The sequence below is a fragment of the Pseudophryne corroboree genome, chromosome 5 (genome assembly GCF_028390025.1).
Source record: "Pseudophryne corroboree isolate aPseCor3 chromosome 5, aPseCor3.hap2, whole genome shotgun sequence".
Lineage (NCBI taxonomy): Eukaryota > Metazoa > Chordata > Amphibia > Anura > Myobatrachidae > Pseudophryne > Pseudophryne corroboree.
The window spans coordinates 819,640,735-819,887,808 of NC_086448.1; the positions used below are offsets into that span (position 1 = coordinate 819,640,735).

The window sequence follows — 247,074 nt, forward strand, 5'->3', positions numbered from 1 at the left end:
ACCAAGTGGCTGTGAATATGGAATAAATGATGCTGCTGGGGTTTAAGAATCTTGGAAAATCGCTGTTGATTTGGGATTTTAAGGCACAACAACAAGTTTTACAGAGATTGGTGCGCACAACATTAAATATTCTGTGAGTGACTGTTCTGTGGGCAGAGCTGCCTAATTCGTGAGAGGTTAGAGGAGAACGGGCAGACCAGTCCATACTGTCAGTAACTGATAACTGTACACTACGACACTGCCAAAGGAGCATCTCTGAATGAACGGCACATCAAACCTCAAAGTGAATGGGCTGAAGCGGTAGAAGACAACCCCAAATCCCTCTAACCCCTTCTCCCTTTCTCCAGAAGTCCCACTGCTCTGGTCTGGTAAGAACAGGTAACAGGCTACTGTGGGCACAGGCTCACCAAACCTGGAACTGTTGTTGATTGAAAAAACTAAATTCTGGTCTGTAAGACATCAGTTTCTGCTGCAACATGCAGGATCAGAATGTTTCATTAAAGCTGAATCTATGGATCCTTCCAGCCTTGTGTGAGTGGATCAGACTGACTGCTGAGCCCCATCTGTATTAATGGAGCACTCAGTGATGTATGTAATAGGTTACCTTATAACTAATTGCTTTAAATTTAGCATCAAGTTTGATGAAAGCAGGGCGGTTCCTTAAACTCTGAAACTATTACAACACCCCTAGAACAATTCATCAAAACCCTCAGTCTGATGAGGATGACACTTCTCTAAATTTGGAACCATAGGGACCCTCAAAGCCTCAGGCAACTAAGGAAGTTCAACTTCTCACAGAAGCTTCTGCTCCTCTTCTACTCTGTGATTGTGGAGTTGGTACTGTGCTCCTCGATACTCGTATGGTACAGCTCCGCCAGCGCGAGGGACAGATGCAGGCTCCAAAAGGTGGTCAGAACCGCAGAGAAGATCATCGGGGCCGCCTTTCCTTCAGTCGAGGACCTGTACCTGTCCAGAGCTAAAAAGCGGGCAACAAAGATAGTAAAGGATCAGCTACACCCTGGCCACAGCATGTTTAACTTGCTTCCTTCAGGCAGGCGTTACAGGGCTGTCCCCGCCAGGTCCACCAGAAGCCTCAAAAGTTTCTTTCCCCCAAGCAGTCCGTCTGCTGAACTCCAGAACATTGACTGACTAGACGTACATGTAACTCACTTGTGTCCCTACGGTATGCCTATCTGTATGACTTTACTTGCCCCCCCCCATCACCTGCTTATCCGTTACCTACTTGGCTGTTGTATAGCAAACCGAAGACAATTTCCTAGTATACGCAAGTATACCTGTCCAATAAAGCGGATTCTGATTCCTTGCAGCTCTGGTACTGGATCACGGTCAGCCAGTGGGTGGGACAGTACAGTGTCACGAGCTGCTGCTAGGCATCTACCTACCTGTCTTGTGTAATAGGCAATGAGACTACTGGAGTGTCACGTCAATGGCACATTCTCGTCTAGCCAGGTTCCTTATCAAGTGTAATGACTGATCTGTAGCTCCAAGCAGGTCATATTCACAAACCATTTGTTGGGCAACTTCCCTTTTGAGAGTGGAAAATATTACCAATAAGATGAAATTATTGTTTTTTCTTTTTTTTTCGTTAAGTCTGTTTATTATGTTCCAGATATCTTAATCTCTAGATTCCCTGCTCCACCAAAGCCCATACATGATTTATTGAATTTCAGCTGCTGATGGTCCATGTTAATGCTGCATACACTGAGATGCAGGTCCCCCTGTTCATGTGGCTTCATGTTCTAAATGCCAATCCCATAGACTTCCGGAAGTGCAACACAAATACAAAATATTCTCACCATCCACCTGTTCCGTGAGCTTTTGGTCGGCTTGACATCAGCCCCCAATGCCACCAGCGTACAACCCTATCTATCACTCATTGCACTAGGTGGATATAATTTCCAGAGGCCCTTGGCTGCTGGGAAGACGTAATGCAAAAAAAAAAAAAAAGCATGTAACTTTGGCCGTGATTCAGATGTGGATGAAGTAGCGGCTTGCGCAGCACGGTACTGCTCTTCGTACTTGGCATGCACCGGAGTACTGGTCTGTGACGGTGGTCGCCCTGTGGCATCAGACGGTCAGTGTTTGACAGTCTGATGCCGTTTGGGGGGCGATGACGGCCTCTGTTCCTCCAAATGTTGCAGGGGAGAGATGAGGCTAGGATATCCATCCGAGGACAGAGATTTCTTGGCCTTGAGATAGGGCCTGCTTGCCCGACCCTTGGATCACGCAGCCAGCCAGCGGTGCCATGGACGATCCGATACTACATCCTGAGGCTTGGCTCTTACAGCAGGAGGTCTGCCGCTTTACCATGTTACTGCTATCGCTTCCATGTAAGACACCGGATTGTGGGGCTTTGTATCTGGAACAAACCATGTTGCAACGTGAGGGGAGCAAATACATTTATATTGTTTCTGTGCAGGGTAAACACTGGCTGCTTTATTTCTGCACTGCAATTTAGATTTCAGTTTGAACACACCCCACCCAAATCTATCTCTCTGCACGTGTTACAGCTGCACCACCTGCAGTGTTGCATGGTTTTGCCAAGTTGCTTTACTTACAAACATAGAGACCCATAGCTCTGTCCTATGTTTTGCACTTGTAGTCCTATACTTTTCTAAAAAAACAAATTAGAGATCAAGAATACATACTGGGACAGTTATAAATACTGCGGGGGGATTATGTATCCAGGGTCAAACGCAATTATCAGGGTAGCTACTAGGGAGACCAAGCCCGGGATTTAGGCCCAAAAACGTCCAGGATTCAAACCCAGGATTGATAGATCCAATCCCGGGGATTTCGGGTTTAGATGTCCCTTTGATTTTGTAATGCCGGGCAGCATTGAGCAAACTCAGGACGCTCAGACGCTGCCCGGCTCCCTCTGCGCAGCATGACGTGAAATCACAGGTCACGCTGTGCAGTCAATCGTCGCCTGCAGGAAGTGTCCCACCCTCCCCCCACCGGTGTTGGATGGTAAATTATTGGGGGGCACACAGGGAATAATTGAATCCCGGGATTGACCATTTTTCAATCCCGATACCGGGGATTTGAAAAAATGTCCCGGGATTGGCCTCCCTAGTAGCTACGAGTCTTGCTTCCATCCACCTCCTCCAACTAACTGTTGTTCCCGATCGCTGGCGCAAGGAGCGTTGTGCTTTAACATGGTTTTACTAGTATTAAATAAATGTAAAGCGTTAGTAACTCCATGCTTTGTTTAGTGGGTAACTGACACCGTACGACCGCTTAGACCGCTGTAGGCCCCCAAATTACTTCCATAAATGTCATGCCTGCGTCTCCTTTCTTCTCATTCTGCGTCACGGCTATTGCAGTTATTATATAACTGAACTTGTACAAATATCTGACTCTTACAGCGTGTGGTCAGAGGACGGTCTTCTGAATGATCCCATGCTATGTGTCCCCACCGCCCTGTAGGTTAGGAAGGTGATGCGTTTATTCAGTGGGAATCAGTTTGCGGTGTGATTCATCCTCTCGCCTCTGTCTTGTGTGATCCATGGTTTCTGTCTATAAATAAGTGTTTTTCTTATTGAAGCGTCATGACAAATCCAGAAGACACAATGACCCTCTCTCACGCGAAGTCATCTCGCAGTCCGGGTGCGCGTCGCTCATCTGTAAATAGTGCAGTCTTTCTACGCAGCAGGAAGCCAAGTTCTCGGCGAGTGCCGGAGATCAAATACACATTCTCTGGGCTCGTCTAGTGAAAAGATAGGGACTTTAATCCAAAGAAGCCGCATGTGTAAAGCGTTTATAGGAAGAGGATTATAGCAACTTAAACCAAGTGTCAGCTATATATTATCGTGTTTATGTGAGTGACTACATGACGTACAATCTGTCTCATGCATTACAGTGCGCTGGATGTCTATTTTAGATTAGCCTGACTGCTGACGTTTGGCTTTTGTTACTATTAAATGTCAGGAATTTGAATTTATTTTCTATGAACCACAGCAAAAATATCACCGTTATTAAGGGGCACAAATATAAAGCATTCTGTAATGTCTGCACGCAAGGGGGGATTTTTTTACAGTTTTTTTTTTCTATGTGCAAAGCTAGCAAAAAATGTTTTCTGTTATATATATATATATATATATATACACATATATATATATATACATACACTAGGTGATTCATCACGCCCTACGGGCGCTCTTCACACCGTTGAAAGGGGCTACGAGGTTTGAGAAGAGGCGGATGGCATCCTGGGGTGGTTGTGGTGGTTCCGCAGGTGGGGGAGGGTTTGTGGGTGCCGCGGGTTAGAGGTACAGGGTCTTTCACATTCGGACACAGAGTACAGGGCTGGATTAAGGCTTGTCTGGGCCCCGGGGCCACTTGGTTGCGGGGGCCCCATCTCCAATATTGATTCCAAGCCTCCCCCCTCCATCTGATGCTGCAGACGGAGGAGAAGGAAAGACACACCTCTGACTGTCACTCTGCATCGGCGGGAGCTCCGCCCCTCACGCAGTAAGTGATCAGCGGTCACTGGCTTAATTCAAGCCTGCATTTCCCTGGTTTTAATCAGCCATAGAACCTTTGTAATTCATGAACATCCAGGTTTAAAGGGACAGTATGGGTGTATTTTAAATGTGTGCGTCCAATCAGAGGCTGCTGTAACGTACACCAGGGTTCTATCAGCCACAACTCAGTCCCCTTTAGGCGGTTACATTGCCACACATGTTAGTTACAATGCATAGCTAAACACCCTCTCCGTGCTTAGATCGCATGTTCAGTCCCACAGCCCACGTCGTATGAAGTCACATGTGCGGGGTATGACAAAAATACACGCTGCTCCAAAAATAAATTAACCTATATTATTCAGCCAAATACCTTTATTACTCTAGTTTACAGCATTATCATGGCCTTCAGTTACACTCATCAGCCAGTACTGGGCCTAATTCAGACCTGATTGCTCGCTAGCAGTTTTTTGCAGTCCGGCGATCAGATAGTCGCTGCCTATGGGGGAGTGTGCGAACGCCTGTGCAGCCGAACGGTACAAAATAACTTTGTGCAGTTTCTGAGCAGCCTAGAACTTACTCAGCCGCTGCGATCACTTCAGTCTGTACGCGCCCAGAATTGACGACAGGCACCCGCCCTGCAAACGCTTGGAAACGCCTGTGTTTTTCCAACCACTCCCAGAAAACGGTCAGTTGACACCCACAAACGCCCTCTTCCTGTCAATCTCCTTGCAATCGTCTGTGCGAATGGATTCTTCATAAAACCTATCGCTGAGCGGCGATCTGCTTTGTACCTGTGCGACGCGCCTGCGCATTGTGATGCATACGCATGCGCAGTTCCGACCTGATCACAGCGATGCAAAAACGCTGGCAAGCGATCCGGTCTGAATTAGCCCCCTTGCGCACTGCAGGTGGGCAGATGTAACATGTGCAGAGAGAGTTAGATTTGGGTGGGTTATTTTGTTTCTGTGCAGGGTAAATACTGGCTGCCTTATTTTTACACTGCAATTTAGATTTCAGTTTGAACACATCACACCCAAATCTAACCCTCTCTGCACATGTTACATCTGCCTCACCTGCAGTGCACATGGTTTTGCCCAACTGCTAACAACTTTGCTGCGATCAGGTCTGAATTAGGCCCTATGGGGATCATTCCGAGTTGATCGTAGCTGTGATAAATTTAGCACAGCTACGATCAGGCACTCAGACATGCGGGGGGACGCCCAGCACAGGTTCCGCCCCGCATGTCAGTGCCGGCCCCCTACCCGCAGAAATGCAAAAGCATCGCACAGCAGCAATGCTTTTGCATCTCAGGAGTTACTCCCAGCCAGCGCACCACCTGCGGCTGGCCGGGAGAACCTCTTCGCTGCCCCGGGTTGCAGCAGCTGCATGTGACGTCACGCAGCCGCCACGGCCCACCCACCCCTAAACGGTGGCTTAACGCCGCCGTCCATCCACCTCCCACCCAGCGACCGCCTCTGCCTCAGAGGCGATCGCTAGGCAACGACAACTGGTATGCACCGGCGCATGGACAGTTCCCACCCGATCGCTGCGATAAACTTCAGCGAGCAATCGGGTCGTAGTGACCCCCCATGTGCCTATGGGCAGCGTGACCCCTACATTCACCCCTGACCACGTGGCACCTGCTGCAGAGAAGTGTAAGAGAGCGTGTACTGTAGGACGTATTTACTACAAGTTCTCCCACCGATCCACATTTTTCAGGTGCCACGCCACCAATGGCTACACCTCTCTCACTTTAGTCACAAACGTCGGGACTAACATACGATGCGTTACCTACTTAGCAGAAAGCACATTCACATGGGGGATGGGGACACACAGGTCATCCATCCTTAAGAGGGAGATGTACCAAGAGTAGACAAGGGCCCAGGGTGGGGGTGGGTTTAGCCCTAGCCGACCGCCCCCCTCTCCCCCCGAGTCTTAGCCCTAGCCGCCACCCCAGGCGGTTAGGTAAATTAATTACCCTGTCCCCTTTCGGCATTTTGAAAATCAGGATGCCGCAGTCGGTCATGTGACTACCGGCATCCCGAACGCCTGGATTAGCGATCACACCCGGTTCAACACACAGGTACAAATCTGTTTTACTCTATGGGGCCCATTTATCAACGAGTGATAAAACTTGCTGCATATGATAAATGGTGCTATAGCCAATCAGCTCCCAACTGTCATTTTTCAAACACATGACAGGAGCTGAGCACAGGACAGCTGGGAGCTGATTGGCTGGAACACCTTTTATCATACACGACAAGTTTTATCACTCATTGATAAATGGGCGCCTGTATTTTCTATTGTTTGTTAATAATCACGTTGATTTGTATGGGATAATCGTTGGACATAGGGGGAATTTACTAAGCAGTGATAAGAGCGGAGAAGTGAGCCAGTGGAGAAGTTGCCCCATCAACCAATCAGCACTGAAGTAACATCTATAATATGCATACTATAAAATGATACAGAGCTGCTGATTGGTTGCCATGGGCAACTTCTCCACTGGCTTACTTCTCTGCTCTTATCACTGCTTAGTAAATGTCCCCCATAGTCTTACGTTTCATTGCCCCACACCTGATATAGGCACCATCCCCACCTATCAGCAAAGTCTTCTCTAATGGCTTTTCTTTATAGCCCATCAACTAATTCATTATTTTTTTAGCAAAGAAAGACATTACAATTATAATTTATCGCCGCTGTGTAAAATGAACGCAGTGCCTGCTCCATAGTAATACGGGGTCATATCAGCACGGATAAGTCCATTAATATTGGCACAAATGTTCTTCCGGAGCGTAGCAGTGCGTGGGAATGGTGGCATTATCTGCTGCGGCCTAAGGCTGGGACTTTACTGCCCGCTCACCTAAAGGTCACTCACACAGTAGTCCGGGACTCCATGGAGGTATACGACCCCAACTTAATGCATTTATAACCAGCCGGGGCGTAATATGCAAAGAATATAAAAAAATATTAACTGAGGCCACAATGGAGACGGCCACATCTCCGTGACTCTCTGGTGACGCTTACGTGGGTAATGAAATGTCTCTTTTGTGAGCAGCGTAATTTACAGGGGCTGTCTCCTGCTGAATGGCACTAATTGCAGCCTCCCTACCAAACCCGTCCTTTTAAGTAAGAGACCAACTCCAGGGGGTACTAGCAGAAAATCCTACAAGAATGTATGTGATTAATATCCCAGTCTATGTTTGGAGAGCTCTGATGTCTGCTTCCAATAGTGGCACAGTAATAAAACTTGTGTGACAGACTCGCATGTGATCCCACGTTTAATAGACTTGTAACTCTGTGTGTGTTTAAGAGACCAAAAATACAGATAAGTAAGAATAGCAATGTAAACAGAAGTCATTGGAGATCTAAGGGCTGTGCTGCTGACACATCCTGCGGAGGGAAATCCCTCGCTCAGTCCCCCATGACATTGCACAAGGCATGGGAGCTGCAAGGGATGTCTTCTGCTGTATCAGCGCAATGAGCAGGGGCGGCAGATCTTGCAGGAAAGTTACACACTTAGGGGCAGATTCAAATACACGCAGTGTTTACCGCGCAGGTAAAACTCTGGGTTTAATGCCCGCAGCTATTTCTTTCATCTGCATTTTCCGCACGCGGTAAATCCGCAGGTAATGCGCGTTACTCTATAGATTCTGCTTTACGTGCCGGAACCTCTGGGTTTTCCAGAGCGCTAAGCCCCACAGCCTGCATGTACCACAGATTTTTGCTCGCAGCCTCATATTCACATTAAGTGCTCCCCATACTTACCTACATTTCATTTCTCCTCTCTTGAAGAAGCAGGGAACTTCGGGGAGGCGGGGACGGGCTGTGACATCATCAATCCGCACATCGGGAAAATGCAGCCCCCCACATCAGGAAAACGCAGCGATTCGTGGGTCCGCTAGAAGGGGTGGGGCTAAAATTAAATGAGTCACATCATTTTAGCTCCTCCCCCATCCCATGGAGCCACGAATACCGGAGAGTATCTCTCCATCCTGCCTGCTTCACTAGGAATGCCAGAGATCTGCCTGCTCTTCCAGGGGTACGGGGGGGGGGACTACCCCAAATATTGTGAGCCTCCCGCAACTTCCGAGAGAGTAGGCAACTATGGTGCACCCTCTGGGGCTTAACGCAAGTGGATGTGGCACTAACTGAATAGGTCCATGCTAAAAATTAGATGCGGGGTAAATCCCATGCAGTGGAGGATTTACCACAAGGTAACCAAAGCGGCTGCTTAGGGCCCTGTTGGTCCCAGGGGGCCCTTCGACAAGGCTGTATAAAGGGCATTTCCAGCAGACAACGCGCTTCACCGAAACTGTCTGTGAGCTGGGCTGGCTGAATACCACCGGCAGGCTGTTGGTGATTAGACATGCCTGTGTCCCCAGCCCTGCAGCACTGTGCGTGTGACCATGCATGACACACGTGTGTATGACGTCGGATGCCTAGAGAGAGGAACCTGGATATGCACAGAAAAAAACATGAGGTTTACCAGTGTACTTTATATAACATCCACCTCCTTTAAATTCCAATCAGGCGGGAGTGGGGGATGGGGTGGGAGGGGGGGGAGGTACGAGCACAACAGAGCCCCTCGCTATGCTCGCCACAGGCTCGATTCCCAGTCTATGGGTGTCGTGGACACCAACAAGTGGGAATAGTCCCTGTTAGTCAGCATGCCGACTGTCGAGCGTTTGATCGCTATGGATCGCGGCATCGGCATGGTGACCGCCGAGATCCTGAGCGCCGGTCACATGACCGCATCCCGATATATCAATATGCTATAAGACTCTATTTTAAGTACTACCGTGTATGGGAGATGCCTGCTACAGTCAGTGGGGCACTGATATATGATCAATACGTCACACTGACTGAGGGTGTAATAATGAGCCTGCTAGGCTAGGGGTCAGGTATGGGTGCTAGGCCTGCATTATATATCAGTGCCCCCCCCACCCCAATGAATGTAGCACATCCCCCATCCTCTATTAGCTGCCCCCCCATCCCTTATAATATCTATTATTGCACCCCTCAGTCAGTGACTGTAATGACTATGTATCAGTGCCTTTAGTGTGACTCCATTATACGAGGTCTGACAATGAAGTTAGCGAACTCACCACTGCGCAGTAGCGGATCTACCACTAGGCAACCAAAGCAGCCGCAAGGGCCCGGCGCATCCCAGGGGGCTCGCCGACAGATCATGGAGTCGGGAGGGCATTCCTGATTCATGCAGAAAATGTCAGAGTGCTGGGCTGTCTGAATACTCCCGGCAGGCTGCCAGTGACCAGATAGCTGCCGGGTGCCTGCCCCTTCCTGTGCGCGGTGCCTACAGGGTCATTTACGTACACTATACAGCTACCATCCGCCTGCTTTATTTGGGCGAGGGGCAGATTAGGCAGCATACCCTGACTAGGGGGCGGCACAATGAGCTGGAGCCTGCTGCTACAATTGGTGGGGGGAGGCACACTGAGGATTGTTTGAGGAAGGGGGGCCCCAAATCGGTTTCTTGCTTAGGGCCCCATGAGATCTAAATCCGCCTCTGATCCCATGACTAATTGTATTAGAAGAAAGGTGGTCATCCCCAGCAATACTGGACAAAGGGGTCTATGTGCTATGCCTTGGAGAGAGATAAACTACCAACCAATCAGCCCCTTAACTGTCATTTTGGAAACCCAGCCTGTAACTTGTTAGTTACTGTAGGAGCTGATTGGCTGGTACTTTATCTCTCGCTGCTTTATCACTCTCTGTGGATTAGTACATCTGCCCCCTTTTCATTTGTGAGAAATTCATTTTTTTAAAGCATTGGTACCTACTGTATAACAGGATTATTCAACATGTGGCCCTTCTGCTCTTGTGGAACTACACATCCCAGCATGCCCTGCCTCATGCCCTAATAACAAACTAGAAACAGTTCATCATTTTGTGAGGAAAATGCAAATACAGTTTAATACTCGTGATTGATGGCCGACCATGTGTCCAGCTGGGTGACTGGTCATCCTGACCCTGTCTTGATGATGGGCCTATTATTATGTGGTGGCCTGGGGCTGTAGTCCCGTCTGCCCCATTGTTAATCTGGCCCTGGTATTCCCGCTGCCATAAAATCAGTGGGCTACACATTCTATTGTAGTCAACACATGGATGCTAACAGCAATGCTATAGGAATGTTTTCATTCAACTCAACTCACGTTTATTTAAAATGACACCATGAAAGGGAGTCATTGTCTTCTCACACTCGTCCTTGGAACCCATTAGGCTGGTCACTCTCAAGCCAAGTAGGGAAAGAACATTTTATCTCAGTGCAGAGGAACCCCGTCAGTCAGTCAGGCACTCTAGCAGCAGGTCCGTGTGGAGAGTGGGCTCCACCAGCATCCGCTTCCTATGTAGAAAAATAACCGCCCTCTACTCTGACATATGCCCAGTGTCTCTCATTGGATGGACTGGGAGCCCCATTTTGAAACCCACCGTGCAGTGGAGAACGTCCTTCACACTGTCAGAGACAGAGACTACCCAATCTCATTGTGAAGGCTGACCCTTTCCAACCGTATGTAATGAAGACTGGGGGCGCTATACCCACCCAGAGGTGAAGGGTGGACAATGCGCTCTGACTAGCCTAGGACAACCTTCCAAAAGTCACTTCTGGCACAAGTTTATGACAGTGGAGCAAGGAATAGTTACCATGTAAAAAAATAGTAGTTGATGAAGGAATCCAAAAAAACAGGTAGCGTATATATATACTCGAGTATAAGTCGACCCGAATATAAGCCGAGGCACCTCATTTTACCACAAAAACCTGGGGAAACTTATTGACTTGAGTATAAGCCTAGGGTGGGAAATGCAGCTCTAGCCGTACACAGCCCTCAGTGCCAGATATGCCCTCATACTGCCAGATATGCCCCCACAGTGCCAGATATGCCCTCATGCTGCCAGATATGCCCCTCAGTGCCAGTTACTTACCCTCCGTCGCTCCCGCGCTGTCTTCTGAAGGAGGGACACGGAGCGCACAGCGCGCGCCTCTCCTGTGTCCCCCCTGCGTCTCTGGCGGCAGTGGCGTGTGTGTGTGTTAAAGGAAGTGCCGGTTCGTGCACTTCCTTTAACGCACGCCACTGCCGCCGAAGATGCAGGAGGGACACAGGAGTGCCGCGCGCTGTGCCCCCCGTGTCTCTCCTAAATACTGACTCGAGCATAAGCCGAAGGGGCTTTTTCAGCACACAAAAAAGTGCTGAAAAAGTTGGCTTATACTCGAGTATATACGGTATTTGGGCAGGATCCATAATTCCAAGCATTGCACAATACAGTTATCCCCATCAACAATAGTTGGTGCCGTTGCCCCAGGACTAAGTGACTCTGGTCTCCTGCTGCTGCAGATGGACGACCCTGGCTTTTGGATCCTGTGCCGGTACACCCTCTCTGGCCGCCTCCTCCTCCAGGCCCCTTGATGCTGTCGTTGACCTTTCTCGGAGCTTGGCTTCTGCACTGCCTGTCTCCCAAGTCATTTTCATATGACCTCCTGCTGCAGACAGTCGTATTGCTGGACCCACCTTTATGGTGCCCACTTTGTTTGGTGGCCATAGTTTGACATTCATGCTCGTGGATAGGATAAAAAATACATGGAACCAGTGGTTATGTTGGGACTCTAGTATGAGCGTTAGGACGCTGCACCAGCCATTTTGTGCCATCTCTTCTTGGCGTGACCTATTCCACCCAGGGTAATCCTACATAGTGCGCCCAACACGGCTGCCTTACATGGTACCTTTTGTGGGTGGAATATATAATTTATAACCCCAAATGATTGCACCAACCCTGCAATATGTTCTTGTGCTCTCTAGGGTTTGTTATTTTTAATTTCCCGCCATGTTTATTTAGAGACACACGGTATATAATAAAGTTCAAAAAGGGTGGAGATTACCTAAAGGATAAAAAAGGGGCAGACTAGATGGGCCAAGTGGTTCTTATCTGCCGTCACATTATATGTTTCTATATACGAATAAATGTATGCAAATCTATGGAGAAGACCATGGGCCTGAGTCAGGCGTGGACTTAAATGCCGTCTCCACTGCGTTTGCATGCGCAGTGGATCTGCAAGAATATGCTAATGCCGCTTCTGCTGGGATGTGCCGCTTGTGTACACAGCCTTTACGAATTTGTAGTCGCAGGCTCAGTCACGCCCAGAAAACGGCTGCGACACGCCTGCTTTTTTTGTAAGCCACTCCCCCATTACCTCCCCCAAACACCCATTACCTGTCGCTCCCTTTGCGGATATATCCTCGCTGCGTCCGCCATGGCTGATCAATCGCCGCATGAGCACAGTGCAACTGGTGCATGGGCCATACAAAAAAAAATCACTAGACTGCGCAAATATCGATGTAGCGTCCGCTTCTGTATCAAGCCCCACGTTACCAGCCTTTGCTCAGGTTCCGCCACTCCAAATGAAGTGTTTTATAATTGCCCTTTTATTTCTCGTGTGGAATTACAGGATGCTGTGAGCAGACGGAATACACTCTAGGACAGTGATGGCTAACCTTGACACTCCAGCTGTTGTTGAACTACACATCCCAGCATGCCTTGCATCAGTTTTAGCATGGCCAAATAACAAAACTGTAGCAGGGCATGCTGGGATATGTAATTCAACAACAGCTGGAGTGTCAAGGTTAGCCATCACTGCTCTAGGAGGATCAGGTTTTGAATACTGTCAGAAACATTCTATGTTTTGCACTTTGTGGTCAGCCATGGATGTACATAGCTTCCTTATAAATACATGTCGGCTGGGGGGAGAGACCATTAGTCTGCTACGTTCCATCTATAATACACAGGTGGTCAATATCCTCCTTCTAATGGGAATGACGCCGGTAGCAGGGGCGCTGACCCACAGCGCGGTGACACACACAAAGTGCATTACACAGCATTATACCAGTCCGTCATCTGCTTCGGTATCCGGACTCCAGGTTGACAACAAAAAGGTCGACGTCAATTGGTTGACACACCTTAGGTCGACGTGGACAAAATTTCGACAGGAACAAAGTCGACATGGGAAAATGTCGACATGTGTTTTTCACAATTATTTTTTTTTGGAACCTTTTCATACTTAACGATCCACGTGGACTACGATTGGGACGGTAATCTGTGCCGAGCGAAGCGAAGGCACCATGCCCGAAGCATGGAGAGCAAAGCGAGCCATGCAAGGGGACGCGGTGCACTAATTGGGGTTCCCAGTCACTCTACATAGAAAACGACAAAAAAAAACATAAAAAACTCATGTCGACCTTTTTCCATGTCGACCTTGTTCCTGTCGACCTTTTGTCCATGTCGATCTATGGTGTGTCGACCAATTGGTATCAACCTAAGGCGTGTCGACCTTTTTGTTGTCGACACAGAGTCCCAGACGCATCTGCTTCATAGGTCCCAGGAATATGGGGCTGGGGAGACATGGAAGAATTGGTGGAACACAAAGCAGTCACTTTACTCCTACTTGTCACAGATTTCTTCTATGCATCTGTATCTTATGTAATGGGGATAAAGTGCTTCCAAACTATGAGCCAGATGCTGTGCCGCCGCTGCCGCCTCTTTAGCGTGTTTTACCGTAGACGCGGCAGGTGCAAATGTTAACATTCAAAGGTGAAATGTCAACACTGTTTGAATATCGACCATGGAGTTAGGCTGTGGAACTGGAGGGTCAGGCACTATGGGGGAGGTTAGGGTTAGGCTGCAGGGGGTGAGGGGGCGGTTAGGGTTAGGCCGCGGGGGGTGGTTAGGGTTAGGCTGCAGGGAATGAGGAAGGCGGTTCGGGTTAGGCTGCAGGGGGTGGTTAGAGTTGGCTGCAGGGGGTGAGGGGGTGGTTAGGGTTAGGAACGGGGGGGGGGGTTAGGCTGCAGGGGATGAGGGGGGTGGCTCGGGTTAGGCTGCAGGGGGTGATTAGAGTTGGCTGCAGGGGGTGAGGGGGCAGTTAGGGTTAGGCTGCAGGGGTGAGGGGGCAGTTAGGGTTAGGCTGCAGGGGGTGAGGGGGCAGTTAGGGTTAGGCTGCAGGGGGTGAGGGGGCAGTTATGGTTAGGCTGCAGGGGGTGAGGGGGCAGTTAGGGTTAGGCTGCAGGGGGTGAGGGGGCAGTTAGGGTTAGGCTGCAGGGGGTGAGGGGGTGGTTAGGGTTAGGCTGCAGGGGATGAGGGGGGTGGTTCGGGTTAGGCTGCAGGGGGTGGTTAGAGTTGGCTGCAGGGGGTGAGGGGGCAGTTAGGGTTAGGCTGCAGGGGGTGAGGGGTGGGTAGGGTTAGGCACTAGAGGGAGGATTAGGATCAGTTGCAGGGATAGAGGTAAAATGCTTAACAAATGCTGAAGGATCAGAGGTGGGGGTACAAGATAAAATCGTGCACCAGAATGGACAAGTCAAGCTTTGTATCTCCATAACCATAGACTCAGGGGTGCTTTAAGAGAGGAGGAGGCCCATGTGCCGCCTCCTCCTTTCGGGCCCCCTCCTCTCTGCCTGCACCGCTGAGAGTCCGAGCACTAGAGGGCTCAGAGTCTACCGTGCATGCGCAAATCACCGGGAAAATGGCGCGGCAGCCATTATCCCAGTGATTTCTCTACTGTGCATGCTGCTGTGCCATTTTCATGAGGTTAATAGTGATGCTGACGACGACGCGGGACTCCGGAGGGGTAAGTACTCCAAAAATGGGTGCAGCATGTGCGGTGTGGGCCCCTCCTGGACTCAGAGGACCGTGTGCACCCACACACTGCACACATTATAAATACGCCAGTGCATAGACCATGGGGCTAATTCCGAAGTTACAGGAGTTGTTATCACTGCTGCTTACATGGAACGCCTTGCCAACCCCTTGCCGCCATCGCTTGCCCTCTTGCCCCTAGAGGCCATCACCACCCTGACGGCACCAGACTTTCAATCACTGACAGTCTGATTCCGCCTTTAGTCCGTCGTCGCAAACCTGTACTTCACGAGGACAGTATGGGTCTGACGTATGCGCAAAGTACTGAACATCGGTACTTTGCGCTATGCACCACCGGTCCGTCTGGACCTGAATAAGGTCCCATGTAATGCCCCTGACTCTGCGGAGTTCAGAGGGATCGCTTGCTGCTGTCAGTTCCCCGCTAGGGTAAATCTTATGGTACAATTAGAAGAGATTCCCTCTTATAGAACTGAGGGGCAGATGTATTAACCTGGAGTAGGCACAAGGAAGTGATAAACCAGTGATATGTACAAGGTGATAAAGGCACCAGCCAATCAGCTTCATTATGTAAATTAACAGTGAGGATCTGATTGGCTGGTGCCTTTATCACCTTGCACATATCACTGGTTTATCACTTCCTTATGCCTTCTCCAGATTAATACATCTGCCCCTGAGAACCTTGCCACGAGCACCGGCTAAGGGTCTGGGATACAAGGCAATGTCCGGTCCCAGTCACTGTCCCTTCACGTGTCACATGATTTCCCTGCGATACGTGTGACAACTGAAAGTGACATTACACTGATACCATCACTGCTTTTCAGCGCCGTAGGTGACATTGTGAAACACCGTTACTCTCATCTCCCAGAGATACTTAAGTTATTAATGCGCATTTCCTAAACGCGGATATATGACTCAGTGCAGAGAATTTCAGCTCTCTTCATTACTTTAAAACATTACATTGTTGCCGTAAAATATTGCTCGTTAAAGGTGACATTGGGGCATTATTTATCCCATGTGCCTCTTAGAGATGAGCGGGTTCGGTTTCTCTGAATCCGAACCCGCCCGAACTTCATGTTTTTTTTCACGGGTCCGAGCGACTCGGATCTTCCCGCCTTGCTCGGTTAACCCGAGCGCGCCCGAACGTCATCATGACGCTGTCGGATTCTCGCGAGGCTCGGATTCTATCGCGAGACTCGGATTCTATATAAGGAGCCGCGCGTCGCCGCCATTTTCACACGTGCATTGAGATTGATAGGGAGAGGACGTGGCTGGCGTCCTCTCCATTTAGATTAGGGTTGAGAGAGAGAGAGAGAGATTGACCTGAGGCTGTGATACTGTAGAAGAGAGTGCAGAGTTTAGTGACTGACGACCACAGTGACCACCAGACAGTGCAGTTGTTTGTTTTATTTAATATATCCGTTCTCTGCCTGAAAAAAACGATACACACAGTGACTCAGTCACATACCATATCTGTGTGCACTGCTCAGCCCAGTGTGCTGCATCAATGTATATATATATCTGACTGTGCTCAGCTCACACAGCTTATAATTGTGGGGGAGACTGGGGAGCACTGCAGTGCCAGTTATAGGTTATAGCAGGAGCCAGGAGTACATAATATTATATTAAAATTAAACAGTGCACACTTTTGCTGCAGGAGTGCCACTGCCAGTGTGACTAGTGACCAGTGACCTGACCACCAGTATATATAATATTAGTAGTATACTATCTCTTTATCAACCAGTCTATATTAGCAGCAGACACAGTACAGTGCGGTAGTTCACGGCTGTGGCTACCTCTGTGTCGGCACTCGGCAGCCCGTCCATAATTGTATATACCACCTAACCGTGGTTTTTTTTTCTTTCTTTATAGTCATACTAGTTACGAGTATACTATCTCTTTATCAACCAGTCTATATTAGCAGCAGACACAGTACAGTGCGGTAGTTCACGGCTGTGGCTACCTCTGTGTCGGCACTCGGCAGCCCGTCCATAATTGTATATACCACCTAACCGTGGTTTTTTTTTCTTTCTTTATACATACATACTAGTTACGAGTATACTATCTCTTTATCAACCAGTCTATATTAGCAGCAGACACAGTACAGTGCGGTAGTTCACGGCTGTGGCTACCTCTGTGTCGGCACTCGGCAGCCCGTCCATAATTGTATATACCACCTAACCGTGGTTTTTTTTTCTTTCTTTATACATACATACTAGTTACGAGTATACTATCTCTTTATCAACCAGTCTATATATTAGCAGCAGACACAGTACAGTGCGGTAGTTCACGGCTGTGGCTACCTCTGTGTCGGCACTCGGCAGCCCGTCCATAATTGTATATACCACCTAACCGTGGTTTTTTTTTCTTTCTTTATACATACATACTAGTTACGAGTATACTATCTCTTTATCAACCAGTCTATATATTAGCAGCAGACACAGTACAGTGCGGTAGTTCACGGCTGTGGCTACCTCTGTGTCGGCACTCGGCAGCCCGTCCATAATTGTATATACCACCTAACCGTGGTTTTTTTTTCTTTCTTTATACATACATACTAGTTACGAGTATACTATCTCTTTATCAACCAGTCTATATATTAGCAGCAGACACAGTACAGTGCGGTAGTTCACGGCTGTGGCTACCTCTGTGTCGGCACTCGGCAGCCCGTCCATAATTGTATATACCACCTAACCGTGGTTTTTTTTTCTTTCTTTATACATACATACTAGTTACGAGTATACTATCTCTTTATCAACCAGTCTATATATTAGCAGCAGACACAGTACAGTGCGGTAGTTCACGGCTGTGGCTACCTCTGTGTCGGCACTCGGCAGCCCGTCCATAATTGTATATACCACCTAACCGTGGTTTTTTTTTCTTTCTTTATACATACATACTAGTTACGAGTATACTATCTCTTTATCAACCAGTCTATATTAGCAGCAGACACAGTACAGTGCGGTAGTTCACGGCTGTGGCTACCTCTGTGTCGGCACTCGGCAGCCCGTCCATAATTGTATATACCACCTAACCGTGGTTTTTTTTTTCTTTCTTTATACATACATACTAGTTACGAGTATACTATCTCTTTATCAACCAGTCTATATATTAGCAGCAGACACAGTACAGTGCGGTAGTTCACGGCTGTGGCTACCTCTGTGTCGGCACTCGGCAGCCCGTCCATAATTGTATATACCACCTAACCGTGGTTTTTTTTTCTTTCTTTATACATACATACTAGTTACGAGTATACTATCTCTTTATCAACCAGTCTATATTAGCAGCAGACACAGTACAGTGCGGTAGTTCACGGCTGTGGCTACCTCTGTGTCGGCACTCGGCAGCCCGTCCATAATTGTATATACCACCTAACCGTGGTTTTTTTTTCTTTCTTTATACATACATACTAGTTACGAGTATACTATCTCTTTATCAACCAGTCTATATATTAGCAGCAGACACAGTACAGTGCGGTAGTTCACGGCTGTGGCTACCTCTGTGTCGGCACTCGGCAGCCCGTCCATAATTGTATATACCACCTAACCGTGGTTTTTTTTTCTTTCTTTATACATACATACTAGTTACGAGTATACTATCTCTTTATCAACCAGTCTATATTAGCAGCAGACACAGTACAGTACGGTAGTTCACGGCTGTGGCTACCTCTGTGTCTGCACTCGGCAGGCAGTCCATAATTGTATACTAGTATCCATCTCCATTGTTTACCTGAGGTGCCTTTTAGTTGTGCCTATTAAAATATGGAGAACAAAAATGTTGAGGTTCCAAAATTAGGGAAAGATCAAGATCCACTTCCACCTCGTGCTGAAGCTGCTGCCACTAGTCATGGCCGAGACGATGAAATGCCAGCAACGTCGTCTGCCAAGGCCGATGCCCAATGTCATAGTACAGAGCATGTCAAATCCAAAACACCAAATATCAGAAAAAAAAGGACTCCAAAACCAAAAATAAAATTGTCGGAGGAGAAGCGTAAACTTGCCAATATGCCATTTACGACACGGAGTGGCAAGGAACGGCTGAGGCCCTGGCCTATGTTCATGGCTAGTGGTTCAGCTTCACATGAGGATGGAAGCACTCAGCCTCTCGCTAGAAAAATGAAAAGACTCAAGCTGGCAAAAGCAGCACAGCAAAGAACTGTGCATTCTTCGAAATCCCAAATCCACAAGGAGAGTCCAATTGTGTCGGTTGCGATGCCTGACCTTCCCAACACTGGACGTGAAGAGCATGCGCCTTCCACCATTTGCACGCCCCCTGCAAGTGCTGGAAGGAGCACCCGCAGTCCAGTTCCTGATAGTCAGATTGAAGATGTCAGTGTTGAAGTACACCAGGATGAGGAGGATATGGGTGTTGCTGGCGCTGGGGAGGAAATTGACCAGGAGGATTCTGATGGTGAGGTGGTTTGTTTAAGTCAGGCACCCGGGGAGACACCTGTTGTCCGTGGGAGGAATATGGCCGTTGACATGCCAGGTGAAAATACCAAAAAAATCAGCTCTTCGGTGTGGAGGTATTTCACCAGAAATGCGGACAACAGGTGTCAAGCCGTGTGTTCCCTTTGTCAAGCTGTAATAAGTAGGGGTAAGGACGTTAACCACCTCGGAACATCCTCCCTTATACGTCACCTGCAGCGCATTCATAATAAGTCAGTGACAAGTTCAAAAACTTTGGGTGACAGCGGAAGCAGTCCACTGACCAGTAAATCCCTTCCTCTTGTAACCAAGCTCACGCAAACCACCCCACCAACTCCCTCAGTGTCAATTTCCTCCTTCCCCAGGAATGCCAATAGTCCTGCAGGCCATGTCACTGGCAATTCTGACGAGTCCTCTCCTGCCTGGGATTCCTCCGATGCATCCTTGCGTGTAACGCCTACTGCTGCTGGCGCTGCTGTTGTTGCCGCTGGGAGTCGATGGTCATCCCAGAGGGGAAGTCGTAAGCCCACTTGTACTACTTCCAGTAAGCAATTGACTGTTCAACAGTCCTTTGCGAGGAAGATGAAATATCACAGCAGTCATCCTACTGCAAAGCGGATAACTGAGGCCTTGGCATCCTGGGTGGTGAGAAACGTGGTTCCGGTATCCATCATTACTGCAGAGCCAACTAGAGACTTGTTGGAGGTACTGTGTCCCCGGTACCAAATACCATCTAGGTTCCATTTCTCTAGGCAGGCGATACCGAAAATGTACACAGACCTCAGAAAAAGAGTCACCAGTGTCCTAAAAAATGCAGCTGTACCCAATGTCCACTTAACCACGGACATGTGGACAAGTGGAGCAGGGCAGGGTCAGGACTATATGACTGTGACAGCCCACTGGGTAGATGTATGGACTCCCGCCGCAAGAACAGCAGCGGCGGCACCAGTAGCAGCATCTCGCAAACGCCAACTCTTTCCTAGGCAGGCTACGCTTTGTATCACCGGTTTCCAGAATACGCACACAGCTGAAAACCTCTTACGGCAACTGAGGAAGATCATCGCGGAATGGCTTACCCCAATTGGACTCTCCTGTGGATTTGTGGCATCGGACAACGCCAGCAATATTGTGTGTGCATTAAATATGGGCAAATTCCAGCACGTCCCATGTTTTGCACATACCTTGAATTTGGTGGTGCAGAATTTTTTAAAAAACGACAGGGGCGTGCAAGAGATGCTGTCGGTGGCCAGAAGAATTGCGGGACACTTTCGGCGTACAGGCACCACGTACAGAAGACTGGAGCACCACCAAAAACTACTGAACCTGCCCTGCCATCATCTGAAGCAAGAAGTGGTAACGAGGTGGAATTCAACCCTCTATATGCTTCAGAGGTTGGAGGAGCAGCAAAAGGCCATTCAAGCCTATACAATTGAGCACGATATAGTTGGTGGAATGCACCTGTCTCAGGCGCAGTGGAGAATGATTTCAACGTTGTGCAAGGTTCTGATGCCCTTTGAACTTGCCACACGTGAAGTCAGTTCAGACACTGCCAGCCTGAGTCAGGTCATTCCCCTCATCAGGCTTTTGCAGAAGAAGCTGGAGACATTGAAGGAGGAGCTAACACGGAGCGATTCCGCTAGGCATGTGGGACTTGTGGATGGAGCCCTTAATTCGCTTAACAAGGATTCACGGGTGGTCAATCTGTTGAAATCAGAGCACTACATTTTGGCCACCGTGCTCGATCCTAGATTTAAAGCCTACCTTGGATCTCTCTTTCCGGCAGACACAAGTCTGCTGGGGTTGAAAGACCTGCTGGTGACAAAATTGTCAAGTCAAGCGGAACGCGACCTGTCAACATCTCCTCCTTCACATTCTCCCGCAACTGGGGGTGCGAGGAAAAGGCTCAGAATTCCGAGCCCACCCGCTGGCGGTGATGCAGGGCAGTCTGGAGCGACTGCTGATGCTGACATCTGGTCCGGACTGAAGGACCTGACAACGATTACGGACATGTCGTCTACTGTCACTGCATATGATTCTCTCAACATTGATAGAATGGTGGAGGATTATATGAGTGACCGCATCCAAGTAGGCACGTCACACAGTCCGTACTTATACTGGCAGGAAAAAGAGGCAATTTGGAGGCCCTTGCACAAACTGGCTTTATTCTACCTAAGTTGCCCTCCCACAAGTGTGTACTCCGAAAGAGTGTTTAGTGCCGCCGCTCACCTTGTCAGCAATCGGCGTACGAGGTTACATCCAGAAAATGTGGAGAAGATGATGTTCATTAAAATGAATTATAATCAATTCCTCCGCGGAGACATTGACCAGCAGCAATTGCCTCCACAAAGTACACAGGGAGCTGAGATGGTGGATTCCAGTGGGGACGAATTGATAATCTGTGAGGAGGGGGATGTACACGGTGATATATCGGAGGGTGATGATGAGGTGGACATCTTGCCTCTGTAGAGCCAGTTTGTGCAAGGAGAGATTAATTGCTTCTTTTTTGGGGGGGGTCCAAACCAACCCGTCATATCAGTCACAGTCGTGTGGCAGACCCTGTCACTGAAATGATGGGTTGGTTAAAGTGTGCATGTCCTGTTTTGTTTATACAACATAAGGGTGGGTGGGAGGGCCCATCTTGCACCTCTTTTTTCTTTTCTTTTTCTTTGCATCATGTGCTGATTGGGGAGGGTTTTTTGGAAGGGACATCCTGCGTGACACTGCAGTGCCACTCCTAAATGGGCCCGGTGTTTGTGTCGGCCACTAGGGTCGCTAATCTTACTCACACAGTCAGCTACCTCATTGCGCCTCTTTTTTTCTTTGCGTCATGTGCTGTTTGGGGAGGGTTTTTTGGAAGGGACATCCTGCGTGACACTGCAGTGCCACTCCTAGATGGGCCCGGTGTTTGTGTCGGCCACTAGGGTCGCTAATCTTACTCACACAGCTACCTCATTGCGCCTCTTTTTTTCTTTGCGTCATGTGCTGTTTGGGGAGGGTTTTTTGGAAGGGACATCCTGCGTGACACTGCAGTGCCACTCCTAGATGGGCCCGGTGTTTGTGTCGGCCACTAGGGTCGCTAATCTTACTCACACAGCTACCTCATTGCGCCTCTTTTTTTCTTTGCGTCATGTGCTGTTTGGGGAGGATTTTTTGGAAGGGCCATCCTGCGTGACACTGCAGTGCCACTCCTAGATGGGCCCGGTGTTTGTGTCGGCCACTAGGGTCGCTAATCTTACTCACACAGCTACCTCATTGCGCCTCTTTTTTTCTTTGCGTCATGTGCTGTTTGGGGAGGGTTTTTTGGAAGGGACATCCTGCGTGACACTGCAGTGCCACTCCTAGATGGGCCCGGTGTTTGTGTCGGCCACTAGGGTCGCTTATCTTACTCACACAGCGACCTCGGTGCAAATTTTAGGACTAAAAATAATATTGTGAGGTGTGAGGTATTCAGAATAGACTGAAAATGAGTGTAAATTATGGTTTTTGAGGTTAATAATACTTTGGGATCAAAATGACCCCCAAATTCTATGATTTAAGCTGTTTTTTAGTGTTTTTTGAAAAAAACACCCGAATCCAAAACACACCTGAATCCGACAAAAAAAATTCGGTGAGGTTTTGCCAAAACGCGTTCGAACCCAAAACACGGCCGCGGAACCGAACCCAAAACCAAAATACAAAACCCGAAAAATTTCAGGCGCTCATCTCTAGTGCCTCTATTGTACGTTGGAAAGATTTTATTGTACTGGGATTTCTGTTTTGGCATATAAACGCGCTTACTTATATAAAGTGCCCCTGGGGGATGCGCAGGCTGGCGTCCAATGTTAGGACAAAAAAACAAGCCCCTTTCGTTTGGTGCACCTTGTTCCACCACTTCACTCGTAGTTCCGCGTCGGGCAATGAGATCCTGTTGGTGCACTGTGACGCAATGGGAGGCATCCGGCAACGGGTGCTGAAATCTGCCCTCAAGGTGCTATATACCGCTTTCAGATCGCAATGTCGGGTCGCACCCGGGATTTGGAAATGGGTCCTTCCCGGGTGTGATTGGGGGCGGAGGCGGCGCTGACGCAATCGAGGGCGGGGCCTGGAGATCAGACCATCTCTAAGCGCAACCTCCTCTATAGTGTGAATGAGTCTCGAATCGCATCGACCCCGGGTAACCCGTTCACACCGCACCTGACCTGTAATAACCTGTGTTAAACAATTCTTTTAACTAAGGTTGAAATACCAGGTCAGGTGACCTGGGAAATCGGACTTTACCCCTTTCATACTGCACCTCGACCCGCGTCGACCCTGGCAATATACCGAGTCGACACCGGGTTATTTGTCCGATGTGAAAGGGTTATTATAAAGGTTAAAACAATGCACATATATAGAGAAGATGTATGTAATACAGCAATAGACTAGCGGCACAGACGTATAAAAAGATATTCCACAATTACGGAGAACGGACAGCTACACGGAGCCTTGTATTCATTGCGCTTTGAGGGTCATTCCGACCCGTTCGCACACAGCGGTTCTTCGCTGCGGTGCAAACGGGTTGAAACTGCGCATGCGCGGTAGCCGCAATGCGCACGTGCGTCGTTACCCGGCGACAGCAGCGGCCAGAACAAAGAAGAAAGTGATCGCTGGCGCGATCACAAGAGGGTTGACAGCGGGGAGGTGTTCTGGGGCGTCTACTCACCGTTTTCTGGGCATGGAGATCCGAACGCAGGCGTGTCCAGGCGTTTGGAGGGCGGATGTCTGACGTCATTCCCGGGACCTTTGTCGCTGGATCCGTCACACAGGGGAAGCAGGTCTTGTTTTGCAGGAAACTTTTTTAGCATAGCATGTCTGCACAAGCGATCGCAGACCTGCTATGCTAAAATACACTCCCCCATAGGCGGCGTCAGGTTAATCGCACGAGCAGCAAAAAGTTGCTACGTGCGATCAACTCGGAATGAGGGCCTTTACTTCTTGTGTACATTTTCGTGCCATGCGTCTATTCTCTGCGCAGGTGAAGTTACGCTGGCGGTAATCCCAGTCAGTGGCATTCCTTGTCTCTGCTTTCTCCCATGTCAGGTCACATAATCCTCCTTCTACTATCCCGCAAGTGAGTATCTGTCATTTGTACTGCAGTGAGCGGAAGACTCCGAGACAAACCGGATTGTGCAGCATGCAAAGAGAGAGGGGAGACTCAGTGCAAGTAATCAGGATACTAATTAAGGAGATTTATCACAGCTTGGAGAGAACTAGAGTTGAGAGAGATAAAGTACCAACCAATGGACAGAGTTTCCCAACCACTGTCCTCCATTAGATTATCTGTCCAATCTTTCTGTTGGAACGAAAATCTGATATTGTATGGGAGCCAATGACATTTGACCATTTGCTCCAAAAACTGGAAAACAAACAAAAACTTTCGTTCAGACTAATTGTTTAAATTAATTTGATTTAACCCATTTATCCGAACGACCATTTTTGCCCATTTTATGGCTTTTGGGAGACAATGGTTGAATGTCATTGGCTCCCAGACATTACCAGATTTTTGCGCCAAACAAACTGGATAGACAATCATACCTCCCAACTTTTGATCTTTTGAAAGAGGGACACACCTCTGTCTGCACTCAATAGACGCTGTGCGCATGCGCACAGTGGGCGGGATGTACTAAGCGGAAAATGTGGTTTACCGCATTTTCCTGATGTACTATCCCCCGGCCGCCAGGTCAGCGCCGCGGCGGGGTTCGCCAGCTTTAGCTGGCGATAGTCCATAGAAGCCTATGGGCTTCTCTCAGCGGCGCTGTGTGAGGGATCCGATCGGATCCCTCCCAGCATGCCCTGCGGCCGCCCCCGTCACCCCGCGCATGCGCAGACTGACTTCTGGGGCCGAATCCCGGAAGTCAGGCTGCCGCTGCGCATCGCGGAGGACAGCTCTTATCGGAAGAGCTGTCCTCCGCAATGCTGATCGCATATGTTAGTACATATGCGATCAGCATCGTGGCGCAGGGCGGCGATGTACATTAGTACATCCCGCCCAGTGTCTATTCACCGCTGCTCTGCTAAGCAGGGCAGCGAGAGTCAGAGACTCCCAACTGCCCCCCCCCCCCCGCCCCCCACCGCGGGACACTGCGGCCCGCGGGTGGGACAGCGAGACAGTCCCCAAAAAACGTGACTGTCCCGCGAAAATCGGGACAGTTGGGAGGTATGGACACTATCAGATTATCTGTCCAAACTTTCTAACAGGCCAGGTTTTAAGGATAGCCATGCTTTCGTACAGGTGACTTAATTAGTACATCAGTTATTTTGATTTAACCACCTGTGCTCAAGAATGAACATCACTAAAACCTGGACTGTTAGTGTGCCTTGAGGAACGAGGTTGGGAAACACTACTTTAGGAGTTCCCAGGAGGGAACTAAAATCCTGTAATATTGCTTATTTGTCGTATGTGTGTCTCCCTTATATATCCACTTGCACTGTAACTGTTCAGGGGGACTGTTGTATTGGTTGATGTGAACCTTCTGGAAATTAAAATAAATCTGCTTTATATTTCATCAGTCACGAACGATCATGTAATCTAAGATTCTGTAACACTCGTTTGTACACAGCCTCTGTTCCCAAGTGGGAACCATACAATCCTTTTACACTGGGGCACTCATGGACTACACAGGCATACCTCCCAACATGACCCTCTCCAGGAGGGACACAATGCTCTGCTCCTGGACTTCCCTCTTAATTTATGATTGCCATCACCTGTGCTGAAACTCCTTTGTTATCCATTAACCTGTTCAAAACAGGTGATGGCAATCACAAATGAAGAAGAAAGTCCAGAAACAGGGCGTTGTGTCCCTCCTGGAGAGGGTCATGTTGGGAGGTATGACACAGGTTCTGCGGCTGATTAAAACCAGGTGAAATGCAGAACTAAAGTCAGCCAGCCCCAGAACCTGTGTAATTCAACTGAGGGGACTGGTAATGGCAGCATTCCGCTCAGACACTGCCGAGTAGGAACCGGACAAAACTGTGTATCACTGGGCATCTCAGGGGCTGAAGTCAGTGTTTGTGCTGCAACAATATTCATGAGGCTGCAGCACTGAATCAGGAACGTATTCAGTTCACTGAGTTATCTTACAGAAGCAGCCAGACAATTATCTAGGGACAAATGTCATCATAAGGCCAGATAACCACACAGGGGGTTATTCAGAGTTGTTTGCAAACCAAAAAAGCACACTAATGGGCAAAACCATGTGCACTGCAGGTGGGGCAGATGTAACATGTGCAGAGAGAGTTAGATGTGGGTGGGTTATTTTATTTCTGTGCAGGGTAAATACTGGCTGCTTTATTTTTATACTGCAATTTAGATTTCAGTTTGAACACACCCCACCCAAATCTAACTCTCTCTGCACATGTTACATCTGCCGCCCCCCCCCCCTGCAGTGCACATACTTTTGCCCAATTGCTAACTTTTTTAGTTTACTAACAACAATGAATAACCCCCAATGTTCACAGTTCGGGCAGGTTGTACTATACATCGCATCTGCTGTGCGATACATGCTGCCACTTACCGGGTACATACAGGCAGGGTTAGACTGGCCCACAGGAGTATAGGGGAAACCACCGGTGGGTCCTACTGCCTGGGGGCCCACCCCCTCCTCTAGGGATCAGGTTCCAGACTGTACTGTTACTAATCTAGTACATTATCATGCATGCACTACAGTATTTACTGTTTATATTTATCTAGGGGACCAACATTTGCAAAATGGTTACGCACCCCAATGTGGCGGCTGGGCACACCCCCTCTAGAGACTGTCCACACCCCTAAACACGGGCCCTTACCACTGTATTCCCCGGTGGGCCCTACATGCCCCAGTCCGACATTGCATACAGGGCCATCTTACTGTATAGGCACACCAGGCAGCCAGGGGCCTTGGAACAGGGGCTGACTAGGCCAGGGGGGCATTTGCCCCAAAAGCTGGAATCTGCTGACCTTCTTGGGAGGCAGGTAGAGAATGCTGCATGGCAGCTCCGATTGTGAATTACATACAATCAGAGTGGCCAGCGCCAGCCTCCCAGCCTGCAGCCAGACAGTGCATGTCTGTCAGTATGCTATCCACCAATCAGAGTGCAACATTCCCTACCTGCCTTCCAACCTGCAGCCAGACAGTGAATGTCTGACAGTTTGCTGATTGGTGGTTGGCTGCAACAATCCACCAATCAGGCAGGGAACCGTAGGAGGAATAAGTTGTGTGTATGTATATATATATATATATATATATATATATATATATATAAATGGTAATCGCGCTGATCCAAACCCTCCATATATAAATAGGAATAATTGGTGCTCTTGAAGATCCTTTTTAAACAATGTCTGGTGGTCCTCTGCAGCCTCCTCTCAGATGTAGCCGTACCAAGGGCCCGTTATAGCATATGTGAAGAGAACAGATGAGGGGCGCAAAGTGCAAATAAAGTTATATTCACTTATTTTAATGATAGCCAACAAACAGATGAGTCCACGGCAGGGCCGGACTGGCCATCTGGCACTTCTGGCAAATGCCAGAAGGGCCGATGGCCACGTTGGCCGGTCCAGCGCTGACTGAGACACGCTGCCGCTCAGTCCGGCGGCAGCATGTCTCAGCTGTCAGGAGAGGAGAGCGCCCGCCAGCGTGGCTGTGTCTGGCGCGGTGGCGTATAGCGGACTTCAAACCAGCCGCCGGTTCGCGAGCCAATCAGAGCTTGCGAACCGGCAGCCAATCAGAAGCCGCCGGTCTGCGAGCTCTGATTGGCTCACGAACCGGCAGCTGGTTTGAACGAAGTCCGCTATACGCCGCCGCGCCAGACACAGCCACGCTGGCGGGCGCTACCTCTCCTGACTCACCCGTCCCTCACAGCCGAAGCCCGGAGGAGGAGCAGCAGTGCAGCAGCGGTAAGCAGCTGCAGCACTGGCTGCTGTGGGGGCAATTGTATACCTGGCACTGAGGGGGCAATTGGCTGGCACTGTGGGGCATTTGTATACCTGGTACTGTGGGGGCATTTGTATACCTGGCACTGTGGGGGCATTTGTGGATCTGGCACTGTGGGGGCATTTGTGGATCTGGCACTGTGGGGGCATTTGTATACCTGGCACTGTGGGGGCATTTGTATACCTGGCACTGTGGGGGCAATTGTGGATCTGGCACTGCACTATTGGGGGCATATAATGTAAATTTTGGCTCATACCGGGTGCTATAATGTAAATTTTGGCTCATACTGTGTGGTATAATGTGAAAGAGGCACCAGTACTAGATAGTATAAGCGGTCCTACTATTGTGGTGCATAATGCGTATAAGGGGTGTATGGTGTGGTAAACTACACTGAAGGCCACGCCCCCTTTTGCGTGGCCACGCCCCCTTTTCCGGAGCGCGAGCGCATAATTACAAACTTCACATTTCCATACCCCCACTTAAAAATTTCCTCTTCAACCACTGGTTGTGTGTATTTTAATAGAGAATGATGTACGCTTGTATGTTGTTAGAATATTAATTATATTTGTAAGAGCATAGACTAATAAGTGGGAGGAGTCAGGAATAGTAAGGGGAGGAGTCACAGAGGTGGGCCTGTGTGCTTCAAAAATGCCAGGGCCTATTTTTAGTCCCAGTCCGGCCCTGGTCCACGGTTATCTTGGCTAGTTTGCTGCACCCAGGTACAACATGGTTTATTAACATAAACCCTTCATCTATTGTTCTCAGCTGCAATACAATACAGAGAACAATACAGCAGGGGATTAAGTCCGACTGCCCAGTCTCAGTCCTATTAAAGGTCAAGATAAACATGGACCCATCTGTATACATACATTGGGGTTTCAGTAAAACGGCTCAATGGATTAACATCACCCCCTGACGAAGACCGTGATTGGTCGAAATGCGTTGGCATGGAAATGACACAACTGGACGTATAGACGACACGAGTGCTGTCCTGACTTTGCTCGAGTCCGAAGCCGTGAGAGGTTGAAAAGTGACGGCAGGTGGTTTTCTCCTCGGACGCTATCCGGAGGCGCCGATGTTAATCCATTGAGTCGTTTTACTGAAACCCCAATGTATGTATATGTGTGCGATCATTAAAATAAGTGAATATAACTTTATTTACACTTTGCGCCCCTCATCTGTTCTCTCTCTCTCTCTCTCTCTCTCTCTCTATATATATATATATATATATATATATATAGTATTTTTTTTAATAGCGCCGGTATGTACCTAGAAATTAGAATTGCAAAAAACAGCTCTCTTGATAAAAGCTGTCCTTTGCAATCACTGGACTTCTGGGTTTAGGACCCAGGAGTCCCTCTGCACATGCGCAATGTGACGTGGGGGCTCCGCTGGGGTGCTAGGAGGGATCTGATTGGATCCCTTTCAGTGGGAGATGAAAAAGACGACCATATTACTAAGTAACACCATCCACCTCATCATTTTCTGAGTTTTGGACACATTTTCACTTGGTTGTACTGTACATCCCACAAATGTCAGAAGGGGTGCGGACGGTCAATAGAGGTGAATGGCTGCAACCTCAGTGGCAGGGTAGATACAGGTGTGTATCGACCAGTCGGCAACCACGGCCAGGTGACCTCATCAGGTGGGGCCCTAACATCTCTAATTCTGACATATGATATAAATTTACAGGTCCTTGCACTTGCAGTCTACATATTAGAGTTGGCACGATGATAGGTAAGACCTGGATTAATGTATATAATATCTCAGTATTAGGGATAATAGGGACACACCTGGTGTGGTCACCTGGCCATGGTAGGTGGGCCCAAATGTTTTGGACAAAAATTGTGCTAAGAACCTCAATTTCACTCCATGTCAATTGTAAGATTTATTGTAATTGTTGTGATGGGATATAATCATGTTACCGGTGGTCAGGATCCAGCCAGTCACTATACCGACGCCAGAATCCCATACGCTATAAATGCCGACAGGGACTATTCTTGCGGCCGGGATCCAGTCACTCGACGAAGAAAACTACACCATAAAAAAATATTAAAAACTCATGTCGACCTTTTTTCATGTTGACCTTGTGCAAGTCGACCTAATGTCCATGCCGATCTATTTCCAGTGTCGGCCGACCCACCGTCGACCAATGGGTGTCGACCTAATTGGTGTCAACCGTGAGTCCCATACCCTTAACAAACATACACTGGGGCTCATTTCTATAGAACATGTTCAAGCAGTATTGCAGATCTGCAGAGGCAAGTATTTTCACTATGTACAGTTTGACTACAACGTACATTAGTGTGTGTGTGTGTGTGTATATATATATATATATATATATACCGTACATAAAACAGTAAAGGTCAGTAAACGTTTGCAGCCTTCCAGGCATTGCTACAGTACAGTAGTGTGTGTGTGTGTATATATATATATATATATATACCGTACATAAAACAGTAAAGGTCAGTAAACGTTTGCAGCCTTCCATTCCAGGTTTTGCTACAGTATAGTAGTGTGTGTGTGTGTATATATATATATATATATATATATATATATATATATATATATAAAAAAAAAATATATATATATATATATATATATACACCGTACATAAAATAGTAAAGGTCAATAAACGTTTGCACTTTGCAGCCTTCCGGGCATTGCTACAGTACAGTAATGTGTGTATATATATATATATATATATATATATATATATATACCGTACATAAAAAGTAAAGGTCAGTAAATGTTTGCAGCCTTCCAGGCATTGCTACAGTCCAGTACTGTACGTTGCATATAGAAGCACCACAGCGGTGAGTTGGAGAAACTGGAGTCTTGTAAAACACTTAATGACGTTTCCTGTATCTCCTGCTCCTCAGGACGCAGCGCTAGCTGTGAATGAATGGCTGTCAGTACATTTACTGTCAGACAGTAAAAAAAATAAAACACATTTTAAGCAGCCAATAAAAAAATATATAGGGATCAGTACAAATATGACATCTTACTGATAATTCTAAGCTAACCAGCCCATATTATACATAATAACTGTACTGCCTTGGGGCACAAGTAGTGCTGTAAACTGTTTAATTCCAATTACCAAGAGCCCTCTGCCAGCCATATGCTGTATGCTATATAAACGCTGGTTGTTGGCACATTTTTGTAAATTTGTCAGGAAAAGAAATGTTTTGAATGGATAGCAAACCTGTTGCTGTAACCTCTGCATACGTTTTTTAGCACAACTGTAATGTGTCAGTAAAAATGTTATCTCACTATAATTTTGTTTTGTTAATAGTTTATTTTTTAGCAATTAACAAAATGATAAGTGAAAAATCTAAATCAAATCAATATTTGGTGTGACCACACTTTGCCTTCAAAACAGCAACAATTCTTCTAGGTACACTTGCACAAAGTTGGGTATTTTGTAAGATTATAGTCAGGTGTATTATTAACCAATCATACCAAACAGGTGATAGTGATCATCATTTCCATATGTAGGTTGAAACACAGTCACACACCTCCCAACATGATCCTCTCCAGGAGGGACACAATGCTCTGCTTCTGGACTTTCCTCTTAATTTGTGATTGCAGGCACCTGTGTTGAACACGGTAATGGATAAGAAAGGTGTTTCACCACAGGTAATGGCAATCATCCATTAAGACGGAAGTCCAGGAGCAGAGCATTCTGTCCCTCCTGGAGAGGGTCATGTTGGGAGGTATGCAGTCATTACCGGAAACAGAAACAGCTCATACTTGCCTACCTGACCCTCTCCATGAGGGAGAAAATGCTCTGTTCCTGGACTTTTCAGGTAATGTATGATTGCCATCACCTGTGGTGAAACACCTTTCTTATCAATTAACTAGCTCACCACAGGTGTTGGCAATCATACATTACCAGGAAAGTCCAGGAACAGAGCATTTTCTCCCTCATGGAAAGGGTCAGGTAGGCAAGTATGGAACAGCTGTGTAGGAGCCTTAAATCTGGGTGAGGACCAGCCAAGCTCTGCTAAAAGGGGAAATTGTGGAAGAGAGTTTCATGACACAGGTCATACACCATGGCAAGACTGAGCACAACAACAAGACACAAGGTAGTTAGTTATACTGCATCCACGGCCGGCTCCAGGGTTTGCAGCGCCCCGGGCGGGCAATAGGGGCGTGGCTGAAATGATGTGCGGAGCGCGATGACGTCATCGTGCACTGCACAACAAAGGTCCTCTCCACGAAGGGAAACTAGACGCTACGCGTCTAGTTCCCTTCACGACGGGGGGCAGCGGCAGCGGGGGGCACAGCACTGACAGCAGCAGCGGATCTTGCCATGGTGCGGCACCCTGCGTATGGCGCCGGCGCCCTCCGGAAGGTGGCGCCCCGGGTAAAAGTCCTGCTTGCCCGTGGCAAGATCCGCTACTGACTGCATCAGAAAAGTCTCTCCCAGCTAAAGATTTCAAGCAGACTGGGGTTTCAGGATGTGCTGCTCAAGCTCTTTTGAAGAAACACAAAGAAACGGGCAACGTGGAGGACCATAGATGCAGTGGTCAGCCAAGGAAACTTAGTGCGTCAGATGAAAGACACATCATGCTTACTTCCCTTCGAAATCAGAAGATGCCCAGCAGTGCCATCAGGTCAGAACTGGCAGAAACCAGTGGGGCTAAGGTACCGTACACCCATCTACTGTTTGGAGAAGTCTGGTTAGAAGTGGTCTAACCTGGATGTATTGCGTCCCAAAAGCCATACCTTCAACATGGAAACAAAACCAAGCAACTCAACTATGCACAAAAACATAGGAACTGGGCTGCAGAAAAATGGCGGCAGGTGCTCTGGACTGATGAGTCAAAATTGTAAATATTTGGCTGTAGCAGTAGGCCGTTGATTCGCTGAAGGGCTGGAGAGCGGTCCAATAATAAGTGTCTGCAGGCAACAGGGAAGCATGGTGGAGGTTCATTCCAAGTTTGGCTGCATTTCAGAAAATGGAGTTGGGGATTTGGTGAGGATTAATGGTGTCCTCAATGCGGAGAAATACAAGCAGCTACTTATCCATCATGCAATACTATCAGGGAGGCGTCTGACTGCCTCCAAATTTATTCTGCAGCAGAACAACGACCCCAAACATACGGCAATATGGCTCCCATAAAGCCAATATTGGCCCTCATTCCGAGTTGATCGCTCGCTAGCTGCTTTTAGCAGCATTGCACACGCTAGACCGCCGCCCTCTGGGAGTGTATCTTAGCTTAGCAGGATAGCGAACGAAAGATTATTAATAATTCCTTGCAGTTTCTGAGTAGCTCCAGACCTACTCCTAGATTGCGATCACCTCAGTCCGTTTAGTTCCTGGTTTGACGTCACAAATACGCCCTGCGTTCGGCCAGCCACCCCCCGTTTCTCCAGCCACTCCTGCGTTTTTACCTGGCACGCCTGCGGTTTTTAGCACACTCCCTGAAAACGCCGAGTTGCCGCCCAGAAACACCCACTTCCTGTCAAACACACTACGATCACTCGAGTGATGAAAAAAACTTGTGTAAATCTACAAAGTTTTGTGTTAAATTACTTAGCGCATGCGCGCTGCGTACCATGCGCATGCGCATTTTCTACCTAATCGCTGCGTTGCGAAAAATGGCAACGAGCGAACAACTCAGAATGACCACCAATATCTCAACATCATCGAGTCTGTCTTGGTTTACATGACAAGACAGAAGGATTTGAGCAAATTAGATCCACAGAAGATCTGTATTTAGTTCTTTAAGATGTTTGGAGCAACCTCCCTGCTGAGTTCCTTTAAAAACTGTGTGCAAGTGTACCTAGAAGAACTGCTGCTGTTTTGAAGGCAAAGGCTGGTCACACCAAATACTGATTTGGGTTAGATTCCTCTTGTGTTCATTCACTTTGCATTTTGTTAATTGATAAAATAAACTATTAACACTTCTATTTTTGAAAGCTTTCTTACTTTGCAGCATTTTTTCCAGACCTGCCTCAAACTTTAGCACACGTCTCTGAAGTTACGGTCATTCATGTAAAGAAACCCTTATATGCTAACGATAATGAATTAACATTCTGTCATTTGTATCAGTTAAGCCCTTAGGCTCAAAGGAAGTTTTCTCTTGAATGTTATGATCCCTGTAAATGACATTAGTACCTATGTGATACACAGGCTACTTTGAATGACAAAGGCCACAGAGTTAATAAGCCAACAGTTTATTGTCAAAGCTAATTAGCGTCTACCTTTCACACCGCTGTACTAATTGCAGAAACTCTGAGTAAGGTTTGTAAAAGGAGTGTGTAATTGTGCGGGTTCACTGAGACCAAACAGACCTCCAAGAATCCTTGCTCGTACCTCCTACCTGCTTTTCTGGCTGCATCTCTGAGTCTGTATAGGACATTGGCCCTCATTCCGAGTTGATCGCTCGCTAGCTACTTTTTGCAGCCGTGCAAACGCATAGTCGCCCCCCATGGAGAGAGTGTATTTTGGCTTTGCAAGTGTGCGATCGCATGTGCAGCCGAGCGGTACGAAAAAGTTTTGAGCAGTTTCTGAGTTGCCCAGAACTTACTCAGCCGCTGCGATCACTTCAGCCTGTCCGGTCCTGGAATTGACGTCAGACAACCGCCCTGCAAACGCTTGGACACGCCTGCGTTTTCCCTACCACTCCCAGAACACGGTCAGTTGACACCCACAAACGCCCCCTTCCTGTCAATCTACTTGCGATCGGTTGTGCGAATGGATTCATCGCTAGAAGCATTGCACAGCAATGATGCTGTTTGTACCCGTACTACGCGCGTGCACATTACGGTGTATACGCAGGCGCAGTAGTAACCTGATCGCTGCGCTGTGAAAAACGGCAGTGAGCGATCAACTCGGAATGAGGGCCATAGAGCGGGAATGAAAAAGACCATTTGAAATGCAAAATAAAGAAAAGATGTCCTTCACTTCTAAAAAACAAACAATTTTGATAAAATACCGTGCGCCGGTAATGGCTGCCTTCTGATTTCAAGAAATGGATGGAAAAGTGTCACCCCACACCTCAGAAACCGTTGTAGTCAAGAAAATACCATTAGAATCCAGAGGCGCTCAATAAAAACAAATGAAATAAACATTCATAGTGTATCAAATGTGTATATAAAACCAGATCAAATAGAATCTTTTGGTAAGTCTTGTACCTAAAATATGGGTCTACTTTTTTAAGAGTAGACAATCACGTTTTTGGGGGAAGCTGAGGTTCCACCAGTATAGATTCTGTATACCTTTGGTCTTCTTCTCCGCAATCAATACCCAAAAGAGAGAGACAAAAACCTCCAATGGTGCAATACTATTTATTCACTGTGCATAACATATGACAAAAAGGGATAAGGATGGTCTCTCACCCTGTGAAGGTCTCGCCTTGATGAAGACACTGCTTGTGTCGAAACGCGTCGGCAGGAGGACTTGTTTATTGTGGGGGAGACGTTTGTGACATCACCCGTGGAGTTGGACGGCTGGTTCCGGGGACGCCCAGGAGTAACCATCTTTAAAACTTGCTGTTATTGTCTACTCCATTTGTAGACCACTTCACAGGGTGAGAGACCATCCTTATCCCTTTTTGTCATATGTTATGCACAGTAAATAAATAGTATTGCACCATTGGAGGTTTTTGTCTCTCTCTTTTGGGTATTGATTGCGGAGAAGAAGACCAAAGGTATACAGAATCTATACTGGTGGAACCTCAGCTCCCCCCAAAAACGTGATTGTCTACTCTTAAAAAACTAGACCCATATTTTAGGTACAAGACTTACCAAAAGATTCTATTTGATCTGGTCCTTCACTTCTAGCCTACCAGTATCCTACAATCCAAACACAGAGGTTCTCAGTGCTAGTTTGGCTACGCTTGTAAGCTCCCCGACAAGTTAGCTTGAGAAAGGGTTAGTACTGGCGCCATATTTCCAATGAAATCACCGGACATATGGTGCCCAGCAGCCACCCCTCAGATTGCTGTACACCAGCGCTCCTCCTCAGGTGCTCACTGGTTACTAGCTCGTCATCTGACCATGCACCATTGACTACAACATTCTGTCTCCTGTCCTTTAGCCAAACCTCTCTCTATTGGTTACCAAGCTGGGTATCAGTGGCCTTGCAGGGGTGCCATGGCTTGGTGGTGTGGTTCCAAACCAAATAATTTGAGCTGGCATCTTTGTAGGCTGGTCCGTGTGGTGCTAACTACACAGGCGGTACTGCTTACTGTGTGCCGGGTCATGCACCGCCCTCTGTTCTACTCCTCCACATGGCTTCCTACTCTTTGTCCCAGCAGAATTCTATGTAAGCTGCCAATCTGGGCAGACAGAAGCGTAACTGCATCCACCACCACATAACTGCCCCAGCGGAGGACAGGTAAGCACCATTTCATTATTTTAATACTTTCTGATGATTATCTCAATATGAAACATTTGCTATAGGGATTCCGAGAATTGAGAACGGTTGGGAGCCACTGCACCCACCCAAGGATCTTTAGTCTGGATTAGTTTATTATCACATGGCGTTTTAAATACCTTGCTCTAATAATGTATATAAGCTGTATACGCTGATCTATTTGCACGCTGAGGGATCCAGAGACACTAGTGAAACATTGATGGGGCATCCCAGCACATGCAAATATCCATTTATTTCTGTAGTCAGTAGATGTTTTACCAAAATATATAATTTTTTACCCATTTTTATACCTGTAACTTTTGTTTCCCGCTTATTATAGAGCTTTCTTCATTGAGGGTACTCTGTCAGACAACACTTAGGGGTACATTCAGTTAGTCCAGCTAATTGAATATGCCCCCTTAGAAGGATCACCACTTGGATTAGTGCCCCAAGATCAAACGTGATATCCAAATATGTAAACCTGGCTAAAAGTTATGCCATCACTTTGGAATGTAATAATCAGGGTGAACTCTGACCCCTCCCACCGGGGTCACTGAAGTCACTTCAAGAAAGTTCCAGCATAACCCACATCTACAGTCACCAAACACTTGTGTTATTTCCCATACGGACTCATCCAGAAAGGTAAAAGTCACACAGGGATGCACAGGTCACAGACAGAGAGAAAAAAAACTCTGTAGGGGAGAAAGGTGAGGACATCCCAAATAGTCCAATAGTAAAAAAAAAAGAAAAGAAACAAAGGTTATGATATGGATAAACTATGGAATAAAATCATGTACTGATAAGAGAAATAGGCAGATGAGAGGGAAGCAGGGACAGACTGGCGGTCTGAAATGGCCCATTCTAGTGCACATGAGAGGGAGCATGGTCACGGTTCACGGGGGTGTGGCCTAGCAGCATGCCCCCATCTTTCTGTATGTCGGGTGGCCAAGCAAACCTGTTTGGTCGGGCCCTGGGGGAAGGGAGAGATGGAGTAAGAGGGGGGAGGGAATAATGTTTTGTCGCCCATATAAGTGGCTTCCCAATGTTTTCCTCAGCATGTTTTATAGGCCCTACACATTGGCCGATCCGCCGCCGAGCTGCCAGACGGCGGATACGGCCGACCTGGCGGCGGGGGGGCAGTGACGGGGGAAATGAAGTTTCTTCACTCCCCCCGTCACCCGGCTGCATTGAAGTGCAGGCAAATATGGACGAGATCGTCCATATTGGCCTGCATGTACAGCCGACGGGGGACCAGCGATGAACGAGCGCCGGGCCACACTGCACGATATGTACGTTATCTCGTTCATTAATGAACGAGATCGTTCATATTGTGCAGTCATGTCGGCCAGTGTGTAGGGCCCTTTACTGTGTGTTTAGTCTATTTATATGCTTTTTTTTTTAATCTTCCTGTGATTGGGTTTGTCTATATTTGATGCATGTGGTTTTCTGAGCACGACGGCCTCCTCGGAGAGCCTAATTGTTGTTGTTGTTTTTGTACTTTTACTAACATATCTAGTTGAAGATCCTGTTGCATTTAGCAATGTGTTGTTGAGTTTGTACTGTTCCTTCGACTCCACCTGTCATTCCACCCAGTAAAATCCATCTGCAGTCCCTAGAAGACATCATAGTGCGTAAGTGCGAGTATCGCTTGGCAGACACATGCTGATGGGTGGTGTAGTCAATGGAGGTATGCTAACAGGGCCTAGCAAAGAGATTTAATAACGTAAAGTCATGTATCACAATTAAATATCATTTGCAGTAATGTAAATACATTATATTTTTTACCATAATCATACTGGGTGTGGATCATTAGATCGAAAGTGTCTAGGTCGACCACTGTAGGTCGACAGTCAGTAGGTCGACAGGGTGTGAAGGTCGACAGCGTTTACTTTCTAGGTCAACATGTTCTAGGTCGACAGGTCAAAAGTTTGACATGAGTTTTTCATGTTTTGTTTGTGTCGTTTTCTCCGTACAGTGACCGGGAAGCCCAATTAGTGCACCGTGTTCGCTCGCCATGCTTCGGGCAAGGTGCAACGCTCTGCTACCACTGCGCTCGGCACAGGTTACCGCTCCAATCGTAGGTCACGTGGATCATTAAGTATGAAAAAGTTCAAAAAAAGAAAAAAAAATGTGAAAAACTCATGTCGACCTTTTGACCTGTCGAACTAGAACATGTCGACCTAGAAACCCTGTCGAACTTGAAAACATGTCAACCTAGTTACTGTCGACCCATAGTGGTCGACCTAGACACTGTCTATCTTCAGACCAGATCCCATCATACTGGCTTAGTGTTCTGAAATATTAATTAAAGATTAATTTTCCGCCTGTCAGGAACTGAGATCAAACTTTATCCTTTGTACACTGAAGGGAAAATGCAGCAAAAAACCCCAAAACAGCACTTTAGCTGCATCTCCCATATGTACAAAGCTCCGCATTGCGATTGATTTTGTCGCTTGGTGGTTTGGCAGGAAGTTGGTTTGGCCTCTGTGTGGCAAGCTTTAGGTCCTGTTCTGTGTATATGAAGCAATGAATATGAAATAGTCTCTACAATATAAAGCATTGAGTACGTATTGCGGCTGGTTGGTGCACAGTAAGAATATTGTTTAAGTCCTGCACGGAAACAAGCACAAGCTTTCTGAAATAAAGGTGCAAGAGAGATTCAATGTTAACTGCCCTTTTAGTATAGGGTTCTCACAAAATGGCTGCATTCACAGGTATCATCATCACCTGAGTAATTGTCTCAACCTGAACCCACTATTTATTCTCTGCTGCTTTTTTCAAGATGTCACCCTCTCTTTGGAGCTGCTCTTCCATATACCTCAAGGCTAAACAAGATGGTGCCGCCCCTCTCCTAATGCTCCTTACGTTTTAACTGCCTCCTCATGCAACTACCGCCACAGGAAGAGGGAGCGTCTCCACAGTTACCGCCACTCATCTGCCCTCCCTCCAACTGTCACTTTTTTGCACCCCAGATGATTGTGGGGACTGTAGCCTCCTGTAGCAGTGCGGCTCCCAGACAAAATAAAGTGATACCTCTCGACTGTGGGGTATCACATAACCAAGCTCCAGGCCCCCCTTAGCTGTGTAACTGCGAACCGGTGCCCTGTTGTTAATGATTGCTCTCCTGTAATTCCTTTTGGGCCTCCGGGTTGATCATTGAGATCGACAAATGCCTTTTTTACCAAGCGGAACAACAACGCTTCCAAAACAGTGCCTCCTCAGAGGCAGGTGTCGCAAATCCGGTGACGTCTTCCCGGTTTAGGTGCCAGACAGAAGAGCCAAAACCCTGCTATCTGTCACCGCTGACAAAATAGCTGAGGGCAATTCAGATTCCTGGCACAGTTACAAGACCAAGGGACTAGAAGAATAGACGTCAAGCACTTCCAGGTGACTCACCTACACTCTGCATGTAGAAAGGATTCAGCCAAGTGGAGCAACAAACAACACAGAGGTACAGCAAGACGTCACCTCAATCCTGATTCCTGCCTACCTAAGTTTCTGTGGCAGACAAAATTCAGGCAGACAGATCCTTTGGGAAGCCATCCATCTATTCAAAGTGCCAGATATACGGTCCTAACCACTGCTTAGTAATTGGTTAAATACAAGTTGCTGCAAACCAAAATACAGTTTTGTTAGGAAGGTGTTATTGAAACACAAGTAATATCCCGATGAAAAAATAAGAATCCTACAACATAAAAATAATAGCAATAAAGGTAGTCCCTATAACAGCACAGAACCAATTCATCTTCTACTAATCTCTTGTGAAGTCGACAGCGCCTAGTAGGAAACAGACAGCTATCTCAATATCTCACTAGGCTGCACAGTTTGGTACGTGAGTGTAAGGGTTAAGGCAGTGGTTCCCAAACTGTGTGCCTCGGGACACTTGCAGGGGTGCCTTGGATTGGTGGTCCAGGACCAATTAAAATTATTTATGGTCAATATAATAGGCAAAACCAGTGCTGGTGGCTACTAATCATAAAATATGTGGACAAACAGAAGCAAATCTTGTCTCTCATTACACAATTGAACTTATGGATGACATATAAACACAATTTACTTCATTTAATATTTCTTTTTACATTTCTCAAGAAGCATTTGACCTGGAGGTGCCGTGAAAAAAATTCTGATGCTCTAGGGCACCGTGATTCCAAAAAGTTTGGAAACCACTGGGTTAAGGGTTTGAGGGGAAATGACCCCTTATCAAAGAACTTATCCTTCTAAGGTTTATTAGAAGACATGACCCATCTGTGGGACATACAGTAATACCCATTGCAATCAGTCTGTAAATACAGTTAGTGAAGGAGTCTCCAGGATATTGCACATAGCAACCAAATTCTAGCCAGAGGAGTGAAAAAAAAATCAAAGACTACAAGCTCCTGGTAAGACCACTGCTCCAACGTTAATATCAATAAACAAAATAAATAAATGGACCCCCTCTCTTCCCCACCCCTCCTGTTCAGTTATACTTACTCCTCCCCCTTCCCCGTTGCCGCTCGGTTCTCTTCTCTACCGTTGCTGCACGCCACACCCAATGCACAGCCACAGCTGCAATTAGGTGAAATGTGCGTAATGACCTAATTTAGATCAGGGTCCAATTTTACAATACTAGATATATAATTTAGAGAACTGTAGTCCCTGTATAAAAGTCACCGGAGCATTATAAGCAAGTATCTGGCTGCAAGCATGACTTTGGAAAGGACACCTCGTCATTGTACAATCTTTAGTAGACTGTTCATTATTTATTATAACTGAATGGAATATTTCCTCTAGAAGTACTATATATATTCTTATTTGTAGCTGCCGTAACATGTCTAATACAGTATTCACACAAATGCATTTCATCCGGCAGATTGCATTATATAACCCAACGCGTATCAATGTAACTACTGTACTGTTCTCTCAGCAAACAACCTTCATTGATCTTGGTTACTTCTTATTATGGATATCCTAGGAAAATGAAGTCATTGTTGGCCCCAGTTTGGAAATGTATATGCTTTTCATTACAACAACATATTAAATCACACAGTGACTGAACGCAATGCACCTACACACTTTGAAGAGCTCCACTGACAGGACTATGGCGATTTGTACACATAAATAAATTATATTGCTATGAGTCACCGCTAAAAATACCTAAGTGACAAGATAACTGGTGAGCAACAGACTTTTCTTCCAGTTCTTCACTTTGAAAAGTCAGCAGCACATTTCACACAGCGGACAATAAAGTGCTCTGCAAGTGCGGAGCAGAGGAGGGTGTGTGTAGCTCTGTACGCCCTGAAGTGCTCAACGCAATTACCAACCTCAAACACGTTTGAAGGGACTTTAATCAAGAATATTTTATGGTTTCTTTGACCTTGAAGTTGATTGAACAAAAATAATAAAAGCGAAAAGATTTAAAAAAAAGTTGAACATGTGAAGTTTTGGGGCTGCGCTATACGTGTGCCTCAAAGGCAGAACCAGCTTGGTATTACCTTAAAACAAATTGCAACTTGAAATCTAGAGGCTTGATGACGTTTCACCGGTGCCTGGAAATCGAAGGCTATTACAATTGGGCCACAAGGTCTTATAGGGGTTTCAAATGATCCAACTGTCCCATTATCTAACTGTTCCATTTTAGCCAGAAGAGGCACTGTTTGGGTTCTCGTGCATTGCAGTGCCATACTGACTCAGCCACCAGCCAAGCAAAAAAATAGCCAACGGTGGTTCTACGTTGAGAAAACTACTGAAAGAAGGGAAGAGGTCTTTGATGCCTCATATACTCTGACTGTGTTTGTCTTTTCATATGGGATTATTGCACATTTCTGATGCACTGAGCAGAAACTCATCCATTCAGTTGAATGAACTATAGTAATGCTGGCCGCAACTCCTCTGCATTGGAAGCAGGGGCTCAGAGTAGCTCCACCCACCAGAAGGAACGAGGAACTGAAAAAAATGAATGAAGGTGCATGAATACTGCAGAGAAATCAGGACAATTGGCGATGAGTCTTACCTTGATCCTGGTACTACCTCATGGACTAAAGTAGTGCTGGTCAATCTTTATGAACATCAATGTGATGCCACTGTACAAAATATATCTAGTGCTACTTTTACCTGGTTGTTCCAGTCATTTGGCTGCACCTCTATTTTTAAGTATATGGATACAAATAGTAACAGTATCTTGAATTCTAATCTATAGTATTAAATCATCAACCAATTTTAAATACAGATGGAGCCACACTTATCTTGGCTTCTCTGCTGCACCTAGGCACACCATGGTTTATTAGCATAAGACCTTCATCTATTGTTCTCAACTCCAATACAATACAGAGAGAACAATACATCAGGGGATTAAGTCATTACAGCAGGGGATTAAGGGGTACATTTACTAAGCAGTGATAAGAGCGGAGAAGTGAGCCAGTGGAGAAGTGCCCATGGCAACCAATCAGCACTGAAGTAACACCTATAATTTGCATACTATAAAATGATACAGAGCTGCTGATTGGTTGATGGGGAAATATCTCCACTGGCTCACTTCTCCGCTCTTATCACTGCTTAGTAAATGTACCCCCAAAGGGGGGTACTCACGGAGCGATATTCTAAGCTATCTGGCTAGATTGCTTAGAATTTCAGCATTATTGCTCTGTGTGTACCCCCTACAGTGATAGCGATGTGCAGCCCCGCATATCGCTATCGCTGCTGCTAGATTGGCCTACATGCTGGCCAATCTAGCGGGTAGCTCACTTCACCCGCTGGGTGAAGTGAGCGCCCCCGTCTCCCCCCGCACGCTCAGCACACATTGCGCTGTGCTGAGCGGCGGGAGAGATGTGTGCTGAGCGGTTCGCTCAGCACACATCTCTCCTGCATCGGCCCATCTATATGGGCCTTAAGTCTGACTGCCCTGTCTCAGTTAATCCTATTAAAGGCCAAGATAAAAATGGCTCCATCTGTACTATACAGCTGTTACTGTAGTGACTTGCCCAAGGGCAGAAGTGGAGTCCTGTGTGTGAGCCGCTGGAAAGTGGGTATTGGTGGTTGCGGTGGCGGGGTATCGTTTTGCTTAGGACCCTGAGAAATTTTACACCATCCCTGCATACAGGTTCGCCAAAGACAAAGACAGGCTTGAGATCAGGACACATATTGTAGGTTTAGATACAAAAAAATTGGGAAATGGCCAGGGTCACAGGCAAACAATGATTTTCATGAAGCAGTATGGGTCAATAAGAGCAGATTAGGTAAGCAGCACTCAGAGCCGGCCCTAACCAATATGATGCCCTAGGCAAGATTTTGGCTGGTGCCCCCTAGCACCACCACTAGTTCTGGAGTAGATGCCTGGCATGAGTCATCTGGCAGCTCTGCTAACGTCTGGCGCCTTTTGTTTATGAAAATGCATCTTATTTGCATTACTATGTGGCTAGGATGCACAAGCAGCTTCTGCTGAATAAAATAATATGCAGCATGTCTATATTCTGTGTGCGACCGCGGCTGTATCTGCATACGAAATGCTACATTACAGTGATTTCCAGGAATACACTGCAATGTAGTTATCACTGACCTGGTTTGGGAGTGTTGTGGACTCGGGGCTTCTTCCGATGACCGGGAAGAGGAACCGCCACTGGGTCGTAGTAGAGATGGCCGGATGTAGGTCTTCCTCATGCAGAACTAAGACGGCAGGCGGGAGGCCCAGAGGAATTCTTGTAGGTCTCCTGTAAGACAAGACTTGTAGAAATAATGAAGGCTGGGGTACTGAGATATTGGAGACACTGTGGTATTGAAGGCACTGAGGTACTGGGAGTACAGGGAGTGCTGGGAGACCCTTGGAGGCACGGAGGTGTTTGGAGGCACGGAGGTGCTTGGAGGCACGGAGGTGTTTGGAGACACCGAGGTGTTTGGAGGGACGAGGTGCTTGGAGGCACGAGGTGCTTGGAGACACGGGGGTAACTGGAGGCACGGAGGTGCTTTGAGGCGCGGAGGTGCTTGGAGGCACGGGGTGCTTGGAGGCACGAGGTGCTTGGAGGCACGGAGGTGCTTGGAGGCACGGAGGTAACTGGAGGCACGGAGGTAACTGGAGGCACGGAGGTAACTGGAGGCACGGAGGTGCTTGAGGCGCGGAGGTGCTTGGAGGCACGAGGTGCTTGGAGGCACGAGGTGCTTGGAGGCACGGAGGTGCTTGGAGGCACGGAGGTGCTTGGAGGCACGAGGTGCTTGGAGACACGGAGGTAACTGGAGGCACGGAGGTGCTTGTAGGCACAGGATGCTTGGAAGCACTGGTTGCTTGTAGGCACAGGATGCTTGGAAGCACAGGTTGCTTGTAGGCACAGGATGCTTGGAAGCACAGGATGCTTGCAGGGACAGGATGCTTGGAAGCACAGGATGCTTGCAGGGACAGGATGCTTGGAAGCACAGGATGCTTGCAGGGACAGGATGCTTGGAAGCACAGGATGCTTGCAGGGACAGGATGCTTGGAAGCACAGGATGCTTGCAGGGACGAGGGAGCTCTGGATCATAGCTTCCACAGGAGAAACGAAGATACTCAGGCATCGGATCTCTGCCTGGTATCTGATTTTAAATTCCCCGCCCTAGCCTGATTGGCGGAGCAGGCAGGTGACGTCAGACCTGCTCCGCCTCCTTGCCCTTGCTTGTGATGGCGGCGCCCTTGCTTCCGGGAAGCCGCCGGAGAGCAGCGCCGACCCGCCGCTGAAGCCGGAGACTGACAGGGGAAGAGAGGCGCCGGGCAGACCAGGCCACCCGCAGGGACAAGCGCGGTCGCCGCTGCCCGAGGTTCGTGACAGTACCCCCTCCTCCAGGAGTGGCCCCTGGACACTTCCCGGGCTTAGTCGGATGTCTGGAGTGGAAGATCCGAATCAGACGAGGAGCCGTTACTTCAGTAGCCCCAATCCAACTTCTCTCCTCAGGTCCATAACCCTTCCAGTCCACCAAGTACTGTAATTTTTTATGAAGATAACGAGAGTCCAGAATAGCTTTGATTTCAAACTCCGCTCCAGCTTCTGCCACTACGGACGTTGGCCTTGGGAGTGCTGAGTGGAATCGATTCAGTATGAGGGGACGGAGTAGAGAAACATGGAAGGCGTTAGGTATGCGAAGATGGGCAGGCAAACCCAGTTTACAGACCACAGGATTTAAGACTTGTAGCACAGGGTAAGGACCGATGAACCTTGGAGCGAATTTCATGGTGGGCACCTTCAACCGGAGATTCCGTGTGGACAGCCATACCCTGTCCCCAACTTTATATTGAGGTGCGGCTTGCCGTTTCTTATCTGCAAAGAACTTGTACCGAACAGAAACCTGCTTAAGATTAGCATGAACCTTTCTCCAAATTTGTCCAAAGTGTCGTAGAGTGGACGCTACAGCAGGAACCTCTATTATCGGAAGGCTTGGAAATTCCGGAACACGGGGATGGAACCCGTAGTTGACGAAAAATGGTGATTCCCCAGTGGAAGAATGAAACAAATGGTTATGGGCAAACTCCGCCCAAGGCAACAACTCCACCCAGTTGTCCTGTGAAGGAGAGAGATACAACCGAAGAAAAGTCTCTAGATCTTGATTGACTCGTTCCGTTTGTCCATTTGTTTGGGGATGATAAGCCGACGAAAACTTAAGTTTAATGTGTAGAGTTGAACAAAGGGCTTTCCAAAACCTGGCGGTGAACTGTACTCCACGGTCAGAAACAATCTCTTGTGGCAACCCATGCAAACGAAAATGTTCTCGGATAAACAATAGAGCCAGTTTCGGTGCTGTCGGAAGACCAGTCAAGGGCACAAAGTGTGCCATCTTCGAAAAACGGTCAACGATAACCCAAACGGTGTTGCAACCCTTGGAACAGGGCAAGTCAGTGATGAAGTCCATGGAAATGTGAGTCCAGGGTCTCACAGGGATAGGCAGAGGACGAAGTAACCCTGCAGGAGGCAGACGAGGAGATTTATGTTGTGTACATTGGGGACATGAATTAACGCAATCTTGTACATCCTTCCTCATGGTGTTCCACCAGTAAGACCTTTGCAGAAACTTGTACATCTTCTGAGCGCCGGGATGACCGGAAAACTTGGAGTTATGGACCCACCGTAGTATTCCTGGGCGGAATCTAGCTGGTACGGACATTCTTCCAGGAGGAGGAGCTGGAGTAGTTAAAGCAGCAGAGACAGAAACTGGATTCAGAATTAAACCCCGCTCCGGAGGTTCATCCTCGTCTGTGGGAACCTGTGAACGGGAAAGCGCATCTGCTTTAATATTGAGAGTCCCGGCACGGTACTTGATAATGAACGAGAATCGGGAAAAGAAAAGTGCCCATCTCGCCTGGCGAGGATTCAAACATTGTGCGGATTTGATGTACAGTAAATTCTTGTGATCCGTGTAGATGGTAAACACATGTTTAGCCCCTTCTAGAAGATATCTCCATTCTTCCAAGGCAGATTTGATTGCCAAGAGTTCCTGGTCTCCAATAGAGTAATTTCGTTCGGCTGGAGAGAATTTACGAGAGTGGAAGCCACACGGATGTAATTTCTTATCAGAGGAATGCTGGGAGAGGACAGCCCCCACCCCGACTGAAGATGCATCAACTTCTAAGAAGAAGGGTTCCTCGAAATTTGGTTGTTGGAGAACTGGAGCCGTCGTGAAAGCTAACTTTAAGCGAGAAAAAGCTACAATGGCTTCCGGAGGCCACAAACTAGGATTAGAACCCTTTCTCGTCAGGGCAGTAATGGGTGCAACAATGGTGGAGAAACCTTTAATGAATTTCCTGTAGTAGTTCGCAAAGCCCAGGAACCTTTGTATTGCTTTCAGGGAAAGAGGCTGAGTCCAATCACGAATGGCCGACAACTTTTCCGGATCCATGCGAAGCTCCGTCCCCGAGATGACATAACCGAGGAACGGAATAGATGTTACTTCAAAGGTACATTTGGAAAGCTTGGCGTAGAGATGATTCTCTTGTAAACGGTGTAGCACCTCTTTGACTTGAGTCCTGTGTTCGACAAGATTCTTGGAAAAAATCAGTATGTCGTCCAGATATACCACAACGCTCTGATACAGCATATCACGAAAGATTTCGTTGACGAATCCCTGGAAAACCGCGGGAGCATTACTAAGACCAAACGGCATCACCAAGTATTCGTAATGCCCATCTCGGGTATTAAAGGCAGTCTTCCATTCATCCCCCTCTCGGATGCGTATAAGATTATAAGCTCCTCTCAAGTCGAGTTTTGAAAAAATGCGGGCACCACGAACCCTATCAAATAACTCTGTGATTAGTGGCAAGGGGTATTTATTCTTAATAGTAATGTCGTTTAGGCCGCGGTAGTCGATGCATGGTCTCAACCCCCCGTCCTTTTTCTTCACGAAAAAGAAGCCTGCACCAGCAGGGGAGGAAGAGGGGCGAATGAATCCCTTGAGCATATTGGACTTAATATACTCCGACATGGCTTGAGTCTCGGGAAGAGACAGAGGATATGTGCGACCACGAGGTGGCGTCTTCCCTGGGACAAGGTCAATAGGGCAGTCCCAAGGCCTGTGAGGTGGTAACAGGTCAGCAGCTTGTTCCGAAAATACGTCCTTGTACCCTTGATATGCCTCCGGAATGTGCTCTTCATCCGTTTTGGAGGTAACACGGAGCGGACAAACAGGAGTAAGACAATTAGTGTGACAAAAGGAACTCCAGGACAGAATTTGTGACGACTTCCAATCGATGTGGGGGTTATGACTTTTCAGCCAAGGCATTCCAAGAACCAGATCATGGGGCATTTCTGGGATTACCAAGAGTTCCAAATCTTCCTGATGTAGAGCCCCGACCCGCAGCTTAACTGGCCCCGTGCGCCACATTATGAGACCTTTGGAAATTCTAGTCCCGTTGATAGCCGTCAGTGAAATTGGCCGCTCGATAGGCCGTAACTTTAAACCCAAACTTTGGGCACAGAAGGAAGAAACGAAGTTCCCTGCAGCTCCGGAATCCAATAGGGCTTCACAAGACCTGGAGACTGAATTGGAGACTAGAGTTACTGGAAGCAAGCAGTCCGAAGTTGGAGAAGCTTTTGTCGTAACTCCCAGCTTGACTCCTCCGGAACAAGCTAGGTCTGCCCGTTTCCCGGACGGACTTTACAAGATTTAAGAAAATGATCTGCGGCTCCACAGTAAAGGCAGAGTTTACCCTCACGACGACGCTGTCGTTCTTCCGGAGACAGTCGGGAGCGGTTAATTTGCATGGGCTCATCTGAGCTAGGTGAGGCCACCGGCCTAGGAGTAGGATTCCGGAACCTGGAACGATCCGAACGGTTACGTTCTCTTCCACGCTCCTGCATCCGAAGATCCACCTTGACGCAAAGGGAAATCAAATCTTCTAATGGATCCGGCAGATCTCTAGTAACCAGCTCGTCTTTCAGCCGGTCGGAAAGACCGTTCCAGAAGGCAGCTCTCAGGGCATCATTATTCCAGCGTAGTTCGGAAGCAATGGTCTGGAAATGAACCACGTACTGGCCCACGGAACGGGCGCCCTGCCGAACACGGAGCAAATCGGAAGAAGCAGTGGTCATTCTGCCGGGCTCGTCGAAAATCCTTCGAAAGGACGAGATGAAGTTGGTGTAGTTGGAAACCATGGGATCAGATCGTTCCCATAATGGAGACACCCAATCCAAAGCAGAACCTTCCAACAGAGAAATAATATATGCTACCTTGGACCGGTCTGTAGGAAAGTTGTGTGCAAGTAGCTCGAAATGTACCTCGCACTGGTTCAAGAAACCACGACAATTTTTGGGATTCCCATTATAGCGGGACGGAGTAGGCAACTGAAGGCGTGGAGTGACACCGGCCGATGGTTGAACATTGCTGGCAACGGCAACTGGTGCGACTGCTGGAACAGGAGCCGGAATTACTGAGGCCAGAGACGCCTGAATCTGATCCAGACGCCCGGACAACTGCTGGAGGTACTGCATCACCTGACCTTGTGCTGCTTCCTGACTTTGCACTCGAGAAGCCAGGTTCTGGATGGCACTAGAGTCCGTGTTCCGATCCCCCGAGTCCATGAGGCCTGAGTATACTATCACTGACCTGGTTTGGGAGTGTTGTGGACTCGGGGCTTCTTCCGATGACCGGGAAGAGGAACCGCCACTGGGTCGTAGTAGAGATGGCCGGATGTAGGTCTTCCTCATGCAGAACTAAGACGGCAGGCGGGAGGCCCAGAGGAATTCTTGTAGGTCTCCTGTAAGACAAGACTTGTAGAAATAATGAAGGCTGGGGTACTGAGATATTGGAGACACTGTGGTATTGAAGGCACTGAGGTACTGGGAGTACAGGGAGTGCTGGGAGACCCTTGGAGGCACGGAGGTGTTTGGAGGCACGGAGGTGCTTGGAGGCACGGAGGTGTTTGGAGACACCGAGGTGTTTGGAGGGACGAGGTGCTTGGAGGCACGAGGTGCTTGGAGACACGGGGGTAACTGGAGGCACGGAGGTGCTTTGAGGCGCGGAGGTGCTTGGAGGCACGGGGTGCTTGGAGGCACGAGGTGCTTGGAGGCACGGAGGTGCTTGGAGGCACGGAGGTAACTGGAGGCACGGAGGTAACTGGAGGCACGGAGGTAACTGGAGGCACGGAGGTGCTTGAGGCGCGGAGGTGCTTGGAGGCACGAGGTGCTTGGAGGCACGAGGTGCTTGGAGGCACGGAGGTGCTTGGAGGCACGGAGGTGCTTGGAGGCACGAGGTGCTTGGAGACACGGAGGTAACTGGAGGCACGGAGGTGCTTGTAGGCACAGGATGCTTGGAAGCACTGGTTGCTTGTAGGCACAGGATGCTTGGAAGCACAGGTTGCTTGTAGGCACAGGATGCTTGGAAGCACAGGATGCTTGCAGGGACAGGATGCTTGGAAGCACAGGATGCTTGCAGGGACAGGATGCTTGGAAGCACAGGATGCTTGCAGGGACAGGATGCTTGGAAGCACAGGATGCTTGCAGGGACAGGATGCTTGGAAGCACAGGATGCTTGCAGGGACGAGGGAGCTCTGGATCATAGCTTCCACAGGAGAAACGAAGATACTCAGGCATCGGATCTCTGCCTGGTATCTGATTTTAAATTCCCCGCCCTAGCCTGATTGGCGGAGCAGGCAGGTGACGTCAGACCTGCTCCGCCTCCTTGCCCTTGCTTGTGATGGCGGCGCCCTTGCTTCCGGGAAGCCGCCGGAGAGCAGCGCCGACCCGCCGCTGAAGCCGGAGACTGACAGGGGAAGAGAGGCGCCGGGCAGACCAGGCCACCCGCAGGGACAAGCGCGGTCGCCGCTGCCCGAGGTTCGTGACAGTAGTATTTCGTATGCAGATACAGCCACAGTCACACACAGAATATAGGCATGCTGCATATCATTTTAATCAGCAGAAGCTGCTGGTGCCCCTAAGCATAACAAATGCCCTAGGCATTTGCCTAGTTTGCCTATGCCTAAGGCCGGCTCTGGGAGCACTGAATGACGCACATGTTCCAACTGGAAGAATCACAGCGTAAGACAAGGGGGAAGATGTTTTGAAACCTTTGAGAAAGAAAAAGTTGCCCAGTTGCCACAGATGCTTTTATCTTTTGAGTGACACTTGCTATAGTAAATCACATTTTACAGGTCACCTCGGTGTTGCCTCTACCATCTATAATAGATGTATTAGTATTTTCACCATTGGCATTAACCTGGAAATATCTCCCATCCTGACCATAGTAGTTTATTCTCATATTTTCCTCTCTTAAAACTCATGCTGATGATAATTGATCATTGATAACTGATGAGAAGTAACTTTGCCACATGATACAAAATCCTTTTTATGAACTTTTTACAGGAAATCACCTGAAATATGACGTCACTATGCGCCAAATTACGGTATTTAAATGCTTCCAGGTACATGATTAGGGGAGTGTACTAACATTTTCACCTTGAAATAAAGTTTTTTCCTTATTTTTCGTCTCTGCAGGTGCTGCAAGCTAAAATTTAAGTTAACCATTGAGACCTGCGTTAGCTTTGCGCCGATTCCTAACTGAATATGAAAAGTTCCGGTAACCCACGTTAAAGGGACCGGCGGCTAATTGAATTCGAACATTGGTCTTAAAAGTATAAGAGAAAGGAATGGTACCAAAATCCATACCAGAGGCTTTTGCTATAAAGAAAGTCTTGAGGATCTGTTTATGATTTGGCTATGTCTACCCTTAGGTACTGTATACTACGCTGGGCTGATGTTTTTGCAGTGCTTGTTTTGTGCATGTGTTAAACATATGTTGGTAGTTATCTGGAGTAATAAGGAAGCCAGACTGTTAAAATTCCTTACAGAGGGTATCCCCAGTGTTCACCAGGGATAGAACACTCTACCACAAGTCAGAAAAAAATTAAGCAGCGAATAATGATATATATGTGCCTTTAAAGAAGGTCTTCTTAATAAGATAGCTTAACTAGCGTGATTAATCATTTCTAAAACGCCACGATTGCATGTTCTGTATGAGTGTAAGATATGGGCTTTGGTGGTCATTCCGAGTTGTTCGCTCGGTAATTTTTTTCGCATCGCAGCGATTTTCCGCTTAGTGCGCATGCGCAATGTTCGCAGTGCGACTGCGTCAAGTAAATTTGCTATGCTGTTAGGAATTTTACTCACGGCTTTTTCATCGTTCTGGTGATCGTAGTGTGATTGACAGGAAGTGGGTGTTACTGGGCGGAAACTGTCCGTTTATGGGCGTGTGCGAAAAAACGCTACCGTTTCTGGGAAAAACGCGGGAGTGGCTGGAGAAACGGAGGAGTGTCTGGGCGAACGCTGGGTGTGTTTGTGACGTCAAACCAGGAACGACAAGCACTGAACTGATCGCAGATGCCGAGTAAGTCTGGAGCTACTCAGAAACTGCTAAGAGAGGTGTAATCGCAATATTGCGAATACGTCGTTCGCAATTTTAAGGTGTTAAGATTCACTCCCAGTAGGCGGCGGCTTAGCGTGAGTAAATCTGCTAAAAGCAGCTTGCGAGCGAACAACTCGGAATGAGGGCCTTTGTTGTTCCATTTCATGCCTGCAGAATTAAAAATTCAAGGTAGAGTCCATTCAAGGTAGAGTCTTTCCTTTAAGGTAGAAGTACAGGGTAACTTACCTTTCAATCCAGAATCCAGATCTAGCCTTGGGTATAGATTATACAGGTCAATGCCTAGGGCTGGCTCTGTTGCAATCACCGTTTAAGGAAAAACCTGACCCACCACCATCTTCTGACCCCACAGACTAGAACTGAGGTGAGTATGGCCAACCGAATCGATATCATCATTAACGTAACTACCACAAGAACGTGTCTATGAATTGTCCGCAATTTAAAAATTTTTTTTTTGTTATTTCGTAAAAAATTATTACATTAATCAGTTTGGTAAATGGTCCGAAAAATTAAGTTGCTGAATCAAAAAAATAATTTCCCCTCTTTTACTGGTCTTCTGGCGCAAGAAGTTGTATAATGAACGGCAGTATCTGACGCGGAGCTAAAGCCTATATTAAAATCAGCTTTTATTATAGAGACACATCTGCTACCACTTGATGGAGACTTGTGTATTATTACTTTGCGGAGCTGGAATGGGGTTCTCCGTTCCACCAAACATTCGGATTCCTTTCTAGAACAATAAATGGCACCTCAGTTGGCATAGGGGTCTGTGCAATTATACCGCATGCGAGGATATTAAAAAACAAACTTTTCATTATTGCCATACACAGTTTTGATGGCTTTGAAGGTAGCCTCCAGCAAGTCTACCTTTTATCTTTTATTATAGTTTATTTCTGCCATCATATAAAATGCTTTTTTGTTTTTCTTTTCAATCTCTTTTCTTTCTGGCCTATCACTAAATAAGTTTATTTCGGGGGGGAGTCGTGTTCATCAAATTTTACTTTGTGTTTTCACTTAGAATAGAATTGTTTACATTAATTTATCAGGTGATTTATTTGGAAGCTGCTACGACGTCCTAGTAACTGCAATGTATACCAGTAGTTCTACCAGGCCAGGTACAAGTCAGAAGGTCAATGGGTAGAAGATAAATAAAGATGTATTTAGAAGCCCAGAAGCATACTGAGGAGCCTGAAATCCCTGTACTAATATATATATCCAGGGTCGGAATGGCCCACCGGGGTACAGGGAAACCACCGGTAGGTCCCACTGCCTGAGTCCCCACTCCTTCCTCTAGGGATCAGGTTCCAGACTGTGCACTTGTAATATACGTGGTAGATATGTTGTATTGCACTGCACTAGACTATTGTGTATTTCAAGCTTCTGTGGAGGCTGGCCACACCCCCTTTGTAGACTGGCCACACCCCTAAGTATGGGCCCCTATCACTGCATCCCCCCGGTGGGCCCTTCATGCCACAGTCCAACACAGCATATATCGTTCACAATATGAACCTGAAATATAAGCTGCTGAACTACATATGAAGCTGGAGATGCAGATCCCTCTTTTTGTACAATATAGTTTATAGACTATGTTAGGTCAGGATTCATATATGCAGTAACATGTAGCATTTTCACATTGTGTACAGTACAATGACGGAACTACCATGGGTGCAGTAGCAATGCATTGCTGCCCCCCCCCCCCCATTCAAAGCAACCATGCCGTTCCCTAAGGCAACACCAACGCCATGGCGGCACTTGCGCACTGCTGCATTCCAACGCATTGCATGCACTGATAAAAAAACAATACATTGGGCAGTTGTGACCGAATCCTTTAGGTCATACTTGCCATTATAGCCTGTACATAGATCCTTTCCCGCTAATGGGCGCTCACATTGTAGTCTGGTGACCGCAAATGCACAATAGTGTTCTGGGAGTCCCACAGCACATTAGCGATCACTATACTTTGCAGATCTCTTAGACAGGCTGCTATGGAGGGTACCTGGTCTTTAGGTCGACGTGGTCACTAGGTCGACATGGCAACGGTCGACACATGAAAAGGTCGACATGAGTTTTTCAGTTTTTTTTTTATTTTTTTGAACTTTTTCATACTTTAAGATGCATGCTAAGATTGGGAATAGTAACCTGTGCTGAGCGCAGCGAGGTGCCTTGCCTGAAGCATGACGAGAGAAGTGAGCCACTCGAGGGAACACGGTGCACTAATTGGGGTTCCCCGTCACTTTACGAAGAAAACGACACCAAAAACAGTTAAAAAAATACTTTTTCCATGTCGACCTAATGCATGTAGACCAATAGTGGTCGACCTAATGACTGTCGACCTAAGTGTGGTCGACCTAATGACCCATAATACCCATTCTCCCTATGGCTACATGAATATTCAATAAAGTCTATAGTGGCCACTTATATGGAACCACGTGTGAGTGAAACACAATACAAGAACAAGGTCTGAAATGTATCCGGGTCTTTTCTTCGACGCGTAGACCTTATATTACAACAATGCTCAGACGCAGCGCTACACGTCCACTCTAACTCTTTCGCAGGCTCGCTGACATACTTTTTCAAAAGTAGGTACAGTATATACATGTGTCTTTCATATAACACAATAAGCACAAAAATAACCAGTGGCTGAAAAGATAAAAAAAAAAAAGTGAAAAAAAGGGGGAGGAGACAGAAAGCTGAGGTGTGAGAACTATTCTGTGAAAACTGGGACATTTACTAAGCAGTGATAAGAGTGAAGTGAGCCAGTGGAGAAGTTGCCCCATCAAACAATCAGCAGCTCTGTATCATTTAATAGTATGCAAATTATAGATGTTACTTCAGTTCTGATTGGTTGCCATGGGCAACTTCTCCACTGGCTCACTTCTCCGCTCTTATCACTGTTTAGTAAATGTCCTCCATAGTTTGTGGGAGTCTCCTTACAGCCTGGGGACAGCCCCCATTATCCCCCCACCCATTATTCAGCACCCTTTCATCCTCCTACACCCCTTCTGTACCCCCCACCCCTGTTATTCATTACCTTCTCATTATTCCCGGGGGTTCACTACGGCTGGCCGGCGGTCGGGCTCCCGGCGACCAGCATACCGGCGCCGGGAGCCCGACCGCCGGCTTACCGACAGTGTGGCGAGCGCAAATGAGCCCCTTGCGGGCTCGCTGCGCTCGCCACGCTACGGGCACGGTGGCGCGCTACGCGCGCCACACTATTTTATTCTCCCTCTATGGGGGTCGTGGACCCCCACGAGGGAAAATAAGTGTCGGTATGCCGGCTGTCGGGCTCCCGGCGCCGGTATACTGAGCGCCGGGAGCCCGACCGCCGGCATACAGAAGACCACCCATTCCCGGACCCTGTTACTCATCACTCCTTATCATCATCTAGAACCACACCCCTGTAATTATCACTTGTTACCCATGTTATTCATCACCCCCGTCCCGTCCCCCATCATCCCCAGTCATCACTGTTATTCATTGCCTCTCCTTACCCTTCCCCAAACCCCGGTGGGACGTCCTCTAGGCCCTTGGACCCATGTACAGCACCCAAACTGCACTGATGGTGAATACACCTCTGGTGTACAAGTCCAGCAAGGACTGCGTTATATCAAATAGAAGCATCTCCAGCGCCCTCTATGGCAGCACAAATGGGACATGTCATCAACACACAGGTTCTGGTCCCAACACAACTTTATCATCCATGAAGATACTGAACAGGTGCACCATGCCATATAGGTCTGACACTGTTTGCAGAGATGACCTCCGTAGCAGAGCACTTTGCAGTACCGAAGAGGGAAGAATGCTCCGTTTTCCTCTAAAAACATACTGATAGCTTCATTCGGCGCTAACAAAATAAATGAGAAACCCAGCTCCTATGTGTGTCTGTCAGGGCTGGCAATGTGCTCTCCACGAGCAGGCTGCTGCGCCGGCCTCTGCGGAAATGTTTATACCATTGCTGGAGCTATGCCGGCACCAGAGATCAGGAGTCTTCCAGCAGGTGAAGCGCAAGAGCTGGGAGTGAGGGTGTCTGCACAATGGGGCTGATTCAGACCTGGACGTAGCCACGAGTTCACACATAGCAACTGCATCCAGGTGGTCTGTGCACACGTCCAGCATGTGCGTGACCTTACACATTGCGGCCGCAGGAAGGATGCGTCCGCAGTGTGATTGACAGCGGCCGTTGGGGAGGGGGGGGGGTCATTGCAGCATTGGGGAAGTGGGGCGTTCTGAACGGGGGCAGGCCAGGACCGTTTTTGGTCTGCTGCATGATGTCACATGCAGGTGCTTTGAAAATAGAAATGGCGGCAGACTGCCAGGGGTCAACCTTAGTTCCGATGCGTCTGCAATCTAATTGTCTGCTAATCCGGGAGTGATTACCCTGAAGCCATCTTAACAGGTGAGACGCTCACTTGTAATTAGTTGCTGTCTACCTGCTTCCATATGTCTGTGGCATTCTGCTACTGAAATTCAGTTGGTTAAATATAGAGAAACTTTTGTACCCACGTGACAATGGTGGTAATTCAGATCTGCGATGCGTTGCAATCAGATCATAAAAGCGCATGCATATGCACCGCAATGCGCACGCGTGTCGGACAACAACAACGGGCATCGCTGGTCAGCAACGGGATGGTGCAAAAAATCCGATCGCATGGGCGTTCGCAAGGTGATTGACAGGAAGAGGCCGTTTGGGGGTGGTAACTGACCATTTACTGGGAGTGTCAAGAAGTACGCAGGCGTGTCCAAGCGTTTTTAGGGAGGGTGCGTGACGTCAGCTCCGGCCCCGATCAGCCTCTTCTGATCGCAGTGGAGGACTAAATCCTGGGTTACGCGCACACTGGATTTTATGCAGCTCGGCTTATACATACTGTAGGATCGCACACTTACACGGCGAATTTACACTCCCCCTGGGGGTGCAGACGATCTGATCGCAGGACAGCAAAGTGAGCTGCCCAGCCATCAGATCTGAATCACTCCCAGTGTCCACATGATAGAGAATATGGATTGTAAGCTTCACTGGGACAGGGACTGATCTGAATGAACAAATTACAGATCCCGCCGCTCTCATCTCACCCACGACTCTTCGCGGGCGAGATTATTTTTCCGCGATGCGCTAATACGTTGGCCGACACATGTGAATAGTTGCACCTGCGATCCATAGGGATTACACTGTGTGATGGCGGTTGCACTAGTCGCTGCTGCGATGCCTGCGCACGTGCCAACGCATTGCGGCAACGATGAGGGGGGGCCACATTTGTATTCTCTGTAAAGCGCTTCAGAATATGTGCGGACTACATAAAGAGCAGTTGATAAATATTATGTACATACTTACACGATTGTAACATAAAATGTTGATCTCTTATTACCCCAGGGCGCAGTTACTTTACATAGAGCAAAAATGAAAGTGACCACAGACTTCTGCAGGTTATCAGCGTTCGGAGATAAGTTCTAACCAGCTGACGAGAGATGAAGGGCGACTTGATAACGCTGTTTATGATTTTCGGAGTTGGCAGAATATATTTTATGTACGTTAATGATGTAAGAAGGACATAGAGACGTTTCCTACAAAGAGAGAGAGAATCCTGACTCGGTGATATCACATCTGACACTGACAGAGATATTTATGAAGAGAGTCGGTGTCTGGTGCTGTCTTCAAGAAGATCATAAAGATTGTTACTGAGTCCCATCATCAATTCTTGAGGCTGTGTTTATAGGTCTCTGTGTTATCATACACCGGGCTTAGGCAGGGGGCCTGATCCGGAATCTGGGGGGGATTTGGTGATGTCGGGTGAAGTGTTGCAATTTTTTTCTTCTGTGCATCTTAGTCGCACATGCACGATAGTGTGCATGCAGATTCGGGTCTGCGATTTAGCTGCACCGGAGACGCTGCGGTCTCTGAAATGTTTTGAAAATGCAGGGGCCGTTCCTGGGCGGCGACAGGGATGTGGCGCGACGGATGCGCGGAGACGGTCCGTGTTATGGGAGTGCCGCTAAAAGTGATTGCATACAGAGATGCTCAACCTCTCACATAGGAGGCCATACTCACATGGAGGCCTTGCCCCAGCCTTTGGGACAAACATAATTAATTTCTATTGCCACCACTGCAAAACATTGATATTGTAGCAAGTCAATATTCATATACAATAATCATTAAAATATGTAGAGAGTGCTACTACACAGTATCCATGGTGCTTCTTTAGGGAGGCATCAACCATTTCCCAAGATGGCCGCCATTTGGTCTTCTGCACATATGTATTCCTCTCAGCTCTGTGAGACCTTGCAATATTCCAGAGATACCTGCTACCACATCATACCGCTGCCGCTTATATACACACCGCTTCCCACATACATCACCGACTGGCGCTCTGTATGTTCCACTCCATCCAGATACTGAGTGTATGCAACAGTGAGTTCGGCTGTACAAACACACTACTGCTCAATAAACCATACTACTGGTTACGTCCTGGGCTGTTTGGTAACAATAATGACAATGTTGTTAATGTGTGGCGTAAGTGTAACTATGATGATACAATGAAGAGCCTCTGCAGGAGAGATGACCATGAATAGATCACTTTGGAGTCCACATGGGCCTGGAGCTGAAATCTATGAAAGTCTCTACTGTGTGCCACCGCAGGGGGTGTGACTAGTGATGTGGGGGTATGATCAGCGCTGTGTGGGTGTGGTCAGCACAGGCAGCTGGCGCGTGCCATGGGGAAGGCATCGCTAGTATAGGATGAAGGATGTCATTTCAAGGATGCAGTAAGAACTGGAGTGGAAATCCCATCTCTCCTTTCTTCACAGGTAAAAACCATCTTCATGCTTGTATATCCGAGTTCCCCATCTGTCTCTGGCTACACTTTTCACACCCCAAGAAAGTTTGTCTGCAAGTGTGATCCTGTCTGCAACGCAACACCCCCTCTGCTAAATAGATTGCTGAACAAACTGATGAACACCTACCCCTGAGCCGGCTGAAAGTCTAGTACTTAAGAACATTATTGACAATGTCTCTTATCAGGGCTTGGCCTGCATTTGGTAAGAATGCATTTTAAGGATGCAGCTAGACCTGGAGTTGGAACTGGATTTGGACTACTCTAGATTCTGAAATTAAACCATTTTTGCAGCTCTGGATCTTTATGTGGCCTCTCCTCACCTCTGCCATGAGAATACAAGGACCAGGCCTATCACTCTTCCAGCTGAGAACATCAGGACTGCCCCCGGGCCTACTCCTCATGGGGGGTCAGGAGGAGCGAGACCACCAGGACCAGGCTCAGCAGGGATATTTTGATCGGACATTAGCGTGCTCCCCACATTCTCACACCCACTAGTACTGTTAGAGCTACACAAAAATAACATGCCACACCTTTTGTCATCTCACAAAGATAATGCATACAGACATGTCAGGTGTGTTTCTACAAAACCTACACCAGGAATATCTAAAACGCTAAGCAGTTTATTAAGCATAAAGCCAGTGTTGATACTTGGGTCCTGATGCACAGATGAACACAATGACAATATTTTACGCAGTGGAGCAATGTTTTGCCATTGGTCTTGTATAAAAGTTGCATTGCACACGTGCCGCGATGGTCTTGCAACATCGGTCACAATAAGGATTTATTTGCAAACTGATTGGTAGTCAGGCACCATTTGTGGGTGCATACAGGGGAATGGGGGGGTGCTGGGGTGGTGGCTAATAAAACGCAGGTGTGTTGCAACCGATTCTGGGACGTCTAACTGACTGCAACTGCAATCCCGTAGGCAGTCATCCTGCGTCTCAATGCCTGCATCCATGCTACGTGGCCATAGGCTTACTGCAGTTTGTAAAGACACACTTTTGCAGTTCTCCAGAGTCCTTTGGTGATTTAAGATGTTGGAATCCAGTTTGATTCAGTTTGTGGTTCCTTTAACCAACCCTTTGATCTTCACCATACTGCTGTCTTACTCACAGCTATATAAATGACTGTATTACTATAGGTTACTGTATTGATGATTAATATATCACCAATAGAAAAAAACAAACCATACTTTATCTCTCTCCACTTTATCTCTCTACAAGGCTTAGTACATAGACCCCCTTAGGTCTCATGTTTTTATGTGTTAAACCAATGATCTGTTATATTTAAAGTTCAGTTCCTAACTACATCGTAGCCTCACTTCAGTATACAGTGCATACACTACAATTTGGCCAGTTGAAAACCGTTTTATAAACAGGTACACTGTATACGGCTGCTAACCTAAAACATTTGCAACATGCTCTTTATGAAAGATATCCTTAAAACATGGACTGTATGGTGTCTTGAGGAAAGTGTTTGTGAATAGAGGGATGGGATAAAACCATCAGAAGATGTTTTCATGCTGAGACCACCATTGAGGTTGAACACCACCAATAAAGTGTGGAGACCTGGATAATACTGTACCTGCTTTTCTAACATTTTCCAGGCTTTCAAGTGAAACTTTTGTTCTTTATTAAAAGCCTCTATATTTAGAAAAGAATAAAGAGTTCTTACAAGATAAATTGGGAGGTAAACGTCCAAGAACTTGGATTAAGTGAACCTGAAATTGCAACGTTGACTGGTGCTTGATCTACGCAACCTGCCCCTCACTATTCATGAAGGTTGACTCCAGAATCGAGGCGTTTCCATGGAGAGTGCCCAATCTTTCCCAACAGTAGCCAAATATCACAGTTTGTAAACATCTGAGGCAAGATTGATCCCTACCAGTCTGCTTACTATTCTCAGAAGGGCCTTGCCGTTATAAAATGCCTTTGTGCAGTGGAGCTTGTAGGCTGCGGCGATGTGGGGAGATATGGCAGGGTTCCATTTGGAGAAGACATCAGCTGTTTTTATGATTACAAAATCCAGACCAGATTTATAAACCGTCCAAATAGGCAATCCAGATGCTGTAGTTACAAACACTGAAAGAATGCGGTGTGAAGAAATCTCTGTGCCTGCTTGTGTTACAGGCGAGTAGGACATTTGGAACATACTTAGACAAGCATATGGAATGTCAAGAGGCGAGATTGGGTGACACACTGGACCTGCTTTGTGTAGAAATGGACGTGGCGAATGTTTTAGAAAGGAGAGGGAAAACAAGCAATCAGTTCTCAAGCAAAGAACACAGAAGGAAGGAGTTTTTTGGTAGGAGGTATTGGTGTTAGATGGTGAGAGTTTTTGATTGGTCCAGTCATTTGTTATAGGTGGTTCCATGGGTTTTCGTTGACTAGTTTGTAGGTGTATGGGACTCTTCTCTTTTCTGTTGTGGTCGTTACTGAAGGTTTTACGGGTTTGTTCAGTTTGTGTCAGCTTTGTTGGGTGGCCAGTGTCAGAATCATTTCCAGTTCTTTCCTTGTGGGGCAGTTCCGTCCACGATGAAGGTCTAGGAATGGATTCCAGTCTTGGGCAGGGGCCACCACCGGTCCAGGTGGGTCCCCCTGCTTCACTGAGGATGGGCTGTCACCTCAAGTCGATGGCAAAGTGGGCAGATGGCCTCATCGCTTGGTGGTTATTCCCTGTAAAGGTTGGGCAGTAGGTTCTTCCCTTGCAAGTCATTTAGGCAAGGATGGTGGCAGAAGGCCTCATCCTTGTTGAGGTGGGCCATTGGCCCTTGTTTGACTTTCCATTTGTTATTTTCTTATTCGCTAGGCTTTTCTTTCCCCCCGCCACCATACTTTAGTTCATTTAAATTTAATCTAAAATGAAATCCCTTTAAATAAAAAGTTGACCCCTTTCACTGCCAATTCAGTTGTCTGTGTCATTATTTATTTAGTTTAGACTGTGTGAGTGGAGTGTGAGTGTATCGGCCGATAGAGAGTTTATATTCTTGTGGTCAGTTTGGTGACGGATGCCTAGACCATCCGTGAGAAGATGGTAAAGTACATCAGGTGGTTTAGACCCTGGTTCAATAAAACAGAGATGAGCCCTTCCATAAATTCTCCACCAGCATTGTGTTCCTACAGTGATTCTTACCGTCATTACAATACTAGGTCCGGCCATGCAGGGGTTTAATAACAAGTCATATGGATTTTTTAGTTTTATAATGTGCTATTGTTAGGCTAGCCCGACCAAACCTCCACAAGTGCCGACGTTACAGCAGTACGTAATCTGTGTGGGTGGACTGCTCCTCCGTCAGACATGGAGGTCACGGTTTGTAAGATTTTCATTTACTGGACTCAAAGGATATTTTATTTCGAAGTTATCAAAGCTGACCATAATTGAGATCATCTTCGTTCCTCTGGTCGGGTATTTTTACATTTTTCTTTTATTCATACAAAAATTCCTTTGTTAGAGGCATCAGAAAAAGAGCTCACTGAGATAAGCTCCTCAGAAACTCTACGACTAATGTGCCCACACGAGGCCATTACGATGGCTATTTTGGTTGTCATAAACAGAATTGTCCATTGATCAGCATGATTACCTGATCTGATAGAACCAGCTATGGACACATGGGGTTTGTATAATTCCGGCCAGTCATTCTGTCACCAGATGACGACAGTACATCATCTTATGTGTGTGGCTATTGAGCAACAAGGAGCACTTATGGTGCTGGAGACCGCTCTATTAACACTTGCTACCCCCTCCTCAAATGCTGCCCCTTACTTCTGCCCAGTGCTGAAAGTAGGGTGGTACGGAGTACCATTAAGAAAGTTGGTGGTGGTATGTAGTACCATCAGCCCTCCACTGGTGCAATGGTGTCAGTGGCATAACAATGTGTGGCATAATATGTAATAGGCATTATGGTGTGTGGTATAATATGTAAGGCATTACATTGTGTGGCATAATGTGTAATGGGCATTACAGTGTGTGGCATAATATATATGTACACATACTGTGTATGTGTGTATATATATATATATATATATATACACACACACACACACACCCCCTCCCCCTTATCAGGCGCTTCTAAGAGCAGCACCTCACGGTAGAACCCCTGTTAGTAGGAACAAAACCAATGCAGACACAAATACAACCCGGAGGGCGCTAGAGCATCAAAAACAATTGTCCATATAGTTTTGGATATCTGAATGCTTGCAACCGTATCTCTATTGGACTCGATTAAAATCCCAGTCTGGAGTGGATATTCTAATCTCCCCTGGATCTGATGCTTGATTGTAGTCAGCCAGGTAATTTACCTACAAGATAGTGATACCCTCTCACCAAAAAATGTAGACAACCAAGATGTATAGCCTTTGGTTAGTAAAATTCCGAAGTTTATTTCTATGTTATAATGTATGTTAGTTTTTCTACATTATGGGGGTAATTCCAAGTTGATCGCAGCAGGAAAATTTTTAGCAGTTGGGCAAAACCATGTGCACTGCAGGGGGGGGGGGGGGGGGGGCAGATATAACATGTGCAGAGAGAGTTAGATTTGGGTGGGTTATTTTGTTTCTGTGCAGGGTAAATACTGGCTGCTTTATTTTTACACTGCAATTTAGATTGCAGATTGAACACACCACACCCAAATCTCTCTCTCTCTGCACATGTTATATCTGCACCGCCTGCAGTGCACATTGGCCCTCATTCCGAGTTGTTCGCTCGGTAAATTTCATCGCATCGCAGCGATTTTCCGCTTAGTGCGCATGCGCAATGTCCGCACTGCGACTGCGCCAAGTAAATTTGCTATGAAGGTAGTATTTTTACTCACGGCTTTTTCTTCGCTCCGGCGATCGTAGTGTGATTGACAGGAAATGGGTGTTTCTGGGCGGAAACAGGCCGTTTTATGGGCGTGTGGGAAAAAACGCTACCGTTTCCGGAAAAAACGCGGGAGTGGCTGGAGAAACGGAGGAGTGTCTGGGCGAACGCTGGGTGTGTTTGTGACGTCAAACCAGGAACGACAAGCACTGAACTGATCGCAGATGCCGAGTAAGTCTGAAGCTACTCTGAAACTGCTAAGTAGTTTGTAATCGCAATATTGCGAATCTTTCGTTCGCAAATTTTAAGAAGCTAAGATTCACTCCCAGTAGGCGGCGGCTTAGCGTGAGCAACTCTGCTAAAATCGCCTTGCGAGCGAACAACTCGGAATGATCTCCATGGTTTTGCCCAACTGCTAAAATATTTCCTGCTGCGATCAACTCAGAATTACCCCCAAGGTGTATTTGAAGGAACAACCAGGTTACACAGAGACAGGTGTAAACATGAGTGCCACCAACCACCCCAGGATGTGAGCTCAGTGGTTGGGACTCTCCAATGTATACGAGGTATCCTAATCACCGTATTTTAAAACCCTACACATTTCGTCCTTTTAACAGGACTTCCTCAGGGGTGTATATAGACCTAAAAGTGTACAGTGCGGTGGATACTTATAATTTCCACCCGTCTATCAAAAGCAATTCTTGTAGTGAAGTAGACTAAAAATTAAACAATTATATCATGCAGTATGGTGAATCAAGTATGTTTTACTTAAGCATGAAGAATATATGCGAGTGTTGGTAACATTACATAACATATTCATTTAATTTACCTTAAGTCCTTATGGAGAAAAGCTCTACATGAATAAAATAATGATAATTATAACTAGTTACCAGCCAGTCAAAATAACGGAACAACATATCAGCTATGTCAGTGCCAGCGGCTGTGCGCACCTGAACGAATTCAACACTTGAAATGCTCCGTGGGGCGCCATCTAGTGTGCAAAACACTTGAATTCCTCCCACAGAGGTAAGGAGCAGTGTTAGCCTTTTATTATATAGGATTATTATAGTGCTGGTGCACCCACAGACAACTGTAATTGATGGATTTGCACATTTTCTTACTAATACTATTCCTGTATCCGTCTGTGTTCCTTCTGGGGGGAGGGGGTTTCCAGTCTGATCCGTGTCATATCCAAGGGAAACAACAACAGCTTTGTCTGCTAGATATTAATTAATGACATGACATCACCAAAGCAAAACAGATTCAGCTACTTATTTAGGAGACGCTGCAGCAGAGAAAACCGAAACATTCTAGTGGAAATAAGAAGCCCCTCCTATGAATTGAGGGGTTTACTCCTGATCTCTCTTTGGGGTGTCTGAGTCCACCTGTGTGACCAGAGCTTACAGTCCAAGCTGATCTGATCACCGAGCATAAAGCGGACCGTCCCCTTTAAAATTATCTCTCCAGCCACCCCACTTGTCAGCTGGTTCGAACCACAATCTGGTAATGGCCCTCATTCCGAGTTGATCGCTCGCTTTTAGCAGCCGTGCAAACGCTAAGCCGCCGCCCTCTGGGATTGTATCTTAGCTTAGCAGACGTGCGACCGAAAAGATCGCAGCGCTGCTACAAAAAAAGATTGTGCAGTTTCTGAGCAGCTCGAGACTTACTCCTAGCTAGCGATCACTTCAGACTATTTGGTTCCTGTTTTGACGTCACAAACACGCCCTGCGTTCGGCCAGCCACGCATCTGTTTTCCCAGCCACTCCTGCGTTTTTATCCAGCACACCTGCGTTTTTACACACACTCCCCAAAAACGGTCAGTTACCTTCCTGTCAATCACTCTGCGGCCAGCACTGCGACTGAAAAGCGTCGCTAGACCTTGTGTGAAACTGCGTAGTCTTTTGTGAAAGTACGTTGCGCGTGCGCACTGCGCCCCATACGCATACGCAGAAATGCCGCTTTTTACCTATTCGCTGCGCAGCGACCGAAAGCAGCTAGCAAACAACTCGGAATGAGGGCCAATATCTGGGAGCAAATGACGATCATCCAATTGCCCCCAAACACCGCAAAATTGAGAAAACCTGGGAAAATACAATTGCACAGTAATTGCCGTATGTTTCAGAGTGATCCGACTCATCCACAGCATGTTACACAGATAGGACCATAAGATCAATGGATTGTTGACCTTACTGTAAAACCGAGTTGCCACACCGTCAGCCCCTCGCTTTCTCCCTTTATAATAGTCACTAACCCAACAATGAGTCAAAGTCAGTTCTTGCGTTAAGCAATGTACAATGAAATCTGTTTACCATTTGTCATGTTGCGTGGTGGCGTAATGGTGAGCTGGCTTCCTCCCAGCACTGAGGTCCTGGGTTCGATTCCCACAATGCCCAGGGGTTGGAGTTTGTATGTTCTCCCTATATTTGGGTGGATTTCCTCCGGGTTCTTAGGTTTCCTCCAAAAACATACTGGAAGCTTAACTGGCTTCTGTCAAAAATGTTACCCGTATTTGTCCATATGGCAGGAAATAAAGATTATAAGAGTCACTGGGGCAGAGACTGACTACATGGCTGTGGTATATGTGAGCGCTACAGCAATAACTGTTACTGAATAAATACATGTAGCACAAACAGTCTCCGCTGCTGAACTCTGTGACTCTCTTCATGGTGACGATAGGACTCCCTGCGGCTTCTCTCACAGGAACCTTCTGATTTGCGCATAGAGTTTGAGGAATGGACCTGTTCTAGGCAGCATCTGATTGGTTCGTATCCTGTTCCTGATCTGTACACCAATGACATCACTGTCTGAGACATCCCAACACGTGGATAATGATTTGTGCCCTTCTCCTAATTGTTGGGTTTATATTACTTTATGGGTCTACTTCAGGATCCTTTTAGTCTTATTTTTTCACCTGTCCTTCATATTTTCAACCTGAATAGTCATCCCGCACCGGAGGGGTGTGTACCCAGAAAATGTGACTGTTATATGAATGATTCAAAGGGGAAAGACAATGGTGAGGTTATGATGAATGTAGGGGAGATTTATCAAACGAGAGAGAGAGAGAGAGAGAGAGAGAGAGATAAAGTAGCAGCAAGTCAGCTCCTATCTGCATGTTAAATTATAGTCTGTGTTTGAAAAAATGGCAGTTAGGAGCTGATTGGTTGGTACTTTACTTCCATCCACTTTATCTCTCTCCAAGGTTTAGCACATCTGCCTCAAAGTGGAGAGAGTGACAACCAATCAGCTCCTAACTTTCATTTTTCAAACACAGACCGTTCCATGGCAGATAGGATCTGATTGGCTGGTACTTTATTTATCTTCAAGCTTGGATAAATCTAGCCCCTTGCTTGGTAATGGTTTCCTACCAGTGTAAACTCCACTACAACAATATTATTTATTATTATTATTAATTTACAAATCGATATCTCCAGTTTGTTTTCTTGAGACGTTTTTGTGACATAAAACAACTCGACAGCTCATTTTGTGTTTCGGTGATTTCAAATAAATATATCCCCAAAATATATCATCATGTTGGTCTGAATACTTTTGCAAGGCATTATATCTTGGCTCCACTCACATAACATAACAGAATTAACCATTTCAGTCTCCCTGCAACGCTAATAATCACAATGAATTATAGTAAATAACTTGAGTGACCAAACTCGCTCCTAAAGTACCCTTAACAGTTCATGTTTTCCAGATCTCCTAGCTGGCACACATTCCTGACATATTTTAAAATATCCAAAAGCTGGTCTGGAAAACACGAACTGTTCGGGGTCCCTGGGGACTGAGTTTGGCCACCCTTGGTATACTCTATAATACATATTGCATTTCTAATCCTCTGTTATTATAGCTGCAGAATAAAATAAAGAAACCGGTTACAAAAAAAATAACATTATCCTGATATGAACATATTTGTCCATTTTCCATGCACTATTAAACTTAGTAAAGTGTTAATTTGGAGTGACGGATGGAACTTACTGAAGACATGTGAAACCTAATACTTTGTTTTTAATGTTGAATCCCGGAGTATGTGGACGATTTTAAAACAAGTGAATTTGGTGCTGGCAAAGTGCATCCAATTTCATAGCACAAGACTTAAAGCAAATGTTTTTTTTGGCAAATGTATGGAGAATGAATGGGGTCAGGAATTGCAAAAATTTCTACCGTGAAACTTTCTTACAGAACAGTGCACACATTGCTGTAAATGCAGCCTGGAATGGGAGCTCGCCGGGACACAATCGCCTGGATGCTAGACCCTCTAGTGGTTATCCGGCTAATAGTATTCCCAAACTATGTGTAATTCCAGTGTACGGACACAAGACCTAGCAGCTAAAACTAGGAGACAACTTCCCCAATTGTGTGTGTGTGTGTGTGTGTGTGTGTGTGTGTGTGTGTGTGTGTGTGTGTGTGTGTATATATATATATATATATATATATATATATATATATACACATACATACATACATACACACACACACACACACACACACACACATTAATTACACAGGTTCTGTGTCTACCTCCACTTAATTTCACCTGGGTTTATTCAGTTATAGAACCTGTGTAATTCATGAGTGTACCGGTTTAAAAGGGACAGTATGGTAAGCCTATACACACACACACACATATATATATATATATATATATAAAGCAAATTAAAGGTACATAATCTACAAACTGCAAGTGTGGATTGTGGGAATCATTCTCAGTTGATCGCTCGCTAGCAATTTTTCGCTGCGGTGCGATCAGGTCAAAACTCGCCAAAACTGCGCATGCACCGCAATGGGCAGGCGTGCCATACGGGTACAAAGCGGATCGGTGCTGAGCGATGGATTTAATGTAGAATCCATTTGCACAGCCGATCGCAAGGAGATTGACAAGAATGAGGGCATTTATGGGTGTCAACTGAAGTGGTAGGAAAAACGCAGGCGTGTGCAAGCGTTTGCAGGGCAGGTGTCCGACGTCAATTCCGTCCCCGGACAGGCTGAAGTGTTCGCAGCGGCTGAGTAAGTCCTGGGCTACTCAGAAACTGCACAAAAACTTTTTCGTATCACTCTGCTGCACACTCGATCGCACACTTGCAAAGCAAAAATACACTCCCCCCCCGTGGGCGGCAACTATCTGATTGCAGCGCTGCAAAAAATATTCAGATAGTGTAACGTAGAAGGATAACTTTTAGTTCTCCTTTCTGTATAAGATAGGGGGATGATGTAAGGTCCAATTTTAAACGGTGATTTCAGCTAATCAATGCTGTACAAATGCTGACTGCATCACCGGCGCGCTGAAAATCTAATGTTCTGTAATATATCTAATATATTTCTCTGCTCCAGAACAGACTCCTTCAGCTTTCCAATGAGCCTAAGTTCCTTCCACTATCCATTAAGTCCCCCCTTACCAGCCTGGAACAGAGGCAACTGCAGGATTACACATCCCCAGGTCTGTCAGGCTCTATAAAGTTCATTATTCACTTCCACTCTTTAAAAAATAAAAATAAAAAAAAACCTTTAAGTCTTTAAAAACTCCCCAAATGCTTTTTAACTTGGTCAATTATTTTGGGGCCGGAATGGTGTCCCTGTTGTTTGTGTAATGTGTTTGCTATTGTGTCTCACAGGACTGTCGCAGTTGTGCTTTGTGTTTAGTGGTAATCACATTATACGGCTAGCACACTGCACAGTATATTCTTCCCTTACACAAAAATATAGAGAAAATTAGGTATCTTAATATTGGTTTATGCGTTACAGTCAGGATTGGGCAAGCTGCAGTTACGAGTTTAAACTTCCAGACAGTTGGGGCATGCTGGGACTAGTGGTACCACAAATAATGGAATTGTGGAACTAGAAGTCCCAGAAGCTGGAGGGTTATGCTTGTCATTAATTCTGTTAAATACTGTTTCATGGATTTTTAAACATCATGCATTGTTAACCTGTGGCCCTTCTCCAGGATCGATAGTGCTGGCATGCTGGGACTAGTGGTTCTACAGCACCTGGCAGAACTTCGGACCTCTGCAAACGTTGAAAAATACATGAAAAGCAGTTACACAGGTAAAAATGTGAGGTCATGCTGAGCACTGGGGATTCACAACAGCAGTAAAGGGGGGTACTCACGGAGCGATATTCTAAGCAATCTGACTAGATTGATTAGAATATCGGCATGATCGCTCCGTGTGTAGCCCCCTCAGCGATAGCGATGCGCGACCCCGCACATCGCTATCGATGTTGCTAGATTGGCCTGCATGCAGGCCAATCTAGCGAGTCGCTCACTTCACCCGCTGGGTGAAGTGAGCGCCCCCCCCATGCTCAGCACAGATCGCGCTGTGCTGAGCGCCGGGAGAGATGTGTGCTGAGCGGTTCGCTCAGCACAAATCTCTCCTGCATCGGCCGGTCTATATGGGCCTTAAGGACAGTGAGCTGGCAGAGCATGATGAGACTTGTAGTCCCACAACAGTGAGAGAGAGAGACACAGGGAGAGAGAGATGGGCGGTTTGCCTTCTACTGCAGAGGTTGGAATGCTATCACAGGCAGTGAGAGGGTTACACCGAGCAGCCAACCAGGACCAGACTGCTGGAGTGTATCACAGGCAGTGAGAGGGTTACACTGAGCAGCCAGCCAGGACCAGACTGCTGGAGTGTATCACAGGCAGTGAGAAGGATACACTGAGCAGCCAACCAGGACCAGACTGCTGGTGTGTATCACAGGCAGTGAGAGGGTTACACCGAGCAGCCAGCCAGGACCAGACTGCTGGAGTGTATCACAGGCAGTGAGAGGGTTACACTGAGCAGCCAGCCAGGACCAGACTGCTGGAGTGTATCACAGGCAGTGAGAGGGTTACACTGAGCAGCCAGCCAGGACCAGACTGCTGGAGTGTATCACAGGCAGTGAGAAGGATACACTGAGCAGCCAGCCAGGACCAGACTGCTGGAGTGTATCACAGGCAGTGAGAGGGTTACACTGAGCAGCCAGCCAGGACCAGACTGCTGGAGTGTATCACAGGCAGTGAGAAGGATACACTGAGCAGCCAGCCAGGACCAGACTGCTGGAGTGTATCACAGGCAGTGAGAGGGTTACACTGAGCAGCCAGCCAGGACCAGACTGCTGGAGTGTATCACAGGCAGTGAGAAGGATACACTGAGCAGCCAACCAGGACCAGACTGCTGGTGTGTATCACAGGCAGTGAGAGGGTTACACCGAGCAGCCAGCCAGGACCAGACTGCTGGAGTGTATCACAGGCAGTGAGAGGGTTACACTGAGCAGCCAGCCAGGACCAGACTGCTGGAGTGTATCACAGGCAGTGAGAGGGTTACACTGAGCAGCCAGCCAGGACCAGACTGCTGGAGTGTATCACAGGCAGTGAGAAGGATACACTGAGCAGCCAGCCAGGACCAGACTGCTGGAGTGTATCACAGGCAGTGGCAGTGAGAGGGTTACACTGAGCAGCCAACCAGGACCAGGCTGCCGGTGTGTATCACAGGCAGTGAGAAGGTTACACTGAGCAGCCAGCCAGGACCAGGTTGCCGGTGTGTATCACAGGCAGTGAGAGGGTTGCACCGAGCAGCATGTATCACAGGCAGTGAGAGGGTTACACCGAGCAGCCAACCAGGACCAGACTGCTGGAGTGTATCACAGGCAATGAGAGGGTTACACTGAGCAGCCAGCCAGGACCAGGCTGCCGGTGTGTATCACAGGCAGTGAGAGGGTTACACCGAGCAACCAGCCAGGACCAGGTTGCTGGAGTGTATCACAGGCAGTGAGAGGGTTACACTGAGCAGCATGTATCACAGGCAGTGAGAGGGTTACACTGAGCAGCCAGCCAGGATGCTGGTGTGTATCACAGGCAGTGAGAGGGTTACACCGAGCAGCATGTATCACAGGCAGTGAGAGGGTTACACTGAGCAGCCAGCCAGGACCAAGCTGCTGGAGTGTATCACAGGCAGTGAGAGGGTTACAATGAGCAGCCAGTCACAGGCAGTGAGAGGGTTACACCGAGCAGCCAGCCACAGGCAGTGAGAGGGTTACACCGAGCTGCCAGCCACAGGCAGTGAGAGGGTTACACCGAGCAGCCAGTCACAGGCAGTGAGAGGGTTACAATGAGCAGCCAGTCACAGGCAGTGAGAGGGTTACACCGAGCAGCATGTATCACAGGCAGTGAGAGGGTTACACCGAGCAGCCAGCCACAGGCAGTGAGAGGGTTACAATGAGCAGCCAGTCACAGGCAGTGAGAGGGTTACACCGAGCAGCATGTATCACAGGCAGTGAGAGGGTTACACCGAGCAGTATGTATCACAGGCAGTGAGAGGGTTACACCGAGCAGCATGTATCACAGGCAGTGAGAGGGTTACACTGAGCAGCCAGCCAGGACCAGGCTGCTGGAGTGTATCACAGGCAGTGAGAGGGTTACACCGAGCAGCATGTATCACAGGCAGTGAGAGGGTTACACCGAGCAGCATGTATCACAGGCAGTGAGAGGGTTACAATGAGCAGCATGTATCACAGGCAGTGAGAGGGTTACAATGAGCAGCATGTATCACAGGCAGTGAGAGGGTTACACTGAGCAGCCAGCCAGGACCAGACTGCTGGAGTGTATCACAGGCAGTGAGAGGGTTACACTGAGCAGCCAGCCAGGACCAGACTGCTGGAGTGTATCACAGGCAGTGAGAAGGATACACTGAGCAGCCAACCAGGACCAGACTGCTGGTGTGTATCACAGGCAGTGAGAGGGTTACACCGAGCAGCCAACCAGGACCAGACTGCTGGAGTGTATCACAGGCAGTGAGAGGGTTACACTGAGCAGCCAGCCAGGACCAGACTGCTGGAGTGTATCACAGGCAGTGAGAGGGTTACACTGAGCAGCCAGCCAGGACCAGACTGCTGGAGTGTATCACAGGCAGTGAGAGGGTTACACTGAGCAGCCAGCCAGGACCAGACTGCTGGAGTGTATCACAGGCAGTGAGAAGGATACACTGAGCAGCCAGCCAGGACCAGACTGCTGGAGTGTATCACAGGCAGTGGCAGTGAGAGGGTTACACTGAGCAGCCAACCAGGACCAGGCTGCCGGTGTGTATCACAGGCAGTGAGAAGGTTACACTGAGCAGCCAGCCAGGACCAGGTTGCCGGTGTGTATCACAGGCAGTGAGAGGGTTGCACCGAGCAGCATGTATCACAGGCAGTGAGAGGGTTACACCGAGCAGCCAACCAGGACCAGACTGCTGGAGTGTATCACAGGCAATGAGAGGGTTACACTGAGCAGCCAGCCAGGACCAGGCTGCCGGTGTGTATCACAGGCAGTGAGAGGGTTACACCGAGCAACCAGCCAGGACCAGGTTGCTGGAGTGTATCACAGGCAGTGAGAGGGTTACACTGAGCAGCATGTATCACAGGCAGTGAGAGGGTTACACTGAGCAGCCAGCCAGGATGCTGGTGTGTATCACAGGCAGTGAGAGGGTTACACCGAGCAGCATGTATCACAGGCAGTGAGAGGGTTACACTGAGCAGCCAGCCAGGACCAAGCTGCTGGAGTGTATCACAGGCAGTGAGAGGGTTACAATGAGCAGCCAGTCACAGGCAGTGAGAGGGTTACACCGAGCAGCCAGCCACAGGCAGTGAGAGGGTTACACCGAGCAGCCAGCCACAGGCAGTGAGAGGGTTACACCGAGCAGCCAGTCACAGGCAGTGAGAGGGTTACAATGAGCAGCCAGTCACAGGCAGTGAGAGGGTTACACCGAGCAGCATGTATCACAGGCAGTGAGAGGGTTACACCGAGCAGCCAGCCACAGGCAGTGAGAGGGTTACAATGAGCAGCCAGTCACAGGCAGTGAGAGGGTTACACCGAGCAGCATGTATCACAGGCAGTGAGAGGGTTACACCGAGCAGTATGTATCACAGGCAGTGAGAGGGTTACACCGAGCAGCCAGCCACAGGCAGTGAGAGGGTTACACCGAGCAGCATGTATCACAGGCAGTGAGAGGGTTACACTGAGCAGCCAGCAAGGACCAGGCTGCTGGAGTGTATCACAGGCAGTGAGAGGGTTACACCGAGCAGCATGTATCACAGGCAGTGAGAGGGTTACACCGAGCAGCATGTATCACAGGCAGTGAGAGGGTTACAATGAGCAGCATGTATCACAGGCAGTGAGAGGGTTACAATGAGCAGCATGTATCACAGGCAGTGAGAGGGTTACACTGAGCAGCCAGCCAGGACCAGGCTGCTGGAGTGTATCACAGGCAGTGAGAGGGTTACACCGAGCAGCATGTATCACAGGCAGTGAGAGGGTTACACCGAGCAGCATGTATCACAGGCAGTGAGAGGCTTATAATGAGCAGCATGTATCACAGGCAGTGAGAGGGTTACACTGAGCAGCATGTATCACAGGCAGTGAGAGGGTTACACTGAGCAGCATGTATCACAGGCAGTGAGAGGGTTACACTGAGCAGCATGTATCGCAGGCAGTGAGAGGGTTACACTGAGCAGCATGTATCACAAGCAGTGAGAGGGTTACACTGAGCAGCATGTATCACAGGCAGTGAGAGGGTTACACTGAGCAGCCAGCCAGGCTGGTGTGTAGTAGCAGAGCACAGGGCTGTGGGACTGCACTTGCAGGAGGAGGATGACAGGCTGGTCCTGAAGGTCTGAAAGTTCCTGAGTTGAGGTGAGAGTTGTGAGTACATCTCCCTGTGCTGCACAAGGGGAGGGGAGGAGGAGGAGGAGATCAGTGCGGAGGGCATTGCTGTATTTAGGACGGCTGGATGCTGAGTGTAAAGGACCAGAGCACCAAGACTGGAGCATCAACTCTGCCGCTAGTCCTTCCCAGCCAGGGCACCACCACAGGGGCACAGTGAGGAGCACAATCCCATACAGGACCTGAGCACTCTCCACAAGACTCGCAGCTACTCCCTGGATGCGCAGCATTCTCCGCTGGTTACATATCCAGCACCATCCGCCCGGACCTCGCCTGAGCCCTTCTCCAAACTTTCAGCACTCACCTGCTTCCACAGACCTGATTGCAACAATCTGATCGCAAGCAGCTGATGCTGTGATTGATTTCTGCTGGAGGATTATTGCACCCTACACACCCGGCTGCTGGATTGCTGTTTATACTAGGTAAATGCAACTTTGTCATTGTTTTATGCTGAGGACTTCCTAAGTGTAATGAGGAGGGGATGCTGGGGAACAGGTGGAGGTGTCCTGCTAATCCCATTACCTGCCTTATCTAATTACTTACCCCCACACATTCCATTAGGGTAACCATCCCTTTAAAGTGCAAATGGGCAGAAGCATTATCCTGCAGATCTGTGCAAATACAATGTGTGTAGTTGTGCTGCTTGGTCTGGGTGTAATCTGCATTTTCTTCTCCCCATCAGGTTGGGCTGAGGATGGCAGTGTGGAAGAAGAGTCAGTCCATGTTACCCTGCCCCAACTCTGGTCCTCACTGCTAGGTGCCCAGGAGGGTCCTTCCCTTTTGCCCACAGGAGCTCGCCTCTACATTGCATTCCCTATTCAGCACTATCCTGTACCTGACACCTGCACAAATGCAGTTCAGGCTCTTTTCCTGCGCGCTGATTATCCTGCACTGTGTGGATTACAGCCACTGCCAGAGCAACCGCTGGAGAAGGAGCAAGAGAGGTCAGTGCCTGCCTGGGGTGGGGAGGAGGTGACCTGGGCTGGCTGGAGGTGCTGCACACACCTGTCTGAAGGCAATGCTATCACCTGCTCTATATGCAACCTTACCTGATCTGTGCTGGTGCCCAGACTACTACAGAACCTGCCCTCCTCCTTCTGCATCACTGCTGCTGGGGCTATAGGTGGAGTGGGTGGTCTTCAGTATGCCGACTGACGGGATCCCAGCGCACAGTATACCGGCGCCGGGATCCCGACAGCCGGCGTACCGACACTTATTCTCCCTCGTGGGGGTCCACAACCCCCCTGGAGGGAGAATAAAATAGCGTAGCCACTGTGCCCGTAGCGCAGCGAGCCCGCAAGGGGCTCATTTGCGCTCGCCACACTGTCGGTAAGCCGGCGTTCGGGCTCCCGGCGCCGGTATGCTGGTCGCCGGGAGCCCGACCGCCGGCATATCGTAGTGAACCCGGTGGAGTGATGCTATGTAGCAAATTGCCTGCAGAGGAAATAGTTGTTTGTGTGTGTGTGTGTGTGTGTATATATGTATGTATGTATGTATATATATATATATATATATATATATATCTGTATCTCCCCTGGCTGTAGCAGATTCCTAGGTGTTATAAATATGCCAATTTGGGTTATTATTTTGTAGTAGAAATACATCTGGTACAAATCTATATAGGACACAGCTTTAGCATTCTCTGACGGCAAAACTGTGTCAGGGCATGCTGGGATATGTAGTTTCACAACAGCTGGAGGGCCGCAGTTTGGACATGCCTGATATAGGATAAAGTCTTTCCTTATGTCACAAGGTCCTAAGGGCACGTTAATGGTCCAGGTTTTAAGTTTATCCATGCTTGGCCACAGGTGACTTAATTTAGCACCTCAGTCAATTTGATTTAACCATCTATGCTGAACCTAAAACCTGGACCGTCGGGGTGCCTTGAGGAGCGCTAGTGAGAACTTCTGAATTGTGTCGTTTATAAGAATGTTAGTGATCTTATAATGCTACAATGCAAAATACGTTGACATAAATCCATGGGAATTCCAGGTGGCTTTAATATGGGTCATAATTTACCCTCAGGATGCTGCATTATTATATATGCTTTACACTTGTAATAAACTCTGACCTGATTTACTAGTTATAAACAGTTAATACTGATGCTTTTTACTGCTGTTAGTTACTGGGGGACACACAGTATACACTGTGTATATTGGGGTCACTTGTGTATTGCAGGAATATGCTCTGTATGTCTTTAATAGGATCTCAGTGTAAATAGCACCCTGGGCAGCTTGCTCATAGCAGGGTATGTATATTAAGTTCAAACCTGATTGATCTACCACAAATGTCAGTTATTGATTCAGACTTAAATAGAATGTTTTTCCTTGGTATAAGATTGCAGCTAACCGCGCAGCCAGCTGAGATGTTCCTGGAAAGTTCCGAATTTCTTACTGTTTATGTTCCAAATACAATTATTTCATTCATGTTACACTTGGAGAAACAGGACATGCCCATAGCATGACCTCTTTGTACATATGGCCCCCAAACATAGAATGCTTCCATGAGTTAATGGGGCATTTTTATGCTAATAGTATCCATATACTGTAAATGACTATATTTATTGAGAAAGGTACAGCGCATGGGATCGACAGTGTCTAGGTCGACCACTATTGGTCAACAGTAAGTAGATCGACAGGGACTCTAGATCGACATGTTCTAGGTCGACATGAGTTTTTTACATTTTTTATTTTTTCTTCATTTTTTGAACTTTTCCATACTTTACTGTCCACGTTGACTACAATTGGGAACGGCACCTTTGCCCGAAGCATGGCAAGCGAAAGCATGTGCATAGAGCTCGCTTTGCCCTATTCCCCCTGTGTATTTTAGCTAGGGCTGCCCCCGGACACTGCTGTGCACTAATTGGGGTTCCCCGTCACTGTACGGAGAAAACACCAAAAAAAGTGAAAAAAAACTCACGTCGACCTACTAACTGTCGACCATTAGTGGTTGACCTAGACACAGACAAGACTTAGGTCGTCAATATAACATACCACACCCACAGCGCATGTCTCAACTCCTCACCCACCAGGTAAGGTTGAGGGAGGATGTGACTATGGTAACCCTTTATTATTTTAAGCATTGTACATACTGTCTCAGTGTGGTTTATTTATTAAGAAAGTGCAGCAACCCATAGCAACCGGTCCTACCTGTTGCTTTCATTCCCTGATTCACACTAGATGAAATGTGATTGATTCCAATAAGTGGGCAGATTTGCAATTTTATTTTATTTTTTGTTATCTAGCCCCCCGTGGTATATTTTGTATTTGCCTGCCTTTAATGAACTCCCCAATATGTTTAAGTGACTCCTAGGGGTAAATTTACTAAGATGGGAGTTCTATTTAAGATGGGATGCTGCTCATAGCAACCAATCAGATTCCAGGTGTTATCTTCTAGCAGGTACTAGATAAATGAGAAGTAGAATCTGATTGGTTGCTATGGGTAACATCCCATCTTAAATAGAACTCCCATCTTAGTAAATTTACCCCCTATACTTAAGTTTTACAGACAGCTGCGACCAAGCGTTGACTGTTCTATAGTAGGACAATCGCAGAAGATCTTGATCTGGAAGATGTAACATAAGCTGAAATTCTCTGTAGGAACGTAAGGGGGGAAAGAGCACAATTCCAATTGGCGAATACATGGTGTGGTCCCCACTCTGGCCAATTCCTTGTTTTCTGAATTTTGTCTGGTTCACTAGAAAGCGTGTCTATTTCACTCTGCTAAATCACATATAAAAATCTGTGTGTGTTCTCCTGTAGGAGGAGGTAATTTAGTGGAAATGTAGGGACAAGCTGTAGTTTGTGCAGTGCGCAATGTTACGCCAAGCGCTGAAGTGCGGAAGGTCAGGGCTACGGCTTTGGTAGCCCTGGAAGATTCCTTAGGTTGCCTGCTGACCAGATTCAATAGAATTGTAGCACAGGCGATGAGGATCTAGTGAGATCAGGGGACAGGTGGTGTGGCATGCAGAAGTCATTACATCATGGATTATAATCTAGCAGTAGGGTTATTTTTTTGAGATTGAGGACTAGATACATTATCACATGGAGAGTGATAAAATGGAGAGAGATAACGTAGCAGCCAATCAGCAGGTTGCGTTTGAAAAATGACAGTTGGCTGGTACTTTATCACTTTCCGTTTCACCCAACCGACTTTTCAAACAATTGAATTCCCCCATAGTGTGTGTTTTGTGTCTCTCTCTCTCTCTCTCTCTCTCTCTCTCTCTCTCTCTCTCTCTCTCTCTCTCTCTCTCTCTCTCTCTCTCTCTCTCTCTCTCTCTCTCTCTCTCTCTCTCTCTCCAGTTTGTCTTACCTGTGCCTCCAAATAGTTTTGTAAGGTTCCGTGACACCGAGCTTTACTTTTCATTTTTCTCATTTACAATATTTACCATTTACTTGCTCCCAGAATTGTGCATACTGCTCTATTTTTACCTCTGAATAAGAACGCTCTCCTATTTACAATACTACCATTGGCTTGCAGCCAGTAGCCCACTGCTGCCTCTCTGAGGTCTGGTTATCATTACAAGGCTGTGTGCGCTTGCAATGTATGGAAATCCAAAGGCTTTATAGTACATGAGGAGTTAATAATCCAGCCAGGCCCCACCTCAAAATTTCACAGCCAATAACCATAAAGCAGTTTCTCTATAGCCACAAAGGAGAACAAATTGAAGAATTCACAAACCCAGCAAGGTATGTGTCCTATACCGGTCTTTTCATAATCTAGAAGAAACCTTTTGTCCCAAGTAGCGTCGTGTGAGAGATTCCAGCTCAGCGATTGGCCAGGCTTGCGTTTAGCACCACCGCAGGAATAACATCACAGAACATTTTAGTCCATATAAATGTTAATGTGATGCTATTAACGTCTAGTACAATAATCATCGGTTCTAAAACTAAATTGTGCGGCTGATAACAGCCCAGGTCTCCTGCACGCTAATTCCTCCTATCTGCTCAGTGTCTTTGTATTTCATCCAGCTATTATCTTTGTATATACAGTGGAACCTTTTGGGTTTGCAGACTAATGCATTTGGCTCTCTTGCAGTCGGCCACAATGCTGAGATGTTTTGCATATCAATAATGCATAGAGGACCAGCGTCCCGCCCGTCTCTAGATCAGTACTGGCTGTTAGGATATGAAGCCAAACTGGTTCACTACAATTTCTAGCAATGTGCAAACACTTGTACCCCTCACTCATCCTTGCAGGGGCCAGTTTGATCTATAGGGTTTCCGTCTGGAGCGTGTATGTATGTTTGTTGAATATCTATCTATCTATCTATCTATCTATCTATCTATCTATCATATTAATATTTCAAAGATTGTCAACTGAACCGTCCCCCACACAATCCCTGCAGTCGCCCGTGTAACATTACCTTTTAAAGGACGTGTAATCTCCTAAACCATGGGAGATCTTAAAATACAATATCAATTGATACTTTGGGTTTGTTTCTCAAATGGTCCAGTTTGTCACCCCCAAACCGCTTCCTGTTTCCCTTAATTTTTTTCACCCTAGCATTGATGGGTGAATTGCATAAAATGCCGCGTTTGAGTGGACCTGACGTGCCTGCGTTCAGCTTGCCACCCCCCATTAGCAACCCCCTAACACAGACTACTTTTCAGTTACTTTGCACTGGGATTTCTGCGTGCGTAATAGCGTTTTTCAACCACTGTGTGTGCGTGTGCGCGCAGTGCGGCTTCGATGCATGCGCAGTGTAAAGACATCGAACCACCTGCATGTAACAGCAGCTTTGCATCTGAATCGGGGCTTGTGTGTGCTATTTTATGGCTGCCTATCAAAATATTGCCTATATGGCACTTACATTAACGCTAAGGTGTACTCTAATACCACGTTTCCACCAAATTCCCAGGTCAGACCCCATTTACACTGAACCCGTGTCTGCTGTGCATGTCACTCAGGCACTCCTCCCTTGGACCTCTGCATACACAGCCAATCAGCAGCTTTTATGCAAAACCCCTGTCTAGCCATTTACACGGAATGCTTACCCGGGTCCTACCCTGGTAGCTACCGGGGTCGGATTCCCGGTTTACTTCTCAAGGACACTTTTACACTGAGCCACGACCCGGGTAGACCCAGCAATAACCCAGGTTATTGCGGTAGTGAAAAAAGGGTATAATACCACTTTCAGACAGAAAAATCTAAAAAACCCGGATTTTTCACAGGTTTGTGTTCCCGGGTTACAGTCCCTTACCCCCTTTCACACAGCACAAAAAACCCGGTAAATTCCCGGGTTGACCCCTTTCAGACAGAACCCGTGTCAGCCCTGCAAAACACTTGTGTATCATAAAAAAATGGACTGTTTTTATGGCACACAGAGATGAGGTCATGAAAGTGGGTGGTGACTGTTCGGGTGGTCTTCAGTTTGCCGGCTCTCGTGATCCCGGCGCCCAGTATACCGGCGCCGGAATCCCGACAGCCGGCATACTGACACTTTTTCTCCCTCTTTGTGGTCCACGACCCCCCTGGAGGTAGAATAGATATCGTGGCGCGTGTAGCGCGCCACCATGCCCACATCGTAACAAGCCCACAAGGGGCTCATTTGCGCTCGCCGGTATTTGCACATGAGGTATTTGCTGCAGCATAATGATGACCTCAGACGCCAGTGCCACGCCGCTCAGCCAATCGCCAGTGCCCTGCCAGGTCAGCCAATAAGCGCTGTCAGCCTCGACCCGTTTCTAAAATCCCGGGTCGGACCCTTTCAGACAGCCGGCAACCCGTGTAAGACCCGGGAAAAACCCAGGTAAATTCCCTTCAGGAGCCGGGAAATTACTGGGTTCTTTTCTCTGTCTGAAAGGGGTATAAGTTAGTTATTTGACAGAGTAGACTAGTGACAAGTCTTGGGAGTTGTGTGTTTTTTCTTAGGTTGCTACGGGTTTTTATTTTTTATTTTAATGTGTGCCTCCCTTCAGTGTTGTGGCTGCCAATTGCAAAGATACCTACACACAGTATCAGCCACTGCACTGTTAGGTGCTCTGGGGGCATTGATACAAATATTCCTGGATTTTGTTGAGGAGCAGATAGACATTACATTGCCAGACAGTCTACACGTAGGCAGTGCTACTGCTAATACTACACTCGTATGCCTGATGTATCAAGGGGAGAGTTTGATTTAAAAATTACCCAGCTGTGATTCATCATTCTTCTCTTTCTGTTTTCACAGTTGAATTTTTTTATTTTTTTAAGTGCTGGGGTGGGTGTCCCTATTGCATACTGGTGTTTATGTTCCTAAGGCCTGGAGAAGAGGCTCTAAGTGACCACAAAATTAGATTTATGGTTGTTTTGTAAAGACTTCTTTTTTTTCTATTTTTTTTTTTCTTCTTTTTACCAATTGTCTTAAATAGAGACACCAACAATTTCCAAAATGTTACTTCTCTCCTCCAAGATCTTTTTAAGTGTCGGGTCATCTTGATGAGAAAAATTTAAATTTTCCTGCCAGATCTGCGATTACACCATCTAATGATCATTACGTCTTTGGCGAACATCCAGGAACATAAGCCTGAGACCAGTGTTAAGCGTTGGATCACATAACAGTTTATTGATCATGTGGTTGCTTGTAAGTACGTCTCTCCGTAATCTCTTGTAACACCCATCGCTATCTGTCTGTGCCTAATAATCTAGCACTTAAGTTTAATATAACATGCATCATGGTTTCGTTGTGCCTAGGTTAAGAGGTCTCCAATTTCCCGAACTGGTCCTGATTTCAGAGTCTTGTGCATTGATTTTGTGTACATGTGAACTAATGACTTCCAAGCGGTCTCTCATTTCCAGTACATTGTAATCATTTTAAACGAAAGTTCATTTATTGCAGAAGTCATTATGCCACAAATTAGGAGCAATTCAGATTTCTGTGATCGTACATACATGTCTAATCGGCTCTCGTCATGAATGTCTTTGGTCTAGATAATATCTTTTTAGAGATGAGTAAGAAAGTTGGGGTAAGGGTTAGGATTTGACGAACATTAGAAGGGGTGTCATGAAACTATAAACTGAATTGCGCAAAGTTCATTTGTAGGACAACGTAAACTGTCTTTATGAGACTATTTATCAAAGTGGTCAGCAAGAATACTCGTGTTGTGACAAAAATTTCTGCATGGTTAGCTAATTTTAAGTAACTGCCTTACTTATATTAACGTAGTAAGATAGTCCCCGTACAATGTATGGAGATGTTTCAGCAATTTACCAAGCTAGGAAAACTAATATCTAAATGTATCAAAGCTTGGAGACAGATTAAAGCACCAACCAATCATCTCCTGGCATTTTACAGACTGTGGGGTCTATTTACTAAGCCGCGGAGAGGGATAAAGTGGATGGAAATAATTTATCAGCCAATCAGCTCCTAACTGCCATGTTACAGGCTGGGTTTGAAAAATGACAGGAGCTGGTTGGCTGGTACTTTGTCTCCTTCCACTTTCTCTCTCTCCAAGGTTTAGTAAATAGACCATTGTCATTGGTGACAGTACACCCACGAGAAGCATCTTTCCTGAAAAGGTTTTATATTGTAATTATAAGGCACCAGAAGTGGTTTCAGTGCCGTTTTCCCAGTCTGTTTAGCAAAAAACCTTTGCTGGGACAGTGGCTCTTTTATAGGAGAGTATCTGAGGGGAAGAGGGTGTCGGTAAAGAGGCACTGAACTGCCGGCTGGGGCACTTTGCATTGAGGTTGCTGGGTAGGGATTAGAAGATCCCTCTACGACGGTGCTTCCCAAACTTTTTTGAATCGCGGCGCTCTAGAGTTTCAGCATATTTTTCTTTTTTCTGCACCCCTAGGATAATTTTTTTTTTTTTTTTTTTTACTGAGCTTTTTGGTAAAAAAATATTAAATTAAGTAAATTGTGCCGGTCACCCAAGTTCAGTTATGTGGAGTTGCACGTCTGTTTGTCCACGTACTTTATTACAGGTAAAACCAGTGCTGGTGGCTACCAATCACTGTGACCATAAATCATTTGATTTGGTCCTAGACAACCAACCTGAGGCACCCCTGTAAGAGCCTCGCAGCACCCCAGGGTGCCACTGCACACAGTGTGGGAACCACTGCTCTACGACGGTGTTCTCTCCATAGTGTCATATCTGATGCCAGGTAAATTGATGCCAAGCTGCAGTTACCTATGAGAGACCCAGCCTAATGCAGGAGACCTCTCTAACATCTCCTGTGGTCAGTCTTTGCTAAGTGGCAGGGATACATAAACCAACAGTTCCGCATGGTTTTACCTGCAATAAATAGACCCCAGAATTTATAAAAATATATTTGCACACTTCACTGCATGAACCTGGAAGTAACTTAAAATATCCATATTCCTTATACGATTGGGTTGATTTCTAATAACCGGCTCATTGAGCTACTCATTGGATGCATATTAATGCTGCTTGTGTATTATAACCGCATTCTATCAAAGACAAAGAGCTGAATTTAATAAGCAGCACTTTTTAAAGCTACTCCGTTGGTGGTTTGGGCTGCTGGATTTAAAGGGGTGACAACATAAAATGCTAGTATTTTTTTTTTTTATGCTATTGCCCCTTTAAATCCAGCTGCCAAAATCTCAGAAGTTGAAAAGTTTTGAAAAGCGCGGCTAAGTAAATGTAGCCGAAGCGCCATCTTTGCCGCTTCGGATAAATCCGGTGTACACTGAAGTCGTGTTGTTTTTTTTTTATTTTTTATTTATTAAATATTTTTATTGTAATGTCTACCGGTGAAATGAAATGAGCTCTTTAAATACTTTTTTTTTGTGTGTGTGTGTAAAAGTTGGTTTATATATCTTGTCAGGTCATGTTCTGCATCTGGTCAGAGCAGCTCTGCGATGTGTTTTTCCGACTGCTTCTAATTGTCCGACTGTTATTGCTAGCAAGACCCTTTTACATACCTGTCCTTTAAACTATGTCTATCTGGAGCGTCATAAACCTCACGCTACTCAAACATACACCGACCTCTTATAAAATGCCCCAGCAAAATGGTTCAAACATTTTAAGGTCTTGTAAAGTTTTCAGCAACTAAAACATTAGATTATAAAGTGGTTTATTTTATCTTGACGTCGCTACTACAGATGTTTTGTAGAATTCAGGACTCTTTCAATCCCCCCCCCCCCCCCCCCCAAGCTTGTATTTGATTGCGTTGCTTAAAAGTGACCTGACAATCTGTGCCAACAAAGGGTATACTGTGTCTTTAATTAAATGTGGAACTACTTAAAGTGCTGGCTAGACGGTTAGAGGTGATTGTTGCCTTAGTACGGAGCTTAAGTATTTGTATTGTCCGTGAAGGGCGTGAATAGAGATCTAACTCCACTTGCGTGAATTGTCCCCTTTTACAATAACTTTTAAGCTGGTTTTAATTGATCTCCGACCACACTGGACAAGTGGATTAACCGCATGAACATGAGCTGAATCTATTCAGTGGCCAGAATTTGATTACCAGCGACATAAAATCCTCCTCAATATTTATGGTAAGGCGCATTCAACAGTGGATGTACACTGTCAACGCTATGCTTCTTTCGTGCAAATCCCCCCTCGGAGGCTTTCCTTCTTTTATAGGCGCTTTAAGTTATTTAGAACTTTTTTTTTTTTTTTTTTTTTCTTAAAAAGAACTTGGAACAAAAGTATTTTGTTGCAAGACCCAACTGTGGACAATTCAATTTGTAAGGGGAATGGAACTGTTTGTAAACTCTGCGGGTTATCGTGTTCGTTTTGTTCCAGAAAACAATGTTGTAAATAGATAAGTATCTTTTAGAAGCTTAAAGGTACCAATTATACTCTCTTTATTTATATATTTTCCTTTATTGGTCAATAAAAATATGTACAAGGATTAGAGAGTAGAGAAGATATGGGATATATTTACTAACCTGCACTGGCAGCGGTCACTATGTACCGCTACTTACCACAGCCGTACTAAACAAGTTACTGTTCCAATTCGGTAAGGGAATGCCTCCCTGTGCTGTACAGTGGTGCTTGAAAGTTTAACCCTTCAAAATTTTCTAATATTTCTGTTGAAATTTGGCCTAAAACCACCTCCGAGTTTTACACACGTCCTAAAAGTAGATAAAGAACCAAATCAAACAAAAGAGACAAAAAAAATTGACTTTCTCATGGTTTTTTTTTTTTTTTATTGAGGAAAATGATCCTATATCGCATATCTCTGAGTGGCAGAAGTATGTGACCCTCTGCTGTCAGTATCTGGTATGACCCCTTGTGCAGCAATAACTGCATGTAAACGTTTCCGGTAATTGTTGTTTAGTCCGGAATATCGGGTCCGAGGAATTGTACCACATTCCTCCGTATGAAACCGCTTCAATGCTGTTATGTTGGTGGGTTTCTCCCATGTTCTGCTTCGCTGCAGGTCCTTCCACAACATTTCCATTGGGTTACGGCCATGACTTTGACTTGGCCACTCCAAAACTTTACATTTTATTCTTCTTTAACCACTCTTTGGTCGAATGACTTGTGTGCTTTGGGTCATTGTCTTGCTGCATGGCCCACGTTCTCTTGAGATGCAACTTATGACAGATGTTCTGACATTTTCCTTTTAGAATACTCTGGTATAATTCAGAATTCATTGTCCCATCAATGATGCTAAGTTGTCCTGGGTCAAGTGCAGCAAAACAGGCCCAAATCATGATACCACCACCACCACCACCACTGTGTTTAACAGATAGTATGAGGTTTTTATACTGGAATACAGTGTTCTCCTTTCTCTCAATATAACTCTTCTCATTTACACCAAAAAGCTCTATTTTGGTCTCATCTGTCAATGCATTGTTCCAATAGCCTTCTGGCATGTCCAGGTGATCAGTAGCAAATTGCAGATGGGCAGCAATGTTCTTATTGGAGAGCAGCACCTTTCTCCTTGCCATGTACACCATCGTTGTTCAGTATCCTCCTGATGGTGGACTCATGAACATTAACATTAGCTAGTGTGAGAAAGGCCTTCAGTTGCTTAGAGGTTACCTTGGGATCGGTTTATCACCAGAAGCCCCAGCCCTTGAACAAAAACAGAGATACCAAATTGGATGGATGCGGTTACCCAGGCTGAGCATTTGGGTGGCATGCGTCCCACATAGTTGGTCGGCCCAATTTTTAAAATGGGCATGACCCTTGTGTAATAATTTCTGGTGATATGCCAATCAGGTTGCTGGTTGTCTTTATTCCAGGCATGCAGTAAATTGGAGACTATCTGGTCTAAATGTACTAAATTTTCTGTATTAAAAATTGCATGTCTGGTTTGTTAACCTATCAGAGGCTCACATGTAGACAAGGATATGGGTGTTGGAGCCCTGGACTGAGCGAGTGTACAACACACTGCGTAGTATCATTGGAACCTTCCCACAAGTTCCTTGCTAATACATGGTTCACATAGCATTACAGCAACTGGGATTAGGAGCCTGTAATTTAAATGGAAACATGAAATAATCAGGGTGGTTTCATTGACTGATCAAGACCAGATTATGTGAAGGCCTTTTGAGCTTGCCAAGGTGGATGGTTCCTGTGACCACCAGGGCCTGTAGACTGCCTATATTGCACTGTATGGTTAAACTCCTGTCCTCTGATAACCCATATACTTGGTGGGTGGGGGGGTATAAGCATATTTTTTAAAAAGTTTTATTTTGCAAAATAAAGCATTCTAAGCTCACACATGGCGTATCGCACTTACTAGACAGCGCAACCAAACCATCAAAAGTTGTCTCTTGTGCGGGCAGTTTTAGAGATGCACAGACATGCAACTTTCCAAGAGGGGTACAGTAGGTCCTATCTCTAACTTGCCCCTCTGCCTACTGAACTTGGATATCTAATTTTTTTTAGTTCACCTATGGATTGTGGGAAGGGGAGCATCTGCCGAGCGATTGGGTCAAGAAAAAAAAAAAACATCTGTAAAATGTTCTAGTACAGGGCTGGCCAAACCGGTCCTCGAGATCTACCAACAGTTCATGTTTTCCAGGTCTCCTGGAGATCTGTAGAATTGTCAGGTAGGAATAAATGCAGCACATCTTAATTAGTAATGATTACACCTGTGCACTAGCTAGGTGGTCTGGAAAATGTGAACTGTTGGTAGATCTCGAGGACTGGTTTGGCCAGCTCTGTTCTAGTATGTGATAGTGGGTGCTTTCGGCAATCATGATATTGGGTGTGTTCCCCTGTCTTCCCAATAATTAGTACTTCATCGCCTCCCTTATGACATCCACTATCCTCTGCATTTGTCAGAGCGCGGGTAAAGTCGGGACCTGGCGGGCTTAGGTCCTCCCTTGATACCTCATTGGCTGGGGAGAATCTGAGACAGCGGCTCTAAAGCTTTAGGATGTCTGTGCCCATCTCTTCTTTCCTGATGATGTCGTTGCTCTGTGGTCCCTGCTATGGATGGCCTGGCTTCTTCTCCGTCTTTTTGGATTTAGAAAACAAGGCACCTGCCATAACACCGCTTATTATAAGCTGTTCACATAAGAATATATATATATATATATATATATATATATAATATATTATATACCGTATTTGCCGGCGTATAAGACGACTGGGCGTATAAGACGACCCCCAACATTTCCACTCAAAATATAGAGTTTGTTATATACTCGCCGTATAAGACTACCCCCTTCCACACACCAAATAAAACATAAAAGAACATCAGATTTGTGACATACTGTATATTATGACCTGATAAGAGATTTGGATAGGGAGTATTTATCAAGGTATGCATAAGAAGGGGGGAGGGGCGAGGAGAAAGTTGTAAAATGTATAAAAGTATACCCCTGTGTGCATTTATTGTTACCGGTTTCACATGAGTGCCATTAGTATTAGTGCCATTACAGTACCTGTCATTGTCACCATTGTACGGCCACAACGCGACTGCAGCGCCTCCGGCCAGTCCCTGCATCTCCATGTAATTGGCACTAGTGACCCGCCGCGGCCGCACTGGATATCGCGCGATACTGGATGGTGAGTAGAATGAGGTGGGTGGGCATCGGGAGGCCACTATGGGCACCGGGCGAGTATCGGAAGGCCACTATGGCAGCTATGTCTATCCCAACTGAAGTGCACCCGGCGTATAAGACGACCCCCCCCACTTGGAGGCATGTTTTTCAGGGCAAAAAAGTAGTCTTATACGCCAGCAAATACTGTATGTGTGTGTGTGTGTATATATATATATATATTTCTTTTTTTTTTTTCCCAAAGGAATTTTTATTCAATAGATAAATGCAATCACCCCTACTTTGCAGCTGCCGTTTTACAAATTAAAACCGTGTTTATTGGTGTCCTGCGTTGTCTTTCTTGTAAGCGCAGTTTAATAAGGCTTACGACTGTGCTTTGAAACCTGGAAGGGACCTAACCTGACAATTGTTCAGGGGAAACAAAAAAGCATTCCTAGAATCCTAGCACTCGCTTTACAACATCTGCTAATGTTTAAATAATCACTGTGGGGCATCGGCCGCAAAAAATGTCTCTGGCGCTCTCGGCCTCTCTATTACATGATCTCAGATGCTACATAATAGAATTTACTTAATGAAATAAAAGTCTTGGCTTGAGCCTGGTCTTTAACTCGGTAGAAATCAATTGCATCCAGGCTGAAATGGAAATCAGGTCGAACATTTCACTTCATTTAATGTTTTACTTTTGAAACCAATTTAACAAATGGCTTTCAGCCCCGTTTTAATGCCCTCTGTATAGTTTATGCTGTTTATTAACAGGCGCAATCACAAATTGCATAAAGCAGAGGGAATAGTTTTATTAAGCCTTTAGAGTGTGTAATAGAGGCAAGGTCAATTAGCTTTTGCATCCTCATTATATTATGCTATTGTTTAACGCATTGCCCGTCTCCTAAATAGTGAGCTTTGCATGCTAAAGAATGAGCAGCCAGACGGCCGTAGCTAGTTATGCTCAATCCTCGCCCCCCCTCCTCCTCCTCCTCCTCCTCCTCCTCCCACCTCCCACCTCCTTTCCACCCGCATACAGGGGTGCTGTCATTTTTCTGGCACAACCTGTCGCTGTGCCTAATTCTTCCACTTTATCTTTCTCCAAGGGGGATGATGTATCAGACCTGGGAGAGAGATAAAACTGAGAGATAAAGTACCAGCCAATCATCTGCTGTCCGTTTACAGGCTGTGTTTAAAAGAAAAAAATTATCATTGGTATCTGTTTGGTTCTTCATCTCTCTACACTTTATCTCTCTCCATGGTCTGATATCTCTCCCCCTGGGAGAGTACAGCACGGACATGTCAGAGCATCAGCCAACTGTTTCACATGCGCACTTCTGCCAGTGTTATCGGTTGGCGTGTGCCCATCTGGGGGCACTGTGAGCCATTTAAATCCCAAAATGTCGGCACTCAGGGTGAGATTTATCAAGCCCTGGAGAGAGAGAGAGAGTACCAGCCAATTGGCTCCTAATTGCCATGTTACAGGCTGTTTGAAAAATGACAGGAGCTGATTGGCTGGTTCTCTCTCTCCCTCTCTCTCTCCCTCTCCCCCTCCCCTGTGTTTTAGTCACCCACTAACTATTGATTCCCTAGGTGACCACATAGGTTTAACTAGTAGCAGAGGCGGATTTATAATTATTAGACTGCTATTTTAAACACATATGTTATACTTGGCCGTGGGACTTTCATCCCATCTGCACCTTATTCAACTATAGTCATTCCACCTTCTGAACAGCCCAATTGGAAGTGTGTGTGCATATGTATGTGTGTAAAGGCCCGTACACACTGGTCGATGTATCGGCCGTTCTCTTGAACGGCCGATACATCGCGGGACCGTCGGCCAGTGTGTACGGGCGATACGTCTGTGAACTCTGTCGTTCACAGACGTATCGCGTCGGCCGCGCAGCACAGCCGACAGCCAATATATCTAACGATATATTGGCCCGTCGCTGTGTGTGTACGGGGCGGTCGTCCGACCGCCCGTACACATGCTGCGGCGGCCGGCGGTGATTGACAGGTGAACTGGGAGAGCGCCCGCCCGCCCAGTTCATGACGTCAGTCCCCCGACGGATCGGGCTGTGTGTATGCACAGCACACTGCCCGATCCGTACATAGATATATCTGCAGATCAATTGATCTGCAGATATATCTACTAGTGTGTACCCACCTTAAGTGTGGGGTAAGTGTTGGTATGTGTGTCTTGTCCATTTGTTGGTGGTGTTGCTGTCTACTTGAGGAAAGGGCTGCTGCCCTGAAACAGCTGTCGTTTTTGCAATACACCTTATTTTCATATTCATTGCGTCCAGTGCCGTTTTCTTCTTGGAGTACTGCACCTGACATCTCTAACGCTGCATGGAGGGCAGTTGTGATTACTTAACCCATAGAGTGCCGACTGAATTGCAAGTGTGTATGTGTGTATGTGTATATATATATATATATATATATATATATATATATATATAATATATATATATATATATATATATATACCCACCAACTGTACCTTTTTGGCAGGTAAAGTACCTTTTTTTTTTTTTTTAATGGTATGTACCGATTTTTGGCTCTCCAAACTTCCATTGAAAGTATACACGCCCTCTTTACCCGTGGTCAAGCCCCTCTTCCGAATTTGTACCGATTTTTTTATGTGTAAAATCATGTTGGAGTGTGTGTAAAGGGAAAGGAGGTAAGATTTGAAAGACCCCTGTTCTATTTGCACTAGTAACTATGGTAAAAGAGTAAACTTACTGTGGTGTACAGCGATTGCTTTCTTCATATACAGAGGTTTGCTAAGTCCAGTATTCAACCCCCTTAAAAGTCAACAGGTTTGTCTGTATTACAAATGACACTTAACTGTCCCAGACTGTTTTTTTTTATTTTTGTTTATTATGAACCAGTCTGCTCTTACTGTAAACTTTCAAACTCCTAATTCTCTGAAAAATGCTGCTTGCATAAGTATTCATACCCTCTACTTGGTAGACCCACCCTTTGCCGCAATAACAACTTTGACCGCAACAGGTGTAATCTGATATTTTCTATCAAATTGCCGACATGCTTTGACTTATATTTTATCTTTATTTTTTCTCCTCAGTAATGTCTTCTATCTACTTCTGATGTGGAGTGGATAGTCAACATGATACGATATCAATCTCTCCTGGGCTAAGTACTGTGCAGCTGTACAGCACTGTGACTCTCTAGTAATGCAGTGACAGGCTTGGGCATAAGAAGACCCTTTTATAGAGCCAAGTAAACAACAAGCACCTGCTGATTATACAGCCTGAGCTTTTAGTCTAGTGACTCAGACATGATGTTATTGTGGCTGATGAGTAATGCACAGTAACACTCAGTCAAGAGACAGTTTGTAGCATTTAACTACATGTCAGCAGTCGCAAGTTTCCTCCTTGCTCTGATGCTGTGTTTTGATTGATGGCCTTGTCTAGGCAGTGTCTTGGTGACATGATGCATCCATTTCTGTACAATTGATCCAATGCTGCTCACTGGGATTTCCAAGTGCATTTTTATTTTTATTTTTTTGTATGCTTTTTCTATATTGTGCAGGTATTTAACTTTAAGGTTTTAATTTTCCTAGGCTGCTCTTTTGTCTTAATTTCCACAGCTTGTCTTCAGATTCGCTGTCATACTTTTTATCCATAAAAACTGATTTTTATTCAGTGATTCTCAGGTAGAGGTTAATTGAAAACTAGCTGAAGGGAAGTATCTTCCATCTCTGTAAACTTGGAGCTTCCACAGCACACATATTGAATAGTTATGCAAGCAGTATTAAATTATTTTTTTCCCTTAATTATCATATCTGCAGACAAACAATGAATTATGAGTTTGAAAATCCATGTCAAGAGCCTATTGGTTCACAATAAAAATAGTGAGTGGAACAATATAAGTGACATGTATAATGAAGACAAATTCGACATCTTAGCGGGTTTGAATACTTATGCATGCCCTGTGTTTTGAAGATATTTGACCACATATATAAGTACTAATACATGCTAATTAGATCCTGCTTGTGCAGTCATGCATACTTTGCGCAACACAGTTCAGTACTGAAATTGGGATCTTTAATGCATAATAGACTGTATTAAACGAGCTTGCGTGGTAGGAAAAAAATAATGCCCTATAGGATTAGATATACAGTGCTGCTATCTAGTTACACTGATGTTTCATGACAAAGAGTAACATAGCATCTCCGAGAGATCAGTGACGGCATTACTTCATGTGCTCCTTGGCTAATAGGCCAGCATGTGTGTCTGCATACGCCTCTATGACTTGATGTACTGCATGGTAACTTGACCTCCCCTAGTCAGGAGCCGCAGTAGCGGATCGTTCAGCACTTGTGCATTTGAAATGACGGGAAGCTAAGCTCTGGTATTGCTATTTATAGTCATGCATATAGCCATTTATTTTATTTATTTATTTATTTTTATTCTTCTGCGCAGATTTGTTTCATTTATTCACAGGGGCGTAAGTTCGGGCCAGGCGCCCAGAGGCAAAAAAGAAGGTGGTGCCCCCAAGTGGTTCCGGCTTGCACATATGCTGACGTCCCACTGACTTGACAATGGTACGTCTGGGAGAATAAAGATTCCTTATTGGGGTGATAAGGCATCTTTATTTACAGGTGCTGGCTGTAAATGATAATAAATAGAGCCCTGAGGAGGTGTTTTATCAAAGATCAGAGAGAGATAAAAGTATGAGAGTTCAAGTTCCAGGCAATCTGCGTCTGCATTACATTTTACAGGCTGTTTGAAAAATGACAGGAGCGGATTGGTTGGTACTTTATCTCTCACAATCTCTCACCAAGCAGTTTTTGCTTTCCTTTCTTTCCTCATATAAGACACAGCAGCAGAGCTGTACATCAATGTACACACTATGATCTGTTATCTGACACATTCCAGACTCTTCAGCTGAAGGGGTCTTTGGAGGAGGTTTCTGAGCTTGGACAGCAGTTGGCAGTGACTGCAGCAAGCCCGGTGGCAAATGTCTCTGTTGTCTCTGGGAGTTACGCCACTGCGTATTCATATTAGAGTGTTTCTGAAAAGTCCATTTGGCTTCAGGGCCTTTCATTTGATTTGTTGCATAGTATGACGAGAGGAAATCTGTGCTCGGGCTTGTTAATGTCACTTCAGCCGTAGCCCCCTGTACAGATATATTGTATATAAGTGCTTTCTTGTGACCTGAGGGGTACACCCGTAGGCAATTACTTAACTTTATCTCTCTCCTAGGTTTGATACATGTCCCCCTTGATGCTCAGGTGGACTTCTCCTTCCATTGAGGGGTCTCACTGATCAATCCTTTGGTCTGTTTTTGGTCTAGAGCAATTGTATGTTCTCACCAGTATCTATCCATGCATTATCTGTTGAGGACCCATTGTGATTGGGCATTCTCCTCCTGGTTCTCAGGGAAAAAAGTGATCAGCTTAGTAAAATATCCGCCCTAATCTTTGTAGTAGTGTTATGCAGAAAAAGATTTTGGATCTGAGTGGTACAAGGTAGAGATGAGCGCCTGAAATTTTTCGGGTTTTGTGTTTTGGTTTTGGGTTCGGTTCCGCGGCCGTGTTTTGGGTTCGAACGCGTTTTGGCAAAACCTCACCGAATTTTTTTTGTCGGATTCGGGTGTGTTTTGGATTTGGGTGTTTTTTTCCAAAAACACTAAAAAACAGCTTAAATCATAGAATTTGGGGGTCATTTTGATCCCAAAGTATTATTAACCTCAAAAACCATAATTTACACTCATTTTCAGTCTATTCTGAATACCTCACACCTCACAATATTATTTTTAGTCCTAAAATTTGCACCGAGGTCGCTGTGTGAGTAAGATAAGCGACCCTAGTGGCCGACACAAACACCGGGCCCATCTAGGAGTGGCACTGCAGTGTCACGCAGGATGTCCCTTCCAAAAAACCCTCCCCAAACAGCACATGACGCAAAGAAAAAAAGAGGCGCAATGAGGTAGCTGTGTGAGTAAGATTAGCGACCCTAGTGGCCGACACAAACACCGGGCCCATCTAGGAGTGGCACTGCAGTGTCACGCAGGATGGCCCTTCCAAAAAACCCTCCCCAAACAGCACATGACGCAAAGAAAAAAAGAGGCGCAATGAGGTAGCTGTGTGAGTAAGATTAGCGACCCTAGTGGCCGACACAAACACCGGGCCCATCTAGGAGTGGCACTGCAGTGTCACGCAGGATGTCCCTTCCAAAAAACCCTCCCCAATCAGCACATGATGCAAAGAAAAAGAAAAGAAAAAAGAGGTGCAAGATGGAATTGTCCTTGGGCCCTCCCACCCACCCTTATGTTGTATAAACAAAACAGGACATGCACACTTTAACCAACCCATCATTTCAGTGACAGGGTCTGCCACACGACTGTGACTGATATGACGGGTTGGTTTGGACCCCCCCCAAAAAAGAAGCAATTAATCTCTCCTTGCACAAACTGGCTCTACAGAGGCAAGATGTCCACCTCATCTTCACCCTCCGATATATCACCGTGTACATCCCCCTCCTCACAGATTATCAATTCGTCCCCACTGGAATCCACCATCTCAGCTCCCTGTGTACTTTGTGGAGGCAATTGCTGCTGGTCAATGTCTCCGCGGAGGAATTGATTATAATTCATTTTAATGAACATCATCTTCTCCACATTTTCTGGATGTAACCTCGTACGCCGATTGCTGACAAGGTGAGCGGCGGCACTAAACACTCTTTCGGAGTACACACTTGTGGGAGGGCAACTTAGGTAGAATAAAGCCAGTTTGTGCAAGGGCCTCCAAATTGCCTCTTTTTCCTGCCAGTATAAGTACGGACTGTGTGACGTGCCTACTTGGATGCGGTCACTCATATAATCCTCCACCATTCTATCAATGTTGAGAGAATCATATGCAGTGACAGTAGACGACATGTCCGTAATCGTTGTCGGGTCCTTCAGTCCGGACCAGATGTCAGCATCAGCAGTCGCTCCAGACTGCCCTGCATCACCGCCAGCGGGTGGGCTCGGAATTCTGAGCCTTTTCCTCGCACCCCCAGTTGCGGGAGAATGTGAAGGAGGAGATGTTGACAGGTCGCGTTCCGCTTGACTTGACAATTTTGTCACCAGCAGGTCTTTCAACCCCAGCAGACCTGTGTCTGCCGGAAAGAGAGATCCAAGGTAGGCTTTAAATCTAGGATCGAGCACGGTGGCCAAAATGTAGTGCTCTGATTTCAACAGATTGACCACCCGTGAATCCTTGTTAAGCGAATTAAGGGCTGCATCCACAAGTCCCACATGCCTAGCGGAATCGCTCCCTTTTAGCTCCTTCTTCAATGCCTCCAGCTTCTTCTGCAAAAGCCTGATGAGGGGAATGACCTGACTCAGGCTGGCAGTGTCTGAACTGACTTCACGTGTGGCAAGTTCAAAGGGCATCAGAACCTTGCACAACGTTGAAATCATTCTCCACTGCACTTGAGACAGGTGCATTCCACCTACTATATCGTGCTCAATTGTATAGGCTTGAATGGCCTTTTGCTGCTCCTCCAACCTCTGAAGCATATAGAGGGTTGAATTCCACCTCGTTACCACTTCTTGCTTCAGATGATGGCAGGGCAGGTTCAGTAGTTTTTGGTGGTGCTCCAGTCTTCTGTACGTGGTGCCTGTACGCCGAAAGTGTCCCGCAATTTTTCTGGCCACCGACAGCATCTCTTGCACGCCCCTGTCGTTTTTTAAAAAATTCTGCACCACCAAATTCAAGGTATGTGCAAAACATGGGACGTGCTGGAATTTGCCCATATTTAATGCACACACAATATTGCTGGCGTTGTCCGATGCCACAAATCCACAGGAGAGTCCAATTGGGGTAAGCCATTCCGCGATGATCTTCCTCAGTTGCCGTAAGAGGTTTTCAGCTGTGTGCGTATTCTGGAAAGCGGTGATACAAAGCGTAGCCTGCCTAGGAAAGAGTTGGCGTTTGCGAGATGCTGCTACTGGTGCCGCCGCTGCTGTTCTTGCGGCGGGAGTCCATACATCTACCCAGTGGGCTGTCACAGTCATATAGTCCTGACCCTGCCCTGCTCCACTTGTCCACATGTCCGTGGTTAAGTGGACATTGGGTACAACTGCATTTTTTAGGACACTGGTGAGTCTTTTTCTGACGTCCGTGTACATTCTCGGTATCGCCTGCCTAGAGAAGTGGAACCTAGATGGTATTTGGTAACGGGGGCACACTGCCTCAATAAATTGTCTAGTTCCCTGTGAACTAACGGCGGATACCGGACGCACGTCTAACACCAACATAGTTGTCAAGGACTCAGTTATCCGCTTTGCAGTAGGATGACTGCTGTGATATTTCATCTTCCTCGCAAAGGACTGTTGAACAGTCAATTGCTTACTGGAAGTAGTACAAGTGGGCTTACGACTTCCCCTCTGGGATGACCATCGACTCCCAGCGGCAACAACAGCAGCGCCAGCAGCAGTAGGCGTTACACGCAAGGATGCATCGGAGGAATCCCAGGCAGGAGAGGACTCGTCAGAATTGCCAGTGACATGGCCTGCAGGACTATTGGCATTCCTGGGGAAGGAGGAAATTGACACTGAGGGAGTTGGTGGGGTGGTTTGCGTGAGCTTGGTTACAAGAGGAAGGGATTTACTGGTCAGTGGACTGCTTCCGCTGTCACCCAAAGTTTTTGAACTTGTCACTGACTTATTATGAATGCGCTGCAGGTGACGTATAAGGGAGGATGTTCCGAGGTGGTTAACGTCCTTACCCCTACTTATTACAGCTTGACAAAGGGAACACACGGCTTGACACCTGTTGTCCGCATTTCTGGTGAAATACCTCCACACCGAAGAGCTGATTTTTTTTGGTATTTTCACCTGGCATGTCAACGGCCATATTCCTCCCACGGACAACAGGTGTCTCCCCGGGTGCCTGACTTAAACAAACCACCTCACCATCAGAATCCTCCTGGTCCATTTCCTCCCCAGCGCCAGCAACACCCATATCCTCCTCATCCTGGTGTACTTCAACACTGACATCTTCAATCTGACTATCAGGAACTGGACTGCGGGTGCTCCTTCCAGCACTTGCAGGGGGCGTGCAAATGGTGGAAGGCGCATGCTCTTCACGTCCAGTGTTGGGAAGGTCAGGCATCGCAACCGACACAATTGGACTCTCCTTGTGGATTTGGGATTTCAAAGAACGCACAGTTCTTTGCGGTGCTTTTGCCAGCTTGAGTCTTTTCATTTTTCTAGCGAGAGGCTGAGTGCTTCCATCCTCATGTGAAGCTGAACCACTAGCCATGAACATAGGCCAGGGCCTCAGCCGTTCCTTGCCACTCCGTGTGGTAAATGGCATATTGGCAAGTTTACGCTTCTCCTCCGACAATTTTATTTTAGGTTTTGGAGTCCTTTTTTTACTGATATTTGGTGTTTTGGTTTTGACATGCTCTGTACTATGCCATTGGGCATCGGCCTTGGCAGACGACGTTGCTGGCATTTCATCGTCTCAGCCATGACTAGTGGCAGCAGCTTCAGCACGAGGTGGAAGTGGATCTTGATCTTTCCCTAATTTTGGAACCTCAACATTTTTGTTCTCCATATTTTAATAGGCACAACTAAAAGGCACCTCAGGTAAACAATGGAGATGGATGGATTGGATACTAGTATACAATTATGGACGGGCTGCCGAGTGCCGACACAGAGGTAGCCACAGCCGTGAACTACCGCACTGTACTGTGTCTGCTGCTAATATATAGACTGGTTGATAAAGAGATAGTATACTCGTAACTAGTATGTATGTATAAAGAAAGAAAAAAAAAACCACGGTTAGGTGGTATATACAATTATGGACGGGCTGCCGAGTGCCGACACAGAGGTAGCCACAGCCGTGAACTACCGCACTGTACTGTGTCTGCTGCTAATATAGACTGGTTGATAAAGAGATAGTATACTCGTAACTAGTATGTATGTATAAAGAATGAAAAAAAAACCACGGTTAGGTGGTATATACAATTATGGACGGGCTGCCGAGTGCCGACACAGAGGTAGCCACAGCCGTGAACTACCGCACTGTACTGTGTCTGCTGCTAATATATAGACTGGTTGATAAAGAGATAGTATACTCGTAACTAGTATGTATGTATAAAGAAAGGGAAAAAAAAACCACGGTTAGGTGGTATATACAATTATGGACGGGCTGCCGAGTGCCGACACAGAGGTAGCCACAGCCGTGAACTACCGCACTGTACTGTGTCTGCTGCTAATATAGACTGGTTGATAAAGAGATAGTATACTACTAATATTATATACTGGTGGTCAGGTCACTGGTCACTAGTCACACTGGCAGTGGCACTCCTGCAGCAAAAGTGTGCACTGTTTAATTTTAATATAATATTATGTGCTCCTGCTATAACCTATAACTGGCACTGCAGTAGTGCTCCCCAGTCTCCCCCACAATTATAAGCTGTGTGAGCTGAGCAGTCAGACAGATATATAATATATATAGATGATGCAGCACACTGGCCTGAGCCTGAGCAGTGCACACAGATATGGTATGTGACTGACTGAGTCACTGTGTGTATCGCTTTTTTCAGGCAGAGAACGGATATATTAAATAAACTGCACTGTGTGTCTGGTGGTCACTCACTTTATAATATATTATGTACTCCTGGCTCCTGCTATAACCTATAACTGGCACTGCAGTAGTGCTCCCCAGTCTCCCCCACAATTATAAGCTGTGTGAGCTGAGCAGTCAGACAGATATATATAATATTATATATAGATAATAGATGATGCAGCACACTGGCCTGAGCCTGAGCAGTGCACACAGATATGGTATGTGACTGAGTCACTGTGTGCTGTGTATCGCTTTTTTCAGGCAGAGAACGGATTATAAATAAAAGTGGTGGTCACTGGTCACTATCAGCAAAACTCTGCACTGTACACTACTGAGTACTCCTAATGCTCCCCAAAATTAGTAAATCAAGTGTCTCTCTAATCTATTCTAATTCTAAACGGAGAGGACGCCAGCCACGTCCTCTCCCTATCAATCTCAATGCACGTGTGAAAATGGCGGCGACGCGCGGCTCCTTATATAGAATCCGAGTCTCGCGATAGAATCCGAGCCTCGCGAGAATCCGACAGCGTCATGATGACGTTCGGGCGCGCTCGGGTTAACCGAGCAAGGCGGGAAGATCCGAGTCGCTCGGACCCGTGAAAAAAAACATGAAGTTCTGGCGGGTTCGGATTCAGAGAAACCGAACCCGCTCATCTCTAGTACAAGGGTAAGGTTCTGGCTGGAATGGATTATTGGGTCTGGAGGGTTCCTTCTTGCACCATCCAACATTTTACATTAATTTAAATCTAATAAGACCAGTGGTGCCATGAGGGGGCGGATTGGGTACTAATTACCCTTGCCTGGGCTGCTGGAGGGACCTGGGTCTGCTGCGTGCCCCCCCTTCCCCCTCGGGTATAATTAATGCTGGTTTCATCTTCCCAGTGATATCTTCAGGAAGATGATGACGTTGTACATTGGAAGCAAAGACTCGGGTACTGTGCCACTCTTTGCTCTCTAGTGCATATGCGCCAACTTCCCAAATATCACTATATGTTTTAGTAGAGCATATCCGCTAACCAAATAACCAGCAACTCAAAAGGGAAGGCCTTCCAAAAGGAAGAAGGTTAAAATGGGCAAAACTAACCTTAGAAATCTAAAACGACGCCCTTTTTAAATGTGATAGGTTACTAATATATAATAGCATTGCTCCATTACCATGTTAAAGAGAAGGGGGGGGGGGGGGGGGGGGGGGAATACATAAACGTCTTTAAGAGGCTCCGCACTCGTGGTTTATTTGCTGTGTCCTATTCGTTCCTGTGCATCACATCTTACTGTGCATAGTTGTTAATAATAATTCACCAAAGGTGGCGACTAAGTTCAGCGAGCGCTAAGTTTTACTTGTAAAATCTAATCTGCGTCCAGGGGAATACATTCCCCATAAATAATTTTTAGATTGCGTTCCATGGTTCCGTATATATTCAGTTCTGCAAGTGTTTTACGAATTCCACCCTCTACCATGTTGCCCAGGTTATTGCAGATGTAACAAGCACAGAATGTATCTCGCTTGTAGAAACGCTAGAGCAAAGTTTTCCAATCTGAAAGTTCCCCTCCTCCCGCGTTTCATCTGAAAGGGTGCACAGCTGCACAGCAGAATGAATTGCCCGTCTTCCAACATCTATTCCTAAACTATAAATTCAACAATATGTGAATTTAGAAACACAGCGGCAAAAGACGAAGCCTAAGTGGAACGCGACCATTGTACCGCTGAACACCGATTCGTTGGTCTGAATAGGGCGAGCTATAGTGGATGAGCTAAGCAGAACTTTACCAATGAACTGACCTTTATACAATTAGTGGTAGTAAAAACATTAATGACTAATTGAATTGAACGTCACTCATTTGTCAGTATTACTGCGGCACAGGAAATGAGTTTGGTAGTTTTTCAGAGATGACAGATATGAATCTGAAAGGCTTGTAGATCTGCTAGACTTTGCTAATTGCTACTTTCTAACTACTGTTTAGTCTGGTATTAAGTGTCGGTGGGCTGGGAAATGTTCCTGACTGTATGTTGTTACTTTCTATGTGTCCCACAAACGGGAAGGTCATTGTGGTAGGAATCTCATCTGTAGAAAGATTGTCGGGGAACCTGCTAACTGAAAGGAGGGCAGGTAAAAAGATAATTTTCTGGTTCAACTTCTATCGCCACTACCTGTATCCATATAGTGCTACTCAACATGTTAATGGTCAACATGTAAAATTCTCCTGGCAATTGCATCAGGCGATACTGGCTGAAAGTTCTAAGGCAGGGGTGGGGAACCTTTTGGCCCTCCAGCTGTTGTTGAACTACACATACCAGCATGCCTTGCTACAGTTTTGCTATTTGGCCATGCTAAAACTGTTGCAGGGCATGCTGGGATGTGTAGTTCAACAACAGCTGGATCCCTGTTCTAAGGCATAGTACTTATTCTGGCCAGTTTTAGTGGATATGCATATGCTGGTTTACACGTGTGGAGCTGAGTTAAAATTTCAGGCTGCGGCTTTCAGTTCCACTAATGGGGATATCTATCTATCTATCTATCTATCTATCTATCTATCTATCTATCTATCTATCTATCTATCTATCTATCTCTATAAATATAAAATATATATATATATATATAATATTTTTATTATTATTTTTTTAAGTGTAAATAAAAGATTTAATTTTGCTGTTGCTGATTTTTAACACCTTGTTAGGTTGTCCGTCAAACCCCACTTTTTGCCGGAGGTAGGACTTTTCTCACTTTGAATAGATCCATTAGTATATTGCAGACCAGTAGAATTTGATGGTCAATCTAACAAGGTGTTAAAAATTGGCAACGGCAAATTGAAATGTGAAATCTTTTCAACTATAGGTTTTTTTTTTTTTTAGAATTTACATTGTCCATTAATGGAACTGAACTAATTATCGCATTTAATTTTGTTTTTCTGCTTTGTAGAAAATGCTAAAGAAAATATATCAAACTGAAAAAAGAGTAAATGCAGGTGTACACACTAAACACTGTTGATCAGAATAATTATAATAAATGATGCAATATTACAGAGCAAATATGAGGTGCTTAGCATAATTATGGCCAAAAATAGGGGCCCTCCAACTCCGACCAGGTGACCTCATCTGGTGGGTCCCTAACACTAAGGTTTCAAGTCCACGGCACTAGAGATGAGCGGGTTCGGTTCCTCGGAATCCGAACCCGCCCGAACTTCAGCTTTTTTTACACGGATCCGAGCGACTCGGATCTTCCCGCCTTGCTCGGTTAACCCGAGCGCGCCCGAACGTCATCATGACGCTGTCGGATTCTCGCGAGGCTCGGATTCTATATAAGGAGCCGCGCGTCGCCGCTATTTTCACACGTGCATTGAGATTGATAGGGAGAGGACGTGGCTGGCGTCCTCTCCATTTAGATTATAAGAGAGAGAGATTTACTGGAGCTTAGGACTAGGAGGAGTACTGTAGAAGTGTAGAGAGTGCAGAGAGTTTACTAGTGAGTGACCACCAGACAGTGCAGTTTATTTAATATATCCGTTCTCTGCCTGAAAAAAGCGATACACACAGTGACTCAGTCACATACCATATCTGTGTGCACTGCTCAGGCTCAGCCCAGTGTGCTGCATCATCTATATATATTATATATCTGTCTGACTGCTCAGCTCACACAGCTTATAATTGTGGGGGAGACTGGGGAGCACTGCAGTGCCAGTTATAGGTTATAGCAGGAGCCAGGAGTACATAATATTATATTAAAATTAAACAGTGCACACTTTTGCTGCAGGAGTGCCACTGCCAGTGTGACTGACCAGTGACCTGACCACACTGACCACCAGTATAGTTAGTAGTATACTTATATTGTGATTGCCTGAAAAAGTTAAACACTCGTCGTGTGACTTCACTTGTGTGTTGTTTTTTTTTTTTATTCTATAAAAATAAAACTCATTCTGCTGACAGACAGTGTCCAGCAGGTCCGTCATTATATAATATATACCTGTCCGGCTGCAGTAGTGATATATATATATTTTTTATATCATTTATCATCCAGTCGCAGCAGACACAGTACGGTAGTTCACGGCTGTGGCTACCTCTGTGTCTGCACTCGGCAGGCAGTCCGTCCATAATTGTATACCACCTAACCGTGGTTTTTTTTTCTTTCTTCTTTATACATACATAGTTACATAGACATCTCTTTATCAACCAGTCTATATTAGCAGCAGACACAGTACAGTACGGTAGTTCACGGCTGTGGCTACCTCTGTGTCTGCACTCGGCAGGCAGTCCATAATTGTATACTAGTATCCATCTCCATTGTTTACCTGAGGTGCCTTTTAGTTGTGCCTATTAAAATATGGAGAACAAAAATGTTGAGGTTCCAAAATTAGGGAAAGATCAAGATCCACTTCCACCTCGTGCTGAAGCTGCTGCCACTAGTCATGGCCGAGACGATGAAATGCCAGCAACGTCGTCTGCCAAGGCCGATGCCCAATGTCATAGTACAGAGCATGTCAAATCCAAAACACCAAATATCAGAAAAAAAAGGACTCCAAAACCTAAAATAAAATTGTCAGAGGAGAAGCGTAAACTTGCCAATATGCCATTTACGACACGGAGTGGCAAGGAACGGCTGAGGCCCTGGCCTATGTTCATGGCTAGTGGTTCAGCTTCACATGAGGATGGAAGCACTCAGCCTCTCGCTAGAAAAATGAAAAGACTCAAGCTGGCAAAAGCAGCACAGCAAAGAACTGTGCATTCTTCGAAATCCCAAATCCACAAGGAGAGTCCAATTGTGTCGGTTGCGATGCCTGACCTTCCCAACACTGGACGTGAAGAGCATGCGCCTTCCACCATTTGCACGCCCCCTGCAAGTGCTGGAAGGAGCACCCGCAGTCCAGTTCCTGATAGTCAGATTGAAGATGTCAGTGTTGAAGTACACCAGGATGAGGAGGATATGGGTGTTGCTGGCGCTGGGGAGGAAATTGACCAGGAGGATTCTGATGGTGAGGTGGTTTGTTTAAGTCAGGCACCCGGGGAGACACCTGTTGTCCGTGGGAGGAATATGGCCGTTGACATGCCAGGTGAAAATACCAAAAAAATCAGCTCTTCGGTGTGGAGGTATTTCACCAGAAATGCGGACAACAGGTGTCAAGCCGTGTGTTCCCTTTGTCAAGCTGTAATAAGTAGGGGTAAGGACGTTAACCACCTCGGAACATCCTCCTTTATACGTCACCTGCAGCGCATTCATAATAAGTCAGTGACAAGTTCAAAAACTTTGGGTGACAGCGGAAGCAGTCCACTGACCAGTAAATCCCTTCCTCTTGTAACCAAGCTCACGCAAACCACCCCACCAACTCCCTCAGTGTCAATTTCCTCCTTCCCCAGGAATGCCAATAGTCCTGCAGGCCATGTCACTGGCAATTCTGACGAGTCCTCTCCTGCCTGGGATTTCTCCGATGCATCCTTGCGTGTAACGCCTACTGCTGCTGGCGCTGCTGTTGTTGCCGCTGGGAGTCGATGGTCATCCCAGAGGGGAAGTCGTAAGCCCACTTGTACTACTTCCAGTAAGCAATTGACTGTTCAACAGTCCTTTGCGAGGAAGATGAAATATCACAGCAGTCATCCTACTGCAAAGCGGATAACTGAGGCCTTGGCATCCTGGGTGGTGAGAAACGTGGTTCCGGTATCCATCATTACTGCAGAGCCAACTAGAGACTTGTTGGAGGTACTGTGTCCCCGGTACCAAATACCATCTAGGTTCCATTTCTCTAGGCAGGCGATACCGAAAATGTACACAGACCTCAGAAAAAGAGTCACCAGTGTCCTAAAAAATGCAGCTGTACCCAATGTCCACTTAACCACGGACATGTGGACAAGTGGAGCAGGGCAGGGTCAGGACTATATGACTGTGACAGCCCACTGGGTAGATGTATGGACTCCCGCCGCAAGAACAGCAGCGGCGGCACCAGTAGCAGCATCTCGCAAACGCCAACTCTTTCCTAGGCAGGCTACGCTTTGTATCACCGCTTTCCAGAATACGCACACAGCTGAAAACCTCTTACGGCAACTGAGGAAGATCATCGCGGAATGGCTTACCCCAATTGGACTCTCCTGTGGATTTGTGGCATCAGACAACGCCAGCAATATTGTGTGTGCATTAAATATGGGCAAATTCCAGCACGTCCCATGTTTTGCACATACCTTGAATTTGGTGGTGCAGAATTTTTTAAAAAACGACAGGGGCGTGCAAGAGATGCTGTCGGTGGCCAGAAGAATTGCGGGACACTTTCGGCGTACAGGCACCACGTACAGAAGACTGGAGCACCACCAAAAACTACTGAACCTGCCCTGCCATCATCTGAAGCAAGAAGTGGTAACGAGGTGGAATTCAACCCTCTATATGCTTCAGAGGTTGGAGGAGCAGCAAAAGGCCATTCAAGCCTATACAATTGAGCACGATATAGTAGGTGGAATGCACCTGTCTCAAGCGCAGTGGGGAATGATTTCAACGTTGTGCAAGGTTCTGATGCCCTTTGAACTTGCCACACGTGAAGTCAGTTCAGACACTGCCAGCCTGAGTCAGGTCATTCCCCTCATCAGGCTTTTGCAGAAGAAGCTGGAGACATTGAAGGAGGAGCTAACACGGAGCGATTCCGCTAGGCATGTGGGTCTTGTGGATGGAGCCCTTAATTCGCTTAACAAGGATTCACGGGTGGTCAATCTGTTGAAATCAGAGCACTACATTTTGGCCACCGTGCTCGATCCTAGATTTAAAGCCTACCTTGGATCTCTCTTTCCGGCAGACACAAGTCTGCTGGGGTTGAAAGACCTGCTGGTGACAAAATTGTCAAGTCAAGCGGAACGCGACCTGTCAACATCTCCTCCTTCACATTCTCCCGCAACTGGGGGTGCGAGGAAAAGGCTCAGAATTCCGAGCCCACCCGCTGGCGGTGATGCAGGGCAGTCTGGAGCGACTGCTGATGCTGACATCTGGTCCGGACTGAAGGACCTGACAACGATTACGGACATGTCGTCTACTGTCACTGCATATGATTCTCTTAACATTGATAGAATGGTGGAGGATTATATGAGTGACCGCATCCAAGTAGGCACGTCACACAGTCCGTACTTATACTGGCAGGAAAAAGAGGCAATTTGGAGGCCCTTGCACAAACTGGCTTCATTCTACCTAAGTTGCCCTCCCACAAGTGTGTACTCCGAAAGAGTGTTTAGTGCCGCCGTTCACCTTGTCAGCAATCGGCGTACGAGGTTACATCCAGAAAATGTGGAGAAGATGATGTTCATTAAAATGAATTATAATCAATTCCTCCGCGGAGACATTGACCAGCAGCAATTGCCTCCACAAAGTACACAGGGAGCTGAGATGGTGGATTCCAGTGGGGACGAATTGATAATCTGTGAGGAGGGGGATGTACACGGTGATATATCGGAGGGTGATGATGAGGTGGACATCTTGCCTCTGTAGAGCCAGTTTGTGCAAGGAGAGATTAATTGCTTCTTTTTTGGGGGGGGTCCAAACCAACCCGTCATATCAGTCACAGTCGTGTGGCAGACCCTGTCACTGAAATGATGGGTTGGTTAAAGTGTGCATGTCCTGTTTTGTTTATACAACATAAGGGTGGGTGGGAGGGCCCAAGGACAATTCCATCTTGCACCTCTTTTTTCTTTTCTTTTTCTTTGCGTCATGTGCTGTTTGGGGAGGGTTTTTTGGAAGGGCCATCCTGCGTGACACTGCAGTGCCACTCCTAAATGGGCCCGGTGTTTGTGTCGGCCACTAGGGTCGCTAATCTTACTCACACAGCTACCTCATTGCGCCTCTTTTTTTCTTTGCGTCATGTGCTGTTTGGGGAGGGTTTTTTGGAAGGGACATCCTGCGTGACACTGCAGTGCCACTCCTAGATGGGCCCGGTGTTTGTGTCGGCCACTAGGGTCGCTTATCTTACTCACACAGCGACCTCGGTGCAAATTTTAGGACTAAAAATAATATTGTGAGGTGTGAGGTATTCAGAATAGACTGAAAATGAGTGTAAATTATGGTTTTTGAGGTTAATAATACTTTGGGATCAAAATGACCCCCAAATTCTATGATTTAAGCTGTTTTTTAGTGTTTTTTGAAAAAAACACCCGAATCCAAAACACACCCGAATCCGACAAAAAAAATTCGGTGAGGTTTTGCCAAAACGCGTTCGAACCCAAAACACGGCCGCGGAACCGAACCCAAAACCAAAACACAAAACCCGAAAAATTTCAGGCGCTCATTAGTATTTTTATAGAGTGTGCACCTGCATTTTCCCTTTTTTTCTTCTTCTTTTTATGTGTGGCACTACAATTCTCAGCATGGTAACACCTCTCATGTTTAGAATTAGGGTGTGCAGTCCTATATCCCCCCCCCCCTCCTCCCCCAAAGAAAATATTTCCATGTGTTACCAGTGCAGCGCGTGTATTTCATAATTGCCAAGTTTATTTTGAATAATAAGTGGACTAAATCTGTTTACGACGAACCAAATGAAGTAACTAATGGTTTTTCTAGTTTGAGGTCATGCGCGCTACATGTTGTAGGTTCACATGGATGAAAACATTGACATGCGGAATGCATGGACACCTTCTAAATGACTTAAAACTGCCTTATTTCAAACCGTTCTTTTGCCTCCCATCAGCCGCCCCCCCTCAAACCTCAGATTATTCTGGGGCTCAGAGTCTGAGAAACTCTCAGAACATGAAAACGTAGTGATTTTCTTTAGCTCCTCTCTCACAAAACCCTAATGATGGCACATGGCTCTGATAGGTACACTGTGCCAACATCTGGAAACGTATAAATTCTCAGGATGAGTGCAGGGATCAGTCTTGGTAATTTGTGTGATTCTTTTCTCCTGCTCATGTTTGTTTTCCCATTCTGTCTTCTCTAATTGTTTTTAATCCAGATGGATTTTAACAAGATCAACTGATAATGATTTTATTTATTCTCCTGGTTCGGGTTTGTATATAGTAAAGATGTGTAAGTACCTATAAAAAAAAAAAAAAAAAACATACAATCTCTATTACCATCTAGTCTGTTATTTCAGGAGATTAATTGTTTCTGGAAAGTCTGTAGTCGGTAATAATCAAGGTGGGGGGCCACTACATTTTTTTTTTTTTTCCGCTCTTTAACTTCATTTCACAAAAGTATGACTTCAATGTATGGAATAATAAGGGGCTGGGTCAATGAAACTCTCCCCCTTCAATGTGACTTTAAAATATGTCCAATTATAATTTAAAGTGTGATGTTGTTTTTACAGATTAATTCTCTTTGACAGAGTAATTGCAATAATTTATTTATGGTGTAAAAAAAAAATATGTGTGTGTGTGTGTATGTATGTATGTATGTATGTATGTATGTATGTATATATATATATATATATATATATATATATATATATATATATATATTTAATGTACATTTAATGTGTGTGTGTGTGTGTGTGTGTGTATATATATATATATATATATATATATATATATAATATTTTTTTTTAAATCAAGCCTTGGACAGAGATATAGGGATGTATTCAATTATAGTCGGAAACTCCCTTCTTGTCAGAAAGATGGCAGTTTCCGACTGGAATAGGTCTGAAGGGGTTCAGACCTATTCAATCTGGGCATGGTTTTTCCGACAAGACGGGAAATCTGACTTGTTGGAATGCTTTCGGAATACACGCGGATCGGCGGCTTCAGCCTCCGAGCCACGTGTATTGTTGGAAGCGGGGTCCAAGAGGTTTTAGCCCCGTTTCCGACAATATCAATCCGACTTTTAAAAAAGTCGGATTGACATTGTCTGGACCTGGTCAAACCTATCGGGTTTGGACCGGCATTGAATAGAGTGCTGTCGGGACCTTTCCGTTGGAAAGGACCCGACGGCTATTCAATACGGCCCATAGTGGAAAAGTTTCCCATATCCAATTGTAAAGTGCAAAGGAAATTTGCTGCGCTATATAAGTAATTGTTAATAAATACATAATAGCATCCAGCTGACTGTTAGGTTGCTACGGGATACCTCTCCCACCTTTTTAGTAGCAGTTAGGATGCGTGGCCCATCCCCCATCTTGCGAGGGGAGATGTATTAAGATATCTGTTTCCTCAGGCTGAGAGACAGCCTGCATTGTCGCTTATCACAGCGATGTAGGATGTCGCAGCATCAGTGTATGATAGAGTCACCGGAGAGGTGTTACGGTAAGTCACCCAGTTCGGCAGTGTCTGGTCCTCTGTATAGCCTCGGGCTAGTGATGTGTTTTGGCTCCTAGGCCCTAATGAACATATGCAAGACTTAGGGAAAACAATGCAGTGTAATTTTGAAGGTAATGTGTGAACACGCAGGCAAGAGCGTCCGGAGGCGCCATCGGGAATGTAAGCCCTACTAACGGCTTCCTCGGGTGGTCTTGTGTATTTTTAATGGAAAGGCCATTCGCTGCTTGATACATTTGCCCCTATGTTGCTCATGAAATTTGTGTGATTACTAGCCCTGCACTGGCTAATGCTGTGCCCTCACAGAGTTCTTGTCTACACACCGGAGGCAGCCATCTTGTGGGCTGAACAGTTATATATAAGAATCTGCCTAGGTATTCACTGGGAGCAAGAGACCTTCCTGAGCGGCTTCATGCCTCACGGCCTCCTAGATTTGGCTAGTCTGCAATGTATGCGAATATTGGTTAAGGCTACAAAATGGCTGCTTCCACTATTGGTAGGTGACAGAATAACACCTAGATTTTCTGAGAAATTGGTTATTTTGTTCACCGATTCTTAATATGCTGCCTGATCTATGCAAGGTGTACAAGAATTCCAATTTAACCATATCCTTCTATTCCCATTATTTTATGTCTGTGCTTCAGTTTACAGCCCTACGGAAATGGGTGTTTTGGAAACGATGGTGGGTGGAAGGTTTACGGTCAAAAACTTGATAAGCGTAATATTTTCCAAGCCTAGGTGGATCTTTTGAATCAGCATTTATCATTTTTATATTGTACTATTATTATTATTTTTTTCAAGTAGTCCCTGGTGACTCGTTGTTTCAGAGAAGATTCCCGCGACTCCTTGTCCTCCATCCTCCCTTATGCGGTTATTGGACCACAGGGTCCACCTGCTTTCCACTCTTTGTGCATCAGATGTTCACATATCCCTTTCTAGACTAAGCTTCCACATGAAGCACCTTCTCCTCTCTGTAGTATCTTTCTTTTAGTACTGTAGGTAAAGTTCTGGTCAATGACTTGTACACACGGGTGCTGGATGACCGTGCCTGTAAAATTAGTACAAAACCTGTAATTTGTCCCCTCTTTCAACGCAAAGTACAAAGTGTGTCATTAAGACACCCCTTCAGCATAGTTTGTTGCTACGTACTTAATGAGGTCCTACCCCCCTTGCAAATACATTATTGTGCTTTAGAAGTTTCTTAGGATAATAAGTACAGTAGAATTGTCAAACGTTTAAAATGAACTTCACAAACACTTTATAAAATACTTGCAGAGGTAAGTGATCCTGCAGTTTGTCTTCTCGTTTGTTGGACTTACTGAGCTAGTAGTTCTATTCTTACTGAATGGATTTATAAATCCAGTTCATACTGAAGCTTTTTGGGCAAAGAGTTTTTTTGCATGTTACCGTAGTTCTATAACTTTACATTTATTTTCCTTTTTTTTTTTTTGCAGCAATTTGAATTTGTTCTGCAAAATAACGTTTAAAATGATCTTTTCTAGAATTACACAATATACTCTGCAAGTTGATTTGCGACCGCGGAGCTGTCCAAAATCCAGTGAGCTTCAATGTTGGATTAGCTTCTTCTTAAATTCAACAGTTGCGTGAAATTCTGCATGAAGTGTAAAGTGCCAGCGGTACAAACTTCTTTTCCCTCTTCGTATTTGCCTGTATGCAAATATCTATTCCATTATGTTTTACGGAATTAATAGTGTGTGAATAAAGCCGGGGCCATGATGGACCATTCATTTGGGTGGTGTTTTGAGTCCGAATGCGACTAATAATTATCAGAATAGTTTTGAAAATGTTGATCCTTTCTCTAGAAAAAATAACAATAAATCCTATGTATTTTTCCTCTGCACTCAAATTAATGGATCACATGTTGGAACTGCCTCCCCTAGCCACTACCACCTACATATGTGTAGAATGAGTCTATATAGTAGAGATGTGTGGTTCAGTTTTCCAAAAACTTAGGGGTTCTGCGTTAAATCGAATCCCAGTTCGGAATCACTTTGGGTTTCCAACTGGAACAGAGCCCCGGCTTGGGTCTGTTGTCCGGTTGGAACTTGGATTTAAAATCCAAACTTGAATTGCATGTAGACAGGTCAAAATGACATGATTTTAGTTGTTTTTTTGGCTTTTTATAGATTTTTTTTTTAAAGGAATCCAAATGCGAACCAAAAATCCAAATCCAAACCAAAACACTTGAGGATGGTTTCGTCAAAACATGATGATGAATTAGAACCAAAACATGGAGGTCTACGCTCATCTCTGGTATATAATGAAGGTATCGTTATCCTTCTAAGTGGAAAACCAGTGCATTTTGAGACTTTAATCTCCATATACACTCTCTTCCACATAATCCTCAGTATTTTCAGGATTGTCTTCACATTTTACATTCCTAAATGGAGCACACGGTAGTGTAATCTGATGTTCAGCTGATGAAATGCATGAGTATGTTCTACTTAAATCTATCTGGAAGGCTTAAGGGCGGGAGGAAGGAAAATATTTGAGGAGATCAGTTGTATGTGGCGGAACACAAGCAACGTCACCTGAGACGGATTACTGCGGACTAAAGCTTGACCTGAGCGAATGCTCCTCGGCTGCAGTTTGTGTTGCCACCAGATCAGTTCCTGGCCTGTGTTTTCCACTAGCAGATGATCCTTTGCGGCTTAAGGGTCTTAAATATAATTCTATCTTGGGTGTGTCAATTGGTGAATACAGGCAGTTATATGGATTTATTTTTTCATTTTCCGTCAGATTCACGGTTACGTCTGCAGCCCCCATTTAACAAAATAGTCCTCTCACATCCCAAAGACACTAATTGAAATATCCCATATAACCATCATTCATGCTTTTGCATGAACAAAAATTTATGTTGCACATTTTTATTTTATTTTCATTACTTGCAAGTAAGTGCGCAATCACAGACAGCCCAAACTTTCTGACTTCCCATTATTTAATTAACGAGCGATTCAGAGCAGCACGAAGAGATAACTCTTTAGGGCACAGTCAAACTGAACATTGGGCCTAATTCAGACCTGATAGCTCGCTCGCGTTTTTTGCAGCGCTGCGATCAGGTCAGAACTGCACATGCGTATGCACCACAATGCGCAGGCGCATCGCACAGGTACAAAGCGGATCGTTGCTGTGTGATGGCTATTACGAAGAATCCATTCGCACAGCGGATCGCAAGGAGATTGACAGGAAGAATGCGTTTGTGGGTGTCAACTGACCGTTTTGAGGGAGTGGTTGGAAAAACGCATGCGTGTCCAGGCATTTGCAGGGCGGATGTCTGACGTCAATTCCGGGGCTGGACAGGCTGATGTGTTCGCAGCGGCTGAGTAATTCCTGAGCTACTCAGAAACTGCACAAGACATTTTTGTACAGCTCTGCTACACATGCGATCGCACACTTGCAAAGCGAAAATATACTCCCCCTGTAGGCTGCGACTATCTGACCGCAGCAGTGCCAAAAACCCTTAGCGAGCGATCAGGTCTGAATTAGGCCCATTGTACAACTATATGTAATCCAGTGCGCATTTTACCCAGTGCCCCGAGTGACCGCGTGAATGTGTCTCGCGATCCTCAAGTATTAATGATAAAAGAGCTTTTCGTAGTGTGAGAGGGGCTCGCTAAGCTGCGCTCACCAATAAAGAAACACTATAATACCAAATAATGGGCCAATGTAAACTTTAGTAAGCCTGTCCCACTAATTAAAACAATTTAAACTTCAAATGCACTGCTTAATATAATCATAGCAAGTGCAGTTGTGCTCATAAGTTTACATACCCTAGCAGAATTTGATTTTCTGCCCATTTGTCAGAGAATATGAATGATAACTCACAAACTTTTCTTTCACTCATGGCTAGTGGTTGGGTGATGCCATTTATTGTCAAACAACTGTGTTTACTCTTTTAAATCATACTGACAGAAACTACCCAAATGACCCTGATCAAAAGTTTACATACCCTGGAGATTTTGGCCTGATAACATGCACACAAGTTGACACAAACGGGTTTGAATGGCTACTAAAGGTAACCATCCTCACCTGTGATCTGTTTGCTTGTAATCAGTGTGTGTGTATAAAAGGTCAGTGAGTTTCTGGACTCCTGAAAGACCCTTGCATCTTTCATCCAGTGCTGCACTGACATGTCTGGATTCTGAGTCTCCTTCCTCCCCCACAGCAGCATCATCTCACAATATGAAACACTTGCCTATTTATGAACACAATAGGAAAGTAATAGGTCAATCCAAGGAGCCCTCACACCAAGGATAGAGTATTTTATAATAGTCTATTGGAATATCATCTATCTCCACTTGTGTCTTAACATCTCATATTTTGATCCTTCTGCTCTGGCCGCGATCTTCATCTCATATCCACATATTGCCTGCTCCCAATCCTGATCACAGGACTTTTCATGGGCTGCACCCACTTTGCGGAATTTCCACACTTGTCCATCCCTTTGCTTCTAAATCTTCAAATATCCTCCCCTAAAAACTCATCGCTGTAGGAAAACATTCCCAAATCCCGAGCCTTATCCTATCCCCTTGATGAAAGGAAGCAGCCAGAAATTTTTGCGAACATGGTGCTTCTGTGTCCTGCAAGGATCATGATGCCAAAGCAAAATACTTGTCACATGGCTACACCAAGTTGACTGACGGCCATGCAGAACAAGAATCCTTCTCCAGAAGCCGGAGAGGAGAGGTTCTATTAATACAAATGGTGAAGGACCCTCCTAGTTTTATTAGCATCTGATTATCCTGACATTTCCATAGTGACTTATTAATCTTTCAAGTTTTGCACCTACCTTTATAGAACACCTCCTGGTAGCTGCACAGAAGTACCAGTCACCAAGACCTTACGGTATGTAGCTGTTGTTCCCCACACCTCAGACTGTAAGTTCACTGAGGCATATACAGTATGTGGGATCTTTATTCACCTTTTCACTAAACTCCACCTACAGTAAATTGGAATGCTGGAAATGCCATCTCAAAAAGGTCCAACTGCATACTGTACACCTAGACTAAAAAGCTGTATTGCCATGGAAATAGTTTTAGTTTCCATTTTCCTCTACCATATGACCACCTACCTGCTTTCTTTTTCTTTTTTCTTTAATTTTTAGGCAGTATATACTGAAATGCCAACTGTATTGAGGGTCATGAATTTATTTTATTTAATTTTTAACATTTGTGACTTAGTTTAATCCTTGAACCAAGACGTGGAAGTTGAGGCATCACTTATAGTATAAACTGTGAATGGACTTGGTCCCGGAGTACCAGGTGAGAGGTGATATCTCGCAGCAAGAAGCCTACTCTGTAACAAGAAGGGTTCAGTGTTGGTTCAAGTGGGATGTCAAAGCCCATATGTTAGAAACATGATCCATGGCCGCTAATGTGTATGACACATGATGTGAAACACATTAGTACATGGCACTCGACAACTGCTAGGAACACGTATAATAGATTTGTTGTACTCCAGCGTTTGATAAATCTCTGCTTTCTGACTTCCAGACAGGAGAAATTTCACTTTGAAATACTGCAGTTGTTTTATGGCCCTTTGCAGTGGGCTTTTCGGCGTGTCTTGGGATGGCTGCGTGATTTTGACGGGTCTCCATATCAAGCTCCACCGTTTAACCTAGAACCTGAAACAGATGTTGGAAATGAATATTCTTGTATGCAGACAATTGCAACTGTACATGAAGATTTTCTGGGTTCCCCCAAACTAATCGGCGTTTGGATAAAATATTTACTCATACGAAGATAAAGGAGATGATGACTAATGTACTGCATGGCTTGTTATACAGTATAGTACCAATTACCAGATGTGTCATATAACCAGGCATCAAGGTTCTGTATCCAGTCATTGTGACTGCTTGCGAGAAGTTGCATTCTGTTTGCACTAGGTTGTTAAAGAGGATTTGGCTTTTTTACTAGAGTACAGTTTGTGGTGCTACTGCCTTACCTTTGGGTAGGGGGATATGCTGTATATAGTTGATAGTAGGAGTGCCATCAGAAATTGTGGAGCCCGGAACTGACAAAATAGACACCACCCCCCCACCCAAAAAAAATAAAATAAAAAGATTCTTCCACACTGCTCCTGTCAGGCTCTGGAGCCTTACCTCCGGCGGGTGCTCCCGCGGGTTACCGTCCCGCTGGTTGGCGCGGCTGCGGCGGCAGGGAGCTGCTGGCCGGTCCTCCTGGATGGATGTGCGCCTGCCAAGGGCCGGGGGTCTGGAGAGCCGGGCGCTGCGGCCGGGATCGCTGCAGTAAGGTCCTCTAGTGACCTAGAGACAGAAGCTAACGAAAGCTGTGTGCTAACAGCTAAGTATGTCTCCTGTGCTGGGGGAAGCCATGTTGGAGACCAGAATATTACCAATGAAGTTCCCAATCTGTGTCCAGCCAATCCTGCGTGTTCTCCCCTTACAAAACGGGGCTGGCTCAGAGGGAGAGTGCCAGTGCTTCAAGTTACCTCCTTGTGAAAGGTTCTCCAGCTCTGTGCTCCCAGGTTACTTCTGGTGCCCTGGTCCTGGTTGCCCTCATCCATCGGTTACCTAAACGCTGCTGCAGTCCTGCGGTCTAAGTCCGTTGCCACTCATGGAAGCGCTCACGGGGTCCCAGGTCGTAGAGGAGCTCCAGGTGCTAACGGCGGTTTCCCACAGACGGCTTGTCCAAGTTCTTCAGCCTCGTCTTTCATTCACAAACCACGTCTTCATTTCTTCAAAGTCCAAGTACTTCAGCTTCGTCTTTCAATCACAAACCACAGTCTTCAGTTCTTCTTCTTTTACCGGAGTTCTTAGCTTCACTCTTCAAGTCCTTTAACCATAGGCTCTAATCCTTCCAGTTTCTTCTATTGCTCCAATATTCGTGTACAGCCTGATTATTAATTAAAACTACAGTTATCTTCCTACGAAGTCCTCCTTTTCTTTACGCCCTTCGGCCTACATTAACACTTAGTTTGGCTTCCCCCCTATGAGGAGGAATTACATTCAGCCACCTCCTTTACTCTCCTCACAGGTAGCTGTCCCTTCAGCCAAAACTCTGTCGGAACGCCCATTTATGCCGAGCGTGACATCATCCTCCACAGGATAGGCTTGTTTTACATTAAAAGTTGAAAAATATGTAAAAAAAACCCAAAATACTTGTGCCGACTATGTTTGTCGAACATTGTCATGTGTATCTGTCGACTTTAAGCACTGTCTACCTTTTACCTGTTGACAGTTTGATCCTGTTGACATAATGTATGTGGTGTCGCACTATCGAAATGTGAACTGGTTAGGGTCCTTGAGGACCGAGTTTGGAAACCACTGATCTAGATAGTGTAGATCTGTCAACCGGATACCCTTTGAAATTAGAGTTTGCTGATTGGTTGCTTTGGGCAGTTACTCCACTTTATCTCCCTCCAAGGCTTGATACATTTCCCCTGACACACACACACACAGGCTTTCCGTTCTGTATGGAACAAGATATGATTGTGAAATGTTTGAAAATAAGGAGATTTGGGAAGCGAGTAAAACCATTTAGGCTGCAGGTGGTAACAAGTGCGTAACCACCATAATATATAATACATGTACTTTGATATAGCGCCAACACATTATGCTGCTCGTTACTGATAATCCTTTGCATTGGTCTCTTTTCCAGCAGAGCTTACAGTCTAAGTTCTCTACCATACAAACACACAGGCAGCGCTAACTATTTACCTACTTGTAAGTTTTGGGGCTGTAGCTGGAAATCCATGCAAAAATATAATTTACAGTCTTGGCTATATGTTGCCTCGCAGCGATCGGATTTTTTACGGTCTATTATGAATTTTGTTTCTACTCTGCAGAAAAAACCTGAATGCATTCTATAAATTTAAACTTTTTCTTCATTTCCATCTAGAAAGTAATGTGCTACAGCAGTTTAATGTGTGGCAGATGTGTGGGCTTCATTTCGGGCAAACTTTCAATATAGTAAAATTCAGACTTTAGAATTGTATATATAAAAAAAAATTAAGTTCAATCACATTTCACAAATCATTTTCCTTTATTCAGAAATAACAAAAAAAATATTTGCCATGTAGCTAATGGTTTGCATATATTTCAACACTGGCGTAGTTTTGGAATGATAAAAATGTAAAATTGAAACCTTTTTTATGAATTTTCCTTGGGGCACTGGGGTCAAATCAATATAATCCCTTCATTTTAGGTTTGTTTTGTTTTTAGTTGAATGTAATCTTTTTGAAGTCCTATTTATTTTTTATACTACTTTTTCAATGCTTGAGATTCATTGTAGTTTTCATTGAAAAATAGCCAAAAACAAAACAATTGTACAAAATGTACTTTGAGTGTTTCATTTTTATATTCTTGCTAGTTTAATTTTTTTTCTTTGCCATAACTTTATTTTTGAAACGCAGAAATTAGATTCCAGATTATTCAATAGTCCACGGTCGTCTTAAATCTAATGAAGAGTTGATTGTTGAGTGGATTATTTATTGGCGTTTCCCCTGTATATTGGGACTAATTCAGAGCTGTTCGCTCGCTAGGGTTTTTTTTGCAGTACTGCTTTCACATAGTCGCCGCCCATAGGGGAGAGTATTTTAGCTTTGCAAGTGTGTGAACGCATGTGTAGCAGAGATGTACAAACAGATTTTGTGCAGTCTCTGCGCAGCCCAGGACTTACTCAGCCGCTGCGATCACTTCAGCCTGTCCGGGACCGGAATTGACGTCCGGAATCCTCCCTGCAAACGCCTGGACACGCCTGCGTTTTTCCAAACACTCCCAGAAAACGGTCGGTTGCCATCCACAAACATGTTCTTCCTGTCAATCGCCTTGCGAACGCCCGTGCGAATGGATTCTTCCCACAAACCCATCGCTGAGCGGCGATCCGCTTTGTACCCGTGTGGCGTGCCTGCGCATTGCGGTGCATACGCAGTTTTGACCTGATTGCTCGCTGTACGAAAACGCAGCCTAGCGAACAGGTCTGAATTACCCCTATTTACGGCAATTAAAAGGTAGAGGAAGGAGCAGTAGTATGGGGTAGGGAAAGGATATTTAAGGAACTGGGAAAGTAGCTGTGATTGGAAATAATATTGAAATGTTGACAACTGATCAGGATTAGCATGTCAATTTTAGGTGGGTTATATGGACCTTCGTTTAAACCAATGCATTGTTGCGTTTATATAAAGCTCCAGTTTAACAAATACTACAGAACTGGTGCAGAGATACGCCAGCTTGTGTAGTGTCAAATATGGAAATTGGTTCTGCGCATGCCCGCACCTGACTGTCTCCACGATTCTGTACCTATGCAGATTACATCTCGCACTTTTCCTGCTTACAAGTTACAACTAGCGAAATGGGACAGGGGTGTCTTGTGTAGATCAAGAGCAGTAAGGGCACGTTTGTGTGATTGCGAACCGATGCACACTGGAGACTTATCGAGTACAAGTTCCTGGGAGCAGGTGCAAAAATGCGGACTATCGCCATAATAGTAAATGCTTCCGATCGATTAGTTTTGCGATTTTTTTTCTTTTCTTTTCTGTATATGTATGCATTTGCATTTTTATTGTTTAGTGAATGTAGTTTGCATCGGTGTGCGACTGGCCAACTCGCAGTAAATCAGTAGTTCATGCATAAGGTTGAAGGATGGGATCGTAAAGCGCATGCTCCAATACTTCCAGGTACTGCGGTGAGCCTACAAGTGGGACATTGGAGCCTTCACACATCTACTACATAGAACGGCCTGCATTATGGCCAGCTATCCCATTGTGCTCTGTGACATGGAACAGTATGAAGTATAGATCTCTTCTCATGGGTTCTAGTGTACTATACCTGCACGTCGGAGAGGATTGTGGTATGGGTTGGTGTTGCAAGTTTAGGGACTGGCCACTGACCTATGTTGTATTCCTAACCACACCGTTCAAATCAGGGTTGGACTGGCCGGCCCACAGGTGTACAGGGGAAATCCCCAGTGGGCCCCACCTCCTCTTGGGGTCAGTAACTTGGTGAAGCAGAATCATGGATGACCTTGGGTGATTAGTTTGTTTATATAGAAACCAAACTGTCCTGCCAATCAAAGTGGGGTGGTCTTGACAAACCCCTGTCTCCCCTCCTTTACAAAGGACGCCCTGTTCTTTTTATGTCCTCTCTAATGGCTGGTCAAGTCCCTCTGTGTTGGCTGGCCACACACCTTAAGCTTGGGCCCATGTCACTGCATTCTGTGGTGGGTCCTTCATGCCCAGGTCCAACACTAGTTCAAAGGCTCAAGCACCAGGTGAGAGTCCAACAGACCTAGGTCTTTGTAGCAGTGGACCAACATCCACTGGATCACTCCAGGAGATAACAAGGGTTTTTATAGTCTGCAGGAAGAACTCCCAAGTGGACATCCTGAATGGAAAGTTAAGCTGTCACACATTCCTGGGATAGTGGGTGAGGTTGTGGCAGATAACTTGAGTCCCATCTACCTAGTGTGAGGTGAAGCAACAACCGCACCTCAAAATCATCTAAAAACATATAGTATTGATATTTGCACCTTCAAATAAGTGGTCACTGCATTAAATCAGATATTGGAGTTAAATTGCAATGATGATCCGGTACCATCTGGCAGGACCTTATCTGCTTAACTGTCCGTGGTAGACCCTTAGGCAAACAAAGTTATGGTCTCCTCAGTGAAGATAAGCGATATTTATATAACTCTAATATGACATTTTGGCCACACTTGCTGTAAAAGTTCACACAGTTGTCCGGAATTTGGCCTTGAATGTTTCAAGTCTGACCACCGCTTTGTATAATGCACGGTTTCCCGCCATCCCAACACGATTAATAAGTGATACATTCCTGGAAATCTGGATTTACAAATATGGTGCTGCGGGGAAAAGCAAATGTGGGATAGTAAGATTGCACTGCCAAAGCATTGCACTTCTGTGACTTGCGCAAGCGTTGACCGCTATTTCATTAATCTCTCCTCTTCAGCAATTGCCATTTATTGTGCATCAAATTCATTTGTTTGGACAGTTTTGGCATTTGGAGGACACTGATTGAGGGGAAATGAGCAGACTCAGGTTCCACTTCCAGGACAGAATACACACATTTTTAAATTTTACATGGTTTTTATTTTTTATTTTTTAATATTTTTTTGTTTGTGGTATTTCAGATTTATTTCTGGGCTTTTGAACAAAGAAAAATATTAAGTACGTGGTCATATAACAGCACACGGGCACATGCCACAAAGTTTCTCATAACTGCATAAATATCGCTAAACCTTCTGCAACAGAAATACGGAACTGTGCGTAATGATAAGTGATGTTCTCATTAATTACATGTATAGGGATTTGTGTAGGCTCAATATCAGGCTAGTATTTAAATATTGTGCGATTCAGTGTGTGTGTGTATAGACTGCAAAGAGTCTGTAAGCTGCTGTCTGTCATTGTTGCTGTTACTGGCCGTTCTGTTCGGAGGTGGCTGCTTCATATGATATACGACGGGGAGCTGTATGAAACAGTGAGAAGACCAGAGAAATGAGCCAGTAGAGCCATTGCCGAGGGCAACCAATCAGCTGCTACCTATAATTTTATAGAATGCACTAAATGTTATCTCAAAGCTGATTGGTTGCCATAGGCAACTTCTCCAATGGCTCACTTCTCCACTCTCTTTTCCCTGCTTCAATCCCTCAAAACCACTATCCTTCCCGCCAGTGTCGGACTGGGGCATGTAGGGCCCACCGTGGGAATGCAGTGGTAGGGGCCCATGTTTAGGGGTGTGGCCAGTCTCTAGAGGGGGTGTGCCCAGCCAACACATTGGTTTTCCTAACCATTTTGCAAGAGTTGGTCCCCTAGATGAATATATACAGTAAATACTGTAGTTCATGCAATATAATGTACTAGATTAGTAACAGCACAGTCTGGAACCTGATCCCTAGAGGAGGGGGTGGGCCCCCAGGCAGTAGGGCCCACCGGTGTTATCCCCTGTACCCCAGTGGGCAAGTCCAACCTTGCTTCCCGCTAAAACGTCTGGGGGTGTCCAACACCATTTTCTTTGCAGCCTATTGCTGCTCTTGTGAAGCGGCTCTCGCTGTAATGTTGTCCTGTCTGGGGGCCAGGTGTGGATGGATGGGTGGCCGCCGCTGTGCCAGGTCCTCTGCTGGGTCCTAGTGCCCAGCGGCTGTTGGGCGGCAGTAAACAGAGGCAGTGCGGAGCGTACCTCTAGCTCTTCTGTGGGACAGGACCAGTCAGACTAGCCTTCACTCCCTATGCGTCAGTGACTTACTGTTATGACTGACCAGTAGCTATTCACATAACCTACATTGGGGCAGATGTACAAAGCCGTGGAGAAATCTAAAGCATCAACCAATCAGCTCCTGTCATTTTTCAAAAACACCCTGTAATATGGCAGATAGAAGCTGATTGCCTGTTAGTTTATCTCTCGACACTTTATCTCTCTCCAAGGCTTAGTATATCTCCGCATAATTCTATTTTTTTTTTTCCTGACTTGTAACCTTGGTGACCAGTTGGCGTTTAGAATTTGTGTACAATTTGTGGTTTAAATTGAGACCGGGTGTTGGGCTTTGTCCTAGTAACCTAGTAAATGTAACTTATGTCGTCTGTATTGGGGGGAATGAAACAGCCTGCGACTTGCAGGCATTGGCGAGATACCGTCACGTTTGCTCTTAATAACACTCAGATGGGAGCTGTTAGCTGCTATATATTTTTGCTACAGTTTTTTTGTATGACGTTTTTTTATGCGACTCACGATATAGCCAAACTTATCCGGGGCTCATTCATGTGAGGCTGCCAGAATATGTGCAGAGAAATGACTAAGCACCCTGCAGAACAGGGTTTGGGGTGTACTGCAGTGTGTGGGAGGGTGTAGGGTCACACACAGGTACAGAGGGGTCCATGTTTATCTTGACCTTTTAATAGGCTTAACTGAGACTTAATCCCCTGCTGTAAAGACTTAATCCCCTGCTGTATTGTTCTCTGTATTGTATTACAGCTGAGTACAATAGATGAAGGGTTTATGTTAAGAAACCATGTTGTGCCTAGGCGCAGCAAACTAGCCAAGATAACTGTGGACCCATCTGTATAATGTAACACACTCTCCTGGCTTTAGATGGAGTAGAACATTTCTAGCAACACATTCTGAACACAATAACCCGTGCTCTGCAAGTCTTCCAGATGAACACCATGCTAGACCTATGTTTATTTTAGAAATTATTAAATAAACTGACAGACGGGCTGCAGACCTTAAACTTGTGGGCCGTACGGAAAGGACTCGTTTGTTGTACAGAGAATGGCTTTGATTTCCTCTACAACACAAGATGTTAATATGGGGCACTTGAATAGTGTTATTGATATATGCAGTGAATTTGTAAAGTGATGATTATTATTCCAGCCCTAGGAGAGGGGCAGTAGACCCGTGGCAGCTTACGGCAGCCACATTGCGTTATAGCTGAAGTGCCGACGTCTTCTCCAATTCTTTGCAAAAATGTATATTCCAAAAACGCCATGAATCCTTTCTGGCTTGTTTTCTGGGTTACAGGTTTCTTCTAAAATCTTAATGGTTCCGTCTCTTTCCTGCGTTACTCCTATATTGCCCGGAAGCGGGCTCCCTGCTACTTTGCTGGTTCTAATCAACTGTAAAACATCAGTGATCCATACAGGATTGAGGGTGGATGAGCCGGGCTGTGGTAATAATAGGGCTGAGTTTGTACAGCTTGTTAAAAAACAGTCTGTGCATACTGTCAGCTGGAACTGCTTCCATGACTTACGTGTAATGTTACAGTTCTGTTTTCTCCAGCCGCTGACTCAGACATCGCACAGGCATTGGAGCATGAGAAAGTCTGTTCTAGAGTCACCTAGGAGTGACACTTGTTTAAAAGTAAAAGTTAGCCGGTCATTGTGCAGGGTTGCCCCGAACAGCGGACTCACAATACTAGTTCATGTGTTAACTCTGCAGCACCCATTAACTTCTGCGTCATCGGAGCTTTTTCGTTAGCCTGCCTGCGGCAGGTGAAAAAAAATCTCTGGTTCCTGGCTTTGGGGCTAATTGAATAGCCCTGGTGGATCAATTAACCCACGGCAATCTACTGTGGCTAACTGAATTCCCCCCGAGTGTCTGAATCTGTGCACGAAATGCTACAATACAGCAGCAGCAGCTTTTTTCCAATACCTGTTTTCTTGTGCTCCGTATACAGTCTCGGTCACACACAATATACAAATTTCCCATGTCACATTAATCAGTGCAGTCTCTTGGTTGGCCCTAGTCGCATCTTGTTGCAACTAAGTCTGGGTACACACTGGAACGCTGTGTAGTCGGACAATATGGCTACTGACGGGCAGACATATCGTATCCACGGTACACTTCAGAATGATGTAACGAAGGACAGAACGATCCCTCGCTCTGACCTTCGTTACACTGCACGGTACCGCATACAATATCGTCCGGTTGGCTGTGTGCGACCTCAGGAACACTCGGCTGAAAATGACCTATCGGGCCAATATCGCTCCAGCGTGTATTCAGCTTAAGATGCATTTTCGGCTTTAAAAGACGCCCAGTACTAGCAGAGATACACGGACCTGTCATCTCACTCGCGCCAAGCTTCTGGCGCTGCATGGCGAAGTGGGGCTAGATGTATGTAGGTTCTCTCAATGCTGCTTTTAGGACAGAGCTGTACATCAAAGCTTCGCTGTAGACACTTCTACGAATACTGAACCTTAAGGCTCTAGTCTGGATCTAAACACTCCAAATTATGTGCATTCCTGTTTAACATTTTATTACCAGCAATCACAAGAAATGGTCGCACTTCCAAGCTGAGCAGTATTGCAAAACTGGTTTAACAAAAATCTTTAAAAAAAAATAAAAAAAAAATACTGATGGTTCTTTGATTGAATCTTTACTGAAAAAAATCTATAACCCCCAGCAGTACTAAAATGGAACTAATGAAAGCTTTCGGCACAATTCAAACACGCTTAAGTAGCCTTTCTTGATGTTGTCTTTCTTTACAAGACTATTGTACTTGCAAGCCCTAATTAGCTGTGATTTATTATTATTTTTACTCTGAACATGACACTGTCAAAGTTCAAAGCATATCTATGGTGCTAATGGTAAAACGAATTTGGGTGCACACGACTTCAGGTGTCTACAACCTCCCCAGCCTGCTACAGATTCCCTTTACAGAATAGCATTACGTAGGGCAGCTTCTCCGTCCCCCCAAGCAGAAAGAATGGCTCCCACATTCCTCGCACTTCCGTCTCGTGTTTTTATAGCTGTGCTTTTGCTCCGACTGTTAGTATTCTCCAAATATTAAGTGTCTGTAATTTTTGTTCTTAGGTTTTTTTTTTTTTTTTGTTCTTCACCCCTGTAAATTAAACATTATAACTGTATACAGACCAAATGCAGAGAGGAAATGATATTTTGAAATGAAACCCCTATATAAAATGTTCCGTATAAATTGCATTTGCAATTTTAAACATTTTACACGCTGTTAAATGCGTTTCATATGTGACTGGTTTGTGAAGTGTTTATATGGGGGAATTGTGAAGAAAGGAGTTTGATTCCTTTTGATATTTTTTTTTTTACAATATTTCCTTACAAGATAATTTGTAGGCTTTCTGGCTTTTGTAGAGTAAAAAGTCCTCTGTTCTAAGTTGATAAGTTCTCCAATGCTTTCCAAAGACCTGTTCATTACGTTCTGTTGACCATTTTCTGGGTTTTGTGGCCTGTGTTGTGCGTAGATCCGACTGTCTCTGGTAAAAGCTGGTCGTTTATACTATTTTCTTAATCCAATATTGTCTTCAAATGTGGTTGGTAGTGAGGAACCTTAACAGCCAACTACCTTCCCTCAACCTGGATGGTCATCAAATTATGAAAGATCAGATGTAGGAGGCGTTACAGAAGCTACACAAAAGTTCAGCAATACAATTGTATTCAGAAGACATTCATAAACTAAGCTGGTTAGGGGTTTGTGTATGTTAGACTACATAGGAAGTACCATACAGATAGTAAATCCCACCCCATATTGTTATTTGAGTCACTATTAAAGGGACACCACTAACCTAAAAGGTGTCCTTTGCTGATTTTTGCCTAGCGTTATCTAGACCTAGAGGGAGATTCAATTACCGATTAGGGGGTCTATTTACTAAGCCTTGGATGGAGATAAAATGGACGGAGATAAAGTAGTAGCCAATCGTATCCTAGCTGCCATGTCACAGGCTGTTTGTAAAATGACCGGTAGGAGCTGGTTGGTTGGTACTTTAATCTCCATCCACTTTATCACCAGCCAAGCCTTTAGTGAATAGACCCCTTGGTTCCATCGGAACCTCTCTTGGTAGTACAAGGTCAGTTATCTGAGCAAGGAAACGTGTCTCATTTTTGCTCAGGCCCCATTGAGGAGCTATGAAGATTGAGTGAGTGATGTTTTCCTCTCCTAAATACCCACACTGTGCGCTTCCTCCTATAATTATTCCAAATAGGCCTATTGACCCTTGGTACTGGCCTGTCAGAAACTTTGGGTTTTTCTGGCTACCCTCCTCCTCCCATTCTGTCTGGCCTTACACCTGTATCCTCATACTCCATCCCCAGTAATGTGGCACATTACTTACCACTGGGCCGTGCCACCAAGGCACTGCATTGTAATAGGATAATGCCACCTCACCATGAGATCGGCAAGAGGGTAGCTTAACAATGACGAGCAGACTTACTAGCACCATTTTAGGAACCAGTTAGAATATCCTAGGAACCATTAAGAATGTATGAATTCATCTGTTTCTACATACTTACATTAGATAAATACTAGTGGGGGGGGGGGAACAAAATACAGGGTTAGAGTTCCTCAGGCTGTAGGGAGACCTCTGTTACTAGAACATTCTTGTCACTGCTCCGTTGCTGGGTTTGTCATTATGTCATTCTTAATTGTGATTATCTGTAATTACAGCTTAGGGGGAGCGTGGAGCTTTGTGTAAACATGAAATACCGATTCACCCCAGCCGCCCGCTAGGCAGAATGCAAAGCTCTGTTACTGCAGCTGCCATTATAGCGTTAAATCCCACACATCAAGAAGACTCATCCTTGCATCTGTTAATTTGCAATCACATGCTTCTTTTTTTTACATTGGTCTGGATTAGTTAAGTCTCTTGGCCAGCACAATATAGTCTTTTAGTTACTTTATCTGGGAACAGGACAGGTCATGCTCATAGCTTTCTGTCCAGGTTTCTTAATGTAAAAAATAAATAAATAAAAAGTTCTACTTTTGGAACCTGTTTCTTAAGGGAAAAAATACAGTTTTGATTACACTTAAAGTACTGCATTTTAATGTTTTTACTTCGTTGTAGTCAGACGGGGAGAATTCAGTTAGAGTAAACATTTCAAGGGCCATAGTAACTTTTCGGTCTTGTACACAAGGGCGTTTAACAGTGTATACAAAGCCTAATACATTTTTATCGATGATTTTCCTGATTCGTCTCAAACATTCACGCAGCATGGTATTGGTATATGATGTACAGTATATACTTGGGTTTTCCAATTGAATGCCATTGTATGTGACTGAGCGTTAATGCTTCCAAAGCCCGTGCTGAAATTGATGTTGATATTGTAGCTGCATTTTATTACTAATAATCTGATCGGTGTTTGAATACTAGTATTAACTATGAACAGTGTCGGACTGGGGCATGAAGGGCCCACCGGGGGAATGCAGTTATAGGGGCCCGTACTTAGTAGTGATGAGCGAGGTTCGGTTTTACTCGGTTTTACTCGGTTCTCAAAACGGCATCTTATTGGCTATCCAAAACACGTGACATCCGTGAGCCAATAAGATGCCGTTTTGAGAACCGAGTAAAACCGAGTAAAACCGAACCCGCTCATCACTAGTACTTAGGGGTGTGGCCAGCCTCCACAGAGGCTTGAAATACACAATAGTCTAGTGCAGTGTAATGCAACATATCTACCATGTACAATACAAGTGCACAGTCTGGAACCTGATCCCTAGAGGAAGTAGTGGGCCCTCAGGCAGTGGGGCCTACCGGTGGTTTCCCTGGTACACCTGTGGGCCAGTCCGACCCTGACTATGAAGAAGAAGGTGCAACTTCTTTTAAATAGCACGATCTGTAAAGGGATAATGAATTTCCATTTGGCCTGGAGATTGCTACATTGTTCAAAGGTTACGAAATTTGTTTCTGAAACTTTTTCATAAACTGAAGAGGCTCCGGAAAGTAGGACCTTGTACACTGTGGGAATATGTGCTAGCAAATAGATGTAATGCTGTTTTATTCCGTCTTCCAATGGGGAAGATCTTGTCCCCTTATCTGCGTTTTTGATTCCAACTTTGTTGTGAAACCACTTTGTTATACATTGCACTTGTCAAACCTTTTTTGCACTTTCTCAAATGTAAATTGTTGTATTTTTCTTGCCACCTCCATGAGGGCAGATGGATTTTCGTGATGTGGGCACAGCAAGTCAGTATTGTGATAGATTGGATTTGTCTCTTTGTGTTAATGCTCAATCAATTGACCGTGACAGCGGCTTGTGGTCTGGTCATGTTTTCTTAGTTACTGTAACTGTTAAATTCATTCAAAAATTCTAGAGGGGGTTTATGTTCTGCAAGAGCCACAGTTCATTGTAGTAAAGCAATCTGACACGTGTGAAAAAATACACACACACACACACACACACACACACACACACACACACACACACTTACGAGGGGTGTGCAATACGTTTCTGGATGTGCAGTGCGTAAGTAGAGTAGACTCCATCTGACTGGTTGTGAAATGTAATCTCTGACTAAGGGGTCTATTTACTAAGCCTTGGATGGAGGTAAAGTACCAGCCAATCAGCTCCTAACTGCCATGTCACAGGCTGGGTTTGAAAAATGACAGGAGCTGATTGGCTGGCACGTTATCTCCATCCAAGGCGTAGTAAATAGACCCCTTAAGTTTTTGTGAAATGTCCAGGCACAGAGGCATTTATTAGCAGCACTGTGCACCAACGAAGTCAGCATGTTCTCCTCCTTCATTAACTTGTTATGGAGCTCAACTGAGGTCACTGGAAAGCCATGATCTTCTAGGACTACAAGAGTGGTATGTGACCGCAGGAGAGTTTTTTGACCGACTGTGAGATGCTTTAGGGGAGGAAGCTCCATCCCGAACCACTGTGTTCGAATGGTTTGCAGAATTTTGGTGCGCGGCCCCAGAAGCCTAGGAGTTATGCGGCCTACCTGTGTCCGCCATCACTGAGGACAATGCTGCTGCCATGTGGGCCGTAGTTGAAGTTGATGCGACCATGGCCCAGTTAGCGAAAGAGATAGGTATTTCATTGGGATCCATCTGCTTGATACTCTATAATAAGCTTGACCTGAGCAAGGTTTTTGCATGCTGGGTATCGCATCAGCTGATTCAAGCGCAGAAAGATGTTCAGGTGACTTTGGTGCCGCAGCATGCTGGCCAGGTTTAATGGCAGTCACTCAACTCTGGGAGATCATCAGTAGCAATGTATCCTGGTTCTACAGTTTTCAACCAGAGACCAAACAACAGTCAGCCCAGAGGACCCTAGTTGGAGGTTTCGTCATGAGCACAGTGTGGCCATAATGGTGGCTGTTTTTGTTACCAAGACTGGTCATGTAGCTGCTGTACCACTCGTGCAGCAGCACACCGTCACTGGGGACTGGTTTGCCAACCAATGCCTGCCGCAAGTGCTGGAAGCCATTTTCAGGCCCCAACCAAGAGCTTGCGCTCATGGCGCCCTTCTCCATCATGACAGTGCACCTGCACACAAGTCCAAGAAAGTGGTGCATTTTCTGGCCCATGAATGCATCCAGGTCATCCGCCGTACATTATAGACCTGGTCCCCTTTGTGTTCCCACAAATCAAGTGCAAGATGTGTGGGATTCATTTTGAGTCACTGGAAGCTGCAGCGGAGACCTTCACCCAGCATGTAGAAGACATAGCTGCTTTGGCCTGGACCAGCTGCTTCACCAAGTGATTTCACTGCATGCAGCTTTGCATAGGCTCCTCTGGCGAATACTCTGAAAAAAAAATTAATGTTCTCTTTGTTTGTAAATATAACACTTTTTTTGTGCATCCGGAAACTTTATGCACACCCCTCATATTCCCTTTACCCAAAAAATGTTTTCATGTTCCTACTCGGCAATTTTGTGCAAAATATGTGCACACTTTATGTATCAATAGCAGATGGACAACTTTTATGAGTGACCATATTTCTATGATGCTATTGTCAGAGCAGGGCTTATTGGTATCCCTTTGGATGGTCGATGGTTGACATGGACAAATGGCCGACACATGAAAATGGCAGACATGAAAAGGTTGACATGGCTTTTTTTTTTTTAATTAGATTTTTACATTTTACATACTTTACCATCCACGTGGACTACGATTGGGAATAGTAACCTTTGCCAAGCGCAGCGAGCCATGTAAGGGGACGCGGTACACTAATTGGGGTTCCTGGTCATGTTATGGAATAAATTACACCAAAATCAGTTCAAAAATCATGTCGACCTTTTCATGTGTTGACCTGTCATGTGTCGATCATTTTCACGTGTAGACCATTAGTCCATGTAGACCATGTCAATATCGACCAATAGTGGTCGACCTAATGACTGTCGACCTTAACATGGTCGACCATTCATATGGAACCGGGCTTATTATGTACCAAGTAAAGGTCTTAGTCCATACATTTTCAGAAAAATATTGGCATTGTAAATGTTTGCTTCATTTCGGAGTTATGTGGCAAAACATTTGCCTGCCATTTTAAAATGCATCACCATTGTGCTCTGGAAAATGTGACTGTTGGTGAACTCTCCCTCATCTGGGTGACCTAGATCATGTGACCTGCTGGGTGGTCTGGAAACTATGACCGTTATTTGTAGCCACCCACATAGCAGGGATTTTTACAAATTCGACTCCCTAAGGGGGTAAAATGTTCCACCCAGCAAACCTTTGCCCAGTTGAAACCGGACACATCAGCTTATTATTATTATTATTATTATTATTATTATTAACTGCATCCCACATATTACAGTGTTGTCCTAACAGAGCTGCAAGATATATTTAATTTAGGATTTATTTTCTCATCAACGATATCGTATGAATGAATAAGAAAATAAAATGACACTGACTGCGGATGTATCCATGTGATCATCATAGATAAAATTGCGCAAAAGCCAAAAACACAGTCAAGTTATATAATTTTTGTGCAAGGTCTGTCCCAACTGCAACATGCATGCGCAGTGGGCGCCGTAAACGCAGCACCCTCCAACAGCTCCCAATCCTAGCGGATCAGGGCAGACCTAGCGCCACAGATCAGGACCTAGCCAGCCACCAGTGAATGGAAGGAAGCAGGAGGCGGAATGGGATGGAGGGGAGTGTTTGGTTGGTCGGGGCGGAGCGGGTAAGGAGGACAGGATAAGCAGCAGTGCAGCAGGGGTGGAGCAGTTTGAAGAGTGGGGTGGGGCTGGGAGGAGCTGAGGATGGGGGGGGGGGTCTCTTCAGAGCTGGTCCTAACCAATATGATGCCCTAGGCAAGATTTTGGCTGGTGCCCCCTAGCACCGCCGCTAGTTCTGCAAGAGATGCCTGGCATGAGTCAGCTGGCAGCTTTGCTAACGTCGGGCGCCTTTTGTTTATGAAAATGCATCTTATTTGCATTACTATGTGGCTAGGATGCACAAGCAGCTTCTGCTGATTAAAATGATATGCAGCATGCTTATATTCTGTGTGCGACTGCGGCTGTATCTGCATATGAAATGCTACATTACAGTGATTTCCAGGAATACACTGCAACGTAGCATTTCGTATGCAGATACAGCCGCAGTCACACACAGAATATAGGCATGCTGCATATCATTTCAATCAGCAGAAGCTGCTGGTGCCCCTAAGCATACCAAATGCCCTAGGCATTTGTCTAGTTTGCCTATGCCTAAGGACGGCTCTGGGTCTCTTTACTAATTTATTTGATTTATTCGCAGTAATTTGTTTTAGTGCACACATACTCTGCAGTGCTTCACAGAAAATATTGCTCCAGTGCTTACAATCTAAATTCCTTTCCATATTTACACACTCGAAGGTTAATTATTGGTCAAAATCTGGTTACCCTACCAGTGTGTATTTGGAATGTGGGAGGAAATCGGGGCATCTGGTGGAATCTCAGGCAAACACTGGTAGACCGTACATAGGGATGGCCATCTGTGATTTAAAACCATTGATAGTCTATACCTGTTGTAAAATACTTTTGGCATTGATGGGGAGAACCAAATGCTTTCCTTCCATCGATGTGTTTTTTTTTTTTTTTATATATTTTTTATGAGTGCTGGGACATGGAGCATAGCTCCGCCCCAGACACCAATGAATCCCCACCCCCAGGCTGTGATTGGCCAGTGTGAAAGAACAGGGATGACCATTGGTGGGTGAATCCATCGATGGTCTTCCATAGCACAATTTGTTACCACCGATGGCCACTCATAGCTTCACCATCGATGGGCCTTGGTGGGCATCACACCCTAAACCTCAGTGCTGTGAGGCAACAATGCTGACCACTGCACAAACAGCAAGCTTCTGGAATCCCTTAAACACAATGTTAGCCACTATTTTGTTTATAATGGTGTATACCTGCAAATCCATAGCATGTGTATATTGCTGTGCAACTCTTGTAGAAAAATCTCCAACATGTAAACTTGGTCTATCTGTGATCAGAGAAGCACTGAAAGCAGGGAATGAAAACACTTAATATGAATGAAAATCAATATCTCTCTAGTTATGGAGATTCAGAGGGTAACTGTATCTCCTGTAATGGATTTCTGATTGGCGTTAGATATGATGTCACCTTAATGGGCTTAAGGGTAATCTAGAACCTCTAACTCAATTCCAGGAGCTTTCTGCAAATTTAACCAATAGCGATCAGAAATTCTAAATGTATATGTGCAGCTGGAGATTGTGGGTAGTAATGTGGGGCGAAGGTTACAATTGACCTAGTACCACACTACTGTATATGCTAGAATGCTGGTTGTTTTTGTGCAGAGATTTGTCATTGTAGTTTTCATTATTTGACAAGGGTCTTCGATCTGTGACCAACAAAGGGGTCAATTCAATTAGGAGTGATGCCAAGCCGCATTGTTCCTGTACGGCGATTGGGTGTGCACATAGCCGTAGATATGGTAGCGTCACTTTGCACATTTTAGTGACAATATATAGAGCTGCAAACTAAATTGTGCGAATTGGGGGCACATTCAGGGCATTGAAGGGTGCAGTTCCCGGCAATCCAGTGTCATCACATGGGCACATCTCCATATCACCCCTAATTGAATCAACCCCATACGTGTTTATACTTCCCTGCCCTGTATAAATATTGTAGGACAGAGTGGGCTAAAAATAGGTATGCGCAAATTTTGTTGAAGTGGAGAAGCTGGCCACATCAACCAATCAGCATCTAGCTATCATTTTATAGACTGTACTAGATAAATTCTAACTACAATCTGATTGCTTGCTATGGGCAACACCTTCACTTCTTCACTTCTCCACTTCTTACACTGTATGGTACATCTTCCCTATTTAATGTTACCCTCCATTGTAGCCTTGTTTTACTGTATTATATCTCCACTCCATTATAAGCAGCTGATGCCCTTTCTCATCTTTACGACTCTGTGTGTGTATATATAGGGGAGCACGCACTATGGGGCAGATGTACTAAAAGCCTTGGAGAGAGAGAAGCTACCAACCAATCGGCTCCTAACTGTCATTTTGCAAACAGACTGTAACATGGCAGTTAGGAGCTGATTGGGCAGTACTTGATCTCTCTCCAAGGCTTGGTAAATGTCCCTCTAAACGATATATTGGTTGAGTTTGAGATCCACAGTGGTTTACAGTAACCATAATATACAGTAGTGTATATGTGGCAGATGCAATATATCATTACATCATCACCAGATCGTTCAGGTGTGCACCCAGCTTACGATCTCATAGAGGTTATAATAATAATTCTGCTTCGCTGCTCCTGCCGCTTGTGCGGCTCGACCAAACCACGGTGCATTTCTCCAGGACAGGTACGCAGAGCTGTCGGCCATTGCCTGCTTGGTTACAGAAGAACCTTGCTCTTAATATGGCAACTGGTTACACAGGAGTAAGAAATAACCTGATATATACATGGTCTATTCGTATTGCTGGTGTTGGTTAATCTTGAACTGTAACAAAATCCACATACTAAATTTATTTAATTTTATTAACAAACTGGGATGTCCCACAAGTGATCTGCAGTGAAGCTTTGCTGTCATAGAAATGGAATGTATATTGGACAATACACTTTCATTTGGTTATATTTACTAAACTGCGGCTTCTCATAGCCACCCATTGTCAGCAGGGTCACCCCGCTTGGTTTCAAATAGCATATGTGTAAAACCAGGCACATTTTTCATTGAATTTTATTTCCATTTTTAATTCTGCGGGCAAAGCAGCTGTCTAGTAAATTTACCCCAGGTGGGGGTGATTAATCTGTCTGTTTTGTACCGGTTTGTAGCTTTATTCTTTCCTTTGGTCCCTTCTCTGGGAACACTTCCGCCAAGTTCCCATTAAACAAGCAGAATTTGATGGCCAAATGCGGATTGAGGCTACTATTTAGAAAATTTCGCAAATCTCTACTTTGTAGTTACAAATGTTAAGGGCCCTACAAACTTGACGATAACTATGATAGAAATGAACGATATCATTCATAAATGATCGATAAATCGTTCAGATCGGTCAGTGTGTACGCATCAACGATGAACGATGCGCGGCCCCACAGTCTATCCTAGATGTACGTACTGTCATATCGTCCAAATCTGCCATCGATATCATCCCATGTGTAGGTAAAAATTGTTTAAGAAGAAAATCTGCCAACGATAGTATTGTTGGATGATAAAATTGCTGAATTTGCCAAGTGTGTGTAGGGCCGTTAAGTCAGCCTGCTATTTATAAAGTCCCTGCAATTACTGACTTGAATGTGCATTCAATTTGCTGTTTCCACTATTGAAAAAGAGCCACCAGTGAGAAATCGCAGTTCCATATTCTCTGGAACTGTTTTACTAAAGCTACTTGACATACAGCCATCATCTACGTATCAATAAAAGAGACATGTTCTAAAATAAACCTCTTTTCAGACCATCAATTTATTATTAACAAGGCAAAAAAAGCTCCAACACTATGTACAGGTGAAGGACCACTTTAAATTTATAGACTGATCTGCTATGGTCTGTCTCGTTTCCGTCATGCACAATAATACATTTTGTGCAATCAGGGACCGGGAATCGTGGGGAGTGCATCACCATGACACGCACGTCTGACATCAAATCAAAGCCCACAAACAAAGCGTTGCCTTAGCAACAGGGGAGGCAGCTTACTCGACCCCCAGAAATAGCAGGGAACGTGCTATCTGGACTCACAGGTACGCGTTGCCTTAGCAACAGAGGAAGTGGCTTGCTCACCCACCGGATGTAGCGGGGAGCGTGTAATAGCGACGCGCACCTCCGCCACTGTATTCAGCATTACCATAGTTACAGGGAACTCCAGAAACAGCATAAAGTGCATTACCATTCATCACATGGGCTTGCGTTTCAAATAGATCCTGTGCGGTCCAATCGGCCCCGCAGCACCCGGAGAGGTCTCCTGTCTATAGCCAACCTGACAGTTGCATATATTATAATAAAGAACACTAAACTGGCGCTGATAATTATCAAACCAATATTATTATTTCCTACTATTTTCGATGGTATTATGGGAAACTGAGAAACATTATTCAAACATTAACATATTTTTACCATGACATAATACAATGGACACGTATAATCTTCTATCAATATGGCACAAGGTGATAAATATAACCACCGTAGCCGTATGGAGGGATGTCCATAAACTACAATACATATTATAATAAAAAAAAAATGACAATATAAATAATGGGAGCACATGATTATATCACATTATCATTATGAAACAGGACATAGGGGGTCATTCAGAGTTGATCGCTCACTGCGCTGTTTCGCAGCGCAATGATCAGGTCACTATTGCGCATGCGTATGCACCGCAATAACTAAAATAGAGCATAAAATAGAAAAAAAGAAAACGGAGATTCCTTGTCCATTTGTTGACTCTTGTATTACCCATGACAGAATATTAATTCTCAGTAAGTCACCAAGGTGCAGACAATACCCTATTTTAGGAATATACCAAGTGGATTATTCTCGTTCAGTCCACGTGGTACAATAGTGTTCAAACAATAAATCCATCTGGATTCCAATTTTTTGAGCATTAACTCACGGTTACCAACCCTCACAGGTTTTGGTATACGGTCAATCAGAATGCACCGAATGGTAGAAACTTGGTGGCCATGTGCTAAATAATGTTTTGCCACTGGTTTGTAAGTAGTCCCAGAACTTACAGGGTCATTCGGAGTTGATCACTCGCTAGCAGTTTTTAGCAGTCATGCAAACGCGTTGTCGTGTTTCACTCGGTTGCATCGCTGGTCTCCTCAAAAGCTGACGCAAATTTGGGCCTCTTTTTATACGCACACATTGGTGGTGATGTCCCACCTAATTGTAATCCTGGGTCAGATGTAAGAATCAACCAATACTTTTTATACATAGTTTGTGCCATATGTGATATATGGTCAAACGTACTTATTCTGACCATTCGATCATTAGTGCCCTTTCTGATGAACTTCTGTATAGGGTTCTGGAACCGATTGTTGTGCTTTCCGCAGGCATCTTCCAACTGTTTGTAATGAGTACCCTCTCTCATCTCTTCCAACTGGACAACAGCTGTAATTCCAGAGGAGTTTGTCCTAAGGACCCGCAGGAACTGGGAAATTGGTGTCGAAGTCAAAAATATGACATACACAACATACAAACTCCAAACAGAGAGGTCTCTGTTCGTGAGCATACACGCAGCATGCACAGGATCTACGGTAGCATACGCATTCACACAGACAAGCCACAAAGGCATATTCAACACATAATCACACAACACATAGACAAAAACATGTTTAGCACCATTTTTGTTAGAAATAATCTGAAATTCACATTGTTAAACGTTCCTTTGGACGGACCGGATGGTGACTGTTTGCATGTAGGAATGTATTACGGTCCGTAGGTTTCCGGGTTAACGTATAGCCCAGTTCTCTTGCTTCTCTGAATACAGATACATCCAAAAAATTAATCCATGTTAATTAAGCATGTGCCTGTTAGTCCGGATGGCGGAAGTACGCGTCGCGATGTAAGCTGCTAAGGCAATGGTTTGTGGGCTTTGATGGCGGAAGTGCGCGTCATGATGATGCGATTCCTGGTCCCTGATTACGCGAGTCCTGGTCTCTCTCTCTCTCTCTCTCTCTCTCTCTCTCTCTTTCTCTCTCTCTTTCTCTATCTATCTATCTATCTATCTATCTATCTATCTATCTATCTATCTATCTATATATATATATATATATATATATATATATATCCTTTTTTTTTTTTTTAATATATGTGTGTTATATAATAAAATGTATCACTAGTATCAGGTGAATTCACATTTTTAAATCTTATAGTTCTATCATTTAACTCTTTCCTGCTCATAACCGCTGATCTCTAGTTGGGCATAGTCAATGCTTCTTGCAAACGAGAACAACGCTCCGCTTGTGGTACTGTATATTTTGCTGAAATGTGTTTTTAAGCTCTATTCGTGGTGCCTGGTAATGTGATTGCATTATCGCAGAACATTATGCGTGTTTGGAAACACAACACTATGACATGTAAACCAATCGTCCACGCAATAATGAGTCTCTTTTTACTTGACGTCTTCTCGTTTAAAACCTGATTGCCATTTCATTTATTTTCCCTGGTACATGGAATTTGGAGTAATCGCGCCGTGTCACTGTCGTTTCTCAATAGTATGCGAGCTGACTAGTAGCACTCGACATCAAAGGGAAGGTTCTAGGCTGCTGACACAGAGCAGTGGTGTGTAATCCCTACAGGGCAAATTGCAATAAACACAGGACAAAGTCTGACTGACGCAACATATGTTACTTCTCTGTCTTATTTTACCACGCAGCTTCCTAATGATTTTATAGATTTGTTTTTTTTCCCCTTAAGAATGTCTCTAAAACAGATTTTTAGAATACAGTTCTGTGTTAATAATGGCATTTGATTCTAAAATCTATATGTTGAAAAGGTAAAATCTCTAGAATCTGTCTAAATTGGACCTTTCACCTCTAAGGTTTCAAATTATTTAGGGGTTATGTAAGATTGGACGTTTAGGCGCAATGTATGGCAGATGTACAGTATGCACAAATTCCACACATATAGGTGGTAATTCCAGGTTGATCGCTAGCTGCATTCGTTTGCTGTGCAGCGATGAGGCTAGAAAAATGACACTTCTGCGTATGCGGCGCAATTTACTGTTACAACGAACAATGTAGTTTCACACAGGGTCTAGTGAAGCTTTTCAGTCGCACTGCTGGCCGCAGAGTAATTGACAGGAAGTGGGCGTTTCTGGGTGTCAACTGACCGTTTTCAGGGAGTGTTCGGAAAAACGCAGGCATGGCAAAAAAAAACGCAGGCGTGGCCGGGCGAACGCAGGGCATGTTTGTGATGTCAAAACAGGAACTGAACAGTCTGAAGTGATCGCAAGCGCTGAGTAGGTATTGAGCTACTCTGAAACTGCACAAAACATCATTGTAGCCGCTCTGCGATCCTTTCGTTCGCACTTCTGCTAAGGTAAAATACACTCCCAGTGGGAGGCGGCATAGCGTTTGCACGGCTGCTAGAAATCGCTAGCGACCGACCAACTCGGAATGACCCCCATAGTGGATTACAGCGCACACCTGTAATGCTGCAATGTTTAATGCACCATTCAGCAGCAATGCAGGGGGCCGTTGCAGACAGCCAAACGTCCTGACGACAGCGCATCGCCCCTAATTTAACTGGCCACCTAGAACAGATTTTCCCAAACTCCACCATTACAGGCCAGGTTTTAAGGATATCCATGCTTGACCACATGTAATTTAAGTAGTACCTCATTCAATTTAATAATCTGCAGGGATATCCTTATAACTTGGACTACAATGGCGGAGTTTGGGAAACTCTGCCTTTAGAGACTTGTGCAACTCTTATATTCTTAATTCTGAAACAGATGGTGAACTTGCAGCATATTCATGTCTGTCTTGTCTTAACCGATGTATATAAAGCCCTGCTATCCGGCCCATTAGCGGTTTGTGTGTCATGCAGAATGATAACCGGTTATTATTTAGTATATAAGTTTTTTTTTTTACGTTTTACATATTAATAGAATCAAAATGTGCACTAAGACCCTCATGGGTATTCTAAAAGAGTCTGTAAAATCTGTATTTTTGCAGAGTACAACAGCGATTTTGTGATTGTTTTATTTCTCAAAAGTGTGCACCCAATTGCGCATTGATATCGGTTGATATTGGCCGACATTGTTACACATAAGTAACAAAACTTAAAATTATGACTCTGAGACGTAATTAGCAGGGAATAGGGTCAGCTTTCATTTATGGCGGCAAAGGAATGGTGGTGAAGAAAGAACGGCCCAATGCAATACAAGGGTTAAGAGTGGTCATTCGGAGTTGATCGCTCGCTAGCATTTATTAGCAGCCGTGCAAACGCTATGCCGCCTCCCACTGGGAGTGTATTTTAGCTTAGCAGAAGTGCGAAACGAAAGGATCGCAGCGCGGCTACAAAGTTTTTTTGTTTTTTTTTGTGCAGTTTCAAAGTAGCTCAATACCTACTTAGCGATTGTGATCACTTCAGACTGTTCAGTTTCGTTTCACAAACACGCCCTGCCACACCTGTGTTTTTCCGAACACTCCCTGAAAACAGTCAGTTGACACCCAGAAACGCCCACTTCATGTCAATCACTCTGCGGCCAGCAGTGCAACTGAAATGCATCACTAGATCCTGTGTGAAACTACATCGTTCATTGCAATAGTACGTCGCGCGTGCGCATTGTGAATGTGATTCATGCACAGAACTGACGTTTTTTTAAACTAATCGCTGCACAGCGAACAAATGCAGCTAGCGATCAACTCGGAATGACCCCCAAGGTCCCCCATACATCAGAGATACATTGTGGCAATGTCCCCATCCCCCGCTAGCCAGGTTGGAGAATCAGGAATATTAAATCCAAATTCCCTGATCCCAATAGGATTCTTTACTCCTATGTGGACAGTGTACTAGCAGTTCCACATATTCTATCAACTGGCTGGGCACGCTGATCTCTCGGCCAGTCATGAAATGGTTAAAGTACTTTCTGTTCTTTTCAAATGTATTTATATCCACTCAAGCCTGGCCCTTCCTTAAATTTATGGGGGAGATGTATCAATGCATCGGAAAATTAAAAAAGAGGGGAAATTGCCCAATCCAGCTTCTCCTCTGTCCTTTTTATAGAAGCTGCTAGATAAATGACAGACCCTGGTTACTATGGGCAACTTCTAGCCTTTTTCTCTTCAGAAGGTTTGGTACATCTCCCCTATGCATCAGAAATTGCCAAATCTGCAGCACACCTGATACTGGTGGCACGTTGCACTCCAGGCCCATTTCATGTCCCTCCCAGAAGTAGCTACAGTAACCAATTGCAACAGAATACAGCCTGCTATGGGTAGACCATAACTAAGGGCAGTGCTATTTTTGTAGAAAAATAGGTTCAGGAACTCCCGTGGGTGGGCAGTGGTGGGCGAAGCTGTGGGTAATGTGGGCGGAGCTACAGTGGGGGATCTTTGCAAGAATTAAAGAACAGCACTGTGTAAATAAAATAAAAAAACCTCTTAAATTACCCACCACGAGGAGACAGGCGAAAGGTGTCCCCAGTATCTCCTGAAATGTGACCTCCAGCGTCTGTCTCCTCCTTGACGGCAACCATTTTTGGTGGGTTTTTTTTATACTGCTATGGACGGAAGCGCCCCGACTAAGGGTTTGCGTATCACAGTTCATTGTCACTTATGCTGCAAATGAAACAGTAGGAATGGGGACATGTCCCTCTTTAATAACCGCTCAGTGAAATAGGGAACAGTTGTGTTTGACTATACGCATTTCGCCACTTGTGTATAGTATGCTCCCTCACCATGTCACAGTCCTGCTTAGTGACACGACTCAATGGTCTCTGTTCTGCTTTGCCTGGCTTATTACAGCATGTACATTGCCCAAGTTATTACTACGCAACCCTCTTACACCTGAGAGGAAAATGAACTTGTAACCTAATTTATTTATGTATCTTTAACATCCAGTCCAAAAATTTTTTTTTTCTAAAGGACCTTTTGGTCGCAGTCCAGTAATACGAGCCAGAAGGCTCACAGCGGGTACCCAACATATATACTAGCACTTGTCAGTATTCATCCTGACTTCTATATATCATCCATGTTGACTTTATTATCCTTTTGTTGCTTATTTGTTTTGTACTTTATATGTAGGGTTATGTGTCTTTTGAACAGTATTTACTGCAGAATATTGTGTTTTTTTAAATGTTTTTACAATTAAATTTAGTTTTTTTTACTTGAATGATCCTTATTCCATACACCTTTTATATAAATACATCTGTGCGCCTGGAATACACCACCATATATCTACGCAGTCCGGGAATAAGCTTAACAAGCATTGCTGAGCCTTTTAGTACCCTGACCTTGATCTCTCAGTTGCACCTGTTGACACTTAGGTTATACGTAATGGAAATGTGAATCCGGCAAATCTATATAATCGGACAGCCCCCAGTCCTCCGAGAATAGCTGTCCTAATTCTCATCAGCACCTGCATAAACACCCATGCAGGAACGCCACGCACCCAGAGACGCCGCAACGCATGTGTAATTTGCTAAAAATCTGTAGACATAGCCGCATTCAAATTTGCGTAGGACTGAGAATAAGGATCTTAACTGTTCCCTCATTGACTTAGATGCTGTAAAGAAGGATCCTGGTCGTAGACAGTGTAGGACTGGGGCATGAAGGGCCCACCGGGGGAATGCAGTGATAGGGGCCCAGACTTATGGGAGTGGCCAGCCCACAGAGGCTTGAAATGCACAATAGTTTAGTGCAGTGTAATGCAACATATCTACCATGTATAATACAAGTGCATAGTCTAGAACCTGATCCCTAGAGGAAGGAGTGGGCACTCAGGCAGTGGGGCCCACTGGTGGTTTCCCTGGTACCCCTGTGGGCCAGTCCGACCCTGGTCGTAGACATAAATATTATTGGGGCGGGAGCAGTGACATACCCTCCAACTGTACCTTTTTGGCAGGTACAGTACCTTTTTTCTCTTTTTTTATTTTTTTTATGGTCTGTACCGATTTTTGACTCTCCAAACTTCCATTAAAAGTATAAGAAAGATGTGGTGTCCACGCTCCCCTTTACCTGTGGCCACGCCCCTTTCTCTAATTTGTATCAATTTTTATGTGTAAAACGTTGGAGGGTATGCAGTGGTCTTGGCGACGAGCCGTATGGGAACCCTGGAACACAGACTCCGTTATGTCGACAAGTCCACTTAAAGATTGTTTGCTCACCGGCGTACAACTGTAAGCATGGAGATTTACCGTGACATTCACAGTTGTTCTGGCGCACGTACAACCTTTAAGTGCGCTTGTCGACATAACAAAGTATGCGTTCCAAGGTCCCCATAGGTAATCCCCCTATAATTTTATGGTTACCTGCCCAACAAGTAGACGTTGCAAACATTGCGACTTGCAGATCTGTTAGAAATCGGTGAATACGTTTCTCTTTTTTTATCTTTCCCCATTTACATCGTGTCGTTTTAGTCTTTTTTTATTCTGATTGTGCGTATTTTTGTTTTACAGCCAATTATGGGACGAATCCAACGTGCAAAGGTTGCCTGTCGTGCTCAAAGGACAACGGGTGTATACGCTGCCAGCCGAAGCTGTTCTTCTTTCTGCGGCGAGACGGGATGAGGCAGTATGGGGAGTGCTTGCATTCCTGTCCTTCAGGATATTATGGACTAAGATCACCCGACATGAACAGATGTTCAAGTAAGAGGATTTATTGCACACGTTTGTGTTTGATCTGATACTCTACGCTCTATTCCCCCAAAAGTTATTGCATTGGAACATGTACGTCCAACATTAAATCCTTTCAGTTTCCCTTGCAAAATATTTTGGGTATGCGTTGGAACCTTTTAATGTAGAATGTATTGCATGTTTTAAATAGGGCCGTATAACAAACCACACCGCCACTTGTCGCTCACACCTGTGTAAGAGGAGGGTGGTCCCTGTTCTGTTCTGTTATTGTAATTATTTTTTGGTTCCGTTTATTGTATATTACGGTTTTCTGAATTGCAGTTTGCCGCAACGGCGTGATATTGTAAACCTAATGGACGCCAGTGTAAATTTCTTTGCAATAATAATTTAAATTGATGCTAGAATTGAAGGGATGTGGAATATTTTGTTGACATTCATAATGGCGTAACGTCGATATTCTTGGCACGTCGACATTGACTTTGGCAAGTGATAAAATGTTGACATGATTGGAATATCAAGAAAAATAGTTGTGTTTAACAAACTTTATTATATCTCTAGCTGAAAAATTGGTATTACTGTGAAGGCTAATTTCATGGATAATTTTAATTATGGTGATCCCATATCGGTCAAGAATATTAATACGAGATCTCCGACCAGGGCTGTTTCTAGCCAATTTGGCTCCCAGCGCGAGATTTAAAAATGCACCCCCATGACATTAAAAAATGTGCCCCCCCCCCCCCCCCCCCCACACACACCTAGATAAAAAAAACGTGCACGCGCACCCGGCAAGGGGGCATGGCCTCATCTAAATGGGTGTGGCCTCATTTAAATGGGCATGGCCTCGTCTGAAAATAGTACCACGCAATCCAGTTTTTGACCCTGCTCCAACAGATCACGACCACCACAGGAAAAAAAAATCCTACCATATTAAGCCCCACACAGTAATGCCCCCTGCACCATATTATGCCACACACCGCAATGCCCTTGATAGATTAAATCCCCACACTACGGCAGGCAAGAGTCCCCATTTCACACATTACGGCAGGTGTCCCCATTTTACACATTGAGAGAGAATATTTACAGAGGCGAGTACCGCTCTTCGGCCCGCCTCACCAGTCGCTCCTCGCGCCGGCCTTTCCCTCTTCCTAACTTGGATCCCCCTCTGTACTCCGCTCGGGAAGGGGGGGCGGGAGTTTTGCGGAGTGACGGGGTTGTGTAGTGACGTAACCATGCAACCGCGTCATTTCATGAAACTCCGCCCCCCGAGCGGGTTACTCTGGGAGAAATAGGAAGGGAAGTAGGGAGCCACAGTTAGTGCCGCGGCGGGCGCCCAGTGCGGTTGCACTGCTCGCCTGCCCCAAGAAACGGCCCTGCCTCCGACTAGGGTTGGCCATTGACCATCGCTTATTTGCAAAAATATTGATGGTCTACGGCAGAAGTCAAGTGTTTTGACATCGATGGGTACCGCTGCAGCACCATCGGTGGCATCGGAACAATGGCAGCAGTCTGCGCATGCACAGAGCTTAACCATCGATGGCCAACCATCCATGGTTTCTGAACAATTGTTTAAAACCATCGGCCATTGGTGGTACACCCACTAATGGACATCACTACAGTATACTATATATATTGCTACTGGATAAGTTTTAAATAGATCTGCAAAACGGCATAGAGTGCAATTGTGGGTCAGCCCCTATATGACATCATAACAAAGACGCAAGCACCAGGATGGGTTCAGTATGAAATACTTTTGGTGTATATGTTGACATGGACACCGTATAAGTGTACCGTGTCCCCTCATATAGCTCGCTTCTCTCGCCATGCTGCGCTCGGCACACTATATTATGTTTCCCCTCCGGGTCCACTGGGATGGTGAAGTATGAACAAGTCGCTTTAAATGAAAAAATCACGAAAAACTCATGTCGATTTTTTTTTTTTTTTTGGACCTGTCAACATTTTTAAATGTCTGTATTTTAAATGTTTGTATTTTGACCGTGTCGGGATTTTGACTGTCAATGGTTGTCGCAGAGCTACGATCTTCTTCCCTGACATGCCGGTGGACACCCAGCACAGGGCTAGCCCGCCCCGCATGTCAGTCCGCCCCCCCCCCCTCGCAGAAGTGCAAAGTCATCACACAGCGGCGATGCCTTTGCACTTTAAGAGTAGCTCCCGGCCAGCGCAGCTTTAGCGTGTTGGCCAGGAGCTACTCATCGCTCCCCGGCCCGCAGCGGCTGCGTGTGACGTCACGCAGCCGCTGCGGCCCGCCCCCAGTTCAGTCCAGCCACGCCTGCGTTGGCCGGACCAAACCCACGAAACAGCGACCAAACGCCGCTGTTCCGCCCCCTTCTGCCCAACGATCGCCTCTGCCTGTCAATCAGCAGAGTCGATCATATCGCTGCTACGGCCTTCGGCTGTCTGGCATGCGCCGGCGCAGTAGGGACCCATTTGCTTTTGCTGCATTAAGACGCAGCGAGCGAACGTGTCAGAATGACCCCCTTTGACCGTTGCGCTTTTGATTGTAGGTACATTTACGGCATCCCCACCAGGACACATGCCTGCATATAGACACTAATACATGTGCCGTAGCTTGTGCATTATTGGTTGATGGAAAATGTATGTATTGAGTTGTTAGTTCATGAACTGATGCCTTTTTTAATCTTCAAATAAAGTTGAAAGATGGCGTCACTCCCTGGCTGCAGGGCTTCAGTGCGAGAAATGACAAAACGTTTCCTTTTAAACATTGTTCAGTGTAAAGAATCTGTATGATCCTTGGAATCTTTCCCACCGACGTGCAGCAAAGCCGTTCACATGATCTGCCAGCCTTGTACAGAGTGCCGACTGTACAATACTCGGCCTGAGAGGCTTGCTCTGCCTTTTCATTGCAGTATATTGATGTCTTCCCTTTGCTGCTGTCACAGTATGACAACCTACGAACAAAACCTTCATTATGCTGCACGACTTGTTAAACAATGCATGTCAGAAGCGGAATGAGCGCCACCTCGCATGACGTCGGTGGAGAGAGCTCTTTCTGGACCACATGAATAAAACCAGATTTCAGAAATCTTTTTTTTTTTTTTTTTTAGTAAAGTGTCAATATGGCTTGTTCAGAAAAGTATTGTATTGCTGGCTTATGCGTCTGGACGTGGTTGTCGGCTGTCCTTAATTTCCAGGAGAGTCCCAGGGTTTAAAGGTCCTTAATATCCCTATTTATGAAATACTGCATATCATTCGATGTCTGTTTTCATTCTTCTGGATTTACAATTTAATGGTTTAATGAAGCATCTTGCATACAAAATTAAGTACATAATGACCCATACCTTCCAACATTTAGACATTTAGTCCCGCTTCAACTCCAAACATCCCAGAAGGATGAAATCGCATAATGATTGACAGGTGATGGGCGTCTGGGGGGCGGTGATGCTGCGTTGTGGGGGTGGAGTGTTGTGGGAAATGCAGGCATGTCATGGCCGTTTTCGGGGCCAGTCGATGACATCGCCTGTGTTCCTGCAAGTGGAAACATGGTGCTGGGGCGTAGGCAGAGGTCAACCTCTATTGGAGGTTTTTGCGATACGATCGCAATTCAATTGCAATCGCACATGCTGGGTGGCCTTGCCCTGTGCTAAGATTGCAAAAACTGCGACCAACTCTGAATAACCACCATAGTACAGAGTTTGACGTACTTAGATTCAACCAGGTCTGGACTGGCCATTTGCCATTTTTGTCAAAGGCAAGGTGGTTGGATGGTCTCATGGCCAGACTGGCTCAAAAGTCGCAGGCTCATCCATTTGGAGGCCTGGCTACGTAGCTTCGCCTCCCGGCACTCTGAATGTGGACTGACTCTGTCGCATAGAGTGATGTGCTGGCCTGTTCCTCAGTTTAAGGCTGAGCCGTTTGGAGACCTGGACGAGAGAGTCCACCTCCCGGAACCCAACACGATGGATGTAAGGCGTGACATGATATCATGGTGTGACATCAGACATACTGGGGGAGGCTGAAGCTACTTGAGGTTCCATGAAGAGAATGCCAGGATTCGGACGCCATGTGCCTTAAATTGGTGCAGTGCTCTGTGATGTAGTAACAGAGGAGTATTGGTAACTGACAATGCTAAATAAAACTATGTTCCAAACATGGCTTGTTAATGGAGTAGGTAGTTGACTCTGTACCGCAACACAGCGTCATGGTAAGAGTCTGCTACCATTTAATACAGGGACCTATTTTGTCAGTAGCGCTTCTGCGTGTTACAATTCACAGAACTCCCAAGGGTAGTATACAATTGTCATATATATTACATTAATCAGCACAGCCTTCTTGTGCATCCTAGTTGCATCTAAGATGCATTTTCGGTAAACTAACAGAGCTGCATGGGACCTGGCGGCTCACTTGTGGTAGGTATCTGCCGCTGTGTGTCGTATTGAGGCTAGATGTATGAGGACGCGTCCGTATACGCAATCACTTTATTTTGGGGTTTTGTACACGGCTGCTCTACTGTGGGTGTGTGGTTATCCAACAGCGGCTGCATAATTAGAAGAAGACGTGATGTGCACTGGGATCTCCTCTAGACAGCAGAGAAGGGATCGCAAGATCCCTCCCCAGCAGGGCTACTCCGTTGAAAGTAACCGGTACATGCAAGACATCCTACATACCAGTGACGCAAAATTCAGCCATTTAAACATCCTGAAACGGCAGTATCTACATATTTTAATGGCAGAATTGCTTGATAAACAGGTCGCTTATCCAACTGTTGTACATCTGGTTTTTAACAGGATACTCCTCAATCGGCCGCTTGATCGATCTGCGCAGACGTCACAACTGTGTTCATTTCAATTTACCCGCGCAGCTGCGATGTCCGTCCCTGCAGCCAATGTACGGGCGGTCGGCAGGGTCACCCGTACACACAGCCAGACACTGCCCGGTTTACGGCCTTGGTTTGAACTATAGTTTTGCATTGTTTTTCCTCTTGGTATGGTCTGGGCTTACTGAATGGGCAATGGTGGTAGCTGGAGAGTTCTTATCATTTTAGGCTGTACTCTTTTTTACCTTTTTTGGGGGGAATCTTTTGGCTTTCTCCATTTGAAGAACCATCTGTGACTATACTATTCATGAGAGTAAGGTGTAACCTAAAAATGCATGTAGCTTTGACACATTGACCCCACACTGTGGAGACCTTTCTCCCCCCTGTGCTGAGCCTATTTAGTACTGGTCACACTACATCAATGTAGGCTTCTAGGTTACAGAGAATAGAGGTGTTTCCCCTTTTAAGTGCTATGGCTGGACCAACCAAGTACTCGGGTGTGAAACAAACGTGTTTTGGGGTGTGCATGTTGTATGCTTTATAAACTGAGCCCTTTCTGTTGTTAGCAATAAAAAGCAATGACCTTATAGCAGCAGCACATAAATGAATTCCACATACTGTAATACTCTAAGAAGCTCTGGAAGGAGCATCCTAAATGTCCAGACGGATGTAATAATAAGTAATGGGAAACGGGGGGTGAATGTCCCGTGATAAAATGATATTATTAATATGGGTTCGGTATGAAACATTGCTTGTCGAGATGCCGGCGGTCAGATGACCGACAGCGGTATCCTGACAATGAAGATCCCGACGTCGGAGGAGGTAAGTATCCCCCCTCACACTGTCCGGGGGTGGCTGGTATGGCTACCCCCCCTCCTTAGTGCCTAACCCTACCCCCTCCGAGCCCCAACCCTAACAGTGACCCCAATGCCTAACACATTATATTTAATGTATGTTTGTGTGTGTATGTATGTATGTATGTATGTATGTATGTATGTATATATATATGTGTGTATATATAATATACCTTACTCTGCACTGAAAATAGCTGCTCCTTGGGATGTACCCCCTGTTAGATAGGGCACTATATAAATGAACTGGATATATAAAAGTTCCCTAGGGAGCGAAGAGAGAATTTTCTTTGTGTATCACCACCAACTTTATATCAACTTGTAAAAGTTAACTACAATTGTTTGAATAATACAAATGTATTCACATATATGACATCATACTGATAAAAGTACCACACAATACTTGTGTCATCAGCATTTATACATTCCATCCATAATAAAAACATTCAACATTAAAAGCAATTGTTTGAAGCCGTTTGATTGTGGTAAATGTGATCTGATTCATAAATCGGTGAGATCTGTGGATAACAATCCAACGCGTTTCATCCATAGCACTTCTTCAGGGGTCTAGTATCAATACACAATGCTTCATTAAATAACAATAAATAGTTGTTCAAAAAACAGGTTGCTATATATAAAAAGCTTGCCAGCAGTGAGTGAGCTCCACACAGCAGTGGACGAAACGCGTTGGATCAGATCTCACTGATTCGTGAAGAAGATGATCAGGTCAGAAGTACAATGTGTGTGTATGTATATATGTGTGTGTGTGTGTGTGTGTATATATATATACATATATATATATATATGTATATGTATATGTATATGTGTGTATGTGTATATGTATGTTCAGCTCAGGGAAAGAGATTTCTGACCTGAGTTATCCGTATTACTTTTACATAATAAAGTTTTGGTCTGCTTATGGATCCACAGTGTTTTGCCAATTAATAGAACTCGGATTTGTGGCTTTGCTATAATTGATCAGAAGATAACGCTAAATATTGTTGTACTGCTTATTACAGTTTTAAAACGTATCGGTAGATTTGGCTTTTTCCCAGACTCCCCAGACAGCGTAATATAAAAAGTCTTAATGTCACTTTGTTTCAATCGTCTTATCCCATCGCCTTTGATGTCACTGCGAGTTTGGCATAACTGGCTAATCTGGCCTTTGTTCAGCCCAGCCGCTAACACATCATTTATGTAATTTTCTTGTAAATTGTCTGTATATTTCTTATCTTCAGTCTTTTTCATTCACTCTGTTATTCAGGCTGAGCTTTGCACAAATTGTTGTTGATTATTTGTGTCAGAGTTAATCTGGCTGAACCTCGATGGTAATTCCCAAATGTTGTATTTACAGTATAGATTGTAATGTGGTCTGAAGGGTGAGTTTAGAAAACGGAAAAGTAATTTCATGTTACCTTTCGCTAATCTGAAATGCTATATTATAATATTTATGTATATAGCCGTTTTCAGGGCAGCACAGATGGAGTAATGGTTAGCATTACTGCCTCAGCACTGAGGTAATGGGTTAATTTCCTGCCACGGCCCTAACTGTGTGGAGTTTGTATATTCTCCCCGTGCTTTTGTGGGTTTCCTTCGAGTACTCCGGTTTCTTCCCACAATCCAAAAACATACTGGCAGGTTAACTGGCTCCAGACAAAATTGGCCCTAGTGTGTACATGTGATAGAGAATATAGATTTGTGAGCTCCACTGCCTCAGGGACTGGTGTGAATGGGCAAATATTCTCTAATAGTCCAGGTTTTAAGTATTTTCATACTTGGCCACAGGTTACTTAATTAGTACCTCAGTCAATTGGATTTAACATCTGTGCTGAGCCATGGTAATCCTTAAAACATGGATCGTTAGGGTGCCTTGAGGACTGCATTTAAGTCTGTGGGCCAAAGCAGTGCTCACGAGGATTCAGCCTACTATTTCACAAAGATCAAGTGACTGCTGATTCTCTTGTCACAGTTGCAGTCTTGATGCTAATTCCGCTGCAAAGCCCTTCCCCGCATCCATAAACTCCGAAACATCAAGTCTTTAGATGCCACCATCGCTCACACTATCATGGCGCAGGTGCAGTTTCTACATCAGAGTACAGACCCCTATGTGTGTGGATCAGCGTCTTTTGAACGCAACTGCTTTTCAGCGTCACAAAAGAAACAACACGCTTGTGCATCTTTTTAGCCACCTCCCTGATCTCTCCCAGTCACCGTCCAGGAACGCGCAATACATTTCTGATACTGTGTCTAAATTTGATCTGCGACACCGTACGTACAAAATCTGGGCGCATGCGCGGTGCGGCTTAGATGTACGCACAGATAGAAAACATTGCTCCGCTGCGTTGGACACCATCGCTGCGTCAGACTCCAAATCAGGCCCTACGTTGTGTTTAGAGCAGAGGTTTCCACAAATGCACACCTCAGTGCATTGGTGCCCCCCCATATTTTAAATAGGGAAAGCACATGCTGGAAAAAGGGAGTGGTCTCGTGGGGTAGGGGTGTGGTCATACAGTAGTACCCCCAATTCAAATTATGCTGCATAGTGGTGTCCCTTATTCACATTACACCACACAGCAATGCCCTTTACACATTATGCCCACATAATGACCCTTACACATTGTGCCCACACAGCATACAGTATATAGCACTATAGAATCAGTGTTCCTTCACCTAGTTGCTGGCCTGCCTGAGACCTGACTCTCCAGTCCTGCTGCTGGCCCAAACATGGAGACTCCATGGAGCAGAGCACTATGGGAAAGGGCTGGGAGAGACGTCACTACGTCTCTCCTAATCCCAACGGATATTGTGCTGCCCACACTAATGAATGTAGCAGGGCGCTCGGCAGAGGAGGAGACCGGTGCACCGCTACATACATTACAGCGGGCAGAGATGCATCTGGCTGCGGCACCCTAGTTACAGCCCTTGCTGGTGACATGGGTTCCGTTAGTCGGCGCCTGGCAGTGTTGCCTTTGGCTGACTTATACATGTGAACAGACATAGCTGCAAAAGCCTCTTTGTACTCTCATGCTGGTGTCTTCTTTGGCGCTGGGAGTTGCCAGATTATTGTGTCCTTGCCACCAGCTGGGCTGTAGCTAGGTGTGTGTGGAGGGGGAACCGCACATAGCGCTGCAGGGTAGGGGGCGCTGTTGGTGGCACTTGTCAATTATCTGTTTTAATTACTTTCACTTGCAGCTTCACCCCCCCTTTCTGAGACCAGCTCTCCTGACCGCCCCTGTCTCCTACCTCCACCCCTTTTGTCACTAATACCTGTACAACATTCATGAACTCAACTTGAGATTTCTTTGTTATTTAGTTACACTGGGACAGATGTATTAACCTGGAGAAGGCATAAGGAAGTGATCAACCAGTGATATGTGCAAGGTGATAAATGCACAAGTCAGTCAGGTCCTAACTGTCAATTTGCATACTGGAGCTGATTGGCTGGTGCGTTTATCACCTTGCATTTATCACTGGTTTATCACTTCCTTTTGCCTTCTCCAGGTTAATACATCTGCCCCACTGTCCTTCATTACATTTCAAGATGCTGACATACCCGGGATTCAAACCCATTTCCTGTGGCATTGCAGTCAGACAATCTCTTCATTGAGCGATCTGCCCTTGCATAGAAAGGTAGATAATTCTAAGTTACAGAAGAATTCTAACTATTAGAAACGTACCTTATACTTTGTGAAAAAATGATCAGCATTGCGGCTGAGCAGATCTATGTAGTGTGTGGCTGCAAGAGATTGGATGTGTGGCTGCACACTACGTGGATCTGCTCCATTGCAAGGGTTCACTACGGGTGGCCGGCGGTCGGGCTCCCGGCGACCAGCATCCCGGCGCCGGGAGCCCGACCGCCGGCTTACCGACAGCTTGGCGAGCGCAAATGAGCCCCTTGCGGGCTCGCTGCGCTCGCCACGCTACGGGCACGGTGGCGCGCTAAGCGCGCCACACTATTTTATTCTCCCTCTATGGGGGTCGTGGACCCCCACGAGGGAAAATAAGTGTCGGTATGCCGGCTGTCGGGCTCCCGGCGCCGGTATACTGAGCGCCGGGAGCCCGACCGCCGGCAAACAGAAGACCACCCCCATTGCAATGCTGATTTTTTTATTATTTTTTTTCAAAGTACCAGTAACTTCATATAGTGTTCACAGTTTTTATGCAGGATCTAATAGCTCAATGAGCAGGGTGTTTGATTAGAATTCAACAGGTTATAGGTTTCAATCCTAGGTATGGCAGTGTATTGAAATGTGTTTTTAATAAAGAGTATTGTAACTGGACGAGCTCTTTAGAGCATGAATGTAGTATAAGGAGGATTTGTGTCCAATTGTGAGTGTGTGTATGTATGTATGTATGTATGTGTATGTGTATATGTGTATATATATATATATATATATATATATATATATATATATATATATATATATATATATATATATATATATATATATATATAAAGAAGAATAACGAGGCGGCACTCGGAGACTTGCAAAAACTTCAAACGTGTATTAAAGTGCTGTCAACGTTTCGGGGACCACCTCCCCTTCGTCAGGACAGTTGACAGCACTTTAATACACGTTTGAAGTTTTTGCAAGTCTCCGAGTGCCGCCTCGTTATTCTTCTTTGCACATTGGGGTGACCCCCCGGAGGAAGGCACCGTAGCAAGCAGGTCCCAAGGGACGTCTGGAGTGCCGGAGTCAAGTGTTGTGTGTGTGTGTGTGTGTGTGTGTGTGTGTGTGTGTGTGTATATATATATATATATATATATATATATATATATATATATATATATATATATATATATATATATATATATATATATATATATATATATAGGGCATCATAGCATGGGCTTTCTCTGGGATTAATCTTTGTCATGCGCCTTATGTCCCTATTAGAAAAATGGGGGGGGGGGGGGCACAGGGCACCAAAAAGTCTAGTTACGGCTGTGGACCAGTATCTATCGCGCTCTCAGGGCTGTTTAGAGAGCCAGGCCCAGGGATTGGTCCTGACCAGTTGTTTCCGTTTTTCCACCTATGCCATTAACCCTGTGTATGCTGGGTAGAGACCTCGTTTTCCAGCAATTGCTAATACTGGAACTTGTGATGCGGCCGAAGTTCCAGTCTCTGCCTGACCACCTGCTCTAACGGTTGTGTCTATGTTGCCTTCTGACATGACCACAAGTGCAGTCCGCATTAACCCATTTTACTGCTTTGACGCCATACAATACCTTACATTTTAATGATTGACCTTAACCCCTGTGTGTGTGTGTGTGTGTGTGTGATTATTTTCTACTGTTCGCTGTATTGTGAACAATACAAATTCTGAGCTGTCAAGCTTCACAGCCATCGTTTCTGGAGAACTCTGTTGGTGCACCAGCCTCTGCGGTACAGTACATTGCCTACAGCAGGGGTTTTCAACACCAATCCTCAAGTACCACATAAAGGTCATGTTTTCTGGATGTGTTTCATCATGCACAGAAGATTTCAACTGATCAGTAATTGTCCCGCCTGTTTCCACTGAGAGAAATCCAGAAAACGTGACTTGCTGGGGGTACATGATGTTTGGAGTTGAGAACCCCTGGCCTGGAGCCTTAGCCACACAGTTCATCTACAGTGTACATTAGATTTACACATTAAGGCGCTATTGAGGTCTCCAATATCACAGTGGTTACTGGCGTTTATCACTGCGGCGTGGCGTCCTTTAGGCAAATCCCAGCGACTCTACTTCACCCACGAATATAAATAAAGTGTTTTTGAACAAAAGGCTACTTTACAGCATAAAATGCGTATGGCTCTGCCCGTATATTTCCCAGTTGACCTTGACTGCTTTATATATAAAAAAAAAAAAAAAATCTATACATTTGGAAAAAGCCTCAGGGAATTGCAAATGGTTATTTCAGAAGTTCTATATTTCTCAGACACAATGAGACCAAGATGATTTATGCAGTTGACCAAGAGAGCGAGGGTTGTGCCGTCTGAAATGAGTTCCAAATGTGCACGGCTGTAGCTCCATAGGCCTGTGGATGATTTGCATTGGTGCCAAATATTGGGTTTCAGAAATTAACCACATATTCCCCATAATGCACCTGATTTATAACGTGCGCGCCTGTTGTTCTCTCAGGCAAACACATACTCCATTTTTCTCTTTCATCTTTAAAAAGAGTATGTGTGTGTGTGTGTGTGTGTGTGTGTGTGTGTGTATGTATGTATGTATGTATGTATGTATGTATATATATATATATATATATATATATATATATATATATATATATATATATATATATATATATATATATATATATATATATATATATATATATATATATATATATATATATATATACATATACATACATACATACGCTTGAACCAGCCCCACAGGGGTACAGGCGAAACCACCGGTGGGCCCCACTGCCTGCGGGCCAACCTCCTGCTCAAAGGATCAGGTTCCAGACTGTGCACTTGAATTATACATTATACATATGTTACCTTATACTGGACTATGGTGTATTTTCTACAGTGCATTGCTGTTATTAATCTGTTACATTATCATGCATGCAGCAGCTGAACTTACTGTATATATTTAATAAGGGGCCCAGATGTTGCTCTCTGTAATGGTTAGTCAAACCAATGAGGTGGCAGGCCACACCCCCTCTGCAGACTGGCCACACCCTTAAACATGGGCCCCTACCACTGCATTCCCCCGGTGGGCCCTACATGCCCCAGTCCGACGCTGCACATACATACATACATACATACATACATACAGTGCATCCGTCATTTTGTTATGTTACAGCCGGGTGTGGTATGGAAGGTCGACAGGGTCTCTAGGTCGACATGGTCTAGGTCGACAGGTAAAGGTCAACATGAGTTTTGTTGTTGTTGTTGTTGTTGTTGTTTTTTCCTTACAGTGACGGGAACCCCAACTAGTGCTCCGTGTCTGCTCGCCATGCTTCGGGCAAGGTGCCTCGCTGCGCTCGGCACAGGTTACTATTTCCAATCGTAGTCCCCGTGGATTGTTAAGTATGAAAAAGTTCAAAAAAATAATTAAAAAAAAACCCCTCATGCCGACCTTTTGACCTGTCGACCTAGTTACTAGAACCCGTTATGACCTTATTCCAAAATTGAATAAATTAATTCTACACACACTACCCTATAATGACAATGTGAAAAAAGGGTTTTTTAAATGTTTGCCAGTTTAGTGCAAATAAAAAACTTGTACATAAGTATTCACAGCCTTTGCTCAATACTTTGTTTATGCAGCAATTACAGCCTCAAGTCTTTTTGAATATAATGCCACAAGCTTAGCACACCTATCTTTGGGAAGTTTCACCCATTCCTCTTTGCAGCACCTTTCAAGCTCCATCAGGTTGGATGGGAAGCGTTGGTGCACAGCCATTTTCAGATCTCTCCAGAGATGTTCAATTGGATTCAAGTCTGTGCTCTGGCTTGGCCACTCAAGGACATTCACAGAGTTGTCCTGAAGCCACTCCTTTGATATCTTGGCTGTGTGCTTAGGGTCGTTGTCCTGCTGAAACAAGAACTGTCGCCCCAGTCTGAGGGGAAGAGCGCTCTGGAGCAGGTTTTGATCCAGGATGTCTCTGTACATTGCTGCATTCATCTTTCCCTCTATCCTGACTAGTCTCCCAGTTCCTGCCGCTGATAAACATCCCCACAGCATGATGCTGCCACCACCATGCTTCACTGTAGAGATGGTATTGGCCTGGTGATGAGCGGTGCCTGGTTTCCTCCAAACATGATGCCTGGCATTCACGCCAAAGAGTTCAATCTTTGTTTCATGAGACTAGAGAATTTTGTTTCTCATGGTCTAAGAGTCCTTCAGGTGCATTTTGGCAAACTCCAGGCGGGCTGCCATGTGCTTTTTACGAAGGAGTGGCTTCCGTCTGGCCACTCTACCATACAGGTCTGATTGGTGGATTGCTGTAGAGATGGTTGTCCTTCTGGAAGGTTCTCCTCTCTCCACAGAGGAATTCTGTAGCTCTGACAGAGTGACCATCGGGTTCTTGGTCACCTCCCTGAGTAGTGCCCTTCTCCCCTGATCTCTCAGTTTAGACAGCCGGCCAGCTCTAGGAAGAGTCCTGGTGGTTCCAAACTTCTTACATTTATGGATGTATTGGGACCTTCAAAGCAGCAGATATTTTTCTGTATCCTTCCCCAGATTTGTGCATCGAGACAATCCTGTCTCAGATGTCTACAGACAATCCCTGTGACTTCATGCTTGGTTTGTGCTCATACATGCACTGTCAAGTGTGGGACCTTATAAAGACAGGTGTGGTGCCTTTCCAAATCATGTCCAGTCAACGGAATTTACCACAGGTGGACTCAAATTAAGCTGTAGGAACATCTCAAGGATGATCAGTGGAAAGAGGATGCACCGGAGCTCAATTTTGGGCTTCATGGCAAAGGCTGGGAATACTTATGTACATGTGATTTCTTAGTTTTTTATTTTTAATAAATGAGCAAAAATAAAAAAATAAAAAAAATCATGTCATTATGGGGTATTTGTGTAGAATTTGGAGGGAAAAAATGAATTTATTCCATTTTGGATTAAGGCTGTAACATAACAAAATGTGGAAAAACTGAAGCGCTGTGAATATTTTCTGGATGCACTGTATGTATGTATGTGTGTGTATGTATGTATGTATATGTATATATATATATGTATATATATATATATATATATATATATATATATATATATATATATATATATATATACACCATTTTTTTTTATCCTTATGTGTTCATCTACCCATACTCACGGTCTATATTTTGAGGATATTTAGCAAACCTTAGAGAGAGATAGTGCCAGCCAATCAGCTCCTAACTTCCATATTATAGCCTGTGCTCGAAAAATGTCAGTTAGGAGCTGATTGGTGCTTTGTCTCTCTCCAACCTTTGATACATTCCCCCCCATAGTATTTTCCTTTTAGAGAAAATATGACTTATGTAGGACACTAGATTGTGACCTGTAGAAAAAAAACATGATTACAGCACTAAAGAGGGACCCATTCTTCGTCTGTAAAGAAGATCTCCTCTTGAAGGTTACCATACAGCCAAGTCTTTGCAGTATTCTTCCTCTGGTTATGGACACTTGCATGGAGCATAATGGTAACTGGTGATGGAACTTCGCATTAAAGAGATTTCTGCTTTTTAAATATACCGTATTTGCCGGTGTATAAGACGACTGGGCGTATAAGACGACCCCCAACATTTCCACTCAAAATATAGAGTTTGTTATATACTCGCCGTATAAGACTACCCCCTTCCACACACCAAATAAAACGTAAAAGAACATCAGATTTGTGACATACTGTATATTATGACCTGATAAGAGATTTGGATAGGGAGTATTTATCAAGGTATGCATAAGAAGGGGGGAGGGGGCGAGGAGAAAGTTGTAAAATGTATAAAAGTATACCCCTGTGTGCATTTATTGGTACCGGTTTCACATGAGTGCCATTAGTATTAGTATTCGTGCCATTACAGTACCTGTCATTGTCACCATTGTACGGCCACAACGCGACTGCAGTGCCTCCGGCCAGTCCCTGCATCTCCCTGTAATTGGCACTAGTGACCCGCCGCGGCCGTACTGGATACCGCGCGATACTGGATGGTATGTAGAATGAGGTGGGCGGGCATCGGGAGGCCACTATGGGCACCGGGCGAGTATCGGAAGGCCACTATGGCAGCTATGTCTATCCCAACTGAAGTGCACCCGGCGTATAAGACGACCCTCCCACTTGGAGGCATGTTTTTCAGGGCAAAAAAGTAGTCTTATACGCCAGCAAATACTGTATTCACTATTTTATTAATTGACTATTACATTTCCTCTTGCAACTTGATGCGCTTTGCTTTCTTTCCACGCATTTCATCAGATGTTCATATCTTTGGCTGAATTTGTTTTATTTTAATTAGTCAGAGGTCCCAGTTGTGCGCCGTGGGTTGGTCATTATGGTATCCAGAGAGACCGCTTTGCTCAGGGAAATGATTGTATAGAGATCTGCCAATGGCTAACACCAATAGACGGAAAACAAAAATAAGAAGCAACGCGTTTTAGTAAAAATCGCAGGATGGTTCATACAAGGTCACAAGAGACCAGACCAAAAACAGACTTTGATGCCATCATATGGGAGGTACGGATGCAGCAAACGGATTAGTCTGTTTCACACTTTCATGATGGGTCAATGAAACCAGTTATATATTTTTAATGTTAATGAAACTTTTTGCAATATATCAGGTACTTTTTTAACAAGCAAAATCTTCTTCTTTTTTTCTTCTTCTTCTCTTTGTAGGGTGCAGAATCGAGAATTGTGACTCTTGTTTTAGCAGAGATTTTTGCACAAAGTGCAAAGCTGGTTATTACTCTCATAAGGGGCGATGTTTTGAGGAATGTCCAGAGGGATTTGCTCCATTGGATGATACTATGGAGTGCGTCGGTAAGTGAATCTCTCTTTATATTAGTAATAGCTTCTCTGCATACCTGGTCCACCTTGATATTTAGGAGTAAACCTATATTACCTGTGAAATACTTGCAGCTACAATGATGTTTAGTTGATAGCTGGCAAAGTTCTACATTGACAACCGATGCCTAGTCATGATTTTGTTGATGGCACATATGATCTTCAGCTTTACCACCATGTTTTATTTTTGTTTTATTTTTAAATGTTCCAGATGGATGCGAGGTGGGACCCTGGAGTGAATGGGGAACATGCAGTAGAAATAACAGAACGTGTGGGTTTAAATGGGGCCTGGAAACCAGGACACGACAGATTGTGAAGAAGCCGGCGAAGGACACGATCCCTTGCCCAACCATCGCTGAGTCCAGAAGATGTAAAATGGCCGTGAGACACTGCCCGGGAGGTAAGAGAAGTGTCCGATACTCCACTGGTATTGTCTAATGCAGGCATTCCCAACCACGGTCCTCAAGGCACACCAACAGTGCATGTTTTAGTGATATCCAGGCTGCAGCACAGATGGTTAAATAAAAATAACTAAGCTACTAATTAAGTCACCTGTTCTGATGCCTGGATATCCCTAAAATCTGCACTGTTAGTGTGCCTTGAGGACCGTGGTTGGGAATGCCTGGTCTAAGGAGTGGGAGGTCATTGTATACATTGTATCACTGGAGATTTGGCCTCAAGAGTTGGGCTTCCAGAAGTCTGGACCTTTTATACCTAAATCTGGGGCCAAATGTAACAACCTGCGATTTGCAGGAGTCAGTAGCGAGATGCTCATTAAATTTAAAGCGCCAATTCATTTAAAGGCAAATCCAGACTTGACCCTACTTACCATGTAGCCCTTTACTTGGAGAACCTCTGCCACTCACGTAGATATCATTGGTGACCATCTGGGTGCTACACACTCTGCACACACACCTTCCATATCTTGGTTTTGAATGGCTTAGACGGGTAAAGTCTCTCTATTACATTCTGCCGGATGAGTCTGACCAGCACGTACTGTGCTAAGACTGGAGGAGCTGGGCAACGGATGGCTACATCATGGTGGCAGGTTACTCTAGCTAAAGGTAGCGGATTGTGTTGAATAGACATCTATTATACTAATGACCCATACCCGATATGATGCCCTGTATATTATTATACTGTCTACTGTCTGGTCAGTAAATTGTGCAAGTTTATTAGCAAAATGCTGGGAGTGGGTGCTTACCGTTTGGTCCTTGGGGCCCACTGTGATGCACCTTTCTGCAAAGCTTCTCAGCAATGAAGTTTCAGACTCTGTCCTCCTAATATCTGTACTTTTATGAAGTTGTTAGAAAACGCAGAACTTAGAGAGGTCTGCTGTCATGTCATCCGCTGTGTCTGGCTCGCCAGAGGATCTCCCTGTATCCGCATTATACGTATGAGCGTTGCTTCTCCTCTTCTGTATACATCTCCTGAATATACAGTACTGCTTGGCTTATTGATATACAGTTCATCCGGAAAGTATTCACAGCGCTTCACTTTTTCCACATTTTGTTATGTTACAGCCTTATTCCAAAAGGGAATTTTTTCACTCAAAATTCTACAAACAATACCCCATAATGACAATGTGAAAAAAGTTGGTTTTTTTTGTTGTTGAGATTTTTGCTAATTTATCATGTCTAATCAACTGAATTTATCACAGGTGGACTCCAATTAAGCTGTAGGAACATCTCAAGGATGATCAGTAGAAAGGATGCACCTGAGCTCAATTTTGAGCTTCATGGCAAAGGCTGTGAATACTTATGTACATGTGATTTCTTAGGTTTAAAAAAAAAAATTAGCAAAAATCTTTTGTTCACGTCATTATGGGGTATTGTGTGTAGAATTTTTGGAGGGGAAAAATGAATTTATTCCATTTTGGATTAACGCTGTAGCATAACACTTTCCGGGTGCACTGTACATTGAAGTGGCTTGTGCACATACCTCCCAACATGACCCTCTCCAGGAGGGACACAATGCTCTGCTTCTGGACTTTTCTCTTAATGTATGATTGCCAGCACCTGTTTTGAACAGGTTAGTGGATAAGAAAGGTGTTTCACCACAGGTGATGGCAATCATAAATTAAGAGGGAAGTCCAGGAGCAGAGCAGAGCATTCTGACCCTCCTGGAGAGAGTCATGTTGGGAGGTATGGCTTGTTTATACAGCCATGTGTGTTTGTACAGTTAGTAGACAGCAGTGCACAATACATAATTGCAGTGAGAAGTGCTTGTAGACAACAGACCCCTCAGAGTGACTACATGTGGATGAGTAATGAGACATGCTGATTTTTGGTGATATTTCCAATGTCTGATGTGAAACTAATCTGTCCGGCTGTAACTAGAGCTGTACAGTAACCACAGCTGGGGCGTCTCATTTTTCCTTTCCAAAACGTTTTTTTTTTAATCCATAGTATTTTTGGGAATTTTTTGGGGTTCAGGGTCGTGAAACTTGCGAGACCACTCCCAAAAATCTCTTGGCTACACCTGACGCCCAAACATACGTTGCATTGCTCTCCGAAAAACACAGTTGTTTTCTTATTTAGTTGGATGTATTAAACCCTTGGGGCGTAATTGGGCCCAGGCGAAACCTTGGAAGTAATTTTAAAGTTGAACTCAGCCGGTGTGAATCACTAAAGGAAGATAAAAAAGGAGCACACCCCGTTCCTGGTTCTTATTTGTCACTTGACAGTCAACTGCATTTTGCCAAATATCTTGTTCTTCATACTGGAATGTTTCACTCACACATATATACGTTTCCTGATTTACAGTGGAAATGTTCTATAGTTTATTGGAATAAAAGCTCAACCCTCCATGAAAGCACACTTATTATTTAGCCTAAAATTGTGGCATTAGGCTGTCCCTTACCCACCTTTTATTCTGCGCAGATATATTTGTCTGTGAGCAAGATAGAGCCCTGGAATTGGGACTGTGCTGCTCAAATCAGGACAGTTGGGCGGTGTTGGCGTTGTGCGCTGTAACAATACAATGCCTTGCTTAAAAGTACCTGCCGCCTGTACACAGCGGAAGATGACATTTGACCAGCATGGACACTGGTTCCTAGAGAATTATAAAGCTGCATTCTCATCACTGGTGTTTATGCCACTGTGTATAGTCTACGGCTACAGTTGAAATCCCTCGTAATTTAGACACGACAAACGAGGACACTTGGATCAGACCACGGGTAATTGTATCGCCAATTGTATCGTCAGTGACTGCGGGTAATTGTATCGCCGGGGGCTGCCCAATTAGCCCTGATGATGTGGCACGGCCTTTACCCCGATGCCAGCACTTTATCTGGGATTATGCTTCACATGCGATCGCGAGTCCAAATTCGGCCGATCAAAATGGCCTTTAATTGGATACCGAGATAATGGCCATCGGTCATTAATTGTGATATCTGCCCATTTTGAATGGCCGAAACGGCATTGGTGCTAAATGGATACCACCCTAAGATGCACGTTTAAAATTAAAATAAAATAAATTGCATGTAGTGGCTAAGTTGCAAAGTCCGTGGCACTCCAAATCTGGTGCGATTTCAGGATAGGTGAATGTGAAAATGTCTGTTATATACAGGGTGGTTCAAAAGTCGCAGTACGCCCTTTTGACAAAAGAGGCGAGAATTGAGGTCATTTTGATGTCTGGAGTACAAGGTTTCCGTGTCATAGCTGCAGATTTTAACAACCGGCACCCAGAAAGACCAGTACCACTTTTTGGACGACCACTCCGTGACTTGTCAGCCACAGTCCCAGTTTCTTGGAATTTGGAAATTAGGCACCTGACAGGGTTATGTGAAATTGGAGGTCTTTCTGGGTGCCGGTTGTTAAAATCTGCAGCTATGACATGGAAACTTTGTTCTGCAGGCATCAAAATTACCTCAATTCTTTCCTCTTTTGTCAATGCCGTCTTCAGTTACCTGCAACAAAAAAAGTGTTGTAACTTTTGAACCATAACTGCGATTTTCAAATCTGTTTGCAGTCATAAACTTTTCAGCAAATTCTGATGTTGTTTGACATGTTACATGACCCCCTTTCCATTTTAAAAAACTTACTTAGATTCAAGATGGCCGATTTCAAGATCGCACCTATGTTCGGACATACACCTAAAAGATAGCCAACGTCACCCATACATTACTGGAGTATTCAGTTTTGCCATTTCCTACACAGTTTTTGAAACAAAAGGGTGTACTGCGACTTTTGAATCGCCCTGTATTTTACCAGTGTGTACTAAGCTGTGACCCCATATGCTGTCCTGCAGTGTTGTGCACCATTTTATACTGCTTTTGTGAATCCATTGATCATTCTGTACCGGATTTCAGTCCTGCTACTAACCATATAGGTACAGCACATTGGTCAAGTATTACACATTGATATGTTGGTGGAAACCTTTTCAGAAACTTAATTCCTTGACTTAAATGCCTGTCTTCCCTAATTATTATCACATTAGATTAAAATACCATAAGAGATTTGGGTTAATGTATCACCAGATCAAAAGCCTGTACTTTTCTGTCCAGTAACATTTTTACAATTCCTCTCTCTCTCTCTCTCTCTCTCTCTCTCTCTCTCTCTCTCTCTCTCTCTTTGGAGCGCTGTCTATATTTTTCTATTTTGCTTCGCAAGATTGTCTGACACGCGTATAATTCACGGAGGAAAATGTGCTGGCTGTTCCGTAGACTGCCCGTGAGATTAGCAGATACAGTGCCGGTCAGCGGCAGGTACCGCCGTGAAGTCCAGGCCAGCACTCAAACCTAGGTCATATCTGGGATAGGTGTTTGGCAAAGACGCGAACGCAGAATATTTTACTTTCCTAACAAAACAACTTTTTTTTTTTTTTAAACTTTTCCTCTGCCCTTGAATCCCCTACCATTTATTACTATACATGTTTTGTTGGCTGGATCTTCTATCTGACCTGTTGCATAATAAAATATATTTCATTATAACTGTTGCTGATAATTTCTGTAGCAATCTGAATTATTTGGGGAAGCGGATTTGGAATTGAGGAAAGCGAAAAGCTGGTTTTACTGTAAAACCACCTTAAGGGTTAAGGTGTAAAGAATCTTCCCGCGTGAACCTTAGAGGCATGGCAAAAGCCTCCTGATTGGGTCGCTGCCAATTTCCTGTTTAACATAAGTCGCCTATTCCCACCCAAAAACTACATTTCACTTTTGGGTGGAGTTCTCCTTTTTTACTTTTCAGTCTTCTCAGGCTCGCATGACACTGAGGGTCCTGTGGACTGGAAGGGAAGCTCCAGTGGGGACTGCCCCACTGTGCGGGATGATATAAATATATATTGCATTGAATAAGAGATTTAACAAACTCTGTATTACCATTGTATAAATGAATTAATTGAATTTGTCTTTTTACGTAAATGCATCGAAAAAAAAAGGTTTACGAAAAATGATTGGGTTTCACAACTTACTGGCAGAATGCGTGAGCAGGGGTCCGACATCTAACACTTGCTTTCGAGTTGCGTGTATGCAGGGAACTGTAAGATTTCAGGAAGATCCCTTGCACCAAAGATGGGGCTGGAGCAATAGCTGATGACTGCGATTGCGGCCTGAGGGCTGGGGGTGCCGCGGCCACATAGATGAGCATTAGAATACTGCTAAATGTTGAAATAGTACTTCCGATAGGAGACAGCGGTTGGAATTGTGACTGTATTATACGAGACTGGGAATCTGGCCCTTTTGAGATCATCATTTGGATAAAAGGCAATTCTTAGCGGCTGCCAGGGCTGTTTCTTGGGGCAGGCGAGCACTGGGCGCCCGCCGCTCACTAACTGTGGCTCCCTGCTTCCCTCTCCTATTTCTCCCCGAGTAACCCGCTCGGGGGGCGGAGTTTCACGGAATGACGCAGCCCCGTCACTCCGCGAAACTACCCCCCCCCCCCCGAGCGGAGTACAGAGGGGGATCCAAGTTAGGAAGAGGGAAAGGCCGGCGCGAGGAGCGACTGGTGAGGCGGGCCGAAGAGCGGTAATCGCCTCTGTAAGTATTTTCTCTCTCTCAATGTGTAAAATGGGGACACCTGCCATAATGTGTGAAATGGGCACTCTTGCCTGCCGTAGTGTGGGGATTTAATGTATCAAGGGCATTGCGGTGTGTGGCATAATATGGTGCAGGGGGCATTACTGTGTGGGGCTTAATATGGTAGAATTTTTTTTTCCTGTGGTGGTCGTGATCTGTTGGAGCAGGGTCAAAAACTGGATTGTGAGGTAGTCTTTTCAGACGAGGCCATGCCCATTTAAATGAGACCACACCCATTTAGATGAGGCCACGCCCCTTGCCGGGTGCGCGCAAGTTTTTTTTATCTAGGTGTGTGTGTGTGGGGGGGGGGGGGGCATTTTTAAATCTCGCACTGGGAGCCAAATTGGCTAGAAACAGCCCTGGCGGCTGCTGTATCCCGTAGCAACAAACCGGACTACAGGGATATTCCACAGTAGCCTGTGCCCCTAAACAGCGTTGGGTATTCCCATCATGTCTGACAAATTACCCACATCCGTGGCATTTCACTAGAAAGCAAGAAGTACACCTTGTGGGCGCAGCGGCCTGCCATTCCTGATATTAAGATCAGGACACATTAGACTAAGCCTCCTATTTTGTTAAAATTGCACTGTGACTGTGATCTACCCAAATCATAACTCAAAATCTATCCTGTCTGTCTGTCTGTGGGCCTAATTCAGAGTTGATCGTAGCCATGCAAAATTTTGCACAGCTACGATCATTTTCTCTGACATGCGGGGGGGACGCTCAGCACAGCTGCTAGTCCGCCCCGCATGTCAGGCCCTACCCCCCCTTCCCCACACAAGTACAAAAGTATCGCACAGCGGCGATGCTTTTGTACTTTACGAGTAGCTCCCTACCTGCGCAGCTCCTGTGCGCAGGCAGGGAACTACTCGTCGCTGTCCGGGTGGCAGCGGCTGCGTGTGACGTAACGCAGCCACCACGGCCCATCCCCCGCATTGTCCAGGCACGCTTGCGTTGCCCGGACCGCACCCCTAAAACAACAGCCGAATGCTGCCGTCCCGCCCGTCCCGCCTAGCGACCACCTCTGCCTGAGATGGCCATCGGCTGTCTGTCATGCAGTGCGCCGGAGTATGCGCAGATCAGACCTGAATGGCTACGGTGTGGAAACTCACAGCAGCAACCAGGTCTGAATTAGGCCCTCTCTGCTGTATCTACTAATTCTGCAACTGTGTATGCAGCAACTGTGAAAATAAGCAAATGCTGCAGTTGCCTGAATTTGCCGAGACCCTCACCGGCGGCTTTGCGAGTCCCAGCTGCAGCGTCAGACGCAGATCATTCGATTTTATCAAACTTCTGATGGCACGGCATGGCCGCAGGCAGTAAGACGCCGGAGCCATTGTAGTTGTGTACAAGATCATCGTGGCAGGCTGAGACGTGCCCCGAAAACGCTCATTACTAACCAACGTTATTGCCCCAGTAACCGCCCCCAAATGATCCATGACTTACAAATACATTGCAGGCTAACGTTTACCCAGGAGTCCTCCGTATTAGTATGTTAGTCATTATTACATGCAAACATACAGGGAAACGTCTGTGAGGAAGACTTGTATTAACCTAACTTAAAACCATGCATCAGTACTCTTTCCTGCTAATCCCTTATTTATGATAAATAACACAATGTGTCATAGTAAAACGAAAAACACAATTCCCTGGCAGACTAGATTCAATCCAGATTCCCCTAATTGTGTCATGGTCATTTTTCCTCGGAGTCTGTCAGTTATTTACAATTTGTGCTAATCCCTGTCCTCCTTGCGTATTGCATTCTTCACATTCAACCGGCGTTAACGTTGTCTATGTAAGTTATTATTCAGGAATTACACTTCCGTAGATTCTGTTGACATGTCTAACGTGGTAAAACAGAAAAACACTGATGACAAATTGAAATAAAATCTTTCTGTATGAGCTGTGTTTTCATCAACTCGTATAACTGTAATAATTTATAATGAGATTTATAAAATCTATTTAATCTTTAGCTTCCTTTTTCATACGGCTTCCTTTAGTTTTGGGTGTCCCCCCCCCAAGAACGTGCAATGGGTGAGAAGAGCTCATATTTTGTAAAAAAACTAACGTCATCTTAGGATGGCGTTAGATTGACTGCAGTGCTGTTGGATTGCATGAACAGCCTTACCGGCTTCCAAAATTGGCTAGAATATCTTGTGCACATGTGTGGCCTTACCTGCTTGCACAGTGCGCTATAAAGGTTACTGCTTGCTCCGCTTTAGCCAGTACACTGATGTCTGGCAGTCGGAACTGCCTCACTGAAAGGGAGGTGTATGCAGTACTTCTCTGGCAGGTGCTCAATATAGATTACAAGGGGGGATTCAATTGCCGGCAAAGGATTCACCTTTCCGAATCTGTGCGGCACCCTCTGCGGCAGTGGGAACTTCGCAATCCCATAGGGTAGTTGTGCGAATCGGCAGAGCCGGCCTTAGCTATAGGCAGGCTAGGCATTTGCCTAGGGCATTCAAGCATGTCTAGGGGCATCCAAGCATGTCCCTGCAGCATCTCATGCTGGGAGGGACAGTCCGCAAACTAACTGTTACTTTCCAAATGTATTCAATCAGTACTTGTATACACTGCTGTTTACATTTGTCAAAAAAAATGCACACTGTGCCTTAAACTTCCTCTGACATGCTTGAATGCCCCTGACTTGTGAGACCTCAGACAGACAGCAGAAGCCCAGTAAATGCAATTCCTGAACCTGTGACATTTTTACTGACTATATAAGGTTATTACTGGATGGCTTCTTATGATAACACATGTGTATTTTGGAAGGCTGCTTCACAGAAACCTGACATCACCTATACTGCTTGTGCACAAGGGGGAGGGGGGGCCTGCCATCCTGTGTGTGTGCCTTATCCCTGTGCAAACCCCAGGTGTCTGCAGGGACATAACATGGGCAGTGTTCTCCCCACACTTTATTTCCTAGTCAGTCCATACCGTAAAATTCCCCTGCCATCTAGCACTGTAACGTGGTCAGTAAGTTGCGTTGTGCTATTTCTATATGAAACATCAGTGCAGCGTGACTTTCGGACACATCAGACTGGAGGGCAGAGCATTTAGCTCCCACAGTATAAAGTAAAGTGCATGCAGTTAACGGGAGTAACAGACACCAGCAAACACACTGAATAGTGAAGAGAATAGACAGTTTCTACATGTTTGATACTGATCTTTTTGTATAACCAGCAAGTGTGGCAGTATCTGTGGCAGTATATGTGTATTATGGGCATTACTAATGTGGGGCATATGTATAAGGTGCATTACTGTGTGGCATTATGTGTATTATGGGCATTACTAATGTGGGGCATATGTGTAAGGTGCATTACTGTGTGGAATTATATGTATTATGGTCATTACTGTGTGGCATTGTGCAGAGTTGAACTGGCCCACAGGGTAACCCCCCGGTGGGCCCCACTACCTGAGCGTTGCAGGTACAGATGCAGAACTAGCGGCGGAGCTAGGGGGCTCCAGACAAAATTTTGCCTAGGGCATCAAATTGGCTAGGGCCGGCTCTGCGAATCGGACAGGTTTACGAGACTGGGTGCCATTGCCTGCGTTTAAATGTTGCAGCAACGCCAATTCACACACTACACCGGCAAATAAATCCCACCCCCTCCCAAATGTAAAAATTAGCAAAAAATGCAGATACATAATTTTAATAAATAGACTGCCTCTTTCTTCCCAGTTACTGTATACCCCGTCTTCCTTACCTGTCTTGAGCAGGGCCCTCCTTCCTCTTGTTCTGTCCCTGTTTTATCCATGTCACCACTGCGCTTCCACTCATGGTCTCTGTCAATGATCTTTCTGTCGGCCCACCCCAGGGCATCAGATCAGTGACTGAGACTGTTCCATTGCCACTGATGTAGTCGTCTGTTTTTTTTTTTTCTCTGTAAATTTTTGGTCGCCCAAGGCTTCCAAAGCTCCAAAGAATGACTAGATTTTTATTCCCTGTTGTCCTCTGAGAAGAAACGTGACAGAGGAGGAACGACTGCAGTCTTATCTGCTAATTGTACAGTCACAATTTATTTATTAGTTATTTTGTCCCCAATTTTCAAGGACCGTTCAGTAGGTTTAAGGTTTTGTCCCTGTTTATTCTGGGACTTTGGAAAGGTCCCTATTTTTCAATATTAGGTAACTATCTCTTTTATATTATGCATGTCTCTTTCTTTGGGCTATAAATGAAATATTGTTTTGGGTGAAATAATTCATATCTGGTTGATGCCAAGGGCGGTGTGACTACTGCTGTTTTCTACGGCGCAAGGCCGACTGGTTGGCAAGATTATTGTGCCCAGCGTTTGGGATGCCCAGACAGCTGCATCCCTTATTACAGGACCCCTATTCTAAATAAACAGAGATATGACGGATTTACTGCATGGTTAACACATCAGTTAAACACATCCAATCTGACCATGAAGGTGCGCCCATGAGAGTAATTCGGTAGAATGTAAGTTCACACGAGCAGGGCCCTTTCCCTCATTCGCTTTTCCTTCTCTTACATGAACCATCTTCTATTCCATATCCCGCGGTTTCCTGCCACCCTGATACTTATGTCAGTGTCATCCGCTGATGCAGCTGTTTATACAGTATACCCTGTACTTGTCCTATATTGCCTTGTACTGTAAGCCATAGTTTTCTTTTTTTGATTATTTGTTTATGTACTCTGTAATTGGGCGCTGCGGATCCCTTGTGGCGCCATATAAGTAAAGGATAATAATATAAAAAAGAGCGAAAAAAGGTACTCTCTCTTGCTTGGGGCTTTAATTCACCACAAATAGAGGCATAATACAAATTAAAACCTCACTTTTTTAATGGTACAAGTTAAAACATCCTATTTGAAAACTCACAACGCACAACATAGAGAACACGTATCATAAAATGTAAATATCGTACTCATTCTCTCGTTTAGAATTTCCAAGGATGTAATGAGCCAGAATGGTGCTAGCGACCAACGCAAATCAGGTCATCCGAGTATAATTTATTATATTCTTTTTAATAGGAAAACATTATAATAAATCAAAGCTGATATAAAATGTGATGAAAGTAATTCCCTTTTGGGAATAATTGCAAATTAAGGCTGACCGACAGATACAATATTTTAAATAATTCCCAGTTTGGCAGTAAATGTCTTTCCCTGGTGAATATAGAAAGCAATTTTTACAATAAACAGATGCAAAATCTAAATACATTTCAATGGCAGCCACCAATGTTGGATGATGATTAATATGGGTCCTTATATAGCACACCACTGCAACAGTATATAGGCCCTCATTCCGAGTTGTTCGCTCGCTAGCTGCTTTTAGCAGCATTGCACACGCTAAGCCGCCGCCCTCTGGGAGTGTATCTTAGCATAGCAGAATTGCGAACAAAAGATTAGCAGAATTGCGAATAGAAATTTCTTTGCAGTTTCTGAGTAGCTCGAGACTTACTCCTACACTGCGATCAACTCAGTCAGTTTCGTTCCTGGTTTGACGTCACAAACACACCCAGCGTTCACCCAGACACTCCCCCATTTCTTCAGACACTCCCGCGTTTTTCCCAGAAACGCAAGCGTTTTTTTGCACACACCCATAAAACGGCCAGTTTCCGCCCAGAAACACCCACTTCCTGTCAATCACACTACGATCACCAGAACGAAGAAATTTCTTCAAAAACCCGTGAGTAAAATACCAAACTTCTTAGCAAATTTACTTGGCGCAGGCGCGGTGCGAACATTGCGCATTAGCGACTAATCGCTCCGTTGCGGAAAAAAAATAACGAGCGAACAACTCGGAATGAGGGCCATAGTGATTTACATGTGACGTAATACATTGCAGCAGTAAATACAAGGTCATAGTTGTGCGTCATGTGAGGATTCACAAATATGATTTTTTTTTAACTTGTAACATTAAAAGTGATGTTTTAATTTGTGTTATACCTCTGTTTGTGGTGGATTAGTGCCCCGAGCAAGAGTACCATTTTTCAATTGTTAAAACGGGATGCCTTTAGCACCCTGTTGGTTGGGATGCGGCTGGTCATGTGACTGACAACGGGAGACCGGCGCCGGAACACTGACAGCTGACCTCCCGAAGGTAAGTATCAGGGTTCTGTTTAGAGTTAGGGCCCGGGGGAGGGGGGTGTTAGGTTTGGGCACTAGTGGGGGATAGGCAGTAGGGGGGTGGATAGTCTTAGCCTAGTATTTCGTAACGAACCCGTTATTATAACACAGACATAATGGGAGCCGTGAAGCACCATAGAAACCACTTGAGTTATGATTGTTGAGCTGTATACTATATATACTATATGCAAATAAGCCGCCACTAAGGAGAGATAGACCAAGGCAAATCCCGTTTATGGTATATGATGGCCCTGAGCCAGTGCTTTACCCGCCTGCTATCCGTTTGGATTGTCGACCATGTTAAGGTTGACAGTCATTAAGTCACTGTTGGTCACATGGAAATGGTCAACGCATCAAAAAGGTCGACATGGCTTTAAAAAAAAAAGTAGATTTTTTTGAAATTTTTCATACGTTACGATCCACGTGGACTATGATTGGGAATAGTAACCTGTGCCGAGCGCAGCGAGGCACCTTGCCCGCAGCATGGCGAGTGAAGCGAGCTATGCAAGGGGACGCGGTGCACTAGTTGGGGTTCCTGGTCATGTTATGGAAAAAATGACACCAAAAACAGTTAAAAAATCAACGTTGACCTTTCCACGTGTTGACCTTTCCCCTGTGTCGACTATTACCCCATGTCGACCATGTCTATGTCGACCAATGGTGCTCGACCTAATGAATGTCGACCTTTAACATGGTCGACCATTCATATCGGAACCTCCCCGCCTGGCTATTGATGTATAACTGACTGGCTGCAGTAGATGAAGGATTTCTGGTTACACAAGAAGTGTTTTTTTTTGTTTGTTTTTTTGTTTTTTTAAATCTATCGTTCTATAGGTTTTACTGTTTGTAATTTAAAAAAAAAAAGACTGTGTGAATGTCTCACTTTTCCTAGTAAGTGTGTGAAACCCCTCCGTAGGGCCGTTCCGCCCTAGCCTCCGCACCATCATTGGTCTTATTTGAAGAATTTGGCACAGGGCCATAGACCTGCAGGGGGGCTGCACATTTATATTGGGTATTAAATATCATGTTACACCAGTAAAGGAAAACAGATGTGCTATTCTTAGACATATCTATAGAAAAACGTCAGGTCACCGCAGGGTTAGAAAAAGAGAAAATGATCCCTGAAAAATATTACACAATGGAGATGTTGGTCCTTTTGTCTCGTTTTCCGATGACACCGGTCTGCGCTGCGCAGGGAGTGAGCCGTATAAATCCTCTGCTGCTTCCTTCTGTGAGATGGGCTGTATAACATGTCAGAGGTTTATATTATCTCTTGTCTCCTGGCCGACTGTAAATAACTCTCGCGCTGCGGATGAACTGATGTATCTCTCATCAGTTGTCAGCGATCTCTTTCCTGTTTTATTTATCCTGCTATACTTTGTAATAATAAGCGATACTGATGGATTAACGATATGTATTATATACTGGATACAGTATTTGTGTGTTGTTGTTGTTTTTTTGTGTATGTGTGTGTGTGTGTGTGTGTGTGTATATAGATAAATAATATGTAAGCTCTCACGAGCAGGGCCCTCTTCCCTCATGTGCTTATCCTTTCTTACTTTAATAATCTTCAACTGCATCAACTCCAGCAGTCCTCTGCCACCTGATACTTATTCCAGTGTCATCTGCATTCTGCTGATGTAACTATGTTTATTTACCCTGTACTTGTCCTATACTGTCATCAACTGTAAGTTGCTGTTTTCCTGTTTGATTATTTGTTTATGTACTCTGTAATTGGGCGCTGCAGAACCCTTGTGGCGCCATATAAATAAAGGATAATAATAAAATATGCGTATATATACTGTGTATGTATGTTGTGCGTGTGTATGTATATATGTGTGTGTGTGTGTGTGTGTGTGTATATATATATATATATATATATATATACACACACACATACATACAGGTGGAGTATCCCATATCCAATAATTCCGAAATGCGGAATTTTTTGAGTGAGATAGTGAAACCTTTGTTTTTTGATGGCTCAAAGTACACAAACTTTGTTTAATACACAAACTTATTAAAAATATTGTATTAAATGACCTTCAGGCTGTGTGTATAAGGTGTATATGAAACATAAATGAATTGTGTGAATGTAGATACACTTTGTTTAATGCACAAAGTTATAAAATATATTGGCTAAAATTACCTTCAGGCTGTGTGTATAAGGTGTATATGAAACATAAAAGCATTCTGTGCTTAGATTTGGGTCCCATCACCATGATATCTCATTATGGTATGCAATTATTCCAAAATACGGAAAAATCCCATATCCAAAATACCTCTGGTCCCAAGCATTTTGGATAAGGGGATACTCAACGTGTGTGTGTGCGTGTGTATATGTATATGTGTGTATATATATATATATATATATATATATATATATATATATTCCCTGCTTTAACTTAATTATAGATTGTGTCAGCTGGTTTCCCAGGTGCTTTACAACAGGTGTATTGGTAACTGCCTCACCTTTGAAAGCAAAGTTGTTGTGAGCTTTAGACCAGGTAGCATACCCAAAGCTTCACACTAATGTAACAGCTACATTTATGATAATTGTTTTGAGCAATCGAGTAGGACCTACAGTATAGTGGGGTCCCTTGACGCGGGGGCTGTAGGCTTAAATTAATTGATCAATACATGAACCAAAACTCCACTGATTATTATTGTTAGTTAACCAGAGCCGGATTTAGACCACCTGTGGCCCTAGGTAATATACCGGTTTGGGGGCCCACCTCCTTCAAACAATCTATAGCGCTATATTTTCATTCCTGATTGCGAGCAGCATCACAAAAGTACCTTAGTGCATGTGTAGTATGATCGCGGCACATGCACAGACCACCAATAATCGCTCAGTTGCTTGACACTCGGCATTGCATTACAAATCTGAATCCGGCCCTAGGTCTTTTGGAAGTAGACTTGAAACCTGTGTCGCATATAAAGCAAACTGAGTTTTCCCTCGTAGCGCTATAAAGGTGGGTGACCCTCTCCCCATTACTCCTTACATACAACACACAATTCTGACCTGCAGAAGCGCTAGGGATTAGAAGATCGCTGTGAGGTGGTATCTGCTGTTGGGGGTTGTGGTGTGGACACAAAGACCTGGTGGTGTGGTGGATTAGAGTACATGTGTGTGACTCTGCCCGACATACTGCCTATGACACACCAATGGGTGCCTGCCTAATATAACAGGGACATTACTGGGGTGCCAGGGTAGTTTCACAAGCTAGACACTGACTGCCCGATTTTGGTAGCGCATGCTGGAGGCTTGCACAGGGGTGCCCTCTCCCGTACCTCAGCGCCCTGCCCTGCTTTCAGTCTAGAGTGAACACTACACAGGGTCTCCGTATTATTCATGTAAAATGCAGAATGGGTCTCATCCTCCATCAAATCAGAATAATCCTGAAATGACTGAAAACTATTTTACATAGTGCTGCGAGGCCGTGTCCAATTCCTCACAAGGCCACCTCACGCTCCTGCAAAAAGTCCACGGATAGTGGTTGGAGGAGTAGGAGGGGGCCCAAAGCATATAGTTGCACCTGGGCCCACCACTCGCTAGTTCCTCCACGGAGTCCATTAGTGCAGTTATTTCCTGCGTGGAGACGGTGTTTTGTCCTCATAAGCTAATGGGTAAAAGTGAATCCTCTTTAATTCTACAGGTAAAGCAGATATAAAGAACAAGTTTCATGTAATTACATTATATTATTTGTGTGCAACTAGCTCCGATACCCCGGCATCACCTGCATCGCACATGGCGTTGTACGTGGCTTTACATTTAAATGGACCACCGTATTCATTACAGCATTACGTCTGCACTACTGCAAACACCTATTCAAGATGTACATTACCCATATCCCCAACATTTGGAGGTTTCAAGGCGGGACTCGCGGCGCCGAAAAAGGAGGCGTGACCTTATTGCAAAGGGGCGTGGCTTCTCGCGAATGACACTATCGCGAGCCACGCCTCCAATTTTTGTCACAGTGGAGGCTCGGCCAGCACTCTGTGAGCTGCTGGCCTTGCGCCCAATCCCTCTGACTCGCTGGAACAGACGCTATGACATCTGTTCACCGCTGCTCCGCTCTAAACTGAGCAGAGCAGCAAGTGATAGGGAGCCTCCCAACTCACCCCCCCACCGCGGGACCAAAAAAAAAAATCGGGACAGTTGGGAGGTATGCATTACCTGATTCTACAGCCACAACAACTTCTATTGCTACTTTTGGCTTCTCACAAACAAGATTGTTTTACAATGGGCACCTTCTAATGACTCCTTTAACTTCCCTACATGACTATGTTAGAGGGTGGCGGTGCCGTGTAGTGCTTGCTGCCGTGCAGGTGTAGATTCATACTTACCAGGCGCCGCACTCTCTCACCTTCAGGTCACGGAATCTTCGACGGACCTGGAACCTCCAGTTGGACCAGGACACTGCGATCCCCTCTCGGAGTCGACGACGGACGAAATCGGGGATATCCCTAGCGGCCACAACTGAACTAGGGCCTAATGCCCTCTAATTTAGCCACAGGCCTAATGCCTGATATTACTCCTCGGGCCTAGTGCCCGCCTGCTGCGCCACAGGCCTGTGGCCTGACTGTCCCCACGGGCCTAATGCCTGATCCCTGGTGGTCTAGGGAGGAGAGAAGGGGGGGGGGGGGGGGCTACCTGGCCTACCTGTTCCGATGGAATAGGCACCAGGGGGGAGTTTCGTTAGCTCTTTCACTTTCCTCTCCGGGTCCTCAGCCGCGTTCTTCTGCCGCTGGCCCGTCCTGGCCAGTGGCGCTACCGCCTCTCTTCGCGTCCAGCCGACGCTGGACATCTTCCTCTGGGATGCAGGCGTCTTCTGGCCTCTTCAGCGGCCACCGGAGCTCTTCTCGCGGCGTCCTCTTCTTCTTCCTGGCGCCGCCCAACTCTTCACCGCTCTTCGGCATGGCCTCCTCTCTCTCTGCTCCCGGCGGCGCCTGATGTCACTCGCCGGGGGTGGGGCCTATGACGCGGCGAGCGCCGATTGGCTCGCCGCACCCTCCTGTGATTGCCCGGCGCCCTGCGAGCCGTGATTGGCTCGCGGATGGCACCGGATTTGAAATCCCACAGCTTGCGCTTCCAATTAGCTGCCAAAACGGCGCCAAGTTTGAAGCGCCGCCACTTCAGGTCCGGTGCAAGGAAACAATACGCGGTCCCTGCACCGGGCACCCACCGCTGCTGCTCTGATGTGCCCTGCGGTACAGGGAACATCTTTAGAACTACACAAGTTAAGGGTTCTAGCTAGTCCCACTATACTGTAAGGGGTACACCAATAACTGTTTTTAAATTTGGTTTCGGATGTTTTAAATTTGGTTTCGGCATTTCTCAATAACTGTATTGCCAGAGAGCAAGTAACTATTTTATACAGGGGAAGGTACGTGTAGCTAAGAAATCAAGAAAATATTATTAGGAAATAGGAATATACAGTATGATAAAGAAGAAACCCATCTCCTTATGCTGCTAGTTTTAATGTAAAGAACTTTCTAAGTACATGGAGTATCATCCTGCCACTGTCTGGTAATAATTATGTTTGTACTGTATGTGTTAAAACTAGTGATGAGCGGATTCGGTTTTACTCGGTTTAAAACCACCCTCAAGTGTTTTGATTTGGTTTAAAATCGATAATCATTCATAAAAAATTATAAAAAAAACAGCTAAAATCGTGTCATTTTTGAATCCAAAATTCTGATTTAAAATCCAAATTCCAAACCATGGGTATTTCAGATCAGGGACTCTGTTTGGATCGGATGTTCTTGGGAGTTCGGGTTTTGGTTCGGTTCACATCCACAAAATTCGGTTAGATTTGGATCTCTGGAGAACCTCTAAAAATTTTTTAGAACTTAAGAATTGGACATAGAACTTTTATCCACAAAATATATCCGTAACGACTGTAGACATTTAAACATAACATTTAAAATAACATTGATACTACGATTTCTAGGTCATCCAACACCTTCATCCATTAAAAGAGCACATTTTTCCAAAAGCTGTTACGTAGCGCCATCATCATCCACTCACCTCTTCTTCTTCAACTGTTAGATTGTTATATAGTAGAACTTTTGACATATATTCCGATCACACTAATATCATGTTTTCACAGCTGGAACATTTTGGTTTCCAGAAGTCAGGCTGCAAAATATATACCATTTGGGTTTTTCTTTTTCATCACCTTTTGTAAAACATCTGGGGCCACTTGTAATGCCGCTTGTTGTAATTGGCGACTGTGCGGGATTCTGGTTGAATTTGGACGTTTGGAATGGTTTTGCTTTGTAAATGATTGCCCCTTTAAAAAAAACAGTCAGCGTTCAGCAGGCATGCCGTGCGGATGCCGAGCTAAGGCGGAATTACATCCGACCCCAAATCTAAGAACACATGAAACAACTGCGTTTAAAAATAACCTCTTACACCCTTAAAGAATGTATTTTGAACCAACTAGTGTGGTCATTGATTTGGCCCATTTCGCAAATTCTAGAAGACGCGTGGGAGGCTAGGGGGGGATTCCTTCCTCCCTCATTGTATACGCAATGTGCACCCCCCCCCCCCCCCCCCCCCATAACACTGGTTGCAACAGTGACAAAATCTAGTTCCTAACAAATCTGTTTGCACAAAAATTTGTAGTTTCCCCCCCCCCAGCTGAAGTTGGGATAATGACTCCATTGATAAATACGCCTGTTTGTTGTTGCTAACATGTTCTGACTGGTCAGTTCAAAAAGGTTAATTTGTCAACATTGTGTTCTTTCAGTGTAGTATTGCAGATGTTTTTCTAACATGATACTCTGACAGGGCCTCAGCGCTATTGGAAACACAAGACCAGTCGTTTTCCCAAAATCCCAGGGGGCCGGTCTCTGCTGGATGTCATTCAGACAGGAAGGTATCCTGTAGCAGATCTGGGGAAGATGAGATGTAATGGGACCAGTAGTCTACCCTATGTCAGATGCATGGAGGGGTTTGGCTGCAGAAGTTCAACAGAGGGTCATAACCTTGCAGGACTTTTTTTTTCGGGGGGTGGCTCCTAGATCTCCGACATGTGGCAAAATAATCTCGATCTTAAGTGTCATACCATTTAGTCTATCCCAAAATGGTAACGGATAGCACTTTATATGTTTGACCTTCCGAGCTTGTTAGCGGGCCATATAGTCATGTTGTAATTGACGTGGTTTTGTTTACTGGACAAATACAGAAATTTTGTAATTTTGGGAAAGCTGCGACTTCAGGAAAGGTTTCAGCACTATAGAGAGATGTCGCATTGAAATCTGGTACCAATATATATGTTATAGAGCTGCCCTTTCTAAACACAAAATATGCCCCTCTTACTAAAAGTGTCTTTTACTTACAAGTTCTCTCTGTAGACTTTTTCTTGATAAATGTGGCCACTGGGAGGCGCCATTCTTTTGGCTTTTATTGATGTTTTTACTACAGTGGCAGGGAGAAGAATTACTCAGTAATACAGATCCTTTGCTGGGTTAGAACCCTTGGATTATGTGCTGGGTTTTATTTGCTTCTTAAATAAAATCGTCGACAGAACAATGACAAATAAAGGGCCTGATTCAGTAAGGATTGGAAATTCCACTAATTAGCAGAATTTGCAATCTTTTTGAGCGCATGCTGGGGGGGCTGCCCATCGCTGGGCAAGACCGCCCAGCATGCTGAGAATAGCCTCCCCCCATTAAACAAGCAGAAATTGCGAACTAAGGAAGCCGCCTGCTGGCACAGCAAAGCTGCACCCGCAGGAGGCCCATCGCCGTCTTCCTGATCACGGCAGTGACGTCACGCAGCCGCCATGATCATGCCCCTGACACGCCCTCATTTGACCGCTTACGTCCCCCTGTTTGAGCCGCACTGCCCCCGCAAAGCTCTGTCTCCTCCCTGGAAACGGAGAGTTGCCCTTGCCCCCCCCCCCCCCCCCCCCTGCCTCTGCCTTATTGACAGGCAGAGGCGATCACATTTTCTGCAACCCCCCGCGCAGAAAATGTGGGCGCATGTGCAGGATGGGCATATTTCTCTCAATATTTGCGGTTGGATCGCTTACTGCGATCCAACCTGAATTAGTCCCAAAATTCTGAATTGCACGTTAAGTGACACCACTGGACTGGTACCACAGTTGTAAACCGCATAAAGAATGGGGCTGAATACTTAGCGTACCTGAGTTATGGGATGGGGCCGAAGGTAACAAATGTATAAGTATATTTGCAGTTGTGCCTTAGATAAGCATGATCATAATATATATGCCTTAGTGACTATGCCAATTGTTATATGTGGTGTTAGTGTACACTGGTGATAAAATCAACCCAATCCTCACTGCGTTAATTGATCATATGCTCCGTTCCGGCGATGTCACTCTGCAGCATTATCGGGGTATTTTCGTAAAAAATACCCCGATGTCCTGCTGCGCATCTGCCGATATTGCCGCTACTCCCGCCACCCCCCTGTCGCGACTACCCCACTTGATGACGCCCCCTGTGCCCCGTCGCGACACTGCTGATCACACTTCCGGCTCCCCGCACAGCCTAGGGGGCAGAGAAAGCTGTGCAGCAGTACACAACCCACAGTGTACCCTGTGATTACACCAGCTGAGGATGGCGTAATTATCACAGGGCTCACCCCGGTATTTTTTATTTATTTATTTTTTTACTAAATTTGGTCAGATCCCATTTCCCATTATACAGTAAGTATGGGAAATGCCATCTTGCTCACTAAAAAAAGTGAATTAAAGTAGGCTGACCATACTAGCCTTTTAAACTGGGACACTCATGGATTACACAGGTTCTGTGGCTGATTAAAACCAGGTGACATACAGACTTGAAGTCAGCCACAGAACCTGTATAATTGGTGAGTGTCCCAGTTTAAAGGGCTATTATGGTCAGCCTAATTAAAGGGTTTGGAGCATTCGGTCATGAAAACTGGTCCAAAAGCCCTTTTAATACATGGGTCTTTAACCTGTGGCCCCCCAACTGTTGTGGAACTACACATCCCAGTATGCCCTGCCACAGTTTTGCTGATAAGGCATGTTAAAACGGAGGCAAGGCATGCTGGGATGTGTAGTTCCACAGCAGCTGGAGGGTCACAGGTTGAAGACCCATGCTTTAATACATTTAGGTGATACTATAATAATGTGAAAAGGTTGTGAAAACAAACACCCTTTTCACATTATTTTAGTAAAAAAAAAAATATATATATATTGTTAATGAATATGCCCCTAGTACTGTAAATGTTGCTTTTTACTAAAGTCGGAAATTGTAGTGATAGGAAATATAAAAATATATATAATAAATTCTTGCCTACACATTGAGTGATTACTCCCTAAACTATTAAGTGTGTGTGTGTGTGTGTGTGTGTGTGTGTGTGTGTGTGTGTGTGTTGGATACTCCATACCGCTCTTGCCCAAGGCACCGACATCCTATTCCTTTTACTGGGGGAGTTGTATCAAGCCTTGGAGAGTGATAAAGTGGAAAAGTTGCAACGAATCAGCTACTGATTTAAATGGCTGTGCTAGATAAATGTACAGTAGAAGCTCATTGGCTGCTTTAGGCAGCCTCACCACTTTATCACTCTCCAATGCTCGACACCTCTCCCCCCACTGTGTGCTTTGTAAAGGCTGGGAAGAAGAGAGAAACATTTATAATAAAACTGTAATCTAAAAGTGTATTTGTGACTTTTTGGTCCTTACTAAACTAAAGTTACCAAGTATTTCACCAGCTAAGCGCTGTAACCTGTATTTGCAGCGACGGCTGCATCATGGTTTATGTATGAAAGGAAAGCACCATGAATGAGAGAGATGCAGTAGTGCAGATGGGACGTGGAAAGTGTGGTAAGACTATTACATGGATAGGACAGGAAAATATCTATCACACGGATGAATAAGCGGTAATTGCCGGTACGCCTAGTGACAGGTGCGGAGATGAAGAGTACATACAGTATATATGACCTCTCCATGTGTACTGTATATACTGAGACACACTTCCAGACGGCGTTCTGGATGGATGGAGAGAGATGGGTAGACTGCCCCCTTCTGGGTTGGCTTGCCAGATTGGATAACTAAGACAGTCTGACATTATGACGTTACTGTTCTAGTTAATGTAAAAAATAAATGTAACATATATATATATTGGTAGATGCTCAATTAGCTTAGTGATATCATTCAGGTGCTCGAAAGGGAGGGGTATTTCTAAGCAAGAAAAAAAGGCATTTGTTTCCCCCAGCACCCTGAATGATAACAGTAACCAGATATAAATTCCACATGATAATAGAATTCAGAGATCTTCGTTACACATATTTGCGCAAATGTGTGAATAAGCCCCAAAGCCGCATCAAGGCGTCTCTGTATATTTGGGGTCCCTAGCGCTATATCTAGGTGCAGGGTGTGGCACCCCAAAACACCAGCATAAGCCAGAAAGCCCAGCGTAGAGGTGGAGGTGTGAGGTGTGGTGCCTCTGGACTGGCTGAGCTGGATGGCCTTAGTGTGGCATACCTTTACATTCTATTAACACTTTTTACTTATTAATTTTGTAACACTATTTCTCTATTTTAATTGCATTTCATTTTTGTATCACTTTCTCTATAGCTTCGGCTTCCTAAATACTAATTTATTAACACTATAGTTTTTTCACTGGTATGCTACGCTGGGCTTTCTGGCTTATGCTGGTGTTTTGGGGTGCCACACCCTGCACCTAGATATAGCGCTAGGGACACCAAATATACAGAGACGCCTTGATGCGGCTTTGGGGCTTATTCACACATTTGCGCAAATATGTGTAACGAAGATCTCTGAATTCTATTATCATGTGGAATTTATATCTGGTTACGGTTATCATTCAGGGTGCTGGGGGAAACAAATGCCTTTTTTTCTTGCTTAAAAATAAATGTAAGTAATATATTATATGACCGTTTATTACTTTAATACTCCAAATGGATTGTTTGTTACATTTTGAAAAGTTATTCGATCTATATTGTTTTGCTTATATCGCAAGTTATTGCTGCTTAGTACTAGTGTTGGTTTGCATTTTCTTACCTGAGCTATGGGGGTAATCAAGGGTGTAGCTACCATAGGTGCAGACAGTGCGGCTGCTATGGGGCCCAGAGCTGAGAGGGGCCACCTTCCCTGTCACAGTTACATGTTTTATATACAGGGTGTAGCTACCATAGGTGTAGACAGTGCAGCTGCGATGGGGCCCAGAGCTGAGAGGGGCCACCTCCCTGTCACAGTTACATGTGTTATATACAGGGTGTAGCTACCATAGGTGCAGGGACTGCAGCTGCTATGGGGACCAGAGCTGAGAGGAGCCACCTTCCCTGTCACAGTTACATATGTTATTTACAGGGGTGTAGCTACCATTGGTGCAAGGAGTGCAGCTGCTATGGGGCCAGAGCTGAGAGGGGCCACCTTCCCTGTCATAGTTACATGTGTTATATACAGGTCGTAGCTACCATAGGTGCAGGGAGTGCAGCTGCTATGGGGCCCAGAGCTGAGAGGGGCCATCTTCCCTGTCACAGTTACATGTGTTATATACAGGGGTGTAGCTACCATAGGTGCAGGGAGTACAGCTGCTATGGGGCCCAGAGCTGAGAGGGGCCACCTTCTCTGTCACAGTTACATGTGTTCTATACAGGGTGTAGCTACCATAGGTGCAGGGGTGCAGCTGCTATGGGGCCAGAGCTGAGAGGGGCCACCTTCCCTGTCACAGTTACATGTGTTATATACAGGGTGTAGCTACCATAGGTGCAGACAGTGCGGCTGCTATGGGGCCCAGAGCTGAGAGGGGCCACCTTCCCTGTCACAGTTACATGTGTTATATACAGGGTGTAGCTACCATAGGTGTAGACAGTGCAGCTGCTATGGGGCCCAGAGCTGAGAGGGGCCACCTCCCTGTCACAGTTACATGTGTTATATACAGGGTGTAGCTACCATAGGTGCAGGGTGTGCAGCTGCTATGGGGCCCAGAGCTGAGAGGGGACATCTTCCCTGTCACAGTTACATGTGGTATATACAGGGGTGTAGCTACCATTGGTGCAAGGAGTACAGCTGCTATGGGGCCAGAGCTGAGAGGGGCCACCTTCTCTGTCACAGTTACATGTGTTATATACAGGGTGTAGCTACCATAGGTGCAGGGACTGCAGCTGCTATGGGGACCAGAGCTGAGAGGAGCCACCTTCCCTGTCACAGTTACATATGTTATATACAGGGGTGTAGCTACCATTGGTGCAAGGAGTACAGCTGCTATGGGGCCAGAGCTGAGAGGGGCCACCTTCCCTGTCATAGTTACATGTGTTATATACAGGTCGTAGCTACCATAGGTGCAGGGAGTGCAGCTGCTATGGGGCCCAGAGCTAAGAGGGGCCACCTTCCCTGTCACAGTTACATGTGTTATATACAGGGTGTAGCTACCATAGGTGCAGGGAGTGCAGCTACTATGGGGCCCAGAGCTGAGAGGGGTCACCTTCCCTGTCACAGTTACATGTGTTATATACTGGGTGTAGCTACCATAGGTGCAGGGAGTGCAGCTACTATGGGGCCCAGAGCTGAGAGGGGCCACCTTCTCTGTCACAGTTACATGTGTTATATACAGGGTGTAGCTACCATAGGTGCAGGGAGTGCAGCTACTATGGGGCCCAGAGCTGAGAGGGGCCACCTTCTCTGTCACAGTTACATGTGTTATATACAGGGTGTAGCTACCATAGGTGCAGGCAGTGCAGCTGCTATGGGGACCAGAGCTGAGAGGAGCCACCTTCCCAGTCACAGTTATATATGTTATATACAGGGGTGTAGCTACCATTGGTGCAAGGAGTGCAGCTGCTATGGGGCCAGAGCTGAGAGGGGCCACCTTCCCTGTCATAGTTACATGTGTTATATACAGGTCGTAGCTACCATAGGTGCAGGGAGTGCAGCTGCTATGGGGCCCAGAGCTGAGAGGGGACATCTTCCCTGTCACAGTTACATGTGTTATATACAGGGGTGTAGCTACCATAGGTGCAGGGAGTACAACTGCTATGGGGCTGAGAGCTGAGAGGGGCCACCTTCTCTGTCACAGTTACATGTGTTCTATACAGGGTGTAGCTACCATAGGTGCAGGGGGTGCAGCTGCTATGGGACCAGAGCTGAGAGGGGCCACCTTCTCTGTCAGTTACATGTGTTATATACAGGGTGTAGCTACCATAGGTGCAGGCAGTGCAGCTGCTATGGGGACCAGAGCTGAGAGGAGCCACCTTCCCTGTCACAGTTACATATGTTATATACAGGGGTGTAGCTACCATTGGTGCAAGGAGTGCAGCTGCTATGGGGCCAGAGCTGAGAGGGGCCACCTTCCCTGTCATAGTTACATGTGTTATATACAGGTCGTAGCTACCATAGGTGCAGGGAGTGCAGCTGCTATGGGGCCCAGAGCTGAGAGGGGACATCTTCCCTGTCATAGTTACATGTGTTCTATACAGGGTGTAGCTACCATAGGTGCAGGGGGTGCAGCTGCTATGGGACCAGAGCTGAGAGGGGCCACCTTCTCTGTCACAGTTACATGTGTTATATACAGGGTGTAGCTACCATAGGTGCAGACAGTGCGGCTGCTATGGGGCCCAGAGCTGAGAGGGGCCACCTTCCCTGTCACAGTTACATGTGTTATATACAGGGTGTAGCTACCATAGGTGTAGACAGTGCAGCTGCTATGGGGACCAGAGCTGAGAGGGGCCACCTCCCTGTCACAGTTACATGTGTTATATACAGGGTGTAGCTACCATAGGTGCAGGGTGTGCAGCTGCTATGGGGCCCAGAGCTGAGAGGAGTCACCTTCCCTGTCACAGTTACATGTGTTATATACAGGGTGTAGCTACCATAGGTGCAGGGACTGCAGCTGCTATGGGGCCAGAGCTGAGAGGGGCCACCTTCCCTGTCATAGTTACATGTGTTATATACAGGTCGTAGCTACCATAGGTGTAGGGAGTGCAGCTGCTATGGGGCCCAGAGCTGAGAGGGGTCATCTTCCCTGTCACAGTCACATGTGTTATATACAGGGGTGTAGCTACCATAGGTGCAGGGAGTGCAGCTACTATGGGGCCCAGAGCTGAGAGGGGCCACCTTCCCTGTCACAGTTACATGTGTTATATACAGGGTGTAGCTACCATAGGTGCAGGGAGTGCAGCTGCTATGGGGCCCAGAGCTGAGAGGGGCCACCTTCTCTGTCACAGTTACATGTGTTATATACAGGGGTGTAGCTACCATAGGTGCAGGGGGTGCAGCTGCTATGGGGCCAGATCTGAGAGGGGCCATCTTCCCTGTCACAGTTACATGTGTTATATACAGGGTGTAGCTACCATAGGTGCAGGGAGTGCAGCTACTATGGGGCCCAGAGCTTAGAGGGGCCACCTTCTCTGTCACAGTTACATGTGTTTATATACAGGGTGTAGCTACCATAGGTGCATACTTGCCTACCTGACCCTCTCCATGAGGGAGAAAATGCTCTGTTCCTGGACTTTCCTGGTAATGTATGATTGCCATCACCTGTGGTGAGCTAGGTAATTGATAAGAAAGGTGTTTCACCACAGGTTATGGCAATCATACATTACCAGGAACGTCCAGGAACAGAGCATTTTCTCCCTCATGGAGAGGGTCAGGTAGGCATGTATGCATAGGTGCAGGCAGTGCAGCTGCTATGGGGCCAGAGCTGAGAGGGGCCACCTTCCCTGTCCGTTACATGTGTTATATACATTTTTCACCATGGTGTCGCACATAGAGGCCTTTAGAAACACCTTGTGGCCTACAATATATCTTGTTATGCCCGTGGACCTGCTTATTTTAGTGTGATATATAAATGAACAGAAGGGCATTATATGTTACATAATATGAACTGGTGCACTGTAATTTGGCACAATATGATGTGGAGGCACTATAGTATGACATAATATAAACTGGGGACACATAATGTAAATTGGGGTACTTGGTTGCATAATGTGTACTACAATGTGACATAACGTGAACTAGGGTATTTTTATGGGGCATAAAATCAACAACTGCTGTGGAGAGGTGTCTCTCTAGAAGCATTGGGACTGGGACCCACAAAGTTCTGGCTATGCCCCTGGGGGTAATTGGCATGACTCGTGGTGGTCCCGGGCCATACCTAGGTCCGTTACCAGATGGTGACTGTGAAGTCCAGCATGATTCTGAATGAAGATATGATATAGGAGATGAGTACATACGCTTTATAAGGCTGGTATTGGGGCTTTTGCATGCAGAGTGAGCACTTCTCAGGGGCAGGCAACGTGTGGCACGCCGGCTTCTGTGGAACTACACATCTCAGCATGTCCTGCCACAGTAGTGCTGCTAGGGCATGCGATGACCATGAAATAGTATATTCCCTTTTTCCTTCCTATTGGTGCAGGCGTGTCCTGGCCTGAGCAGTGAGGGCTACTGTATATTGGTGGGAGACTGGGAAGTGATGGAAAAACTTACAGAAAATTTCTTGGCATCGTGTATTCTGCTTTGATGACTTTGCTGTTCCTCTCCCCGCTTTGCTAATGCTTGCTAAGTAGAGCACTTACCATTTGTTACCTGTCCAAAATGTGCCGGTGTGGTTCCTAAAGTAAGCCAGCTTGGAGGCATGATTGATAGAGAAGTAACTCTACCACTGTCATTTTGTTATTCTTATTTAGTTTTTTGTTGGAAGTATAGTGGAAATGAGATAAGATGGTATTTATAGAATGGAAAGATGGGAAAAGCCGAGTAAGGCAAAATATGGCCGCCACCCCTCCCCCATCCTCCAAAAACTTATTATGGATATTATAATGAAGTATCTATCTATCTATCTATCTATCTATCTATCTATCTATCTATCTATCTATCTATCTATTTTCTGTATGTCTAGAAGAGCCTTAAGGGGGGGTACACACAGAATGATGTTCAGCTCATTTCTAAGCAATCTGACTTGATTGCTTAGACAGGCATGTCCAAACTGCGGCCCTCCAGCTGTTGAGAAACTACACATCCCAGCATGCCCTGACACAGCTTTGGCATTCTCTGACAGCAAAACTGTGTCAGGGCATGCTGGGATATGTAGTTTCACAACAGCTGGAGGGCCACAGTTTGGACATGCCGGCTTAGAACATCCCTCCGTTTGTAGGGGTGACCGCTATCGCCGGTGCTAGATTGGCCTGCATGCAGACACAATCTAGCAGGTCACTCATTTCGCTGCTGGGTGAAATCGCCCCCCCCCCCCGTTTCCGTCACCCCCCTGCCAGTGCTGAGTGGGGGGGAGAGGTGTGCTGAGTGGTCTGTGCTAGATCACCCGGCACACATCTCTGGGGAAATCTCCCCGTCAGTACGGTCCTTTACACAGCAGTTTAGTCTCCCCTGGGGGAAATGTATCAAACTATGGAGAGGGATGAATTGCTAACCAATTATCTACTAATTGTAAAAAAAAATGTCAACACAACCTGTAAAGTGACAGTAAGGAGCTGATTGGTTGCTATTTTTGATCTCCCTCCACTTTCTCGCTCCAAGCTTTGATACCTCTCCGCCCCCGTCCCTGTGTGACATTGCTATTTTCATGTAACAACGTTTTCTTGTTCTATCTGTAGTTACAGCTTACTGTTTTCCAACACAGTGGGAAGAATAAACAGGGCTGGATTAAGGGCCACATTTGTTTGGGATTATAATGATGTAGGGCCTACTGTGACAAGCAGAGGAGGTGTGGCCAGTATGCCATGGTGTACACCCACTACACCATCAACACCAGTGTCTCCCTAAATATGTAAAAATGTCATTTTGTGAGAAAAAAACCTTTTAATACCTATAATCTATGGACAACTGTGTGGCCAGCTTGCTGGTTGGTCATCATTATCATGCTGCCATGATGATGGGCCTATTGTTATGTGAAGGCCTGGAGCAGTAGTCCTATTATTATTATTATTATTATTATTATCCTTTATTTATATGGCGCCACAAGGGTTCCGCAGCGCCCAATTGCAGAGTACATAATCAAATAATCAAACAGGAAAACAGCAACTTACAGTTGATGACAGTATAGGACAAGTACGGGGTAAATAAACATAGTTACATCAGCAGATGACACTGGAATAAGTATCAGGTGGCAGAAGACTGCTGGATTTGGTGCAGTCAAAAATGATTAAAGTAAGAAAAGGATAAGCACATGAGGGAAGAGGGCCCTGCTCGTGAGAGCTTACATTCTAAAGGGGAGGGGTAGACAGACAGGGGTGACACAGATGGGGTAGACAGGGAGCATCTGGATGAGAGATGGCTGGGTTTTGTGAAGAAGTGGGTCTTAAGAGCCCGTTTGAAGTTTAAGAAAACGCTGGGAGTGGGACATCCTAGAAGAGATATCAGAGAAGACAGTTGGAGATACAAGTGAGGAGAGCAGGGAGAGAGGTCTGGAGATAAAAGGTACATTTTGTGTATCCTCAGCATAGAGATGATATTCTGCCCCATTGTTAATTAGGCCTTGGAAATAAACCATTAAGATGGAGAATGAATAATTGTAAAAAAAAAAATTACCAAAGTACTGCTTTAAACATTGAACATAAAATTCTTAAAAGGCACAAAAAGTACCTAATTGCGTAAACAGAGTACTATACCTATGTAAAAGTTTTCTGCAGCCTATTAATTTCCAAACAATGATGGTACACTTATGATGTTCAACATTTGGATTTCTTCCATATAAATAGAGCCCCCTGGAACCCTTCCCAATGGCGGCTACTTTCGAGCAGCGACGGAGAATAGGAGATGTTTATTTTATGGGTGCACAGCCATGTGAACAAGATAATAGACTGTCTCAGATCTGCTTTACATATCTAGACCCAACTAATAATCATCTATTCCTCACCAAGATCTACAACTTAATAATTATGATCTCGCTTGATAAATAACAGATTTTACTTTCACATTATTAACCGTAAGGAGAGTCGGCCAACCTGAAGTGTGAAAAAGCGCGTCATTACTCAGTAGTATGTAGAACCATCCCTAGCTTCAATAACATGAAGTCGTTTGTTTTCTCTATGACTTTTCTAGTGTCTTACACAGTGTAGGATTGTTTACGTGTTTATATGACTGCGTTAGTTCATTGATGATTGATTGAGGTTATTCCTTTCCACCTCTTCTGTGGTTTCACCATAGCTTTTCTGTGGCTGAGGCCTGGACTTAGACATTTCAAAATCTTGATTCTATTCTTTATCGGCCATTCGGTTGTAGATTTGCTGGTGTGCTTTAGACCTTTGCCTTGTCCATCTCGGCTAAATAAGTTGCTAAACAGATGGCCTCATGGTGAACTCAATGCTTGCGAGGTGTCAAGGTCCTGTTGTTGCAAAACAACCACAAATTGACACCCCGGCTCCACCAACGTGCTTTGCGATTGGAATCCAATTTTGGGGCGTAATGCACAGTGCCACCCAGAAGAAAACCAAACGCAAAGAATCTCCGCAGACCACCAACATTTGTCCAGAAGTCAAATGTTTCGTTGTGATGCAACATTGCAAACCTTACTTGTAGTCCTGATGTTTTCTGGGGAGCAGAATGAGCGGTCTCCTGACTATCCTTCCAAGAAAGCTGTACTTGTGCAGTCGGCTTTTAATGTTCATCATGAACTTTAACATTTTACGATGTTGACAGAGGCTTTTAGATGCCTTGAGGAAGCTTTGGGTTCTTTGTGACCTCTTGTTGGAACATCATACAGTCTTGCTCTTTAGCCATGTTTTCTCAGACGCTCACTCCTAGGAAGGCTAGCAACGGTTTGTTCTCCCTGAGTAAACGATCTTCCTCATTGTGGAATGATGGACCTTTAAATTGTTTGCAAATGGCTTTTATAACCCTTTCCAGATTGCGCGGCAATAATTGCCTCTCTGAGATCATTGCACATGTCTTTTGTCCTTAGTTTGATATAACAACAAAGTTGAATGTACATGTGTATATTATGTGTCCATGGGGGAGATGTATCGAACCATGGAGAGAGATACCAGAAGCACCAACCAATCACCTTCTGTCATTTTACAGGCTGTGTTTGAAAAATGACAGGTTGGTACTTTATCGCGCTCCGTGGTTTGATACATCTCCACCTGTGTGTGTTTTCAAGCAATAATAAATATGTAGTTCTTTGTGGGCCAATGACTTTTCAGAAAACATGGGCAGTGTTGCATAACATGGCCATTTTTCTTAATTTAACACACTGTGGGGGAAATGTATCAAACCTTCTAAAGAGTGGTGAAGTGGACCAGTGGAGAAGTTGCCCATAGAAACCAATCATTTATCAGATACATTCTGTCACATGATAGGTTTAAGCTGATTGGTTGCTATGGGCAACTTCTCAGCTTGTCCTTTTTTAAAAGATTTTATATATCTCCCACATAGTCCCAGAGGCATCCACAATAGCCCATACTTGCTTCCTTTCCCAGAATGTTCTGGAGACTCCTGAATCTTAGGTTTCTCTTCTGGACTCCCGGAAGAGCAGGCAAGTCTCCCAGAATCTGCTCGTTGACTGTCCACTTCACAAGTGTAGTGGATGGCCCAGGCGGCCTGATGACATCATTCCAGCTGAATCTCATCACCATGGCCTCATCCGCCACTTTACCAACCTGGAAATTGCGATTTTGTATAGCAGGAGGTAGGGCCACGTTGATGCATTCATCATGCCACACCTCTCTTACCAGTTAGAAGGTTTGATGGATCTCCACTTATTTATACTGAGCAGGTAGACTTTCAGCGATTTGTTGTTTGATATCATGGAGGTGGAGTCACAGGGTACACCATATAACCTTGTGACTTCCTAGCACCACCTTTATGTGATGGAGAGCGGAACGTTCCTCCTTATATCACTCCATGGAGATGTGCAAGGAAGGAGAGACATGTTTGGACAGGTTCCTGTCACTTCACTTTATGACTGGAATGCCCGTGGCCATACCACCCAATCTAAGAGACTTCAACAGGCATTTTACAATTGGCAAGACTGAAGAATTACGTTATGTATGGCTTCTTTTATGTGATGTCGGTATCCAGTTATGTTGATGGACTTGTACATCATACTTGTCCTTGTTTGAGCCACTCAGACAAGCATTACAGAAACGGGGAACATACTGTACCTGCATCAATGTCTAACCGGTAGTAATTGTATAAATTTGGGCCATAGAGTTTGTAATACATGGTTTTTCTTCCTGGCTTTTCTTTTATATGTCTGTAAAGACCATCGTTATGTAAATCTACTAAATCATCTACGATCTAGGATTTAAACTCTTGGCTAAAATAACAAAAGTAAAAACCATTACATGCTGGGAAAAGGTGGAATTTGGCTCAAATGCTAAAATACTTAATAATAGACAGATTTCAAACTTCTTAACTCCTCGAGTATTTCCAGGCTTGGAGGGCTCACACCTCCCTGGTACAAGTGCAGAAAGCACCAGACTGTAAACAGGCACAAGCGTTCATACAGATGCAGGCCATCTGTAGACTTGGGATTTGTAGTTCAGCAATTCTCGGAGCCACTGGTTGCATGCATCCTACTTGCAATGGATGAGTTTGCTATGAAGGTTCTATTTCAGTCTGTGGTTTTCTAACCCATAGCATTATAGTACCTTTTTCCTGCGCACCAGTTTCCATAGACTCACCTCTCTATGTTCTGATAATGCTTTAGGTAATCTTGGCTATCACTGAGGTCTTACACACACAAACAGAATTCAAATTTCTTTTTTTAACATGGACCTTGAATGGACATTGCCTTTTTGTTTCTCTCCATGGTCCTTTAGCTGCTCGCTGGAGCCAACGTCGCAAAATAACCATCCTGAAGGATACTTCTTGCCAATCCTAGTTTTGATGTTGTAAATGATTCTCAAGTTATAAATTGGTGAAACTAGAGTTAAATTGGCATCCCAGGACTATATGGGGGATATGCAATTAGCTAAGTTTTTTTGCCTAGCCGAAAAAAATGGAACTAATTCGACCCACCGTATTCATTTGCTGATAATATTGCCCTTTTTTTTAATACATTTTCGCCCATGCCGTTTCACTTTTGTTTTGTAGGCGAATCGGCATTGGCGAAAATGGCCCCCAAAACCGTCGAAAACCGCTTGCAGATTTGCCAAAACGCGTGGATCGGGAGTGAATTCGCCGATCCACGTGTTTGTCGCCAGTGCCGTCATTTTTCACCTAGGCAAAAATCCGGCCCTGCTATTGCATAGGGCGAATCTCCATTCGCCCTAAAAATAGCGAAAAAGCAGTTTTTTTCACCTAGGCGAAAAAACGGAGCTAATTTCATACCCACCTATGACTGTTCCAAAAGTTTAGACGTAACTATGCAGATTTGTCCTCGTACACCTTTTGCTCTAGGTTCACCAAATAGCCCCTCTTATCGCACCAGGGTTTTTGTGGCTTAGACATGGCAAACATTCTTTTTTGTCAAAATGTGATTCTTATTCGCACCACTAAACCGACAAGAAGCGACAAAACTACATTGCTGTTGTACACCTACCACTGGGGCCTACTTTACTTGAACATCTGTGCACAAGAAAGGGGTATGAACTTGAAGTAGTGATGTGCACCGGATATTTTTCGGGTTTTGTGTTTTGGTTTTGGATTCGGACGCGTTTTGGCAAAACCTCCCTGAAAATTTTTTGTCGGATTCGGGTGTGTTTTGGATTCGGGTGTTTTTTTACAAAAAACCCTCAAAAACAGCTTAAATCATAGAATTTGGGGGTCATTTTGATCCCATAGTATTATTAACCTCAATAACCATAATTTCCACTCATTTCCAGTCTATTCTGAACACCTCACACCTCACAATATTATTTTTAGTCCTAAAATTTGCACCGTGGTCGCTGGATGACTAAGCTAAGCGACCCAAGTGGCCGACACAAACACCTGGCCCATCTAGAAGTGGCACTGCAGTGTCAGACAGGATGGCACTTAAAAAATAGTCCCCAAACAGCACATGATGCAAAGAAAAAAAGAGGTGCACCAAGGTCGCTGGATGGCTAAGCTAAGCGACCCAAGTGGCCGACACAAACACCTGGCCCATCTAGGAGTGGCACTGCAGTGTCAGACAGGATGGCACTTCAAAAAATAGTCCCCAAACAGCACATGATGCAAAGAAAAATGAAAGAAAAAAGAGGTGCAAGATGGAATTGTCCTTGGGTCCTCCCACCCACCCTTATGTTGTATAAACAGGACATGCACACTTTAACGAACCCATCATTTCAGCGACAGGGTCTGCCACACGACTGTGACTGAAATGACTGGTTGGTTTGGGCCCCCACCAAAAAGGAAGCAATCAATCTCTCCTTGCACAAACTGGCTCTACAGAGGCAAGATGTCCACCTCCTCCTCATTGTCCGATTCCTCACCCCTTTCACTGTGTACATCCCCCTCCTCACAGATTATTAATTTGTCCCCACTGGAATCCACCATCTCAAGTCCCTGTGTACTTTCTGGAGGCAATTGCTGGTGAATGTCTTCACGGAGGAATTGATTATAATTCATTTTGATGAACATCATCTTCTCCACATTTTCTGGAAGTAACCTCGTACGCTGATTGCTGACAAGGTGAGCGGCTGCACTAAACACTCTTTCGGAGTACACACTGGACGGGGGGCAACTTAGGTAGAATAAAGCCAGTTTCTGCAAGGGCCTCCAAATTGCCTCTTTTTCCTGCCAGTATACGTATGGACTGTCTGACATACCTACTTAGATGCGGTCACTCATATAATCCTCCACCATTCTTTCAATGGTGACAGAATCATATGCAGTGACAGTAGACAACATGTCAGTAATCGTTGGCAGGTCCTTCAGTCCAGACCAGATGTTAGCACTCGCTCCAGACTGCCCTGCATCACCGCCAGCGGATGGGATCGGAATTCTTAGCCTTTTCCTCGCAGCCCCAGTTGCGGGAGAATGTGAAGGAGGAGCTGTTGACGGGTCACGTTCCGCTTGACTTGACAAGTGTCTCACCAGCAGGTCTTTGAACCTCTGCAGACTTGTGTCTGCCGGAAAATGAGATCCAACGTAGGCTTTAAACCTAGGATCGAGCACCCGTGAATCCTGGTTAAGCGAATTAAGGACTCCATCCACAAGTCCCACATGCCTAGCGGAATCGCTCCGTTTTAGCTCCTCCTTCAATCCCTCCAGCTTCTTCTGCAAAAGCCTGATGAGGGGAATGACCTGACTCAGGCTGGCAGTGTCTGAACTGACTTCACGTGTGGCAAGTTCAAAGGGTTGCAGAACCTTGCACAACGTTGAAATCATTCTCCACTGCGCTTGAGTCAGGTGCATTCCCCCTCCTTTGCCTATATCGTAGGTAGCTGTATAGGCTTGAATGGCCTTTTGCTGCTCCTCCATCCTCTGAAGCATATAGAGGGTTGAATTCCACCTCGTTACCACCTCTTGCTTCAGATGATGGCGGGGCAGGTTCAGGAGTGTTAGCTGGTGCTCCAGTCTTCGGCACGCGGTGGCTGAATGCCGAAAGTGGCTCGCTCGCAATTCCTCGGGTAACCGACAGTATCTCTTGCACGCCCCTGTTGTTTTTTAAATAATTCTGCACCACCAAATTCAATGTAGGTGCAAAACATGGGACGGGCTGGAATTTGCCCACATGTAATGCACGCACAATATTGGTGGCATTGTCCGATGTCACAAATCCCCAGGAGAGTCCAATTGGGGTAAGCCATTCTGCGATGACGTTCCTCAGTTTCCGTAAGAGGTTGTCAGCTGTGTGCCTCTTCTGAAAAGCGGTGATACAAAGCGTAGCCTGCCTAGGAACGAGTTGGCGTTTGCGAGATGCTGCTACTGGTGCCGCCGCTGCTGTTCTTGCTGCGGGAGGCAATACATCTACCCAGTGGGCTGTCACAGTCATATAGTCCTCAGTCTGCCCTGGTCCACTTGTCCACATGTCCATGGTTAAGTGGACATTGGGTACAACTGCATTTTTTAGGACACTGGTGACTCTTTTTCTGACGTGTGTGTACATTCTCGGTATCGCCTGCCTAGAGAAGTGGAACCTAGATGGTGTTTGGTACTGGGGACACAGTACCTCAAGCAATACTCTAGTTCCCTGTGAATTAACTTTGGATACCGGAAACACGTTTAACACCGCCCAGGCTGCCAAGGCCTGAGTTATCCGCTTTGCAGCAGGATGACTGCTGTGATATTTCATCTTCCTCGCAAAGGACTGTTGGACAGTCAATTGCTTACTGGAAGTAGTACAAGTGGTCTTCCGACTTCCCCTCTGGGATGACGATCGACTCCCAGCTGCAACGCCAGCAGCAGTAGGCGTTACACTCAAGGATGCATCGGAGGAATCCCAGGCAGGAGAGGACTCGTCAGACTTGACAGTGACATGGCCTGCAGGACTATTGGCGTTCCTGTCTAAGGAGGAAATTGACACTGAGGGAGTTGGTGGTGTGGTTTGCAGGAGCTTGGTTACAAGAGGAAGGGATTTAGTTGTCAGTGGACTGCTTCCGCTGTCACCCAAAGTTTTTGAACTTGTCAATGACTTCTGATGAATGCGCTCCAGGTGACGTATAAGGTAGGATGTTCCTAGGTGGTTAACGTCCTTACCCCTACTTATTACAGCTTTACAAAGGCAACACACGGCTTGACAAATGTTGTCCGCATTTCTGTTAAAATAATTCCACACCGACAAGGTGATTTTTTTTTTTTGTAATTTGACCAGGCATGTCAATGGCCATATTCGTCCCACGGACAACAGGTGTCTCCCCGGGTGCCTGACTTAAACAAACCACCTCACCATCAGAATCCTCCTTGTCAATTTCCTCCTCAGCGCTAGCAACACCCATATCCTCATCCTGGTGTGCTTCAACAGTGACATCTTCAATTTGACTATCAGGAACTGGACTGCGGGTGCTCCTTCCAGCACTTGCAGGGGGCGTGCAAATGGTGGAAGGCGCCACCTCTTCCCGTCCAGTGTTGGGAAGGTCAGGCATCGCAACCGACACAATTGGACTCTCCTTGGGGATTTGTGATTTAGAAGAACGCACAGTTCTTTGCTGTGCTTTTGCCAGCTTAAGTCTTTTCATTTTTCTAGTGGGAGGATGAGTGCTTCCATCCTCATGTGAAGCTGACCCACTAGTCATGAGGAACATAGGAGAGGTTTTCAGCCGTTCCTTGCCACTCTGTGTCGTAAATGGCATATTGGCAAGTTTACGCTTCTCCTCAGACGCTTTTAATTTAGATTTTTGGGTCATTTTACTGAACTTTTGTTTTTTGAATTTTACATGCTCTCTACTATGACATTGGGCATCGGCCTTGGCAGACGACGTTGATGGCATTTCATCGTCTCGGCCATGACTAGTGGCAGCAGCTTCAGCACAAGGTGGAAGTGGATCTTGATCTTTCCCTATTTTACCCTCCACATTTTTGTTCTCCATATTTTAACGTGTGAAATTATATGCCAGTAATATATCAATAGCAATGGCCTACTGTACCGTACTGCTATATATTATATACTGGTGGTCAGCAAAATTATGCACTGTCCTCCTACTATATATACTGCGCACAACAACTAAAATGCACCACAGGTATGGATGGATAGTATACTTGACGACACAGAGGTAGGTAGAGCAGTGGCCTACTGTACCGTACTGCTATATATTATATACTGGTGGTCAGCAAAATTATGCACTGTCCTACTACTATATACTACAATGCAGCACAGATATGGAGAGTTTTTCAGGCAGAGAACGTATAATACTGGTGGTCACTGGTCAGCAAAACTCTGCACTGTCCTCCTACTATATAATACTGGTGGTCCCCACAATAAAGCACACTGAGCACAGATATTTGCAGCACACTGAGCACAGATATGGAGCGTTTTTCAGGCAGAGAACGTAGATATTTTCAGCACACTGAGCACAGATATTTGCAAGCACACTGAGCACAGATATTTGCAGCACACTGAACACAACTGAGAAAACGCTGCACGTCCTCTCCCTATCATCTCCAATGCACGAGTGAAAATGGCGGCGACGTGCGGCTCCTTATATAGAATACGAATCTCATGAGAATCCGACAGCGGGATGATGACGTTCGGGCGCGCTCGGGTTAACCGAGCAAGGCGGGAGGATCCGAGTCTGCCTCGGAACCGTGTAAAATGGGTGAAGTTCGGAGGGGTTTGGATTCCGAGGAACCGAACCCGCTCATCACTAGTATGAAGCAGTAAAAAGAGTGAAGTCGACCAGTGCAGAAGTTGCCCATAGCAACTAATCAGCTTTGAGGAAGCATTGATCAAGTACATTCATGTTTGCATAAGGTTAGCTCTGAGGGACTTGAAAGTATCCGAATTTAAGCCAACTAGAGCACCAAATGGGATACCAGGGGTCTCTTCATAGGCAGGGTCGCCATCGGGGGGGGGCTGCGGGGACTGGAGTCCCGTTCCCTTATAGAAAGGTGGCCCCACCCCTGGCTCCTACCGCCAATACCTGGAGAACTGCGCCGACTGTGCAACAACAGCGGGCTGATGCGCAGGAAGGTCTTGAAACAAGTCTTCCCTGCGCATCGGCTTTGTGACTCGTTCCTGCAGGTCTGCAATGCAATCCTATATTTAACCTCATGATGGGTGATTTCACATGGAGCGGTGAGGTGGAATATCCGTTTTTGGTGTGGGGGGGGGGGGGGGGGTCATTCCCGGGCCCCACAATTTCTGTGTTCATAGGGATTGCCGAGCTTATACAAAATAGACATTCGGTACACAAATGTCGGAACAATCTATATGGGTTCAATTACTTGTGTCGTTTAGCTTTATTAACATGTTTATTTTTTTGTAGAGCGAATATGCTCCACCTTTTCATTGTATAAGAATAGATACAGTGTAGCGGCCTTCAAGATATGTTGAAATGCTTTTTATTGAACGTTTTTTGGTGAAAACATTCTACTCTCCGCTCCTTAGAAGGAGACTTTCTGTGTTAATTTCTACTAACTGCTGGGCAAGACTATTGCAGATGTGCTCAACTGCAGCCTCTGAAATGCATTCACGTCCCTAATGAAGCATAATCTAATTTCTTCGCTCTGGAATCAAATCTTCTTGGCGCCAGAATCCCTGTGTTTCTTTTTCTGTTTGGTCAAGAAAGCGATATCTATATATATATATATATATATATATATATATATATATATATATATATATATATATATATATATATATATATATATATATATATATTTTTTTTTTTTTTTTTTTCGTTTGGCCATTTCAAAGGCCACAAAATAGATGGAGAAGATCTCTTCATGTTTTTAGATACAATTCAGTGTTAAGGTCTCTACGCAGGTATTAGTTAATGCATGACAGTATATCCAGGATGGAGGGAAAAAGATTTGTGATGTACAATAAGTGATATTGTGATCAACGTTACATATAAGCGTATTTAGAGGTTTCTCTGATGGAATTTGTTTTTTCTTTCACCCAGAGTATGTTGTTGGGTTTTGAGTGTTTTTTTTTTCTGTGTAACACAACACATAAAAATTGGTTCTGAAAATGTATTCTCTTTATTTGAATGACCTCATACGCAGGCAGGGGCGCCGACAGCTCGGCTGAGCCCTGGCAATGGGAGGGTGCGTTGCCAACGGGTGAGGTGTGACCAGACCCCCTCCTTTAGAAGATTTTAAAAAGAAAGGTTATGTATAGCCACCGTACAGGGGAGGTATTGGGGAGTGGCTACTGCAACACAGGTGCATTGCAACTTTTTGGGATGTGTATACGACAACAACTGCGTCTTCCGCACATTCACCCGTTCGAGCGTCTTGGATCAGGCAGCCAATATGAGAACCCTGAGGCTTGCACAAAGGTGCGATGTTGCTTCTTCGAACTGAGACACCTCTCGTTCAGGCCTGTTACTGCACTCAGGAGCAAAGAGGTCCCATGCAATTTCTCCGAGACTTGCTCCATAAATGTTTTGAATTTTTTTTTTAAATGCTAATTAAACGCAGCGCATATAAGGATTTACGCAATGCATAAATTAATTTGAAGAGAGCACTTGTGTTTAACCATAAACTAGAAGCATAAACTCCCATATATGATCATAATAAAATGTAACCTATCGAAACTTAATTGAAAGAATAAATGGAATATATCGGAACAGTTATTCAAATACTAAAATGATTGGAAAATTGTCCAAAATTGCTTGAATTAGACATCCACAAAATAATTTGTATTCCATCCCTAGAAGTTGGGCCAACAAAGATACGTTTTTATTTCAGTATAGGCAGCAGCGATTAATTTATGCACTAACGTTCCTTGTAAATGACCTGCGGGACCAATCACAAATGGGTCTTTCCAGTTCTGCTCACTCATTGGTGATGAGAATAGACCATCAATATAAATTAGCCTGACAACAAATCGCTGTCATGTGTTTCTGATTCAGGCTGCGACCCATTGTTGGTGCTTTAGAGGATTATGTAATAATAAAACATGGCTTCATTAAAATATTAAGTGCCTCCAGATTTTTGGCCGACACTACAATCCGCTTGGGATCACAATCGGTAACATGTTTCAGTTAGTGCAGTGATTAGTGCCTGTGTTTCAGGACTGCAATCACATTATTAAGAGATTTGCTTGTAGTAAACTACTGTTCTGTGGCAATGTAATTATATGCAGAGTCACTAGCAATCAGCTGCAAGTTCTGTGACACGCTCCTAAGATGCTGAATGTGTTTCTGTAAGTCTGCTCCCACTGCATGGAACTAGTCTATCTACAAAGTCTTCTAGATCTGTAGCTCTGTACTTCTTCCAGAATATCTGCTTAGCACACATACTGTAGAACATTTTATTTTAATTTCTTTTGGGGGGCAGGGGTGTCTGCTTCAGTTGTGGGTGGCTTAGCAAAACGTACTGTGCATGTGTGCGGCCGAAAACAGTAGCGGCATCACAATGGTTACTCCTGTGCCCCCAAATATTAAGAATCCTTATCGCCGTCCCAATGATCACTTTACTTCCACCTGCCGACACCGATTGGCTACCGCTTATTTGGATCTTCTGCAGCCCACCGGAGAGGGATTGCAGGGCAGCCCCACTGCACTTAATAGGGCTGAGAATTGATTTATAATCAGGTATTATTGATTAATAAATAGGTCTGTTAAAATAAAGTCTACCCTTAAATTTATTGATGGTACCAAACCACGTGATGGCTTTTTTTTTCTACAAGGTTCAAGACATGGAGCATATCTCTGCACCCAAACACCAATGGAGCCCCACCCCCATGTTCTGATTAGCCCACCGGCCAGTCAGTGAAATAACAGGGATGACCATCGATTGGTGAAACAATCATCCATTGCATAGTTTGTAACCATGGATGGTCACTTGCCATTTCACCATCGATGGTAGCCTGCAATGGTGAACACACCGATGACCATCCCTAATTCAAATCAGTCCCTGCCCCAGTGGAGTCTGTCTACTACCATCCACTTGTACACAGACACACAGTGTCGGACAGGGGTATGAAGGGCCCACCGGGGAATGCCGTTATAGGGGCCCATACTTAGGGGTGTGACCAGCCTACAAAGGGGGTGTGGCCAGCCTCCACAGAGGCTTGAAATGCGCAATAGTCTTGTGCAGTGTGATGCAACATATCTACCATGTATAATACAAGTGCACAGTCTGGAACCTGATCCCTAGAGGAAGGAGTGGGCCTTCAGGCAGTAGGGCCCACCGATGGTTTCCCCTGTACCCCTGTGGGCCAGTCCGACCCTGGACACACATACTGTACACACTGGGGTTAATTTTTTTTTTTGTTGGGAGCAAATTAACCTACTCCATATATTTTTTGGATTGCGGGAGGAAACCCACTTAAGCCCGGGGAGAATATATAAACTCCACACAGTTAGGTCCGTGGTGGGAATCGAACTCGTGATCTCATGCTAACCATTACACCATCTGTGCAGCAAGAGGACAACTGGTGAGGTGTGACCAGACCCCCTCCTTTAGAAGATTTTAAAAAGAAAGGTTATGTTTAGCCACCTTACAGGGTGTGCCCTTAGCAGTCCGATTCTAAGAAGGAGATTCAAATGTTTGAAAAGTTGGTTGGGAGTCTGTTTTTTCCTGTCTATTAGATAGGGGGAGATTCAAATGTTTGAAAAGTCGGTTGGGAGTCTCTTTTTTTCTGTCTATTAGATAGGGGGAGATTCAAATGTTTGAAAAGTCGGTTGGGAGTCTGTTTTTTCCTGTCTATTAGATAGGAAAAAACAGACTCCCAACTGACTTCTCCCCCTAAGTGTCATTTTATAGAATGTACTAGATAAACAGTAGCTGGAATATGATTGGTTGCTATGGGAATCGTGTCATCTTTAGAAGGTTTGATACAACTGCCCACCCGCTACAGAACCTTTAAGTAATTATTCTTAAAACTAGGATGACCTATCTTTGTTCACATGCAACAACTAGCCATGCCATTAATTTATCCCTTTGTGTATGCAAATTAGCTTAAGCCACACCCCCACCAGGAAAATAAGATGCCGTTCTCCAATACTAACCGCAAGGTTTCCCATCTCTTCTCACCGGTTTAATCCCCAGCAGATTGTGTATTTAGGAGCAGAAGAAGCGTTTACTCCTAAACCTTGTCCTAGTGGAATTTGTTTCCCGTCCCTTAGTTTATGTTGAGTAATTGATGATGTGGTTTCTAAGCTGCCATAAAGTGAGGTCAAAATCTGCTGCAAAATAAAGTTCGCAATTATGTCAGTTTAAATGTGTTATTAGCAAATATGTAATTTTATTAAATAAAATAAAATTGGGGGGGGGGGAAAAACATTCATTCCTCTTTAAAAAAAAAAAAAAAAAAATCTCAAGTTTTCTTTTTTTTCTTTTTTAGGGAAGCGAACAGTGAAGGACAAGAGGAACAAAAAGAAGAAAAAGAAGTTGGTCGATCAGGCACAGGAGCAACACAGCGTTTTCCTTGCTACAGACAGGACCAGCCAGTAAATAGACAATTCCTAGAGTTCTTTACTTCTTCGCTAAGTGCACAAAGGCTGCTACATGCTCTTGCACACAGTTGGACTGCAGAATGGCTGCTTTAACAGTATTGGATACAAATAACTTGTGAACATACTCACAAGCCCTATTTGTCTTATTTATACTTAATTTTTTTTTTTTTCATTCTCTCATCCGGAATCTCCGAAAAAGCGGAAATACTGAGTTGAATCAGTGATGTGATGTAAATGTGTCAAAAGACTTTTTTTTTTTTTTTTATAATTTTTTATTTTTTTTATTCAGTGCCTATGATGGAAGCTACCAGTATATTGAAATGGAACTGTTAACAGATTGACAGGACGCCAAAAAATAATCTATTAAAAAAAAAAAAAAATGGACAAGTGTATATTTCTGTAAAACAAAACCTCAGAAAAGCAAGCAAAAAAATAAATAAATGATAATTTGGGAGTAGAAAATGAATTAAATGTTTTTTTTTTTTAAAGTTTTTGGTTTCCATGCTGTACATTTAAACCATTGCAATTTGAAATGTTTTGTTTAGCTGATGTCGGTCGTCGTTGCCTATTATAACGAAAAAGTTGTGTAATGAAACTGACGCTAATGATACAGTGCTACAGCAGTAACTGCCTATTGTCCCAAATAGTGCAGCCGTTATGATTTGTACAGAGTGCTGAGACGCTACTTATAATAAACCTCTTTACGGTCTATATATTTTGCCTCTTACGTTAATGTTTTGCATAATGAACCCGTAAACTGGAATATATGGGGAGGGGTTCAGTATGATTTACCGACTGTCATAATCCCTACAGTCAAAATACGGACTAGGTGAAAATACTGACATTCATTATGCCGACATAGGGGTATATTCAATTGCAGTCGAAAGCTACCGTCTGTCGGAAAGACAGCAGTTTTTGAATTTTTTTTAGGTCGGAAGGGGTTCAGACCTATTCAATATACCCCCAAATTATCCAATAAATCAGGAATTCCGACTTGTCAGAATGCACGTGGATCGGCGGAATAACCGCCGATCTGCGTGCTTCTGTCGGAAACGGGGCCAAATCCGACAGGTTTTGGCTCCCTTTTCGACCATCTCAATCCGACTTTAAAAAAAGTCGGATTGAGATGAGGGAGCTGAGGAGGAGGAGACATGGAGAGACGCGGGGAGAAGGGGGGCGGCAGCGGCTACAGATGAGGGAGCTGAGGGAGGACTACAGATGAGCGGCTACAGATGAGGGAGCTGAGGAGGAGACGGGGAGAAGGGGGATGGCAGCGGCTACAGATGAGGGAGGACTACAGATGAGTGGCTACAGAAGAGGGAGCTGAGGAGGAGACGGGAAGAAGGGGGACGGCAGCGGCTACAGATGAGGGAGCTGAGGAGGAGACGGGGAGAAGGGGGACGGCAGCGGCTACAGATGAGGGAGGACTACAGATGAGTGGCTACAGATGAGGGAGCTGAGGAGGAGAAGGGGCGGCAGCGGCTACAGATAAGGGAGCTGAGGGAGGACTACAGATGAGTGGCTACAGATGAGGGAGCTGAGGAGGAGACTGGGAGAAGGGGGATGGCAGCGGCTACAGATTAGGGAGCTGAGAAGGGGGATGGCAGCGGCTACAGATGAGGACGCTGAGGAGGAGAAGGGGGGCGGCAGCGGCTACAGATGAGGGAGCTGAGGGAGGACTACAGATGAGTGGCTACAGATGAGGGAGCTGAGGAGGAGAAGGGGGGCGGCAGCGGCTACAGATGAGGGAGCTGAGGGAGGACTACAGATGAGCGGCTACAGATGAGGGAGCTGAGGGAGGACTACAGATGAGTGGCTACAGATGAGGGAGCTGAGGAGGAGAAGGGGGGCGGCAGCGGCTACAGATGAGGGAGCTGAGGGAGGACTACAGATGAGCGGCTACAGATGAGGGAGCTGAGGGAGGACTACAGATGAGCGGCTACAGATGAGGGAGCTGAGGAAGGACTACAGATGAGTGGCTACAGATAAGGGAGCTGAGGAGGAGAAGGGGGGCGGCAGCGGCTACAGATGAGGGAGCTGAGGGAGGACTACAGATGAGTGGCTACAGATGAGGGAGCTGAGGAGGAGAAGGGGGGTGGCAGCGGCTACAGATGAGGGAGCTGAGGGAGGACTACAGATGAGCGGCTACAGATGAGGGAGCTGAGGAGGAGAAGGGGGGCGGCAGCGGCTACAGATGAGGGAGCTGAGGGAGGACTACAGATGAGTGGCTACAGATGAGGGAGCTGAGGAGGAGAAGGGGGGCGGCAGCGGCTACAGATGAGGGAGCTGAGGGAGGACTACAGATGAGCGGCTACAGATGAGGGAGCTGAGGGAGGACTACAGATGAGTGGCTACAGATGAGGGAGCTGAGGAGGAGAAGGGGGGCGGCAGCGGCTACAGATGAGGGAGCTGAGGGAGGACTACAGATGAGCGGCTACAGATGAGGGAGCTGAGGGAGGACTACAGATGAGCGGCTACAGATGAGGGAGCTGAGGAAGGACTACAGATGAGTGGCTACAGATGAGGGAGCTGAGGAAGAGAAGGGGGGCGGCAGCGGCTACAGATGAGGGAGCTGAGGGAGGACTACAGATGAGTTGCTACAGATGAGGGAGCTGAGGAGGAGAAGGGGGGTGGCAGCGGCTACAGATGAGGGAGCTGAGGGAGGACTACAGATGAGCGGCTACAGATGAGGGAGCTGAGGAGGAGAAGGGGGGCGGCAGCGGCTACAGATGAGGGAGCTGAGGAGGAGAAGGGGGCGGCAGCGGCTACAGATGAGGGATCTGAGGGAGGACTACAGATGAGCGGCTACAGATGAGGGAGCTGAGGGAGGACTACAGATGAGCGGCTACAGATGAGGGAGCTGAGGAGGAGAAGGGGGGCGGCAGCGGCTACAGATGAGGGAGCTGAGGGAGGACTACAGATGAGCGGCTACAGATGAGGGAGCTGAGGAGGAGAAGGGGGGCGGCAGCGGCTACAGATGAGGGAGCTGAGGGAGGACTACAGATGAGTGGCTACAGATGAGGGAGCTGAGGAGGAGAAGGGGGGCGGCAGCGGCTACAGATGAGGGAGCTGAGGGAGGACTACAGATGAGCGGCTACAGATGAGGGAGCTGAGGAGGAGAAGGGGGGTGGCAGCGGCTACAGATGAGGGAGCTGAGGGAGGACTACAGATGAGCGGCTACAGATGAGGAAGCTGAGGAGGAGAAGGGGGGCGGCAGCGGCTACAGATGAGGGAGCTGAGGGAGGACTACAGATGAGCGGCTACAGATGAGGGAGCTGAGGAGGAGAAGGGGGGCGGCAGCGGCTACAGATGAGGGAGCTGAGGGAGGACTACAGATGAGTGGCTACAGATGAGGGAGCTGAGGAGGAGAAGGGGGGTGGCAGCGGCTACAGATGAGGGAGCTGAGGGAGGACTACAGATGAGCGGCTACAGATGAGGGAGCTGAGGAGGAGAAGGGGGGCGGCAGCGGCTACAGATGAGGGAGCTGAGGGAGGACTACAGATGAGCGGCTACAGATGAGGGAGCTGAGGAGGAGAAGGGGGGCGGCAGCGGCTACAGATGAGGGAGCTGAGGGAGGACTACAGATGAGTGGCTACAGATGAGGGAGCTGAGGAGGAGAAGGGGGGCGGCAGCAGCTACAGATGAGGGAGCTGAGGGAGGACTACAGATGAGCGGCTACAGATGAGGGAGCTGATTAGGAGAAGGGGGGTGGCAGCGGATACAGATGAGGGAGCTGAGGGAGGACTACAGATGAGTGGCTACAGATGAGGGAGCTGAGGAGGAGAAGGGGGGCGGCAGCGGCTACAGATGAGGGAGCTGAGGGAGGACTACAGATGAGCGGCTACAGATGAGGGAGCTGAGGAGGAGAAGGGGGGCGGCAGCGGCTACAGATGAGGGAGCTGAGGGAGGACTACAGATGAGCGGCTACAGATGAGGGAGCTGAGGAGGAGAAGGGGGGCGGCAGCGGCTACAGATGAGGGAGCTGAGGGAGGACTACAGATGAGTGGCTACAGATGAGGGAGCTGAGTAGGAGAAGGGGGGCGGCCGCGGCTACAGATGAGGGAACTGAGGGAGGACTACAGATGAGCGGCTACAGATGAGGGAGCCGAGGAGGAGAAGGGGGGCGGCAGCGGCTACAGATGAGGGAGCTGAGGGAGGACTACAGATGAGCGGCTACAGATGAGGGAGCTGAGGGAGGACTACAGATGAGCGGCTACAGATGAGGGAGCTGAGGAGGAGAAGGGGGGCGGCAGCGGCTACAGATGAGGGAGCTGAGGGAGGACTACAGATGAGCGGCTACAGATGAGGGAGCTGAGGAGGAGAAGGGGGGCGGCAGCGGCTACAGATGAGGGAGCTGAGGGAGGACTACAGATGAGTGGCTACAGATGAGGGAGCTGAGGAGGAGAAGGGGGGCGGCAGCGGCTACAGATGAGGGAGCTGAGGGAGGACTACAGATGAGTGGCTACAGATGAGGGAGCTGAGGAGGAAAAGGGGAGCGGCAGCGGCTACAGATGAGGGAGCTGAGGGAGGACTACAGATGAGCGGCTACAGATGAGGGAGCTGAGGAGGAGAAGGGGGGCGGCAGCGGCTACAGATGAGGGAGCTGAGGGAGGACTACAGATGAGCGGCTACAGATGAGGGAGCTGAGGAGGAGAAGGGGGGCGGCAGCGGCTACAGATGAGGGAGCTGAGGGAGGACTACAGATTAGTGGCTACAGATGAGGGAGCTCAGGAGGAGAAGGGGGGTGGCAGCGGCTACAGATGAGGGAGCTGAGGGAGGACTACAGATGAGGGAGCTGAGGAGAAGGGGGGCGGCAGCGGCTACAGATGAGGGAGCTGAGGGAGGACTACAGATGAGCGGCTACAGATGAGGGAGCTGAGGAGGAGAAGGGGGGCGGCAGCGGCTACAGATGAGGGAGCTGAGGGAGGACTACAGATTAGTGGCTACAGATGAGGGAGCTGAGGAGGAGAAGGGGGGCGGCAGCAGCTACAGATGAGGGAGCTGAGGGAGGACTACAGATGAGCGGCTACAGATGAGGGAGCTGATTAGGAGAAGGGGGGCGGCAGCGGCTACAGATGAGGGAGCTGAGGGAGGACTACAGATGAGTGGCTACAGATGAGGGAGCTGAGGAGGAGAAGGGGGCGGCAGCGGCTACAGATGAGGGAGCTGAGGGAGGACTACAGATGAGGGAGCTGAGGAGGAGAAGGGGGGCGGCAGCGGCTACAGATGAGGGAGCTGAGGGAGAACTACAGATGAGCGGCTACAGATGAGGGAGCTGAGGAGGAGAAGGGGGGCGGCAGCGGCTACAGATGAGGGAGCTGAGGGAGGACTACAGATGAGTGGCTACAGATGAGGGAGCTGAGGAGGAGAAGGGGGGCGGCAGCGGCTACAGATGAGGGAGCTGAGGGAGGACTACAGATGAGCGGCTACAGATGAGGGAGCTGAGGAGGAGAAGGGGGGCGGCAGCGGCTACAGATGAGGGAGCTGAGGGAGGACTACAGATGAGTGGCTACAGATGAGGGAGCTGAGGAGGAGAAGGGGAGCGGCAGCGGCTACAGATGAGGGAGCTGAGGGAGGACTACAGATGAGCGGCTACAGATGAGGGAGCTGAGGAGGAGAAGGGGGGCGGCAGCGGCTACAGATGAGGGAGCTGAGGGAGGACTACAGATGAGCGGCTACAGATGAGGAAGTTGAGGAGGAGAAGGGGGGCGGCAGCGGCTACAGAGGAGGGAGCTGAGGGAGGACTACAGATGAGCGGCTACAGATGAGGGAGCTGAGGAGAAGAAGGGGGGCGGCAGCGGCTACAGATGAGGGAGCTGAGGGAGGACTACAGATTAGTGGCTACAGATGAGGGAGCTGAGGAGGAGAAGGGGGGTGGCAGCGGCTACAGATGAGGGAGCTGAGGGAGGACTACAGATGAGGGAGCTGAGGAGGAGAAGGGGGGCGGCAGCGGCTACAGATGAGGGAGCTGAGGGAGGACTACAGATGAGTGGCTACAGATGAGGGAGCTGAGGAGGAGAAGGGGTCGGCAGCAGCTACAGATGAGGGAGCTGAGGGAGGACTACAGATGAGCGGCTACAGATGAGGGAGCTGATTAGGAGAAGGGGGGCGGCAGCGGCTACAGATGAGGGAGCTGAGGGAGGACTACAGATGAGTGGCTACAGATGAGGGAGCTGAGGAGGAGAAGGGGGGCGGCAGCGGCTACAGATGAGGGAGCTGAGGGAGGACTACAGATGAGCGGCTACAGATGAGGGAGCTGAGGAGGAGAAGGGGGGCGGCAGCGGCTACAGATGAGGGCGCTGAGGGAGAACTACAGATGAGCGGCTACAGATGAGGGAGCTGAGGAGGAGAAGGGGGGCGGCAGCGGCTACAGATGAGGGAGCTGAGGGAGGACTACAGATGAGTGGCTACAGATGAGGGAGCTGAGGAGGAGAAGGGGGGCGGCAGCGGCTACAGATGAGGGAACTGAGGGAGGACTACAGATGAGCGGCTGCAGATGAGGGAGCTGAGGAGGAGAAGGGGGGCGGCAGCGGCTACAGATGAGGGAGCTGAGGGAGGACTACAGATGAGCGGCTACAGATGAGGGAGCTGAGGGAGGACTACAGATGAGCGGCTACAGATGAGGGAGCTGAGGAGGAGAAGGGGAGCGGCAGCGGCTACAGATGAGGGAGCTGAGGGAGGACTACAGATGAGCGGCTACAGATGAGGGAGCTGAGGAGGAGAAGGGGGGCGGCAGCGGCTACAGATGAGGGAGCTGAGGGAGGACTACAGATGAGCGGCTACAGATGAGGAAGCTGAGGAGGAGAAGGGGGGCGGCAGCGGCTACAGATGAGGGAGCTGAGGGAGGACTACAGATGAGCGGCTACAGATGAGGGAGCTGAGGAGGAGAAGGGGGGCGGCAGCGGCTACAGATGAGGGAGCTGAGGGAGGACTACAGATGAGCGGCTACAGATGAGGGAGCTGAGGAGGAGAAGGGGGGCGGCAGCGGCTACAGATGAGGGAGGACTACAGATGAGCGGCTACAGATGAGGGAGCTGAGGAGGAGAAGGGGGGCGGCAGCGGCTACAGATGAGGGAGCTGAGGGAGGACTACAGATGAGTGGCTACAGATGAGGGAGCTGAGGAGGAGAAGGGGGGCGGCAGCGGCTACAGATGAGGGAGCTGAGGGAGGACTACAGATGAGCGGCTACAGATGAGGGAGCTTAGGAGGAGAAGGGGGGCGGCAGCGGCTACAGATGAGGGAGCTGAGGAGGAGAAGGGGGGCGGCAGCGGCTACAGATGAGGGAGCTGAGGGAGGACTACAGATAAGCGGCTACAGATGAGGGAGCTGAGGAGGAGGAGATGGGGAGAGCTGCGGGGAGATGGGGGAGACCAGCGGCTACAGCAGTGTAGCGCCTTAGCAAGAGGATGTGGCACCGCCGCTGCTCAATGCAGCATCCACCTGGCTCAAGTAAACGAGGTCCCGCTTGCTGGCGCCGGGTGGACGCTGCCGTGAGGTCTGGCGGAGGTGCCACATCCTCCTACTATAGCGCTTCGCTGCTGTAGCCCCTGCTCTCCCCGTCTCCTTCTCATAGGTCCCTCATCTCAATCCCACTTTTTTGAAAGTCTGATTGAGATGGCCAGGAACGGGCAAATCCTGTCTGATTTGGCCGTTCATTGAATAGCCCTTGTCTGATCCATTCCGACAAATGCATGTCGGAATGGATCCGACTCTAATTGAATATACCCCATAGTCAGAATACCGACATTTGAAATGCCGACATGAGTTTTTCTGTTTTTGTGTGTCAATGTCGACACCTTGTAAGTGTACCGTGTCCCCTCGCATGGCTCGCTGCGTTCGCCATGCTTATATTCTCCCTCCAGGTCCACTGGGATGGTAAAGTATGAACAAGTCTTTTTGGTCAACAATGCCTTTAAAAACGCATGTTGGCATTTTGACATGTCAAATGTCTGTATTCTGACTGTGTTGGCATTTTGAACATGTCGGTATAATCAAGGCGGCATTTTGACTGTCTATCAATGGCTGCCGGGATTATGAACGTCGGTATTGTGTCCGTCGGTAGATTAACTGCTACCCGTGGGGAGTGTGCCCTTCCATTTGCACTCATTGTTACGTAATTTGAGTGTTTTTGAGCATGCACAGTTAATTTCTTGTCTTTATGAACCATAACCTCTTATTCTCTGCAGACTACATTTTGGGATTTTACTGCAACTATGGGGGTCATTCTGAGTTGATCGCTCGCTAGCAGTTTTTAGCAGCCGTGCAAACGTTAAGCCGCCTCCCACTGGGAGTGTATTTTAGCTTGGCAGGAGTGCGAATGAAAGGATCGTAGAGCGGCTGCAAACTTTTTTTTGTGCAGTTTTAGAGTAGCTTCAAACCTACTCAGCGCTTACGAACACTTCAGACTGTTTAGTTCCTGTTTTGACGTCACGAACACGCCCTGCGTTCGCCCAGCCACGCCTGCGTTTTTCCTGGCATGTCTACGTTTTTTTGAACACTCCCTGAAAATGGTCAGTTGACACCCAGAAACCCCCACTTCATGTCCATCACTCTGCCGCCAGCAGTGCGACTGAAAAGCTTCGCTAGACCCTGTGTGAAACTACATCGGCCGTTGTAATAGTACGTCGCGCGTGCATTTGCGCCACATATGCATGCGCAGAAGTGCCATTTTTTTGCCTCATCGCTGCCCAGCGAATGAATGCAGCTAGCGATCACCTCGGAATGACCCCCTATATTCACATAAAAAGTAGCAACTGAAAGCCAGAACATATTGCTGGGGGCAATAGTAGAAATAGAAGTTCGGTATTTCGGGTTAGTAATCTGCTTTTATAAACACAACCTTAGGAGTTTGAGTAAGTCAAGTATAACTCACTAAAATGTCTTTTTTCTCTAACTGTGGCGCCCATCTATGAATGCTGCCCAGTTACTTGGAATAGGATTCTGATGGTCAGGTTTAATTTGCACTGACTTGGTCATGCTTTGTGAGGACAAGTAATATGGGAGTCATTACACGCGGCAAGTGGAATATGAGGGAAAACATTCCTTGCGCACATACGATCATAGTACATACACATTTTTGCATCTGTTCCCAATATTCCACTTTGTGTCGTGCATGCATTGTTTTCAGAAATCCCTTTTATACCCCGCAACCGTACTGCCTAAAGATTGCTATCAGCTGTTCCCTTACTGGCTGCGCTCACAGATTACTCTTATATTTAATCAATGACTCTTATAGCTAACATTTGATATGTCTCATAATGCGCGACTGATCTTTTACATTAAAATGATATCTTTAGTTTCTTGACTTTTTTTATTTAATAGAATCATTTCCATTTGTGCAATAGATACTTAATACAGATGTGGTTTCCATTCAGTTGTTGTTTGTGATTCTTTTTTTAAATACAATGCACTCAAAATAACAGATGTAAGTTTATCTGAGGTACAGAAGCCATGAAGATCCAAATGCGGCAAATTCAGCACCTGGACTTAAAGTTACAGGATTCCTGCAGCAGGTTTAGGGATTTCTCAGATTAGGTTGTGGACCTATGTTGTTACCCCTCTGTTCCGTCTTTAGGCACCACCATCGGTCTCACCTTTGAAGCTTGCACCAGCAATATGGCAGGTGTAGTTTCTCCACGGTGGCCTCCTTGGCCTGCCGCTGTGCATCTGTGAACGCAGCCGCTTGTGTGCGCTACTATCCACCTCCCAGTAGATGACCTGGGAACACCCAGCACTTTCCCGCTTCCATCCTGACACCGTCTTTCCTGATCGCAAAAGCACCTATATGCGCATACTGGGCCTGATTCAGCATTGTAAGCAAAGCAAAAAAGCACACAACCAGGCAAAACCATGCTGCACTGCAAGTGGGGCAGATGTAACATGTGCAGAGAGAGTTATATTTGAGTGGGGTGCGTTCAAACTGAATTGCAGTGTAAACATAAAGCACCTAATTCAGACCTGATCGCAGCAGCAAATTTGTTAGCTAAAACCATGGTGGTCATTCCGAGTTGTTCGCTCGTTGCCGATTTTCGCTATGCTGCGATTATCCGCTAACTGCGCATGCACAATGTTCGCATGCGCTTAGTTATTTTACACAAAAGTTAAGTATTTTACTCACGGCATTACAAAGTTTTTTCATCGCTCTGCTGATCGTAGTGTGATTGACAGGAAGTGGGTGTTTCTGGGCGGAAACTGGCCGTTTTATTTGAGTGTGAGGAAAAACGCAGGCGTTCGAGTTGCAAAACGCAGGAGTGGCTGGAGAAACGGGGGAGTGGTTGGGCAAACCCTGGGTGTGTTTGTGACGTCAAACCAGGAACGAAAAGGACTGAGCTGGTCGCAATGGCTGAGTAAGTCTAAAGCTACTCAGAAACTGCTAAGAAATTTCTATTCGCAATTCTGCTACTCTTTCGTTCGCAATTCTGCTAAGATACACTCCCAGAGGGCGGCGGCTTAGCGTGTGCAATGCTGCTAAAATCAGCTAGTGAGCAAACAACTCGGAATCACCCCCCATGTACACTGCAGGTGGGGCAGATGTAACATGTGCAGAGAGAGTTAGATTTGGGTGGGTTATATTGTTTCTGTGCAGGGTAAATACTGGCTGCTTTATTTTTACACTTCAATTTAGATTTCAGTTTGAACACCCCCCCCCAAATCTAACTCTCTGCACATGTTATATCTGCCCCACCTGCAGTGCACATGGTTTTGCCCATTAGCTCACAAATTTGCTGCTGCAATCAGACCTGAATTAGGCCCAAAGCTGTCTATCATTTGTGGGCTGCATGCAAAAGCAGACATTATTTACCATGCACAGAAACTACGGTATATAACTCACCCAAATCTAACTCTCTCTGCACATGTTCCATCTACCTCACCTGCAGTGCACATGGTTTTGCCCAGTTGTGTAAAATAATTAATTTGATATACTACGGTTGGCACCATCACACAAGGCTGCAAATTTCACAATAAACCAAGAATAAGTAATACATGCAAATGTGAAATATAAATAATAAATAAAAATACCAAAAAATAAAATACAGTTTGTTATACTTAATGGTTCTTATATAATACGCAGTCTGAGCTTCTGTTCTATAGCAATTTATAATTTATTGTTAGGGCCAGAGGGTCTCTGGTCTACAGGGGGGTTCAGGTGCCATTCAGTTGTGGACCAGTTGAATACTACACAAAGAAATTAAATGCAACCTCCTATACTGACAACAGTGGCGTTGTCCGCCATTGCTGGGATTAATAAAGAATGGCGCTGAACACTACTCAGTCCATCGTTACATCCTTTAAGTACCTGAGCACATCATGCACTGAATAAACAGTTATGTTTGTTATATAAAAGTAGCTGTACAGCAATTGGGGAAAAAACAAGTGATTAGGCTTTCATGGATATATTTCCACGGCAGACATCTGATAAAGGCCGCGCATAGCTGCAGAGCCGGCCCAGAGATAATCAGGAGCAAAAACATTTTTCAAAAGATAGTAATACTCTGGCCTCGACTTTCCCAAAACAAACTTTATTGCTATAGGAAACCGTTTGAGAAGATATAAAGATATAATTCAGTCCTGCTAACCACTGATAAGCTTGCATTTATTAATTCCCTCTAGAGCCATGCCTAATTGCTGTGGCTGGTTTTCCATAAATAATAGGGAAACCTACATTTCTCAATCTTTCTTTCTAATTGAGATCTGTCACACTTCTCTGTTGTCTGAAACATGTACAGAAGTCAAAGTATATTTATAGTGCAAACTGTAGATGAGCGAAACGGAGGAACATTTCATGTAAATTAGGCTGAGCAGTGGGAGAGGTGGAGGGAACATGTTCTGCGCATTGCAGTCTCCAAGTTTTGCTTTGGTGCTTCACTTATGTAATTTGTGGAAACCGTTTGAAAATATTGCTTATCTCTAAAACTAACAGTACCGTGCAGTACAACTGGGAACAATTGCACTATAAAGACAAGAATGGGTGTTGACATAAATTTTAATGCATTTAGGATGCAATAGTTGGACTCCAACTTGCAATGTGGTAATGTAAACTACTGCTTGCATTGTTATTATTATTGGGGCATAGGGCTGGAAACAAAATGATATCTACCGCTATCAATTTGCTTCTGGGTACCGAGCCAGTGCATGTACTGCGTGTGCGCTTCCCACTGTTTGAGCATGTGTCGTGAGGGTTGCTGCAGAGGGATCTGGAAGACCCCTCTCCGAAGAGTGTTCTGGTATAATAAGCCCATAGTCTTCTGTGGCGTAACACCATATGAAGATGGCATTAGCTGACAAGGCGAAGCTCCAGAACGCAAAGCTTGGTAAGTCTGACCATTTAGCAGCCCCTGTAGTTTCTATTTGGGCTGCTTCTGTGGTGAGAAATGGAGGGACTGTCGCTGATTTTAGACCTATCTGCCTCCTTATTACAGCTACAGGATACTTAGCTTTTGTATGGATCCTCCGAATACGAGTGGTGTACAATAAGCTTCCGTATGTGCACTGCATAGGCAGAGTACACACAATCTGTCTGTCTGGTTGTGAACTGTAATCTCTGACTAAAGTTCTTGTGAAATGTCCAGGCACAGAACCGTATATAAGCAACACTGAAGAAGTCAGCGTGTTCTCTTCCTTCATAATCTTGCTAAGAAGCTCAACAGAGGCCTCTCGAGAGCCATGATCTACTAGGCTCTACAAGGGTGGTCTGCGACAGCAGGAGAGTTTTGACAAACTTTTGGGGAGGAAGTACCATTCCTAACTACTGTGTTTTGAGTGGTTTGCAGAATTTCAGCGGGGGAGACGGTCCTTGAAAGATGAGGAGCGATGCGGCCGGCTTTTCTCCACCATTACTGAGGACCATGTTGCTGCCGTGCGGGCCATAGTTGAGGTAGATGCCAGGTGACCATGGCACAGTTAGAGAAGGAGCTAGGCATCTCATTGGGATCCCATGTGCTTGATAGTCCACAAAAAGCTTGGTCTGAGCAATGTTTCTGCCTTCTGGGTGCCCCATCAGCTGACTCGACTCGAGCAGAAGGAGGATCGAGTGATTTGGTGCTACATCATGCTGGCCAGGTTTCATGGCAGTCACTCAAACTCTGGGAGATGATCCATGGTGATGAATCCTGACTCTATAGTTTTGACCTGAGACCAAACAGCAGTTGGCCAAAAGGACCCAGTTGGAGGTGAGCCGCCACAGAAGTTCTGACATGAGTGTAACATGGCTAAGTTGATGGTGGCTGTTTTTGGGTCCAAGACTTGTCATGTAGCTACCGTACTTCTAGAAAAGCAGTGCACCTTCACTGGGGACTGGTATCCCAACCAATGCTTGACATTTCCAGGTTGACTTCGAAGAACGTGTAATCATGGTGCCCTTTTCCATCATAACAAGGCCCCTGCCCAATAGTCCAGAAAAGTGGTGGTTTTTCTGGCCCATGAAAGCATCCTGGAGCTTGGTGATCTGCCATACAGTCCAGACCTGGAACCCTGCGAGTTCTTCAAGTTCCCACAAATCAAGTGCAAGATGCGTGGGATTCATTTTTTTGACTTGCTGAAAGCTTCATTGGAGGCCTTCATCCAGCACGTAGGAGCCATACCTTATTCAGACTGGCCCAGCTGCCTCACCGAGTGGTTTGAACACATACAACTTTGCATAGACTCCTTTGGCTAATACAATGAAAAAGTTGAATGTTCCTTTTGTAAACATAATACTTTTTGTGCATCCAGAAACATATTGCACACCCTCTTGTACACCTGTATACGGAATATCCAGCATAACTATGGTAAATATGATCTCTTTTGTGATGCTGTATAATCCAGTCAATAAACGTTTATAGAGGGGTGTTAATCTAGTAAAATAGCTTTAGGAGGCAGAGAAGGTGTTTTTGGAAATTGATGAGCTTACCACCATGCTATATAACAATGTAGGAAGCTATGGGCACCAACAATACCTTGCATACACCCCAAGCAATTTTCCGCAGGATATATCTGTTCAGAAGAAGCCATGCCCGCCCAGTTTTGATGACATTTTCAAGGGTTACTGCATCTAAGCTATTGTGTGGCAGTTTAGTTGTCAGTACATACAATAGACAGATAGTCAACAGATCTGCGCAGTTTATAGCATCTGCTCTGCACTGCGTCCGATGGGCTATAACTGTAAAAGGCATCCTTCAAAGTAGAGATGTGTGGGTTCGGCTTTACCTGGATCTCAAAACGGCATCTTATTGGCTCTCGTAGGTCACGTGTTTTGGATAGTCCACAAGAAAAATCCAAAACTTGCGTTCATATTTGTCGGTGAGAACCAAGTAAAACCAAACCTGCACATCTAATTCAAAGTTGATTTGGCTATACACATATACTGATGTCCGGGGCGATATATCGTTCATTGGCTGTATGGGCGATCTATCTGCTAGTGTGTACTCCGCTTAACCGTAACTTGTGAAGCCTTGCATACACTTCAGATAAAGGGGGTAAGCCACTTGGTAGGTTTATTATAATACCTCGTAAACTACGGGCCTGTAACCACAGAAGTAGTGAATGGTACACAAGCTTAAGATACAGTTACAGAAATACAATGCACTTGAAGAATAAGCTTGTCTGAGCAATAATGGCCAGCGGTAATAGAGAAGAAGGCAATAGGATATCACAATATCCCAATGCAACATATATTGAAAATCATCACTATCCTGAATGGGGGAACAGCGATAATGTTGTTAATACAGAGAACACTTTAAAAGAATCTAAAGCAGGGTAATGGCATCTGTTATATAGGAAGGACGCGGTAGATTATACACACGCAGTAGACACTGACCACTTCTAAAATCTTCAGGGGCTTTTCAAACTTGTATCAAAGGCCTGGATAGGCTTTTGTTCTCCTCTATAAAAAGGTCGTGTGCTATTGGCAATAGCGGCAACAGGAACCTAGAACAGTGGTACAGACGGGACATGCAGGATCAAGCCAGAAACATTGGATTCTGCCTACATCCCTGGGCTGTACCTGGTCTCCTCTGTTCCTCCGAGCTTGACCTGTGCTCCTTCATCTTTATGGGCTTTAACTAGACTCCATCTCTAGCAGTTTAATCTCCAACAATGACAGACTTTCTCCTGGGATTGACCATTCTCTCTGATAGTCTAGAAGTTTGGCTCTAGCAATCTGCCAGCTCTTCCCGATAGACTGGCAGCACTTTTTATTAGAGTGGCATCCTTCTCAGCAAGGCTGGCAGCTTTCTTGGTCAAAAGTGCAGCTTACTTTATGAAGCTTGTGTCTCTGTACAAGGGATGGGTGGGCATTCTCATCTGCAGGCTCTAGAATACCCTCCTCTCCGCCCCTTTGTCTGGCATTTGAGCAGTTGGCTATATTGTTGTCACTGGGTGTTTTCTCATTTTTGTCAGGCTCAAAAGACAAAAGTTTCTGCACTACCACTGCTCCTCAGGGTATGGTGTCTGAGCTGCTCCTCAGGGTATGGTGTCTGAGCTGCTCCTCAGGGTATGGTGTCTGAGCTGCTCCTCAGGGTATGGTGTCTGAGCTGCTCCTTGGGATATGGTGTCTGAGCTGGCAATGGCACCTCCTCCTTCTTCTTGCACAAGTGTATTTTTGTGTAACTTGTACAAACTACTATGCCCCCCCCTTTTTTTTAGCAGTTCTGTAATGAGGGGTGTCTCTCCAGTGATGCCATCCAGGACTGAAGTGGTGGCCAAGGTTGCTGGACCGATAGCAACGAGTAGAGGAAGCCTGTCCCCCTTTTCCACCTTGTGGGGTGCTGAGAAAACACCCTGCTAAGTAGAAGTGTGCAGAACCCAGTTCTCGGCAACAGGCTAGAGGTGCTGGCCCAGTGCACAGAGACCCCCTGCTATAATACAGTACAGTTTGCCAGGACCACAAAATCACTACCAAGAATGGCCCTCCCTGAGTCGTCATTTAGAGGTATTCTAAGCGATTCTATGGGGGAGAGCAGGGGCGGATTGAGAACTCAAAGTGGCCCTGGAAACATTTGTAGAAGTGGCCTTACATGGGCAGCACCAGAGGTATACAGTGTACCACATTTTACTGGCTTGCTGGTGTTGGAGACACTGCTCTGCTTGGGATATTTTTTGGTCTCCTTTACAGCGAAATCTCACGAGAGATGAGATACTGGACTCCTGGGGGATAGGACCTTGAACCCAGGAGAATTGTTAGAATCCCACAGTTCCCAATAGCTAAAAACCCCAAATTGTGTTTGAAAGAATGGAGGCCCCTTTCCCGAAGACAGTAGATCCCAAAAAGTTATTGTCGGGTGATCTTGTAGAAATGTTCCAAGAAATATTCAAAGTGCGCCACATTTTGTTTATGAATTTTCACATTTCACCATGCAGAATTGGGCTTGAGTGTTTTGTGCACTACCCCAGGAGGATCACACTGCGTGATGCATTTAGGATTGTCACCACCGCTCCATTTACAGACCCCAATTTCTGCAAACTGCAAGTTTAAGAAATAATTGTAAGAGTGGGACTGGAACATTGTGTCGCTGGAATTTCTCACCTGGGCAAAACTCGATTTGCGAAAAATTTCACCAAAACACATCTGTTGTCTCTAATCGCAGTGCGTTCCAGTCAGATTTCCGTCATGGACGTTTGGTTGGCATGTAAAATGTCAACACATTCAAAATAGACACCAGAATGTTGACTGTACATTTTTGGGTTAGGTTTAGGGTTGGGGGTTAAGGGTTAGGTTTAAGGTGAGCAAAACAGGCAAAAACATGTATGTCAACATTCTGTTGTCTGCATGGTAAATGTAGACAATTTAACCATGTTGACATTGATGAATGTTGACATCCCAGTTGACCTAACATCCATGACAACATTTTTACTGTCGACATTCAGGAACAATCAAAATTATGGTTTCGACATTCCGAATAACGACTTTGTATGCCGCACCCGTCACAGAAGAGTTACTATGGAACAGTTTTACCCGTCACTCTGAAAAGCAATCTAACGACAAGTAACACAAATCTCTCCAATTTAATTCATAATATATGAATATTTACATGCCTGAATTACGTTTTAATAGCCCTGTTTGCAGCTATAATGACAAACATACCCAAATAACCAAAATACAAGACAACTTTATGTCTGGGATTGTATTATGGGTTTAGTAGAGTATAGTCATAAATAAAACCAGCATAAATGTTTCATTCATCTTGTTAACCTTTCTCAGTTTCTCTAAACATCTGTCCTCTAGTCGTGTTTGGATGGTTTCTGATGTGGTCTTAAATCACATTTTGTAGTGCAATGATTTATAGCAGAACAGATATATCCGCAAGTTAAAGAAAAAGATTTACTGCTTCATCTCACGTTTTTTCTGCTTTCATTTTTAAACAAACATTTTAAATGTTTCCTCCATGAGAACAAAATGATTGAATGTTTTTCCATCTTCTGGTATTGCCTACAAATGGTTTCAGAACCAATTTTCAGCAGTAAAATGTGGGCACCGAAGATGGGGTCAGTTTGGTCCCATATTTTTCTCAACTGTTAGTAAATATTATACTGTAGCTCTAATGTTAGAGTACTTTTGCGCCTTTAAATTAATTGGGTCACTTTGCATACTGAATTAGGCACGGGATCAATTATTTTCTGCTTTTCCATTGAGATATTTGAGTCACAAAGGATGCAGCAGCTCCTTGTGTAACCAAAAATTCTGCAAGTATATTCCCTAGATCAGACATTCCCAACCACGGTCCTCAAGGCACACTAACAGTGCAGGTTTTAGTGATATCCAGGCTTCAGCACAGGTGACTTAATTAGTAGCTCAGTTATTTTGATTTAACCATCTGTGCTGCAGCCTGGATATCACTAAAACGTGCACTGTTGGTGTGCCTTGAGGACCGTGGTTGGGAATGCCTGATCTAGATGTTATCAGGGACGTGGAGGCAGGGGAGGCAGTGCCTCCCCTGTCATAATGATTAAAATAATAAAAGGAAGATATTTATAACACAGTCTGTTATAAATATCTTTTTTCATTATTTTAATAATTCCCCCTCCTGTGGCTGCTTGTGAGGGTGGGAGGCAGCGGGAGAGGTGCCTCCCACTGCTAACACTAAAACTCCGGGCAGCGGGGGGCGGGCAGGGGGCAGGGCGCAGCAATGGGCTGTGAAAGCCCATTGAAAATGAATGGGGAAGCGGCACCTATAGTGCCGCAATGACAGGGGCGTGCATTCAGCCCCGATGAATGCACGCCCCTGTCAGTGCCCCAGATGTGATTGGCCCAGCGGATCCAGTGCTGGATCCGCTGTCCAATCACTAGCGAGCCCCCTTCCCGGCTGCAGCGGGCGCCGTGGGCTGTGTGGGCGCCCGCTGAGCGGCGCTACTATGGGAGAGACGGCATGAGTCATGACGTTCTCCCATAGTACAGCAGAGACGAGCCGGCAGACGGAGACGGAGGACAGCGCTAATGGAGCTGCGCTGCTGGAGCGGTAAGTATGTGTGTGTGCTTTTTTTATTTTTTTTATGTGTGTGTTGGGGGCAGAGCAACAGGGGTTCAGCAACTGGGGGGCACAACAACAAGGGGCACAACTATAAGGGGCAGAGCAACAGGGGCACAGCAAAAGGGGCACAACTATAAGGGGCACAGCAAAAGAGGCACAACTATAAGGGGCACAGCAAAAGGGGCACAACTATAAGGGGCACAGCAAAAGAGGCACAACTATAAGGGGCACAGCAAAAGGGGCACAACTATAAGGGGCACAGCAAAAGGGGCACAACTATAAGGGGCACAACTATAAGGGACACAGCAAAAGGGGCACAACTATAAGGGGCACAGCAAAAGGGGCACAACTATAAGGGGCACAGCAAAAGGGGCACAACTATAAGGGGCACAGGAAAAGGGGCACAACTACAAGGGGCACAGACACAGGGGCACAACTATAAGGGGCACAGCAAAAGGGGCACAACTACAAGGGGCACAACTATAAGGGGCACAACTACAAAGGGCACAGCAACAGAGGCACAACTATAAGGGGCACAGCAAAAGGGGCACAACTACAAGGGGCACAACTATAAGGGGCACAACTACAAAGGGCACAGCAACAGAGGCACAACTATAAGGGGCACAGCAAAAGGGGCACAACTACAAGGGGCACAGCAAAAGGGGCACAGCAACAGGGGCACAACTATAAGGGGCACAGCAACAGGGGCACAGCAAAAGGGGCACAACTACAAGGAGCACACCAACTGTGGGTCACAACTACAAGGGGCACAGCAACTGGGGGGCACAACTACAAGGGGCACAGCAACTGGGGGCACAACTACAAGGGGCACAGCAACTGGGGGCACAATTACAGGGGTCACAGCTACTGGGGGCAAAGCTACAGGGTGCACAGCTACTGGGGGCAAAGCTACAGGGGGCACAGCGACTGGGGGCACAACTACTCGGGGCACAGCTAGGGGGCACAGCTATTGGGTGCAAAGCTACAAGGTCACAGTGACTGGGGTCACAACTACTCAGGGCACTGCTACAAGGGGCACAGCTACAACGGGCACAGCTACAGGGGTCACAACTACTGGGGGCACAGCCACAAGGGGCAAAGCTACAGGGGGCACAGCTACAAAGGGCACAGCGACTGGGGGCACAACTACTCGGGGCACTGCTACTGGGGGCACTGCTACAGGGGGCAAAGCTACTAGGGGTACAGCTACTAGGCTCACATCTATTGGGGGAACCTGCTCCATCATCCCAGCTAGCAGCAGCACTCTCCCCTGTCTGTGCTAACGTCCTCCTGCGTCAGCGAGTGTATAATATTCATTAATTTCTCTCCTCCTGTGGATTACTTTGTTTGTAAGTATAATTTTCATTTTTACAGGTACCGGCCCTATTGGATTCTACTGGACAAGTGGACGTGACCGGCGTGGGATGTAGGTAAGTAATCTCTCTCTCATTTTTACAGGAACCACCTATTGTAGAACTACAGGTACCAGCGGGCCCGTTATTTCCCTGCATGCTGGTACTTGAGGTTCTCCAAGCACCAGCAAGCGGGGGAGGCTTGCTGGGCCTTGTAGTTCCACTACAAAAAACAATATTCTTTTTTATACACACTTATGGCTATCAGCCCGGCACCCACCGCCCAGGGGTGCTGGGGACAGCATCGGGCTTCACCCCTGGCCCTTGGGTGCCTGGAGGGGGGGGACCTCTTGATTTAAGGGGTCCCCACTCCTCCAGGGAACCCCGGCCAGTGGTGACTAGTTGGGGGGGTAATGCCACGGCCACAGGGACCTACATAAATATGTCCCCCGGCTGTGGCATTATGTCCCTGGCTAGTGGAGCCCGGTGCTGGTTTTAAAAATACGGGGGACCCCTACATCTTTTGTCCCCCGTATTTTTGGAACTAGGACCGGTCTAAGAGCCCGGTGCTGGTTGTCTAAATACGGGGAACCCCTGTCCAATTTTTTCCCAGTATTTAAACAACCAGGACCGGCTCAAAGAGCCCGAGGCTGGTTATACTTAGGAAGGGGGACCTCGCGCATTTTTTTTTTTTACATTTTTTAACCCATTCAGACCCTTCTCCATTAAGTTAATGGAAGCCCTGGACAACAAAATTGCATTCATGTCCTCCTCCCACTCCCTTCCCAAACACTAATTTTAATTTTTTTCTATAAAAATGTACAATATATCACAAGTATGATGAGCAGGCAGGCAGCGGGCTTTGGCGGCATCGGATTGAGATGCAAATTAGTGGCGGAGGGCTGGGTCAGTTGATGGTGGGCGAGTTTGTAAGCCATTGGCGGTGGCAGCAGGCATCGGCTCAGAGGCAGTAGCAGGCATTGGCTCGGCGGCGGTAGGGGTCATCGGCAGGATTCGGCGGACATTATGGCTGTAGTGCCTCACCAGCCTCTGACCTCACCGCACGCCACTGGATGTTATTGTCATCTGTGGATACTGGCTTTGGTTGCACGTTGTCTCTAGTGGCCAAGAGACTTGTGCCCTGCTTGCCTGCCCCCCCACTAAAATGTTTTGTAGCAACATCTGTCCTTCCTGTGATTCAGCGTGGAGCTTCAAGTACCAAATGGCCGCCTATCTGTGGCCTCTTTGACCAAGACACAGTGCCAAATTTGGACATTTTGGCTACCTGGGCAAGCTGGGCCACAATACCTACTCCTCTGTTTTCTCCAGTACCTATACAAGACAACTGGGCACCTGGGAGCCTCATGAGGGATAAGAGACCGGTGCTTGCCGTCACACACTAACAAGCTTGTGCCCTATTTGGTGACAATGGTGGTCCAGCCCTTAGTACAGCGCTGCCATGACATTCCCTGGCAAAGAGCTTTTTCAAGGGCAGATTAGGATTTAAAAGTGGTCCTGGAAAAAAAATTGAAAAAAATGTAAATATCCTCTTGTAGGCATGGCCAAATCAACTGTAAGGAGCTCAAATACAAAAGTATGCAGAGTTCAAATAAAAAAAATAAAAAAATTCCCTAGCAATGTAAAAGAAAAAAAATATTGCCTATGTATAATTGTGTGCAAAACTTACAGGATCCTACTGACATGCAATACAATGTATTTATGTGACTAATATAAACAGACAGAGGGGTATATTTACTAAGGTCCCGATTTTGACCGAGATGCCGTTTTTTCTTCAAAGTGTCATCTCGGTAATTAACTAAGCAAAAATCACGGCAGTGATGAGGGCATTCGTAATATGTTGGAAGTCCAAGGAAAAAATCACGAATCAATACACCATCGGTCAAATACGCCTGCAATTTGGTAGAAATCGGGAATTTACTAAAAAGTGCAAAACACAAACACTGCCGACAATAGCCAAACACTGCCGTGATGAAATACAAATCGTGAAAAAGTGCTAAAAAAAAACCAGACCTGCTTTTTTATCCCGTGTTTGTATAGGCATGCACGGATCCATGAGATCCGTGCATGTTTTTCAGTGGGAAGGGGTAGGAAATGTTTTAATATTTCAAAAAAAAAAAATGCGTGGGGTCCCCCCTCCTAAGGCAAACCAGCCTCGGGCTCTTTGAGCCGGCCCTGGTTGCAAAAATATGGGGAAAAAATTGACAGGGGTTCCCCCATATTTAAGCAACCAGCACCGGGCTCTGCGCCTGGTCCTGGTTCCAAAAATACGGGGGACAAAAAGCGTAGGGGTCCCCCGTATTTTTGAAACCAGCACCGGGCTCCACTAGCTGGACAGATAATGCCACAGCCGGGGGTCACTTTTATACAGTGCCTTGCGGCCGTGGCATCAAATATCCAACTAGTCACCCCTGGCCGGGGTACCCTGGGGGAGTGGGGACCCCTTCAATCAAGGGGTCCCCCCCCCAGCCACCCAAGGGCCAGGGGTGAAGCCCGAGGCTGTCCCCCCCATCCAATGGGCTGCGGATGGGGGGCTGATAGCCTTTGTTGAAAGTTATGAATATTGTTTTTAGTAGCAGTACTACAAGTCCCAGCAAGCCTCCCCCGCAAGCTGGTACTTGGAGAACCACAAATACCAGCATGCGGCGGAAAACCAGGCCCGCTGGTACCTGTAGTACTACTACTAAAAAAATACCCCAATAAAGACATTACACACACACCTTGAAAGTATAACTTTAATGCATACATACACACCACCATATACACATACTTACCTTATGTGCACACGAGGGTCGGTCCTCTTCTCCAGTAGAATCCATGGTGTACCTGTTGAAAAAATCCTACTCACCAAATCCAGTGTAGAGGGCTCCTCGGATAATCCATTTGTAATCCACGTACTTGTAAAAATAAAAAAACGGGACACCCGACCACGAACTGAAAGGGGCCCCATGTTTTCACATGGGACCCCTTTCCCCGAATGCCAGAAACCCCCTCTGACTGATGTCTAAGTGGGTTTCTTCAGCCAATCAGGGAGCGCCACGTTGTGGCACCCTCCTGATCGGCTGTGTGCTCCTGTACTGTCTGACAGGCGGCACACGGCAGTGTTACAATGTAGCGCCTATGCGCTCCATTGTAACCAATGGTGGGAATTTTGTGATCAGCGGTGAGGTCACTTTCGGTCAACCGCTGACCACAAAGTTCCCACCATTGGTTACAATGGAGCGCATAGGCGCTACATTGTAACACTGCCGTGTGCCGCCTGTCAGACAGTACAGGAGCACACAGCCGATCAGGAGGGTGCCACAACGTGGCGCTCCCTGATTGGCTGAAGAAACCCACTTAGACATCAGTCAGAGGGGGTTTCTGGCATTCCGGGAAAGGGGTCCCATGTGAAAACATGGGTCCCCTTTCAGTTCGTGGTCGGGTGTCCCGTTTTTTTATTTTTACAAGTACGTGGATTACAAATGGATTATCCGAGGAGCCCTCTACACTGGATTTGGTGAGTAGGATTTTTTCAACAGGTACACCATGGATTCTACTGGAGAAGAGGACCGACCCTCGTGTGAACATAAGGTAAGTATGTGTATATGGTGGTGTGTATGTATGCATTAAAGTTATACTTTCAAGGTGTGTGTGTAATGTCTTTATTGGGGTATTTTTTTAGTAGTAGTACTACTACAGGTACCAGCGGGCCCGGTTTTCCGCCGCATGCTGGTACTTGTGGTTCTCCAAGTACCAGCTTGCGGGGGAGGCTTGCTGGGACTTGTAGTACTGCTACTAAAAACAATGGCCCTCATTCCGAGTTGATCGGTCGCAAGGCGAATTTAGCAGAGTTACACACGCTAAGCCGCCGCCTACTGGGAGTGAATCTTAGCTTCTTAAAATTGCGACCGATGTATTCGCAATATTGCGATTACTAACTACTTAGCAGTTTCAGAGTAGCTCCAGACTTACTCTGCCTGTGCGATCAGTTCAGTGCTTGTCGTTCCTGGTTGACGTCACAAACACACCCAGCGTTCGCCCAGGCACTCCCACCGTTTCTCCGGCCACTCCTGCGTTTTTTCCGGAAACGGTAGCGTTTTCAGCCACACGCCCCTGAAACGCCGTGTTTCCGCCCAGTAACACCCATTTCCTGTCAATCACATTACGATCGCCGGAGCGAAGAAAAAGCCGTGAGTAAAAATACTTTCTTCATAGTAAAGTTACTTGGCGCAGTCGCAGTGTGAACATTGCGCATGCGTACTAAGCGGATTTTCACTGCGATGCGATGAAAAATACCGAGCGAACAACTCGGAATGAGGGCCAATATTCATTACTTTCAACAAAGGCTATCAGCCCCCCATCCGCAGCCCATTGGATGGGGGGACAGCCTCGGGCTTCACCCCTGGCCCTTGGGTGGCTGGGGGGGGGACCCCTTGATTGAAGGGGTCCCCACTCCCCCAGGGTACCCCGGCCAGGGGTGACTAGTTGGATATTTTATGCCACGGCCGCAAGGCACTGTATAAAAGTGACCCCCGGTTGTGGCATTATCTGTCCAGCTAGTGGAGCCCGGTGCTGGTTTCAAAAATACGGGGGACCCCTACGCTTTTTGTCCCCCGTATTTTTGGAACCAGGACCAGGCGCAGAGCCCGGTGCTGGTTGCTTAAATATGGGGGAACCCCTGTCAATTTTCCCCCCATATTTTTGCAACCAGGGCCGGCTCAAAGAGCCCGAGGCTGGTTTGGTTTAGGAGGGGGGACCCCATGCAATTTTTTTTTAAGTTTAAAAATTTTTTTATTTTTTTTTACAAGGTGCACAATGAAGCCCAGCACAGATCTCTCAGATCCGGCCGAGATTCATTGTATTAAAGTCGGCAGTGTTTTACAAGTCACTCACGTAAAACACTGCCTAAAAAAACGAATGACATCGACATCGGAAAAACCGAAAATGCAGAATACGGCAGCTTAGTAAATTAGTCGTAATCAATTCAAAAAGTTGCATATTTACACTTTCGATGTCATTCGTGATTGAACTTTGACCTCAAACGGGAAAATACGAATCTTAGTAAATTTACCCCAGAGTATCTACATTAAGTGGCCAATACCCAGTACAGAGAGGATCTTGGTGTCCACCAAACAATAGAGGAGACATCCTAGTGACCGCCATACAATACACGGAGCACCCTAATCACAGCCATACAATACAGACAGCATCATAGTTGTAGATAGTTCATGGGGGTTTCCTTGCAGGGTGCTTACCTTAACTATTTGTACAGGCGGGATCCCTTGCAGGTACTTCCTGTACGGTATCCTCTGTCAGATGTCATACATGGCTAAAAGGAAGACGAAGGATTACTACAGTCCCTTCTCTGTGGCAGCAGGAATACACTGCCACGCCTGCATTTTTCCTGGCACGCCTGCGTTTTTTAGGACAATCCCTGAAAACGGTCAGTTGACACCCAGAAACGCCCACTTCATGTCAATCACTTTGCGGTCAGCAGTGCGACTGAAAAGCGTCGCTAGACCTTCTGTAAAACTACATTAGCTATTGTGAAAGTACGTCGCGCGTGCGCATTGCGCCGCATACGCATGCGCAGAAGTGCCGACTTTTTGCTTCATCGCTGCGCAGCGAACTTTTTCAGCTAGCGATCAACTCGGAATGACCCCCCCATGTTCCAGTCTGTGCACTTGAATTATACATTATACATATGTCACATTATATTGCACAGGACTATGGTGTATTATCTACAGTGCATTCCTGTTATTAATCTGGTACATCACCAGCATGCACTAGCAGTATTTACTAATATATATATATATATATATATATATATATATATTTATCAAGGGGCCCAGACCATGCACTCTGCAATGGTTAGGCAAACCAATGTGATGGCTGGCCACCCCCCCTTTGGAGACTGGCTAGACCCCTAAACATGGGCCCCTACCATTGCATTCCCCCGGTGGGTCCTACATGCCCCAGTCCAACGCTGATCCTGGTCTTTTTCTATAAGATATATCAGTACACTTAATTGTTTTATAATCAGTTTGAGTTTCCACCAATCTCTTGCAATCTGTGATCTTGTTGTTATCGTTACTCTTGGCTTTCAGGAAACATACGTGCATCATTCTTGTAATGCCATCTATGAGGGTCATGGTGTAGCAGATAAACTCATTGACTCCAACACCACCATCGGTCCACACACTTCTAGTTCCAGTGCCCTGGATGCTGATGTGCTTGCCTGTCCTTCACCCAACTGTCACATTCAGGTCTCTCCGGTTTGTTCACTGACATCCCCGTCACCATACCATCTAGATGCTACTGTAAATTGTCGTGTCCTAGGTGACCCAGTCTCCTTTGCCATAGGCCTATAGACTGGTTGGTAACCGAAGCCAGCATTGCACAACATTCCTCCGTTAGCACCTAGTTGTCATTGCAATTACTGTATAGTCATTCTTTTATTGTGCACAACACATAGTAGCGAAATTGAGGCATGTGCCTAGGGGCGGCACTTGTTTGGGGGCGGCACTTGATGCTTGTGTTGGTACTGTCAGCCCAAAAAGTGCCAGTATCTGCAAAATATTTCCACTCTACTGTACCATATGTCCTCTTGAATGGAGTGTAAATTGGTTGGACATGCACATACTGCCCCTGTAAGCTGTCCTATTTAGTAACTATGTATATATATATATATATATATATATATATATATATACACTGCTCAAAAAAATAGAGGGAACACTTAAACATCACAATGTAACTCCAAGTCAATCACACTTCTGTGAAATCAAACTGTCCACTTAGGAAGCAACACTGATTGGCAATCAATTTCACATGCTGTTGTGCAATGGAATAGACAACAGGTGGAAATTATAGGCAATTAGCAAGACACCCCCAATAAAGGAGTTGTTCTGCAGGTGGTGATCACAGACCACTTCTCAGCTCCTATGCTTTCTGGCTGATGTTTTGGTCACTTTTGAAAGCTGGCGGTGCTTTTACTCTAGTGGTAGCATTAGACGGAGTCTACAACCCACACAAGTGGCTCAGGTAGTGCAGCTCATCCAGGATGGCACATCAATGCGAGCTGTGGCAAGAAGGTTTGCTGTCTGTCAGCGTAGTGTCCAGAGCATGGAGGCGCTACCAGGAGACAGGCCAGTACATCAGGAGACGTGGGGGAGGCCGTAGGAGCAACAACCCAGCAGCAGGACCGCTAACTCCGCCTTTGTGCAAGGAGGAACAGGAGGAGCACTGCCAGAGCCCTACAAAATGACCTCCAGCAAGCCACAAATGTGCATGTCTCTACTCAAACGATCAGAAACAGACTCCATGAGGGTGGTATGAGGGCCCGACGCCCACAGGTGGGGGTTGTGCTTACAGCCCAACACCGTGCAGGACGTTTGTCATTTTCCAGAGAACACCAAGATTGGCAAATTCGCCACTGACGCTGTGCTCTACACAGATGAAAGCAGGTTCTCACTGAGCACATGTGACAGACGTGACAGAGTCTGGAGACGCCAAGGAGAACGTTCTGCTGCCTGCAACATCCTCCAGCATGACCGGTTTGGCAGTGGGTCAGTAATGGTGTGGGGTGGCATTTCTTTGGGGGGCCGCACAGCCCTCCATGTGCTCGCCAGAGGTAGCCTGACTGCCATTAGGTACCGAGATGAGATCCTCAGACCCCTTGTGAGACCATGTGCTGGTGCGGTTGGCCCTGGGTTCCTCCTAATGCAAGACAATGCTAGACCTTATGTGGCTGGAGTGTGTCAGTAGTTCCTGCAAGACGAAGGCATTGATGCTATGGACTGGCCCGCCCGTTCCCCAGACCTGAATCCAGTCTCGCTCCATCCACCAACGCCACGTTGCACCACAGACTGTCCAGGAGTTGGCGGATACTTTAGTCCAGGTCTGGGAGGAGATCCCTCAGGAGACCATATGCCACCTCATCAGGAGCATGCCCAGGCGTTGTAGGGAGGTCATACAGGCACGTGGAGGCCACAGACACTACTGAGCATCATTTTGACTTGTTTTAAGGACATTACATCAAAGTTGGATCAGCCTGTAGTGTGTTTTTCCACTTTAATTTTGAAGGTGACTCCAAATCCAGACCTCCATGGGTTAATAAATTTGATTTCCATTGATCATTTTTGTGTGATTTTGTTGTCAGCACATTCAACTATGTAAAGAACAAAGTATTTAATAAGAATATTTCATTCATTCAGATCTAGGATGTGTTATTTTAGTGTTCCCTTAATTTTTTTGAGCAGCGTATATATATATATATATATATATATATATAAAATTCCAACAAAGAATGGCACTCAGAGACAAAATTGCAACAAAAGGCTATTCATTTCCACGGTCAACGTTTCGAGGCTCAAAGCCTCGTCGTCAGGACATACAGCAACAGTACAGACGTCTGTACTGTTGCTGTATGTCCTGACGACGAGGCTTTGAGCCTCGAAACGTTGACCGTGGAAATGAATAGCCTTTTGTTGCAATTTTGTCTCTGAGTGCCATTCTTTGTTGGAACTTTATTCTTTGTTTGGTTTGGCACCTGAGCACGTTGAAAATTATTACTGGAGTGCCGGCTGCTGCTGTATCTATCTATCTATCTATCTATCTATCTATCTATCTATCTATATATATATATATATATATATATATATATATATACAGTATATGCATAGCAGGCACAAATGGCCCTATGGAGGAGTGTTGTGGCTGTTGCGTCACATATAGAGTGTTAGTGGTTTGCGGTATTGCAGAGGAATTGGGGTGTGCCACTGCTGAGCTCCTCTCCTCTACACGCACTGGGAGAACAATAAATTAATATATATTTGTAACAGAAAAAAAAGAGAACAAAAAAAAAAAAATCAAACCAATTGACCAAAACTCGCCACCATGAGGGCATGGAAAAGTTCTGGAAAAAGGTCAGCGGTCAATCTTCCTCTCGCCCTACCGGACTCTTCACTAGATAGTAGACACACCAGTGTGCAATGCAAAAAAACTAATTCATTTTGCAGAGTGAAATTAATGACGTAATTATTGCAAAGGCACATTTTCCGATACATTTATATATCCATGCAGAGGGGCACACATCTGTTCTACACTGCAATGGGACTTCATTTTCAGCCTTGTGCTGGCAGAAGTCAGGTCATTTCCTCTACTTAGTCCAGGGTACAAAAAACACAAAAAGTGCCATAGATATATGTATATATATATATATATATATATATATATATATATATATATATATATATATAATAAAAACGGAGCAGCTACATTAACAGGGGTGGCTGTAAAACGGTGGGAGGTTTAGTTTGATGTGACAATTACAGTCTTACACGGCTGACCTTTGGAGACCTCTCAGCCACCCTGTACGGCTAAGCTTGGTTCTGGTTTCCAGAGGTAACTCCTGAAACTGGAGAATAGCACATAGAGGTCACCATTGTCACCAGTGCACAAATAACCCGTTTTCACATTTACTGCACTTCATAATAGGAGATCAAGGAGCTGAGTCGAACACAAAGTTGCGGACAGTCTCAGAAGCCTTGCTACCTTATGCTAAAGTAAGTGTCCATTAAACTCTCATGATACTCCCATGGTTCTGAGTGGTTCCACACATTGGGCCTAATTGCGATCCAACCTGAATCCGCCTCATTGTCACCGCCCAGCTCCTACGTAAAAATGCGTAAGGTTGCTTCTGCAAAGAGAGATCTGTGCAACTCAGTATCAGCGCCATGTACAGTATCTTGATTCTGTCAATCAGGCAGAGACGTTCGCAGCCAATGCAATCCGATCGCATTGGCCAGGCGCGAACGTACAGGAGGGGATCTGCGCGTGCGTACTCGTGCCTTGAAAGGTAATTGAATGAGGTCCTATGTCCACAAACAGCAGGAAACATGTAACAATAAAGAAGTTCAATTGTGGCCCTCTGCGTATGTCTCCTCCTCATCTCCCTAAGTGCAACGCAAGTGAAAATAAGTGAGACTGTTTATCTGAAGTTGTGAGATGAATAGATGCCAGCAGGATTATATATTTCTTAAACTGGTTAAAATCAGTAACTTTGTTGGAAACTGATAAAACTTTACCAGTTGTTCTGCGATTTTAAAGTTGTCCAATAAGCTCATCCCTGTAATAGCCAGGTCACTTAACTTGAAACAATAGAATTTACAAGGATTTTTTTTCTGGCAGCCAGTTACAATGTTGTATATGAGGATGTGGGTGTAGTACGGCTGACCGGCGGTCTCCTGACCGCCGGTCAGCTTACCAACGCCGGGATCCCGGCAGCATACCGACACCGGGATCCCGGCGGGGAGGGGCGAGTGCAGCAAGCCCCTTGCGGGCTCGGTGGCGACCTGCGGTCGCCACGGGTTCTATTCCCACTCTATGGGTGTCGTGGACACCCACGAGTGGAAATAGTCCCTGTTGGTCGACATGCCGACCATCGGGACAGTGACCCGTCGGGCTGGTGGAGAAGGTCATGTGACTGTCGGTCAGCTGACCGGCGGTCACATGAATACCACCCGAGGAGGTAACCTATAAAACAGTGCAGTCAAGGTAGGAAGGGGATGCAAAACCTCACCTGTCATACTCCAGTACACTCCAGGGTTTTGTTTATAAGAAATTCTGAGAAAAATGCAAAGAAGATATTTATAACTTATAAATCATTTTTGCATTATTCTAATCAGTTTTATAGTCAAACTCACCAAATTTGAAGCGTTCCCCTGGAAATACATAAGACTGTCAGGGAGAGAGCAAAGGTGAGGCAGCTATGAGCTGGGAATACAGGGAGTGTCAGGGAGAGAGCAGAGGTGAGGCAGCTGTGAGCTGGGAATACAGGGAGTGTCAGGGAGAGAGCAGAGGTGAGGCAGCTGTGAGCTGGGAATACAGGGAGTGTTAGGGAGTGAGCAGAGGTGAGGCAGCTGTGAGCAGGTAATACAGGGAGTGTCAGGGAGAGAGCAGAGGTAAGATAGCTGTGAGCTGGGAATACAGGGACTGTTAGTAAGAGAGCAGAGGTGAGGCAGCTGTGAGCTGGGGATACAGGGACTGTCAGGGAGAGAGCAGAGGTGAGGCAGCTGTGAGCAGGTAATACAGGGACTGTTAGTAAGAGAGCAGAGGTGAGGCAGCTGTGAGCTGGGAATACAGGGAGTGTCGGAGAGAGCAGAGGTGAGGCAGCTGTGAGCTGGGAATACAGGGAGTGTCAGGGAGAGAGCAGAGGTGAGGCAGCTATGAGCTGGGAATACAGGGAGTGTCAGAGAGAGAGAGCAGAGGTGAGGCAGCTGTGAGCAGGGAATACAGGGACTGTCAGGGGAGAGCAGAGGTGAGGCAGCTGTGAGCTGGGAATACAGGGAGTGTCACGGAGAGAGCAGAGGTGAGGCAGCTGTGAGCTGGGAATACAGGGAGTGTCAGGGAGAGAGCAGAGGTGAGGCAGCTGTGAGCTGGGAATACAGGGACTGTCAGGGAGAGAGCAGAGGTAAGATAGCTGTGAGCTGGGAATACAGGGACTGTTAGTAAGAGAGCAGAGGTGAGGCAGCTGTGAGCTGGGGATACAGGGACTGTCAGGGACAGAGCAGAGGTGAGGCAGCTGTGAGCTGGGAATACCGGGAGTGTCAGAGAGAGAGCAGAGGTGAGGCAGCTATGAGCTGGGAATACAGGGAGTGTCAGAGAGAGAGCAGAGGTGAGGCAGCTGTGAGCAGGGAATACAGGGACTGTCAGGGGAGAGCAGAGGTGAGGCAGCTGTGAGCTGGGAATACAAGGAGTGTCACGGAGAGAGCAGAGGTGAGGCAGCTGTGAGCTGGGAATACAGGGAGTGTCAGAGAGAGAGCAGAGGTGAGGCAGCTATGAGCTGGGAATACAGGGACTGTCAGGGAGAGAGCAGAGGTTAGGCAGCTGTGAGCTGGGGATACAGGGAGTGTCAGGGAGAGAGCAGAGGTGAAGCAGCTGTGAGGTGGGAATACAGGGAGTGTCAGGGAGAGAGCAGAGGTGAGGCAACTGTGAGCTGGTAATACAGGGAGTGTCAGGGAGAGAGTAGAGGTGGGGCAGCTATGAGCTGAGAATACAGGGAGTGTCAGGGAGAGAGTAGAGGTGAGGCAGCTGTGAGCTGGGAATACAGGGACTGTTAGTAAGAGAGCAGAGGTGAGGCAGCTGTGAGCTGGGGATACAGGGACTGTCAGGTAGAGAGGGGAGGTGAGGCAGCTGTGAGCAGGGAATACAGGGACTGTTAGTAAGAGAGCAGAGGTGAAGCAGCTGTGAGGTGGGAATACAGGGAGTGTTAGGGAGAGAGCAGAGGTGAGTCAGCTGTGAGCTGGGAATACAGGGACTGTTAGTAAGAGAGCAGAGGTGAAGCAGCTGTGAGGTGGGAATACAGGGAGTGTTAGGGAGAGAGCAGAGGTGAGGCAGCTATGAGCTGGGGATACAGGGAGTGTCAGGGAGAGAGTAGAGGTGAGGCAGCTATGAGTTGGGAATACAGGGAGTGTCAGGGAGAGAGTAGAGGTGGGGCAGCTGTAAACTGGGAATACAGGAACTGTTAGTAAGAGAGCAGAGGTGAGGCAGCTGTGAGATGGGAATACAGGGAGTGTCAGGGAGAGAGCAGAGGTGAGGCAGCTGTGAGCTGGGAATACAGGGACTGTCAGGGAGAGAGCAGAGGTGAGGCAGCTGTGAGCTGGGAATACAGGGACTGTTAGTAAGAGAGCAGAGGTGAGGCAGCTGTGAGCTGGGAATACAGGGACTGTCAGGGAGAGAGCAGAGGTGAGGCAGCTATGAGCTGGGAATACAGGGACTGTCAGGGAGAGAGCAGAGGTTAGGCAGCTGTGAGCTGGGAATACAGGGAGTGTCAGGGAGAGAGCAGAGGTGAGGCAGCTGTGAGCTGGGAATACAGGGAGTGTCAGAGAGAGAGCAGAGGTGAGGCAGCTTTGAGCTGGGAATACAGGTAGTGTCGGAGAGAGCAGAGGTGAGTCAGCTATGAGCTGGGAATACAGGGACTGTTAGTAAGAGAGCAGAGGTGAGGCAGCTGTGAGCTGGGAATACAGGGAGTGTCAGGGAGAGAGCAGAGGTGAGGCAGCTGTGAGCTGGGAATACAGGGAGTGTGAGAGAGAGAGAGCAGAGGTGAGGCAGCTGTGAGCTGGGAATACAGGGAGTGTCAGGGAGAGAGCAGATGTGAGGTAGCTGTGAGCTGGGGATACAGAGAGTGTCAGTGAGAGAGCAGAGGTGAGGCAGCTGTGAGCTGGGAATACAGGGAGTGTCAGAGAGAGAGAGAGCAGAGGCGAGGCAGCTGTGAGCTGGGGATACAGGGAGTGTCAGTGAGAGAGCAGAGGTGAGGCAGCTATGAGCTGGGAATACAGGGACTGTTAGTAAGAGAGCAGAGGTGAGGCAGCTATGAGCTGGGAATACAGGGACTGTTAGTAAGAGAGCAGAGGTGAGGCAGCTGTGAGCTGGGGATACAGGGAGTGTCAGGGAGAGAGCAGAGGTGAGGCAGCTGTCAGCAGGGAATACAGGGAGTGTCAGGGAGAGAGCAGACAGAGCCGTAACTAGCTATGTGCACACAGCGCTCTCGTGGTTGGAGCGCATCGCTGATGATGGACAGTTCAGCAGGGAGCCAGGACACTGCATGCACGAAGCAAGAGTCAGGACAGCTCCGGAGCTGTTCCCTAGCCTGCCCGTGCAGACCCGCCTCCTACTCGACACTCCCAGGCCAAATGTACCTCTCTGGTACAGTGATGTCTCCCCCCACACCACCTTCCCCAAACGCCGGTGCGGGCGCTAGGATCGGACTCGGTGGTGGGAGCGACGGCGCGTGGTGTTCTACACGCGGCCGCCCGCCTACCCGCCCACAAGCACCAGCTAGCCCCAGGTCTGCAGTCCGCCTGAGCCCCCCGCCACAGAGGATTCCTGCTGGCTGCCACCCACGCAGTCTGGAGTCCCGGCAGCAGCACAGCACTTGGCCAGCCTCAGCACTGTAGAGAGAGTGCTAACCCCCCTCCCCCTGGTGAGTGCGGATGTTTTTCTCGAAATCTCTCAGATCCTTCCCCTTGTCTCTTTCATGTTCTTCCCCCCTCTCTTTCTCTCTTCCTCGCTCCCACTCTCTCTTTTTGTAAAAAAGGGACGCTGTCTGCCGTAATGTGTAAAAATTGGAAGCTGTCTGCCGTAATGTGTAAAAATTGGACGCTGTCTGCCGTAAAGTGTAAAAATTGGACGCTGTCTGCCGTAAAAGTGTAAAAATTGGACGCTGTCTGCCGTACTGTGTAAAAAGGGGACGCTGTCTGCCGTAATGTGTAAAAATTGGACGCTGTCTGCCATAATGTGTAAAAATTGGACGCTGTCTGCCATAATGTGTAAAAATTGGACGCTGTCTGCCGTAAAGTGTAAAAATTGGACGCTGTCTGCCATACTGTGTAAAAAGGGGGACGCTGTCTGCCGTAATGTGTAAAAATTGGACGCTGTCTGCCGTAATGTGTAAAAATTGGACGCTGTCTGCCGTAATGTGTAAAAAGGGGACGCTGTCTGCCGTAATGTGTAAAAATTGGAAGCTGTCTGCCGTAATGTGTAAAAATTGGACGCTGTCTGCCGTAAAGTGTAAAAATTGGACGCTGTCTGCTGTACTGTGTAAAAAGGGGACGCTGTCTGCCGTAATGTGTAAAAATTGGACGCTGTCTGCCGTAATGTGTAAAAAGGGGGACGCTGTCTGCCGTAATGTGTAAAAATTGGACGCTGTCTGCCGTAATGTGTAAAAATTGGACGCTGTCTGCCGTACTGTGTAAAAAGGGGACGCTGTCTGCCGTAATGTGTAAAAATTGGACGCTGTCTGCCGTAATGTGTAAAAATTGGAAGCTGTCTGCCGTAATGTGTAAAAATTGGACGCTGTCTGCCGTAAAGTGTAAAAATTGGAAGCTGTCTGCCATAATGTGTAAAAATTGGACGCTGTCTGCCGTAATGTGTAAAAATTGGAAGCTGTCTGCCGTAATGTGTAAAAATTGGACGCTGTCTGCCGTACTGTGTAAATATTGGAAGCTGTCTGCCGTAATGTGTAAAAAGGGGACGCTGTCTGCCGTAATGTGTAAAAATTGAACGCTGTCTGCCGTAAAGTGTAAAAATTGGATGCTGTCTGCCGTACTGTGTAAAAATTGGAAGCTGTCTGCCGTAATGAGTAAAAAGGGGACGCTGTCTGACGTAATGTGTAAAAATTGGACGCTGTCTGCCGTAAAGTGTAAAAATTGGACGCTGTCTGCCGTAATGTGTAAAAATTGGACGCTGTCTGCCGTACTGTGTAAAAAGGGGACGCTGTCTGCCGTAATGTGTAAAAATTGGAAGCCGTCTGCCGTAATGTGTAAAAATTGGACGCTGTCTGCCGTACTGTGTAAAAATTGGAAGCTGTCTGCCATAATGTGTAAAAATTGGACGCTGTCTGCCGTAATGTGTAAAAATTGGAAGCTGTCTGCCGTAATGTGTAAAAATTGGACGCTGTCTGCCGTACTGTGTAAAAAGGGGGACGCTGTCTGCCGTAATGTGTAAAAATTGGACGCTGTCTGCCGTACTGTGTAAAAAGGGGACGCTGTCTGCCGTAATGTGTAAAAATTAGACGCTGTCTGCCGTAATGTGTAAAAATTGGAAGCTGTCTGCCGTAATGTGTAAAAATTGGACGCTGTCTGCCGTACTGTGTAAAAATTGGAAGCTGTCTGCCATAATGTGTAAAAATTGGACGCTGTCTGCCGTAATGTGTAAAAATTGGAAGCTGTCTGCCGTAATGTGTAAAAATTGGACGCTGTCTGCCGTACTGTGTAAAAATTGGAAGCTGTCTGCCGTAATGTGTAAAAAGGGGATGCTGTCTGCCGTAATGTGTAAAAATTGGACGCTGTCTGCCGTAAAGTGTAAAAATTGGACGCTGTCTGCCGTAATGTGTAAAAATTGGAAGCTGTGTGCCGTAATGTGTAAAAATTGGACGCTGTCTGCCGTACTGTGTATAAATTGGAAGCTGTCTGCCGTAATGTGTAAAAAGGGGACGCTGTCTGCCGTACTGTGTAAAAAGTGGACACTGTCTGCCGTACTGTTTAAAAATTGGAAGCTGTCTGCCGTAATGTGTAAAAATTGGACGCTGTCTGCCGTAATGTGTAAAGATTGGAAGCTTTCTGCCGTAATGTGTAAAAATTGGACACTGTCTGCCGTACTGTGTAAAAATTGGAAGCTGTCTGCCGTAATGTGTAAAAAGGGGATGCTGACTGCCGTACTGTGTAAAAAGGGGACGCTGTCTGCCGTAATGTGTAAAAATTGTACGCTGTCTGCCGTAATGTGTAAAAATTGGACGCTGTCTGACGTAAAGTGCAAAACAAGCGATTGCACGGGCGATCGCAAGGTGACTGATAGGAAGAGGCCGTTTGTGGATGGCAACTGACCGTTTTGTAGGAGTGTCCGGGAAAACCTAGGAGGGACCAGGCGTTTGGAGGGAGGGTTTCTGACGTCAGCTCCGGCCCCGATCATAGCAGCGGCTGAGTAAGTCCTGGGCTGAGCAGAGACTGCACAAACTCATGTTTGTGCAGCTCTCCAACAAATGCGATCACACACCTGCACACAGCAAAATACCTTCCCCCTGTAGGCGGCAACTACCTGATCGCAGGGATGCAAAAATTGCATCCTAGCGATCAGGTCTGAACTACCCCCTTTTAAGCTGGCCATACATCAGGACGATATCTTTCCAACCAGCCAACTAGTTGGCTGGTTGGAAAGATAATCTGGCAGTGTGTGGGAGAAAACGATTATCAGCCGTTTGCTCCCACACGCTGAAAAACGGACAGAAACGGTCTGTCCAACTAGTTGGGAAAATCAAACCTGTTTGATTTTCCCAACCAATCGTTCAGGTGTAGGGGAAACTTTCCCCCCAACTGAACGATAAGTAGGCGGACACTGCCTGCTAGTGTCCGCCTACTGTGCCGGCAGCATGAAAAGCCCCCCTCCCCCCCCCTCTCCCCCCCAATCACCTGTGACAGCGGGCTGTGCAGTGCGGGGTCTGAAACAGGGGCGGAGCTACGGCGGCATGAGGGGCGGAGCTACACGGAATAGAGGGGAGGAGCTACACGGGACCAGACAGCTTTGCAGTGACGGCCAGCCAGACTTGGTAAGTGGAGGGTGAGAGAGAAGTGTGTGTGTGTGTGTGTGTGTGTGTGTGTGTATATATGTGTGTGTGTGTTTGTATATATGTGTGTGTGTGTGTGTGTTTGTATATATGTGAAGTGTGTGTGTGTGTGTGTGTGTATGGTGGAGATGTGTGTGTGTGTGCAAGGTGGGGTGTGTGTGTGTGTGTCTGTCTGTATATATGTGTGAATTGTGTGTGTGAGGTATGTCTGTGTGTGCGCGCTTTATGGACGCCACTGCTAGGGGGGCCATTACATGCAAGGACGCTACTAATATAGGAGGGGCATTACGTATAAGGACGCTACTACTATAGGGGGGGAATTACGTATAAGGACGCTACTATTGCTGGGGGGGGGGGCATTACATATAACGATACTACTGCTGGGGGGCATTATGTATAAGGACGCTACTATTACTGGGGGGGCATTACCTATAACAATGCTACTACTACTGGGGGGCATTATGTATAAGAACGCTACTACTACATGGGGGCATTACATATAACGATGCTACTACTACTGGGGGGGCATTATGTATAAGGACGCTACTATTACTGGGGGGGCATTATGTATAAGAACGCTACTACTACATGGGGGCATTACATATAACGATGCTACTACTACTGGGGGGGGCATTATGTATAAGAACGCTACTACTACAGGGGGGCATTACATATAACGATGCTACTACTACTGGGGGGGCATTATGTATAAGGAGGCTACTAATACTGGGGGGGCATTACATATAAGGACGCTACTACTGGGGGGGGCATTATGTATAAGGACTCTTACTACTGGGGGGCATTATGTATAAGGACGGTGCTACTACTACTGGGAGGGCATTACATGTAAGGATGCTACTACTACTGGGGGGGCATTATGTATAAGGGCAGTACTACTACTGGGGGAACATTACGTATAAGGATGCTACTACTACAGGGGTGGCATTACGTATAAGGACGCTGGATCAGATGAGTATAATTATCTTTTATTTTCAGGTACCCGTGGATTCTACTTGGAGAAGAGGACCGACTGCTTCGTGTCAACATAGGTAAGTATGTGTGTGTCGACATGTGTGAAATAAAGTTTTACTGTCACGGTGTGTGTCTCCTGTTTTTATTTGGGTATTTTTTTCCCATTAGAACTGCAGGTACCAGCGGGCCCGTTTTTCACCCGCATGCTGGTACTTGTGGTTCTCCAAGTACCAGCTTGCGGGGGAGGCTTGCTGGGACTTGTAGTACTACTGGAAAAAACAATATTCTTTACATTTTCTCAAGGCTATCAGCCCCCCATCCGCAGCCTTTGGATGGGGGGGACAGCCTCGGGCTTCACCCCTGGCCCTTGGGTGGCTGGGGGGGGGGACCCCTTGATTGAAGTGGTCCCCACTCCCCCAGGGTACCCCGGCCAGGGGTGACTAGTTGGATATTTAATGCCATGGCCGCAGGGCACTGTATAAAAGTGACCCCCGGCTGTGGCATTATCTGTCCAGCTAGTGGAGCCTGATGCTGGTGTAAAAAATATGGGGGACCCCTACTCTTTTTGTCCCCCGTATTTTTTGCACCAGCACCAGGCGCAGAGCCCGGTGCTGGTTTTAAAAATACGGGGGATCCCATGTCCGTTTTTCCCCCGGATTTTTAGAACCAGGACCGGCTCGAAGAGCCCGAGGCTGGTTATGCGTTGGAGGGGGGACCCCACGCAAAAATTTTTCGGGTTTTTCCCATTCCATTTAAAAAATATATATATATATATATATATAATAATAATAATCTTTTTAAAAATATATAAATAATACTTGTGCCTCCAAAAAAGAGGGCACCAGGCAAGCTGTACATTTTACTACATTGGGAGTGCCGAATATCTACATCTTATATATATATATATATATATATATATATATATTTGCCTTGGCAGCCCAACCATGCTGGTATCCATAGTTCAGTATAAAAATAAGTAAATCTAATAAATGTATGGTGGTGAAAGAAAAGCCCAGTTTCACTGAAAAAAAGACACTTCTGCATGTTTTGAAATTAAAAAACAAAACAAAACTGAAGAACTGTAGGCAGGCACTGTCCGCCTACTTCGGTGACATCACAAGTTGGACAGAAGTTGGAAGGTTGGTTGGTCTGATGAAAAGTTGGTTAGATGTGTGGAGCACTGGTAAAAAGTTGGTGAGATGTGTGGGGCACTGTTTTAGTTGAACAGACAAGTTGGATGGTTTGAAGTTTGGAGTGTTGGAGAAAAGTTGGTCTGATGTATGGCTAGCATTAGTCTGTAGATTTACAGATAAATATTGGCATTGTAATTGGCTGCTTCATTTGGAAGTTAGGTGGCAAAACGTCCGCCTGCCATTCATGCATCACCATTGTGCTCTGGAAAATGTAACAGTTGGAGAACTCTCCCTGTGCACCTGCTGGGTAACCTGGAACATGTGACCTGCTGGGAGTTCTGTAAACTGTGACAGTTATTTGCAGTAGCCCACTAAGCAGGGATAAAGGGGTAAAATGTTCCGCCCAGCAAACCTTTACCTGGTTGAAAGCAGGAATATTAGCTAGTTTCTTCTTAATCATGTTGCACTGGTGGTCTGACCAAGAAAAACAAAATTTAAATATGGAGATGACTACAAGTCAACTTGCACCATGGGGGTCATTCCGAGTTGATTGCTCGCTAGCAGTTTTTAGCAGCCGTGCAAACGCTATGCCGCCTCCCACTGGGAGTGTATTTTAGCTTAGCAGAAGTGCAAACGAAAGGATCGCAGAGCGGCTACAAAGTTTTTTGTGCAGTTTTAGAGTAGCTCAAAAACTACTCAGCGCTTGCGATCACTGCAGACTGTTCAGTTCCTGTTTTGACGTCACAAACACGCCCTGCATTCGCCCAGCCACTCCTGCATTTTTCCTGTCACGCCTGCGTTTTTTCGAACACTCCATGAAAACGGTCAGTTGACACCCAGAAACGCCCACTTCATGTCAATCACTCTGCGGCCAGCAGTGCGACTGAAATGCTTCACTAGACCTTGAGTGAAGCTATAGCGTTCGTTGTAATAGTACGATGCGCATGCGCCTTGTGCCGCATACGCATAAGTGTCATTTTTTGAACGAATGCAGCTAGCGATCAACTCGGAATGACCACCCATGTGTCTTCAGTCACCTTATACTTGCGTCAACTCGTGCTTACAAAGTCAGTCTTGTAAGTTCAGACACTTTGGGCGTGGAAATGCAAGTTGACCATGGTACTAAGAGATATGTCTGATTGAGTTGCACATATCTTTAAGATACTCCCAGAATCGATGATGACATATCTACGAGTATACTCTAAACGTAAAGTTGTACGCACCTTAGGAACGATGTGTACAGACACATTTATGCATCTATGCAAAAGTCACATAATTTACGTTCAACTCTAAATCAAGCCCTAACTATGCGGCATATTTTAGTAATTGTTGAATTTTATCATCTCAGCCTCAAACATAGGGACTTATTGGAGCATTGGATCTCATCCGCAAACTCAATCTCCAGGATGTAAAATTTATGACAAAATAATACTTTCGCAGTAACTTGAAATAGAGAAAAAACTATATTGATGTCAAAATTTATCGACTAGAACATTTTAAGTACGTGTTTCATTTTCGTTTATGGCCAACGCTGCATGTGTCCTTCTCAACCTGACAGGATGAAGCCTTAAAGACCTTTTATTAATGAATGTAATATCGAGAAAGAACAAACACTATCGCTGCTTGGACAGGAAGTTTACTGTCTGCGGGTCTTGTTCTGATTACCTTCAGTGAGAACCAGAGGTCACTTTAAATCAACTCATTTTCCTCCACTAAGTGTATAATTACAGGTTGTACCTCGCCGGAGATTGCGGGTCAGTCCACTGTGGTTTAAAATGAAACAAAAATAAAAAAAAAAGAGTCGATTTGCAAGGGTTTATAAAATGATAGCGACGTATCATTACATGGCGCTTGCAGCCTGGTTAGTTTGTGCTGTTAGTTTGAATAATCATGTGTGTATTTCTAGGAAAATGCAAATTCCGTATAAGCTCGCTGAGGTTTCATGTCTTTATCTGGTTTTCGGATAAAAGGACTTTGGCTGAACATAAAATGCAGCTAATGGCTTCAGGCAGAAGCTGGGATTGCACAGTAGTGTTTTTCTGTAATTACAAGGTAAAACTAAACAAACGTGCACAGTTGTTGTTGTTGTGTGTGTGTTATGGGGGTCACTCAGGCCTGATCACTCGCTAGCTATTTTTTGCAGCACAGCGGTCAGATAGTCGCCGCCTATAGGGGAGCGTATGTTTGCTTTGCATGTGTGCGATCGCATGTGCAGTCGAGCGGTACAAAAAAGTTTTGTGCAGTTTCTGAGTAGCTCAGAACTTACTCAGCCACTGTGATCACTTCAGCCTGTCCGGGCCCGGAATTGAAGTCAGATACCCGCCCTGCAAATGCTTGGACACGCCTGCGTTTTTCCAACCACTCCCAGAAAACAGTCAGTTGACACCCACAAACGCCCTCTTCCTGTCAATCTTCTTGCGATCGGCTGTGCGAATGGATTCTTCGTGAAATCCATCGCACGGCAAACGATCCGCTTTGTACCCGTGCAACGCACCTGCGCATTGTGGTGCATGCGCAGTTCTGACCTGATCGCAGCGCTATAAAAAATGCTAGTGAGCGATCAGGTCTGAATTAGGCCCAATGTGTACACAGGACCTCATTCAGGTTGGATCGCAGTGAGTGATCCAACCGCAAAAAAATATGAAAAAGATTCGGGCGCATGCGCAGTGCCCGTCCTGAGCATGCGCCCGCATTTTCTGCGAGGGGGCAGCAGAAATGCGTTTGCCTCTGCCTGTCAATCAGGCAGAGGTGGTCATGGGAGGCGGGGAGGGGTTGTTGACGCTCCGTTTCCAGGGTGAAGACACACCTTGAGAAAGGCTCCCTTGTGAGCAGAAACGCGTTGGTGTTGGGGGACAGACTGCAGCAACCAAGGAATCTGTGGAAGCATCCAGGAAGCCTGAAGCCAGAGGGAATACGGTGCTGATTTCCCGGGAGGTACCTGTGTACTCTTAAGCGCTTTAGGGTAGCCTTCACTGGTCGCCCCACTCATTTTGGTACGCAGAACTACCCCACTATTGTTGGTGGAGTTTATTTAATGAAATTATTCCTCAAATTTTAGCTGTTATATAAAAATAAAAAACTGTACTTCACTATATTCCCTTTTTCCTGATTTATTTTGGAGGGACGAAGAGTTTGTCCGTGTGGCTCCTAAGGAAAAAGCGAGAGAATTACAGAACATTCACCAGAAAACTAACTGGATATTAATTGGATATTAAGACTGTGGACTGCTTTATACCTCAGAGGGTGCGCACTTTTGCAAATTGTAATTGTATTTTAGACTGTCTAAAGTGGGGGTGACCACTTACGCAAGAGTAGCGGCACTTTTGTGTTGGAGCGCTGGTTTGAAAATTTGTATATTGAAGACGTAGCGTTGCGGGGGCGGTGATAGAGAAACGGGGGTGGCGACGGGGAAACAGTGGGTGTAACGGGGACGTGATCGCGGCGGCTGCTTTGCGGTTCCTGTTGAAATCTGTCTGGACATTAAGCTATGACCCTTCGTTAGAAAAGTAGCTTTATTATTTAAATGGCTCGTTTGCGACGTGTGCGTGCCGCTCTGTAACATGATGCAGGAGATTCGCACTTCTGTGCCCAACTTTACAAGGAAAGAGTTTGGGGCTGATTGTAAGGCGTAAGCATCTGTTTGCGTTCGCCAGCAGCAGCCTGCTTACTACCTTATATTGATGTGAGGATCCGCCCGTGTGAGCCGATTAGCGGAAGGTGGAGCTGCCCACTGCGTTTCCATCCGCAGCCACTATCATCATTATTTAGTATCGGTACATATACCCACCCAATACTGGGTGCAAAAGATCAGTCTGAAACAGTGCTGGTTAAACCCTTCGGAGGCCCCTAAGCAGTCAAAATCTCGGGGCCCCCTCGCAAATTATCTCCTAATACGTTTTTCATTTTACCAACCAGCAGTCTACGATCTGGAAGCTGTAATGTCTGTTGTCTGTGGATTATGGGGGTCATTCTCACTCGATCGCACGCTGCAGTTTTTCGCAGCGTAGCGTTCGAGTCAGAACTGCGCATGTGCCGGCGCCACAGTGCGCTGGTGCATGGCCGCCCGTCACTGTGCTACGATCGCCTCTGCCTGATTGACAGATTGATGGGCGGGAGGGGGTGAAACTGCGGTGTTTGGCCGCCCTTTCATGGGCGCGGTCCGGCCAACGCAGGCGGGGCCGGACCGTGTGGGGAGTGGCCCGCAGCGGCTGCGTGACGTCACACGCAGCCGCTGCGGGCCGGGGAGCGACGAGTAGCTCCTGGCCAGCACGCTAAAGCTGCGCTGTTCGGGAGCTACTCTTGAAGTGCAAAGGCATCGCCGCTGTGCGATGCCTTTGCACTTCTGCGGGGGGGCGGCACTGACATGCGGGGCGGACTAGCCCTATGCTGGGAGTCCCCCCACATGTCTGAGTTCATGATCGTAGCTGTGCTAAATTTAGCACAGCTATGATCAACTCGGAATGACCCCCTATGTACTTTAAGTTGTTAATGGCTACATTACATTAATACAATATTCTCTATAAAGAGTCTTTAATGTAACGTTTTCATTTCTTTGAGTTGATTCACTTTTGCTATCTTTTGAAAACAATTAAAGAAAGCTTAAATATCATTTTCTTTCAAGATTAATTTATGTTGATCTGTTGTCGCCGGTCCCCTAAAAGGCGCTGCTGGTGCCTACTCCGCCTATTCGGTAATCTGCCACTGGTTTTGCCCTAGAATGTAATCGGTGCATTTGATATTCTTTATGATCAAGTCATAACTGAGTCAGTATACGGAGGTCAGGTCGAGAGTTTTAAGGCCGACGGTCAATAGGTTGACCACTACTGGTTGACATGGTCAAAAGGTCACCATTGTTAAAAGGTCTATATGGTAATGGACGACACAGCATATGGTCGACATGAGTTGTTTTAAAAAAAAAATTGATTTTCAACTTTTTCATACTTTACCATCCACGTGGACTATAATTGGAAATAGTAACCTGCCTGGAACATGCCAAGTGACGTGAGCCATGCAAGGGGACCTGGGGCACTAATTGGGGTTACCGGTCATTTACGGGGTAAACGACACCAAAAACCATAAAAAAAACTCATGTCGACCTTTCAAGTGTGTCAACCTTTTCCCCATGGTGACCTTGTACATGTCAACTTTTTGGGGTTGACCTAGACACTGTCAACCATTTTCAGGTGGACCCAATGATCCATACCCACTGTGTCCCGACTCCCTACCTCACTCTGCAAACACAAGAACTTTTCGTGATCTTGCCTTCTCAAGTATAGGATGGGGCTGTTACATCTATCACATGGTAAGATGCGCATCAACAGACACGTCTGGAGTGAATGGGAAAGTACTGTCCTCTGTATGCGCTGCCTTCTCATTGGCTGCTGCAATGTGTTTTGTACAAACAACCCACCAATCAGTAGCTGATTGCCGTAAGTCTGCCACCTGGATAATATTATATAGTACAATATATTATTAGTGAAGTAAGCTCTGTATGCACCCAGGTAAATTATTTTGGGATGTGCTATCAGCCAAGCTTTGGATCTGCGTTGTGGGGGACATTGCTTGGCCTTACTTAGGGGATGTATCAAACCTTCTAAAGAGGTCAAGTAGGGGCGTTGTCCATAGCAACCAATCACATTCTAGTTATCATTTGTCACATACATTCTATAAAATAATAGCTAGAAACTGATTGGTTGTTTTGCTTCCAAGAACCAGGGAAGTGTGGTAACAATGGCGACATGGCAAATGCAACGAGCCTATGTAATGATGTCCATCCACGGCCCAGCCTCCTCATTACCTTCAAAATGAGTCATCCTGGAAGCCTTACAAAAACATTTGTAAGTAGACGTTATTTTCGCCTGTAACTGCAGATGAAACCTATAGGCAGAAGTTGTCGCCCTCGTTTAGTGTCGGACTGGGGCAAGGAGGGCCCACCGGGGAAATGCAGTGGTAAGGGCCCATGCTTAAGGATGTGGCCAGGCAATAGTGGAGGTGTGGCCAACCACCATAGAGGTCCACCTAACCGTAAGAGAGTGCATGGGCTGGTCCCATAGTCCTGTGCAGTATAAGGTAACATATGTATAGTTAAATTGCACTAGGATACAGCCTGAAACCTAATCCCTGGAGGAGTAGGTGGGCCCACAGGCAGTGGGGCCCACCGGTGGATTCCCCTGTTCCCCTGTGGGCCAGTCTGACCCTGCCCTCGTTATCCTTTTTTGCCTTCCCCTCATTTTTGTATTGTTACTAAA

The 247,074-nt window shown here is 45.9% G+C and overlaps 1 protein-coding gene across 3 annotated transcripts; it reads left to right on the forward strand.

Annotated features, from left to right (window-relative positions):
- The first annotated feature begins 74,683 nt into the window (after positions 1-74,683).
- RSPO2 (R-spondin 2) lies at positions 74,684-202,519 on the forward strand. Of its 3 annotated transcripts, none has more exons than XM_063924508.1 (6): positions 74,684-75,429; positions 75,690-75,951; positions 142,479-142,667; positions 158,617-158,760; positions 158,996-159,184; positions 201,693-202,519. In XM_063924508.1, the coding sequence occupies exons 2-6, from the start codon at positions 75,858-75,860 to the stop codon at positions 201,800-201,802; spliced, it is 726 nt and encodes a 241-aa protein (XP_063780578.1). In that variant the 5' UTR covers positions 74,684-75,429; positions 75,690-75,857; the 3' UTR covers positions 201,803-202,519. The 3 variants fall into 3 exon arrangements, with proteins under 3 accessions (XP_063780578.1, XP_063780580.1, XP_063780579.1); XM_063924510.1 differs by lacking the exon at positions 74,684-75,429 and adding an exon at positions 75,464-75,569; XM_063924509.1 differs by lacking the exon at positions 74,684-75,429 and having other exon boundaries at positions 75,600-75,951.
- Positions 202,520-247,074: the final 44,555 nt, after the last annotated feature.

Coding starts and splice junctions, on each gene's coding strand:
- RSPO2 (XM_063924508.1), top strand. CDS start 75,858: ATGCAGTTCAGGCTCTTTTCCTGCGCGCTGATTATCCTGCACTGTGTG. Junction 142,668..158,616: donor CGACATGAACAGATGTTCAA/GTAAGAGGATTT, acceptor TTCTCTTTGTAG/GGTGCAGAATCGAGAATTGT. Junction 158,761..158,995: donor TGATACTATGGAGTGCGTCG/GTAAGTGAATCT, acceptor TAAATGTTCCAG/ATGGATGCGAGGTGGGACCC.